Below are 288,358 nucleotides of genomic sequence, written 5' to 3'. Positions count from 1 at the left end.
GGGGCGCGGCCTGAGGCACATGGGCCCAACCCGACCATGTGCCTCAGGCCGCGCCCCCAGGTGGGACCTAAGGCTCCAGGGCCTATTCTGATTGGCCCACGCGCCTTAGGCCCCACCAGTAGGCGGAGCTTTAGGACGGATGGGCCAATCCGGCCTCATTCCTTCGTTGGCTGCCTGCCGGACAGGCGGGTTTGGCTCCCGTCTGTCCGGCCAACTTCCAAAGGTACGGGGAAGGGGGGTGGGGGGGTCGTGGGGGTCGGCCAGGGGGGTCGCGGGTCGGCTGGGGGGGCGGTCGGAGGTTCTTGGGGGGGGACGGTCGTTGGGGGGGAGGGGGGTTTGCGTCGAGGGCAGGAGGGCCTGGGATCCCTCCTGCCCGTAATGTAGTGCGGGGTGGGGTTAGGGGGTCGCCGTGGCCAGGAGGGTTTGGGCTCCCTTCTGGCCCAACTACCAAAGGTACGGGGAAGGGGGGTGGGGGCGTCGTGGGGGTCGCCAGGGGGGTCGCGGGTCGGCTGGGGGGGCGGTCGGAGGTTCTTGGGGGGGGGACGGTCGTTGGGGGGGAGGGGGGTTTGCGTCGAGGGCAGGAGGGCCTGGGATCCCTCCTGCCCGTAATGTAGTGCGGGGTGGGGTTAGGGGGTCGCCGTGGCCAGGAGGGTTTGGGCTCCCTTCTGGCCCGATATTGTCGGGAAGTCGGCGGTCCTTCGGGGTGGGGGTGCGAGTGGTCCTGCCGGGGGGGGGGGATGTATCGGACGTCGGGGAGTCGGCCGGGCAAGAGGGCTTGGGCTCCCTCTTGCTCCGATCGTGGATGCGGGTGCGGGTGGGAGCGCGTGCGAGTGGTCGTTCGGGGTGGGGGTGCGAGTGGTCCTGCTGGGGGGGTGAATCGGGCGTCGGGCGGGGTGGGAACTATGTTTTAAAACTTTCGTATACCGCGCTCACGCATATAACGCGCGAGGGGTATGCGCGGTAGGTAAAAACGCGTATAACGCGCGCGTTATATGCGTGAAAATACGGTATCTAGAAGAAAATTTTCCAATTGATTTGGATTGACAAAGACAAATTTAGTATTCTCATAAGTCACTAAACAATTACAGGGAAATTTCAAAAAGAATAAAGCTCCCACAGCTAGGACACGAGCCTTAAGCTGTAAAAATTGTTTTCTTCTCTATTGTGTCTGTTTAGAGACATCGGGGAATATATTCAATTGCTGGCCACAAAATAATGCCGTTTTGTTAGCAAAATAAAGTTTTAAAATAGCTTGCTTTTCCAATTCGGTTCTGAATGTAACCAATAATGTTGCTCTCTTAGCTATATAATCTTTAGATGATTCCAGAAACTGGGATAAATTTAGACTATCAGGAGACACCACTTGATTTAAACCTCCTTCTTCAACAATAACTTTCGTAACTTCACCAAATTAAAGCACTCTTTTACTAAGCTGCGGTAGAGGTTTCTACTATGACTCAGAATGCTAAATGCTCCAACACTGCTTCGACGTTCATAAGAATTCTATGAGCGTCGGAGCAGCATCGAAGCGTTTAACGCTCCGGGCTGCGGTAGAAACTTCTAATGCAGCTTAGTAAAAAGGGGGGGGGAGGGGTTAAAACATTCTTAGAGCTGTCTCAGTGTAGGACAATTATGCAGTCAGTGATAATGAGCCGGATAGATTATTACAATATTGTTCTTTTGGGCCTACCTGAAAACAATTATACTGAATTCAAATTTTACAGAATGCAGCCACAAAACTGATTCTGGGAGGAGATGGTAATGATCATGCTCATTCAATTGCAATGGTTGCTGGTAAAGGCAATGATACATTTTAAAATATTGCTGTTTGTTTTAAAGATTTTATATGCCCTGCTTTGTGAATTGCTGTATAATATCAGTAATATTACTTGATATCACATGTTCAGGAGAATGATTAAAGGTTTTCCTGTGAGTGGTCAATGGAGATCATTCTAAGGAAAGGGATGTTATCAGTGCTGTGGTTCAAGGTTCTGTTCTTAGGCCTGGTTTTTTTTAAACATTTTTGTGAATTATATTGCTGAAGGGCTGTCGGGTAAGATTTGCCTCTTTGCAGATGATAACAAAATCTGCAATAGAGTGAATACCCTGGATGGTGTGACTAGCATGAAGAAAGATCTGTCAAACCTTGAGGAATGGTCTGAAATTTGGCAGCTAAGATTTAATGCTAAGAAATGCAAGGTCATGCAGTTGGGCTGCAAAAAACCAAAAGAACGGTACAGTTTATGGGGTGAAGAACTTATGTGCATGACAGAAGAGCAGGACTTGGGTGTGACTGTATGTGATTAAAGTAGCCAAACAGGTTGAAAAGATAATGGCGAAAGCTAAAAGGATGCTAGGGTGCATAGGAAGAGATATGGCCAGTAGGAAGAAGGAGATATAAATTATCCACCAGACCCACCCAAAGGTATAAATTATCCTTCCCCTCTCTACATGGTATTCGCTTTGCAGGCAAACTGGGAAATTCCCTTCTCTTCAGAATCACAGGTCTTTGGAACGACCTTACTACCCCGCTGCGGAACCTGTGCTCCCTCCAATTATTCCACAAGCCACTTAAAACCTGGCTTTTCACTAAAATGTAATTATATCCCCCCTTACTTTTCTCTTATATATATAAGTTCATGTAAACCTTTTTTTTCCTTCTCTTCCTATATTTTAAGTTCTTGTAAACCGTGCCAAGCTCCACAACATCCGTGGAGATGATGCGGTATATAAACTTAAGGTTTAGTTTAGTTTAGTATTAATGCCCCTGTATAAGATTCTGATGAGACCTCATTTAGAATATTGTATACAATTCAGGATATCACACCTTTAAAAAGGTTCAGAGGAAGGCTACTAAAATGGTGTGTGGTCTTCATCATAAGGCGTATGGGGACAGACTTAAAGATCTCAATATGTATATTTTGGAGGAAAGGCAAGAGAGGGGAGATATGATAGAGATATTTAAATACCTACATAGCATAAATGCGCATGAGTCGAGTCTCTTTCATTTGAAAGGAAGCTCTGGAATAAGAGAGCATAGGATGAAGTTAAGAGGTGATAGGCTCAGGAGTAATCTAAGGAAATACTTTTTTACAGAAAGGATGGTAAATGCATGAAATAGTCTCCCAGAAGAGGTGGTGGAGACAGAGACTGTGTCTGAATTCAAGAAAGCATGGGCTAGGCATGTGGGATATCTTAGAAAGAGGAAGAGATAGTGGTTACTGCAGATGGGCAGACTGGATGGGCCCTTTGGCCTTTATCTGCCATCATTTTTCTACGTTTCTAATGAAACAACTTGTCAGAGCTCTTCCCTAATCTGTCTGAGACAAAGGTCAAAGCTGGTGTCTTCATCAGACCACAGCTAAGGAAGATCCTGGAGTGCAAGATATTTCCCAAGAAGCTAACTAGGAAGGAGAAAGCAGCTTAGAACAGCTTTGCCACAGATGTTCAGGGCTTCCTGGGTAATAACAAGGTTAAAAACTATGTGGAGTTGGTTGAGAATCTGGTGAAGAATTACAGTAAAATTGGCTGTAGGATCTCTCAAAGTCCATGTTTTTGATGCTCATCTTGAGACATTCAAAAAGAATATGGAAGCATACTCAGAGGAGCATGGTAAGTGCTTCTACCAGGATACAATGGACTTCGAATGCTGCTACTAAGCACAATAAATGAGAACAAAATGGGAGACTACATCTTGGGGGATGATTCGTGAAAGTGGCTTAAAATATAATTGCAAATTTTGAAAAATGACTCGCTTCTAAATCTTCTGTGGTCATCTTTGTAGAACATCAACATAAATACATATTAATTGTGATTTATATGTGACATTTTATGACTTTATAAGAATGAAAAGATGAAAATTCAGCATTTTCATGTTTTAGACAGGTAAATAGCAAAATTTTACTATCCTGGTCACAAAAGCAGTTTTATGGAAATAGCAGACAATTTCTATACTTTTTAAGCATGAGCAATTAGGAAATTACACTTACTGCCCAGGAAACAAAAATCGTGTTAGTAGTAGATTACATCTTTCATCTTTCTGATCGTGATCCACCTAGAGCCACTAAAGTTGCCAATATTAGATTAGATTAATATAGCTGCATTATTATACCCCCAAATGCCACAAAATCCTCATTACCTACAACCGCAGGGATGAAGGCGACATTCCAAAAATAAGCCATACTATCTCTATCAACAATGCCTCTTCAAAAGGTTCATTCCCAGCTGTCACTTCATTTATATGTAATTTCCCTATCTTTCATAGTGACAAGACCACAGGACTGTTTAATAACACTTCCTGCTTTAGCAACAAGTTTTTTTCCAGTAGTCCTAGCACAGATGTGTCTATGTTAGACTCAATCATGTTTATGTTTAATTCTCCTTTGTGAATAAGCCCCTATAGGTGTCAGATCTGTGCAGATTAGGGTGGCTCCAGACACATGGACCTACCTACTACCTTAAGCAGGAATAGATGTATTTGTAATAGTAGACTAAGAAAGGCAAATAAAGCTTCCATAAGTGTATGGATGAATAACTACTTTATGGCTAGCTCAGAATCCAAATGTAGGTTTGCTTCATGCATGCCCTGAATATGTTTATTTAAGCCATGGTGAATTACCTTTTTGTCAGCCTTGAATCGCTTCTGAATAGACCCTTTTTCTGCAGTTGTCATTTAAGAAAACCCAAAATTCTACCATTTTTCCACCCATGGGAGGCTAAATGTAGCATGGTGAACCAACTCCTCAATCATTTTTTTGACCAATAGTTCTATATATCACAGTAAGCTGTGCTGCACCTTAGCATAAAATCACATTCATGATACATATTTGCTTAAATTCTGAGACCAGATAATGAAATCGTTCTGCAGCTTGTACATTTCTGTGCGTGTTAAGGCATACTGTTGCTTAGCAAGCAAAATGGTAGATCTTTCATTTGCCAGTGACATTCCACAAAGTGCTTATAATTCAGTGTTAGTTAGCTTATCAGTCCTCTAAATCTCCCACTCCAGGGAATGTGTCAGCCATCAAAAGGAACAGAGGAGGTGTGTGGAATTTCAATGGCTTTCATTTCATCAGCCTCACTTTCTTAAGGGCATTTAATCAATGAGGACAAGTAGTAGGCATATTTTTTAAATAAATGTGTCACTTCATGTTAATCCACAACGCAGTTTAATGTGTTTGTTTGTGTGATTCACCAAATAGGTTCCCTCGTTGCTTAGCAGAGTTGGTAAACTTCACATCAAAGAGTCACGCAAGGCATTTGAAACTAGACAGGAAGAAACACTTAGGGCCGGATGCTCTAAAATCTCTGTTAAAATCCTGCAGGTCGCTGTGGGGGGCCGGTATAAATGGCGATTGTTATTCAAACAGTTTTGCATGCAAATGAGTTTCATGGATGTCCGCCGTAATCCCATCTGATCAGTCGCTGGAGAAAGCGACTGGCACACGCGCAGAATACTTCAAGAACAGAGGCAAATATGTGCACGTGCGCCAGGAAAAACTGTCATAGTTATGCACAAGCATAACTACTCATTTCCTTGGCACACGAGACACGCTTTTAACACACGCACATAAGACGTGCTCGTTACATACCAGCATAATTATGGTTCAATTCCATAAAAAAGTATTTTTATGAAGTTCCACATGCAATCAGTGGCCCAGACCTGCCACTATACACTTCTAACACACGCATTTCAATGCCACCTGCGCCTCCTGACCTGTCACTAACCTCCCCTTTTTACAAAATCATGAAAGCGTTTTATAGCGCAGGACAGCGCTCTGAATGCTCTGTGCTGCTCCCAACAGTCATAGAGTTCCTATGGACGTCAGGAGCAGCGCAGAGCATTCAGCATGCCGGCCTACACTAAAAACCGCTTCTGCGGTTTTGTAAAAGGGGGGGGGAGGGGATTAGGGTTCTAATGATGTTTTGCCAAATAGTTAATAGCCAGAGCTTTGATCTGTGTTTAAGTCTCTGATCACTTCATTGCTGAGCTGAGAAAAATCAGGGCCAACAAAGGCCAGGATTCACTAACCTGTCCGATCGGGCCCGATCCGGGCCAATCTGGGCAGGTCCGACGAATTCTGCAAACTCTAACATGCAGATGAGGGCGATCAGAGGAACACCCCCATCTGCAGGCACGGATCACTCTAAAGTGATCCCTGCGCATGCGCAGACCATCTATAGATGGTCTGAGCATGCGCAGGACCTCCAGGCCATCGGAGTTGGTTGCTTTTTTGTTGTTGTTTTTCTATTTTTAAATGCAGAGTGCAGCAAAAGTGCTGCCTGCCTGCATTCCCCAAACAAGCCTGCCTTCCAGCCCCGAACCTGAGCACCCTGCCTGCCTGCCTGCCCCAACTCTCCCACCCTTCCCCGCACTGCAAAGCAATCAAGGAACTTTTGGGAGCCTGTGGTTTTAACCTGCTTAAGCCCGCGGGTTATAACCACGGGCTTGCAGTGTGTGGAAGGGTGGGAGAGTCGGGGCAGGCAGGCAGGGTGTTTGGGTTCGGGGCAGGCAGGCAGGCAGCATGTTCGGGGCTGCAGGATAGGGGCTGACAGGGCAGAAAGCAGGGCGGCAGAAGGCAGGGCAGCCGGAAAGGGCTTCAACGACTGGTCCTCAGCAGTAGCTTTTTTTTGATCGGCCAGCCCAGTCGGTGTTGCAGGGTTTTCTTTAGTGAATCACGTCCCTGCCTATTTTGCATGCCATTGCCCTCATTTGCATGCATGGATTGGAGGATGGTCGGAAGACAGGTAAGTGAATCGGGCTGGGGTCGCTAAGGGGTCACAAACCGATCAGTACACGATCGGTTTGCTTAGTGAATCTAGCCTAAAGATCTTAGCAAAATCAGGATTTATTTCAGTTCAGTAGCAGAATTCAGCATTTTCCCAATGGTACCTGTCCATTTGCTCTTGCCTAATGCTTTGCCATGTAAAGCAGACACCAAGGGGGAGAATCTGTATAGGACGCCAGTGGGCAGTGGCTGAGAATTGCACACTAGCATCCTACACAAAATTGTGTCTGTCCTAATGGACAGATGCCTAATCTTGCCTAACCACTCCAGTTCTCTAACTGGTACTCATGTCACAGGTGCCAGTTAGAGAATTGCACTGCCATCAGCTGATCACGGCAAGGGAATCTCCCTGCTATGATCAGCTTAGTAGCAGTGACCCCCCCCCAAAAAAAAAACCTGTTCTTGGCTGGAGGGTTACCCAATCCTTGCTGCTGCCATCCCCAAAACAACTCCCCGAATGGCCACGGCAGGAGGGTTGCCAAATCCTTCCTGCCGCCACACCCAAAACAACCCCTGACTGTCTGTGGCAGGAGGGATGCCCAATGCCTCCTACCACCATCCCCAAAATAACCCCCCACCTCAACCATGCTCACTCCCTATTGCCAGCATGCCCCCCAACCCATGACACCCCAATCATCGATAACCCCACCCTGACACCCCCAGAATCCCACCCTCCCCCCACCCAGGCACACCCCAGACCGCAACTCCTCCATATCTTTATCTTGTATGGCCAGCCAGAGAGATGCCTATTCCTTTCAGCTGGCAGGCCCACCTCTTCACAATGGTGGGCCTTTCCCTTTCCAGTGTATCCTGGGATGCACTAGGGAGGGGGCCTAAGGCCCTGATTGGCCCAAGTGCCTAAGGCCCCTCCCATAGGAGGGGCCTTAGGTGCCTGGGCCAACTGGCATCTTAGGCCTCCTTCCACAGACCCAGATTAAGAACCCCTGCTCTAGAGCAACAGGAGCTTCTTCCATTGGTTCTTATGCCACATCATCTGAATCTTCCTGTTCCACATCAAGCATAGATCTCATCATCATCTCTTTCTCTTTCACTATTCTTTTTTTTTTACTTTTCATTCTCCTTCCATCTGGTCTCAGGGAGGTCGACTGGTCCAACACTCTCAACTTTCTCTCTTTGATCTTATATAAAGGCTAACTCAATCACAGGAATCTTCTCTCTGCTGTAGTCACAAAATATGTGTATTCCACTGACACAAGCAGAATAGCATCCCAAATCAGTTCAACTCTATTTCACACTTGCAGCTAAATATATTCATGAGTGTGTCGAGCTTCTCCATAAATCGGTCTTTCTCCTCCAGTTATGCTCTGCCCACAAAATCTTTCCTGGCTTGTTCCCACGTGGATTTCAACTTTGCTTTAATCCTAACATGGCTGTTTATAACAGGACCACTGAATTTTGGATTTGCTTCATCAGTGCTGTAATTTCATCTCTCTTGCTTACTAATGTCTCTGAAATATAACCTATATCTAATGAAATTTCTGACAGTTCAGTTATAGGTAGTTCAGCTCCCTGCGCTAATAACCGCTATCGCGGTTTAGTAAAAGGGGGGGGGGTATATTTCAGTAATTTGTATATTTTGGCATAATTTTCTAGAAATTCCAGATAGGTAACATATTATACATAGAAACATGATGGTAGATAAAGGCCAAATGGCCCATCTAGTCAGCCCATCTGCAGTAACTATTATCTCTTTTTCTCTTCAAGAGATCCCACGTGCCTATCCCAGGCCCTTTTGAATTCAGACACAGTCTCTGTCTCCACCACCTCTTCAAGGAGAATGTTCCACCACCTTTTCTGTAAAAAAAGTATTTCTTTAGATTACTCCGGAGACTGTCACCTCTTAACTTCATAAAGTAAAGCTAGTTGATGATTTTCCACATGAAATTATACCATTTGTTCAGTAGTGCTTTCTAAACTTATGACATCTCCAAAATTGGCACACCCTAATGATATATAAAAAAAAATTGAAGAACTGTTGGCTTTCTATAAAATCATGGTTCAGGAACTTATTTTCCTTTAGATCACAGGTCATGTAGTAGAGTTGAACATAAATCTTTATCCATGGTCTTTCACTATAGGTAACAAATCAAATGACGCCTAGATTTATTAAATGACTTTGCAAATGGCATCAGATGTAAAGCGGGCAGATATATGTGGGTGCCAGGCTGCTGTGTGACTCAGCTCTCGTTCTGTTCAGAGACAAATTAAATCCATTCTTTTGCATCCCACCAGCTAATGTGCTGCGGTTATCAAATAAATGCAATTTATGTCTTCAGAATCATCTTTGAAAATACCAAGCAAAAATACAAGCTCCTCAACATAAATGTCAAGCGCATATGGTACAATGGAAATAAAACTCCCTCTTATAAATCAAATCTGTGTCACTTTAACCTTTTTTTTTTTTTTTCCTCTGCTCATGTCAACAAGTGAGCTTTAAAAATCATTATGCTCCACTGTGATAAAAAGAAAACAGTTTGCATCCTGCCTTCTGTGCTTTCTGCCTGCAATTATCCAGGATTTACTTGTACTCTGAAGAAATGCAAGCTAATTGCTTTGGGACTTTCCCTACATTTCCATAAAATCTTTGTTAATTTTTCATGAGAAACTGTTATTGCAATTGGCCTTATAGTACCCATTGTATTCAATAATGTAAAGAAGTCATTATGAAAACATAACCAATTCAGCAGTGCTGCTATAAAAGCAGAGCTCTTTTGTCTGCATGTATTCTCAGGTGAGCCTGACATGACGCATGCAAAGCCTTCATCTGCTCCTTTTCTTTCTTCGAGACAAGCTTTTTTTTTTTTTTCCAGAGCTCGCTGAAAGCTTATCTAAAAATGGTCCTATGTGCCCCGTGACCTTGTCTTTACAGAATAAGAACTGAGTTTCCTTTGGCTGACAGTTCATGGTGGACTGCTTTTATGCTGACTCATCCCCCCAAAGACAAAGAACTGACCAGAAACAAGAAAATAGAGGAGAATTCTGTCTCTGCAGTTTTGCAGAGGGGTTATTTGATTTATTGAACATTCAGTCTTACAGTCAATACTTCAAAACAAAAGAAGAATGTTAATCCAGTTAGGGTCTTTTTAAGCTTCTTTGTGTGACTTTTTTTTACATTGTAGTGTTATGTATAAAGCATATCTCTAGACCAGAGGCTATGAAAAGAACCAAATATTGTTTATGCTTTTCGATAGCTGCTAATATAGATTTTTAACAATCTGTATACTAATGTTCAACAACACCTACAGGTCATGAGAATGTTCTACCTGGTAATAACAACCTAATTTTACTAATATATTGGAAATACTACAATTTCTGTAAGAACATCAGTAAGGTGTTTAGAACTTGTCTGAAGTATAGAACTAGCCTTAAGATGACCACAAGGGTTAGAAAATCAGATATGTAGCACATTTAGATTGTAATTGCTTTGTTATTCAGACTTTAGTCAATACCAGTTACCTTATCTTCAAGCAATAGTATTTTAAAAGTGTCACTTCATTCATAGTTTGTTCAAATACCTTTGTGCAAGTATATCCATGGTACGCGTGAAGGAACATTTTCAATATGTCATCTAAACCAGAGAAAGATCCATCATTTTGGTTTGAAAGTGGCCATTTGCTAGACATTTTTGAGTTCAGTGTGTCTATCTTTTGAGACCATTTTTGAAAGGAAAAAAAAGCATCCAAGGGAAAAACACACAAAAACAAGCCATTAAATTGTATGGGGAGCTAGCACTCTTATGGCCCACACAGACATCCCAGAAGAGCAGTGAGGCACCCTAGGGAGCACTGCAATGAACTTCACATAAAAGGTGCCAGGTACACATCGCACCATTACCCCCTTCTATTGTATGGTAAGCTTTCCAAAACTCACCCAAAACCTACTGGACCCAACTGTACACCAGAATAATAGGCTTATGCCTGCAGGTGTCACCTATATGTTGGTACAAGAGGTTTTGGATGGGTTTTGGAGGAATCACACTTTCTACTACAAGTGCACTAGTGGGATGTGGGCCTTCTTTGCAGGTCTTGGCACCGACCACTAGGCTATTTCAGAAACCTGCTTGCTGCTCTAAGAGGAATGGCTATGAAGCTGTCAAGCAGTGGTCATCTGGTCAGTCTGGCCTCCTTTTTGGCACTTAGGGCTCCTTTTACTAAGCTGCGCTAGATTTAAAACTCTTCCTCCAGTGGCTTAACAATTGTGATGACAATATTAAATTTACCATGAAGTATTCCACCAGTCAAATAGAATATTTAGATCTTAAAATAACACAAACTGAGAATTGTTTCGGGTTTGATGTATATTTTAAACCTACTGACAAGAATACTTTTCTTGATTTTCATAGTTGTCATCCCATTAGTTTGAAGAAAAATTTACCATTCTCGCAACTTTTGCGTTTAAAAAGGGACTGTACCAATGATAAAGATTATGTCAAACACTCTAAATGATTTTTGCGGAAACTGGAGGATAGAGGTTATCCTAAAACAATTCTGAAACAATCACAAAGAAGAGCCAAATATTACCATAGAGAATGGCTCATGCAGGATAACATTAAGACAAAAGGAAAAGATCATGATTTAAATGAGCAAATAATGACCTGTGTTCTGAAGTATTCCAGTCATGGAAGTGAAATTGCTAACATTTTTAAGAACAATTGGAAGATCATTAAGAATAATAAGATTTTTGAGAATACAGATTTAAGAATTGCGTTCTCTAGAGAACGAAATCTAAAAGAAATTTTGTCTTCTACAAAAAATACAAAGGAAGCAGTGATGAATAAGAATAGATTGTTACCCACAGGATTCCATAAATGTGGAAAATGTAGTATTTGTGCTGTGACCATTTCACAAAAAACAGTTTATTAACCCTCAAGATGGCAAGCTTCACCACATAGGACAGTTTTTAACGTGCTCATCGGACCATGTTATTTACATTTTCATTTGCCCTTGTAAAAAACTGTATGTGGGTATGACCACTAGAAGCTTCAAAACTCGAATGATAGAACATAAATCTAATTTGAAAAATAACAGAATCAACGCACCCTTGGTGGAACACTGCATTTATTCACATCACAAATTTGAAGATCTGAGATGTCTCTGCATTGACAGAGAGGAATTTCACATCCGAGGAGGTGACAGGAAAAGGTGTTTGTTGCAAAGAGAGATACGTTGGATTTACAAACTTCATACCTTGAAGCCTAATGGACTGAACAAAGCTGTAGACTGGACTGCTTTTCTCTAAGTTTTTTCTAAGCTTTTTCTAAATTTTTTAGGTTCTTTAATTCTTTATTCTTTTAAACATTAGTATATTTCTGAGACATTGGTATGCACATGCGCTGAAATTATGTCATCAGGTTTAGGATCTCTCTTTAAAAGCGCATGCGTCTGCGTCTGCTGGGTACTAGCGCCATTTTGTCTCGTTAACCGAGCTAAGTCGCACAGTAAGTAATATGCACTTTAGTATTTTGCACAGTGAGTCCTTCTTTTTAAGTTTTATGAAGATGTTTTTAGCACAGTCTAAAGTTTTAATGTTTATTGCATTCTTTATTTTTTCATTGTAGAATTTTGACCCCTGAAGAAGCCATACATGGTGAAACGAGTCCCCGAAGGGTTTATCTTATCACTACAGTGAACATTATCAACATAACTAAGATAAGTGTGTTGTTTGGATTCTACACTATTTATTGGATAGTTATTTAAAGTTTACTCATTATTTTTTGAAAGCACTTTAAAGTTTCCTACTGTTCTCAATGATTGATACCTACTCCTGCATATTTGGTTTAAGAAATCTTTGATGATTCACCAAGCAGGTATCTGAGAGTTCAGTATGGTTACATCTTCTTGAGTTATACAAGTCTTTTGTTTTGGTTGATCTTTGGATGTAACAGACTTGTTCCATTGTGATTTGATTGAGTACAAATACCATTGTATGCCATTTCTTGGACATTTTCTTTTTCTTTTTTTTTTTTTAACATGAGCCCTACAGTATAATTTCATATTTCAAAATTATATACCCTGATCTTTCAGGATGAGAATGACCCAGAAACAATTTCTTTTTCTGGCTCTTGAAACATAGGGACTAACAGATAATATCTATTGGCCCATTTATGCCGCCTGGTTACTGCTACAAAAAAATACAGGGGCCACTTTTTTGAAGTTGCTTTCAACTTTTAATTCCCACTCACTGTCAGATACCGTTACCCATTGTATCATTCCTTCTACCAGAAACTCCCCAACCCTGAGATGTCCTGTCTGTCCAAATTAGATTGTATGTTCTTCTGAATTGTCTATTGAATGTTAAATGTATAGCGCTGCGCTTGCCTTTCAGCACTATAGAAATGATAAATAGTACTAGTAGCAGAGATGGCTCCACGCAGAAAACCTTTCTAATTATATAAATGTCTTGGTTCAAAAATATTGCAAGAAAAAGGCTCATAAGCTAACAAAGCTATAGGAAGGAATTCTATATAGAAATGTTATTTTATTTATTTACTTGGGTTCATTTGGAAGGAATTCACTCAAGGCAGTGTACAGTAAGGCAATGGACAATAACAGCAGTAAAAAATATTCAGATAAGAACATAAGAAGTTGCCTCCGCTGAGTCAGACCAGAGGTCCATCGCGCCCAACGGCCCGCTCCCGCGGCGGCCCATCAGGCCCATTGCCTGAGCAGTGGTCCTTGACTATTTTTATAATCTATCTCTACTCCTATCCCTATCCTTAATTCTTATCTGTACCTCTCAATTCCCTTGTTCTCTAGGAACCTATCCAAACCTTCTTTGAAGCCATGTAACTTGTTCTGGCCTATCACAGCTTCTGGAAGTGCATTCCACATATCCACCACCCTCTGGGTGAAAAAGTACTTCCTAGCGTTTGTTCTAAACCTGCCCCCTTTCAATTTCTCTGAGTGCCCCCTTGTACTTGTGCTTCCCCATAATCTGAAAAATCTGTTCCTGTCCACTTTTTCTATGCCCTTCAGGATCTTGAAGGTTTCTATCATGTCTCCTCTAAGTCTCTGCTTCTCAAGGGAGAATAGCCCCAGCTTTTTTAGCCTGTCAGTATATGAGAGGTTTTCCATACCCTTTATCAGTTTAGTTGCTCTTCTCTGGACTCCCTCGAGTACTGCCTTGTCTTTTTTGAGGTGCGGTGACCAATACTGGACACAGTACTCCAGATGTGGGCGTACCATTGTGCGATAAAGTGGCAGGATGACTTATAGTAACATAGTAGATGACGGCAGATAAAGACCCGAATGGTCCATCCAGTCTGCCCAACCTGATTCAATTTAAAATTTTTTTTTTTTTTTTCTTCTTAGCTATTTCTGGGCGAGAATCCAAAGCTTTACCCTGTACTGTGCTTGGGTTCCAACTGCCGAAATCTCTGTTAAGACTTACTCCAGCCCATCTACACCCTCCCAGCCATTGAAGCCCTCCCCTGCCCATCCTCCTCCAAACGGCCATACACAGACACAGACCGTACAAGTCTGCCCAGTAACTGGCCTAGTTCAATCTTTAATATTATTTTCTGATTCTAAATCTTCTGTGTTCATCCCACGCTTCTTTGAACTCAGTCACAGTTTTACTCTCCACCACCTCTCTCGGGAGCGCATTCCAGGCATCCACCACCCTCTCCGTAAAGTAGAATTTCCTAACATTGCCCCTGAATCTACCACCCCTCAACCTCAAATTATGTCCTCTGGTTTTACCATTTTCCTTTCTCTGGAAAAGATTTTGTTCTACGTTAATACCCTTTAAGTATTTGAACGTCTGAATCATATCTCCCCTGTCTCTCCTTTCCTCTAGGGTATACATATTCAGGGCTTCCAGTCTCTCCTCATATGTCTTCTGGTGCAAGCCTCCTATCATTTTCGTCGCCCTCCTCTGGACCGCCTCAAGTCTTCTTACGTCTTTCGCCAGATACGGTCTCCAAAACTGAACACAATACTCCAAGTGGGGCCTCACCAATGACCTGTACAGGGGCATCAACACCTTATTTCTTCTACTGACTACGCCTCTCTTTATACAGCCCAGAATCCTTCTGGCAGCAGCCACTGCCTTGTCACACTGTTTTTTCGCCTTTAGATCTTCGGACACTATCACCCCAAGGTCCCTCTCCCCGTCCGTGCATATCAGCTTCTCTCCTCCCAGCATATACGGTTCCTTCCTATTATTAATCCCCAAATGCATTACTCTGCATTTCTTTGCATTGAATTTTAGTTGCCAGGCATTAGACCATTCCTCTAACTTTTGCAGATCCTTTTTCATATTTTCCACTCCCTCTTCGGTGTCTACTCTGTTACAAATCTTGGTATCATCTGCAAAAAGGCACACTTTTCCTTCTAACCCTTCAGCAATGTCACTTACATACATATTGAACAGGATTGGCCCCAGCACCGAACCCTGAGGGACTCCACTAGTCACCTTTCCTTCCTTCGAGCGACTTCCATTAACCACCACCCTCTGGCGTCTGTCCGACAGCCAGTTTCTGACCCAGTTCACCACTTTGGGTCCTAACTTCAGCCCTTCAAGTTTGTTCAACAGCCTCCTATGAGGAACTGTATCAAAGGCTTTGCTGAAATCCAAATAAATTACATCTAGCATATGTCCTCGATCCAGCTCTCTGGTCACCCAATCAAAAAATTCAATCAGGTTCGTTTGGCACGATTTACCTTTTGTAAAGCCATGTTGCCTCGGATCCTGTAACCCATTAGATTCAAGGAAATACACTATCCTTTCTTTCAGCAACACTTCCATTATTTTTCCAACAACTGAAGTGAGGCTCACCGGCCTGTAGTTTCCTGCTTCATCCCTGTGACCACTTTTATGAATAGGGACCACATCCGCTCTCCTCCAATCCCCAGGAATCACTCCCGTCTCCAGAGATTTGTTGAACAAGTCTTTAATAGGACTCGCCAGAACCTCTCTGAGTTCCCTTAGTATCCTGGGATGGATCCCGTCTGGTCCCATCGCTTTGTCCACCTTCAGTTTTTCAAGTTGCTCATAAACACCCTCCTCCGTGAACGGCGCAGAATCTACTCCATTTTCTCGTGTAACTTTGCCGGACAATCTCGGTCCTTCTCCAGGATTTTCTTCTGTGAACACAGAACAGAAGTATTTGTTTAGCACATTTGCTTTCTCCTCATCACTCTCCACATATTTGTTCCCAGCATCTTTTAGCCTAGCAATTCCATTTTTTATCTTACTCCTTTCACTAATATATCTGAAAAAACTTCCTTCATCCTGGCCGTGATACCCTTCTTAATGATTCCAAGCATTTTGTTTACTTTCCTTGAGGCTGTGGCACATTGTGCCGATGCCTTCAGTGTTGTATCCACCATTACTCCCAGGTCTCTTTCAAGGTTACTTACCCCCAGCAGTGATCCCCCCATTTTGTAGCTGAACATCAGGTTCTTTTTTCCTACATGCATGACCTTACACTTCCCTATGTTAAAGCTCATTTGCCACTTTTTGGCCCACTCTTCCAGTGTCGTCAGATCCTTTTGGAGATTTTCGCAGTCTTCCGTTGTTTCAACCCTGCTGTATAGTTTGGTGTCGTCTGCAAATTTAATGACCTCGCATTTTGTTCCCGCCTCCAGGTCATTTATAAATATATTGAAAAGGAGCGGTCCCAACACCGACCCCTGCGGCACCCCGCTCGTGACCCATTTCCAATCTGAATAGTGACCCTTCACTCCAACCCTCTGTTTTCTGCCTGCCAGCCAGTTTTTGATCCATCGGTGGACCTCCCCTTGTACCCCGTGGTTCCATAGATTCTTAAGCAGTCTTTCATGTGGTACCTTGTCGAAGGCCTTTTGGAAGTCAAGGTAAATGATATCTATGGATTCCCCTTTATCCACCTGTCTGTTCACCTCTTCAAAGAAGTGTAATAAGTTAGTGAGGCATGACCTACCCTTGCAGAAGCCATGCTGACTTGATTTAAGCTGTCCATTGGTTTCGATGTGTTCACAGATGCTGACCTTGATCAGCGCTTCCATCATCTTTCCCTGGACCGAGGTCAAGCTCACCGGCCTGTAGTTTCCCGGGTCGTCCCTCGAACCCTTCTTGAAGATTGGCGTGATATTTGCTATTTTCCAGTCCTCTGTGATCTCTCCAGTTTTTAAGGATAGGTTGCATATTTGTCGAAGTGGCTCTGCTATTTCGTTCCTCAGTTCCTTGAGTACCCTTGGGTGAAAGCCGTCTGGACCTGGTGATTTGTCGCTCTTTAGCCTGTCTATCTGCCTGAGGACATCCTCTTGGCTTACCTCTAGTTGGGCCAGCTTATCTTCCTGATCACTATTTACGATCTCTTCTGGCTCCGGAATGTTGGTTGTGTCCTCCCTCGTGAAGACTGACGTGAAGAACTCATTTAACTTGTCAGCCATCTCTTTTTCCTCTTTTACCATCCCCTTTCTGTCTCCATCGTCCAAGGGTCCCACTTCCTCCCTTGCTGGTTGCTTCCCCTTAACGTATCTGAAGAACGATTTGAAGTTTGTCAACATAATTCTCAATAATTGTTTTACTAGACAGCATAGAGTGTAAATGAAGATGAAACATATGGATAGATAAGATAGCATAAAAGGAGTTTTATAGTATGTAAAGTCAGGTGGATCTGGTCCTTCTAGCCTACTTTGTCCATTCATTCTTCTGCAGCACTGCTCTAGTCACTCATCCTTAAGGACCTCTGGTCCATTCTTCCAGGTTTACCTAAGATTAGGCTCCCACCAACATTCTTCCCCTTAAGAGATCACTCCAAAATCTATGCAAAAAAATAAAACTCTGAAATCAGCCAAAGGTCCTTTCTCAGGGGCCTCTTTACCCTCAGGATGAGAAAATTGCTATTAGACAAAAAATGTAGTCTTGGTCCTTTGTATCAGGTTCAAGGCTACTTCATAATGTATCACTTGTTCAGTCCAAAAAGCTTACAAAAGGGCACAAAAATAGCCTTATACAAACATATGCAAAATGATATTCAAATATGAAAAGCAGCATTCAGATCACATATGAAAGGACCAGTTGTCGCTCAGGCTCAGGGAATCAATTCAAGTAAAACTTGTGGGATGGGATGCTTCTGCCACCTCTCAAGTAGCCTTCCCTAACTTGCTACTTGAACAAGCTGGCAGAACATTGAACCCCCTCACCCTGATAGTAAAAGGGACCTATTCCAATCTAGCCTCAGACCCAAGTTGTTTTCTTTGAATGTAGTAATCCTTGTGACAAGATGTCTTCCTTGTAATAATGTGATACAAATGAGAAACAAATGGAATGTGAGGAATATTAATATTGAGTGAGATTGCCTTGGATACGTGACAGTTGTTACAGGAAAAACACAAGTACTATGAAAACAAGTCGTAAACACATACTGATTGGTGATCATCAAAGGCACATCAGCCCAACATGCGATTAGCACGAGCAAGACTAGGTGTTTCTAACACATACTGATTGGTGATAATCAGTTCGGCATGCAAGTAGCACGCGTCTGATTATCCAATCCACAATGAGGGGATGGGTACTCAGCTCATGAGCAAGACTAGGTGTTTCTAACACATACTGATTGGTGATAATCAGTTCGGCATGCCAGTAGCACGCGTCTGATTATCCAATCCACAATGAGGGGATGGGTAAAAAGTACAATATAAATGGTGCTTTCCCTGAAAAAAGGTAGGGACTTTTCCACTGCTGACGAGCTGTATGATGACATATTGAATAAGCCTCCTGATCGCGGTCCCCCGACGGAGTGATGATGCAATAACCGGTAACGTATTGATTCAAACTCTGTACTTAATTAATGATTATGGCTAGAAATACTATATTTATGTAATAAAACTTAATTTGTATACTATTTTGAACTCCTGGTATTCTTCCCAGTGAGGACAGTGACCGAAGGTCTTTGATAAACCCTTTTAAATAGTAATACATTAATTGGCGTAGTCGGCAGGATTTCTCGAAAGAAAACTTGAACGCTCTTGTGATACAGGAATGTTCAAGAAAAAAGAGAAATCCTCAAAAGAACCTATAGAGGTGCCCGGCTGGACCGAGGCACCGTATAATTTGATAGCACAAGAACTAGCCAATAATCATGGATTAGCAGAGTCATGGGAAAAGGTTCTGGGAAGGGCAGAACCACTTGATCTTGTACAAGCTTTAGAAAAATGCCCCGATAAATTGGGTGATGTAGTTGCTCTGGGTTCTGGGAAGGGCAGAACCACTTGATCTTGTACAAGCTTTAGAAAAATGCCCCGATAAATCGGGTGATGTAGTTGCTCTGGCTCAAAGGAGCTGGGTATTAACTTCTGCATACCGTATAGTGCACATGCGGTTGCAAACAGCAGTTCAGGAATATATTAAAGCAGAACGGGCGCAGGTGGAAGCAGAGAGGCGTTGTCTTATGCTGGAATGTAGTGACAAGCAGGCTGACTAGTTTTCAGCATTGTTTGTAGGCCGGCTGAGAACTTTTCAGCAGCTTGTTTGATACACAGACAAATTGTCTGAAATAAGGTTTCCGGTTTGTTTGGGGAACTTACCGAAACAAAATGAAAAAGGGTAGAAATACATTTGTGTAATTATTAAAACAGACAGTCAGAAAGGCATATATTTAAAAAACAAAACAAATTATAATGAAAAAGAAGGAGAGAAGGATCAATATATAAAAAAAAACAGTGTTAGTGCATAGGGATGTCCTGACTTTCTGTATCTAAATACCAAGGTCACTCAAACCTTCACAGCCCTGCCGGACTCCTATCACTTTCCTGTGGACTCAATTTTGGAGACGCAGGATAAGGGAAAGAAGTCAGACTCTGAATTCAGCTTGAGGTATGTAGCACCTTTGATTTTGGGCACTTACGGCCGCCCCAATGTTAATTAATACAGGGGCCAGAATCAGTTTTACAGATAGAGCAAGAAAAATATGGAAATTTGTGAGATTCAAGTTTCAAGTTTATAATTTGCTAAGCGATTTACAAATAAAAACAAAAGGTGTACACATATACTTATTTATAGTAAATTACATGAGTTTGACATATTGACATACAAACTAACAGATACATAAGGAAGAAAGGGCAGTTGGATTTATTAATTGACCATATGAAAAAGAAGGGATGGGAAATAAATCCAACAAAAATACAAGGACCGGCAACATCAGTAAAATTTTTAGGAATTCAGTGGAATAGAGGACATAGGGAAATCACAGAGAAAGCAAAAAGAAAAATATTAGATTTTCCTACTCCAAAGAATAAGCAGGAAATGCAATCATACATTGGTTTATTTGGATTTTGGAGACAACATATTCCACATTTGAGTCAACTACTAGGCCCATTATACAAGGTAACTCGTAAAAAATATGAGTTTATGTGGGGAGAAGAACAGCAGGTTGCTTTTGAAAATGCTAAACAAGCCATACAGACAGCTGTAGATTTGTGGCCCATGAGAGAAGGGGAAGTGGAATTACATGTATCTATTAATCAAATGCATGCTAATTGGTCATTATGGCAAAAACAAAGTGGAAAACGGGTACCATTAGGATTCTGGAACAGGAAATTCCCGGAAGCAGGTGAAAAATATATTCCCTTCGAAAAACAACTTTTAGCATGTTATTGGGCGTTGGCTGAGACCGAACAGATTACATTAGGTCATACAGTACTATTGAGACCACAAATTCCAATTATGCAATGGGTAATGTTTGATCCCAAGACAAATAGAGTAGGACATGCTCAGGAACAAAGTATTATTAAATGGAAATGGTATATTTCCCAAAGAGCTAAAATAGAAGAGCATGGGGTAGCTACTTTGCATGAAAAAATAGCTAATATTCCTAACGGAGAGCTGGAAATCATAAAGCCAGTATATGCTCATGAATCCCCAGTTAAATGGGGAGTAGGATTTGATAATCTCACGTCAGAACAACAAAAACATGCTTGGTTCACAGATGGGTCTGCCAAATATGTGGGGGGAGAGCGGAAATGGAAAAGTGTGGCCTATAACCCTAAAACTGATACTACCCTGGTGATGGAGGGAAAAGGAATGAGCAGTCAATACGCTGAATTGATGGCGGTAGTCACTGCTTTAAGGAAAGAAAGAGGAGGGGAATGTCATCTTTTTACCGACTCCTGGTCGGTCGCTAATGGTCTTGCTACATGGTTAATGGGGTGGAAGTCCTATAATTGGTTAATTCATGGTAAGGAACTGTGGGGTAAAGAATTGTGGCAAGACATAGAAGAAATTGTACAGGAAACAACAGTGTCAGTATTTCATGTAGATGCACATATGCCTGTTGATTCAATGGAACAATTGTTTAATTCCCAAGCAGATGCTGCAGCCGCTATTTCTGTAACCACTACTAATGAAATTCCTAAGGTGGAAGAATGGTTGGAAGGTACAGCCATTTGGGCGCATCAGAAAAGTGAACATCTTGGAGAAAAAGCTATTTACAGGTGGGCTCAGGAACGAGGGATTCCTTTGACGATAGATGTGATCAAACATGTGATCGGAAAATGTCCGGTGTGTCAACATATCAAGAAACAGGAAGTACCACATACGGTAATGGGGAACACAGGCAGGGGGCGATTGCCAGCCCAGATTTGGCAAATGGATTTCATAGGACCGTTACCCGAAAGTCGTAAATGTAAATATATGTGTACTGCTGTAGATACATACTCGGGATCATTACTAGCATTCCCTTGTGCCTCTGCATCACAATGGAGCACTCTAAGGACTTTAGATATGATTATTCAGTATTATGGTATGCCCTTAATATGGGCAATGGAGGGATAATGTATCTACAGCATTACAAAAATTGAACAATAGGCCTTTAACGGAATCAACCACCCCGTTAATGAGAATGTTAACCCCCAATTTGACAATTGGGAAACTGTCCATAGCTGCCATGGAATATTGGAAAATACACCCTGAAGCCAATATTCCTTACCGGGACACGCCATTGGCTGCGGGATTAGATATGTACAGTATGGATACATTGGTTATAAATCCCCAATCGGTAAAAGTTATTCCTACCGGAGTAGGAGTGAAAATTCCCACAGGGCATTATGGGCAATTAGCTACCCGTTCCAGTTTTGCTATAAGAGGAATTATCACTTTAGGGGGAGTAATTGATGCTGATTATCAAGGGGAGGTTAAAGTCATATTGATAAATTTAGGAGAAAATGATGTAATAATTGCGAAGGGGGAACGAGTAGCTCAATTGTTATTGATACCAATCTATATCGTGCCAATTAGGGAAATAACCCCTCCTTCTCAGTTGACTGTAAGAGGGGAAGGGGGGTTTGGAGGTACAAATACCGTAAACGTAGGAGCCAAAATCTGGATTAGTAATCCTAGAGGACCTCCGGAACCAGCGGAGGTGATTGCAATCGGGAAAGATAAGGCTCTCCTTGTAGTGAAACCGGGAGTGGAAAAATGGGAATATGTCCCTCAGGAGAAATGTTATTTGAGAGAGTAATAATGTTTTCTGAAACTTGCAGATATACGTGTGCCTTGGAATCCTTGGAATATGATATGGGGTAAGAGGCGCTGCCCCCGGGCGACGTATTACAGTTAAAGAAGGGGTCGTTACGTCATGGAGATGGAAGCATTCTTCAATGAATCGAAAGCAAGATAACTTCACTTGCAGTGCTAATTCCAGATGTATCATTGCAAATGTGACAATAAGAGGCCATACATGGATTACAGAAATTAAAAGCAATGAACAAATCAGACCAATCGCCCAATACGTATTATATGAGGGACTAAACACTACCTTGAATATAACTGCAGAAGTGATAGTCCTGTGTTGTCAAACAAAAGATTTTATGACATGGAACAGTTCGGCCCAGAGGTATTTTGTTACGAACAATTGTACTACCTACAATGGAACACAAATGAATATTACTGTAAATAGGTCTTATGTAGTATGTACTAATGCCACGGAAATTTATAACAGATCAATGTGGGTAGAATATGTGGTATTCATAAAAAATGATACGGCAAAGGTAGATCCGGGACAAATAAAGAGATTACCATCCACATGTGAAATGGTAGGTCAACATGCACAAAAAATTAATGTGATGTTTGAAATATCATTTCCTCCCTCTTCTCAGTGTTCATACCGAGGAAGGAGAGAGCATGGTATGATACGTTAATGGGGGGATATGGTACCATCACAGGTACCTTAAACACATTTGATATTGAAACATTGGCCAATAGATTACATAAGGCAGGAAGTAATATTAATGATGCTTTGACTGTAGCTGCAAAATGGATGCCTACCATATGGCAATCTGCATTATTACAGACAGGGATTGATAATCAATTACTTAACCTAGCAAACGCCACAGCGGATATTGAATATATAATTGATCAGAAGGTTTCAAACATAATTAATTGGACTTTATGTACGTTACAAACAATGCAGCAACAACAACAAAAATGAATTTTTCAATCTAAGTTAATGACTGGAAATGAGCAGATATGGAGGACCGTGTTTAATAAAACTATACCAAAAACCTTTTGGATACAATTTCAAGCACCAGAAGTACAATGTAATGATATTCGCTGCATAGGAATGTTTAAAATGTATAATGTTACAAAAAAAATGATTATGTGTAAATATGTAGTGTTACCCCTCATACTAGGGGAACCTCAGAAGCAATTTTTCTGGGCACCTAAATTTAATGGACAAATGATTGATGTGAATAACAAAACTCATGACTTAACATTTTGTGACTCCACTTTGCAAGGGCGAATTTGTAAATTACAATCAATAGTATATGAACCATGTTTACTACAAAATACTGTAAATGTGTGTGAATGGACTATATTACCGATAACTTATCAGTATATGATTGAAATAGCACCACGCGTAATATGTGTGGTGACTAATGAGCCAATAATACCAAAAATGATAGTACCCTTTGCAGGATGCTTACACAATATGTCAACACTTCTTTGGCAGAATCAAACTTATGTTTTAACACCTGATACAAATCTACTCTGGAAAAACAACTTTTCCGTTCCAAATTGGGATTTGAAGTTGGAAAAGTTAAAAGCAATAATACAAAGGTCCCGTATGATAAATCAGTCCATAAGGAATTTGAACAAAAGTATAATAGAGCACCAGATTAGTACCACCATTGTAGCAGAACAAATTAATATTGGATCCACAATTGCGGATGCGACATCGCATCACTGGTGGGATGTGTTTCTGGGATATTCACCATCAGCCACTACCACTTTGAATTGGTTAATTCACCCTTTACTTATTCTGACCATAGTAGTACTTGTTCTGTCCTTGTGGAATTGTTATGTGGTTTATGGACTATGCTGTAAACCAACCCGGCCTACGATGGTATCCTATGGCAATATCACTCAATAAGGACCGAATGTGATACAAATGAGAAACGAATGGAATGTGAGGAATATTAATATTGAGTGAGATTGCCTTGGATACGTGACAGTTGTTACAAGAAAAACACAAGTACTATGAAAACAAGTCGTAAACACATACTGATTGGTGATCATCAAAGGCACATCAGCCCAACATGCAATTAGCACGAGCAAGACTAGGTGTTTCTAACACATACTGATTGGTGATAATCAGTTCGGCATGCAAGTAGCACGTGTCTGATTATCCAATCCACAATGAGGGGATGGGTTCTCAGCTCATGAGCAAGACTAGGTGTTTCTAACACATACTGATTGGTGATAATCAGTTCGGCATGCCAGTAGCACGCGTCTGATTATCCAATCCACAATGAGGGGATGGGTAAAAAGTACAATATAAATGGTGCTTTCCCTGAAAAAAGGTAGGGACTTTTCCACTGCTGACGAGCTGTGTGATGACATATTGAATAAGCCTCCTGATCGCGGTCCCCCGACGGAGTGATGATGCAATAACCGGTAACGTATTGATTCAAACTCTGTACTTAATTAATGATTATGGCTAGAAATACTATATTTATGTAATAAAACTTAATTTGTATACTATTTTGAACTCCTGGTATTCTTCCCAGTGAGGACAGTGACTGAAGGTCTTTGATAAACCCTTTTAAATAGTAATACAAATAAGAAGGTAGAAATGTGGTAATGAGAAGCAGATAAAAAGTGAATATGAGAATGGAAAATATGAAAGTTAGGGGATAAGAGAAGGAGCTAGAAAGTTAATTAGATAAAAAAAGAAAAAACAACTTTGTTGTGTTGTTGTATGCCATATCTTCACTATAAAATAAAGCTTTAAATCGTTAACAAATTACAGATCCTTAAACTGAATTTCAGATGTCATAACATTTCTGAAATAAAAAAGTCTTGAGATCTTATAACAGAGCAAATTCATTAGTGTAAAATGAACGATAAGAGTTTAAGCAACTTGGACAGATGCGGCAGAGGTAAGACCCCCAGCGGAGGTAAGGCCCCCAGCAGGGAAAGCCACAAAGCAGCCTGTTCAGAGTGCTGCAGCTGCTGCTGTTCGGAATGAAGGTATGTCGGCCTTGCGGTGGGAGGGTCAGCGGGGTAATTAACTGGCGAACTCTGTGCTGTGGTGATGGTGGGCGTGCCCACAGAGAGGGCTTTAAGTGCCCCCCTCTGGCACGCATGCCATAGGTTCGCCACCACTGCCCTAGCCCTTCTAAGCTCTTACCCCACTTTTATGAAGCTGCGTTAGCGCTTTTTATCACTAGCCGTAGTGGCAAAAGTTCTGACACTCATAGGAATTCTGTGAGCGTTGGAGATTTTACTGCTGCGGCCATGATTAAAAAAAAAAAAAAAAAAACGCTAATGCGGCTTCATGAAAGGGGGGACGGGTTAGTTTGTGATTGTTGTCCTATTTTCAAAGTAACTGAGTGAGCATTTGAAAATAAAAATAACTCATGCTTACTAAGCAGGGGAGGGCTACAAAAATCTCTATAGATGTTTTAGACTACCAGTTTCAAATGCCAGAAACATTGTCAAGAAACATTGAGTTGTTAAAGTTTAACTTAAGCTATGTTATTCAATTTACATAGCAATGAGGTATTTTGCATGTATTGTATTGTATTGTGTTTATTTATTTATAGTATTATTCACTTTATACAAAGCAAAGCACAAGTATACATACATAAATATACTAACAAACAAACATAGAAACATGATGACAGATAAAGGCCAAATGGCCCAGGTAGGCCAAAACGCTCTCGACAACACCATCCACATAGTCACGCATTCATCTCCAGGATGCGAGCTTCTCTGCCCTGGCCTTTACCCTCGACAGGCAGGATGGACAAGAATACCACTTGCGCACCTGACTGCTTCATCTTCTCTCCCAGAGCCACAAAGTCACTTTTGTATTGTTGGTGCCAACGTGGATGAGCAGCATCGGATCATAGTCATTAGGCTTGATGAGTTTCGGAAAGCTCTCCGTAACATCTTGGATTTTGGCAAGACATAAAAACGCAAGGCATTTAACTGTAACCATAGCCAATGTTAACAACAATCCCCTTCACAGCCCACCTTCAACCATGCTTCATTTTACAGAAAAGGTGACGTTTCAACAGTTTTTTTTTAAATATCATCAAATTCCCTTGTTGCGTATATTTTGGGGAAGCTTGTTCCATTCCTCTAGACTAGATCAACACAGGAAAACACTCCCACCCTTATTGTTTGCAATATAATCTCCTTTCTAGCTGGGACTGTTAAGTCCCAAGGTCTAGAGGAACGCAACTTAGGAAACACAATAAAATACGAAAGACAGTCAGTTAGGTATTTGGGGACCAACTCATGGAGGCCTAACTATTTGCCTGCTTCGCATCTCATTCCTATGTAGCCCATAGCACCTTAAACTAATGTGCATTAAGGTACAATAACGCATGAGTTTTGCCATATAATGCATATTGAGTGGCAAATATGAGTTAATTCCTTAATGCACATCAGTAACTTCCCCCCCTAAACTGCCAAAAGAAATAGGTGCTCTCGAAGTTACAATGGAATGTCAATGCTCTGAAAAGCACAAGAGCTTTTACACTATAATGCATTCTCAAAACAGGAGAGGCCAAACAGACTCTTTTGTCAAACCTGACAAGAATCCAAACAAACCTCTAAGACCCCTTCTGAAAGCCCCATTGTACAAAACAAGCTATTGGACAAGTACTACTGTTACGAGTCTGGCTATAGAAATTTGCTCTATGCAAAGCTTAGTTTTAAAGGATACACAGGTCATTTTTATCTTGTATTGTAGGATTTGCTGGGCTTTTTGCTCATTGTCTCAGGGTCTATTTTCTTTACAATGGTGATTCTTATTAACCTGATTAAAATTTGCAGTATTCCGCCACTAACATGTCAAAAAGCAAAGACTTTGCAAATATCTGAGCTTTCTAACAAATTATGAGCCATAAAATTCTGTTACTTGTCAAGGCCTGATTACACATCAATCTTACCCCATTTCCCCTCCAGACTACTATTGAAATACTTTTCATGGCTTAGGTATATTTTCTAGTATTGCCATCTTATATTTCATTCTGTCCTGAAGTGAGGAGACTCTAGATATCAAAAACTAGTTTAAAAATGTATTGCTAATCAAATTTTTTTTAAAAACAAAACAAAAAACTGTCAACTTATATACTTCCTTCAGATTTCTTGACTAACTTTGGGGACCTTACAGAGAATCTGGAGTTTTGTTTTCTTACTGGTGACTTTGCTCATTAGTTTTCTCATGCAACTATGGCGGTCATTCAAGAACAGTGAACACTAGCAGCATTAATGTACAGTATCTCCCACAGGGCCTTTAGGAATAAAATGGGTCCTACCGCAAATAACTGACTATGATAAAATGAGGAGAATGGTAAAAAAAATAAACTTAGAAGAGCAGCTGCAAAGGTCAAAAATTTACTTCAGGCATGAATGTTATTCAAAAATGCGGGAATCTATATTTCATGTATTAAAGAAGGCCAAATGACAGCTGGTGTGGTTAAAAGGTGAGGTGAAGGAAGCTATTAGAGCCAAAAGAAAATCTTTCAAAAAATGGAAGAAGGATCTGACTGAAAATAATAGGAAACAGCATAAGGAATGGCAAATTAAATGGAAAGTGCTGATAAGGAAGGCAAGGAGAGACAATGAAAAGAAGATTGAGATGGAGGTAAAAACATTTGTCTAAGTCCCCTTTTGGCCTAAGGCCCTAAACGTTGAAAGTAGAAGCAGGGAAAATGTCCATTCTAAAAAAAAAACAACGTCCAAAAGAAGGTTTTTTTTAATATAATGACCTGTCTCTACGTTCAGCTGTTTAAATGCCCAGACCACAACTACATCTACACTAACAACATATAATCAACCCCCAAAAAAGCCTAAGTCCCAAATACCCAACAAGAGCTTTTAGGTGAAGGAGAAGCCAGGCCTTCACCTAAAAGCTGGATTCTGTAACCAGTATCTGTCAAAAAGAACACCAGTTACAGAATCCACCTTTCCCCAACAACGATCGTGGCAGGAGAGATGAGCCATCTCTCCTGCCGCGATCAACCCCTCCCCCTGATTGTATTGGGGAGGAGGGAGCGCAAACCCTCCTGCCCTGGCGGAGGCTGACACCCCCGACATGATAGGGGTAGGAGGGTTCTGCCCCGATCATGTCGGGGGCGTCAGCCTTCGCCAGGGCAGGAGGGTTTGCACTCCCTCCTGGCCCAATCGCTGTCGGGTGTGGTAGGCAGGTTGCTGGGGCTGCTGAGCTCATCACAGCAGCCACCATCATCTCAGCGGCCCCTTTTTTGGCACTTATACCTGTTTTGACTTAGTCTAAGTCAAAACGTATAAGTGCCGACTAGGCAACCTGCCTAAACTTTTGGTTATATCTGCTGTCCGTCTATGTCTAGGTCGGCCCACTTCCTGCCCTTTCCCCTCCTTTAAAAAAGCCTCTTTTTGCTCTATGTGTTTAGAGGCAGGGGAGAGGCCTAAGCTGGTTTTAGATATGTCTAAAACCAGCTTTGGTTATGGGTGCTTGGACGATCAGGCTTTTTGATCGTCCAAGTACCCATTTAGGCCACTTTTTAGATTTTTTTTTTTTGTTTTGATTATGAGCCCAAAAGTAAATATTTATTTTTTAGATATATAAGAACATAAGAATTACTGTTGCTGGGTCAGACCAGTGGTCCATCATGCCCAGCAGTCCGCTCATACGGCGGCCCTCTGGTCAAAGACCAGCACCCTAACTGAGACTAGCTCTACCAGCGCAAGTTCTTGTTCAGCAGGAACTTGTCTAACTTTGTCTTGAATCCTTGGAGGGGTTTTTTCCCCTATAACAGCCTCTGGAAGAGCGTTCCAGCTTTCTACCACTCTCTGGATGAAGGAGAACCTCCTTACGGAATCTATCCCCTTTCAACTTTAGAGAGTGCCCTCTCGTTCTCCCTACCTTGGAGAGGGTGAACAACCTGTCCTTATCTACTAAGTCTATCCCCTTTAGTACCTTGAATGTTTCGATCATGTCCCCTCTCAATCTCCTCTGTTCGAGGGAGAAGAGGCCCAGTTTCTCTAATCTTTCGCTGTACGGCAGCTCCTCCAGCCCCTTAACCATCTTAGTCGCTCTTCTCTGGACCCTTTCGAGTAGTACCGTGTCCTTCTTCATGTACGGCAACCAGTGCTGGACGCAGTACTCTAGGTCAGGGTGTACTATGGCCCGATACAGCGGCATGATATCAGTAGCAAGAAGCTGGTAAAAGGATCAGCTGTACTGCTAGATGACCTAGGGAGTATAAGGGGCACTCAAGGAAAGACTCAGCCATAGCAGAGAGATTAAATGAATTCTTTTCTTTAGTCAGCACCGAGGAAGATGAGGGGAGATACCGGTGCCAGAAATTGTATTCAGTGTTAATGAATCTGAGAAACTGAAACAAATCTCTGTAACACTGGAAGATGTAATGGGGCAATTTGACAAACTGCAGAGTAGCAAATCGCCTAGACTGGATAGTATATATCACAGAGTACTGATAGAATTGAAAAATGAACTAGTAGAGCTATTGTTAGTATTTTGTAATTTATCTTTAAAATCCAGCATGGTACCATAAGATTGGAGGGTGGCCAGTATAATGTCAATTGTTAAAAAGGATTCCAGAGGTGATCCAGAAAATTATAGACTGGTGTATCTGATATTGGCGCCAGGCAAAATGGTAGAGAAATTATAAAGAACAAAATTACAGAGAATATACTGTACATAAGAATGGATTAATGAGACAAAGCCAACATGGATTTAGTCAAGGGAAATCTTGCCTCACTAATCTATTACATTTCTTCAAAGAGTGTATAACCATGTGGATAAAGGTGAGCCAGCCAATATTGTGTATCTGGATTTTTAAAAGACATTTTACAAAGTACCTCTGAAAGATTCCTGTGGAAATTTGAAAGTCATGTCCTTTTGTGGATTAAGAAATAATCTACTCATAAATCGGATGTATGTATGTATGTTCCAGCATAACTCTGAAACGCATGGACAGATTTCAACCAAACTTGGTATACATACGACTTACTATCTGGGGAAAAATACTGTGGGGGTGGAAAGGGGGTGACATTTAAAAATGCCATATATTAGTGTCAAACCCATATTTTTTAGGCACACTGAGATGAATACTGACACTCCCAATGCCGTTTAAGTGCAAGTACAGCCCCATAGAGAGGGACATTCATGTGGGACATGTGGGGGGCCGGACCAATCAGAGCCTCAGGCTCCTCCCCGGTGCATCCTAAGATGCACCGGGGAGGGGAAGCCCATTTTAGACAACGCAGGAAGCTGGAGGGAGTTGGTTCACATCTCTCTGGCTCATCAACTTTCAGGTAAAGGAGAGGGGGTGGCGGAGATTGCAGCAGCAGGGAGTTAACTGCCAGCGGTGGGAGAGTGGGCATCTCTCCAGCTGCAGGTGTGGGGGGGGGGGTCATTGGAGAAGGCTGTGATGGCAGGGGGTTCGGCAGAGATGGATGCGGGGGTGGTGTTACTTGCCAGTGGGGGAGAGTGAGCATCTTTCCCGCTGCAGGCGGGCGGGGAGTCATCAGAGATGGCTGTGATGGGGGGGCTTCGGCAGAGATGGATGCAGGGGGGGTTAATTGCCAGCAGGGGGTTGGGTTTGATCAGTCGTGGCGGGGATTTTTGTGCAGCGAGAGAGTGTAGGCATCTCTCCCGTTGCTGGGGGGGGGGAGTCGGATCAGTCGCGGCGGGGATTTATGCAGGGGGAGAGTTTGGGAATCTCTCCCGCTGCTGGGGGGGAATCGGGTCAGTCGTGGTGGGGATTTATGCAGGGGGAGAACGTGGGCATCTCTCCTGCTCCTGGGGGGCACTTGTTGATTGACAGTGGGCTGTTGTGTTTGGGGTTTTTTTTCCTTGATGCATTTTTCCTGTGCATGTGCCCAATTGCTGTCACCAGCGATTGGCACATGCAAATTTAGTGAATCTTCGCTGCTGTCTGCCGACCTCATTTGTATGCGGGTTTTTTTGAAAATGTCTCATTTTTTTGATTCACTATCAAAACGGCTGTGTTAGCAGAGCGTCGCTTTTTAACATGGGTTTTTGAAAATCATGCCCTCAGTCTCTCAGAATCCATGTTAGAAATTCAAAATTCAATTATTTCTTGGCTCGGGCAATAAATTGGGAAGGGGTAAAACGTGAACCTCACAGACCTTATGGACCTCGTGGATCTAAAACCGCACATCCTTAAGAATCTGAGGTCCATGCCACTTGTAATTTCTGGCTCTGACAGACTTCTATTACAATTTAACTCTGACGGATCCTAATGCTTTTCCCTCCCTATGTTGAGACTAGCGGCAAAACTTTTGCCCTGAGGTCTGTTCCACTTTTAGTCTCAGCATAGAGAGAGAAAAGCATTAGGATCCGTCAGCTACTAAAATGGCATAGAAGTCTGTCAGAGCCACAGACTAAAAGTGGCGCAGACCTCAGATTTTTAAGGACTTGCAGTTTTAGATCTGCGAGGCCTGCGTTTTACCCCTTCCCCAGATTGAGAAACATTTCAGACCTGTGACTGTTTTCCCAGAGACCTGTAGTCCTTGGCAATACTGTGTGCCTTGATCTAATTCCATAATCAGGTGTGAAATAGGGTTAAAACATGGGAAGGGGATCTAAACCCGCACGTCCTTAAAAATCTGAGGTCCGTGCCACTTGTAGTTAGTTTCTGGCTCTGACAGACCTTGGTGACAATTTAGCTCTGACGGATCCATATCAGCATAGGGAGGGAAAAGTATTAGGATCCGTCAGAGCTAAATTGTCATCGAGGTCTGTCAGAGCCAGAGACTACCGTTGTGGGGATGGGACAGTGGCAGGAATGAATCAGCCCAAACAGTTCTGCGGCTTTTAATTGAAATATCCTCAGACATTGTAGCAGGCACACCTATTTCTGGTGATCTGTCTTCCCATCCCTGAATAACTTACACTGACTGATTACTTATTCTGGCAAGCCTCTGGTTCCTCGGGTGCGGGAAAGACATTTTAGCTCTGACGGATCCTAATACTTTTCCCTCCCTATGCTGAGATGGATCTGTCAGAGCTAAATTGTCACCAAGGTCTGTCAGAGCCAGAAGCTAACTACAAGTGGCACGGACCTCAGATTTTTAAGGATGTGCGGGTTTAGATCCGCGAGGTCCTTCAGGTCCGCGTTTTACCCCTTCCCTTGAAACATAGACATACATGAGCAGGCTGTATTTAAGAGTACCATTTTAAAAAAAAACCAGTCATGTGGCAAATTTAGACATCTGGGCTAGAGTGTGAGAGACTTGTTTTCTCAGCCTTATCTGTCAAGATAACCATTCCCTCATTCTCTTAAACAAACACAGAATTCCTTGTGTAAATACTTTAACAGCTCTAACAGAGCACAACACTTTAATCATTCCAGCTAGTGAAAAGAAACAAAACATCTTACAGGTAAACTGTCTGATTTTTCTGCTTTGTTGGTCACCATTAAAACAACCAAGAAGACATTCTTCAGGTAATTATATTAGGAGCCACCTAGATTTAGGCACTTACCCCCAAATTCTGTTTCTAGTGCAATGTGTCCTGAATGATAAGGTTTTGCATCTGAACCCACAAGTTGCTTGCAGAATGATGTAGATCATCTTTTGAACTCCGCCTACTTACCTGGCAGCTGCTCTTGCTCCCTCAGGTTTTTTTTTTCTGCAAGCTAGTCACTCAGAAGTTTTTCTGCTTTGCTCTGCAGTTTTATTATTTTTGGGTATTTTTTTCTTAGTATTCAGTTGGAGGCTCGGTGCCCAGAAGTTCCACATTGTTGGGACCTCTGCCTGGAAAAAGACAGACTAGCACTGCAGAAGTCTGCTGCTAGCAGGATCAGCACTTGGGGACACCTAGCTAGCCAGTCTACTTTTGTATTTTTTTTGAGAGAGAGCTCAGGGGCCATCCCTGATTTATCAGGAGCTTGAGCACAGGCTGTTTGGCTCCATCCCAGCTTGGCCAGGCTTAATAGTGGGCCAGCTGCGTGGTCCTCATTCATGACATGAGGTTTTCTGGGGGTTGAGGCTCAGTCCAACGTCAGTCCAACTGGCAGCCCAAAGACCAAGTTTGGCCTGCAAACCTGTGAGGCAGTGTTCTTCTCCATTTGTCCCAGCTGCACTCCTAAGCTGAAGCAAGCAGGCACACTACCACTACTACAATTTATTATTTCTACCAGATGCACACAGTGCTGTTTATTAAACCTGCAAGAGATGGTCCCTGCTCAAAAGACTTTACAATCTAATGATGACAGATACACTGGATAAAAATGGTGAATCAATATATGCTGCGCATGTATGGAAGTACAAAGGAATGAAGAGCTGGAAAGGGTAAAGGACATCTAAGGGAATGACAAACAAATATGGTGGTTTACAAGTTGGTAGGGTTAGGATTTAAAGCAGATTCAAAGAAGTGGTCTTTCAGCCTGGATTTGAATACTGCCAGAGACGGAGCCCAATGCACCGAGACAGTCAGGTTGTTCCAGGCATGCAGTGCAGTAAGACAGAAGGGATGGAGTTGGAAGTTGGCAGCAGAGAAACATAGAAACATGATGGCAGATAAAGGCCAAATGGTCCATCCAGTCTGCCCATCTGCAGAGGAGAGATATCGAGGAGCTGAGTCAGTCCAGCGAATGGCCACTAGGATGGTCTCCGGACTCAAGGGTCTCTCATACGAGGAAAGACTGGGCAAGTTGCAGCTCTACTCTCTAGAGGAGCGCAGGGAGAGAGGTGACATGATTGAGACATTTAAGTACGTCACAGGTCGTATCGAGGTGGAAAACGACATATTCTTTCCTAAGGGACCTTCAGTCACAAGGGGGGCACCCGCTCAAACTCAGAGGAGGGAGATTTGGTGGTGACACCAGGAAGTATTTCTTCACAGAAAGGGTGGTGGATCAATGGAACAAACTACCGGTGCAGGTGATCAAGGCCACTAGCGTGCTCGACTTTAAGAATAAATGGGACATCCACGTGGGATCTCTACGTGGGTCGAGCAACACTCTGACTTAGTGGGGTGGGTCAGTAGAGTGGGCAGACTTGATGGGCTATAGCCCTTTTCTGCCATCATCTTTCTATGTTTTCTATGTTTCTATGAGCTGCAGAGTGAATACATTCGTAGGTTAGTATGAGCAGTTTGAAGTGTATGCGGCATTGGACAGGGAGCCAAAGAAGTGACTTAAGGAGAGGGGTAACACGAGCATAACGACACCGGTGGAATATGAGGCATGTGGCAGAATTTTGAACAGACTGAAGGGGTGATAGATGATTTAGCGGAAGACCTGCAAGAAGCAAGTTGCAGTAATCTAGTTTAGAGGTGAAGAGAGCGTCGATGAGGGTCTTGGCAATGTGTTCAGTAAGGGTGAGCGGCTCCCAGGATGGTGGTGTACCTTCCCCACCCCCTGCCGTATGTGCATGCACCCCTTCCCTTTCCCCATACCTTTTAAACTTCTCCTGCATCGGCTCGCCCTTTGATGTCACTTCCTAAGCGCGGGTCCCTGAAGTGACATCAGAGAGAGCACCAAAAAGGCACGGGGGAAGGAAAGGGACGCACGCAACAAGGAGAGGAGTGGGGGTTGAGGAGGAGGAGGGGTGCCACCGCACCCTTAGGAAGACTGCGCCGGTGGCGGACCGCACTCGCCTTACTATGTCACTGTCCAAAATGCATAATTACCAACAAATAATGTCACAAAGGGCACTGATTTCTATTGGCAGCCAAGGCTGAGCTTCTGATACCTCATCTTCATTTATATTCATGGCAGTGAACAGGGATGTACAGTACAATTGTTTTGAAATGAAATGAAAATCCCAATGGATTAGATCTGTTTCCTGTTCTCTTCAAAATGGAACAAAACAAGTTGCAAAGTGCGTGTTCTAAGCCTTGCTTAGAACAAAGGTGTGAGAAACGAGGGTATGCAGGAGTGCCTCAGTGAATAGGATTACAGGAAGGGTCTGAGTGAGTCAGTGATTGGATGGAGGGGTTATGGGTGGGCAGAAGTGCTGAGAGTTGATAGGGGCCTGAGTTATGAGTACCTGGGGAGGCTGAGTAAGTGGATACAGAGGTATGAATAATTGGGATGGGGGGAGGAAGGGCTCAGTGAGTAGATGGAGCTTATTTTGGGGAGTTGAGTGAGCAAAAGTGTGGATAGGGGGTATAAACTGCAGAGGGGCTCTTTGAGTGCACGGAAGCTGATTGAGTTCTGCACATAAATGTAAATCAAAGGAGGGTTTTTAGAGATTTGATACTGCTAGGGCAGGGGTTCTCAATAATAATAATAACAGTTTATATACCGCAGGACTGTGAAGTTCTATGCGGTTTACAAAGATTAAAAAATGGTAGATTGATTGAACTTAACAGAGGTGAAAGATAGTGGTTAACAGCTCAAGGGAACTCAACTGCTAGTAGACACATCTAGTCAGTCAGGTTTTTAGATACCCATAATGCATACGAATGAGATAAATTTGAAGCACTACCTTTATGGTAAGCAAATTTATCATCTCATGAATATTCATTGTTTTAGCCTGGAAATCTGACTGGTTGGGTGTGTCCAGGGAACTGGGCTGTGAGCCACTGTACTAGAAGGAGGGTTTTTCTTGTGCTAGGATTGGAGTCAGCCCCTTCCTTTCCCCTTTCTCTTTTCCTCTTTATCTCCTCTCCTCCACCCCTCCCCTGCTCTCTCTCGGCCCTTTTCTCTTTTATCACCCTCCCCTTCTCATGCTTGGGAATCTTTCCAGCACATCCCTTCCTGCAAATTTAAAAGCTGTGTAAAAACTGCCCTGGGGCTTTTGCCATATTCTTAAATTTCGGGCTTTCTGGTATGAATCCTAGACTACTTTTTGCATAGGTATTTGTCAAACCGCTCCTGGGCCAGAAAATAATTCCGTGAGTATAAAAGCAGAAAGCAAACTCAACTAGGGACTTAATAGAAAAGGAAAAAAAAAAAAGATTTTTGTTGAAAAAGTTGCATTGCAGCACTTTTAACACTTCTGGAACACTCTGCAGTCCCCACTGCTCCTATTTTATCATTTGCTGCGTTTTGCTGTTATCGAGACAATTAGGCTTACAAAACTACTATTGTTTAATAAGTCCGAAAGAAACCTTATTTTCAAATCATGCACGTTTAATTTTTCCACCGAGGCTTTCAAGGTCTTAGCAGGTTCAAGTTTTGCTAAAATCGCCAGGCCCAAATGCTTTATCAGTGATTGCAAGGCATGGGAGATCATGTTGTACCTCAGACCTGCGTCAGAGTACAGTCAGCAGGGGTTCGGAAATGTTGTATAATGCAGTAGTGAACCCTGGTGCATGGCTGACCTGTTCTTACAAAAAGGAAGAATGCTCGCATTAGCATGTGAGCGGAGGAAGTCAAAATGATCACATTCATGGTGCTTTTTTTTTTTTTCCAGGGAGGATTTGGCCTCAGCCGAAAGAGCACCTCATTATTTTGCCTCGCAGGGTTGTCTGCCTAATGCTCCTCATTCTTAACCTTTGCCACTTCCTTAGATTGAAGTGTGAGACAACGATAAGCCTTGCATTCTTTCTCTGTGCTCTAGTTACAATAGCTAGGAGGGTCAGGGTTAAAAATGTTTGTATACCCAAATAATAATTACCAGTTTAGAAGTCCATTTTGAACCACAGTCTATCATAAACATTAAAAGCTAGTAATGAGTCATCCAGCTCTACAATGTGCTGCATCACAAAATGAATATACCACAGCCTCTATGGCTTTCTTCTGATATTCTGAAATATGACAACTTGAGATCAAAGTTCCAACCAAAAATAAATACGTTATGGGATGGATTTTGGTGCTGATGAAACACAATTTTTCAGTTTCTCTCGTTTTTTGTCATTGTTGTCATGTTAGCGTATTAATGCATGCTATTCCAGCTACAGTTCATTTCCCACTTGAACTGGAAAAGGAAGTTAAGCTATTTGATGAACTGATTCATTATTTTTAAAGCCCTTCTCTATCCTCTGTGCAGGAGGTACAATCCAGTTGTGACAACATGACTAAGTCTCAATACAGCTTTGAAAAAAAAAATCATATATATTGTTATCTGTCTGACTGGTCCATATTTTCTTTAATAGGAGCACGGAATAGTGATTTAAGCCTCCCCCCCCCTTTTATTCCCTATATTACAACTCATTCTTCACTTTTTGCGATACTAAAATCTTACTATGACACAAAAAAGAACAAGCACATGAGAATAAGTTGATAACTACATTCCATAAACGTATATTCCTATAATAATTCAACTCCAAAAATGCTTATAAGGAGAGGTCTTGAACTGTTATTTGCTTTACTAATAGGAGAAGCTGGCAAACAATGAGTCAAACAAAGACAATGAAATGCAGTTATGGTCATTTCTGGCCTAAATGGAACAAATTTCTGGACTTCCAAGAGTTAAAAAAAATGGTGTAGTTTATTCAACACAATTTCAAATACAAAAAAAAACAATGTATAAAAGCCAAACATATTACAGAGAATAAAAGTCACTTGCTGTACTCTGATGACCAGACCCTACACGGGCCGTGTTTCGGTTTGCCTTCTTCAGGGGTCCTTTTATACAGCAATGAAAACAGTATGGGGCCCTTTCATAAAGCTGCAGTAAGCAGCTCCAGATCTGGTATACCTTCTACACACAAAAAACGTAAAGGGAACAATACAAAGAAATTTTTAACACCTTTTTAAACCCGAATGGTGCTCAGAATCCACAAGTGGATAGGAAAAAGCTTTAACATGGGGAATAAACCCCTAAGGCATTTTCACGGAATCTATCATTGCACCACCGATTTTGGTAGAAAGGTGAATAAAATGTCTCTAAAAAACCGATGTAGTAATTGTTATATATCTATAAAGTGAAAAAATGTCCAATAAGTAATAACTTCAAAGCTAGTGAACTGAATTAAACTTATCTTAAATGTCCATGCAGCGATGATCTTAACAGGTTCTGACGCGTTTCGCCGAAAATGGCTTAGAAGGCTTCTTCAGAGAACCTGTAACGCTGAGTGAAAGATTCAGTTTGTAAATCCTTCCTAAACAAAAACACAAGGTGAAACTAAAATGAAATTCAGAAACCAAGACTGATACAAAGTCTCGACGCGGTCGGCTGGATACCTGGTGCAGAGGAAAAAACTTTCATTTCCTATGACGTCAGTGCTCAGCTGAGCACCCTGTATTTGTAATGTGCAAAACTGTCCATCATCAGTGAAGGAACGCCCACCATTCAACTTCACGGTTCAATCCAGTGGGAGTCACTGTCCTCCAATGGTAAATCCATCTCTGCTCATGTTTCCATAGCCAGGCTTGAACATTACCGCCTCTCTTGAGGTGAGCTACTTCCAAGACTAAAAATTGTAAGTCATTTAGCTGGTGTGATAGCGAGTGCCAGTGCTGCACTCCTGATCTTACTCAAATGCTCGGTAATGCGTACCTTGATGCTTACGAGTAGTATGTCCTATATATAACAATTTGCATGGACACTTAATCATGTAAACTACACCCCGGGTGTCACAATCCGTATGATGTTGAAGAGTATGGGATTTAGATAACCTGGGGTGATCGATTCGAGTAGTCTCAAGAGCATGAGAGCATATTGTACAGCGACCACATCTAAAGTGACCTTTAGACTGAGCTGAGGTGTTAACATGTGCACTAACATTCACTTTGCAGCCATTTTGGTTTATGGATTATTAACTGACACCCCCACCCCCTTTTACAAAACCGCAAAAGCAGTTTTTAGCACCGGTTGGCACGCTGAATGCTCCGCGCTGCTCTCAAGACGAGCAGGGTAGGCATGAGGGAGAAAAGGGAACAGAACATCGGACATCAGAGCTGCGACCCTGCCCGCGGACTGGGGTGATAGGGAAGGGGAGGGAACAAGCCCCTGGCTACGGCATTGCATGCGCCCAGTTTCGCTGCCCTTGCCGGAGGAGAGAGAAAGGGGAACTTCAGCACAGGGATGCGAGAAGCAGCTTTGGAGCGCCGCTGCTCTCCTCACGCAGCGCGTGCGGGAGAAAGAAAAAAGTTAACTCTGCCAGCACTTGCAAATGGCGCACAAAAAGTCACCTCACTTAGGAAAGAAATGAGCCGCTCCACTTACAGCCGCCGATGCTCCACACCTCCACTCCAGCCTGGCAACTCCTGGACCATGACGGGGGGGGGGAGGGGGATTATTATATTCGCTCCATAAGATGTACCCACTTTTCCACCCCTTTTTTGGGGTGGAAAAAGTGTGTCTTATGGAGCAAAAAATGCAGGTATATATATATATATATATGACAGAGTGATGAGAACAGGAATAAGGGAGAAGGAGAAAAAGGAAGAGAAAGAGGTGAGGGAAAGGGAAGCATTAGCTACTTATAAACTCATCTACCCCATCCTAGCCATCACTGCCCACCCCCACACCCCTTGTTACCTTGCTAGACCACCGATTTTGCACCAAGATTTCTCTTATTGTAATCGGGATACATGCCAGTCTCCTTTTTATTTATGCACAAGCATGATTTTTTGCACATTTTCAGGCCTCCAGAACTCCCCCTGTCTCCCAGTATGCTCCTGAACTTGACCCAGCTTATTTGTGCATGAATGGATGATCATGTGTGTGATTCACGTTACTGCCACAGCTCCTTAATGGCTGCCATCCTTTTGGCCTTGCCTGTTACACCAGTCATTTCAGGGCCTTTCTGGGGTCCAAGGCCTCAACGCCCAGTTCATGCATGTGTGATTGATTTCTGTTTTCTGGCTCCTCAGTCCCAGTCAGGCTGCAGCACCATTAAATTAGAACCAGCCAGGAAAACTCCCAGATCAGCTCAAATGACTCCAGAAGCATCAGCCACAATTTAAAATTACAATAAAAGAAATGTTAATCATTGTTACAAACAGTTCAGGTGGAAGTCCCAAACATGCTCAGAAAACCTTTCCAGATTTTTGGGGACATCTGAGAGCTGCTCTTTGTCAGTGTCACTAGATGATGTCAGTTTTGAATGGGTAATTTTTACCTTTCTTCACAAAGAAACAAGTGTAAAGCTTCTTATATTTTTTTTAAAAAAAAACACTTTTCTTTGTTAAAAGACCCAAAGAAATCTCTGAAGCAGGACATATTACTATAGAAAAATTAAAAACCAAGCAACAACAGGACATAAGAATACAGTTCACCCTAGAGGAAATTTTCAATTTAGATAAAGCCTTGGCTGATTAGGTTCATAAAATATGTATCTATTAGTCTCAAATTTAATTAAACACAAAGAAACTTAAGAACTATGTCTGTACTAGGAGAAATAAGCTCTTGGCGCAGAGACAGAAATTTCTTTCACTTCTCCTGTGTTACAGAGAAAAAAGATCCATATTTATGACCAAAACACAAAGTTTACTGGTAATAGAAGTCAAGAAGCAGTTATGATCTGGTTCAAAGACAAAAGATACTGGTGGATGAACTTTACTGATTCCTTCCTGTACAGATTTCCACAGCAATCTAGTCAGTTCCAAACTGTCCATAGCCCGATTGCATCTGGTTCTATACCTTGGTTCACTTTCCTCTTATGAACTGGTAGATAGATTTTATGTACAGAGGGAACAGCACTTTACGATGCCTAATGCCACACTGTGGGCATGGCCAATGCCAGAAATGGCAATAGGCATCGTACTACGCTTCCATAGCTGAGATTCACATGAAAGATAGGGGCCAGAAATGTACTTCCTTAAAACCCTGGCCTACATTTCCAGCTCCTACCTTTCACGAAGCCACAATTCTAGAAACGACGCCATTGTTTGGAGGCTGTTGTTTTATGCTCCGTCAAAAATTACAAGGATTAGGGGACACTCAATGAGGTTACACAGAAACACTTTTAAAACCAATAGGAGGAAATTTTTTTCACTCAGAGAATAGTTAAGCTCTGGAACGCATTGCCAGAGGATGTGGTAAGCACGGATAGCGAAGCTGGTTTTAAGAAAGGTTTGTACAAGTTCCTGGAGGAAAAGTCCATAGTCTGTTATTGAGAAAGACATGGGGGAAGCCACTGCTTGCCCTGTATTGTTAGCATGGAATATTGCTACACCTTGGGTTTTGGCCAGGTACTAGTGGCCTGGATTGACCACCATGAGAACGGGCTACTGGGTTTGATGGACCATTGGTCTGACCCAGTAAGGCTATTCTTATGCTCTTATGATGGACGGATTCTACAAACAGAATCCGTCCCTCAATGCTAGAGAATTGTGCTCTGGATTGGCCACTATTGGAAACAAGATACTGAGGCCAATGGTCCTTTGGTTTGACCCCCACATGGCACATCTGAAATTTTTATACATTTAAGAGTTATATTACTAAAGCTTAGCATACACTAACAGACATTAATGCACACTAAATGCTGTACATCCTATTACAGTACTCCCCTGAAATTCGCGGGGGTTCCTTTCCAGGAACACCCACGAATTTTAAAAAAAAATGCAAATACGTTTTTTCAGCCGATCGAAGGCAGGAGAGGGCAGCTGGGGCGCCGGCGGGTGCTTAAATTGTACTTACGAAGCCAGGCACATTTTCCGACCGCCTCTTCCTGGTACTAAAGTCATGGTTACACCAATCAGGAGCTGCTTTGATCAAAACGGCTCCTGATTGATGTAACCATGACTTTAGTACCAGGAAGAGGCGGTTGGAAAATACCACGAATTACCGAGTCCGTGATTTGCGAACCGCAAATTCACGGGGGTTTACTATGAGTCATATAGCACTTAGCGCATGTTAATGGCCATTAGCATTGTTAAGCTTTAGTAAAAAGGCCCCTTAAAAAACATACTGTAATAGGAAAAAAATAAAGCTGGGGAGACTGCTGTTACAGCTCTTGGATACTATAAAAGCAGAAAGCCTGGCAGTATTGATGTATTATATTAAAAATCTTTTATTTTCACCCAGTGGCGCCCCTCTCCCGTCCTCTTCCCTGCCCCCCTGCCGCACGCACCCCACCCTTTCCCTGTACCTTTTTCTCTTCGCCGCAAGCAGCCATGAACTTGCTGCTCGCGTCAGCTTCGGCTCTCTGATGTCACTTCCTAGGTGGGTGGTCCCAGAAGTGACATCAGAGAACGCCAAAGCCGCTCACAAAAATCTCACTTATCATGATCAAATTAGTTCTTTGACTAAAAACTGCTTCTATAAACTTCGTCCAATCCGCTCGATCACCTCAGTTTTAGAACCTTCCTCTATTCAAATCCTAATTCACTCTTTAATCATTTCCCATATCGACTACTGCAATTCACTCTATCATGGAATAACCCAAAAAGAAACGCGCCGAATACAACTCATCCAAAATATTGCGATTAAACTGCGAATACTGCGATTAAGCAAGTTCGTGGCTGTTCATGCTGAAGTTAAAAAGGTACGGGGGAGACGGGAAGGGGCGTGTGCGCAGCAGGAAGAGGAGTGGGAAAGGGGGGCGGAGAGCAGGAGGGGTGCCAGCGCCCCAAGGAAGACTGTGCTCGGTGTGGACCTACCCCACACACACACCTTTACTACGCCACTGTTTCCACTTTCAGTAAGTGTTATTATGCTTTTCATGAAAAAGGTACCATTGGTTCAGCACTGGTTAGAAAAAAGATCCTGAGTTTGTCCGTCAAGCCCCTTCCCTTGTTTAAAAGCAGACTGAAAACCCACCTTTTTTGACATAGCCTTCAATCCTTAACCTTACTCCTCTGCCCTCCAACCCAGCCCACTGATTAACCATTCTCCTTAACTGTATCCATGACATCCTGTTTGTCTTTGGGAAGCAGAGCTGAGATTGTGATGTCATAATGCCTCATTCCACCAGTAAGAACCAACCTCATCAATGATGTCACAATGGCTTGATTGTCCTGTACTCCCTTCTGCCCTCCAACCCAGCCCGCTGATTAACCATTCTCCTTAACTGTATCCATGACATCCTGTTTGTCTTTTGGAAGCAGAGCTGAGATTGTGATGTCATAATGCCTCATTCCACCAATAAGAGCCAACCTCATCAGTGATGTCACAATGGCATGATTGTCCTGTACTCCCCTCTCTCCAACCCAACCAGCTGATCCCCTTAACTGTATCCATGACATCCTGTTTGTCTGTCTTGGCTGTTTAGATTGTAAGCTCTATCGAGCAGGGACTGTTTTCTTCTTCTTTGTGACTCTGTACACTGCTGCATGAGTCTGGTAGCGCTATAGAAATAATTCATAGTAGTAGTAATCTCCCAAAATCCCCACAATTTATTCCTCTCCTTTCAGTACTTGGCAGATCCTCTCATCAGCTCGTACTTTGCCATTCTTCACACCTCAAGAAATACTAAGGAAAGCCTAGAAACATTTTAATTTTAAGATCCATTCAGAAGTGCAGAATGAGAAAAAGACCCTGTTCAGACCTGTACTATCCCAAGGGCAATGCTTCTTTCAGAACCAGAGCACAGTGCGGTGAACTGAATCCTAGGTTTGGACAAGCTGTATTACCAGTGATATTTCATAACGTCCAATAGATTTGTGTGTACAGAGAATGGATAGGACATCCAGTGACCTCAGAACCTTGGGTGAGCATTAGATTATTCACTTTCCTTTCTAATCAATAATTGTTATAATTAAAATTGATAGCTACAAATAGCATGACAGAGGACTGGTGCCAGGATACTGATTGTGTATTTGGCTTGGGACGACAGGCAGCAGCGTGGAACACTTATTTTCCAATTTGCTTTTAGCTGTGTGTAAATTGCTTTAGCTGCACCCGGCTGATTTAGACCTTGCCTGGCGGTACACCAGATTAATTGGGAGCCGTACACTCATTGCTTACAGAATGGACTCAGTAATTGGGGAAATTTGTTAGTGCCATTTGTAAAATAGCTGCGTAGGTTTGCTGTTTAGCTGTCCTTTCATTAGTCTTTCTGGAAGAAAGGGGGAAAAACAATTAGAATTGCTCACACAATTACTTCAAGCTTTTATGTGAGCCACCAATGCAACACCAGTCGATATTTTGTTCAAACAGACATTATCATGGCTATATTGATTTTTTTTTTTTTTTTACAAAAAGGAAAGTAATTTAGCTTTTTGTTCATTTTTGTTTGTTTGTTTGCTTTTTTTGCCTGAACTTCAAATAAAGAAATCATTGTGCTACCTTCACTACCTACTTTTCAAAAAAACATATTGATCCGCCTGGTTATTCAGGAGCAGCAGGACTATTAATTTTGTTAGAAATTCAACATGCAGTCAGAAGAAACAAAGCATTAAGATCTCCATTTTTCATTCTGATTTATGTGTCATTTCTGGTGAAGTATTGTCCAAAGTTTTAAATTGTTCTGTCTTAGTTGTTCTAACATTAATAAACTTTTTAACATATATGCCTTTCAGACGTTACCCCTAGTTCTAAAAATGAAAGATGAGCGGAGACTCCACAGGACATTGCAGTCCTATTTGTGGCTGGGAAAGAGGACGTGGCTTTCATATTCTATTATCTGTACTCCTTCTGTGTATGGGGGGCTTAGGTATTTTGAACGTTCAATATCTTACTGTGGCCTGTGCTATGAGACATATCAGGGTTCATAGTCAAAAGCGCGCGCCGACAACCGAGCGCAGACAACTGAGCACAGGACAATCGCACCGAAGAAAACCCGTATTTTAAAGGGGTCCGACGGGGGGTGTTGGTGGGGAACCCCCCCCACCTTAACTTAATAGAGATCGCTCTGGTGTTGTGGGGGGATTGGGGGGTTGTAACCCCCCTCATTATACTGTAAACGTAACTTTTTCCCTGTTTTTTAGGGAAAAAGTTAAGTTTTCAGTATAATGTGGGGGGTTACACCCCCCACACCCCCCAACATGGCAGCATGAGGCAGCACGATCCCTATTAAGTAGAGTGGGGGGGGGGTTCACCCCCACACACCCCTATCAGAGCCCTTTAAAATACGGATTTTCTTCGGCACGATCAAGCCCTGCGCTCAGTTGTCTGCGCTGGATTGTCGGCACGCCTTTGTTCTCGCACGCTTTTGACTCGTCACCCCTATCAGTGACTGGTATAGGTCAGCGGAGTATTTCACTGCTACTCGCTTGGAACTGTCACTTTTTGGACATACTCTTTTTAGCTGCTTTATGCATGTAATGGGACTCAAGCCTCCAGCTGTATTATACAACTCCCAGGAGAGTGTGATGCGGTGGTTAGAGCTACAGCGTCAGCACCCTGAGGTTGTGGGTTCAAATCCCGCATTGCTCCCTGTGATCCTGGGCAAGTCACTTAGGCCCATATTCTGTAACCAGTGCCTAATGTTAGGCACCTATTTTGGAGGTGCCCATCTACGTAGGCGCCTATCTAAATTGATTAAGAAGCTCGATTAAGCTTTTTAATCAGCAATAATTGAAACGTAGGCACCTATCAAGAAAGAGCGATTCTGCAACAAGGCGCCTCTAAAAATTCAGACGGCCTTCAAAAAAATAGGTGCTAAGCACGTGAGGCATGGGTGAGCCTATGTGTTAGGCGCCTTGTTGCAGAATCGCTGCTCTTAAATGATAAGTTTTTGGGCTCTAATGTTCGAGTTTTTCCAGATTTAGCTCAGAGGACCCAGAGACGTAGGAAGGAGTTCTTGTCCTTGAGGTCAAGAACCCTGGCTCTGGGGGCTACATTTCTTGTTAAATTTCCTGCAAAGTGTTATGTATCTTTTCAAGATAAGAATTTTCTTTTTTTTTGAGCCCAAACAACTTTTGGAATTTATTGGATCAAAAGAGAGATTGGTAACCATGTCTAGTAATTTATGACCTGCCAGCTGGCTGTAATTTGGGAATCTAATGCCGTGACCTTAATTAGTTAAATTGTTACTATTTAGAAGTTTATTTCTTTTCTTGATCTTTAAATTGTGGACTAAATAAGACATTACTGGGGTTTTTTTTTATAAGTTTTATTGAATATCATTACTGGATCTGTTACATTGTATAAAAGTAATGCTTGTATTTAAAATGGAAAAATCTTATAAATAAATAAATAAAAAAGAATCGCTGCTCTTAAGCGTGCATAAGAGCCTAACTTTTAGTTGTGCCTAGAACTGGCCTATTTATTGGGCGCCTCCAAGATAGGTGCCGTTCAGCGTGATTCATTTAACACTACCCAATTTTACTTGAATCACGCTTCTTGCATAATTTGCCCCTTAATCCTCCACTGCCCCAGGTAAATAACATAGATTGTGAGCCCACAGAGACAGATAGTTTCAAGTTTCTTTATTTATGATATACTGTCTATCAAAATAAGTGTCTAAACGGTGCACAATATAGAAAATTGCAAAAAATAATTTAAAATAAATAGATAAAAGCAATATTTTATCGAATATTAAAAAGATTCCTAGACGAATTTAGGTTAACGTACATGAAACAGAAAGAAAGTAGGGGAGGGAAAGATTGTTTAAAAAACATCGAAGTAAAATTAATTTTAAAAAAAGGACGGTAAATGGGAGTAGTAAAAACATTAGAATGGGAATCACTTTAGAGGAAGCATTAGATGTTTCAAAGCTTCACTAAAATTGAGGGATTAAGAGGCGGAAGCTGATATTAAAGAGTAAAGGCATCTTTAAAGAGGAAAGTTTTACGTTTGACTTTAAATTTTTCAAGCGAGTTCTCTAATCGAACGTCTAATGGGAGAGCATTCCACAGAGAAGGGGCGGTGACTAAAAAAATGGATTTGCGAGTAGTATCGTAAAACAGTTCCCATATCGACGGTATTGAGAGTAGATTTTGATTATTAGATCGGAGAGCCCTAGATGATGAGTAAGGGATCAGAAGTTTATCTATGAACGCCGGTTGGTTAGAGTTTTTTGTTTTAAAGGTGAGGAGAAGTATTTTATAGGAGAGATGATGAGTGATAGATAGCCAATGTGCTTTGCAAAGGAGAGGAGTGACATGGTCAAATTTTTTTGCACGATAGATTAATTTAACAGTCATGTTTTGCAATAGTTGTAAACGGCGGATTTCTTTCTGGGTTATACCTTGATAAAGGGCATTGCAGTAATCTATGGGAAAATGCTTAAAGTACCTGTATGTAAACTGCTTTGAGTGTGGTTGTAAAACTACAAAATAAGACAGTATATAAGTCCCTTTCCCTTTCTCTATTACTGCTTGGAGATGGACATTCCAGCATTTTGGTACAATAAATTCTTGCCTGCATCATGTATATTGTCTGCAGTTTTTGTTTGGTTTTCCTGTTTCGGTGGTTTTTCTGCAGATTTGGTTGGATTTCTCTTTTTGTTGCTCTTTTGTCTGCTCATTCCAGCACCACCACTTCTCGGTGCGGAATTCACCATTCATATAGATTCAGAACAAGCCTCAGTTTCCTGCTGGAGTCCAGTCTTCGGCTTTTAGTCAATGGGAGCGGCAATGCATCAAGGGCAAGATTCTCGAAACTTTAACACCGTCGCTAAACTGTTTTCCAGCAGTTTAGCCTGCACCCGTTTTAGTGGTGGATTATTAAAACGGATTATCTGTAGTTTTCTAGCAGTCTCCGACAATGGCATGAAAATGTGCTCTTTAACATTGAAATGAGTGTTCCGGTGGAGTCTTAAAAATCACCGAGGCATTACCAAAGAACGTCATCGGCTTTTGGCGACAAAAAGCAATGACTGGTCCGGGGTGCCGTTGCAGTGCCAGCACTTGTGTTTTGACTGTGGCTAATGGAAAAAAAAAAAAAGTGTATCTATATATTTTAGTGGAGGGTAGTATAATCACACTTCTTTTGAGTTTTTGGGAAAGACAGGCATGTTTCATGCGCGCTTGTTAAAAGCCAGCGTTTCTTCTTGAGCGCATGTATGTTGGTCTTGATTACATTTTACATTAAAAACAAATTACAAGATTAACCTGAATTCTAGTAGTTTTGGGGAGAGAAGTTATAGGGAAATACTTTTAAAACCAATAGGAGGACATTTTTTTCAGTCAGAGAATATTTAAGTTCTGGAATGCGCTGCCAGAGGATGTGGTAAAAGCGGATAGCGTACCTGGTTATAAGAAAGGTTTGGACAAGTTCCTGGAGGAAAAGTCCATAATCTGTTATTGAGAAACACATGGGGGAAGCCACTGTTTGCCCTGGATTGGTAACATGGAATATTGCTACTCCTTGGGTTTTGGTCAGGTACTAGGGCTAGGGACCTAGATTTGCCACCGTGAGAACGGGCTACTGGGCTTGATGGACCATTGGTCTAACCCAGTAAGGCTATTCTTATGAGAAAGGCATGTTTTATGCGCGATTGAAAAAAGTCCACGTTGCTTCTCCCCTCCTTTCCCTTCCATTTGTGCCAATAGTGCAGCAGGAGAGTGTGTTTTGGGGTTTTTACAGCATTTTTCTGCGCATGTGACCATCAGCGATGGGCACATGCAAATATAGGAAATCTTCACTGCTGTCTGCCGATCTTATTTGCATGTGCAATTTTTTTAAGAATGTCTCAGGTTTTTAGATTCGGCATCAAAAGGCTTTTTTAACGCGGGTTTTTGAAAATCCTGGCCCAAGTATCTTTTTCATGTTTTCATGGAGGAGGTTAAAATGAAGCCTTTCACAGATTTAAAACGGGACTTTTTACTTACTGACCTGAATATCTTTCCTTATTTACAACTAAAACATTATGTTACGGTAATAGTTTGATATATGACAGATCTGACGGAGGATGTCCAGGAGGAGTTGGCATCTCTTTATAACTTGGCCTTTCTCTTGTTTTGGTTTTCCTTTGACTGCTGTGGAAGAGGGAAACCAGTTTGAAGAGGCGGGCCGGCTGGCAGGAAAGGAATAGGCATCCCTTCCACTAGACATCTGAAAATGAGGTAAGGGGAGGTCGTCGGAAGCATGGGAAGGGTGTTGCGTTGCATCGGGAGAGCGTGAGCAACTCTGCTGTGGGCTTCCGTGTTGTTTCACTTTTAAATAGTAATATAATTTGTGAGCACATTCTTTATAATCTATGGGGTCCTTTTACTAAACTGCAGAAGAGCTTCTTACTGTGGGCGGGTGAGGTAAATGCTCTGACACTTATTCAATTCCTATGAGAATCAGAGCATTTACCTTGCCAGCCTGAGCTAAGAAGCTCTTCCGCGTAAGTTTGTTTGTAATAAATATAAATGTGCTTTGATTTTATATGTCTATATGTTTTATCATTATTTGTATATAATTTTGATCTTGTTGTGCATAGATTCCTAATGCAGACTGAGTCCGAAACACAAGGTCATCTCCACTGTGTATGGCTTTTAATCCGATTTTATGGAGCCAGTTTTTCTGGTTTGTTGTTGTTGGCTACACAAGGGGTCTACCATTTTTTCTAATATGTAGTTCTAGCAAGTTAGTACAGTTAGGTCAGGACTTTGATGTAGAGAATGACACGGGGACAAAATTCTCCCCGTCCACGCAGGAACTCATTTTCCCGTCCCGTCTCTGCGAGTTCTTTTCCTGTCCCTGCCCCATTCCTGCAAGCTCTGTCCTCATCTGCACAAGCCTCAAACACTTTAAAATCATAAGTAGCAACATTCTAGAGTTCAGATTGTGATGTCATAATGCCTCATTCCACCAATGCCTAAGCTCTGTCCTCATCTGCAAAAGCCTCAAACACTTTAAAATCATAAGTAGCAGCATTCTAGAGCTCAGATTGTGATGTCATAATGCCTCATTCCACCAATGCCTAAGCTCTGTCCTCATCTGCAGAAGCCTCATACACTTTAAAATCATAAGTGTTTGAGGCTTGTGTAGTTAAGGCAGAGCTTACAGGAATGGGGCAGGGACAGGGATAGTGATAAAACTCACAGGGACGGGAAGGGGAAATTGAATTCCTGTGGGGACGGGGGACAAATGCTATTCCCTACTTTGATGGTACTGCAGTGACAGGTTCTTTGACTGTTGGTTGTAAGGTTTATTGTTTGTTTTTATGTTTATTTTATTATGTATGGTGCTTTATGAACTGCCTAGGCAGTGTATACATTTTTTAAATAAATAAATGAATAGGTATGAGATATTATCATAGTACCTCTGGAAGAGGAAAATTTGAAGGAGTGCCTTACTAAGGCTTCAGTGGTGATATGAGGCATAAGATAATTAATTCTCTGTACGCAGGCATTTTCCTTTTTTTTTTTTTGTTACTGTCATCAATATCTCTGCACCGTAACATAACATAAATTTTTATTTATATATCGCATAAGCTTTTTGGTTCTATGTGGTTTACAAAAGAGGTAAAGCTAACCAAAGTCAGTGAGCTGCAATATAACTTGGCAAGGAGACTAGCAGTGGAATTACAAAGGTGCTTGGCAGTATAGATTTGCAAATAGGTAGAGAATGAGATCCAATGCTGATGACTTTCTAATACACAGGTCATTCCCTCAGTGAAGCCTGAACCTGAGAATACTCTGCATGTCCTGTACATAAAGCCACCCTTTCTCTTCTGCTGAATTTTATTGTTTTATAGTATAATGTATTTAAGTTCAACTTTTTAGAATATCATATACTGATCTTATACTTTGCGCTTTTTGACTGAATTTTATGGCATTCTAGTATATTGTATTTCATTCATCTATTGTATAATTCTAGTTCAACTTTTTAGAATATTGTATTCTATTCATTGACTGTACATTTTTAGTATTGTATGTGAACTGCCTAGAACTGTGGTAGGGCAATATATAAAAATAAAATTATTATTATTATTTCCTCTATTCAACCTTTGAACAGCTGGTATTTGCTATTCCTGGAGGTGTGTTGTACAGAATGAAGGCTTAGAGCCCAGAAACTGTTCTTTGCTCTTTGTGAAAAGAATGGTCATCTTTAGTGATGCTGATAAGGCAAAAACTATGCAAATGGGAGAAAATAAACTTATGGTGCTGTATTGTTTATTTTGCTTCCTGTATTAGTGATGCTTTCCTAACTCTATTTAGCATTGTCTTTAAGCTCTTCCTAAACATAACAGTGGGTGGGGGTTTTTTCTTTTCTTTTCTTTTTGTTTCTTCATTTTCACCATTGCTGTCTATAGATTTTCAAAAATCATGAAGTCAGATGTAAGTCAAACAAAGCAGCAATCTGGTGAAAATCTTTCTATTGGTGATGCACAAATAGCTCAACATGGCCATTTTGGAGGCGGTGCCAAATAGGCTGAAGCAAATAGAGATCACTCCTTACACCAACCACTAGACCAACAGGTACAAGGACCTGAGGCCTTCAGTGACCGAGGAGGATTTGGGGGAATAACATTAGGAGGGACCTAGTAAAGCTTGAAGAATGGTCCAGAACTTGGTAGCTAAGAAATGCAAGGTCATGATTTAGGCTGCAAAAACCCCAAGGGAACAGCACAGTTTACGGGGTGATGAATATTTGTGCACGAAAGAGAAATGCGACTTGGTTGTGATCATATGTAATAATCATTAAGGTGGCCAAACAAGTAGAAAAGGTGACAGCGAAAACTAGAAGGATGCTTGGTTACATAGGGAGGGGAGTAACCAATAAGAAACTAGAGCTAATGATGCCCCTGTATAAGGGAAAGGGAATGGGACTTGTATGCCATATATACAGATATTTATTTTGTACCAGAGGCAATGGAGGATTAAGTGATTTGTCCAGGGTCACAGGGATTTCATCCCATAACCTCTGGGTGCAGAGGCAGCAGCTCTACTACTTGGCCACTCCTCAAGACTCTAGTGAGGCCTCATTTAGAATATTATGTTAAATTCTGGAGGCTGCACCTTCAAAAAGATATAAACAGAATGGAGTTGGTCCAGAGGATGGCTCCTAAAATGATCAGTGGTCTTCATCATAAAGTATATGGGAACAGACTTTGGAGGAAAGACGGGAGAGATATAATAGAGACATTTAAATACCTACGTGGCATAAGTGCACATGAGGCAAGTCTCTTTCAATTGAAAGGAAACTGAATGAGGGGACAGAGGGTGAAAGAGTATAGACTCGGAAGAAATGTCAGAAAATACAGTACATTTTCATGGAACTGTCTCCCAGTAGAGGTGGTGGAGATGAAAACTGTATCTGAATTCATGAATGCTTGGGACAAGTATATTGGATCTCTAAGGGATTGTCAAATACCATATGGTCTTTATCTGCCTTCATTTTTCTCTGTTTCTATATTTCTATCCAATTTTAAGCACATAGCACAATCAATCAAGCATTTACAACTCCTCTAAATCCCAACATATACAAATACCTTAGTAAAATGTTGTAGTCTGCTGTGTCATATGCAGATGGAATACACAAAACTACCATACAATAGCATTAATTTTGATCCATATCTTGACAAGTTACAACTTCAGTAGACCATAAAATAATTTCTATGCTATGGGCTTTCCTAAAGCCATACTGATGTGGATCAAACAGCTGGTCCATATCAACAAACACCATCGTTTGATCTAATTCCACCTTCTCAATTACTTTAGGTACACTCGACAGAATCGATATCAGTCTCTTAAATTTCTAACAATAGATAGGATTAGTTTCTTTCTTTAACAAAGTTTGAAGTCGCAACCGTAAGTGAAGGAGGCATAGTTCCCTCACTAAGGGGCCCTTTTACTACAGCTTAGCATGCACTAATGAAAATAGGGCGTGCTAAATGCTAAGTCAATTTTATACTTATAGGCTTCTTAGTATTTAGTGTGCACTTACAGGCTGATTCTACAAAAGGGTGTCCCAATTGTAGGCAGCAGTAGGCGTCCTATTGCTGTCTGGCAACCAATCAGGACACACGTTTTTAGAAAAAACTCCATGAAGCAGGATGCACAAGGAAGGAGGCCTAAGGCCTCGATTGGACCAGGTGCCTAAGACCCTTCTCTAGTGCATTCCAGTATGCACTGGGAAGGGAAAGGCTCGCCATTTTGAAGAGGCGGGCCTGACAACCGGAAAGAGTAGGCAACTCTCTGGCTGGCCTTACTTCAGAAATGTGCCCGGGGGGTGGGGGGGAGGGGAGGATTAGGGGTATCAGGGATGGATGTTGAAGTTTGGGAGGTATCGGGTGGGGTGTTAAGGTTTGGGGGTATCGGCAGTTGGGGGTGTTGGTGGATCAAATAGGCCAGCAGTATAAGGGAGTGGGCAACCCTCCTGCCAATCCACCATAATGGGTGTTGGGGTTCAGGGGAGTCAGCAACAGGAGGGAGTGGACATCCCTCCTGCCGATTTTGGGGGTGCGTGTCAGGGGTCTTCTGATGCAGCCGGCTAAGTTGATTGCGGCAGGGGTATTTTCCCCCTGATCAGCTGCTCTGGCAGGACTCTCCGAAGCCTTGGCTTTGGGGAGTCTTACCAGCTCTGCTGATCGTGGAATCTCTTGCCACAATCAGCTGATGACAAAGGATCCCTCAGCAAAGATAGGCGGCTAAGCCACCTATCTTTGTGATTAGGCTAAGGCGCAATTCTCTAACTAGCACCAGTGACATTGGCGCCGGTTAGAGAATTGGGGGGTTAGTTATCTGAATGTTAGGGCAGATGCGATTCTGCATAGAACGCCAGTATTCGATTCTCAGCTGCTTCTTAGGTAGCCGCCAAGACTGGCATCCTATCTATAAATAGCACATAACTTCTAGGTGCCACTCAACATGGTTGTCATTCAATCACGTTTACAGAATCTCGCTTAGCGGCACCTAACTTGGCTTAAGTATAGCTAGGCATCCTAATGGTTGTTACTGAAACATTAGGGCTGGGTTTTCCTGATCTAATTTACCATACCTACCCCAGATGCCTAGTGATGCCTAAGTCATACCATGCCTATTAGTGGCACCTAACCTAGGCATCATTTATACAATTTCTCCCATAGGGCCAAGTTCTATATATGGCACTGAAAAATTGGCGCTATTCATTATAGAATGCTCCAAATTGGGCCCTTTATAGAATAACACCTATCACTGGGATCAGTGCATAACTTCCAGGCACAAGGATTTACACCAGAGGTCTCAAAGTCCCTCCTTGAGGGCCGCAATCCAGTTGGGTTTTCAGGATTTCCTCAATGAATATACATTGAAAGCAGTGCATGCACATAGATCTCATGCATATTCATTGGGGAAATCCTGAAAACCCAACTGGATTGTGGCCCTCAAGGAAGGACTTTGAGATCCCTGATTTACACCAACTGAAACCTAGTATAAATCCCCATGCCTAAATTAGGCACAGATCATGCATATTCTGAAACTGTGCATGAAAATTCTTGTAATGACCATGAACAAGCTCAAGTCTTTCCTTGGCCACACACCCCTTTTCAGATCTTTGCACTTGTCAGTTGGGTGGGAGAGATTGGGCATCTCTCCTGCTGCGGGCCAGCGAGGCGGGTGTCAGTTGGGCGGGAAAGATTGGGCATCTCTCCAGCTGCCAAGAGGAGTTGGTGGGGGATGTGGTTTGGCAGCGGGAGACATTGGGCATCACTCACGCTGCCGAGAGGAGTTTGGGGGGCGAGGGGTGTTGTTGGCAGCGAGAGACATTGGGCATCTCTCCCGCTGTTGTGTTTTGTTTTTTCTGTGCATGTGCCTATCACTGTAACCAGCAATGGGCACATGCAAACTTAACGAGTCTTTGCTACTCTCTGCCAACCTCATTTGCATGAGCGTTTTTTGGAGAATAACTCGTTTTTACAGGCGCTATTATAATGGCTGCGATTAGCAGCCCGTCGGTATTTTAGCAGTTTTTTTAAATCTAGCCCTAAGTGTGCTTCAGAAAATGGCTGGTTTTCCTTGACTTGACATCCAGGATGTCATAAAATAGCTATAATTAAAGATTTATTTTTTGGGGGGGAGGGTTACTTACAGAGCTCGTTAATGTTAAGCCACACTAAATGTTCAGCTAAAGAATGTTGGCTAAAGAAGTGTTAATAGGCTATAGAAGAAAATCAATGACATACATCACTGCAGACTCTGCAACGACTGAGAAATGAATGTCAAACAGAGGAACAGAATAAATCTTACTAGACAGGTTTTGTTTTTTTTGTACTGAGGAGGTATCTACAGAAAACATCTCCATTCCTCCTTGTTTTCCATGCCTTGTTAGGCAAATGTGGGCTGTGTCAGCAAGAATTTACATATGCTTTAAAAAAGAATTAAATGAACGGGCTCAGGATGAATAATGGGTAGCAGAATCAATAAACCTTATTGCTAGCTGCTAAGGGAAGTGATTTCATATCTATAAAAATAAAACAATTACAGAAACATTAATGGGAGATTCGTCATAATTATATAAAGGAGCCAAGTATACTTGTCTATTGGGAATCACTAATTTGTCCACTGGCTTTCATTTAGCAAGGGAAATTTTCCTACATTATACATATGCGAGTATTTAAGGCTGTTTCTTTTGCCACCAGAACCAATGACATGAAAGGAAAAATATGAGGTCTATTTACTAAATCTTATTTAAAATGTCCAATAAGAATTCAAAATATCTTACAGTTGTGTGCATACCCCCAAATTCTAAAAGGTTGGGGATGGATTCAGTAAATGGTGCTCAAAATTCAGTGCCAAAAAATATCGGTACAGAATGGTATTCTATAAAGGTCATCCCAGGATGAGCCAGAGCACCCTCTATAGAAGAGCATGTAGTGCCGGGATCCATGGTCAACTTTGGGCATGAGCTACACCAACTGAAACCAGGTATAAATCCCAGCACGCAAGCAGGGCGTGCTAAATGCTAAGTCAATTTTATACTTATAGGCTTCTTAGCATTTAGTGTGCACTTACAGGCTGATTCTACAAAAGGGTATCCCAATTGTAGGCAGCAGTAGGCGTCCTATTGCTGTCTGGCAACCAATCAGGACAAACGTTTTTAGAAAAAACTCCATGAGGCAGGATGCACAAGGAAGGAGGCCTAAGGGTCCATGTGCCTAAGGCCCTGCCCACAGGCGGGGCCTAAGACTCCCGGGCCTATTCTGGTTGGCCCAGGCACCTTAGACCCCATCTGTGGGCGGGGTTTCAAACGCCTGGGCCAATACGGCCCCATTCTGCAGCCGGCTGGCCTGCCGGACGGGCGGGTTTGGTACCCGTCTGTCCGGCCAACATTTTACAGGTATGGGGATGGGATTGGGGGTGGGGGGTCATGGGGTCGGTGGGGGAGTTGTGGGGTCAGTGGGGGGGCGATTGGGAGTTCGGGGGGGCGGTCGTGGGGGGATTGTGCCAAGGGCAGGAGGGCCTGGGATCCCTCCTGCCCATATTGTAGTGGGGGGTGGGCATAGGGAGTCTGCCTGGGCAGGAGGGGTTGGGCTCCCTCCTGCCCGATTGTGTAGGGGGGTGGGGGGGTGAGAGGCCAGGAGGGCTTGGGCTCCCTTTTAGCCCAAACGTAATGGGGGGTGCCGACGATCGCCGGGGCAAGAGGGCTTGGGCTCCCTCTTGTCCCAATGCTGTTGGGGAGTCGGAGAGTCAGCGGGACAATAGGGCTTGGGCTCCCTCTTGCCCTGAACATAGTCGGGGGTTTGGGGTGCCGCGGGCCAGGAGGGCTTGGGTTCCATCCTGTCCGGATCATTTTAAGGTGGGGGGGTTTCTGTAACCGTGTTGTTTCTGTAACCAGTTACAGAATGCAGCTTTTAGGCGAAGGACTGGCTCCTCTTTCGCCTAAAAGCCCTTGTGTTGGATGTTTGGGGCTTAGGTGTTTTTTTGGTTCATTATGCGGTATAAGTGTAGACGTCGTGGAGGGATAAGTGTAGACGTAGTGGTGGTCTGGGCGTTTAAACAGCTGAATGTAGAGGCAGGCCATTATCAAAAAAAGGACATTTATTTTGATTATGGACATTTTCCCTGCTTCTGCTTTCAACGTTTAATGCCTTAGGCCAAAAAGGGACTTAGACGTTTTTTTTGATTATGCCTCTCCACATTTACAAAGTGGTGTCCATGTCCTTTGGACCCCTAAGTGCCAATTATCACTTGTTAAGAATCTTAAATGGTTCATTATCCACTTAGTTTGGATGCCTGTCAAGCTCAGCGTTAGGCGTGATTTAGGCGCCCTTTACAGAATCAAGGCCTTTATGCAAAAAAAAAAAAAAATCTATCTGTATTGTATTAAATGAATCTTCACTACCAGCACTTTATTGTGGAAAATAACAGAAATTTAACACACTTTGCTAATAGCTAAACACGTACACTTTGGGCTCCTTTTACGAAGGGACGTTAGGGCCCTAATGCCAAGAATAGCGCACGCTAAAATGCCACACGCGCTAGTCACTACCGCCTCCTCTTGAGCAGGCGGTCGTTTTACGGCTAGCGTGCACTAATCCTTCGTAAAAGGAGCCCTTTGGTGTAGTTATCTACCAATGGCATTCCAAACACTCAAGTATTCAATGTCTTCTTGAGATAGTCAGGAAAAAGCCTGTTAGAGAAGTGCTGTTCAACTCCTTGCAACAAGTCCTCATGCTGCACTGGGTCTGTGGTGATGTTAGTGGTAAAGACAGTTATCCGTTTAACACCTCGGCTCGGCTGTGTTAGCCACCTTCACTGTGTTGACAAACTGTTCAGCAGTATGGAAGTTTGGATCTTCAGACTACCTGTCCACTGACTTTGCCAACCATTCATTGGTAATAGAAAGAATGTGAAACAGGAAATGTGATTCAAGTCTAACCAAGTCTCCCAGTGGCCCGGCTTGCCCCAATGAAACTGGGCACTGATGTGTTCAACAGCTTTGAAGCAACGTCCTGTTCGACACTGTCAGTGATTAAAGCATGCTTGCTGAAAAGTGCGAATGGTACTTCTTCTGTCAGGTACCATCAGTGGTTAGATAACTTTTTCAACACGATGTCAGCGACTTCACTATCAACTGATTTGTAGTCATACAAGTCACAGAAAAGTTGCAGATAACGAATTGGTGCATCTTGTGCTCTGCATACTCATCCACAGTGGCACATAAAATAACACCAGAAAATGGTCGAATCGCTCCAGTTTCACAATCATCTCCTTGTCATATGGCAGTTGACTGGAAGATATGAACATTTTTTTTCCCGTATATTTTTGCAGGCCATCCAGTGTGCTTGATGTATTGCTTCATGAAATGTACATCAAGAATCATAAGTGTATTTTTCGATGCACTCACGATTGTTAGGACTGCAGTCAGTTCCTTGACAACTTTGTTTCTAGTGTCCACTAATCAAGGTTCGTCAACTATCAGTCTCAGAAGTTTCGCATCCTGCTTGTCTAGTTTGTCCCACAGTTTCATGAAATTTGAAAATAGTTAATTTTCTGGCTCTGTAGCTTTATCAAACAAGCCCTTCCATACTGCCCCAATAACTACCGTATTTTCACGCATATACTGCGCACCCGTGTAAAACGCACACATGGGTATAGCGTGCAGGAAACCGAAATTTATGTAAACAAATTAAAATATAGCGCGCACACGCGTATACCGTGCATGCTGCTCCTTGAATTAAAACCTCTTTCTGCCGTCCCGACTCTCCTCTCGCAGCTCTGAGAGACCGCTCGCACTCCCACCCTGAAGGACTGCTCGCACCTCCCCGACGTCCAATTCATCCCCCAGCCCCCCTGCACGGAGAAGCAGCCTACCGTTGGTTCCCGATGCCAGTGAGCCCTGCTGCTTCCTCTGCCGGCGGTCCCGCCCCTTCTCTGAGCCCTGCGCTGCTTCCTCTGCCGCGGTCCCGCCCTTTCTCTGATGTCAGAGAAAGGGCGGGGCCGCGGCAGAGGAAGCAGCGCAGGGCTCACTGGCATCGGGAACCAACGGTAAAAAAAAAATTGTACAACGCGCTCACGCATATAACGCACATGGTTATGCTCGGTTTGTAAAATCGTGTATAACGCGCGCGTTATATGCGTGAAAATACGGTACTTCAAAGATATGATGCCTGCAGGCCAAATAGAAGAGCTTTTTACCAACTTTGTCTTCCAATAGATTTGTAACGCCTTTTTTAATTCCACTAGCAGTAGTATTGAAGACCAATGCCACGCTATTGTCAACCAGCTGCTGTAGTTCAAGTAACTCGTAAGATGTGTCTGCTTGTAACATGCCTGTAGCATCATATAGGGTTGGCACACCCAGGAGTTTACTTTCTGTGTATTCTGGAGCACCAGCTACAAGCACAACTTTACCATCCCAGAGAACAGTGTAGCATGGAGGATTCTCTCATACAGTGGCAATAACACCTTCAGCAACTTTTTTTTTTTTTGTCTGTTAGCCATTCTGCTGCGGAGCATTGTTTGTCTCAAGATGTCAAAGTCGCTGAGGTCACCTTGGCCAGATGTAATGGCTGCTGAGACAATGAGAGTGGTCTGATTGTTTGATAGTTTCAGTCTGTCAGCTGCAGCAGCTATTTCATCGCACTGCATTGTTTTCCGTGGAAGTTGAATTGTTGTGAAGTCAGCTGCCTTAGTCTTTTCTTTAGGTATGAAGTCGTCAACTTCCATGTCACTTTCCTTCATTACTTCCTGCTTCAATATTCATCTCACAACTGTCACACACTTTAACGTTAAGCAACCTTGCCTTTTTCTTTCTCATTCTTTCACTTTTTATTTTCCTGTCTAAACGTTTACATCACTGCCTTTGTTGCAAAGATCTTGTCAAGACATGCTTGCCTGTATTTTACCTCTTTGGTCAAGGTAGAAGACCACATCATCTTGCTTGTTTTCACCTGACAGCTCAAATCCCTGGTGGATGGCAGCGAAGACGCAGCCTCTGCTCTTCTCGTTGTTTTGCAACTTCAGTGCCATTTGCCTGGCTGCAGCGAGACCCTGCTGAAAGCCACAGTCAAACTCCCCCCCCCTAAAAAGCAGCGAAGAGACCGAGATGGAAATGCATTGCCTCTTCCTCCCAGTCCAGCAGCTTTACTGTGTTTTTGCCATTTCCACTCTTTTAGAGCCAGCTCCTTTTCCCTGACATCCGATCCCCGCTCCCTATAGCCCAGCATCACCCCCTCTATGATCCAACAAACGCTTTGTCTTTGCTACCTCCAGCTGGCCTTGGACCTTTCTGCCTACAAAGTAGCATGAAGCACGATAGTCCCAAGCTGGAAATGTGGTCGACATGACATGCGCCCCACCCCATCCACTGCATCCCAGTCAAGCAGAGAAGGCAATGGGCAAGACACAGTTTTGAAGCCCCGGTCTTCTTTGTGTCCTGTGTGGCTGCACTGCTGGCCCTGACAGAAAGTTATGACTGGATGACCTAGGGCTGGTCTGGAGGAATTCTGCCTCTATGGCAAAAATAGCAAGTTCATAGGGCCACAGGGAAGGAGGGAGGTAAGTAGGGAGAGCTGCTGTTGGACTCACAATAGGAGGTGAAATGGACAGAGAGAGGGAGATATAGAGCAAGGAAGAGTGAGAGAAATGCTAAGCCCTGCATCCAACCTTAAAAAAAGAATGGAAAGGGGGCAGGGAGACAGAAAGAAAGGGGAGGGGGGCAGGGAGACAGGAAGAAAAATTTGAGGGAGGGAATGAGGTCTGGAGGAGAGGAAGCATACAGGAGGCTGAAAGAAGGGAAGAAATATTGGATGCATAGTCAGAAGAAAGTGCAATCAGAGACTAATGAAATCACCAGACAACAAAGGTAGGAAAAAAGATTTTATTTTCAATTTAGTGATCAAAATGTGTCCGTTTTGAGAATTGATATCTGCTATCTATATTTTGCACTATAGCCCCCTTTTACTAAACCGCAATAGCAGTTTTTAGCGCAGGGAGCCTATGAGCATTGAGAGCAGCGCAGGGCATTCAGCGCAGCTCCCTGCGCTAAAAAAACATTATTGCAGTTTAATAAAAAGGGAGGGGGTATATTTGTCTATTTTTGAATAGTTGTTCTTGAGGTGACATTGCATAAAGTCATCTGCCTTGACCTCTTTGGAAAATCCCCAGAATATAAATGATAATTAACATTTTCTCTGCGTACAGTGTGCTTTGTGATTTTTTTTTAATTGTATTGTTGGTAGATCATTTTGACTTGGTCATTTTAAAAGTAGCTCGCAAGCCCAAAAAGTGTGGGCACCCCTGCTCTAGATGATAACTCATTATAGTTTCAATGCCATCTGGAATACCAATATCAAAAAGTGTGTCCAGCTTCATAATAAAGTTTCCTTTTTCCTCCTGGATCACTTTCACATCATTTATATTTTGAAAGACTGCTCCAGTCACGCCAGAGAGCCATAACATCCAGCATACAGTTCTGCCTGGTCTTTGTCTTAATGCAGGTTAGTTGCCAAAATACAGTGACAGTGTCAGCACACTCATTCATTATTTTTATACTGTTCTCTCTAGGGAGCTCAGAATAGTTTACATTAATTTATTTAGGTATTCAAGCATTTTCCCCTGTCTGTCCTGGCGGGCTCACAATCTATCTAATGCACCTGTGGCAATGGGGGGATTAAGTGACTTGCCCAGGAGTAGAATGGGGGGGGGGGGTGATTGAACCCACAACCTCAGGGTAAGTCTGTAGCTTTTTATTGCTGTGCCACACTGCAGGTGATTTCTTCATTTGAAATGCTCTTTTTTATATTTTCTGATCATGGTGGAGATGCAAAAAATACTTCATGACTTATCTGCAGGTAGGCAACTCAGACCCTGTAATCAAAGATGATGAGTGTTTAATGAAACAAAATTCTCTCACTGCTCTGGTAACTGGCCTTGAGGATTCCTCAGATGATGAACTTGGTAAACCAGGAACATCATCTTTAGCTTCATAAGTTTTTCAACTTGTAATTGACATGCTAATGAAACATGCTACTCTATTTAGAAACTTAAAATATACCAAAGTAACACAGCAAAACTCAAACACTGCTTTAAATAAAAGTGAACTTACACTTATCCAATATTGGGTCTATATAGGTACTGGCACTAGATGCAGTAAGTCATTTTTGCCCAGGCATGCTCAGAATGTGCCTAGAAATAGAACTGTTTGAGTAAAGATAGGGGCACTCACAAGCATTTCTCAGGCAGCAGATCAGCTGCTGATGTCACACTTGCTGAGACTTGCCCAATCAGCCATGTGACAATCATTTAGTTGTTCTATTAACTTCTGTATTACATTGTAATCCAGAAATTCTTTCACATATGTCTAATGTCAGATTTGCTTATATTTATATGTTTAATCTATGTCCATAAAATGAATCACTAGGCACGTCAATAATAAATATGAAGTGTGAAAGAAGGGTAGTCTTGTATATTCTCAAACACAATAGGACGTAATCCCACTGTTAACAGTACTTCTTTCAAAAATTGTTTTTATCATAACTTCTTTGGGTCCTCAGAGGGCCACCACACACTCAAATCATTTCATTGTGTGGGGCTTTATGCTCCCATTCGTCATTGGGCCCATTCTTCTTATTTAAACTTTTTAAGGTAGTGTTGAATATAAATATAAATACTAAAGTACTTAGCTTTAGGTTAAACGTTATTCGGGGGGGTAGAAATATCCGCCAACATGTTTCGCCCTTACAACTCGGGGCTTTATCAAGACTCCCTCACCCTAAATGGATAAAGAAAGACAAGCCTAAGTGTCATATGAACCCTAAAGCCTATAATCAGTTAAATATAAATTCAAACTCTTACCGTTCGTTGTATTTAGTAATCAGTTTACTGCCACCATCACGTCGCTAGCGTAATGGCGGACTTATTCAATGTCAGCTGATTTATACGTGAGCCAGACGTCAGCGTCTCAACCGTAAAGACGTTGAGGGCTGACGTCATACTCAGGTCAATCTAATCGATTATATCTATAGAATATAAACTAGTGGATGATGAACAGAACCCCCAGGGGCACTCATCATACTAGGGAAGCCCATTCCAACTCGTTATTAAGACCCCTTGGTGCTACTGTATTTAGGCGGTAAATCCATCGTTGTTCAATATGGTTCAGCCTTCCTTCCCAATCGCCTTCTAAATCAGTCTCAGGTATATGGTCTATGGGCTTCCCTAGTATGATGAGTGCCCCTGGGGGTTCTGTTCATCATCCACTAGTTTATATTCTATAGATATAATCGATTAGATTGACCTGAGTATGACGTCAGCCCTCAACGTCTTTACGGTTGAGACGCTGACGTCTGGCTCACGTATAAATCAGCTGACATTGAATAAGTCCGCCATTACGCTAGCGACGTGATGGTGGCAGTAAACTGATTACTAAATACAACGAACGGTAAGAGTTTGAATTTATATTTAACTGATTATAGGCTTTAGGGTTCATATGACACTTAGGCTTGTCTTTCTTTATCCATTTAGGGTGAGGGAGTCTTGATAAAGCCCCGAGTTGTAAGGGCGAAACATGTTGGCGGATATTTCTACCCCCCCGAATAACGTTTAACCTAAAGCTAAGTACTTTAGTATTTATATTTATATTCAACACTACCTTAAAAAGTTTAAATAAGAAGAATGGGCCCAATGACGAATGGGAGCATAAAGCCCCACACAATGAAATGATTTGAGTGTGTGGTGGCCCTCTGAGGACCCAAAGAAGTTATGATAAAAACAATTTTTGAAAGAAGTACTGTTAACAGTGGGATTACGTCCTATTGTGTTTGAGAATAATCTATGTCCATAGCATAATGATAGCATTATAACATAACATAAATTTGTATTTATATACCGCAAAAGACTTTCGGTTCTATGCGGTTTACAAAAGAGATGGGCTGACCACTGTCAGTGAGCTACAATAGATATAATATTGGCATCAATGAGTTAACAAAAGTTTCACATCAGTATGCTGCTTTGAAGGGATTACAAGAATTTTGAGAACAGATGGGTTTTTAATAGCTTTCTAAAATGTATATATGAATCCCTTCAAGGAAGAATGGCACTATTACTGGCCCCAGGCCTATTATTTTTAAGCTTTTGAGATTTCCACAGGTGCTGGAAATTTTGAAAGTAGCCAGGGAGAAAAAGAGCATCAAGTGGCAGGATTCTAAACTGTTTTTTCCCCCTGATTTTGCTACAGACATGGCTGCTACTAGAAAACAATTTTTGGCATTATGGCCTCAGATGATGTTGATATTCTAACCATTTGGCCCAATTCAGTTATCCCTGGAAGCAGCTTGGTATGATAAGAGTCGGTTCATCATACATAAGAGTCGGTTATCATCAATTTAGTGCAAAATTGTCAGCCAATTTTAAGGGAAAATGGATTCATTGGTTTTGAGCGACCCCAGCCAAGATGGACCTAAAAATTGTACAAAAAATATTTTGCAATCACATATATAAATTTATTGGAAAAACTTCATTTAGTAAAGTTTCTTCAACTTTAACTTTTTCTGGACAACCCTAATGTAACTTAACTGTATAAGGTAGATCACAGAAATAGCAGAGTTACTTTCATATGGATTTTATTCATACGAGGGCCGTTCAAAAAGTATCAGACCTTTATTCATAAAAAATACTCATATTCAGATACAACAATCTTATACTAATCTCCTTCAAAGTAGTTCCCTTGGGCTGCCACACACTTCTTCCAACGCTTCTGCCACTGTCGGAAGCAACGCTGGAATACCTCTTTTGAGATTGCTCGCAACTGGTCTGTCGCATTCTGCATGATATCTTCTCTTGACTGAAATCTGGTCCCTTCAAGGGGCATTTTCAGCTTGGGGAAAAGCCAGAAGTCACACGGAGCCATGTCAGGAGAGTAGGGAGCCTGAGGAATCACAGGTGTGTTGTGTTTGGCCAAGAAACTCCGTATCAAATGTGAAGAATTGGCAGGTGCATTATTGTGATGGAGCTGCCAATTGCCCGCTGCCCACAGGACCGGCCATTTGAGTCTCACAGCATTACGAAGGTGACGCAGAACCTTTTGGTAGTACCCCTTGGTGATGGTTGAGCCGTGTGGTGTGTACTCATGATGAACCACGCCACTGGAGTCAAAGAAGACGGTCAGCATGACTTTGACATTGCTGCTGACCTGCCTTGCTTTTTTGGGCCTCAGGGATGTTGAATGCTTCCATTGTGATGACATCAACCTGGTTTCTGAGTCGTATCTGGGTCGTACCCATAAACTCAGGACTCATTGCCAGTGATCACTATGCTGAGGAAGTTAGGATCATTGTTCACAGTGATCACAAACCAGTAACTTGTGCGATCTCCAAACGGAGTTGCTTCTGCTCGATCATTAGCAACTTTGGCACGAATTTCACTGAAATTCTCCTGAAGCCCAAATCCTGAGTCAAAATGGAGTGAACGGATTGAACACTGATGTTTACCTTGTCTGCAAGTTCTTTGACCGTGATTCGATGATCCTGCATCACCAGGGTTCTCATTTGGTCAATGACAATCTCATTTCTGGATGTTGAGGGCCTACCAGAATGTGCTTCACTCTACATTGATGTGCGGCCATCTCTGAAGCAGTTGTACCACTCCTTTATCTTGCAGATCGTTTCCACTTGGGAGTCACCAAGCTTTACATAAAATTTAATGCAGTAGCGTTGTTCAACTTTTTCTGCTATTTTGTCAAAAACAAAAATCTGACGGCACTCACTTGCATTTCCTCACTCATTGGCGTTCTGCTGGCGACTGACAGCTTCTGTGGGTGTGAAAAAATTCAAGCATGCGCATTAGGGTTGCCTATATACATGCACCAAACCACGCCTCCCTAGCTTTATTTGTTTACGCAATAAAAATAAAGGTCTGATACTTTTTGAATGGCCCTCGTATAAAGTTAGGCAAGCACATTCAGTGGTCTACAGATTTTACCACAAAGACTATGTGGTCAAAGAACTGCTGAATATCAACTCCATTATGGGGGTAATTCCATCAAATGGCACCTATATAGGTGCCTACACTCAGATTCTCTAACCAGTGCCCATGTCAGAGGCTGCCGACTGCGTGTCAATCACGTGATAGTGCTGGTTAGAGAATTGCATCTCAAGCGCCTATGTAGGTGTAATTCATGCAAAGATAGATGCCAGAAATGTAGACCTAGAAAACCCTGGCCTACATTTCCAGCGCCTATCTTTGCCAGGGGATCCCAAAAGTAGTCCTCAGCTTGCCATCAGTTGATTACAGCAGGGGAATCCTAGATCACCTGAGCCAGCAGGACTCCCCAAAACCATGGTTTCAGGGAGTTCTGCCGGCTCAGCTGATTGGGAATTCCCTTTCTGCAATTAGTTGAACCAGCAGGGAGATCCCTATGGGAGGCCTTCTCCTTCCCAGTTGCATCCTGGGTTGCACTGGGAGGTTCCTACAGCCCTAAGTAGCTTAGGCATCTATGGGGGAGGGACCTTAGGCTTCTGAGCCAATCAGGGCCTTAGGCTTCTCCCAGTATATCTCAGAATGCACTGGAAAGGGGCCTAAGGCTCCTTCCCCAGGAGGGGCCTTAGGTGTCTGAGCCAATCAAAAACTTAGGGAAGGCCTGCCATTTTTAAGAGGTGGGCTTGCCAGCAGGAGGGATTGAGCATCTGTCCTGTTGTCTTCTGTGTAAGGCATGGGGCAGTTTTTTGGGGGGGGCATCTGGGTGGCCAAAGCAGGGTGTTGGCATCCCTACTGCTGATGATCTTCGCAGGGGGGGGGGGGGGTGTCGGGAGTGTGTGTGTGGCAGCTCTGGGTGCCTATGATCTTCACAGGGTCGGGAGTGTGGGGGAGTCCAGATGGCTGTGATCTGTCAGCCTTACTTTGCTGTCAGCATTTTCTGATGGTCTGTCAGCAAAGGCCTATGGAACATTATATTGATCTGACTCTGGAATGTTGATGCGTAGACCCTAAAAGCTCCTGCACAGAATCCACATATATTAAACATCCAGCCAGACTGGATTGTTTATTAAGAAGATATGCTACTTGAATGGGACAAAGAAGCCAGATAGACTAATTCCATCTACCATTCCTGTGTCACAACTTCATCAATTAAGCATACCATTGTTTCAAACAGTTTCCAAATTATGAACCGAAAGATACTGGAAAATACAATAGAATCTATTTTTAGAATAATATTCCAACCTATAAAAGCCTCCTCTCTTGATCATCCCCCTCTCTCTCTGGATGCTCTGAACCCTCTTGACTGCTTTTTCTAGCCCCCTTCTTTCTATCTTTAGCTTTCCACACACACACACAAATTTTCCCTCTATTTCTTGCTTTGAATTCTGGCTTATTTCCCTCTCTGGTGTCATTCTTGTTGAAGACACAGACGAGCTGTTGAATTCAGAGACAAGTGGGTTGAGTCCATCAGCAGATGGAGATAGAGTACTGAGTTGAATTTAGCCGTATTGGATATACAGCCTCCAGGTCAACCAGTATCACTCATTTCAAAGTATCAGGAAAGTGGTCCCATGCTCACTGATGGCTTTTTCTCAACTGACCTCAGCGAAATCATCATCACCCCAATCCAAAAAGATCCAAAAGGACCAACAGACCAACCATCCAACTACAGACCCATTGCCTCAATACCTCTATATGTCAAACTGACAGAAGGACTAGTAGCCAAACACCTCACCAACTATCTAGATGACCATAATATACTTCACCCCACGCTATCTGGCTTCAGATCCAACTTCAGCACAGAGACATTACTAGGCTCCCTCATTGATACAGCCAGACAACACCTCAGCACAGGAAAAAACATGCTTCTCATACAACTAGACCTTACCGCAGCATTTGACCTGGTAGACCATAACATCCTACTGCAAATTTTGGATGCAATAGGCATCTCAGATAAAGTATACTCTTGGTTTGAAGGCTTCCTAAAATCCAGAACATACAGAGTAAAATCAGATAAAGAAAAATCTGAACCTTGGTCCAACCCTTGCGGTGTACCACAAGGATCCCCACTATCCCCTACTCTCTTCAACCTATACACTGCATCTCTCGGAACATACCTAGATAATCTAGGCATCACCACCTACAGTTATGCAGATGATATTACCATTCTCATACCTTTTGATCAACCAAAGACCGCCATGACAAACACACTACACCGAACACTAGAAACAGTAGCAACCTGGATGAAAGATCACAAACTGAAACTCAACACAGACAAAACTAATTTCATCCTCCTCAAAAATGACAAAGTCCCAACCATAATCAATATAGAAATTAACACTTTCAACTATCCCATTCAAACTACCATAAAACTACTAGGAATGATTATAGACCAATACTGCACCATGCAACTACAAATAAATAAAACAATACAGAAATCCTTCGCAGTGATGAGAAACCTAAGACAAGTCAGGAAATTCTTCGAAAAAACACAATTCCAGCTTATAGTACAATTCCTAATCCTAAATCTACTAGATTACTGCAACATCCTCTACCTCCCCTGCCCTGCTACAATGACTAAACAACTACAAACAATCCAAAAAACAGCTCTGACTCATTGAGAAAACATGACCATATTACAGAAGTATACATCAACTCACATTGGCTACCAATCCAAGAAAGAATACTATTTAAATTCTAGTGTATGTTATTTAAAGCCTTAAACAGAGACAGCCCAACCTACCTGAACAACCGCCTCATCCAAACTACCTCAATCAGACATAGAAAAACACACACCCCATTCACACACCCCTCGATCAAAGAAGTAAAATGGAAAAAAACTATACGATGGCCTCCTGGCCACTCAAGCAGCTAAACTAGATAACCAAATCTCCAATCTACTGATAACGACACCAGACTACAAGACGTTCAGAAAAGAAATAAAAACTATACTCTTTAAGAAATTCCTGAAACAGCCCTAACTTCAAACTTACCGTCCTTCCCTCCTCCCTCTTCCCGCCACACAGAAACTACATAACCTACTATTTACCTCTCTAGAAAGGACAAATGTTCTTCCATTGTAACCCTCCATTTTTTATCTCTTTTGTAAAGTGCCTTGAACCACAAGGTAATGGCGGAATAGAAATCTCTAATGTAATAATAATAATAATAATAATAATTTTATTCTTATATACCGCCAAAGCCATAGTAGTTCGAGGCGGTTTACAATAAGAAGAGTTGGACAATCAGCAAAATAATTACAATGAAAGTCGTTGAATAGGTTAAAGGGGTAATGTAATGTAATAATAGAATATCTTTTTGTACATTAGTAACCAAGCATATGTTTGATGTATCTTTCTTCTAAGCATTGCATATCTGTAATATTAAGCCTATTTCTGCACAATATTTTTTTATCCAACCACTGATGGTTATCATTGTCAATTTCACTTCCCACTGGTCCTCTGAGAGTATAGGACTCAGGACCTCTGGTGCTAATCCATAATAGATTAGACAAAAACATCCATACTTTTAAACACCAAAAGATTACATTGTGAGGGCACATCCTTACAATCTTCACAGGGGGGGAGGGTTGGAATGTGAGGGGATCCAGGTGGCTGAAATCTTCGCAGAGGGAGGGGGATGGCACAACTTTTTAAAAATGGGGACAGATATTGTGCATTACACATGCACATCTGTACTCATTAAAAAAAGAAAATGTCTTCCTGCCCCGAACAGCTGAGTGGCAGGAGGTTGCTTCAGGGCTTCCCCTGCCACTCAGCTGTTTGGGTTTTCCCTGCCGGCTTTGCACATATGTCATAGTCGCTTTTCCAACAACTGATCAGATGGGATTATGGTAGACCTCCATGAAACTAATTTGCATGCAAAGTCTTATGAACATTGATTGCCATTTTCAAATCGGATAATTTCTTGACCCCTATAGTGATCCACAGGATTTTTATGACAATTTTTGTGCATCGGGGCCAGAGTTTTAGGTCCCTTCCAGTGTATCCGAGCATGCACTGGGAAGGGGAAGGTCCACCATTTTGAAGAGGTGGGCCTGCCAGTAGGAGGGAGTGGGTAGCCCTTCTGCCATTTTTTCATCCAAAAGTACAATGGGGTTTGTGGAGGGGTGTGTGGGGATGTCAGGGGTATATGAGCTTGTTCTTATAAATATTTCAGAACTCAACTGAAAACTTATCTCTTTTCAAAATACTTGGTCAAATAATTTCTTTCTGTCATTCTTAAATTGTTTTTAGTTTATAATCTTTTGTAAACCGCATAGAACTCATGGTTATGCAGTTAAGAAGTATGATGTTATGTTATAAGGTGTCAGGTTTGGTAGGAGAGAGCTCTCTTTGGAAGGGTGCTGGGGGGGATTGGTGGGTGAGTGGGAGGGAGGATCTCCCAGCTGGTTCATCTAATTGTGGCAAGGGAATCCCCAATCAGCTGAGCTGGCAGGATTCCCCGAAGCTGCAGTTTCGGGAACTTCTGCCAGGTCAGCTGATTGGGGATTCCCTGCCGCGATCAGCTGATGACAAGCTGTGGACTATTTTTGGGATCCCCCAGGAAAGATAGGCACAGGAAATGTAGGCCAGGATTTTCCAGGCCTACATTTATGGCACCTATCTTTGCATGAATTGCGTCAATACTTTAGGCTGCCTAGCGCCACTTACAGTGTTGGCCACACCTATTTGGCATTTGGAAACCTAAAGCGTCTACATAGGTGTGATTCCAGTGCCTTTTATTTAGGCACCAGTAACTTCTTCAACCTCACCATTTCTAATGGCGTTCTTCAATTAACTTAGGCGCCAGTAGCGTACCTACCAGTGCTGGTTTTAGATTTTCCCTGCTAATTCCTAAAACATATGCTAGTATAAACCAAACTAGTGTACTTTATAGAATACTATCATTCTTGAGCACGTACATGAGCCACAGACTTGTGTTAAGTGTTTCCACCTACAGTAAGTTCTGGTGAAATACCTGTAATTTACAGAACTCTATATGGGGGACTTCCTCCCACGCTCTGTCCAGACTCTGCGTATGGGTGTACCTACCTGTAAAATAAACACTAATTTACAGAATAGCACTTAGGGAAAATTTGCCATTTAAGTGCTTAGGTGCACACATACACATATATATGCCATGATTCTATTTATACTGGCCCGTTTACTTAGGATAATATTCAAACTACAATATAATATCAGTATTCAGTATATATATCCCACCAAACTTATTTCTTCAAAATGTGCTGGTGGGATATATACTGAATACTGATATTATATGATGCTATTTACATGTATAATCTGTGTGTAATTGTTAGCAGCTACTTTATATGAATTACATTTTGTTACCAAAATGTTTTCATCTTCATAATTTTCCAATACAAATTATTTAAAAAATAACACAAAAAGTATTAATAGATTAGATGCACTTCCAAAACATGGATAAAAATAATTTATACTGGAAATTTTTCTCCAAGTAATACCATGTTAATTATCATCAGTCCAAAAAATAAATCTCTTCTAGACTCCTCCATTCATTGTAATCCTACATCAACTAATGTGTCTTAGATACCCCAATTACATCATCTCTTAACAGTTCAAAAACTGGTATTTCCAAAAACGTGTTCACTTCTTTGTATCACAAAATTTCCTTCTCAAAACTACAATGCATCTTTTTTTATTTGTGTACCATATTTTTTATTAGGCAGAAACAACCAACACTGCAATCATTCAGGAAGAACAATTGAACCAAAATATATAACAATCCATAAATGCACATACTGAAAAATTCCATTCTCCTAGGTATCCCAGCAGAGATACTGTATTTACCATAATGAACTTATCTTGCATGACATTATGTTTCATAGATTCTGTACCAGAAGTATCACAGTTTACAAGATCATCTTTTGTTTGTTCTTGCACCTGAATATTACAACTATCCATATAATTTAGGCCTGATCCCATCTCTAGATATACAGAGAAATTATTTCACTGGACAAATAGCAGTTTGGAGGAAATAAGATAAATGAAACCTTTTGGATATATCAAAGTTTTTAAAACTATTAAAGCGATGATACTATTAGATATCTAAGTAATATAGTACATCCAGCATATCCAACAGATTCCCTCTAGTGATGTCATTGCATCACCATTAAGAAGTGCGGCTTCACTTTCCATTTTCTGGTATACCACAGAAGGAAGTTTCACACTTGAAACAATTTGTTTTGGATCTGCAAAACACCATCACTGTGACTCAGGACCCTGGCTTTTACTGCCTTTGTTTATGCATCGTTTGAAGGGTTACCATTGTTTTCCATATTATCCACCTTTTCACTCATCTGACAATGGGTCAAGACTGTAGTACGTTAGTTGATGTGAGATTATAATGAACTAAGGAATCAAGAAGAGATATTTATATTTTGGGTTGATGATGAAAACTCCAATGTAGTTTAGATTCGATCCTAACTTCAACTGGTAGCCAGTGAAAATGTATATACCAAAGTGCAACACTCTCAATTTTTTTCAGTAAGCAATTCAGCCAAACAGCAGTATTTTGGATGGTTCAAAATGTTCTCAGATATTTAGAGTGACTCAAGTAGATGATAATGCAATAGTTCAGTTTTGACAGGATCAATGCCCTGCTATCAATTTGAACTGATCTTGATGAAAGTGTTTTCAAATTCTTCTAAGATTTCTCAATAACCAGAAACAATTCTTTACCAGATGATTTACTTGCAATTCCATCGTTAATTTTGGGTCCAATGATAAACCCAGAATGTTTAACAAGGTTTCTAATTTATAAGTGATTTTGTATTGATTTATCTGTCTCCTATTAAAAGAAATTTTAATTTTATCATGGTTTAATTGGTCATCCAAAGTGCTTTAACGAGATAAAGATCTCAATATTTAACATAATCTCAAATAGATCAGCTGTTGGAATTACCACAATAATATAGTCTGTCTGAATGAATGTAACAAAACCTGTATGTTCTGGTTCAAAGCCTAATGAAGATATCAAAACATTTAAGTAGTATAGGGGATAGAGGAGATCCCTGAGGGACTCTAGCTGTTGCTAACTATTTATTTAAGAGTCTACCATTCATCTTAACTATATATGATCTTACAGTGAGGAAACCCCTGAACCAAGTTAAAATGGTTCATAGTCATTCGCGCGAGAGACTTCAGCGCGCCAACATTGCAGCGCAGACAATTTGGTGCAAGACCCCAGTGTGCCACCTACAAAGTGACTTTTAAAGAGCTCCGACGCGGGGTGTGAGTGGGGAACCTCCCAGTTTACTTCATACTCTTCGAGCTGCCGTTGGGGGGAGTTGGGGGGTTGGAACCCTCCATTATAGAGTAAATGTAACTTTTCCCCGATTTTTTTAGGAAAAAATTAAGTTTTCTCTATAATGTGGGCGGTTGCACCCCCCCCCCAACGGCAGCGTGAACAGTCTGAAGTAAAGTGTGTGGGGGGAGTTCCCCCCACACTCCCCGTCAGAGCTCTTTAAAAGTCACTTTTTAGGCGGTCGGCACTGCAATGTCGTCGTGCTGAAGTCTCGCGTGCATTTGTCCCGTCACCGTTAAAACATTGCCCATTATACTATTTTGTTTGTACTATCATTGTCAATATTCTCACTTTGCCCGACATTCCATGCTATACCACATCTAGCATACATTCATTCATAGGTATTTATTGTACTGCCATGCCATGCGCTGCCATATCTGTATTTTATTAAATGAATCTTCACTATCTGCAGTTTATTGTGGAAAATAACAGAAATTTAACATACTTTGCTAATAGCCAAACACGTACACTTTGGTGTAGTTATCTACCAATGACGTTCCAAACACTCAAGTATTCAATGTCTTCTTGAGATAGTCAGGAAAAAGCCTACAGTATTGTTCAACTCTTTACAACAAGTCCTCACACTGCACCGGGTCCTGCATGTATTGTCTGTCAAGCCATGTACTGCCATGCTCTGTTACGTACTGCCTTACCACGCTTCTTACTGTCAGGCACTATAAAGTACTGTCAAGCTCTGTTAGTTACTGCAATGTCATACCAAACTCATAACATCACCACCCCATGTTGTATGTGGTCTTGTCCCATCACATCTTATTAAATACTGACATGTTTTTTGACTACTATCATGCGCCCCTATATATTGTCCTATCATGTCATGACCTAAAATGTACTGTCATGTTCTATATTACCATATCCTGTTCTATTTATTTTTCCCTCAGTATGATTATTATGCATTATGTATATCCTGTATATTGTGTATTATGTGTATATTGTGTATTATGTATATCCTGTTTATTATGTATGTAAACTTGTAAAACTATAGAATTAAAGGAGTATAGAATTACTAAATTACTGGTAGTGTTTTTACAATCAGTACAATGGATACCAGCTTCTAAATAAATACTATAAACTTGAATTCTTAAAATAATCTATAAATATTTATAGTTAACTCATTGAATATATTATAAATATTTATAGTTAACTCATTGAATATATATAATAAGACTCTGAGCACTTTTTATATATTCAATGAGTTAACTATAAATATTTATAAATTATTGTAAACTTATAACCCATTCTGAGCTCTTCTGGGAAGATAGGATATAAATCCAAATAAATAAATTACCATGGTTTTACTGGAAAATTTCCAATATAGATGAATTTTCATCCACATTTGAAAGTCCATTTAAATTATTAATGCTTTCTGTTATTTTTAGTATTGGAGAATTGTTATGATAGCATGCAGTTTTAATTTCCCATTTTGGTGATGTGGATTAGATTGATATACCGAAATCTTATTGGCATAGTTTAATAATAAATTACCAGGTGACAACTAAAAAATTCACCACAATATCACAAAGTACAAAAACAACTTTTTTTTAATTCTGATTGCCAAATTATTAAGGCAAGTATAAAAAAAGAAAGCATTCAATATACACTTTACATAAAATAAAGTAGATTACAGCATAGAACAAGTAACCAGGCAATGGCATTAAAGTCTCTTTTCTAAAACTGGATAATTGTAAACATTAAAATAAGACTGCAGGAGGACTATTCAAGTAATAGAACAATCACAGATGTCTTCTGGTACTCAGGCTATTGGGTTATTTGCCATTCAAGATTACTAAGAGACGTTTTTATTATTCACAGATGCTCATTATTTCCCCATTTTAAATCTACACTATGTACAACACAGTTTTTGTGGTACTGGCAACCCCATGCCCTTCAAATGTATATTCTTCACAATACACAATTACAATGAAACAGTGAATACAGTAACATTTTACACTGATGCATCTTAAGAGGAGCCATCGATTAGACATCTACATTGTACCAAAGTGTCATCATCACAGTTAACCTCTCTGAGGGCTTATGGACAATATTAGAAGGTTATGCAAGGTTCAGGCACACTAATACATAACATCATTTATTTACAAATACAAAATAAAAAATAAACACCCCCCAAACAGCCATTTATGGCTAACACTTTCCAAACATGACAAATACCATTTTTCCTTCAGTATGGTTTTCATCTTAGCAGCAGACCCTCTGCATGTGAGCCTGGTTACCGATACAAAAAAGTAAAGAATATATTTATATTTATATAATATGTATATATATTTATATTTTTTATATATATATATACACACACACACACACACACATATATATATATATACATATATATATATATATATATATATATATATATATATATATATATATATATATATATATATGTGTGTGTGTACAGAAATCTAATTACAGCAACATTTGTTACTCTGTTATAAAATCTGTAATTTACAAAAATGAAATGACTGGTTTTTGCCTGCCATTAAGGCATTTGAAGTAAACACCATGGAACTGATGTCTGTAATAAAGCACTTTCCCATGTGATCCAGTCACATGACAATTTCCAATCTTGTTATTCCCTGCAAACAAAGAACAGAATAAATCAGTTGTCTCTGAATCTGACATACAGAAAAATGAGGACACAAATATTGAAATACTTGATCACATACTACAAAATTACTCTATTTTGGAAAATCTGAGGGGTAGTTTTCAGTGGGATTTAACTGGGTAGGCTCCTAACTAGGCAAATCCTGCTGATCAGATCTGCTGTTTATAGTCAGTGGCACTTAACCAGTTAATGCCGCTAAATATCATCAGACTGATAAGGTACTACTAGGGTGATCTGGGGGCAAAAATAGGCAGAGACTGGATTACCTGGTTAGCGGTAAAAAGGCTGTTTTACCATTATCTGGGCAGTTATTTGGGCACTGGTCGGATCATTGCCTGGAATCTGAATAACTTCAACTGGCTGCCTATGACCTGGATATTCAGTGGCATGGTCAATATTAGGCTTGGCATTGAATATCCAAGATCAGAGTCAGCCAATGGTGGTTGGCACCTTTAAATTCACTGAGGCCCAGATTCTCAAAATGGTGCCGTTAGGTGCCCTATGGCCGCCTAACTTAATCGGTGTAATTGATGCATTCGTCACAGTAATTAATTGCACTGATTAAAAAACAATTAAAAAGTTGTTAAAAAATAAAGGTGACTAATGGCGCCTCCCAAAACAGTGCTGTCATCCCATCAAAGGAGGCGCCTTAAGGCCACTGGAGGCATAGTTAACACCAGAAATGGGCTTAGGTATCATTAGGTGCCTCCTTAGACACAATTCACGTGAAAGGTACTCCTTTATAACCCTGGCCTGCATTTCTGGCGTCTACCTTTTAGGTAGCCATGATTCAAGTTTCAAGTTTAATAAGGTTTTTGATTGATCGCTTAATCATATGGTGCCGCTATGTAATTGACAAGCGATTGGCGCTGCTTTTGAAGGCAGCAGCTGCTGATAACGGCGCCATTTAGAGAATCTGGCCCTAACTTCCATAGGCTGAATATTGGGGGGGGGGGGGAGGGAGGAGGGGGGATTTATATTCTGCATTTTTATTAAGTGGACATAGGACTGCTTTCAGATTAGGGGTATCTGTGATTCTGAAATTTACATGAATTCTATATGAGAAATGAACACAAGAGGCTGAATCCATTGCAAATTCTCTGTACACTTGAGACCATAATCATTATAACCAAAAGTAGGCAACACTGTCATAATATAATATTATTAACTGTTATATTAACTTATGGCCTAGCCCTCCTATTCTCAAAATAAATGTACTTCAGAACATGGAATTTACCTTCTCTGTGCAGGAAATATAGCAGATGCAGATGCCTGAGCAGCCACTTGCTGAGTGGCAACAAGGGCAGCAGAAGTCAACCCTAATGGAAAAAAAAAAAATTAAATGCGCTTAAAACTGAGGTTCTGAAGGCTGCAGGAGTGCATCATAGTTGTAGACACTTAAGTGACACATTATAAGTAGCAAAAATTCATAGAAAGTACGCCACTCTCACAAAATAAAGTATAGCAACACTCTATTCTTTCAATATGCTTGCAAAACAGGATTCCTATAATTACATTACATTACAGATTTCTATTCCGCCATTACCTTTCGGTTCAAAGCGGATTACAAAAAGAGTTATGGAAGAAGGGTTACAATGTTAGATCAGAGAAGGTTTCCAAGAGGGAAAAGTAGGATCTGGGGTTAGGGAGGGGATGGTAAGAGGGGGGTTAAGCTTTATCATGGTATTAAGCTTTATTAAGGGATTTCTTGAAGAGTATAGTTTTTATTTCCTTTCTGAACATCTTGTAGTCTGGGGTTGTTGTCAATAGGTTGGAGACTTGGTTGCCTGAGTGGCCAGTAGTCCGTTGTATAGTTTTTTTCCGTTTTACTTCTTTGATTGGGGGGTAAGTGAATGGGGTGTGTGTTTTTCTATGCCTGGTAGAGGTGGTTTGGATGAGGCGGTCGTTTAGGTAGGTTGGGCTGTCTCCATTTATAGTTTTAAATAGTATACAGTAGAATTTAAATTGTATTCTTTCCTGGATTGGAAGCCAATGAGAATTGATGAATCCAATAATGTGATCATGTTTTTTCAATGAATAGACGAGTCTCAGAGCTGTATTCTAAATTGTCTGTAGTTGTTTAATCATTATGTCTACCTTTATTATATAATTTGCAAGAGCAATACTAAATGGCAATCATGAAACACACACACACATGGACCTGGGGGGCCGCCACGGGAGCGGACTTCTGGGCACGATGGACCCCTGGTCTGACCCGGCAGAGGCAATGCTTATGTTCTTATGATATTCAGCAGCGTGACCACCTTTCAGCTTCAAACAGCCAGTTACATACTTTTTTTTTGTGTACTTTCAGCAGCATAGAAGTGCCACTTTGAAATCCAAGTATGGCTTTAAATAGCCAGTTATATGTTTAAAATTTATAACTATACTATAGGATTAATGGGGACAGTGGTAACACCACCATTACATAAAAAGAATCACTGTGAAAAATCTTACCACCACCACTACTTATCTACATTTCAGTTCTTAAATTTAATTATTCAGGGGTAGTAAAACCTCAGAGTCTTTCAGGGGAACTTTAATCTGGTGCACTAACTGCGCTCAAAACGTTCCCTCTCTTTCAGTCATCGGCATAAAAATCTCCCTGTTCTCTTAACATATTACTAACAACTGGAAAAATTATAGTAATCTCAATTATACGTTTTGGTGGAATTCCCTGTGTCATATTTACAAGATGGAAAGAGCAATTGCAATACAGAAAGGAAGTTATAAAAATTTTTTAAAGATATGGAGACCGATGGTTGATTTTTGTAGTGAATAGGCATCATTTTTCTTTGATAATATACATAGGGGGGTGGGGAGATTGGAAGATAAGATGTAGCGAAATTGAAATTTTGAAGGAATATGATAGTTTTAATGATTGTATAGAAAGATGGGAGGGGGGAGGGTTTTTAATTAATTTACATATTAAGAATATAATGTATGATGTTCAAGTGTTATATAATAGTATTTCATGTTGTTCTTTTTGTGCACTTGATGTAAGTTTGAAAAAGAATAAAGAAATTAAAAAAAAAAATATTTAACATTAAAAGGATACTGAAATCAATCAAAAACAGTATCACTTTTATACATTTCTTTCAACGATCTCCTGATTCATAAAGTGTCTTCATGTCCCTGCAGTCAAAAGGTCAATCCAACACTGTAGCGTTTTGCAGTGCTTTAAACCACTGCGCCAGGGAATGCTCTTCACGCTGCTATCTTTTCATATCAAAATTTCAAAGAAATGTCTAAGTTAAGTGATACATTTTTTGATTGCTTTTGATATCCTTTCAATGTTGAATATTTAAGATTAAAGAAGATAACGGAGGTTTTTATGCTGATGACTGAAAGATTAAAGTTTCCCTGAAAGGCTTTGGGCTTTTCTTATCCCAGAATAATTAAATTTAAGAACTGAAATGTAGATTAAGTAGTGGTGGTGATAAGATTTCTCACAGTGGTTCTTTTTATGTAATGGTAAAAGTTATACCTGCCATTTACCCACCAGCACCACAGTCATATACAACAGGAAGGATTGTTTTACAGATGTACGTGGTCAAATAAAGATCACTGATGTAGGGAGATTGGGTAAGGGTATATGAAGATATATTTCAACACACTCTATGTAAACCCTATGTTGTAACACTGTAAATGTAAACTGTAACCTGTTCTGAGCTCTTTGGGGAGGATGGGATATAAATCTCAATAAATACATAATGTCATATAGGATTTTTTGAGCATAAATCCTGTTTTATGCACTGAAAAGCCTTTGTTACACAAGACAAGAAGGCATGTATTTTGATGTTACCTGTGCGCTGGAATGTTTGGGGTGACAATCTGGGTGGAGTCCCTTATAGTATGTATCCATGTACATCTACACATGCGTCCAAACAGGTGTAAGTGCTCCTGGGTGCATTTTAGCTGCATTTTTACATGTTTCATGAGGTTATTTTAGAAATGCACATAGGCTTCTATGAGAGCAATTCTGTAACTGGGGTTTTCCATTTTGGTACTCTGAAGGTAAGCGGTAGAAAACTATTCCATAAATGAACCTAAGCACCTAAGTTCTGTTATAGATTACTAGTGTAACCTGATATATACATGCCTGACATTTAGATGCTTGCATTTACACCAGCCATTGTAAGTGTGCCAAGGATGTGAATAACTAAGAGTATTCTGGAAGTAACATGTAAGTAAGAACCCGGGTGTATACCCCTTTGCAAATAAATGTTATGGAAATTAAGCAGGTATTTGTAGAACTGTACATAGTCTACAAATGTGCATGTAAATGTTCACATCTAATTTATAGCACTGCATCTCTATAAACGTATGTTTAGAATACTAGCATATAGGCATGTAGGTGCACTTACACATGTATATGTCAATGTGCCACCTAAGCACTATTCTGCTAATACGTGTATCTGCTTAACTTACAGAGACCCCGATGCACAATGCTCCGAAGCTGCAGTAAAAAATATCATAGTGGGTGCAATTTTCTTTTACAGGGTGATGCTCAGCACAGAAGCATACAAATTATATACACTCCATTTGTGCGGACTAGCCCCAGTAAAAGGGAGAGGAACTATGCCTGGCGCCTGCTCAGAAGAGCAACCGCTAGGCACAGCTCCTCCCTCCAACCCTCCTGTCAAAATTTAAAAAGTCCATGGCTTGCCATCAGCTGATTGCGGCAGGGAAATCCCTGATCAACTGAGCTGGCAGGATTCCCTGAAGCTGCAGTTAGCTCAGTTGATCAGGGCTTCCCCTACCGTAATTAGCTGAATTTCCAGAGAGAGCCCCAATTCCTCCCTCTCTCCCATCCATTGACCCCCCCCCCCCGCCACCCTCCAAAGATAGCTCCCCTGCAGCTGAGCCTGACATCCCCCACCCCAATACTCCCCAACATCCCCTGTATCTTTGGATGAAAAACTGGCAAGATGAATGCCTATTCCCTCCTGCCAATAGGGCTGCCTTTTCAAAATGGCAGCCTTCCCCACTCCTGATGCAAACTGGGTTGCACTGAGAGGGCCTAAGGGGAGAGGCCTTAACTGCCTGAGCCAATCGGGGTCTTGAATAGACATGTAAAGAGTTGCCCAGAACACTCTTCTTTAAATCCATAAATGCTGCTGTATATATAGCTTAAAAAGATACAAAAAAGAAGGCAAAAGATGTCAGTAAGGACTCTATGAGTGTGTCTATCAGCTAATCACTACTAACAGACCAAACCACACAAATACCAAATGTCAATTGAGGAGTAGGGACGCTCTCAGTGTGAGGTTATTAGCATGGGAGAACGGAGACGGAGGTGAATCACCCCGCCTGCACACCATCATCGGGCGTCCCTAGTGTGCAAAATCAACTGTGCAGAATTAATAACAATAAATAAGTCACAAACAGTGAACTAGTGAGAGAGTGAATCAAACTGAAAACCCACTCATAGAGTCCTCCCCAGCCTAATCCCCAAGATACAAAATGAAACCACAGCCCTGCTTCCCTCCCAGCCGGTTCTGCTCCAGCCTTAAGATCCTGATGAAGGGTTTCACCCGAAACCGGTTGATCCAATGACTATTCTGGTCTCCTGCAATTCTCATTGACTTCATTTGGCTCGCTTTAAAAGCTAAGTTGGCTGTGGTTTCATTTTGTATCTTGGGGATTGATTCACTCTCTCACTAGTTCACTGTTTGTGACTTATTTATTGTTATTAATTCTGCACAGTTGATTTTGCACACTAGGGACGCCCGATGATGGTGTGCAGGCGGGGTGATTCACCTCCGTCTTTGTAGTGGAAGCGCTGGAGTTTGTTCTCCCATCGCTAATAACCTCACACTGAGAGCGTCCCTTCTCCTCAATTGACATTTGGTATTTGTGTGGTTTGGTCTGTTAGTAGTGATTAGCTGATAGACACACTCATAGAGTCCTTACTGACATCTTTTGCCTTCTTTTTTGTATCTTTTTAAGCACCTTTTGGCAAACGTATAGGAGTTTATAGTATTAGCTGTATATATAGCAACTTTTCTTTAAAAAAAAAAATCACTGCTATGGAGCAAAACTGTTGAAGTGATATATTATAATGCTTTTTGGTATACACTAACATATCTCTTCCAATGGAATCTACATAAATACTATAACACAGCTGTGCCAGAAAGAAGTTTTGTAGACTTCAACCATATCTCCCCTCAGCTGTCTCTTTTTTAAGCTGAAGAGCCCTAACCTATTTATTTATTTTTTTCATACGAGAGGAGTTTCATCTCTTATATCATCTTGGTTCCTAATAGAACTGTGGAAAAAAAAAAGAAGTTGTGATCACCTGGGAGACTGCCATCCCAAGTTTTTTGTTGTTGAAGGTGAATTTCCTGCCTATACGTTTCTAAAAGTAAAAGACAGCACTCACCTTGAAATGGGTCATATTGGCCTGGTATTAGTGGGTAGCCCATCCCAACGTGTGTATGATGATGTGTATGAAGATGCCTCTGACCAAAAGGTGAGTGACGCTCTCTCTCTCTTTCTGTCTCACGTTCAGTTGTAGCTTTTTCTGCAGGCTGGAAGAATTTAAAAAGTTGTTAATTTCAAGTACTTCAAGCAATTAGAACATCAGTGTCCAAAATGAATCTAGCACAGATGGTTCTATGAACAGATATAATAAGTTGTGCCCTTCAGTGTGAAAAAAATAGTCTACTCTGAAGGAGAAACAACAGTGGGTTGTGTTTTACATGATCAATAAGCTCATTAGGTGTTTTTATAAATAAGATTCAGTCCTTTGTAGTAGGTGGCACATCATAAATATGAATTTCTGAACTAGCACTAAACTGATTCAAAGCATCAATCATTTATGGTCTCTTGATACAAAAATCAGTAGTACTACAGCAGGTAAAATCTTTTAGTTGCTGAAATACTGCCAACAACTGTGATCTCTAAATTTATACTCTGCTAAACATAAATCTGTGAAATGCCTGCTCAAAGTGGATTACAAACACATTCATCCCACTGCAAGCATTACCTCTAGCTTACTATTCTCTGAGAAACAAAATATTTCCTCCTATTAGTTTAAAAGTATTTCCCTGTAACTTCATCGAATATCCCCTAGTCTTTGTAATTTTTGACGGAGTAAAAAATTGATCCACTTGTACCTGTTCTACAACACACAGGATTTTGTAGACTTGAACCATATCTCCCCTCAGCTGTCTCCAAGCTAACCAGAATGGGATGGTGGGAGTGTTAGCAATTCAGGAGAATAAATTTTGTAACACTGCCTGGCCAAAATGGCCGTCCTATCTGGAAAAAGCATCCAGACAATAATGAGAGCTGAAAATATGAACTGGCAGCTTTATAGATTTCCTCAATAGGAGTAGATCTAAGGAAAGCTACTGATGCCGCCATGGCTCTGACTTTATGGGCTGTGACTCGACTCTGTAGATGCAGTCCAGCCTGAGCATAGCAGAAAGAGATGCAAGCAGCTAACCATTTGGAGATGGTACGCTTGGAAATCGGATGTCCCAACTTGTTTGGATCAAAGGAAACAAAAAGTTGAGGTGCAGATCTGTGTGGCTGATTTCTTTGCAAGTAGAAAGCCAGATTATGAAGAGCTGTTTCTCCAGGATGAGAATGAGGCTTTGGAAAAAAACACTGAAAGTACAATGGATTGAATGAGATGAAATTCTGAAACCACTTTAGGTGAGAATTTAGGATGAGTATGGAGGACCACCTTGTCATGATCTTTTTTTTCTCATATGAGAGAAGTTTCATCCCTTATATCATCTTGGTTCCTCTTCTTTGAACTTTTTCTATTTATTTATTCAATTTTTATACCGTTCTCCCAAGGGAGCTCAGAATGGTTTAAAGTAATTTATTCAGGTTCTCAAGTATTTTTCGCTGTCTGTCCTGGCAGGCTCACGATCTATCTAATGTACCTGGGGTAATACGGCTGTTCGACTGATATTTGGGTTAAAGAAGAATGACTATATTAGTCCTTACTATCGACTGTTGCATTGGCTCCCGGTAGAAGCATGAGTGCTATTAAAATTTTCATACATCTATTTTAAGATGGTTCGGGGATTGGCCCCAAATTACCTTTTATCTCATTTTGTGTTATATAGTCCAACGAGGATAACCAGAAATTCCAATTTATTTACATAACCAAAAATAATTGGTTGCAGATACAAGACTTTTTTGGATAGAACACTAACATTTCAAGCAAGTAAGCAGCAGATCTGGTGGAGTAATTGTATTGATGAAGTTATGTTGCCTTATGGTGCATTTCGAAAAGTAATTACCGTATTTTCACGCATATAACGCGCGCGTTATACGCGTTTTTACCTACCGTGCATACCCCTCGCGCGTTATATGCGTGAGCGCGGTATACAAAAGTTTTTAAACATAGTTCCCACCCCGCCCGACGCCCGATTCACCCCCCCAGCAGGACCGCTCGCACCCCACCCCGAACGACCGCTCGCACGCGCTCCCACCCGCACCCGCATCCACGATCGGAGCAAGAGGGAGCCCAAGCCCTCTTGCCCGGCCAACTCCCCGACGTCCGATACATCCCCCCACGGCAGGACCACTCGCACCCCCACAACGAAGGACCGCCGACTTCCCGACAATATCGGGCCAGAAGGGAGCCCAAACCCTCCTGGCCACGGCGACCCCCTAACCCCACCCCGCACTACATTACGGGCAGGAGAGATCCCAGGCCCTCCTGCCCTCGACGCAAACACCCCTCCCCCCAACGACCGCCCCCCCAAGAACCTCCGACCGCCCCCCCAGCCGACCCGCGACCCCCCTGGCGACCCCCGCGACCCCCCACTCCCCTTCCCCATACCTTTGGTAGTTGGCCGGACAGACGGGAGCCAAACCCGCCTGTCCGGCAGGCAGCCAACGAAGGAATGAGGCCGGATTGGCCCATCCGTCCTAAAGCTCCGCCTACTGGTGGGGCCTAAGGCGCGTGGGCCAATCAGAATAGGCCCTGGAGCCTTAGGTCCCACCTGGGGGCGCGGCCTGAGGCACATGGGCCCAACCCGACCATGTGCCTCAGGCCGCGCCCCCAGGGGGGACAAAAGGCTCCAGGGCCTCTTCTGATTGGCCCACGCGCCTTAGGCCCCACCAGTAGGCGGAGCTTTAGGACGGATGGGCCAATCCGGCCTCATTCCTTCGTTGGCTGCCTGCCGGACAGGCGGGTTTGGCTCCCGTCTGTCCGGCCAACTACCAAAGGTACGGGGAAGGGGGGTGGGGGGGTCGTGGGGGTCGGCCAGGGGGGTCGCGGGTCGGCTGGGGGGGCGGTCGGAGGTTCTTGGGGGGGGCGGTCGTTGGAGGGGAGGGGGGTTTGCGTCGAGGGCAGGAGGGCCTGGGATCCCTCCTGCCCGTAATGTAGTGCGGGGTGGGGTTAGGGGGTCGCCGTGGCCAGGAGGGTTTGGGCTCCCTTCTGGCCCAACTACACAAAGGTACGGGGAAGGCGGGTGGGGGTGTCGTGGGGGTCGGCCAGGGGGGTCGCGGGTCGGCTGGGGGACGGGTGGAGGTTCTTGGGGGGGGGCGGTCATTGGGGGGAGGGGGTTTGCGTCGAGGGCAGGAGGGCCTGGGATCCCTCCTGCCCTTAATGTAGTGCGGGGTGGGGTTAGGGGGTCGCCGTGGCCAGGAGGGTTTGGGCTCCCTCCTGGCCCGATATTGTTGAGGAGTCGGCGGTCCTTCGGGGTGGGGGTGCGAGTTGTCCTGCCGGGGGGGGGATGTATCGGACGTCGGGGGGGGCATCAGGCTTTCAGGATGGGGACAGACCTTCAAGGGGGGACAGGACTTCAAGGGGGGACAGTGCACGGAAAGTCAGGGGGGGTGAATGGAGAGTCGGGACAGCGCACGGAAAGTCAGGGCAGTGCACGGAAGTCAGGGGGGGTGAACGGAGAGTCGGGACAGCGCACGGAAAGTCAGGGCAGTGCACAGAAGTCAGGGGGGGTGAACGGAGAGTCGGGACAGCGCACGGAAAGTCAGGGCAGTGCACGGAAGCCAGGGGGGGTGAACGGAGAGTCGGGACAGCGCACGGAAAGTCAGGGCGGGCGAAAGGAGCGTCGGGCATCATGCGCGGTATACCCGTGAGCGCGGTATACAAAAGTTTTTGTACATATCATCGTGATTTCTGCGCGCTAAACCCGTGTGCGCGTTTTACACGGGTGCGCGTTATTTGCGTGAAAATACGGTAAGTCAACACTGTTTGACAAATTTATTTCCTGAGGATACTACTGTTAACCAAAACTCTTATATTGAATATTTTATAAAATTTGTTGAATTTCAATTAACTGTATTTTGCTGATTGTCCAGCCTTCTTCTGTGTAAATCGCCTAGAAATAGTTTGATTATGGCGGTATAGAAGAATAAAGTTATGTTATGTTATTAAGTGACTTACCTAAGGTCACAAGGAGAAGTGTGGGTTTGAGCCCACAACCTCAGGGTACAGAGGCTGTAGCTTTAACTATAGCACCATACCCCCCTCCCCCAGTACTGCTTTATCTTTATTGAGGTAAGGTGAACAGAACTGAATGCAATGCTCTAGGTGAGGTTGCACCATGGAGCGATACAGAGGCATTATAACATTCTTTCTTCCCAATGTGTATCACTTTGCATTTGTCCACATTAAATTTCATCTGCCATTTGGATGCCCAGTCTTCCAATTTCCTAAGGAATGTCTGCAATTTTTCACAATCTTCATGCTTTTAACAACTTTGAATAGTCATCTGCAAATTTAATCACCTCACTCGTCGTTCCAATTTCCAGATTATTTATAAATAAGTTAAATAGCACCAATCTCAGTACAAATCCCTGCAGCACTCCACTATTTACCCTCTTCCATTGAGAAAAATGGCCATTTAACCCTATCTTTTGTTTTCTATCCAATAACCAATTCCCAATCCACAACTGAACATTGCCTCCTATCCTATGACTCTAATTTTCTCAGGTGCCTCTCATGAAGAACTTTGTTGAAAGCTTTCTGAAACTCTAGATACAGGTATCAACTGGCTCACCTTTATCCATATTTATTCAAAGAAGTCAAGCAAATTGATGATGCAAGATTTCCCTCGCTGAACCCATGCTGACTGTCCCATTAAATCATGCTTATCTACTTGTTCCAAACAATGTAACAGTGAAGGAAACGAAGACCAATGGACTGTAGTTGGATCAATTTATTAGATCATACAAAACACTCAACACAATTCGTGTTTCGACCAGAGACCTGCATCAGTGTGGAATTAATTGATAATCTTCCAAAATGAATTGATCCAAGTAGCAAGTGTTTCATTCGATTACTGAAACTGTCAAACCTTTGAGACTTTATAATCATACCATACTTTATAATCAGACCATAATTCAGTTTGGAAAATCATCAATTAATTCCACACTGTTAACTCCTGATACAGGTCTCTGGTCGAAACACGAATTGTGTTGAGTGTTTTGTATGATCTAATAAATTGATCCAACTACAGTCCATTAGTCTTTTGATTATAAGCCCCATAGTAAATAAAACATCCAAGCATAAATCCACTGTATGAGTATCGCTTTCTAGTTACATCAAAGAAGAGAACAAGTTCAAAAATCACTAACTCAATGTTTCTCAATCCATTCCTTGAGGCATACCCAGCCAGTCAGGTTTTTAAGACACCCACAATGAATATGCATGAGATAGATTTGCATACAATGGAGGTAGTACATGGAAATGTATTTCATGCATATTCATTGTGGATATTCTGAACACCTGTTTAGCTGGGTGAGTCCCGAGGATTGGATTAAGGACGCAGGGTTTAATGATGAAATTAGAGGATACTTTCAAACTAATTTTTCATATTGAGAACAGTCTGAGTTTTGTGGGCAGCTTTCTTTAAAACAGAGAAAAACATACAACATTTTCAAATAAGAGCAGAAGAAACTCTTACTGCAGGAGACTTGGTGCGGTATTGATTGGCATGTTGCTGTAGCAGATCCAGTGCTTTAGATTCAGTGGCTGACTTGGCGTTAATGCTGGGACTGTTACTAGCTTTTTCCGTCTCCTCTCTTCCAGACATTTTCCCATAAACCGGATAATGATGGAATCCTGGAGAGAGATAGGCTCCTGTGATAAAAGACAAACCCCCCTCACACACGTTAAGTTATTGAATTTCCAGTTTCAAATGCTTGGAGGAAAAAAAACTTGATTAATTTTTGGGGTATATTCTGACTCTTTTCCAAATTTTCAGTATTTTTTTCAGCTTGTTTCATACATTTGTTATAAGAAAATATTTGTCATACAGGTTAGAACTTTTTAACACATAAATTTGTAAGTTAATGTGTATTTTTTAAAAAATTTTTTAATTTTTTTTAAATTTCTTTACTGATATTTTGAACTTGACAATGTATACATTTGAAAATCGAAAAAAAAAAACTATATGAAAATACACTATTAACATCAGAAATATTACAATAAAAATTTTAAATCCCTTCTTAACCTATAACAGTAATGATATTATATTATACTCATCAATATTATAGAATATTATGAAAGTTAATGTGTATTAAAACAGTTTATGGCCTAATTCTATAAACGGCTCTAAACATTGCAATTTGGGTGTATACCCAATTTTTGCATGTAATTTAATTAAATAACAAGCCAATAAGTGGCAATAACTGGCTACTAATATCGCAAATTGGCATCAATTTTTAGGTACCAGGATCAACATGTAAATTGTATGTATGGCTTCAAAAAGGATTGAGGCCATGGGAGAGTCATGGGTGAACTGGGAGCACGCCTGCAATTTATGTGCAATGTTACAGAATAAAGTAGATCCATGCTTAATTTGGCACAAGGATTTACTCCAGGCTTTAGTTGGTATAAATCCTCATGCCTAAAGTTACGTGTGGATCCTGGCACTAAGCACTATTCTATAAATGGCATCTAACTTTAAGCATTGTTTATATTATAGCACTTAGCATGTTGTCGGTGCCAATTTTTCAGTGACATTTATAGACTTGAGTCCTTAGCAGTTATCAACTTGAGCTACCATTAAGATGTGTTATGTTACTATTAACCCCAGTTATTAGTAACTAAGGCCTAGATTGTCAAAAAGTCGCATTAAAAAACCGACAGGCTGCTGTTGCAGCTGTTATAGAAGCGATTTCTTAAAAAGGAGTCATGGAAACCACTGAGACTCCAGGCGGTATATAACTTTTTTAAATAAATAAATAAATGACGGGCCTAGAGGGGCCTGAGGCTCTGATTGGCCCAGGTTAAAGCCTTTCCTATGGGAGGAGTCTTATGCGTTTGGGCCAATCAGAGCCTCAGGCCCCTTCCCAGTGCATCTGGGGAGAGGCTTAAGGCTCTGATTGGCATGGATGCCTAAGGCCCCATCCATAGGAAGTCTTAAACAACCTGGGCCAATCAGAGCCTCAGGCCCCTCCCCGGAGCATCCCAGGATGCACCAAGGAGGGGAAGGCCCGCCATTTTGAAGAGGTGGGCCTGCTGGTCAGAGAGAGTAAGCATCCCTCCAGCCATCCATCTAAGTAAGGTAAGGGGGAGAGGGCGGGGTTTGTCAAAGGCACTGGGGGAGGGGGTTACGTGGCGGTGGGAGAGAGTGGGCATCTTTCCCGCTGTCAAGGGGATGTTGGGGTGTGTGTTTGGTGGCAGGAGAGAGTGGACATCCCTTCCACTGCCGGGAAGGGGTGGGGTGTTTGCGGTGGAAGTGGGCATCTCTCCTGCTGCCAATGGGGGCTATAACACGTGTGCTTTTACCACTCCCACTGAAAAAAAAAAAGACTATAATTTATGAGAATCATGTAATTTTTTTTTTTCATTATCCACAGTCAAAACACACACCACAAGATGCACTTTTAACAGTGCTGGCACTGTACCGGCACCCCTGGACCAGTCACTGATTTTGGTTGCCAAAAGCCGACGTCACTCTTGGAGAATGACTCAGTGATGTTTAAGAATCCACTGGAGTGCTCGTTTTAATATTCAAGAGCCCATTTGCATGGCAGTGTCAGAGACTGCTAGAAAGCTCGCTAAAGACTGCGATAAGTCATTTTGATAATCCACCACTAAAATGCATGCAGGCTAAACCGTCTGGAACCAGTTTAGCAACCGCACTAAAGGCAACCTTAAGTTTTGAGAATCTAGCCCTAAGTCTCATTTTATAAAATGGGACCCATGCTAAAATAGCTTGAGTTAGTGGTAAAATAATACGTTTTAACATTAGCCCACATTGATAACTACATTCCTTAATTTTTTAAAGATGTGCTAACAAACCAAATGTGTGCTCAGAAATGCAGTCTAGCAACAAAAGCAAATTGTTAGAGGCTGCATCTACCAAGGAACATCTTGAATGAAATTGGCTTTATCTATAAAAATTTTTTGTACAACTTATATACAGTTAGTTTCTCACCCAATATTGAAACACCTTTCATTCACACAGAACTTCTCAGAACTTTATTATTCCAGAACATTTATTACATACCTGGATAGCTGTGCATTAGAACAGGAGATACTGCACGGTATGCAGGATGGTTGGGATCATACATCTGTGTATATGGATAAGTGTGCAAATACTGAATGTATGATTGATGCTGACTCATTGGTGAAGAAACTGCCACACGGGCAGTTCGTGAGTCTTTCCAGTTCACAGGAGTCTTTCGATCATCATTTTTATTTTTGTTTTCATCTATTGATTGAGAATCAAGGCGTTTGCTTTCTTTGGGATCTTCTTTAGTGCCTGATGGTACAGAATGATTGGGTATGGAGCTTTCTTTATTAGGTGTTTTTCTAGGACTGTCTTCTTTTAATTTCTTCTCCCGTTCGAATTCTTCTTTTTGTTGATCCATATATTTTGGCTGGTACATATAATGATGCCATGTTCTTGAATCTGAGTCCTAATGGCATGGAAAAACGTTTAGTTTATTTTTAACACTTTGAACACCATACTCAGACTGCAGGAGACTGCACCATATCTGGCCACCGGTATTGAATTTCTAGTTAGAGAATGACACAGGGACAAATTTGTCCCCGTAGGATCTCTCTCCATACCTGTCCCATCCCTACAAGCTCTGTCCTCATCTGCACAAGCCTTGAACACTTATGATTTTAAAGTGTTTGAGGTTTGTGCAGGTGAGGACAGAGCTTGCAGGGATGGGGCAGGGGCAGGGACAGGGCCAGAACTCGTGGAGACAGGACAGGGATCCTGTGGGAATGGGGCCAGATTTGTCCTTCTGTCATTTTCTTTTTCTGGCCAAGGCGTTGCCGGCTATGCTAATATTCAGTAGCTAGTTGGCTAAGTTTCAATGGCCAAAGATATACCATCCTTTTAGGTGGTTGTCTTTAGCCACTGAACTTAGCCAGCAAGCTGCTGTATACTGGCAGTGATTGGCTATGTGCATGATACAGCTGGTCACCAGCCAATCTGGAGACTGGGATATTCAATGTGAGATAGCAGGTTATCCCCTGCTCAGTATCAGGAGATAGCCAGCTAAGTGCTATTTACCTGGCCAGGAGCTGTTCCTGGCAGGCTAAATAACGTTGAATATCAGGCCCTTAGTCTTCTTTTAGGCACAGTCCAACTATCTGTAACACCAAACCATACCTTAAGTCTGAAACTAGTTTAATGCAGACTACTCCCAGACATTACCATTTACAGGGACTTATTCAACAACTGTTTCATTCATTTTGGTCTGTTCACAGTAAAAATGTAAAACACTCATTCTATTTTGTACCACTGGCATGTTGTGGTTTTAAAATGGGAAAATAAACGGTAGTTTATTTGATTCATTCATGTAAATGTTGACCATGTAAAGCAGGAAAATTAACTACTTCTCAGGAGCTGCAGCACATTTTCATGCTGGTGAGCCACATGAATGCAAGACATCGAAGCACTCTTCCCTGGAAGAACTGTGGACTTTGGGCCCCTGCTGAAATATTCCTTGGGCCTCCATAATTAAACTGTATCACTATGCCCTCTGCCTTTCCTCCCCCATAATTTCTGCCTCTTTCAAATATGATGTCCAGATTCTGTGCCATTCTTAACCCCTGCTCAATCTGCTCCACTCCTCAGAAGACCCATCAAGTTAAATTCTGGGCTCTGAAAAGGAGGTCAGAGTAGCAGCAATGTTTTGTATTCAGAGATTTTGTATAATATGGAGAAGTTTTGGAGAAGCAGGGGAGAAATGAATTTATGGGGTTGACTAGGTTTGATGTAAAAGAGGTTGTACTGGTGTGAACAAGCTTACTGGGCTTGATAGACCTCTGATCTGTCCCACTATGGCAATGTGTATATTCTTAAAATCCACAAAAGGCAATTCTGCCATTGGGCCCTTGATACATTCAGCATCTCCCCTTCACACCAGTACAACCTCTTTTACATCAAACCTAGTCAACCCCATAAATTCATTTCTCCCCTGCTTCTCCAAAACTTCTCCATATTATACAAAATCTCTGAATACAAAACATTGCTGCTACTCTGACCTCCTTTTCAGAGCCCAGAATTTAACTTGATGGGTCTTCTGAGGAGTGGAGCAGATTGAGCAGGGGTTAAGAATGGCACAGAATCTGGACATCATATTTGAAAGAGGCAGAAATTATGGGGGAGGAAAGGCAGAGGGCATAGTGATACAGTTTAATTATGGAGGCCCAAGGAATATTTCAGCAGGGGCCCAAAGTCCACAGTTCTTCCAGGGAAGAGTGCTTCGATGTCTTGTATACAACAGTGATCAATCCAGGTCACAAGCACAATCCCAAAAGAGCAAAACAGATTTTATGCTGCTTATCTCAGAAACAAGCCATGGATAGTGACTGTATATTGAGAGCCTTGAGGTCAAATAAATGCTTGTAGGGATCACAGGTTATGGGGAAGATGGCCCTGCACAACCAAACTTGAACCTGGGAGAGGCAAGACAGTTCCCCAATACTAATTGGCACTTTTGAAGTAGTAAAGTTGTGTGTACCATGAGCTAGACAGAGGAAAGTTGCACTGAGAACCTGGAGGCCAACTTGATGTTCATTAGGTTCATGGGTTATGAGGGTAGGGGCTGCAAATTTCCCATCTTAAATTTTAAAGTGGTTTTTTCGCTTTGAGCCAATAATGTGGGGAACCTAAAATGCACAGCACAGAAGCTATTCCATGGTCACAATGTCTTTGTTAAGCAATTTTCAAAACTATGGGCACATATAGGGGCAATTCTATAACAAAACACCCATATATAGGTACCCAGATTGTGCTCATCTATAATGGAAAGTAGATATTTGCGTTCTTTTATAGAATACCAGCACAGGTGAAATATGTGTCTATAATTTAGGCTGTTTAAATCCCTGAAAGCATGACCAAAAGTTTTAAGCTAAGTATTTAAACTATTTATACACTAAGGTGGAAAAAAGTATTTATAAATTTAATAGCAAAGTATGGAAGATCCGGTGAGGAAGTAGTACATAAAGCCTGACCCAATAAATTTGTATGAGTGCTAGGTGGTACTTCTGAGGATCTATAAATGTTGTATTATTTACTGTGAAGAGAGTTAGGAGGGGTAAGAGAATATACACCCTTCCAATCTGAAGTTTGGGCTATACTTTCACAGAAAATTTAACTTGAACTATTGTGCTATTTGGTCATATAATTTAGGCATGAGCATTTATTCCAGCCACAGCTCCTAAATGCTGGAGAGAAGAACAAAGTACTGTATTGTTCAAGTTATGTACTTAATGTGAGGCCTAGGGCCGTAGGGTGTCTGGAGCCTATACAAGGCCCGGCACTGGCGCTAGCTTCACTGATGCAGAGACTTCGAGTCTAATGCTCGTGAGGTCCTGTTGGTACCGCCCCTCTGATGCAAACATGTCAAAGTGAGTGGACAGGGTCTTCACGAGCGTGTGGACGAGAAGGCTCTTCGTTGAAGTTAGTACCAGTGCCGGGCCCTGTGTGGAATCCAGATTCCAGATCAGGCAGTGGTAAGGCAGAAAAAGAAAGAAGGTTAGAGGAGAAAAAAACACTTGACTTGCTTGAGGAGGGGGGTGGGGAGGGGTGAAGAGGGAGCGATATTGGTCTGAGGGATGTGGGGAAATGGAGAAAGTTGGTAAGGGTGGTTGGCTGGCTGGATGAGTGTGGAGAAATGCTGGACATGGATGGAGGAGAAGGGATATGCTTCTTATTTATTTATTTAGATTTTTATCCCGTCCTCCCAATAGCTCAGAACAGCCTACAAGCAAATATTCACAGTGGAGTACATTTGGACAATACAAAGACTATACAGTAGTTTAAATACAAGGACTATACAGCAATTTAAGTACAGATTAAGAATGGAGAAGAGAGGGTAGAGGGGATTAATGGGGATGAGGTGTAGACTGTGGGTGAATTTTAGTTGAAGAGTAGAGTCTTTACCGCTTTCCAGAAGGTCATCAATGAGCTCTGTAATCTGATTTTGGGGGGGGGGGGGGGTTTGGTTCCAGAGTTGGGAGATGAAGGGAAGAAACACACATGGATGTAGGAGAGGGAACGGGAACTGAAGAGAAAGGGAAGATATCCACATGGATGAAGACAAACAAAAGAGAGAGGAAGAAGATGCACATTGTGACAAACCAAGCCGCCGTGCTGGTTTTGCACCTAGAGCTGCCAAGAAGACCATGTGCAGAAGAGCTAACCAGATCAGCTCTAGTGAGCAACTCGAGTCTGACCTCCCTTGTCCATGTTGTAAGAACAGTGGTAATCTGGATCAGGTTGGTTATGAGCAGGCAGAACCACAGCATTTGCACCGTTAGAACAGCAGCTAGGGCAGCTAGAGCCAAGGTTGCTGCACCTGTAAGAATAAGGCAAAGCAGATAGGGGAAGCTGGAGCTGATGCTGCCTGCAGTGGAACCAAAGCCCATCCCCCTCTACAGACTGAAGGGGAGTAGCTTTGTTCGGATTAAAGGCAGGCTGAATGAAGCAGGAAGGGGAGTGGAGAGTAATGTGGCAGAAACATTCCAGCAGGATGAAGCAAGGCAGGAGCCTTGGAGAGAGAAGGCAGACTCTGAGGTATCAGATTGGCCAATGCAGGAAGTAGAAGAAAGTTGCTGTATTTCCAACTTTCATATTCCAGAGGATTTTATGGAAGTGGAAATCCAGGGAACCTGCCCTACCTCAGAGGTTCCAGCAGAGCTCATGGAAATTAACTAAGGGAGTAAGTAGCTGTGAGACAGCTAGTGTTTTTTTTTCTCCTTTCAATGTATGTTTTGTGTTTTGGTGGACAAGATTTCTGGCTAAGAAATAATTACTTACCTGGATTTTACAATCTGCTAACTGTATATCTAGTTTGGGCCAAAAGGCATTAAGCTAAGAGTGAATGTTTCTATATGCTAAAAACTCACTATGTTTGTAGTGGTGAAGAAGCAATCACACAATCCCCTTCAGCTATGCTGCATACCAATATGTGCTATAGCAGGGATGCCCACACTTTTTTGGCTTGCAAGCTACTTTTAAAATGACCAAGTCAAAATGATCTACCAACAATAAAATTAAAAAAAACCCCACAAAAGCACACTGTACGCAGAGAAAATGTTAATTATCATTTATATTTGGGTTTTTTTTTCAGAGGTCAAGGCAGATGACTTTAAAATATGCAATGTCACCTCAGTAACAACTATACAAAAATAGACAAATATACCCCCTCCCCTTTTACTAAACCGCAACAGCGGTTTTTAGTGCAGGGAGCTGTGCTGAATGCCACTTGCAGCTCTCGACACTCATAGGCTCCCTGTGCAAAAAACCACTATCGCGGTTTAGTAAAAAGGGGGCCATAGTGCAAAATATAGACAGCAGATATAAATTCTCAAAACGGACACATTTTGATCACTAAATTGAAAATAAAATCATTTTAGTCTGGTGATTTCATGAGTCTCTGGTTGCTCTTCCTTCTTCTGTAAATGCAATATTTATTTACTTCTGCGTTTCTTTCTTTCTGCCCCCTCCCCTTTTTTTTCTCTCTCCCCCTGCATCCCTCTTTATTTCTGTCTTTCTCTCTCCCCCTGCCCCCCAAGCCATCGCACCAATTTCTCCACTTCCACGATTCTTTCTCACTCCCTGCCCCCCCCCCAATTACCACGCTGATTTCTCCCTGCCTCCCCGAGCCAGGCCTAGCACGTATAAATGCTGGGCCCACAAACCTTCACTTCCGACGTCAATTCTGACTTCAGAGGAAGTTCCAGGCCAGCCAGGCAGCGATTGGCTGGCCCAGACCTTCCTCTACGATGTCAGAATTGACGTCAGAGGTGAAGGCTTGTGGGTCCGGCCCTTGTACGCGCCTGGCCTGGCTTGGGGAGGCAGAAAGAACAAGATTGCAAAGGCAATGCGATCGACTCGCGTTGCCTTTGCGATCTCTACTGGTCAATCGTGATTGACCATTTGGGTACCCCTGTGCTACAGTGACTAGGGAGCTTGAGGTAGAGCTCCCCGGTTGTTTGGTGCCTCAGAGAGAATGTTCAAGTTGTATGTTGCTGGGAATATAACACTCAAATATGCACTGTCCTGTGAATATCTTGTTCCTGCCTATAAATAATTTGACACAGAAAATAAGTTTTGTTTCTGACAAGCAAGTGAAATTCGAAGACTGAGCCAGAGTGGATGGTCTCAGGCAATACAAGGGCATGTGTTTTTTTTTCTCTCAAAATATGTTTGGTTGTGACTCCCTGCTATCAGGACTGAGGTCTATGCCTTCATGCAAGGAGTTGAATGCTGATGAATCACTATTGTAGTGCTGGACTAGAGCTGGATTTGAAGCTTATAGTTTTCTCTGTACTGTTTGCCAGAGGCATATGTTTTCTTTTGACCTTATTTTGAAAACTGATTTTTTTTCTTGTGAAAAGTAGAATGTGTTTTGCTTTATGCTATACCTTTTGACCACTAAGATCAGAATGACCAATCTTGACTTTGAGAAATTCTGCCTGAGTCAGTATTTGATTGGTTGAAGCCTAGGCAGTTACTTAGGGCCTAGGCAGTTACTTAGGGCCAAGAAGAAGACCTGAAGATACCCCTGGTAGTAGGGGACACGTCAGATCATAGTTTTTTGTCATTTTTTAACTCCGCTCTGAGAAGTGTTTGTGACAACATGGATAAAGTGGAATGGAAGGAAATAGAGAGAGGAGATGCACATAGATGAAAGGGAAAAGGAAAAGATGCATGTAGATGGAGGAAGGGAGGGAGGGAGGGAATAGAAAGGGAGAAGTGTTGGGCATGAGTGTGTGAGTGAGAGGGAAAGGAATAAAGAAAAAAAATGTTGGGCACCGAAAGAGAAGAATGAGGTACAGATGCATGGGGAAGAGAAGGATGAGAGGGAGAAATGTTGGATATAGTCATGGAGAGGGAACAGTGGGACATATTGAAAGGGATTGGAGGAATGTTGGATATAATGGAGGGAGAGATGTGACATGTGCTGGAGAGGGGTGACAGAAGGAGAAATGTTGGGCATGAAACTGATGAGCAGTGGTGAAAGATGCTGCACATGATCCTGGGATGAGAGAGGGGAAAATGTTGGATGTGGCAGTAGAGGGGATGGGAGAGATACACCATGGATCTCTCTCTCTCTCTTTCTCCACTCCCTTTACAGCAAAGGAGGGAATGAGAGAAATACAGATGGACAATGAGAGAGGGAGACATGTTGCCAATGGGGGTGAAGGAGAGAGGAAGAAAAGTTAGACTCATGGAGGGACAGAGAGAGATGTTGGTTGGGGAAGGGAATGAGATCTGGAGGAGAGGAAGCGTGCAAGAGGCAGAAAGAAAGAATTGTTGGATGCACAGTCAGAAGGAAGTGCAACCAGAACCTAATAAAATCACCAGACAACAAAGGTAGGGAAAATTATTTTATTTTCAATTTTGGGCTCCTTTTACAAAGGTGCGCTAGCGTTTTTAGCGCACACACAAGATTAGCGCACGCTAGCCAAAAATTACCGCCTGCTTAAAAGAAGGCGATAGCGGCTAGCGCGCGGGGCATTTTAGTGCATGCTAAAACCGCTAGCGCACCTTTGTAAAAGGAGCCCTTAGTGATCTAAATATGTCTGTTTTGAGAATTTATATCTGCTGTCTATATTTTGCACTATTATTTGTCTATTTTTTTGAAGCTGTTCCTGAGGTGACATTGCATGTTTTAAAATCATCTGCCTTGACCTCTTTGAAAAAAAAAATGAATATAAATGATAATTAACATTTTCTCTGCTACAGTGTGCTTTTTAATTTTGTGGTTACCTTTATGTATTGTTAATAAGATTATATGGTGTATATAAGAAAAATGAATGGAAGAAATTGCATTACAATTAGTCCTATTATTATGGGGATAGGATTAGGGGCGGGGCTTGGACGGGGATACTCAGTTGATATTTGTTAGACTTAGGGGGTTACTTGACTTGAAGAAGTTGAGAAACACTGCCTTAAAACAACCAGAGAAAACCAATTGCACTAGAAAGGAAAAGACAATGACAGAAAGGAGCCCCTTGGTAGTGACATACAATCCAGAGCTGGAAAAACTAAGAAAAATTAAGAGATCTACAACTACTATTCCAAGAAGATGAATTACTAAAATAAATATTCTCAGCTCCACTTGTGCTGGCCTTCTGCCAGCTACCTAATCTTAAACAGAAACTGGTAAGAAGCAAACTCCCTACACAAGCCCTCAAAGAGAGAATAGCATACATCCTTGCGGAATAGCAAGCTGCAAACTGTGTAAGGGAAGAACATTCAACATAAGAGGATCCTTCACATGCTTATCTTCCAATATGTTATACATGTATATTATTCAATGCAAAAAGTGCAAAGAAGGGTGCTACATTGGTGAATCAGGCCAGATGCTAAAGTCTAGGATCAACTTACACAGATATCATATTAAAAATTAAAATGCCAAACAAGATGTCACTTCTGTCAGACAGCACTTTGAAAAAACTGACTACTGCCCCATTGATTCTATGGTGAGGGTACTAAAAGGAAATTTTAAGACAATCCAAGAGCGCAAGACTTTTGAAATCAAAATGCTAAAATATTTTTATACCCACCGGACAGGACTCAACAAGGACCTTGGCTTTCTTTCCCACTACAAAGAAACTTAGGCCCAGATGCACTAAAGTCACCGTGCATCTAACGATTGTCGCTAAACTGGTTGAACGGTTTGGCGATGACTTAATTTTGCTGACCGATGTTCTCAATGGCTCACCGCATGCTATTCCATGCATCTGTTGCAGTCTCTGACTCTGCTATGCAAACGACTTCATTAGTATTAAAATGAAGTCATTAATATTAAAACATGACCATTGATTGATGCTCTAACATCACTTTGCAATGCACAAAAATAATGATTCTACCTACCTGAAAAACTGACAGGTCTAGGTGTGGGAGGGGGGGTCCAGGTTTTGGTCAGTCAGGGGTGTAGGAATGGTCTGGGTGCCCGAGGCATGAAGAAGTGGGCATTTCTCCTGCTAGTGATTTTTGCTGGGATGGGGTGTGGGAGTGCAGTGAGGTTCGGGACCATGAGGGTATGGATTTCTGAGGCATGAGTCGAGTCTCTTTCATTTGAAAGGAAACTCTGTAATAAGAGGGCATAGGATGAAGTTAAGAGGTGATAGGCTCCTGAATAATCTGAGGAAATACTTTTTTACGGAAAGGGTGGCAGATGTGTAGAACAATCTCCTGAAGAGGTGGTGGAAACAGAGACTGTGTCTGAATTCAAGAGGGCCTTGGATAGGCACGTGGGATCTCAGAGAGAGAGAAAGAGATAATGGTTACTTCAGATGGGCAGACTAGATGGGCCATTTGGCCTTTATCTGCGTGTTTTTCCCCATTGTCCGATCCAACCCATGCAAATTAGTAAAACCCCTTGCAAAATAGCCAAGCAATTGATTCACTAACATTTGCTTGGCTATTTTGAATCGGGTTTTACTATCCTAAAACCCGACTGCTGTAGACCTATTGGTAGAAAACTGGAACGTTCTTCCGGAGGTTGTTATAGGGGAAAACACCTCCAGGGATTCAAAACAAAGTTAGACAAGTTCCTGCTGAACCAGAACGTAAGCAGGTAAAGCTAGTCTCAGTTGGGGCACTGGTCTTATCCTAAGGGCCGCTGCTGGACACGGACTGCTGGGCACAATGGACCACTGGTCTGACTTAGCAGTGGCAATTCTTATGTTCTTAACTGTGTTACCGACAGGTCTGCCGGTTTTACACACGCAAAATATCTACTCCATAAAAAAAAGAGTAAAAAACAGGCAGACCTGTCAAAACACTCCCACCCCTATCCCGTGACCCACAAATGGCAGGAGGGATGCTCACTCCCTCCTGCCACCCGATGCTCCCCTCACCTCACTGAAAATATGGCAGGAAAGATGCCTGGTCCCTCCTGCCATCAGCCCCCTCCTTCCCCGTCCGTACACCCTCCCCACCCACCAAACACCTGTGCTTAAAAATATGGCAGGAAGGATGCCCACTCCCTCCTGCCACTGAACAATGGATGCCACCGCCACAAACCTTTACACTGGGAGCAGGAGGGGTGCTCAGTCCCTCCTGCTCCTCCGGCCTCCTCTGATGCAATACAGGCCTTAGGCCCCAACCTGGTGCATCATGTGATGCACGGGGAAGGGCCTAAGGCCCTGATTGGCTGAGGGGCCTGAGGCAACTGAGCCAATAAGGAACTTCCTTAGGAAGGAGTCTAAGGAAGTCCTTAATTGGTGCTGAAGGGAAGTGGAGGGAGCAGATGCTGGTTGGAAGGGGAGAGTGAGAGAGGGAACAGATGCTGAAAGTGGAGAGAGAGGGAGCAGACGTTAGAAGGAAGTAGGGAGGAGAAAAGAGGAGCAGACACTGGATGGGAGGGGAGAGAGGGGAACAGACACTGGATGGGAGAGGATAGAGAGGGAAGCAGAATCTGGAAGGAAGTGGAGAGGAGAGAGCGAGCACATGCTGGATGGAAGGAGGGGATAAAGAAAAAGAGCACATGCTGGATTGGGGGAAGAGGACGGATTTAGTGAGATACTGGAAGGGGTGAGGGAAAGAGATGGTAAGCTGTAGGTAGACACAATGAAAGGGAAATTGAGGACTGGAAAGTAAGTAGACAAGAGGTAGAAAACAAATTGAGAAGGAAAAGCAGAAAAGGAAGGGAAAGGGAGAGGAGAGAGAGATACCAGAGATTTGGGGGAGGGGAGGATCTGAAGGGAGGAGAGTGATGCTAACAACCACCTGGGGGAGGGAGTGAGAGATGGAAGGGAAGAAGACAGAGATGCCAGACCATGGGGAGCGGTGGGAAGAAGATGTGTACCAGACCAATGGAGGGGGGAGGGAGAGATGGAAGGGAGAGACAGACAGTTTGTGGTAGAGGCATAGAAATAGAGCAGATGCCATAAGGAAGAGGCAGAGAGAAGGCAGACAGTGGATGGAAAGAAGAGAATGATGTGAATATGAGGAAAGCAGAAACCAGACAACAAAAGTAGAAAAAAAAATTATATTTCTTTTCTGCTTTAGGATAAAGTAGTATTGCTTTAGAATAAAGTAGCATTGTAGCTGTGTTCAATATAAAACTATTTGAAGCTTGTTTGGATGGGATCAGATGGTTTGTGGGGACAAGGCAGGGACGGGGACAAGCTCATGGGGACAGACAGGGTGGGGATGGGGACCGAGCTCACAGGGACGGGGCGGGGATGGGACCGAGTTCACAGGGACGGGGACAATTTTTTTCCCCGTGTCATACTCTAGTTAGGACCCAAACTGGTGAACTGGATTAGAAACTGGTTGACAGACAAGACACCGGAGGGTGGTGGTTAATGGAATCCGCTCAGAGGAAGGAAAGGTGAGTAGTGGAGTCCCTCAAGGATTGGTGCTGGGGCTGATCCTTTTCAATATGTTTGTGAGCGACATTGCTGAAGTGTGTAATACTCGCAAAATATCTGCCCGATTAAAATTTTTTTTTAAAAAAAAGCCGTCAGAAGCCCTGACAGCAGTGACAGGAGGCTGCTTCTCCTGTCACTACTATCAGGGCTCTGCCCCGACTCAATCACTTTGAGTCGGGAGTTTGCATGCAAATGATTTGCACCTCTGTGCAAATCATTTGCATAGAAAGAAGATAGTGATCAATTGCTGTTTTTAAAATCGGCCAACAGCAACTGACTCCCTATCTTTAGTGAATCTGGGCCTTAGTGTCCGAAGATCTAAAGGCAAAGAAACAGTGGGATAAGGTGGTGGCTGTTGCTACAAGGATACTAGGCTGTTTAGAAAGAAGCGTAGCCAGTAGAAGAAAGAAGGTGTTAATGCCCCTGTATAAGTGGTTGCACTCAGCCCTAGTAAATTTTCAGAGAAGTCAATTTAAGAGCATTTTTCTCAAAATTAAGGAGCATAAATCCTTTGAATATCAGGCCCCAGGATTTTAAGTTCATATAAAATTCAGGATCCTAAAATGTAGGCACATGAATTACAACTGTGTATTTTTTTTTGAGAACTAACCCTTTATTCCCATCTGCACCCCATAGACAGATAATGGGAGAAAAGCTTTAGTGAATCAGGCCCTCAATGGGACTTCATGCCATTATATCCTTTGTGGGGTTTTTTTTTAAATCACATCAAATGGCGTTTGTTTTATTTGAAAAACACAAAGCCGACCCTTAATTCTTATTCAGTACAGGTTTTCTTTGTCTAACCTTTGATACATTCTGTACATAATGTAAAACTATAAAGATATTTCACAAAAGCAAGGAAAACTGCTAAAAAAAAAAAAAAAGCTAAACTTATCCAGATGTGATATGAAACAGACAACTCAGAATTCTTACCAGCTCAGATGGTATTATGCACCGTACTTTCCTCTCTATAATAAATGAACAATGAGTCAGCTAATCTGCTGTAAATTATATAAACCCCTTTACAACAAACGTAAAAGTATTTGCAACAGTGTTGAAATTCTGTTCAGCAATTTGTTGTAGCACTCGTTACTGTCTACAACTTTCAATGTTGTTCTAAAGAAGGCTATCATAAACATTCAAGTCAGAGTGGTTCGTAAGCCAGGGCAGTTAAAATAAAATTTCATTTTAAATAAAGTAGCCAGATGGCTCTCTGTATTCTGACAAAATTCTGTTAGACAAGAGATGGAAAACAAGGAGTGCTCGAGAGAACAGAATGAAATGTGTGTGAGCTCGTTGCCTTACCTGTTTGAACCTCAGAGTGGGATCTACTCCTGTCTGTTTCATAGAGTCCATAACAGACTTCATTTCCACAGCTTCCTTAATGAGCTGGTGGTTTTCCATTTGTTTGGCTTTGAAACTATCCGACTGAAGTTGCTGGTGATGATTTGATAGAATCTGTGATTTTCCTGTTTCGTCATTTTTGTTAGGCATTGCTGATCCTAATTTACTGTTAATTTTGCTTGGCTCTGGAGTGGAGGGAGCTTTTGAGATGGTAGCAGATGGGATGATTTTTTGCTTGTCATCTTTTCCTGGCTCCTTTGATAAAAGCTGTTCATTTTTCCTTTCACAGTCTCTTCCACTTTGTGCCATTTTCTGTTCAGCTAGTCTCTGATCCTCATAATATTTTTCATATTGCTGTCTATAAACAGGATTGGATGCCATTAAAGACTTTTGGTCCATATAGAGTCCATAGGCATATTGGCCATAGTAAAGTGATTGGGCTAGGGCAGGATGTCTCTGGGTTATTACAGATTGATGCTGAGCTGGTAAATTAGTGGAGCTGGTTTCATTTTTCTTGGCATCTGAAATTTCCATTTTGTCTTTCTTTTCAGTTTCTTCATCAGTCTCTTTTTTGATCTTCATTCCTTGTGGGGTACTGTTGCTCCCAGCTGCAGGGGTGTTGACCTGTCCAGAGTGCATGTAGTTTGGAGAATAATAAGGATCATATCCATGGTAGTAAGGAGAATGGGACTCTTTCATTTGTGATGATTGTTCTGTGGTTGAAGAATGTCCTTTAACAACACTGTCCTTATTAGAAATAATATCTGAAGGAGAGCTGGCCTTTGACCTCATACCCTCTGACCTACTGTCAGAGCCCCCATCATCAGCAGCATCAGAAATATCAGAATAAGCAGGGCTGTTTGTTTTAGTTGTTGAACTGTCCCCACCGTTTTGGGTCAAAACATGTAGTGGTGCTATAGAAGGCTGCCCATTTATTGCAGTGCTGCATTCTAACCTGGAGGCACTCCCTATAGAAGGGCTAGGTGCATTATCTGTGAAAGTGTAAACCTTATCAGCTTCAGCTTTAATACTTGCCATTCTGCTCTCCTGGGACTCTGACAGCCCATTAGCTAGCACTTCATTCTTGCCAAGGTGGTCCTTTAAAAAATGCCCAGCCAAATCTTTCCCAGACCCTTTTGAATCCTCTAATTTTCCCAGCTTAGAATCCATTTTAGGGCTTCCAATGTCTTTACTTTCTTTGTCTTTTAGCTTTCTCTTCTCCTTTTTCTTTTTCTCTTTGAGTGATGTGAGAGCTGGGTTGACAGTGCTTGGTTCCCCCATGATTGTGGGCTTTGGCTGAATGGGTTTTAGTGGAGGGCTCTTTGGTGTTGCCTGGACAACAGTAGTAGTTAGAGAGGGCAATCCAGGTATTGTTCCTGTAGTAGTAGCTGTAAAAGCTGCAGTAGGTATAGCTATTAATTGTGGTGGGGTAGGAGTAGGAGCTGGAGCTGGAGCAATAGGCCTAGTGGCTTTCAGTTTTGAAAGATTTTTATCTACTTTGCAATTAGCAGCTTTTTTACCTTTCTCTCCCATATTTTTCTTGTCTATTAATCCTTCTGCTTCCAGCTTAGGCATTTCAGTTGTCAAACTACCTTCTGACACTGAGCAATTTTCTAATGTGGATGTCATATTGGATATTACAGGAAGGCTATTCAGCTCATTGTTAATACCCTTCTTTTTTCCAGAATTCTTACCAGCTTTAGAACTGATAATTGGAGTCGGGCCATTATTTATTAGTTCTCGTTTCCCTTTCGGAGTCCTTTGGACACTTAGTAAGCCTGGAGATGTTGGTGCTTTTAGCTGATCAAAACTTGATAAACTTGTGCTTGGCTCACTGCATTCAAGTGCCACAGAACTTAATGCTTCCTCACAGTCTGAAATTTTGTCCTCACCATCTGGCTCAAACTCCAGTTTATTTTCTGGATCTAAGTGTGCATGGGCTTGGTGATACCGCAGCCCATTGATGTGCTTGTATTTCTTGTTGCAATTTGGGTGAGGACAATCGATCAATACTGGGGATGAGCAACCTTGGTCTAAAAAAGTAGTTTCAGTTTTACCCTGTGGGGTAGTTGGGGTGCTTCTAGAGTTAGTACGAACTCTCTTTCCACATTTATTGTCCTCAGAACTAGAGTTTAAATCCAACTCCATGGAGGGTTTGCTTTTCCTTTTATTAGAAGAGGATGGACTAGCTTTGACTTCCTCCAATATACAGTTTGGGGGTGTCCGTCGCCCACTTGTGTTAAGGCTGCCTCGCCTCCCCTTTCCATTAGCACCACCTCGGTTTTTGTTTTGTAGTCCCCTCAGCTCTGTAAAGCCAGTATCATTCCCTAGTACAGGTGCAGCTGAACGTGCTCGTTTCCCTCTGCCTCGGCCACCTCTCACTTCAAGGTCACTTGTTGGTGATTCACAAAACCTACATAAATAAGCAACATAAGTCAAAATTAGAAAATTTTAAATAAAGCATATAATATTTTATTTTGTGTGCAGTATATTTTAAGTAAAAGACTTATAATATATATGTAGCACAATAAGAAGATTTAGATTGGAAATGTATCATATGGCAGCAGTGCTCATTAACATCAGCAAATGGCGGTGTGAAGGGGCAATGGTTTCCCAAAACAAAAAAAGAGAAACTGCTGTATCACAGGAAAGCCAAGCAGGAAAAACAATGTGGTAATGACTGAGGAGATTGGGGCTCCAATGGAATATCTTTATTATGTCTCACAAAATATAACAGTTCCAAAGACCTGATATGGACTATTTTTCAGCAGTCTATGCAGAGGGCGTAGCCAGAGGCAGGCCTGCCCAGATTGGTTTCAGGCCTAGCCATTCAGTAGCTACAGGCCACTAATGGTTTGTACATGCTGCCAGCGGGAATCCAAAAGCCTTCCTTCTGTCGTGTTTTTGTTTTGCACCAGAGGGAAGGCTTCTGGGTCAGACACTGGCAGTGTGTATGAACCGCTGCTAGTGACTAGAAGAAATAGTATGCAGGCTGAGGGGGGATAGGGAGGGAAAGAGAGGGAGAGAATCTGCTGCATGGGCTGGGGGGTTGGAAGGGAGGGAGATAAGAGAATTTGCTGCATGGGCTGGGGGGTAGAAAGGGAGGGAGAGAAAGTCTGCTGCACAGGCTGGGGGTGGGAAAGGAGGAAAAGAGAGAGCAATGTCTGCCCACTTTGGGCTCAGCCTCGCCCAAAATTGGCTGTCTGGCTATGTCACTGAGTCTATGCTTGCATAAGGAGACCACATGGTCTAAGACATAACATAAAGAAGAAAACATGTTAATAAATATAAAAAGATAATAGAAGTGACCATACAGTCAAAAATATTTAGTAGAGGTTAAAAAAATGTGTAAATGGAAATAATATTAACACAAAAATATATATACTGGTCAATATTAAGCTCACAGCGGTCAGCCAGTCCCAGATATTCAATGCTGGGCCATATATAGGCACAGTCATTGAATATTCAAGTCTAATTAAAGTTGTGCTGGCCACCAAAGCCAGCTCCAGCCTCAGGTCCAGATCCAGCCAGGCAGCCCAAGCTCCAGACCTAGCCTGGCAGACCCACCCATTGCAGGCCTCCTCCGGGCTTACCTTAAGCCCTGGTGGTCCAGCAGTGAGCTGGGACAGGAGTAAAACCTCCTGTGTCCTGTTCCTGCTGGCAGGCTTGTGAGGTTGACGTGAGAACTCATCGTAGCCATTTTCTGTAGTGAGACTGCACTGGGAAGATGTGTAGAAGACTGCTCCTGTAGCAACTCAAGGCTGAACCACCAGGTATGCCTTGGATGGGTCTGGGAGGTAGGCGGGGCGATAAGGAGCCAGCTGAGACCGGACATGGGATCCCCAGGGCTTAAGGTAGGCCCGGGGGTGGCCTGCGATGTCCAGGAGGAGGAAGCACTTAAATATAAACTCAGACCCCCATTTCTGGGTCATAAATCTCAGTTTATATTTAAGTATATACAGTGTGTGAATCCTGGCTGATATTTAGCTGGGACTTTCATATGGGTTTCTGCCAAGTCAGGGGCTATCCCTTCTAATCCTCTCTACCCCCCTAGAACTACCATTCCCATCCCTAGAGAAAGATCATGGTAGGCCCAAGCCTTCCAGACATATGTTGATAGTCTCTGATGATCTAGCAGGGCAAATGGGCAGGAGCAATGCTCTTGCCTGGCTGCCCACTCAAAATGTATTGTGAGGTAGCCACCACAGGTTGCAGCAGCCACTTTGCACAGGCAGGAGTGAGTAGGCAATGCTCTTGCCTGTTTGCCCTTGAAGACCAACAGGGACCATAAAGATAGGCCTGTAGAAGGGCCTACAAGGATGGAGGGAGGCTCAAGCTTGCTGTGATCTATCTTCAGGGGAGAGGGAGGGGAGGAGGGGCAGAGAAGAAAAGGAAGGAGCTGCATTTCAGAGGAATGGGAGGGAGGATCAGAAGGGGGTGCACCCTGAATTCCTCTGCAGACTGGTGCCTGGTTACCTCCATGGCTGAAGCCAGCTCAGCCTTTTTGCTATCCTAACTTCAGCCGCTTACTTGGTTAGTGGTCTGAATATGGCTGCTAACTGGTAAAGAACTAGCTCCTTCCTGGCTCCATTCATGGATTGCCCCCAGCTCTAACTGCGCAGTGTAGGAGCAGTCTGTGGTGATACTCAGCAGCAATGTTCAGTTAGATTGTGAGCCTGCTGGGACAGGTAGGGAAAATACTGAAGAGTACTTGATTACTATTCTGTGTACTTTATTATAAACCGCTTTGGGTGAATTAAATAAAGTGTCATTAAATATCAGTGCTTAGACAGGATCAGGCAATTTAACCATTTAACCAAGCAGGACCCTCTACTGTCTGGTTAAATCACTTTGAATATCAAACCCATAGATAAATAAATGAAGATATGACCAACATAAATATAATATAATGCTGAACATGAAAATTAATGTGAATAATAGAGACATAAAATTAACTAACTAACCTGTGAGGATACAACTAATAGCACAAAAAAACCCCCAACAGATGCAAATGACACTGGATCTTGATAAATCTACATATGCTATGTAAATTTAATATCCATATTATTCACGTTGATTTTCATGTTCAATGTTATTATTTTTCATTGCTTGTGCGTTTGTTGGTTGTATGCTCCTTTATCTATACATCTTTTAATGTCAATATTATTTATATTTAAAAAATGTTCACCTATAGAAAATATTTTTATCTGTATAGACATTTCTGTTCCTTCAATGATGTTTTTATATTGATTAACTTGTTTTCTATGCTATATTATGTCTTAGACCATTTGGTCTTCTAATACAGACACAGATTACTGAAACATGGGTCCAGCATCCAAAGGCATGACCTGAGTCATCTCCACTTTGTTTTTCCTGCTTGGCAACAGTTTTCCTTCACAGAACAAAAGTTAAACTATGGGGTCCTTTTACTAAGGCGCGCAAGCCATTTTAGCGCATGCTAAACGCTAATGCATCCATTATATTCTATGGATGTGTTAGCGTTTAGCGTGCATTAAAACGGCTAGCGCGCCTTAGTAAAAGGACCCCTAAATGTATTTTATTAACCACATTGATTATACATGCAAGCTGAACTATATTTTTATCTGAGCAAGAGTTAATTTTATGCTCAACGTGTAGCATGGTTAGTAATCAAGGGTAGTATTCCTATATATTTAACATTAATTAGAAACAAATTTGCCTATACAGTGGTACCTTGGTTTAAGAGCATAATTCGTTCCAGAAGCATGCTCTTAAACCAAAACACTCGTATATCAAAGCAACTTTCCCCATAGATAATGGAAACTTCAACAATTCGTTCCACCAACCCCCCCCCCCGAGGCTACCGGCGCTGCTCCATCACCCCCTCCCCACACTCTAACCGGCATCACACACCCCCGAACCGGCATCGCAACCCTCCCCCCCCGCGAGAACCGCAAAGCACCCCCGTGCTGAAAGTGGCATCCGCCCGCCCTTCCTCCCAAGCACGGTCCTTACCCCCTTCTGCTCGTTATAAAGGTGAATGCGAGCTCCCACCTCTTGCCTGGGCTGGGCCTTGAGCATCTGCGCATGCTCAAGGCCTTCTGGCTCTCGTTCTCTCCGAGATCTCGTTCTCTCCGAGAGAATGAGAGCCAAAAGGTCTTGAGCATGCGCAGATGCTCAAAGCCCAGCCCAGGCAAGAGGCGGGAGCTCGCATTCACACTTACAACGAGCAGAAGGGGTAAGGACCAAGTGCTTGGGAGCAAGGGCGGGCGGATGCCGCTTTCAGCACGGGGGTGCTTTGCGGTTCTCGCGGGGGGGAGGGGGGTTGCGATACTGGTTCGGGGGGGGGTGCGATGCCGGTTAGAGTGAGGGGGAGATGCTCGTACACCAGAACATGCTCGGTTTGCGAGGCAAAAGTTTGCTGAGTGTTTTGCTCTTCTTGCAAAACACTCGCAAACCGGGTTACTCGCAAACTGAGGTTCCACTGTATAAATATATACATTCAGGAAGGAAGTTATCAAACTACATTAGGGTCTTAAAGACATACAGTATTATTGTCCTTTAATTTGACTTAAAGAACTGTAACGCAGCTTGTGTTGCTCTACCACAGTGATATTTAGATAATCATAGGGCTGATAATCAAAACATAAAGATGTCCAAAAAAACCCCTAAGTTGGCACTTGGATGTCCTAATCGCTGGGACCTCCAAATGCTGATAATCAAAACTGGTTTCCTGGACATCTAGCAGGACGTTTTTCCCACTGTACATCCAGAATTCACACAGGTGTGTTAGGTGGTGTGCTATGGGCGGGTTTGGGGTGGTTTAGACTTGGACTTCTTGCTACAATAATGGAACCTTTTACAAGATGGTCTGGACAAAATTTTGGACATTTTAGGCTAGAAATGTTTTGAAAGCGAATAAATGTCAAAAAGATACCCAAACTGACCAGATAATCAATGGAAGGATTAAATACTGATCCCTCCCCAACACTTCTCCAGTGGTCACATAACTCCTCCCACTCCACAAAAATCAGAATGAAAAACTGCATACCCATTTGTAGAACAGCAGCATCTGATATGGGAAAGCCTACCAGAGTACCATACAGGTGTCTTAAATAGGCTAGTGGGTGGGCTAGTTGCCATGGGAACTAATCTAATCTAATCTTCTGCCCACTTTAGCCCATAAACCACTCTAAACACTACATTTATGTGTGAGCCCACCAAAACCCTACTATACTGGCATATAGGTGCCACATGCAGCCATAAGGCTATTGGGGTGGTAGACGGGTAGGTATAGTACATACTGGGGGAGTTTTGGGAGCTCATCCTAAATTATAAGGGGGTTATGGTGAGATATACTTATGACACTCTTTATGTGAAGTTCACAGCAGTGCCCTCTGAGGTGCCCCACTGCTCTGCTGGAATGTCTATGTAGCCAGTCCATTACAAGGTTGGCCCCTCCTATGTCTAAATGCAGACCATTTGGACTTTTCTAACGACGTTTTTTGTGCCGAAAATGGAGTATAACTTTGGCAGTCTCAATGTCCTGGCAGACTGGATGTCGGTCCCGGTCATTCGCGGTGTGAATGACCAGACAGGAGAAGGCAACTGGAGGGCCGGCGACTGAAGGAAATCACTTAAATTTAGATGACCTTTTTTAAAATTATTAGAGCAAATGAAGTAAATCACTCGCTGTATGCTCCAACCACCTCTTCCTGTACTAAAGTCGGGCCTTACCAATCAGGAGCTGCATGTCAAATCAGCTCCTGATTGGTGAGGCCCGACTATAGAACAGGGAGAGGCGGTCGGAGCACACAGCGAGTGATTTACTTCATTTGCTCTAATAATTTTAAAAAAGGTCATCTAAATTTAAGCGCCTGTTGCATGATTAAATTTATAGAATGCTACTAGCATTTACTTACATGCTTAAATGGCAATAGTGTGCTCAATTACGTGCTAAAATACTATGGGCTCCTTTTACGAAGGCGCTTTAGCGGTTTAATGCACTTAATACCGCGCGCTATACCGCCGGATGCGCTAGCCACTACCGCCCCTTTTAAGCAGGCGATAGTTTTTCGGCTAGCGCGGGGGTTAGCGAGTGATGAAAAGTCGCACGGGTTAAACCCGCTAACGCACCTTTGTAAAAGGAGCCCTATGTGTAACTGTAAAAGGGCATTCACGAGGGAGGGGCGTGTCATAGATGGGGCGGTAAATTAAGCATATAAATATCACATTTAGGTGCTAATGTTTACACCAGCCACAGACCTGCTGTAACTGTTAGCACCTATATGTAGGTGCAATGATGCTAACTTACACTATTATTCTACAACAGCAATTACCGTGTTTCCGCGAAAATAAGACAGTGTCTCATATTCATTTGGGGCCTAAAAAAGGCACTAGGTCTTATTTTCGGGGTATGCACATGATCATCTCTCCCTTCCTCTCCTTCACCGCAATTCTTCCTCTTTCCTTTCTCTCCCCCACATGTGCAGCAGCATCTTTCCTCTCCTCCTTCCCTCCCTCCCATCCCCCTGTGCAGCAGAAGTTTGCCCAGCTTCTATCCTTCCCTCCCTCCCATCCCTCGTACAGCAGAACCCTTGAGCACCCCCCTGCCCCCACCACGCAGCCAAACCCCTGCTGACCCTCCAGCCTTCCCTCCCCGCTGACCGCGAGCGAGCCCTACTTTCATCCGAAGCACTCTAAATAGGCTGCTTGGCCTGGTCCGTTGGGGATTTCAATCTGCCGCGTTACTGATATCAGCAACGCGGCAGAGTGAAATCCCCAACGGACAAGGCCAAGCAGCCTGTTTAGAGTGCTGCCGGCCTGATGTTGCTTCAGATGAAGGTAGGGCTCGTTCGCGGTTGGCGGGGAGGGAAGGATGGAGGGTCAGCAGGGGTTTGGCTGCACGGTGGGGGGAGGCAGGGGGCGGCGGTGCCGTGTTGAAGAGTTGCCAGAGAATCCCGGGGCTAGGGCTTATTTTTGGGGTAGAGCTTATATTAAGACCTACCTCGAAAATGATACTAGGGCTTATTTTTGGGGTAGGCCTTATTTTCGGGGAAACACAGTATGTATGTAAATGATACTATCTAATAGATGTATTGACTGTTTCATTTTGGCACCTAAATTGTGGTGCCCAATTATAAACTCACTATGTTAGCATGCACTAACTTCTTTAAAGCATGCTAAAATACTAAATGAGCACTGATGATATCCAAAGACTGTATTACCTTTTAAAATTGTTAAGCTTTGTATAATTCATCCTCAATTAAGTAAAATAGAATAATGATTGCCTACCTGGGAGGGGCCCAGTCATGCTTTGTACAGTCCAGCAGCGTTCCTACATAAGTCTTGTTACGCCATGTAACATTTACTACTAGGACACCTGCAGATAAGAGGAAAAAAATTATCAATTTGAAAAGCGACTTTTTTCCTTAAAAAGCATCACTTGCTTGGAAAAACTGTGGTTTACATGCTTCCTCTTTATGGTTTCCATAACCTCATCATGCTAATACCTACAGGAAACTGTGTGCAAAAGTGTGAAAGTATGTGTCTGTGTGTGATCAAGAAACAGAAGATAGAGGGAAATGGCTTTTACCATGTCCTGCTGTAAATTGACAATGCAACTCCGAATTTTGTTATTATTACATATAATTGCTGCCATCTGGTAAACAGCCAGAATAAGCTGAGAACCAGTTCCAAGCTGCTTAAATAAAGCAGTTACCTCAAATAATTTACTTTGTTTTCAACAAAGAAAAAAAGTATTATTTAATGTTATATGAAATTGTATTAGGAGGGGCTTTCAACTCAGTTCTGGGCACACCAAACTACTCAAGTTTCCAGGATATCCACAATCTATATGTATGAGATATATTTACATGTGCTAACTCCATTGTATGCAAATCTATTTGATTCATTATGGGTATCCTGAAAATCCAACTACTTCTATGTGTTGAAGAAATCAGTTGGAAATCACTGTTCTGTACATATTATGATATACAAGAATATATACATATATGCATACATACACATGCAAACCTTTTTCCATAAATTCTTTTAGAAATTGACTTCCTCTCAAAATGTGCATTCTGGAATTTTAGCTTGTCTAAAAAGTTAGCATTTCACTGACTTTAATTAAAATGGTAAAACTAGTATGATTTTATTTGCTTGTCCCTTTGCTTGTTTTCCACATTTTAAAATTAACATAATTTGCAGCCAATGTAATAAGCATACACTGAAAATCTGCTCACATAGACCTTTATTTTATAAATAGTCCAGGTAGGCACCCAAGCTAAGTGAAAAACACTGTTTAAAAAGAGATTATGTACTTACCCTGGTAAGCTCTTTTCCAGTGGATAGGCGAGACATTCTAGACAACAGGGTTATTTCCCCCTGCTCACATGAACTGCAGAAGGCATCCACTCCGGATTTTTCACTCTGCCTCCAGTGTACTTCACAGATCATCTTAGCGCCCTCTAGCATTCAGTACCTAAGCATAGAAAGGCACCCACACATGTAAAGTAGAGGCACCAGTAACCACAGGCTAAACTACTGTTTTGCTCATAAATAACAAAACAGTACCATAAACCGCTAACACAGGCTTCAAAGGAACTCAGAAACTACTCCCTAACAAGTTGAACAAATGTACAGATTCTTCATAACCCCAAAGGGCTAGCCGGTCACCAAGAATCAGCTTGGAGAAGCATAAATAGATTGAAAACTGAAAGCAGGTGCAGGAACGACAGAGCAGAGAGTCTAGAATGTCTCACCTATCTACTGGAAAAGAGCTTACCACGGTAGGTATATAACCTCTTTTTTCAGTTCAATAGGTGAGACATTCTAGGCAACAGGGACGTACAAAAGCAGTCCCCCTTAATATAGCTAGGGTGGGTTTGCTGCACCAGCCCTAAAGGCCGAGGACCCAAAGGCCAAGTCCTGCCTGTAGAACTTGGCAAACTTGTTAAGCAAAGATCACGTGGCCGCCCTGCAAATCTCTTTAGGAGGAAGAGCTCAAGCTTCAGCCCACAACGAAGCCACACTCCTTGTAGAATGTGCCCTGACAAAAGCAGGAGACTGTTTCCCTGTCAGAATATAAGCTGATAAAATGGCCTTACGAATCCATCTGGATATTGTGACCTTAGAAGCGGGAGCACCCAGCTGAAATGAATGAGTCAGCACAAACAGATGGTCAGAGATCTGAAACTCGTTAGTGACCTCCAAATAACGTAGGAGCACCCTGCGCACATCCGATTTCTTCAGCAGGCGATCCTGAGTTCTGGAACCTATCGGCTGAAAAGAAGGCAAACACACTTCCTGATTGACATGGAAAGCTGAAATAACCTTTGGCAAAAAGGAAGGAACTGTCTGCAAACAACCCTCGCCTCTAAAATACAGAGAAAAGGGTCTCTACAAGACAACGCCTGCAGTTCGGAAACCCTATGGGCAGAGGTGATGGCAATAAGAAAAACAGTCTTGAGAGTTAAATCCAAGAAAGAGGCATCCCGAAGAGGCTCAAAGGGAGCTCCAGCAAGGCCCAACATCAAATTAAGGTCCCAAGCTGGGAAAGGATTCCTAACGGGTGGCCGGACCCAAAGAGCCCCCTTCAAGAATCGAGCAATATCTGGATGCAACGCCAAAGAGAACCGACTGTCCCAGGATCAAAAACAGGACAGTCCGGCCACCTGAACCCGCAGAGATGCCACAGTGAGGCCTTTATCCAAAACTGCCTGAAGAAAAGCAAAAATCCGCGTGAGCAGAGCTGAAGGAGGATCCACCTGGTCTGGGGCACACCAAAGCTGGAAGGTTTTCCATGCCTTAGCATAGGCCGACACCGTGGATGACTTTTTAGCTCTGAGAAGCTTATCAACTACCAGATCCGAATATCCTTTATGTTCTAGGGCAGCATGCTTAAGAGCCATGCCATAAGTGCAAAGCGACCTGGATCTTCCATGGCCACAGAAGAGAAGGTCCGGATAGACGCTCAGATGGAGACCGTATCCCACATTCAGCAGCAGCAGATCCATGCACCACAGTCTTCAAGACCAATCGGGCATCTGACGTGCAGCAGATCCGCGTACCACAGTTTTCAAGGCCAATCAGGTGCCACCAGAATGATGTGCCTGGGATGACCCTCAATCTTTTGAAGGACTTGCCTGATCATTGGTCAAGTAGGAAAGACCTAGAGAAAAACTCCCGGAGGCTACGGTTGCACTACAGCATCGAGCTCCTCGCTTTCAGGCTCGGATCTGTAACTGAAGGAGTGCTGTGCCTTCTTGTTCCTTGCTGTAGCTATGAGGTCGAAGCTGGGCTGCCCCTAGCGCTGCACAATTGCCTGGAACACCTCCGGTGAGAGGGCTCACTCGCTCGGATCCAGAGTCTGCTGGCTGAGAAAATCTGCTTGAATGTTATCCACTCCAGCCACATGCACTGCCATCAGTGCCAGAAGATGACATTCTGCCCATGGGAAAATCAGGCGGGCTTCCTGAGCCAAGGGAAAGCTCTTGGTCCCTCCCTGGCAATTGACATAGGCCACCACTGTCACATTGTCGGAGAAGACCCAGACTGCCTATCCTTCCTGGGTCACGTGCAATGCTCTCAGGGCAAGACAAATGGCACTGAGCTCCAGACGGTTGATTGACCACATTTTCTGAGACACAGTCCAACAGCCCTGAAGAGGACGATGATTGCAGTGCATTCCCTAGCCCCCAAGGCTGGCATCTGTCTTCACCACAGTCCAGGAGGCAATGTGCAACGGCGATTTGCAGAGTGATTGAAAATGAAGCCACCAGTTCATGCTCGCTCGGGCCTCCAAAGTCCACAGCAGACACATCTGCAAGGCATTCCTGTGGGGTGCCCAGCAGGAATGCAAGGCATGCTGAAGAGGATTCATGTGCGCTCTTGCCCAAGTGACAACATCCAGCTTGGCCACCATGGATTCCAGTAACCTGTAGGTAGTCCCACACTGCAGGAGCCAATTTCTTCAAAGGAGCCGTAATCTGGGTGGAGGCTTGAGCCCGCTTAGTGGACAGTGCAACAACTTCAGGGACGGCCCTGAGCTCCAAGGATTATTATGCAAACTTCCAACAGGTACCCAAGAAGAGATCTACCTGTCAGCTACAGATCAAAGTCTTTGAATTCACAAATAGGCAGAGCCTCTAAATTGCTGTAGATGCGAAAATACCCGCAAAAGGGGACAAAACTATGTCAAAGTAAAATAATAAAAGTGAGGAGAGCAGAAACACACACAGCTGAAGCAATGAGTGCAGAAGGAAAGACTGCTAGAGGGCACTAAGCTGATCTGTGAAGTACACTGGAGGCAGAGTGAAAAATCTGGAGTGGATTCTTTCTGCAGTCCATGCGAGTATGGGGAAATAGTCCTGTTGTCTAGAATGTCTCACCTATTGCACTAGAAATGATGCTTTAAACTGATTTTCAAGGTGCCTACTAGCGCCTTAAAAAAACAGCACCAGATTTGCACCTCTGTAGGCGATTTACAGCGCCTACTGCCAATGTAGGCATAGCTAACACCGGATGAGGCATTAGGCGCCATAAAGTGCCTATGGAGATGCAATTCACGTCTAAGGTAAGCGCTAGAAATGCAGGCCTTGAAAACCGTGGCCTATATTTACAGCGCCTATCTTTGCCAGAGGTACTATTCTCTAAATGGCTCAGTCGCTTTTAAGGTGGCCACCAACAATGCACTGTTTAGAGAATCCGGCCCATGTTTACCTTATTTATATACTTTAATTCACACATATACATTCTGCAAGGAATTTCAGTTATGTTGAAGAATTTTAGGAACTCAGACAATGAATTGATTATAATGGCAGTTCTAATAAAGAGCAGAACCTGTGAGCCAAAAATATTTGAGACCTACAGTCCCATTTTAGATAATGTAAGTGTGATATTAAGGTTGGGACTTGTCAAATTCTGGTAGCATTTCAGCAAAAAGATCTGACAATATAGAGATTTTGCTAAAATACATGTAGGAATACATATACTGTATGTACACCAATTACATGTGGCAGGAGCAGCCATTTTTGCAATTGACAATATCTAAAACATCAATGGAAGCAACAGGCAATATACACATCTAATCTGGTATTTCAAAGTCATTTAAGTGCCAACACTTATATATGCTTGCCATGTTGGAAACTTACTAGTTTAAATGATCCTAAGTATGAGCCCACAATCATTTGGCACAATTTTGGGAGTAACCTCAAAATTGATTGTGCCAAATGATCACTATCCAAAACAAACACTGGGGGAGCAGCTGTAAACCTCAACACTGATCTGGTGATTCCCCTTCTTCAATATACATGTATTGTTTGATCCCAGTCTTATCCTTCCCAAAGCACGCCCCATCCATATGCAAGAATTGCAGATTTCCATATTTAAATATTTGCTTTCTAAAACTGGATTTTCAATGTTTGATATACATGCATAAATGCCAGTATACTGTATGTACAAATCAACTGCTAAACTTTCCTTAAACAATTTATTCTAGATGTTAGCACAATAAGTTTAAGTAACTTGATTAAAGTCAAACAGTGAATGCCGTATAGGGAAATTGAAACAATGAGCCTTACATTGAGCTAGATTCACTAAACTTACCGATCCTGTTTTTGCGATCGTTCCCTGATCTGATTCACTAAACATCTTCCCGATCAATCTCCTATCCAATCTGATCCACCTATGCAAATGAGGGGAAATGGCATGCAAAAGTAGGAAGCAATCGATTCACTAAGCAGAAGAAGAAACACTGACTGTGTTTGCCGATCCGAAAAGAAGCAACTGCAGAGGACCAGTCGCTTACTATCCTTGCCAACTCTCCTGCCCAGAAATTTCAGTATCGAGGTTACAACCCCATATAAAACAACCATTAAAATTAAAAATAAAACTGTAAAATAATTTTACATATGCGTAAGAATTCATTCCTGTTTTATACTCTTTAAAATGTGCATTGCGAGCCCATGGTTTTAACCAGTGTGTTCTGTTCAATAAATGTCTATAATCTGGCTAAGTAAACTGCAGCCACCCCTCCCCCTTTCTTTAGAGCTCACTTGTCATGTGTATATGATGTCACAGGGTCGCATTGTTTGGTTCGCGCTTCAAGGCCCAAGAAGCTGCACAGCTTCATGGGATTCGTATGCTGTACATATGACTGAGCATGATCCCAGCGTTGTTAACTGTGTCTGTTAGCAATGTTAACTTTCCGCATTCCCCGTGTGAAATGGACGGCGGATGCTGGTTACGCCATCCAACAGTTCGCAATTTCTCCTTCAAAACCTTCGAAGAATTAATCCACCAGTTCCGGCCACAGCTTCAACTTCTTACAACAAAACCTCCGAAGAGAACAGATATCTCTCTTCTGCTGTTGTTTATATTGCATTTTTTACAACAACAATGCTTTGCGGGCGGTGCATTCGATGCCCGCCAATGATGTGCGTGACTAAACCCCACCCACTAACTACATAGTAAAGGGCGAAGAGCTAGCACATGCGTAAAGTGCATCAATAACCAACAAGGATACTCTGCGCATGCGTTTCGATCGCTACAGGGCGTGCGTCTGATCAGATCATTTGCATGCAAAAAAGACAGTGAATTAATCGCTGTTTCAAAATCGGCCAACAGCGATTGAATCTCTATCTTTAGTGACTCTGGGCCATTGCATGCTTAGTCTAACCCTTTGCTGCACTGTAAAATAAACAACATGCTAACCTAGTTTTCATATAAAATAATAATAATATGTACAAAGATTCCAACCATGTCTCTAATCTCTCTGCTTGATTTATTTCACCATGGTGTTTTCTCATTCTGTTGGAAAACAATTCCATTTTGCTGCACCAACTGAGAGCAAGCATGCAACCTGCAGTTTATTTCCTTCAGGTCCTTTTAACAGCAGTAGAGCACTTCAAGTGCTATTAACTGAAGAGCGAAGAAAGAATGGATTTCCTTATCCATGTCTCCAGGAACAAAAAAGCTTTAAAAATAATTCCCCATATGGTGTTAAATTCCTGCTATTCAAGTAGATGAATTCCATACATATACTGTAACACATACAAATACACTGCAAGAAACATCTTTCAAGTCGTGGCTTCTAAATTAAACCTGCTGGAAAGGAAACATGACCCATCATAAATTCACAGGAGGGGGTGGATGGGTGAAAATGACTGTTACTCTTAAAAATGTAAACTGTAAAATACTAGGCACATAAGACAATTTTTCCATTGTTCAGCCAAAAAAACGAGGCTATTGCATGCACTTTTCTCCTCTTGCTCATTAAAAAAATGGCAACTATAGCAGTGGAAAACAGATCTGTTTCCTCATCATTTGTCTCCAGGGTATGGTGTGAAGTGTCAGCGACCTTTCCAGCTGTTTAAAATTCTTCAGCCTGCCAGTTATATTTACAGCACTGGAATATATTTGTATTGACAGGAGGTTTTAGCATAAAATGCAACAGCCTGAATTACTGTGTTACAAAGCCTCTGATGTCGCACAAATGTATAATTGCAATTCCTTGAAAGGAAACATGAAAGAAACAACAAACCCTCCATTCTTGGCATAATAAAATTAAAACCAGGAAAAGTCTGCACAGACTCTAAACATGTGTCTGCAGTGAAAGGCTTTTGTGATTCCTGCTCCCTGAAGGGTTTCATATTCCCAACAAAAGAAGGCTGTAGATTGGCCAACTCCTGCTGGGAGAACTGGAATCTGATTTGCTAGGTTCAGCTCTGTGGCCCAGGCTACCACAAGCAAGCACCTCAGATTTAAAATGAGTCGAGAAGGAAATAAAAATGATGCAGCACAGTGACTAAAGGAGGGATAAGTACCTTATCAGGCAGGAATAATCTTAACAAGGAAAGTGCCCTGCCTAATGCTTCCTGAGTCTAAATCAAACACTGGTTTGTTTGCATTAAGGAGGTCTGTCAGTACGGCTGAAAGATTACAGTCTGCTAGACTGTACTGTGTAAAGTTCAGAGTACAGTAAAAGCATGGTTTGCGAGCATAATTTGTTCTGGAAACATGCTTGTAATCCAAAACACTTGTATATCAAAATGAATTTCCCCATAAGAAATAATGGAAACTCCACAACCCCAAAACTTTAATACAAAATACTGTATGTACTCGTATTGCAAAACCTTGCTTGTTTAGAACAGTCACTACACTCCTGCAGTATCAGAGAGAGAAGAACCATCGGCTCAGTTGTGATGATGTAATGTGTGTATACTGTATGTACTTGTATTGCAAGACCTTGCTTGTATATCAAGTTAAAATTTAATCAAATGTTTTGCTTGTGCAAAACACTTGCATACCAAGTTACTTGTAATCCAAGGTTTTACTGTATTTGGAGAGCAGGGTTCCTTTTCAAATAATCCAGTCTCGACAACTACAGAAATAAAGGTTAATAAATTAAAACAAAAGAAAAAAAAAACCCAGAATAGATAACACAATATCTTTTTATTGGACTAACCGAAAACATTTTTGACTAGCATTTGAGACCTAAAAAAACCTTTCCAAAAGCTAGTCAAAAAATGTATTCACCTTATATACTATTTGTTGTTTCAGTTTTATTTATTAACCTTTATTTCTATAGTTTGGAATGGATAACAGAACAAACTATTTTATCCAAGACAACTATAATTGCCAATACACTTTTGTACAAACACATTCATAGCAGTAGGTTAAGCAACTAAGCAATTGTGTTAGGGGAATCCTGAAAGTAAAAAAATATTCTGTCCTATTCCTGTGTAATTACAAACAGATCTGCTTAAATATAAAACAAAATATATTACCAGAAAGTGGGAATTTTGTTTTGCCTATATCATTCCCATTTTATTAGTTTGTTTCCCCTGGAGATAATTATTGTGGCCTTTTCCCCAGTATTTTTATGGATAAAGCAATGTGATTGCCATGGTGTTCCCGTTTTACCCATCCACATCTTCTTGTTTCTCACGCCTTTCCTCTTCTCCCCTCCCATCCCCACCTTTCCCTTGAGATTGTTATTGGAATGCTTTGATGTTTCACTTATATATTTTCATATCATCACTTTTATTATACGTGACCTGAATAAAGTGGTTCTGCCTTCAAAAACTTGTTAAAAATATTACATTAATTTAATCAGAGGTATCACATTATTTTTCTTTCTTTTGTTTTACTGTATTTCTATTTAATACCAGTATTTTCAGAAATAGTAACAGCTTAGCATTCCTGAGTATACGCTGCCTTCCCTCCTTCCCTGCACCCTCCTGACCTCGACATGCCTCCATTCCCTCTGACTACGCCCCCCTCCCAAGCCACTATGGCCTCTCTTTCTCAATCTCTGTTTTATCTAATTGCCCTGCCTTTACATTGCCTCACATTTAACATCACTGTAAATGTACCACCGCTATAACATGTAACATCGCTGTATACGTACAGTCTCTTCTTTAGTATATGCCTTTTTATTACTGCTATTTATGTAACATCTCTGTAAATGTAACAACACTGTAATATGTATCATCGCTGTAAATGTACAGCCTCTCCTATTGTTAACCGCATTGAACTTCCATGGTATTGCGGTATACAAGAATAAAGTTATTATTATTATTATTATACATTCTAATAGCATTTTACACTTATAAGGCTTTAGAAATCTTTTCAACTAGAAGCAGAGGAAAACAGCAGTGACAGATCATGTGATAGAATTGAGATGCTGGCAGTCTCTGAATCTGCAATACCAGAGGGCAGATCTTGACAGCTATAATATTGAGGATGGGAGCAGCTAAAAACACAGAGCACTTCTTGATATAGCAGATTATGCTTGGCTTTGTTTCAAAAAAGAAAACAAGCACAACAGTTGATAATCTTGGAATACAACCATTTTAACTACTTGGCAACATTCTCTAAACATAGTTTACAAACCACTATGTATCTGTAATTAATCTCTATTCCAAGCAACTAAAATTTGAGAGTTTGGAAGAAAACAGGAACAGTCAGGGCTGGCTTTACATTTCATTCATTTCTATGCACACTTCAAAGGTGTCAGGAAGAGAATGCTACTGGACATCTCCCTGGAACCTGCTGAAGGTCCTACATGCTACTACTACCGTTAATTATTTCTATAGCGCTACCAGATGCATGCAACGCTGTACAGAGTCACAAAGAGTAAGAAAACAGTCCCTGCTCGAAAGAGCTTACAAGAACATAAGAATTGCCATTCTGGAACAAACTGAAGGTCCATCAAGCCCAGTATCCTGTTTCCAATAGTGGCCAATCCAGGTCCCAAGTACCTAGCTGGGTCCCAAGCACCTCTATAATTCACTCTGACTGTGGCAGAGTCTGGATGAAAGCATCTGTGAGATCTTGAGAGGACAACAGAGAATCTGAAGGACCCCTGGTGTAAATAATCAGCTGAAATGTGGGTCATACCGGGTCCTTAATAAATTTTCCTTCCTCTGGCTTCAGGCTTTGCTGTTCTTCTTATCCCATCAGGGCCCACTACATTACATTTTTCTTGCAATTAAAATACTACCATAGATCTATGTAATTTAAACATAAAAAGTATGTTTAAAAATGCAAGAAAGGTAGAAAAAGTCAATTAAACATTAAAAAAAAAGAATCACTGTACTCTGAAGTGAACCTTCTAAAAAGATGTGTATGCATAAATGTTTTTAAAATTATGTGTATGCATATATGTTTTAAAAATATGTTCAAAGTAAGTTTCAATCAGGAACAATAGGTAGATTATTCACCAAACTATTTAGTGGAGCTCGGACTAAAGATGACTGCGAAGAATTGCAAAGGGACCTGAACAAACTAGGGGAATGGGTGACGAGATGGCAGATGAAGTTCAACGTTGAGAAATGTAAAGTATTGCATGTGGGAAGCAGAAACCCGAGGTACAACTATACGATGGGAGGGATGTTATTGACTGAGAGTACCCAAGAAAGGGACTTGGGGGTAATGGTGGACATGACAATGAAGCCGATGGCACAGTGCGCAGCGGCCGTTAAGAAAGCGAATAGAATGCTAGGTATAATCAAGAAAGGTATTACAACCAGGACGAAAGAAGTTATCCTGCCGTTGTATCGGGCGATGGTGCGCCCGTATCTGGAATACTGCATCCAATATTGGTCGCCATACCTTAAGAAGAATATGGCGTTACTCGAGAGGGTTCAGAGGAAAGCGACACGTCTGATAAAAGGGATGGAAAACCTTTCATACGCTGAGAGATTGGAGAAACTGGGTCTCTTTTCCCTGGAGTAGAGGAGACTTAGAGGCGATATGATAGAGACTTATAAGATCATGAAGGGCATAGAGAGAGTAGAGAAGGAAAGATTCTTCAAACTTTCAAATACTAAAAGAACAAGAGGGCATTCGGAAAAGTTGAAAGGGGACAGATTCAAAACAAATGCTAGGAAGTTCTTCTTTACCCAACAAGGTGTGGTGGACACCTGGAATGCACTTCCAGAGGACATAATAGGGCAGAGTATGGTACTGGGGTTTAAGAAAGGATTGGACAGTTTCCTCTTGGAAAAGGGGATAGAAGGGTATAAATAGAGGATTACTGCACAGGTCCTAGACCTGTTGGGCCGCCATGTGAGCGGACTGCTGGGCATGATGGACCTCAGGTCTGACCCAGCAGAGGCATTGCTTATGTTCTGTCTATGGGCCTGATTTACTACAATTATAAAATTTTGTAACCCATATGACTAAAACTAGTTGTTTCCGTATTTTGACAATCCATGTTTCCAGTAAACCAAATTAAAAAACTTAACAATTGATATATGCATTAATAAACTGTTGTCAAACTTTGTTTTTAATTTTTCTTGCAATTTTGAATCGTCAATTGTTGAATTATATTGTTAATCGAAACAGTATATCTCTGGCAAATGAAATGATAGAAAGATGTAGTTTGTTGCATTTGAATCAGCATCTTCTTGATTACATAGCCAGCTGACTAACTCAATTTCTAAAACTTGGGGCTCCTTTTACAAAGCCGTACTAGATTGCCGTATGCGCTAGCCGCTACCGCCTCCTTTTGAGCAGACAGTATATTTCTGGCTAGCGTGCGATAATCCAGTGCGTGCAATAAAACCGCTAGCGTGGCTTTGTAAAAGGACCCCTTGGTCCCTTTTCTTGGATTATGACACATTTATGTAATTAGCTCCACTTAAAACTAGATTCTTTAAAGTTCTTTACCTACTTATTATCCAGATTTTATTACCGAAACATTCCAAGTAATTTTGGATCTGGAACTATTTTGGGGTTTTTTTTCTCTCTCTTTATCTATATTGTGTTCATCTTTCTGTCTCTTTATTTGTCTCTACACTTCTCCCTCCGGATTCGCGGGGGATAGGGGCAGAACCGGACCGCGAATGGTGAAATACCGCAAATATCTTCTGGTCCGGCTCTGACCCACCCCTGCCTCCCTCCTGCCTTCCCCCCGGCATCCCAGCCTTACCTGGTGGTCTAGCGGGCTTTCGGGGCAGGAACAATCTTCCTACGCTCCTGCCCCGTGCAGATCGCCAATAGGAAATAGCTGCCGTGAGTTCCCGTAGTCTCTCGAGACTACGACGGGAACTCCCCACAGCCATTTCCTATTGGCGATCTACATGGGGCAGGAGTGTAGGAAGATCGCTCCTGCCCCGAAAGCCCGCTAGACCACCAGGTAAGGCCGGGACGAAGGCTAAACTGTGTTTTTTTTTTTTCTTTTTTCCCCCACCCCCAAAAATCGTGAATATGTGAAATTGCGATTGCCGAAACCGCGAATGGGGAGGGGGAAGTGTATTTCTGTGTGTGCACACTTTTGTTTGAATACTCAGTCACTTAGGCACCAGTGAAGTCTTCAGAACAATGTCACTCCAGTACACCAGGTGAATAGCCTTCTCTCTCTTTCTTCAGTATGTTTCCCTACTACCCTGGCTTTAATAAATAAGAGAACCTCTCTCTCCCTGGTATGTTGAACTCTTTTAATGTGATTTCCTTCTTCATGTTTCAAACTGTTTCTAGATATCCCACAGAAATAAATGAATAATTAGTTTTTCCTCCTACTTAGTCAAACCTTCTTCATACCTCACTTTATCTCCTTTCACTTTTCCCTATGTGCTCCATCCAGTTACACACTGAATTTTTATAGTTACAGCAACTATTGCCAACATACACCTTTAAGAATGCTCTCATCTACAACAGTAATATTAACTCCTTGGGCTATAAGTTCCGTACTCTTTCAGTAAAGTTACAACCACCTTCAAACCACTATCACTGCTTCGTGAGGAAAATTTCAGTCCCTTTCAGAAATATACAGTTACTATAAATACCAAATTCATTTCATATTTTTAACTTAGTTTTTATCAAGCTTTTTTTCACTCAAGCTGATAGCTTATAGCCTCATAACAAAAAAGCTTTTCCCAAACAATCACCTGGAGCCAATAACCCAGGCTAGTCTCTTCAGACAACTTGCTAGTCCCTCTTATATTATTACACAGACCCAACTCACAGCTTTTCTTATAGCAGTATCCCTCTCATATTTCGATAACAGTGATTTCTGTTCAATGTTTTAAAACATTCACTTGTAACAGCACACATTCACAACTGATGAAGAGCCAAAAGAATGTGAAGCTCTAATATTTAACTGTTTCTTAAAGCAGTCTCTCTTTCACACACATTCCTCTTACTATCTTTTTTCACATTACTTTTTTAATTCTCTCAACATTTCATTTCCTCACAAGCTCACATACTCGTAATAACATACATCTTCTCCCTTCCCATTTCCCTCCCAACTGCCCACTTGATTAAAATGGCAAACTTAGAATGCCAGTAGCCTGCAATAGATAGCTTGAGGCAGCTTATGCTTCCGTCATTCCTTGTAGCCAACTCTGCTGCTCCTGCTACTGTCAGCAGCTCTGTTTAAAAAAAACACACAGCAACCATTCCCCCACCCCCCCTATCTCTCCCCATACCTTGTCAGGGCTTCTAAATTCTCTGTCCACTCTCTTTCCTTCTCTAGTGCTGCTCTCTGCATTTAAAAAGCCAATTAGTCCCACTCTACTCTGCTCCCATCATGGCTCACTCATACCTGGCCAGGGTTCCATGCACATTATTAGGACCACTGCTGATGTCTTTTTGCACATGTGCATGCATACCATATGTCATGGCTCGCTCTTACTTCACAGCAACTAAACTCTGCCACTACTGGCTCCAGCATAGCCCCACCAGACCCAAAGTAAAGGCACACCCATGGCCCTGACGCATTTCTGGGTTCACAGGCGCTTTTTCTCCTCCCTTCATCCTCATTGCAGCAGCCAGCCCTATCTTTTGCTTACACCCACTATAACCCAACTCTGTATATTGAGTTCACATACAAATCTAACTTTGTATAATTTTACTTGACTGTTATTACAGCTTTCCCTCAGTTGTATCACCTTATTCTAAAAAAAAACCCTGATTGTCCCCTTTATCCTAAAGCCATGTATTCATATTCCTAGTTACATTTTCTGGTTTCAACTACTAAAATTCAGTTTTAAAACATTAAAATTTGTTGAATACGAGGTTTTACAACTTGTTTAAATCCCCAGGTTTTCAATTTCTTTTGAAAAACCGTCACCTCTTCCTCGTGCTCCAGGATTTTTGGCAATGAATGCCATTGCCCCAGGTATGTTAGAAAGATTGTGAGCCTGCCGGGACAGAGAGGGAAAACTGCTTGAGAACCTGAATAAATGCATGTAAACCATTCTGAGCTCCCCTGGGAGAACAATATAGAAAATTGAATAAATAAAATAAAATAATTCAGGGATTTAGCCTTTAATTGATTCTTTGTGATGAGTACCTACCCTCACTGGAGGCCATAGGTCCCCAAAATCTTTTTCTAGTTAAACCTAGTGGATCCCCCAAGAAGCATCGCTTTTGCCCCTTCCTAAATCCTTTACAAGCTTCTATAGTTGCTTACCAAACAACCAGTCCTTGAATGAAAGTCTGCCCAAACAGAACTTATGATGCTACATATATGGCCCAGGGATAGACCCAAAGTCCTTTGTGAGCCATGTTCATTGTGGTTATCATCTTGAAGTCCAAAATAAATCAAACTGAATATCTATTAAAAAAAAAGCTGCCATTCATTCTGTCATGGCTCCCTTGGGGAATGCCTCCATCTGAAATTGATGAATCAAATAAATCAGGGTATAAGTCATGTACTAATTGCACCCCGTTGTTTTCAAGGACAAGCTGGAAACCTCAAATGCATGTTTTAGGAGGGCCTCTATTCTTATCCTGTGGCTTTCTCAATGCAGCCCTGCCATTCCACTAGGATTGTGCTGTGTCTAGCAACAGTTGTTATGGATGTATCCATCTTAGGGATTCTGAGGAGCCCCCTTCTGCTCCTTGATTGCCCTGGCTACCTTCAGCCTTAAGTTTGGAACCTTTTACTCCTCTTCTTTATCATGTTTTAGATCTAGAGGAAAGGACAAACTTAAGAGGGCTCGTAAATTGCTGCCCAAAAAATACAAAATAAACAAAGATTTTCTACTACTTTAGCATTCTGTCTCTGATCTTCCAAAATTTTCAGGAATTTGGCCACTTGGAGATAAAGACCAGAGCTCTTCTTGCTTAAAAAGCCTCATTACTGAATCTTTATACACTTCCTTTTCCACTTTACCCTATTCTCACTGTTGCCTGTACTAAAGGGCTCTGCCAGAAACACCTAGAAAATGGCTAAATTAGGTCGAGTCTGAAATGGGTGATTTTTTGTCAAACATATGCACTTTTCTGTTGTCAGTTGTTAGAATATTTGTAGTTCTCAATCTATTTGTAGTTGTCAATCTCTGAGGTAAGAAAGCGTAGAATGTTTCCAGATATATTTGTAACCATTTGAAGAAGTAGCTGTGCAGCAGACAATTCAATAGCCTAATTCTTACCCCCCCCCCAACAAAAAAGACCACCAGCACTTGATTAATAGGAACCAACTGCTAGCTCATACATCAAATTAACCTTTTTTTAGGTACACTGTAAAGCAATAAATCATGTCCATACAGAGCCTGAACCAGCACAGGGAAAAAGCAACTATACATTTCAAGCTCTTCCACTATGTTCATAAGGGTACATGAAAATATAATACAGTGGTACCTCGGAATCTGAACTTAATCCATTCCAGAACCCCGTTCGAGTTCCAAAACATTTGAATTCTAAGACAATTTTTCCCATTAAAAATAATAGAAACTGTATTAATCTGTTCCTTGGTCCCACAAACTCAGATTTTCAAATAAATGTAACAGTATGCATACTGGATTTCCTCTTGCTCTTATTTTCCGCTGGACACATGGCTAATATATATGCCCTGAGGGTTGTGCAGGAACAATGCGCTATGGCATAGACAGCAAGATCGGGGGAGCCCCCTGGCAGAAACAGCAAGATTGGGCACCCCAAACAGCAAAGACAGCAAGATCAGGCCCCCACTGGCACAGACAGCAAGATCGGGCCCCCGCCGGCGTAGGCAGCAAGATTGGCAACTGCAAGCGGTGCTCAGCCCAAAGCTTCCCTCTGAAGTGAACCACCCAGGTGTAAACAGGAAGCTGCGTCAGAGGAGAAGCTTTGGGATGAGCAATGCTTGCAGTTCCCGAATGTTCGGATTCCGGGGCAAAATTTAATTAAAAAAATAGTTCGGATTCCAAGTTGTTCGAGTTCTGGGGTGTTCAGATTCCGAGGTACCACTGTATTAATCTTTTTTGGGGTTTTAGCTTCTATATCAAAGAGAAATGTGTGTGTGTGCTTTCCTAGGAAGATGTCTCTTTTTATTTAAAGCAAGTATGTAACAACCTATGTCTAAATTTCAAGACAGTTCCTTTTAGTTTTAGGTTTCCTTTTTTGTGTTACCTTTGAGATGGTGGATATGGATTTTTTGAATAGGAGAATTGCTTGAACACACATACACTGCAATCATTATGTATATCCACAAAACAGTAAGCCCCTTTGATACTAAGGGCTCCTTTTACGAAGGTGCGCTAGCCAAAAAAACTACCGCCTTCTCAAGAAGAGGCATTTTAGCACGTGCTATTCCGTGCTTTAAGGCCCTAATGCACCTTCGTAAAAGGAGCCCTAAGTTATATTCAAGTAAGGAATGAGTTAAAAATAATATACTGTATATTCTTATAAAACACACAGTTAACCACAATGACAATTTCCCCAGGATAGATATTTTCTTTCTTTCTTTTTAAAATAATTTTGCTACTGTTTGTAAGTTAATACATGAATGATTTTGTTTTCAAATACTGTGCAGGGAACTTTGCTGTACCTTTAATAGATGCAAAGACCAGCAGAAATAGAGATGCTAATGCATGTCAGGGGTGTCAGGTCAAAAGCGCGCCGGGACAAAGGCGTGCCCAGACAATTGAGCGCAGCGCGCGCTGCCGTGCCGCTCTAAATTACTGTTTTTAGCGCTCCGACGGGGGTGTGTGTGTGGGGGAACCCCCCCACTTTACTTAAAAGACATCGCACCACGTTGTGGGGGGTGTGGGGGGTTGTAACCCCCCACATTTTACTGAAAACTTCACTTTTTCCCTGTTTTTAGGGAAAAAGTTCAGTTTACAGTAAAATGTGGAGGGTTACAACCCCCCAAACTCCCCCATAACGCCGGTGCGATGTCTATTAAGTAAACTGGGGGGGTTCCCCAACAAAACCCCCCGTCGGAGCCCCTAAAAACTGTAATTTAGAGCGGCGCAGCGGCGTGCGCTGCGCTCAATTGTCGGCGCGCGCTTTTGTCTTTCGCGCCGTTGTCTATGAACCCATGTCAGGTGATCAGAAACTGTACTGCCATGCAATGGCAGAAGGAAGTAACTTCATTCTGGTTAATTTATGGGAAAATGGAAAAAAGTATGTTTTGCACTGTTCCTCTGCAATAAATTTACTATCTTTTGCCTCTGAAACATTGGTGATCCTATGCAGGCTATGCAGAAGTTCAATATAGATTTTCATGGGACATACTGTACTTCCTAAATCATAGATAGGTCCTTATTTTTGAACATACTGTGTAATTGGACTTCCTTCTGCCATTGCAAGGCAGTATGGTGTGGCTTTTTTTAAAGTCCTACTGCTGGATCGAATGTTTGAAAAGTCACTTTAACCACATCCTGTAATCAGACCATCTGGAATATGGAGCTGCGATTAGTTACCCTGAACACAGAGCTTTATCTGAAAAAAATAATGTACTGCTCTGGAGCTCAGGGCAGTAGTAAGAAAAGTGAAACATAACGAAACATTATGCCCAAATATGCTGCAGCAACAGTCATAAACCTTTGAAAGACACTGCTCTGGTGGTTAATGTACTTATACTTTATGAAAGCACAGTGAGCTTAAAGATTAAAAGGCTGAAAGAAGTAAAAATTGCTGGTTTAGATAGATTTGCACTATAGGTGGCTGGAGTGGGTAGACATTTACCCTATGCACATTAATTACAGTCTCTTCAAACATTTCCAAAATCAGTTTCATCTGATTTATTATGGTTTACAACCAATGCTTATGTTAGCCAGGAATTCAGCTCACACACCATATCATTTTTGATACATAAAACCTTTGCCACAAGTTATTAGGAACTCAGAACCTTAGCTTGAGATGATTTATTATATTACTAGCTGCAAAAAAACCACATATACAGACAGCCTGCTTTACATACTCTGTCATTGGAACATGCTTGGAATAAGCAGCAGTTACACAACAAAAATTTCTGCAAGCCATTACTATCTATCTCACACAGCTGCTATACCTTTTAATTCTTCCCAAAAGGGAGGATATAAAGATTCCTTTGCTGCCACCAAATGCATAACAGGACAAGCACAGCAGAAGCAGTTCTGTATCCCCATGGGCCAGCATGCTCTAATACACAAAAGAACATACAGTCACTTCCATCACTATCACATCCCCTGCAGCCTTTGTTCTGAAGCTTGATGAGCTGTATTGATTTGGGAAAATCATTGAGCTTCTTGGAAAACTAGACTCTAGCTTATTCACTACCATCTATTTCTTCCACATGAAAAGACAGTTGGTCAATAATCAGTTGACTAGTCAGCTAAAGAAAGCTCTTGCCACTTCTCTTTTTACTTGCTTCCCTAATGGCATTCTTTTTTTTCATATCTATGATAAAACAGCACACACAGAGAAAAAGGTTGCTAAAAGATTAAATGAATATCACAATTAGGATTATAAAACCGAGATAGAATAAGGTAAACTCAGCATTTTGAAATAGTAAAGGACTTGTCCTATTTTTAAATACTTATGCAGAAATAAATTTATAATGAAAATTCTCAATTCATTACAGCACAGTTACTTACCGTTAACAGGACAGCTGCTATCAGACGAAGAAGGAAGGAAAGTCTGGAGCTAAACTGGAGCAACTGGTGATTGAAAATAGGCACAAACAAGTCCTCTTGTAGGGTGCAAATGGACAAACTGGAGAGCTGTAGAGTTGAGAGTCCAGTTGTTGAAAAAAATCTGCTGAGGTTGTTTGCTATGGAATTCTGTTCCCCTTGAATACAGACATGCAGCAAGAGCAGATTGCAAACTGTCGCCCAAGTCCATATGTGCTGGGCCTCCTGACACAACAGGAGAGAGCCTGAGCTTCCTTGCTGGTTTATGTAGTACATAACTACTGAATTGACTGTGCAAAGGAGGAGGACTTGAAGGCAGAGTAGATGATGAAAAAACCCTGAGGACCTAAAACATCACTCTGAAGTCTAGGAAATGAATGTGAAATTTCCGGTCCTTGGTGGTCGAAAGACCCTGAGGCTTCAGATCATCCATATGAACCCCCCATGCAGAAAAAGATGCATCAATCATGATGACCATGCAAGGAGGGGACAAATAAAAAAAGGGAGACCTCCGGATAGTCTAGAGATCAGTCATAATTGAAGCAACTGCAGATGAGACGATGGCAGAGATATATATACATGCTTTGAGAGACGATCCGTCGCCTGAGACCACTAGAAAACAAAAGTCCACTGAGGAGTACAAAAATGTAGTCCGACCCATGGCATAACAGGAACAGGAGAAGCCCTGTTGCTCAGAAGAAACATCATGTGTCTGGCAGAAATGGGTTGAAAAGGGCAGACACAAACAGATGAGAGTCTGAAAGTGATCTGGAAGAAGAAACGCTCTCATGATAGTGGAGTCTAGGAGTACCCCAATGAAATATAGATGTGAATACAGGGAATTTAAATTCAAATCCTAGAACCAGAAGAAAGGAGATGGTCTGAGATGTTGCTTGAACCACTTCCTAAGAAGAAACAGCCTGGAAAAAGCCATCACAATCAGACACTTCATGAAGAGTCTGGAAGAAAAAGCGAGACCGAAAGGAAGGACCTATACTGATAATAGCAACGGCTGAGTTGACTGAAAAGTGTATACTGGAAGCCGTATGAATTAGAATATGCAGAGGCTTCCTTGAAATCAAAGAAGCAGAGCCATGAGGTCTGAATGAGGAAAAACTAGTCCTGAAGTACCTCCCAACCAGAAAAAAGAGATCTGAGATCCAGAAAAAAATTGCAGACCTCCATTGTACTTGAGAATCAAATAGAAAAGGGAGTAGAATCCATAACTCCACTAAGCAAAGAGAACCCTTCAAAGGCAATTCACAGAAGAAACAAGAAAGGACTGTCCAAAATAGACTCTCTTGGAAAAAAGAGGACTGAGAGCAGGGTGAAAACATTGAGTATAGAAAACCTGCCCTATGAAGAAAACCCAGAGAGCTAAGGCTCTTAGCAATGTATGAGGAACTGAAAACAGCCTCCGAATGAATAAGACAGAAAAAAAATTAAACGCAAATCTCCATTGAGAAGAAGATGGAAATAAAGGCAAAGATTGCTACTTGGACATGACCAGAAAGTCTCATCTGGTCCCTTGAACAGACAACATTCTCATTTCGCCATCCTCGTTCAATCCACCATCCTCTCCAGACTGGACTACTGCAACTCCCTCTACATATGCCTAACTAAGAAAAACCTCCACAGACTTCAACTAATTCAGAACGCCGCGGCCAAGCTTATTTTCACAAAAGGCAAGTTTGATCACGTCTCCCCTCTCCTCTCCAAGCTTCACTGGCTCCCAGTATACTCCAGAGTCCTCTACAAATGTGCCTGCTTATCCTTCAAGATTCTACATGGCATCCTACCCCCCGTTATCCCACTCCTTTGGAATTCCTCTAACCCACTCTCCTCTAGATCCTCCCAAAAACTGAAACTATCTTTCCCATCTACAAAAGGTATATCCCGCGCAGGAAAACTTGGAACATCCCTCCCTTTTAGAACCACAGAACTCTGGAACAACCTCTCATCCCCGCTCAGAAATGTCAGCTCCTTCCAATCCTTCCGTAAACATCTGAAAACTTGGCTCTTTTCAAAAATCTAATCACCCCTCGTTCTCTAGTACCCTGTTCCCTCCCTATCTTCTTATTCCCTCTCCTATATCCATCTTTGTAGTTCCTTTCCTCCTAACCTCTGTAAACCGTGCCGAGCTCTGCGCTTGCGGAGATGATGCGGTATACAAACCTAAGGTTTAGTTTAGTTTAGTTTAGTTTAGAAACATGTCCCAGCATGGCCCTGTAAGCACCAAAATAGTCAACCCCCAAACAAGGCGTATTTGCTAGCCTGTCCTAGTGGGTGATGGTAAAAACAGACACTCAAAGTCAGACCAGAACTGTAAGAACAGAAAAAAATTGCTGAAAAACATAAACACTGTACGTGTAAGCAGAGAAAATGAATTGTGTGCCAAGTAAAAAAGACAAAGGACCATTTAGGCAACATAGGAATCTAGTAAGTCTATTTGGTTAACCGGTCACTAGGCTTGCCCATTCTGCCTAGAAAGACAGAAGCCTCCACACTAGCCTGTAGAATGGACTCCACCAGTAGGGAGTCAATGAAACAAACTTATTGTTTCTAAAGGCATATCAAAAAATTCCCGTAGATATCATGGAAGGGAATCAAACAAATATTGAGTTGATAATTATAAGTCAAGAAATATAAAAGTCCGTAGTTAAGGGAATGATTTTGCAAAGTCAACTTCCCAGGGAATGACACAAGTATGTGGTGAAAAAACCCACCGCTTCAGAGAGATATTGGGTGTTGTTCAAACCCTCCACCCCTCTCTCAATCCCAAACTATACAGGCAGGGAGTCAATGTCAAAGGCTGAATACAGCTTAATGACTGCAAAGCCTTCCCATACCAGATCGATACCGATGCTGGCAACTTCAAAGAAGATTGGTGTTGCATTATATGAGTCTTCGAAATCGTAGAAGACTCCTGTGAAAGTGCTACCAGTGTCAAGAACTCAGCCGGATTAGCACCAGAAGAGACGGTGTTGACAGGGCCGTCGACATGAACAACTGAAAATACAGTGAAACAGGTCAGTGTCGACATAAGTCGTGGACATGAAGGAAAACTGCTGAAAAAGAAAGCACCGGTACTGATGACTGCATCGCCGGTACCATAGTGCTACGCTCCAGAGATGAAAATGCCAGTATCAAGGCACACATCACGAGCGGAGTGGAAAAAAAGTTTTCAGCCAAAAAGAAAAAACACCAATACCATTGACCTATGAACAGGTACCATCGGTGTCGCTCCATGCTCCCAAGATGAAAATGCCGGTATCAAGGCACACATGGTACGGTTAACAGGCAAAGCACCGGTACCCTTTGCCTGTTAACCGGTACCATCGGTGCCGCTCCACGCTTCAAAGATGGGTATGCCCATATCAAGGCACTCATCGACATTGAAGCGGAGCCAGAGATGGGGCTGATCGAGATCAGCAGGACTTGACTCACTGCTACAATGACCAAGGTTAGCAGGATTAGACTCACTGCTACAATGACCTGAAGCCCAAAGGAGAAAGTTGCGAGCCAACTTACCTAGAGAGGATCGGACCCATCAATATCGGTGTGGGGTGGAAGAGCGGTGCCGGAAATACGCTGGGCACCGGATTACTGCCGTCGGCGGGTGCTGGATTCCTGATGGTGCTGACGAGAAACTGCTTCTGAAGAACCTGCATGAAAATGTGCTGGTGAGAAGAGCAGGGGAAGACTAAAATGGCAAGGCCGAGGTCCCGACATTGCTAGAACCACAGAAGGATGTTGGTGAAGACAACTTCCCCAGCAAAGTAATTGCGCTGATGGAAATTGAACAGGAAAAACCTGCATGGAAAAACAGCCATAAGATGAGGAGAAAACAGTATGGCGATTCATAAGGCCCCATCAAGCCAAACCGACGACAGTAAATGAAAGAAAAGAAAAAACTGACTAAAAAGTCAGAAAACCGTGAGAGTGGAAAGGCAGCAAAAAGAAAATTTTTCAACAGCCATTGAAACGTGGCTTCTTAGCTCCGCAGAAACTAAGAAACTGAAGGACTGCGTGCCCTCATCGGGCGGGAAGGCACTCGTGCATGCGCGGTTCGGGCTATTGCAAACTTTTTGAATTCTTAAAGTGGCAATGCACTTTTAAAGTGGTCCGTACTGGGGCTCCATTGGTGACGTCCCCAATCATTGAGAATATGCTGCCTGCTTGTCCTGGGATAATTCATATTATACCACATGAGTAAAACCCTTTCTATTCATTCCTATTACATAAATGCGTAGGCAAAACCAAAAATGCATCTAATAATACCATTCCTCTTGAGTGTTCATGGAATGTACTTATTCTTTACACCAGGGGTGCCCAAAAGGTTAATTGCAATCGACCAGTAGATTGCAAGGGCAATGCGATTTGATCTCCTCCCTGTTTTCCCGACACTGCAAAAGCCAGGACTTCACAAGCACCGGGCCCACAAGCCTCCCCCCCTCCCCTCTGCAACGTCTATTTTGACATCGGAGAGGAAGTTCTTGGCCAGCCAATCGCTGCCTGGCTGGCCCGGAACTTCCTCTCTGACATCAGAATTGATATGGGGGAAGGGGGGAGGGGGGAAGGCTTGTAGGCCCAGCGTACAGTTGGGAGTGAAGCGCAGGTTGGGAGTGAAGTCATGGAAAGGAATAGAGGGGACTATGAAGGGATGAAGTGAATTTAAAGGGTTAATAGCTGGGACATAGAATGTTGCTATGAAGAGCCAGAAGTGTCTAAAGTTCTAAAGGGAAGAGGGACAGAATGATGGAGATAGAAACTTGGAGTGGAGCTGTGGCAGTGGAGAAGAAATAGGCTGTGAGGGTGACAGGAACTCAGAGAGGGAGCATGCGCTGTAATGGGGGAAGGGAACTGAGAGAAAAATACAGTAAAACCTTGGCTTGCAAGTAACTTGGATTGCAAGCGTTTTGCAAGATAAGCAAAATATTTTTAACTTGATATTTAAGCAATGTCTTGCAATACAAGTACATACAGTAAACACACATTACAACTGAGCCGATGGTTCTTCTTTCTCTGACACTGCGGGAGTGTAGTGACTGTTCTAAATAAGCAAAGTCTTGCAATCCGAGTACATACAGTCAGGACAGGATTAATTCTTCGAGGTACCCAAGTACGCTGGGTCCCCCCGGCCCTGCCCTGCCTCCACCCCGGCCATGCCCCGCCTCCATTTATCTTTTTTCTTATTTACTTCTTTATTTCCACTTGTATTTCTTTTCTTTTTTTTAATTCAAAACAAACAAAGATTAGCATACCAGTGCACAGTTTTTATTCTATGCAACCCCCAAACATCCCTTACCCAGGACTTTAACTCTGACCCCTTTCCATGCATATATAAAAGTGTTCAAATATTTGTTAAACAGTAATACTATCCGAAATATGTCTATATTAATAACCAAGTTTATAACGCCTCTCAACTACCTCACTCTACATCAACCAACTGTAACCCATATGTTCAAAGAAGCGTGGGATGAACACAGAGGATCTAGTATCAGAAAATAATATTAAATACTGAACTAAGGCCAGTACTGGGCAGACTTGCAAGGTCTGTAAATGACAGTTTGGGGGAGGATGGGCTGGGAGGGTATAGATGGGCTGCAGTAGGTTTTGACGGAGTTTTCGGCAGTTGGAACCCAAGCACAGTACCAGGTAGAGCTTTGGATTCTTGCCCAGAAATAGCTAAAAAGAAAAAATTTTAAAAAATTTAAATTGAATCAAGTTGGGCAGACTAGATGGACCATTCGGGTCTTTATCTGCCGTCATCTACTATGTTATTATGTATAAACAACCAAATCTGTAACTCCTCTAGCACGTTCCACTCCATGTATGTTAACTTGCAATTAAACAATAAGGCAAGCAGTCCACCAAAGAATCCAACATGAAACAAAAGAAGATTGGCAGAAAAATAAGGAGATTCAAATCAGGTTAATTCAAGGTGCTCCCAAGAACCATGCCTGATGCATTTTGCCAAACAAGGCTGGTCAACGCTAACAAAAAAACCATGTCTTTCATACAAACAGAACACAGAAAACACCTTTGCCTACTATGGAATAAGTAATCACAAACAAACCTCTCCCCCTTTTACAAAACTGTAGTATGGTTTTTAGCCACGGCCAGCACTAAAAAATGCTCAACAGTTTTGTAAAAGAGGGGATAAAATATAAATATGTAGACAAAGGTTAAATAAAACCACCAAGAAGCTGGACTCTGCATATAATGCAACACCACAGAAACAGCGATGTCCCCTAAAGCAAACAACAACGTCCCCCTAAAGCAACAGCGATGTCCCCTAAAGCAAAAAAATTAATAAATAGAATTTTTTCTACCTTTGTCTTCTCTGGTTTCTGCTCTCCTCATCTTCTTGTCACTCTCTTCTTTTCATCTTCTGTCCTTCTGTGCCTCTTCCAGAAATTGTCTGCCTCTCCCTTCCATCTCTTCTCCCCTCCCCCACTGGTGTGGCATCCATCATCTTCTCTTCCCTCCTCCAATGATCTGGCATCTCTCTCCTCTCCTTCCCTCTCCCACATCCCCATGATCGGGCATTTCACTCTCTTCTCTCCCTTCCTCTCATTTCCATCAGCATCTGCCTCCTTTCTCACCCTTCAACCCAATTCCATCCAGTATCCTTCCCCTTATATCTCTCCCCTTCCCCTGCACACCAATTCCATCAGTCCCTTTCTCTCCTTCCATACCACCCTGCCCCCTTTCTCTTCCTCCACCACCCTTCCATACCATCCTTCTTACAACCCTTCCATACCACCCTGCTCCCTTTCTCTCCCTCCAGCACCCTTCCATCCTTCTTTCTTTCTCCACCACGGCAACGCCTCTGCCCCGCAGCAACAGCAATGCCCCCCCCCCAGCAACAGGCCCCCCCACAGCAGCGGCAACGGGCCCCCCCGCCCATAGCAACAGCAACACCAATGCGGCCGAATGTGTTACAGGAAAGTCCCGCGATGACTGCTTCTGCCGGTCCAGCCCCCTCCGACGTCACTTCTTCCAGAGCAAGTTAAGTGACGTCGGAGGGGGCTGGACCTATAGAAGCAGTCATCGCGGGATCTTCCAGTAACACATCTGGCCACATTGCCGTTGCTGTGGGCGGGCAGGTGGTCCGTTGCCATTACTGCGGGGGGGGGGGGGGCCCGTTGCTGTTACTTCGTGGGTGGTGGGCCTGTTGCCGTTACTGCGGGGGAGGGGGCCCTTGCATTGAAAAATAGCAAGGTGAGTCACCCTCCTTCAGCGGGCCCCTCTCAGTTTCAGGCCCTAGGCACGTGCCTACTTGGCCTAGTGATTAATCCGTCCCTGCATACAGTACACGCGTCACATCATCAAAACTGAGTTGATGGTTCTTCTCTGACACTGCGGGAGTGTAGTGACTGTTCTAAATAAGTGAGGTCTTGCAATACAAGTCATATAGTATTTTGTATTAAAGTTTTTGGGTTGTTGAATGAATTGTCTGAGTTTCCATTATTTCTTATGGGGAAATCCGCTTTGATATACGAGTGCTTTGGATTACAAGCTTGCTTGTTGTTTTGTTTCTCCATTGGAACATACAAAATTGCAGGCTATTTCCCTGAAACTGAACGGCCTAGAATACCCCATCAACCCCACTATAAAAATACTCGGAGTCATCCTAGATAGAAGCCTGACCTTCGAAGCCCACACCAGTGCCCAGGTCAAAAAATGCTTCTGTTCCCTCTGGAAACTTCGCACCATCAAACACCACTTCGACCACCTCTCCTTCCGTCTACTGGTCCAATCACTAATCCTAAGCATACTGGACTACTGTAACATCATATACCTGGGAGCCTATAAAAACACCATCAAACGTCTTAGAATAGTACAAAATGCCGCTGTCCGCCTCATTTTCGGCCTCAAAAAATATGACCACGTCAGCCCCTATTACTCCAAACTCCATTGGCTGCCGGTGGAGGCAAGAATCTTCTTTAAATTCGCCTGCCTCTGCTTCAAAACCTTAGCAGGCACTTCTCCAACTTACCTATCTGAGCACCTCGAAATAGCAAGCCCCTCTCGTACTCGAAATACCTACCTGTTTTCTTTTCCCTCCCCGAAGGGCTGCCTCTACAAAAAATTCCTCGACCGATCCCTAGCATTCCAAGCGGGCAAATGGAGCAAATGCCTCTCCACCCTCATCTCCAATTCCCCCCCCTATCAAACTTTCAGGAAGTTAACTAAAACCTACCTCTTTGACAAATTCCTCTGAACGTTCTCCTCCCCTCCCTCCTCCTCCTCTGACCTCGACCCTCCCCAGACTCTTTACCACCGTATGTAACTCTTCCATTTGTAACTCTGCTGTAGTAACTCATAGCAAACATAACTACTCCGAATATATTACCTACCTGCAAAAATTAACTTCTCCGCAAATACATCGTCTAAAATGTAAATTTAACTTGATTGAAATTTGTAAATTTAACTTGATTGAAAAATGCATTGTCCAAAATGTTAATGTAACATTAACAAAAATGTATCTTCGCTGTAATTGTACAGTCTCTTCTTCTGTTAACCGCATAGAACTTCCATGGTTATGCGGTATACAAGAATAAAGTTATTATTATTATTACCTGTAATCCACTGTAGGAAAGAATGCCATGGGCCTGAATTCAGTATTTTAAGATTTATTGAGGCCAGAATGAAAAGATAACTTTTTGTGACTGTTTCCTAGTTGTGGTCTTTTTGCTTTTGTTTGAATTTTGACAAAGTAAATAGTATCACCATTGTAGGGCTTTTCCTCTACAAAAGCACGCCAGAGCCAATAATATTGCCAGGTGCAGTCTCCAGTGCATGAACTGTGACCAGACATGCAACAATGCAAAATGTCTTTTATTGAACAGTCAAAAATAAGAGACCTTAGATATAAATACAGTTTATCCCGTTTAGGACCTCAGCGGTGCTAACTGTGAGAGAGTTTCAGTCACAGATTACAAGCACAGAAGTCTTCATCGGTCATAATTTTTTATATTTTTTCATATAAGTTTCGATTATAGTACTTCATTTAATAAATAGATTTTTGAAAAAAGTACTCATCTCTTTGTTAAAGAAGCATAGCAGGGGTTCTTCACCAACATAGGCTATGTTTCGCCCAGGGGGCTTTATCAAGGTATTTCCCCTTTATTATGCCGATTCCATGAATACTGCCGGCAAACTTTTCCGGCAGTATTCATGGAATCGGCATAATAAAGGGGAAATACCTTGATAAAGCCCCCTGGGCGAAACATAGCCTATGTTGGTGAAGAACCCCTGCTATGCTTCTTTAACAAAGAGATGAATACTTTTTTCAAAAATCTATTTATTAAATGAAGTACTATACTCGAAACTTATATGAAAAAATATAAAAAATTATGACCGATGAAGACTTCTGTGCTTGTAATCTGTGACTGAAACTCTCTCACAGTTAGCACCGCTGAGGTCCTAAACGGGATAAACTGTATTTATATCTAAGGTCTCTTATTTTTGACTTTTGTAATTAACCTTAGTGTAACAGATATTTACTGCCTTATAAAACTGTGTTTTATTGAACAGACCATATAGCCCCTGAGACCAGAGGCCATCCAAGTAAGCTCCACAAGCATATGTGGAGGCATCCATCGTGAGTACTTTCTGATATGGAGAGATGTGAAATAGCAAACCTCTGGAGATATTTACCAGATTCAACCACCACTGGAGAGACTGACAAAGAGGTGAGGTGACTTAGATCCGTTGGGATAAAGAATCCGTAGCCTGAGACCACTGAGATGCCAGGCTCCTCTGAGCTGATCTGAGATGAAATCGAGCAAAGGGAATTACATGAACTGTGGAAGCCATGGGACCCAAGAGACACATTATTTGTATTGCTGAGATGTTTTGTACAGAGGACACATGATTGCAAAGTTGAAGCAAGGTATTTTGTCTTTGTTGGAGTAGGAAAGACCGTAGAAGAGTCATGTTGAGCACAACTCCTATGAACTCCAACACTTGAGAGGGTTGAAGACGAGACTTTGGAAAATTGACTTTGAACCCTAGAAGTGGGAGAAAAGCTATGGTCACTTGTGTAGCTGAGTGTACTGCTTGAGATGATGCAGCTTTTATAAACCAATTGTCTAGATATGGAAGCACTTGAAACCCGTGGGTACGTAGGTGGGTACTACCACTACTAGGCACTTTGTGAATACTCTTGGAGATGAAGTGAGGCCAAATGGCAGAACTTTGTATTGAAGGTGATGATGACCTACACGAAAACAAATAAATTTTCTGTGGTCCAGATGGATGGGAATATAAGTGTGGGTCTCCTTGAAGCCTAGAGAGCACAGCCATTTGCTTCATTCAAGAAGTGGTTATAGAGTCCCCAGAGATAACTTTTCTTTTACTAGGTATTTGTTGAGAGCCCAGAGGTCAAGAATAGCATGACGACCTCCTGTCTTCTTTGGAATTAGGAAATACCTGGAATAGAACCCCTGATTTTTCTGGGAAGGGGGTACTACTTCTATGACATTCATTTAAAGCAGTGCTTCAGTTTCCTGAAGAAGAAGGGATGTCTGTTGAGATGTTAAAGAGGGTTTGGGAAGGAATGGTGATAAAAAGAAGAGAGTAGCCTTCCTGTATGACTTTGAGGATCCAGGTGTCTGTGGTAATGAAAGTCCAGCATTGATGAAATAAGAGAAGTTGGTCTCCAATGGATTGGGGAGGTGGCTGAGATGGGGGTATTGCGGCTATGTTCTCTAGAAGCATATCAAAAAGACTGAGCTGGTTTTTGAGGAGCAGAAGTCTGAGGCTTTTGAATTTCTGCCCTTCTGTGGCAGGGGTTTGGAAGGATGAGGTAGTTGGATAACACCTCTTATATGAAGAGGAAGCAGGTCTCATCTTTAGACTGATTCAAAGCACAATTAAAAAGCTTCTTATTCAAGGATGCCTTTGACATATAAAAGACTTACCCCCTCTTCTATGAAACCGTGCTAGTGGTTTTTAGCGCAGAGAGCTGCGCTGAATGGCCCGCACTGCTTCCGACGCTCATAAGAACTCAATGAGTGTCGGGAGCAGTGCGGCTCTATGCGCTAAAAAACGCTAGCGCGATTTCATAGAAGAGGGGGTTAATTATGGACTTTGTTGCTTACTATTCTATTACTTTCAGCCTTTTTACTGAAGGGTTCCCCCCTCCTTCATGAATTAACCTTCATTGTTCTCCTGTCCTATAACTGATGTAGTTCTCCCCTTTTGTCTGTTTTAGTATGTCTGTTTGATTTTTGTATGTAATATCCTAATTTTAAATACTTTGTATTCTGCTTAGAAATCTGATAAGCGGATTAACAAATTTTAAATAAACTTGGAAACTTGGAATTAGATGGCTGAGTCTTAGCCTTTAGTTTTACCAGTGTACTATTTTGAAATTCATGGGTTTTATTTAACAGTTTAAAATAAAACTTAATACTTTTCTTAGACAACATTTTTATTTGTAACTTTTATTTATTTATTTACTGTGCTATTAATACTCTTTTCCTATATGAGTCTTTGTGCCACACAATTTGTAACTGGTGTGTGCCAAGCCTAAAGAAAACAAATTCCTCTGGTTCCACTGGCAGGCAGCTGTGGCTTCATCAAATTATAAAGCCTCCTATAGAGCCTATCTTAACAAAGGCAAACACATTTATTAGAAGTGATCATTCCTCTCTTATTCTACCCATTGGATTTTCAAATCGAAGTTAAGAAAAGTGGCTGAAAGCACTAAAGGAAAAATAAAACAATATTTATTTATGTGTTTAGAGAGACTCATACAATTTAAACACTTCATAGTCCTCTCAAATCATATGGGTAAAAGCCTCATGACCACATCTTTGCAAGACAAAAAGAGTTCTTATTCATATAGCAAACCAGGAGTTTCCTACCTGACCACTTTATGGTTAGGCTGTGTTATATGGGTTTGTGTGGGCAAGAATTATTTCAAAAACTATAAGCAGTCATACACCATTAATGGAATTGCATAAGAACATATTTACAGCTTGAAATTACTAGCTGTAACTTACAATGAACATGACAATCAACCACAGTGAAGTGTCAGAATTACTATGATTTTACAGTTTATTTTTCCCACACCTATATGATTTCTGTAAAAAAACAAAACAAAAGGACTCTAAAGCAACTAACACCACAGTTGCTCAACTTCTGCCCAGACAAGAAGTAGAATGAGAATTCCTTGCTCCAAAGGATCCCCATTTAATTCCTTAGAGCAGCCAACCAGGTTAAATATTTGAAACAGCCTTATTACAAGCTTTCAAAGACTGGAATAGCCAACAGCTGAATAACAGACACCCACAGACAAGTCTAGGATATAAACCACTAAAACAAAATAAATGTTACCCTCTGCCATCAAACCAAAATCTTGAATGTAGAAAGGGGGGAGGGGGAGGAAAAGCCCCTAAAATGGTTTATATGCTAAATAATCTTCATAGGGCCCTTTTAAACACAGTCACAGGATACATTGGTATTCTTTTCACCATGCCCTATTCCACAAGCCAAAGTTTTTATCTTTTACTGAAAAAAAATAAACAACAGTTATAACCATTTCAATATAATGCTTAGAGACCAGCTCTTTTCTTAAACAAGCCTAATGAATTGGGACTAATAGTGTTCCCTTGAAGTAAAGAAAAAGTTTACAAAGCACCTTTGTTAGCATGCACTGAAGCAAAGTACTCATTTTGTCAAGGTGGAACTAAACTTGATTGACTAAGAAATGGCCATCTTCAAAAGGTGTCAGTGGGTTGGGAACAGGGCTACTCAATTCTGGTCCTCAAGGTCCACAGTCAGGCCAGGTTTTCAGGATATTCTCAATGAATATGCATAAGAGATATTTGCATACAAAGAAGGCAGTGCATGCAAATCTCTCATGCATATTCTGAAAACCTGGCCTGCCTGTGGACCTTGAGGACCAGAATTGAGTAGCCTTGGGTTAGAATATACTTCTGTTATTCAACAATAGTAGCATCTCAGAAAAACCTGCTTAAAACATTACTCTCTTTCTGTAAGCAGACAATATTCAACTCGTTCATCCCATTCAATCAGACAATTCCGTGCAAATTCAGGAAATCAACCATAAACTTACTCTCAATAGCAACTGGTTATCTCAAAATTTACTCACCCTTAATATTGCTAAAACAAAGGCTTTGCTCTTTCCAACCAAAGACAATGAAACATTGAAATCTCAATTATATATCTCTTCTACCCCAATCCAACTGGTACCGACTATTAAACATTTAGGTGTAATTCTTGACAAATCACTCTTTCTTAAAGCGCAAATTAGCTCCATAGTGAAAAAATGTTTCTTCAAACTAAGGATGATCCGCTCTATTGCAACCCTTCTAGACCCAAAAGCTCTCAATATTCTAATTCATTCTTTGATCATTTCCAAGCTTAGATTATTGCAATTCCCTCTATCAGGGAATAGACTACAGATACCGTGTTTCCCCCCCAAATAAGACAGTGTCTTATATTCATTTGGGGCCCAAAAAAGGCACTAGGTCTTATTTGCAAGGTATGCGCATGACCTTCTCTCCCTTTCTCTCCTTCTCCCCAATTCTTCCTCTTTCCTTTCTCTCCCCCACATGTGCAGCATCTTTTCTCCCCTCCCTCCCATCCCCCTGTGCAGCACAAGTTTGCCCAGCTTCTATCCTTTCCTCCCTCCCATTCCTTGTGTAGCCTTGCCCAGCTTCTACCCTTCCCTCCCTCCCATCCCTTGAGCACCCCCCCGCCCCCACAATGTAGCCCTGCTGACCCTCCATCCTTCCCTCCCCGCCGACCACGAGCGAGCCCTACCTTTATCCGAAGCAGCGTCAGGCCAGCAGCACTCTAAACAGGCTGCTTGGCCTTGTCCGTCAGGGGATTTCACTCTACCGCATTACTGAAAGCTCGCTCCTGCCTGCTGCACCACCAGGGATTCCAGCAGCAGAGGAGGTAGGACAGATGGTCGGGCAGGGCAGGGGACAGGGTGGAAAGCCTGGGAGGGAAGGGGGCCTTGAGCAGAGCCTGACAGGTGAGGGGGCACTGTACAGGCGCATAAGTATTTTTTTTTAAAAAAAACTTTTAAAAAAGGGGGGTGCGTCTTATACGCTGGCAAATACAGTGTAAACCTTTAAGATAATATCTTTTCCAGGAGATAGGGATGGTATACTGTGAGCATTGGGTTAATTTATATGAGCAGATAAATTGGGGGGGGGGTCTCCCCATTTTCCTTCTCCTGTTCTCTTCTGTATGGTTGTTGCCGGCTTTGAAACTAACTGACTGGGGGCAGCAGAGAGCAGGGAGAAGGAGCAGGTGCTGAAAAACTGTGATCATTACCTCCTGCAATGGACTTGTGAGAGTGAATGGAAGATCCTTGGTTCAGCATACCATTCCTATCTACTGGAAAAAAATATTATCAAGGTAAGAATCTAAACTCTTTATCCTGTTGGGTAAAACAATTGCATTGAATGGAAAACCTTCATCTAATTAGTCTGAGACATGAATTTTATTTTGCATGTTTCATTATCATTGAGTAACCAATGAGGTATTTTGATTTCCTTGATTGGCTGGTGCAGTGTTGGTATTTTCATGAACTACTAAGCGTCAATTTGAAAGCAATACCATGAATGAAGCAGACTGTGCCACAACATCTTTGTAAGTTATGAAGCTTTTTTATATATGTGATTGAAGTTTTTCAACATTAATAGAGCCTTTTTTGTCATTAGTGGAAAATTTCCAATGGGATAAAATAAAGAAAGTGTTTACATTTGAGTATGCGGCTTTTGAACTGAGACTCCTAATTTAAATATTAATAAGACGTTTTGCCATGGAAGCCTTCTTGTTTTGAAAATATTACATTAATTACTATGTTTTACATTACTGTAGAAGGTTAATTCCTTAATTTTGGCCAGTTACATTCTTGAGTAGCGGATTATTTTAGCTTTAATATGGAGGGAGAAGCGTCCTCAGAGGCAGTATGGGATGGCCTGAAGCTATGGTATGAGGTCGCTTGATTTCGGTGGCAGTTTTTACGAAGTGACAGCATCTGGAGCAGCTGTCTCGATTGCAGACTCTCATTGCTCAGTTGGAGGGGATCCATAAACATCAGCCTTGGAACAATGTGGTCTGGTAGTGCCTGCAGGAGGCCCAGAGAGATCTTCGGCATAATGAAGCTAATCGGATGGTGGCCTATAGGCTGAAACTTCATCATATCCAATCTAGTATTTTGGCAATTAAACGTCCTGGGGGACAGGTGGTTCGAGTGGAGGAGGGTATTCGGGAGTGCTTGGTCAAATATTATGCGGAGCTGTGTTCTGAGATGGAAGGGGTTTCTAAGGTGGCTATTGGAAGGGGTTTCTAAGGTGGCTTACTTGGAGGCAACACCTTTTGGGACTACCAATGTAGCAAAATGTGCCTACATTGGATAGGCACATTTTGCTTATTGAGGCCAGACAGGCCTTTTGGTCCATAAAGGTTGGAACATCGTCAAGTTTGGATGGGTTCACTATGAAGTTTTATACGATGTTTCAGATCTCCTCCTACCTCCCTTGCTGGGCTTTTTTAATTCGTTGGAGGCTGGATGCTAACTTCCTTACTTTATGCAGTATTCCCTAAGGAGGGTAAAGACCCATTGCTGTATGCATCCTATAGACCCATCTCATTATTTTCTGAAGCCACTAACGAGCTTTACTGACACATTTTGAAAGAGTTGGAGGTGATGGATATTCTGTTATCTGATTCCATAGAGCATGGAAATGCAATAGTTCACAGGGGCAATTACTAATAAATGAACAAGAATGTAGAGGGCAATTTATAGAAGCAGCATTTAATAGTATTTGCAATTTGGTGTGTGTATCTCCCCCCCCCCCCCCCAATCCCCTTTATCATTTTGGCCATTCTTTGAAACTTTTCTAATTCTACTATATCCTTTTAAAGTTATGACAATCAGAACTGCATGCAATATTCAAGGTGAGGTCACACCGTGGAGCGATACAGAAGCATTATAATATTTTTTATCTTATTTTCCATCCCATTCTTAATAATTCTTAGCATCCTGTTTGCTTTTTCAGCTGCCACAGCATACTAAGCAGATTTCAGCATATTTTCTACAATGACACCTAGATCTCTTTTCATGGGTACTAACTCCTAAAGTAGAAGCTAGCATCAGGTAACTATGATTTGGATTATTCTTCCCAATGTCCATCACTTTGCATTTGTCCATATTAAATTTCATCTGTCATTTTGATGCCCAGTCTTCAAATTTCCTAAGGTTTTCCTGCAATTTTCACAGTCTGCATGTGTTTTAACAACTTTGAATAGGTTTGTGTAATCTGCAAATTTAATCATCTCACTTATTTTGATTTCTAGATCATTTATAAATATGTTAAATAAGCTCCGGTCCTAGTACAAATCTCTGTAGCTTCCACTATTCACCCTTCTCCACTGAGAAGAATTGTGATCAAGGGTGTTGAAAGGGAGAAGGACTGTGATCGTGGGTGTTGGGGGATCCAATCAGGAAGGGATTGGGAGTGGGAATCAGATGAGTGGGGGCACATGTGAGTGGCTCTCTTTGTGACTATTATTTCTGCTCGAGCCCATATCTCATTACCTGGTATGACATTAATGCAGGTGGCTGCGCTTACCCTGGTATTAATTCTGTGCCCTGTGCAGTAAATGCAAAGCAGATACTTGACACTTCCCATCCATTTAAGTCAAGAAAACCTACTGTGCTTTAGTAAAAGAGCCCCTATGTTGGGGTTTTTTTTTTGCCAAGATTTACTTTTGTTTGTAAAAATTTCAACTTATTTTATTTATATATATATATGGAATTTTATCAGTTTAAAAACAACAACAAAATGGGTCACTAAAATATTGTTTTGTTCAAGTCAATACCTATTTAAATTTTTACATATCGGTTTAGTTTGCTTGTAAGTTTTATAAGCCAAGAATAAAAATAATCCAAATTTAAGCAAAAATGATTCCCTTACTTCACCAACCGATGGTTACTGAATCTGTATGCAACATGACTCTTGCCTTAATGGGTACTCTACAAGACAAATATCAAACAAGATGACAGCATAAATAAAGCTATAACTGAGCTTTCCAAAGCAAACAGCCCTTCTGTTGAATGTAATGACAAGATGCTGCTGAGCCATGTTTGTCTCTTAGCTAATGTATATTCAGTAAGTACAGCCCATAACCCACATACCCACAGCTCCATACAGCCTCACCCACTGTGCCTTGCAATTTAATGAACGTCATATCCCACAAATCTTTTACCAATCGTCTGACATGGTTATTCTACGCCCTATAGGCAGATTTACCATTCTTTAAATAAATTTTACAGATGTAATACATAAAGAGCAATAAAAAAACCCCAAATCTTTTATAAAACAAAATCAACAGAGCAGAAAGCTATTGCTCTATAATGTGCGTGCCTATGTGACAGTGTGCTTGTGTGTATGAAAGGAAAATGGACAATGAAGGTTAGGAAGCATGAAATGACAGCCTTCTTTATCCGGAACATAAATTTTATTTGTGGCATGTTAAATTTTGTAGCCATGGTTTTCAATCTCTCTTTGTGATGCATAATTTCAAGGAGATTTAAAGGTATTTAACTTATTAGTCATAAATGCAAATCCTTTCCATCATAATCAGTAAGGGTACATAGGGTAAAGATAAATGACTAGGTAATATTCTGTTTTCATTTTGTGCATCTGATCTGACAAATGCTACAAATGTGCACCATCAGCCTTGGCTTCTGAACTGTATTTGTATTTCAGATATATCAATATTTTGCTAGAATAGAATAAATTATTTTTTTAATTTCAAATTTCATTACTGATGTATGCAAATGCCAAGAGCTTTTATTTTAGGAAATATAAATAGCAGTTTTTGTTTTTGTTTTTAAAGCATGTAAAAAAGGGACCTAATAGAAATTATCTGTAGCAAATGTTTGATCCTAACAGAAATCTCAAAGCAAAAATAGAGTCAGAAAAGATTAGGTTCTAACCTTGCTAATCTTCTTTCAGATAAAAGACATAGGATTCTGTAGAGTAGCTGTTGCTTCCTATTAGTCACAAATCTGCAGAAGAGTGTCACTCCAAAACTCTGAACTCTTCCCCTTCTGCAGTGGAAAACAGCTCCCTCTTCAGTTGGTACCAAAGCAATTGACCTCCACTGAAATAGAAGAAAAGACTAGGAGGAGTGCAGGGAACATCCCCGGCAACAAACTATATTCTGCTTTGTAACTTATGATAAAAGAACAATGATTAATAAATATTTAACAATTTAACACTGAACAACAAATTACGCACATGAGTAGCTAAGTGCAACTAGTTGAAGTCATACCACCCCCCCCCCCCCAAGGAGAAAGGGAATAGAAGCTCTCATATCCCTGTAGTTTTCTCTCTGCTAAATCTTAAATACAGGAGAAGAGGTCCTGAGATGGAAGCTGGCAATGTTCAAGGCATGAATCAGACGAATCAAAAGCTTTGACAGGGTAGGTCATACAGAATCCTATGTCTTCTATCTGAAAGAAGATTAGCAAGGTAAGAATCTAACCTTTCATTCAGTAGCAAAGACATAGGATTCTGTAAAGCAGCTGACGTATCAAAGCAGTGCCAGACATATAGGGAGGGACAGATGAGCTGCCCTCAGTACCAAAAATCCAAGAGAGGCATCCTCTTGAGGTACCACAACCACTCCGTATAACCTCGTAAAGCTGTGGAGAGTAGACTAAAGGCTCCTTTTACTAAGCTGCACTAGCATTTTTAGCGCACGCTACATGGATAAACTAATGCCAGCTCAATGGAGGCGTTAGCATCTAGCGCGCGCTAAAACCGCTAGCGCAGCTTAGAAAAAGGAGCCCTAAGTAGCTGCTCTACAAATTTCATCAGGCAAAACAGTCTGGGACTCTGCCCAGGAAGCAGCCACACCTCTAGTCAAATATGCTGCGATTGAAGAGGGAGCTGTTCTCCATTGCAGAAGGGGAGGAGTTCAGAGTTTTGAGTGACATCCTTCTGTAGATTGAAGACTAATGGGAAACAACAGCTACTAGACAGAATCCTATGTCTTTGCTATTGAGATGATATTTTCTAAGATTTAAGCAGCAGATAAATACTAAGTCATTGCACATCTCTCAGCTTAGTATACACAAAGCAACATTGTGAATATATGTTGTGTTATTTAAATATATCATAAATAAATCAAAGACTAACACATCTAAAATAATTTTTTAATGAAATTCAGAATCTGATTCCCTCCTCTTACTTCCATCAGATATTTTAACTATTCTACTTGTTATCCATTCAAGCATGTTTCCATGTAGAATACAACTATTTTTAGGTAGCATACAATCAAACTGATTAATTTTATTTATTTACAAAATTTCTATCTCGCACAATCTACCATTCAGGTAGATTGTAATAAAAACATATTCAGAAATTGATGATTAATATTGAGATTTATGGCAGATTTTGGTAAACAATAGAAATCAACCCCATTTGAGAATTAAGTGCAAGAAACCCCATATATTGGCATTTCTGGGGTCTTTCACTACCTAGGGTTCCTATGAGCATCGGGAGCAGCGCGGGCCATTCAGCGCAGCTCTCTGTGCTAAAAACTGAGAGCACAGTTTAATAGAAGAAAGGGTTAATGATCTAAATCGATTTGATTTCAGTCAAATCCACCCTACTATAGATAGATTGTGAGCCCACTGGGAAAGATAGGGAAAATGCTCGAGTACCTGATTGTAAAACCGCCTAGATAACCTTGACAGGCAGTATATAAAACCTAATAAACTTGAAACTTTTGAGAAATGCAAAACCAAATATCTGTGATAATATCTTGTAGATAGAAAAAATGTCTGTAACTTATGAATGGATTAATGGAATTCATTTACCAAAAAATTTAAACATTGCATGAATATACAGCTTCATGCTACATAATTAAAAACTCATCTGGCAATAAAAAAGCTTAGCTTGACTTCGTAAAAAGGGGGGGGGGAGGGGGGTAAGTGGAGAAAAACAGACTTCAAAATATTAGAATCTTCGATTCACAAAAATCTATTGGAGCTCATATCATCATATGTCATAGGAACATAAGAATAGCTTTACTGGGTCAGAGCAATGGTCCATCAAGCCCAAGAAGTCCATGCTACCAATCCAGGGCAAGCAGTGGATTTCCCCATGTCTTTCTCAATAACAGACTATGGACTTTTTCTCCACAAAATTGTCCAAACCGTGCTTAAAACCAGCTATGCTATCTGCTCTTACCACATCCCCTGGCGATGCGTTCCAGAGCTTAACTATTCTCTGAGTTAAAAAATATTTCTTCCATTGGTTTTAAAAGTATTTTCCTGTAACTTTATCGAGTGTCCCCTAGTCTTTGTCATTTTTGACAGAGTGAAAAATCAATCCACTTGTACCGTTCTATTCCAGTCAGGATTTTGTAGACTTCAATCATACCTCCCTCAGTTGTCTCTTTTTGAAGCTGAAGAGCCCTAACCTTTTTAGTCTTTCCTCTTATGATAGGAGTTCCATCCCCTTTATCATCTTGGTCGCTCTTCTTTGGACCTTTTCTAGCACCACAATATCTTTCTTGAGATAAGGAGACTAAAACTGAATGCAATACTCCAAATGTTATACTGCCCCTGTATCACCATGGGGTGATACAGGGGCATTATAACATTCTTAGTCTTGATAACCATCCCTTTTTTAATAATTTCTAGCATCCTGAATGCTTTTTTGGCCACTGCCGCACATTGGGTGGATGGTTTCATCGTATTGTCTATGATGACACCCAGATCCTTTTCTTGTGTGCTAATCCCCAAGAGGGAACCTAGCATCTGGTAACTGTGATTCTGGTTATTCTTCCCAATGTGCATCACTTTGCATTTGCCCATATTAAATTTCATCTGTCACTTGAATGCCCAGTCTTCCAATTTCCTAAGGTCTTCCTGCAATTTTTCACAATCTGCATTTGTTTTAACAACTTTGAACAGTTTAGTGTCATCTGCAAATTTAGTCACCTCACTGTCGTCCCAATTTCCAGATTATTTATAAATAAGTTAAATAGCACTGGTCCCAATACACACCTCTGCAGTACTCCACTGTTTACTCTTCTCCATTGAGAAAAATGACCATTTAACCTTACCCTCCATTTTCTATCCGATAACCAATTCCTATTCCACAACTGAGCTTTGCCACCTATACCATGACTCTTTAATTTTCTCAGGAGCCTCTCATGAGGAACTTTAATCAAAAGCTTTCTGAAAATCTAGATACATTACATCAACTGGCTCACCTTTATCCACATGTTTATTCACACCTTCAAAGAAGTCAAGCAAATTGGTGAGGCAAGATCTCCCTTGGTTGAACCCATGCTGACTCAGTCTCATTAAATCATGTTTGTCTACGTGTTCCAAAATTTTATTTTTTTATAATTGTTTCCACCATTTTCTCAGCACTGAAGTCAGGTTTACTGGTCTGTAATTTCCTGGATCTTCCCTGGAGCCCTTTTTAAAAATCAGTGTAACATTGGCCACCCTCCAATCTTCAGATACTACCGACAATTTTAGCGACAGATTACAGGTCAGCAATTTTATGTTTGTGAGTTCTTTTAGTACCCTGGGATGTATACCATCCAGTACAGGCAATTTATCACTTTTTAACTTGTCGATTTGGCTTAGCACATCTTCCAGATTCACTGAGATTTCTTTCAGTTCCTCCACATCATCACCCTTGAAAACCATGTTTGGTTCAGATAGATCTCTTACATCTTCTTCCATAAAGTCCGAAGCAAAGAATGCATTCTGTCTCTCCACTATGGTCTTATCCTCCCTGAGTGCCCTTTTGCTCCTTGATCATTCAATGGTCCCACAGATTCCCTCACTGGTTTTCTGCTTCTGACCTAAAAAATTGTTATGAGTTTTTGCCTCTTTTGCAAGTTTCTCTTCATATTTTGTAAAAAACAACAACTCCACAACATATATATTTCATTCAATCAATTCAATTCAATCTTCAACTTCCAAATATGTCTGTTGCATTTAAAGTCTACAATAATAAACTTCACACAACTTGGCTTTCAAAATTCCAAAATTAATCATTTCAGCGTGTCTCTACAAGCCATTACAAAATAGGCAGGTTCCAGTTTTATATCCCTATTCGATAAGTAAAGTACTTAGCTTGGTTATTTCACATGATGTTTCTGAAACCATTATTTTTAAATCCAGCTCATGACAGGGCTTTGCCAGAAGGCTACATCAGGAAATAATTATAAACAAATTGGCTCTTAAACTGCACACCACTAAATCCTCCTTTCAAAAATGGCCATGGTTCTGATGGCAACGCCAACCTTTTCAAGACGCCAGCTTGAGACATTGTCAAAGAACATTTCATCATCAAATAGCATTCCACTGTGCTCAGCAATATTTTACAATGTCTTATAGACTCACTTTCCTAATAAAGGCTTACTTCATATTGTCCAAACTAGAGAATGACACGGTGAAAAAATTGGTCCCCGTCACCGCCCCGTCCCCGTCTCACCATCCCCGTCACCGCCCCGTCCCCGTCTCACCATCCCCGTCACCGCCCCGTCCCCGTCTCACCATCCTCTTCACCGCCCCGTCACCGCCACTGCCACCCCATTCACCGCCCCGTCACCGCCACTGCAATCCCATTCACTTTTCTTTATTTACGTATAAAGGAAACATTCTTTAAAACTTTAAAACTTAGTTAAATATTAGTTAATAACTATACAAAAACAAAACACGCAGAGAAAAAATTAATTAATATAAATTCTCAAAACTGACACATTTTGATCACTAAATTTAAAATAGTTATTTTTCATACAGTTTTTCAATCACTAATCTTCCACCACCCCTAGGGCTAGCAATGCAAAAACAAACACGACATGTACTTTAAATGCTTACAATGTTAGCCTATATGGTAAGTAGACGCGGCCGCTGTACCTAATCGCGGCAAAGATCTCCCTGCCGTGATTAGCATAGTGACCGCGGCTACGGCTGCAAGTCTCCCCCCCCCCCAGCGATCACGGCAGGAGGGCACCCAACCCCTCCTGTAGACCCCCCCAACGGCCCTCCCGACAATCGCAGCAGAAGGGTACCCAACCCCTCCTGCCGGTCCTCCCAATGGCCTCCCCTAAGATCACCGGCAGGAGGGTACCCAACCCCTCCTGCTGGACCCCCCCCCAACGAACACTCCCACCCCGGAACCCCCTTAGTCTTACTTTCCAAGTTGGACCGGACGGCTCCTCACACGTATGGCCAGCAGGCTTGCCTCCGTCCAAATGAGGCGGGCCCGCCCCTACCCTGCCCAACCCACAGGATCCTAGGGCCTGATTGGTCTAGGCACCTAAAGCCACTCCCGCTATAGGAGGGGCCTTAGGTGCTTGGGCCAATCAGGCCCTAGGATCCTGTGGGTTAGGCAGGGGAGGGGAGGGGCGGGCCCGCCTCATTTGTACGGAGGCAGGCCTGCTGGCCAGACGAGCGAGGAGCTGTCCGGTCCAACTTGGAAAGTAAGACTAAGGGGGTTCCGGGGTGGGAGGGTTCGTTGGGGGGGGGGTCCAGCAGGAGGGGTTGGGTACCCTCCTGCCGGCGATCTTAGGGGAGGCCATTGGGAGGACCGGCAGGAGGGGTTGGGTACCCTTCTGCTGCGATTGGCAGGAAGGGTTGATCTGACAAATGAGGAGCATGGTGAAACACAGGTAAATAGCGGTTCCTAGAAGGGGGTACATTGGCCCGCAGGGACAAACCTGTTCACCGTTTCCGCGGTCGGTGAATGGCCTTGTCCCCGTCACCGCAGCGACTGCTAGTTTTCTTCCCCGTTTTCGGCGGTGACCCGCGGCTTAAATGCGGTGGCCGCGGGTAAACCGTCACCGTGTCATTCTCTAGTCCAAACCTATATGAACATAAAGTTCTCCCTCCAGAAAAGATTATCACTCCATAGTGATGTTAAATTCATAAAATTCTGATGCCGATCTATTTTTAGACATCAACTTATAACATCATCAGATAACAATCTATTATTTTTGGCATTTTTATATGATATCATATCCACATCCTCCTATGGTAAGTACTCATTTTTTATCACTCAATTCCAAATGAACATAAAAATCTTCCATCAAAAGAAAGGTTGCCACTCTATGATGGTATTCGGTCCATAGTGTTGCAAGGTATTTATGACAGTATAATAGGGTTTGGATTGGTTTTGATGGACTCATACTTAATACCATAAATGTTGTGGTTAGAGTACCTTATGGACCTGGATCCTCCTCTCTGTAGTTCACTAGCCCACCCACAAGGCTACTTAAGTCACCTGCGTGCTGCTCTACTAGGCCTTCCCAAACCAGATGCTGTGGTTCTAGAGCCAAATATGTACCTTTTTATTCTAATTTTTGTGTGGTGGAAGGGGATCAGTGAGCACTGGGGGAGTTTGGGGTGTCTTACATCGATGCATGCAGTGGTCATCTGGTCAATTTTGGCACCTTTGTTTCAATTCGACAATTCTAAAACAGATCTAACTCTAAATTCTGTCCAGGACGTCTTGCAAAACGTTTGATTATTGCTGCAAAATGTTCAAGTCCATCCCGCCTTTATGCATGCCCAAAACTTGACCATAACACACCTCCACCACTCACATCTCGAGCTCTGGACACACACAGACTGGGTACCTCATAGATGTCCAGAAAGGCAGTTTCAATTATTGTTACTTGGACATCCTGGCGATTAGTATACTTTTTGGACATTTATATTTTTTGATTATGAGTTCCATTGTGAACTTTTGATTTTAACGAATCTTGTTTCATCTAGACCATCCTGTCTCACATTCGTATTCTTTTGAGCTTTTTGTTCACTGCAGTATACCTTACTGTATAGGCCTATGCACACACTGTTTCAGCATATATTCCTGTTATTTGAATAGCTTGGTTAATTGCATAAACAGAGCTTGCACTGCAATTAAGTGGATTCCACTGTACCTGTAGAAGTGCACTTCCAGTGAAAAAAATACAATGAAAGTTGTTTAAAAGCTTCAATTTCATATATGCCTGAATAGTTCTTTATGACTGCAGTTCTTAAGAGACTCACTGGCATTTTTGCAGCTAAATTATGAATATCTTGTAATTTTTCTAGCAATTTAGCTGGTAGCTCAAACAAGGAGTATTCCACTTAATATTGCAGTGAGCTGAGAAGGAAATTCATGTAACACTTTAGCAACTTATGATCTGGAGTAAATCACAACTCTCCATTGCCCCAGGTACAAAAAGTTTAGATTGTAAGTCCTCTAGGGATAGAGGAAGTACAGAAAGATTGTATATCAAATGCATGGCATGCATTTCAACCCTAAAATCATAAATACTCAAAGGGTGAAGTCTTGAAAGCCTTCTTAACTTCAAAACCCATTTCAGGTCATTACTGCCATGTAGGCTTCCATTAAAGAAAGAATGTTCTCTTAAAATAGAGTCCAATATTCAGCCTGTGGTAGTTTATAAGCTCCTGACAACCACAGGATGGATTAAGTGTGGCTATTCGATACTGGGCCTTGTCCAGGCTTCAGAATTGAGTATCTGGGTAAGTGCAGTCACCTGAAAGTTAATTGGCTACCGATAATATTCAGACCAGTGCCAGATAGCTTGGTGGTAAACTAGCAAAGTTTTTTTGCTGTCCTAATTTTATTAACTTACTTAATTGGTTAGTGAACTGAATATCATCATTATCCAGTTATGTATTGGCTTTGACTAAACTTCACTCCTGGACTCTCATAGCGCTAATTGGACAATGCAGTGGAAGTCACAGATTTATTTAGTTTTATATCCCGTCCAGCTCAGAATGGGTTACAAGTTTATATACATAACGGAGCATGCAAAACTCAGCAACACCACCTAAGTGCCGCTGAATTTTGATGGATGGCTGCTCAGCAGGGTTTAACAGTTGAACTCTCTTTGAATATTGGTACAATATTTTTTTTTTCTTGGATTAACATAACTCGCCCATCTTCCCTTAAGAAACTGTACATGCAAGTTCTGTCTAGGTGCAGCTCTATAAGACTGATACCAATGGAACAAACAACTGGCAGTTGGTCATTGACTGGCAGATAAAGTGTTAGAAATCTCAGTTAGCGCTTTAGAGCCAGCTTGTGACCAGATCACCTGTAAGTGTGACTTCCTGAAAATACTTTCCAAGAACAATCATCATTGCTAAGTAGTTTCTTTATCTATGAATTAACAGCCTGCGGTAAATTAATTACTGCATATTGATGTGGTAAATGTTCAAGAATAATTTCAGCTTGTAAATGACAGGATCAACATGAAAGTTTCCTGATCTTTTGATTGCTTCTTTGCCGAGTGTTTATGAGAGATTGGCGAGTAGTAGTTTCTTCATTGTTAAATATCAAGTGCACATATGAAGCTGAAGGTTTGACTTAATGAATCCTTACAGTTCTATTACAAAAACTGCTGTTCACAAATCCTACTGAGTAGCTGTTGCAAAAGAAGTGATATGCATATGTGTAGTCTAAAAGCAGGCCAAACAGATGAGAAAACAGACTTGAAATAGCTTTGCTGGCTTTCTGCCACTATTCTCTGAATTTGGATTTCTATGGATATGTAGCTATTTTAATTTTTTCCACTTTGAAAAGGTCTTGCCAGTTATAGGGCTTGGGAAAGTTAATCCTTGGCTTCACTTCCTCTGAAACACTTGCCTGTTAAGCAAATGTTGTAGCTATGTGCTCTGCAAATCTTGTATTGTGTCTCTTTTGGCATCAGCAAACTCTTTGCGCTATTCAAAACTCAAGCAGCTTTCAAAAGTGTTATTTCTGGCTTCTCGCAAAGTCAAAAACAGCAGGATTCAGAGCCAGAATGAAAATCCAGCAGAGTATTTTTGTTAGGCTCTTCTGTTTGAAGTGTAGGAAATTCTTGGGGTTTTTTTTTTTGCTAAGTATAAAGGTAGTACCGTATTAACCCACTGAAATCAAAATTAGTGGAAGAAATCCAACACAGTTGGGCAGACTTGATATGTTTATTGTATAAGTGAAATAAAAATGTAAAATATAAACTCTTGGAACCACAATAGTACCTTCCTCACAGTGTCATACATGTGTAGTTTATAAGGCTATCTTATCTGAGGACAGCAGGCAGATATTCTCACAACACTCTCCCCATCCTTTTCTCCCCCCCAGTTGGCTTCTTAGTTTATTATTGAAATGATGGTCTGCAAGCTGACATTCGGTGGGAAGGCACTAGTACACGTGAAGCATGGGCGGTCTTAAAGATTTAAAGTGACAGTACACTTTTTGACGGTTTCAGGTTCCATGGATGACGTCACCCATCCAGCGTACTGAGTTTAAGACTTTGTGCTTGATCTTTAAAGTTTTAATTGACAAAAGTCCAGTAGTTTTGAACTCTTTGTTTTGCTGTTATCAACCAAAGAGAACTTTGTGTTCTGAGAATCAGATGAATCTTGAAGTACCATCATTGAACCTGGCGAGATCAGCATGACCTTGTCAGTCTATATCATCAGTTCAGGGAGTTGGGTTATGGAATTTATTGCCCATTGAAATTAAGCAGTCTTCTAATGTGATGCAATTTAGAAAAGGAGTGAAAAGTATACTGTTTGAGAGAGTATATAAGTAAGTTAGTTTATGGATTGCAGGCATTTTCTTTTTGCTAAAAGAGTTAATAGCAGGTAAATGTAAATTGTATAAGGATTTTCCTTATCATTTATTGTCATTATTTTATTATGTATGTTTTTATGTAACCCGTTCAGAACTGTGGATGTTGCAGGATATAAATTTTTCAAATAAAGAAATAATAAATATCTGCCAGATGTCCTTGGATAACACTTGCTACAGGTGAGTAACTATGCTATCCCTACCTAAGTGACTGGGTGTTTTCCAAATAATTATGTTTCCTTTTGTATTTTAGATCTAGACAAAAAGACTTAGATGGGGAAAATATAATGAAAGCTAATAATTTCAAGATTTTTGTGACATTTTGCAATCTACTAATGTAAAATGAAAGGAAAGGGTAGCATGTTTTGAGAAGGAATAGGAAGTGCTTGATTTCGTGCATATTCAACAACAAAATGAAGCCTATGTACTAAAATTTTTCTCTCATGTTGTGTCTATGGAAAAGGCTGAGTAAATAGGTCCCAATATCTACTATCTGAGTACCAGCAATTGTAAGTCAAAAGTCCTGTTCTTTAATTCCAAGCAAGAGAGATCTGGTGCATAAGAGCAAGGGGGTCTTAATTTTTGCCAGAAACTGTGCTTCAATGCTTTCTTTTCAGCGTTTGAAGATGAAAAGGCCATTTTTTTTTTTTTTTTTTTAGAACAGCTGCTGTAAATTAAGTAATTGATTTCAGTGATGATTTTGGCAATCTCTATTCTGAATCCTACAAGTTCAGTACTGTGCTTTAATGAACAGACTAAATACAAGATTGAAAGTAATACAATTGATTTACCGGTAATTGATTTTAAGGTATATAATCCACAAAAATATTTTTAGACACTAAGAAATAAAAACGCTGACTCTGCTTTTGTAATCTGAACCTTTGTACGTCTTGTCATATAATACAGAGGTTCACATTTGGGCACTGATTTCCCCACTGACAAATACACTTAGTTATTTAGACTGTTACAGGACCGGAACTCTACTAGTACTCCAAGTAAAGTTGCATAAATGAACAGAATGAATGATTACCCACATTCTTAGTTGGAGTCCACTGGATCTCTCCAGTGAAGTCTTATATTCTCTTCCATTGCTCACTAATGTGCTAAGCTGCATTTCTTAGCATCAGTTCCACTGTTATGAACCAATGGTCCCGCATGTGCAGGTCTGAAGCGGTATATCATGTTCTAATAAAACATAAAAAAACCATAAAACCGAGAAAACTGAATTCTGCCAGTGACATCACCAGAATAGTCTACGGTGCTCTCTGGATCAATTCAGGTTGTGCTGACAGTGCTCCCACCCATGGCCTAGCTCCCTGCTCTGCTGGCCATGACTACATAGCATGGTCGAGCTTAATGCCTAATCCCAGGTCACAATCTCAGATCTGTGCTTGGTTGAGCTTACAGCTTGACTGTGAAGCCCCATTTCTCCTCTTAGTGTGTGAATCTTTGGCTTGGTACTGCTGGGTCTTGCCCATGGGGTATGGGTTCCCATCTTGACCCCTCTTGCCTGGTTCAATCTGTTTGGGTATCCCCCAATGGGTTTCCCCTCTAGCTCCCAGGCTTTACAAAAGTGCTTTGGCAATGGATATACAGTATGTAATTGGCATGGGTAGCTTTATGCTCTTTGTCAAGAGTGAATGCTATGGTAAAGAACTAAATGAGGATTTCTTTAGGCACACCCAGAGAGACCTGGAGACAGCAGAGATGTTGGAACCATAGGCATCTTGTGTCTCCCATAAGGTCGGGCATACAGGCAGCATAAGCCCAATGCATCAAAGCACCACCTTTCCTTGTACTGGAGATCCATTATATGCATAATATATCTAGTGTTTATTCAATGTGATCATTGAGAAATCACCATTGGCTAGCTGTTCATCCAGGAGAGGTTTGAGAAGCATTACAAGCCCAGTTGACTTTGTTTTAATAATAAGGACTCTCTGCTTTTCTCAGTCTTCAGGGCAGGGTTTCTCAACCTAGCTGATCAGGGATAATGGATTATTTTTATAGTACACAGAGTGGATTGATTCAGTCTCTCTGTCTGTCCAAGAGCCACCTCACTCCATCTCAAATTCTGGAGTATGTCTCAGGTTCTGGGAGTCTGCTTGGACATGATCTAAGGGACGGTTTTCCTTCTGAGGAGCAATTGAGGAAGCTGCAAGTGCAGAGGTACTGGTTGTATGAGCTTCTTTAGCTCATGGTCAGGGACTATTTGTAGCTTCTGGGCTTCATGGTTGTGATTCTGGAGGTGGTGCCATAGGTGAAAGCTCACATGCGCCCTCCACAGTGGGCCCTGTTTTCCTGATGGGCTCTGGTCTGTCAGGACTTACATCATTCTTTTCTGTTCATGCCCAAGATGAGGATCAGTCTGGCTTGGTGGAACAGTCTGCTGAACCTTTCAAGAGGGATCCCTCTAGATCCTCCTCAGTGGGTGCTGGTCACCATGGATCCAAGTCTCTTTGGTTGGGGAGCTCACTATCTTGGGCATATAGCACAGGGTACTTGGTCAAGCAAAGAGGCATCCTGGTTCATCAGTTGCCTGGAGACCCGAGAGGTCCTTCTGGCTCTGCAGGAATTTCAGCCACTCTTGGATGGGAAATTGGTCTGAGTGATGTTTGACAACGCTACAGCAGTGGCATACATCAACCAACAGGATGGTGTACATCAACCAACAAGAATCTGGCAGGGACCTTGGAGGCAGTGAGTCTGTTGATGGGCGGATACGCATCCTAATGCTCTCTCAGTAGCCTATATTGCAGGCAGTGACAATGTACAGGCAGTTGCTCTCTCCCAGCTCAACGAGAATAGGAGCTGGGGCTTCAGGCCTTCGAGCTCATTATGGACCCCCAGGGGGCCTCTTCATTCAACTTGATGGTATCTAAAGCCATTGTGAAGGTGGAACACTTTTTCAGTCATCAGAGGAGCATGATTCCTTAGAAGATAGATGCCCTGGTAGTGCCTGGTAGTGGAGCCTCTTTATATTTTCCCTCCATTGTCTCTCATCGGCCGCTTATAGCTCAGGATTGTACATCATCCTTATCTGGTCTTGCAGGTGGCGTAAGATTGTAATTGCAGTTCTTCGTATGCAGATCTTTGGCATATGCTGCTGAAGAAACCACTTCCATTGCTCAATGGTTGGGGTTTGCTCTGGCAATGGTCATCACGGCAACGTCCGCGCACTTCTGGGTGCCGCAAGCCGTGGCCACTGCCTTTAGTGTGCCCCGTCTCGAGAAAATTTGAGAGACACTGGTCTAGAGCTTTGGGAAATTCAGCTGGCACTACTCGCTTTCCAGCCCCTTCAGAAAGACCAGCGGTGCAAGTTTCTTCGACACCACAGCAGTAGCATATGTACATTACGAGGGAGCTCTAATGTTTTCTCTCTCTCTCTCTATTGAACAAGAAAAATCGGTGGCATTCCACTGGGCAGAAGTGCTTCTTCTGTCTTTCTTGGCAGCCCATGGGGCTGGAGTCGCCAGTGTTCTGGAAGTCTTCCTCGGCCAACATTTCCTGGTCTCAGGAGCCTGGTTACTCTCACAGGAGCCGTTCTGTCTGCTCTTACAAGAGCCGGGGTTTGCCCCAGGGGGTCTTGTTGGCTTTGGCAGAGATCTCGAAGGTTGGGCACCTTTTCGGTTGACGAACAACATGGAAGCTAGGTTTCATTGTTTGAAAAATAACTTCAGATTAGTTTTAGTTTTACAGTTATATCAAAAAATTAGTGACTTGGTTATACTTTTAAAAATACATAGATAAATAATTATGAAATTATTGTGAGGTGAACTATCTACAGTATAATAAGTTAATAATTCATATTTGGACAACTTTTCTGCTGTACTTTATTGCAAGGAGAAAAATAATCATTATCTTAATAATATTTTAAATAGTTTTATTTAACCAAAATAATAACATTATAGCATCTGTACCGTATTTTTCGCTCCATAAGACGCTCTTTTCCCCCCAAAAAGTGGGTGGAAATAAGGATGCGTCTTATGGAGCAAATACCCCCCTCCGTGTCAGAGCTTCGCAAAAGGCACAGCTCCAGTCATTGAAGCGGGAGGAAGGAGCCCTTTAGATTCCCTGAGGAACTGACCGGCAGCCAGCGGAGCCCAAGGCAAGGCGCGTCCAGCCCAATTCCCATCACTTCTGACCCGCGACCCCTCCCCCCACCTCCATCTGTCTCCACTTGGCGTTCGTACTCAGCACACAGGCGGCCATTGGGAGAGGCTTCTGCAGCTGATACCAGGCCCGCACTAGGCCTCATGGCTTTCTTGCTCGGCCCGTGAGGAGGAAGAAAAGGTGGTGGTAGTGGAGGGGCACGGTGCCAGGCACAGGCAGCATCGGTAGCCTAAGTCTGGGCGTGACTCCTCTATGATGAAGTTTAAGCCAAACCAGACTCAGACTTATGACCGGGAAGGCTTCAAGAAATGGGTGGCCTGCCTGTGTTTCAGGAATGAACTGGAGGATGAGGTGAGCACAGTTTAAAGAGGGGGCCAGGGCTTTGTGTGCACAGCTGTCATCCGAGAGTGGGGGGGGGGAGGGGGAAGTGGCACTGGAGACACCGGTTGGGCTAGGCTGTTCACTCCCCAAGAGGGCTTTATGTGCTTGTGGAAGGGGTTTGTAGCGTCAGCTGTCATCACCCCTCCCCCTCGAGATTCTTGCCCCACCCCCACCCCCGACTCTCTCCATGGCCCTTGCTTTAGGGTCAACTTTCAAAGGCTATTTTGAGGGAGGGTTTTAAAGAGTGTGAGGTCTGAAAGGAGGGAACAACTGAAACGGATCCCTGTTAAGTGTTTGATTTTTACAAACCATAAAAGGGCAGGACCGCTGGAGGAACTAAAATAAGGTTCGGGGGGGGGGCCCTCTGCCTGCCTGCCTGCCTCGGGGTGGGGGCCCTGCCTGCCTGCCACTAGGCCTGCCTGCCCTGTCCCGGCCTACCACTAGACCACCAGAGGGGGGGGACAGGGTACCGAGCCTGGCAGGGAGTAGGGACAGGGCGCAGAGCTTGGCAAGGAGTGTGGGGTTGGGTGCAGAGCCTGGCAGGGAGAATTTTGTTCGGAATGTTTTTTTTCTTGTTTTCCTCCTCTAAATCTAGGGTGCGTCTTATGGAGCAAAAAATATGGTATTCCTGTATTTGCTTAAACATCCATGTTAACTGATGTGGTTTAACAAAATATTTTTAAAAAAGCTTAGACTGTCAGTCAGATCCACACATGAAAACTTAAAATAGTGACTTTTGTAGCTCACTCATCTTCATCTTCTTGTTTGTTCATAATCTATAAAAGAAAAAAACAAGCTTTCCTGTTTTATCAGGTCCCAAATAATTTCTCAATTTAGAATTTTGGAACAAAATAGAGAGACAATAGATGGCACTGCCATAGACAAAATCTTCAACATTGGGTTTAAGAGAAATGTTGAAGATATGCTGAGAATCCTAAAACCCATTTCTAAAGCTTTAAACAAAATATAGAAAAATAGATGTTTTATTGCCGATGCTGTTGAAATTTGGAAAGAAATGAGTGAGCACTTGAAAACAGAACTGACAGAATGACAGAATTAAATTACAAGAATAACAAAAGAACAACCGAATGAGACAAGCACTGTCTCCAGCCCATTTTCTTTCAAATAATGTCAATATCCCATGCAAGAGTCAAAACTTAAGCACTGAAGAGAAGTTAGCTATGGCTTGGATATCCAGGAATTATCCATCTGTAATGCCGACTATAATAAACTTCAGAGCTAAGGGAAATCCATTCAAGAAATACATGTTTGCCAATTATGTTTTAAAGAAAGTCACACCAGTGAACTGGAGGAGGTCACTTATTAAGCACTTGGATTTAGAGACTGTTGAAAAGTAATGATTTCACTTTCAACAGCAGTAGCTTCTGCTGCTGGCACAGAAAGAATATTCTCTCTCTTTGGACTCATTCATTCCAAACTGAGAAATCATTCGGGACCCGATGAAGAAGGAAAGCTTGTTTTTCTTTTCCAGATTATAAACAAACAAGATGATGATGATGTGTGAACTATAGAAGACAATATTTTAAGTTTTTTATGTGTGGACCTGGCTGATATTCTAAAAGTTTTGAAAGATATTTTGTTTAACCACATCAATTAACAAGGATGTTTAAGCAAATACAAGAATGCATATGCTATAATGTTATTGTTTTGGTTAAATACAGCTATTTAAATTGTTATTAAGGTAATGATTATTTTTCTCCTTTCAATAAGGTACAGCAGAAAGGTCGGTCAAATATAAATGATTAACCTATTAAACTGGAGATAGTTCAGCTCACAATCATTTCTTAATTATTTATCTATATATTTCTAATAATATTAACCAAATCAGTAACTTTTTTTTTATATAACCATACATAAAACTAATCTGGAAAGCTATTTTTCAAAAAAATGAAACCTTCATCTAGTTGTAAATATTAAGATTATACCTGCAAGAATGAGTCTTTCTGTAGAAAATCAAGTCTTTTTGACTAGTAGTTTAAAACATGATTTAAATCGATTTGCTTTAAATCAAATCCACCCTGGAAAGACAAGGCCATTGTAGAAAGCTAAAATTAATTATTTGCTAGGGTCTTCACTGAGGAAGATGTGGATGAGAAACCAGTGCTAGAAATGGTATTCAATGCAGATACGAGTCAGAGAAACTGAAACAAATCTCTAAAACTAAAATGTAATAGGACAATTTAAAAAATGAATTTACAGAGCTATTGTTAGTAATTTGTCATTTATCTTTAAAATCCAGCATGGTACCAGAACACTGAAGGGTAGCCAACGTAACACCAACCATACTTCTGATTTTGCTGTATATATCAAATACCTTTGTGATAAAGTTTATGGGAGCAATTCTATAACTGGGTACCACATGTTTAGCACCCAATGGTAAGCACCAAGTGACAATTCTATAATGGCAATAGTGCACATAGATGCTGTTATAAAATACAAGGGTAAACCTTGTGTGCACAAAGTTAGGCATGCTCACTTATGTCAAATCAAAAGAAGGTGTAACTGAGCACGCCAAAGTGCTAAATGTATTCTTTATTATCTGCATAAATGGGAGACATGCCAATGTCCTACCCACACTCTGCTCATGTATTAGACCAGGGGTGCCCACACTTTATGGGCTTGCGAGCTACTTTTATAATAACTAAGTAAAAATGATCTACCAACAATAAAATAAAATAAAAAACACAAAGCACACTGAAAGGCAGAGAAAATGTTAATTATTCATATTCCGGGTTTTTTCAAAGAGGTCACGGCAGATGACTCCATGCAATGTCACCTCAGTAACAAAATATAAAAATAGACAAATACACCCCCTCCCTTTTTACTAAACCACAATAGTAGGTTTTAGCACAGGGAGTTACGCTGAATGCCTCGCGCTGTTCTCAATGCTCCTAGGCTCCCTGCGCTAAAAAACGCTATTGCGGTTTAGTAAAAGGGAGCCATAGTGCAAAATATAGACAGCAGATATAAATTCTCAAAACCGACACATTTTGATCACTAAATTGAAAATAAAATCATTTTTCCTACCTTTGCTGTTTGGTGATTTCATGAGTCTCTGGTTGCACTTTCTTCTTCTGACTGTGCATCCAATCTTTCTTCCTTTCTTTCAGCCTCCTGTATGTTTCCTCTCCTCCAGACCTCATTCTCTCCCCCAACTTTTTCTTTCTTTCTCCCTGTTCCCCCTTCTTTCTGTCTCCCTGTCTGCCCCCTTTCTTTCTTTCTCCATGCCCTCCCCCAAGCCACTCGGTTTGCTGCCACCGCCATCGGGGTACACCCGCCAAGCCACCGCCGTCCCAAGCTTTCCCTGCAGAAGCGTCGCGCTGACCAGCATTCCGCTCCCTGACGTCAATTCTGACGTAGGAGAGGAAGTTCCGGGCCAACAAGGCATTTCTCCTCATTCCATCCAGTCTGAGCCCCATCTCTCCTTGATCCAGCTTTCCCTTCTGTGTCTGTCAGAATTACCATTCCACCTATTTTCCAGCATCACCCTTCTTTGTGTCCATCTCACCTATATTCCTATCTCACCACTTTTTCAGAATCTTCATTTGTCTCTGTCCTTGTCTTTACCCCATGTTCACCATTTGCCCTTTCAATTTCTTTATCTCCCCCCCACACTTTTTCAACATTACTTCTATGTCTCTATTTCACCTCCTCTTCATGTCCCCTCTGTATCTCTATCCTTATTCAGTAGGTCCTGCTTACCCTTTCTCTTCTTTGTGTTACTATCTCCATTTTCAGCTTTCCCCCCTTTTCCTTTGTTACTGCACTCTGTAGCCAGAATCTTTCCACCATTCCTCCACTCCGGCCCAGCCCAGTATGAAATATTTCCTTTTGTTTCCCTCCCTCTCTCTTTCTCTCTCTCTTCTCCTCCCTCACCCACGAGTCCTGCATCTGGCCCTCTCCCTTCTACCTGCACCTGGCAAAACCCCCCTGCTCCGCGGCTCTCTTAAGCAACTCGTCAGCAGCGGTGATCAAGACAAACTGCCGACATCGAGGCCTTCCCTCTACGAGTCCCGCCTTTGTGGAAAAAGGAAGTTGAAACAAGCAGGACTCGCAGAGGGTAGGCCCCAACGTCAGAAGCTTGTGTCGATCGCTGCTGCTGAGTTGCCGAAGAGAGCCGCGGAGCAGGGGGTGTGGCCGGAAGCAGGTAGAAGGGAGAGGGCTGCTGGAAGAGGTAGAAGTTCCGGAGTATGACACCGACCCGGGCCAGGATGATTTCTTTTTCAGGCTGTTGCTGCTGCCGCCGCCACGCCCCCCCACCCCCCGAAATGACAAAAACAGCCTAATGCCCGGCGTCGGTGTCTTTGACGTCGGGGAGAGGAAGGCTGATAGGCCCGGTAGATCGGGACGGCAACACGAGTCTATCACGGAGCCCGGGATGGGCTCTGCGATCGACTCACGTTGCCTTCCTGAGCTACCGGTCGATCGCGATCGACGTGTTGGGCACCCCTGTATTAGACCTTTGTGCACTAACATAGTCTTTTATAGAATACTGTAGTGCATACATGCGCATAAGTGCTAATTATCTCAGCATTTATATGCATAATTATAGAATTGCCCTTTATGTCACAAAAAAAACTTCATTACTATTTCCTCTAAAGATGTCAAAGCATTCCGTAAAGAAATCAAAACTCTTCTGTTCGAAAAGTATATACAATCTACCTAATCTCCCTTTCCTCTTCCCCTCTTACTCCGACCATGCTCTGCTCACTCCCTGGCACCATACCCACAATCGACCAATTAATAAAAAACAAAACAAAAAACAACGAAATGCCAAGAAAGCTACCTGAAACCTAAATTATCCTACCGAAACCGACTATCTACCAATGTAAGGAATCAGAACACTTGCTATGTAATGTAACCTGATTTATCTTCCAATGTTATTAAATCTATACCCTCAATCTGTATTCTCCAATGTAATGTACCCTCCTGGAAATGTCCAGTTCTCTTCTTATGTAATCCGCTTTGAACCGCAAGGTACAAGCGGAATAAAAATCACTAATGTAATGTAATGTAATGTAATGTCTGAACACGGAAGTCGACTGCATAAAAAAAGAGGCTCCTATATTTTCATATTGTTTATAGCTTCATGCTTCAAAATTCTATTGACTCTCAGTTTTGCGATTAACAAAGTTTTGAAGCTAAGAAGAGGTGTGATCGGAAGATGATGTAGGACCAGCATGAACAAAGATAGAACCCCTATGGTTTTAATAATAATGTTGAATTATTTTTTTGTAATAAATTTGGCCCAAGCCGTACGGTAAAATGAAAGAAAACATTTTTTCCCAGAGCTGCATTATTTTGTGAACTTGGGGTTTAATTGCTTAAACACAGTGGGCCCAAAGCAGTAAACTGCGTTAATCCTTTAGCACAGCAATTTCCTATTGATTTTTCTGCTCTAATCTTACTCTCACTGCAGTTAGAAATATTAGTGCAAGAAAATCAACATAAAACCACTTCACTATAGGTCAGCACAGTGGGCAGGCAGAACGAATGTAAATTGATGATTAAGAATTTGCTCATATTGTAAAAAAACACATTAGAGTCTAGCACTCTTTAACCTTTTTTCTAGTGCTGAATCACGCCAGATCATAGATGGCATAAAAATGTAGCCAAGAGAAAAAAAAGGTTATCCGGGGTGAAGTGTAGACCATAATCTCAGATAACCAATGATCCCTGGTGGTCCATGTAAGCTCTCAGACACCCTCTCCCCCCCAAAAAAAAAAGTATGTACTGGCCTAAGTGGGACCCTCTCCCCTAAACTCCTTCATTTCCTCCTCCCCCGACATCACAAAAATATATATATCTTAGTTGTCAAAGTAAAAACTCCTGACTCCTCCCCAGAATTGCTTTTTTCCTCACACCCACCTCTAAATGCTGAAGGAAGGAGCGATGCCCACTCATTCCTGTCCCTGGCAAGGATTATTTTGGTGCCTGGAGTCCACTGGGTGACCAGGGTAATTTTAAGGTGTGGTGGTAAAGGAAATTTGACAGGGATTGAAGTCTAGCAGGCTTGTTGTTTTTAATGTCTTCCTTCCTGTTAGTGTGTAAGCCAATCCCTGGTCAAGCACTGACAGGAAGGGAGATATTTTTCTCTCAATGTAGCAAACAGCTGCATATTACCACATTGGTGTGCACCGTTTTGTTTAATCAAGCACATTTTTTTAATGTCAAAGAAATTTGCATCCATTGGTTTATTACTTCAGAAATAAAAGTTTGTTTTTTTTTACTTCAGAAATAAAAGGGTTTTTTTTTTACTTATGTACTAGAATCCTTGCTGCTGAGATTTAGCACAACTTTGTAATGCAAAACTTTAATATATGAAGCCATTGTCATGTGGTTTAAATAGCATGCAGCCACCATTCTCTGAATTAAACTGAGAATATATGAAGCTGAAGCAATTTAAGAAAGTTTTCGGATTGAAATTGTTACTCAACTTTTATTTTTATTTCACATAAGCTGTTTATAACTTTTACCCATGATGAAACCAACTGAGCAAAACAAAGGCCTCCATCCAGTTTTTGGGAGGAAATACTTTGCACTGTATTGTTAGTGTTTCCAAACTACAGAGCAGAAGCACTGCCAGCTTACGTTTCATTTCCTCATATGATACAGCACAATCTCAAGATAGGTCTTTGTTTTGGTAGCTACTATATACTGTTTTAAAGAAGTTTCATGTCTACATATTTATGAATTTAGACTGCTTTAAAAATTAGCTGTCAATAGCACAGTGTGTGGTTTTGACATTTTGTGAGTCATTTATGATCACTGACTGCCTTTTTTCATAGGTGTGGCATGGATTAGACGGAACAAAAGTTAGGGTTTGAAATTAGGAAAAGCCTACTTAATGATTCAGTGAAACAACCAACTCCAGTGAAACTTCTGGAGGCATTATCACTTTATTCTATTCTAATCTCTAGGATTTATAAACCACTAAATCCCAATAGGTTCAAAGTGGTGTACAATCACAGCTCATACCTATGCAGAAATTATACATATATTTATATATACTATAGTAACGAATATTTGAGAGGGTCTTCTTTTGATATTTCAAGTTTTACTAAGGTTTTACTTTTATTTATATTAAACAAGCTTTTTGGCTTTTAAATTCATCTCTATTCATAGTTTAATAGCGGTGCCTGTTTCACCGCTATTAACACAGAGTAATTTACAGCAGGATGCCAAATGAAAACTTAAATAGATAAGTTATAGGTTTAAAGCAGTGGTCTCAAACTCAAACCCTTTGCAGGGCCACATTTTGGATTTGTAGGTACTTGGAGGGCCTCAGAAAAACTAGTTAATGTCTTATTAAAGAAATGACAATTTTATAGTTTATAAATCTTTCCTTTTGGCTAAGTCTTAATAATACTGTCATTTATAGCTAAAGAGACTTCTGATCAAGAAACTCTTTTATTTTACTTTTGTGATTATGATAAACATACCGAGGGCATCAAAATAGTCCCTGGCGGGCCGCATGTGACCCCCGGACTGCGAGTTTAAGACCACTGGTTTAAAGTTACATGTATACCAAATCAGCATATGTGTTTAAGTGAAATGGCTGAATATGCACATACGAGATATACCTTTAAACAATAAACCTATCCATTTAAAGTTATTTCTGCTATTTGTATGTAGAAAGTTATAGGACACCAGCTGATTTTTGCCACATTCCACATAATTATAAGCCCTGTACCACTTCTCCTAACTCTAACCTTGACTTCTACAGATGATTTTTGCCTGTACAGCAATTTATATGGCCAAAAGGTAAGTTCCCCACAACAAGCATCAACAGCACAAACCTGCTGACAACGTCATAAGTGGTTTTGAATAAGTTTAATATATATAGTCAGCTTTAGTAGTAGCTTCAGTATCAGGCAAATGTAAAGCTCTGGTATGACAAAAAGGAAGAAAAATATGTGTCAGATTATCAATTCTCCAATTTTAACTGCATTATTAAAATGCCTCACATTAGTTAAATTAGACCAGACGTAGCTGCTCGAGTCTCTTCAAGCAGCTGCATGTTTTAAGTAAAATAAGTTATTCCAACTTGTGAAGCTTCTTTATAAGGTGTGAACATTAGAAGTATGCAAAACTATTTGGAGCAAAAGTAGTAAAAATTAAGATTTTGACATTCTGCCAAAACATTTGTGAAAAATGGATAATGCTACAATTTTTCATCACAGAATGAAAATGTTATTTTCATTTTTAATGAACATTTCTGAAAAGTGGGGTAAGCAAAGGTGAAAGAACTCAAACACCTGAATATTTATGAAATCTGTATAAGGTGAAAGATGCCATTTTCCCTGTACAATTAAATGAGCAGAAAATCCCACACATAAAAGTCTCCTTCCTTTGAGAGGATGTGTATAATGCTGGTACTATCTTCTGCTCCTCATTCAACAATGGCATTGGTATTTCAAGCAGAGTGCTTTGAAAATCTGATGATTTAGTAAGCTTTTTGGACATATTCCTATTGATTAAACAAGGACTAAAAACCCTATTCCATCCCTTCATACTCTTGGCTCTGCAGGAGCCTCGGTTTTGTGCTCATCTAATTCCACACCAGTATGTTGGTTATCTCAATTATCTTCTTATATCCCTCTCTCCTCCCACATGTTTATTTTAACAATGAATTTTTTTTTTTCCCATGTGTATGTAAAAGAGACTCTGACTGTCTTGTAAATGACTGCAACAGCATAACAAGAAGCTGTTATTTCACTTTGTGAGCTTTGCCTAGAATGTGGGATTTTCACATTCCTGTTCCTTGAGTCACTTTATGTAGCTGCTCTTAACCTTTTCACAAAGCTGTACAAAATGCACTTGCTAACTCCCTGGAGAATAGATGCTAAATACAGAGCTGTCAAGTTACCCAGATCCAGGAGGGAGACTATTTGGCCATTCCTGGAACATACATTCTAAAGCAGTGCGATATTTACAGTCTCCAACTCTACCCATTGAAATCAGTATTGTACAATACTGGACTAAATCTCCCTCCTGGATCTGGGTAACTTGGCAGCGCTGCTAATGCTCGGTTTGTTATTTAAACCAGTGTTTCTCAACTGAGGACCTTCCGACTAGCAGTGCACAATACTTTTTAATTTGAGAAGCTAACACCTGAAGCACAGCAAACTTTGTACTTGATGATTTTAAAATATTATTTTAGAAGTTTGTTCTGTTTTCTTTAGTTTTTGATCTGATGCTCTTCACTATCATGAAACTGATTGCACTATGGTTTAAATAAATATTTCTCAACTCGGTCCTGGAGTACCCCCTTGCCAGTCAGGTTTTCAGGAGATCCACAATGAATATGCATAAATTTTATTTGCATACACTACCCTCTATTATATGCAACTCTTTCATGCATATTCATTGTGGATATCATGAAAACCTGACTGGCAAGGGGTTACTCCAGGACCGAGTTGAGAAACATTTATTTAAACCATAGTGCAATCAGTTTCATGATAGTGAAGAACATCAGATCAAAAACTAAAGAAAACAGAACAAACTTCTAAAATATATTTAAAAATCCCCAAGTACAAAGTTTGCTGTACTTCAGGCGTTAGCTTCTCAAAGTAAAAAGTATTTTGTAGATTAGAATACCTATTATGCACTGTTAGTCGGAAGGTCCTCAGTTCAATCCTTGAGTGTTTTGGGGTCAGGATGGGTGGCTGGACAATGGTTTTCTAGGAAGAAATGTTTTTTCTCCTGTGAATCTAGTCACACCCGGCCCATTCATAATGCTGCCTAGTTATGTTTCTGCTTTCTAACTGGCCAATGGGGACCAGACCAAGGCGGACTTGAGTACTTATGACCTGCTTCTGAACTTGCCCTCTGCTGGTTCATCACTTTGGTTTGTCTGGCTTGTGTGTTTCCTGAGTTCCAAATTTTGGCAAGATTCCATCCTGTATTTGGTTTATCTTATGTCTGATTTGCCTATGGATTCCTGTATTGTATAAGCTGCCTGTTTCTGTATCATCACTGCCTTGGGGTATTAGTCTGTAGGTATAGCTACTAAAATAATTTTAATAATTACCATATCATAGTCTGTCCTGTTTATTTGAAAACCAAGGAGCGTCTGTCTGTTGACTACTTGGCCATCGCACACACACTCCCTCCCAGAGATCCATCACAGATGAGCTAGCCAGAAACCAATAAGCCTTATGTACTTGCTATGAGTCACTGCAGCTATGGTGTTTGTTTCATCTTACTTTTTTTTTCTTAATATTAAGGCTTAGCATATTTTTGTTTCTAGTCAGTCATTCTTTCCATTTAAGTAGTGCCTGGTTAGGGCTAGGATTGCATTCCATTTTTATGTAAGGCTGTTCTTGTAAGCAGTCTGTCTCCGTTTATTTTTTACCTGGATCCTGCACTAGTTATCTGTAAGAGAGCAGCAGATGCTGAGAACTCTCAGTCACCTAATCAAAATATGATTACCATTCTGATGAAGGAATGGATGCCTTTATTTGCAAGTTCCCCGGCCCTGGGCAAGTCACTTATTCCTCCAATGCCCCACATACATTAGATAGATTGCGAGTCTACTGGGACAGATAGGGAAAATGCTTGAAGTATGAGGGGCATTCAATAATTTATCTATGTGACTATGAAGGAAAGTAGCAAGCATGTTGAAACAAGTCTGTGCATGTTCTGACATGTCTCAAGGTTACTCATGCACAGTTGTGGCTCAGTGTGGGTCTAACATTCTAAGAGACAGGATGTCAGGAGAGTCCTCATGTGAATCAAATAAGAAACTGCTAGATTTGGAGCACCATTCAGTGATAATATTTCTCACAAAAGAAGGGAAAAAACCAGAAGAGATCCATGAATGTGTGACTGCAGTTTTTGGTGAGTTTGCCCCCTCATCCTACAAAGTAAAATTTTGAAGCAAGCAATTTAAGTGGGGTAGAAAGTCTATTGAGATGCCCTGCACACTGGATGGCATGTGGAAGCAACTTCCAAAGAAATATGCAAGAAAGTTGAGGATTTAATTTTGTCAGACAGACAAATTAAGGTTTCCCATACAGCTGAAGAAATGGGCATCTCAGCAGGTACAGTTTGGAAAATAATTCATGAAAATTGGGCATGTCCAAGGTTAGTGTAAGATGGGTTCCAAGAACGCTGACGCCATGTCAGAAGGCCAAGAGGCTCCAATGCTGTCAAGTAAATTTGGAGATTCTCAGTGAAGACCAAGTTAATTTTTTTCATTTGGTAACTAGAGATGAGACTTGGGTCTATCACAGAAACAAAAGTCATCTTCTACACCAAAAAAGTTCATGACAGAAAAATCTGCAATCAAAGTCATGGCAACTGTTTTCTGGGATGATGAAGGACTTTTGCTTCTGGAGTTCATGCAACACAAGACAACTATAACCAAGGAGAGTTATGCCAACACAATAATTGCTTTGAAGGAGTCAATCAAGAAGAGAAGACGAGGAAAACTCACAGCAGGCGTGCTGCTTCTTCACAACAATGCGTCAGTGCACATGCACAACAATCACAGGCTCCCATCCAAGAATGTGGGTTTCAGAAGCTGAACTATCCACCCTACAAGTCCTGAACTGGCTCCCTCAGATTACTTCCTGTTCCAAGTTTTGACGAAATCTCTCCTTGAACAGCGGTTTTCAAATGATGAAGACACCAAGGAAGCTGTGACATCCTGGTTTGAAGCTCAAACAGAAGCATTCTTTTTAAAGGGATTAAAGTAATTGCAGGAAAAGTAGATGAAGTGTGGAGCTATTAAGGGACTATATTGAAAAATAAAACAAAAATTTTTTGAAAACTCCTTTTTTTCCTACTGAGGTTGAACACCCCGTATACTTGTATGTAAACCACTTTGACTGTGGTTGTATAACTTTAAAAAGGCAGTATTCAGGTCCCGATCCCTTCCCTCATCCTCTCTACATAGCCAAGGAATACAGGCGGAAGGATATGCATCATCCTGATTGCCTATTATTGGGCTTGTAGAGCATATGCTGAAATTTCTCTGCTTGACAAACCCTACCTGGGTTTGACTGTTTTTTTTGACTTGTGGATTAATTTACTCCTAGATCATCCTATGCTCTTTTCGGAGTTCTTTTCTTTTAGATATCATGTATTTTTCTGATCCTACCAGTTCTGATAAAATGCATAAGGAAATCACAGTTACAACTGATCCTATTATCTGGGAACCTCCAGCATTGGAGAGACATATCTTTCTCATGAATTTTTCCAGTGGTTTCATGCATACCCACTGAGGTTTGGTACAAACTATTGCATTGGAAATGTAATTATCTCACTAGTTAATTCTATCTCTAGGTCATTAATAAATATGTTATAAAGCAGTGGTTCCAGCAAAGACCCCTGGGGAACCAGCATCGAACGATTCATATCAGGCAGGAGGGGGAGAGGGGCCAATGAGGTATCTTCACTTTCTAGTGCAGTTGTTCAGTTAACACACTTCACAACGCATGGGGATCTGAGGCCCCTTCCCCTTTTGAATAATCAATAATATACTTGAGACACAGTTGTGGGAAAAGAGCTTTCACCGCTATTTCTTCCAGAAGAGCATACATAGAAAAGAAATATTAAAGAGAGGTATTTTTTACAGAATAAGATTCCTTCTCTCTTATTCCTGTATATATATATTTTTTTGATAGAACCTCACTATTTACCTTTCTCCATTGAAAATATTGAGCATTTAAACCTACTCTGTTTTCTGTCTTTCAACCAGTTCTTAATCCATAATAGGACATTATCTACTATCCCATGACTATAATTTTCTCAGAAGTCTTTCATGAGGTACTTTGTCAAATGCCTTTTGAAAATCCAAATACAGAATATCAACTGGCTCACTTTTATCCATATGTTCGTTCACCCTCTCAAAGAAATGTAGTAGATTGGTGAGGCCATGACTAAATCCATGTGTACAGCTATACTAAGCCCTGTGCTTCACACACACTAGTTGATTTTTTTTGTTGTTGCTATAATCAAATACAGAAAGCAAAATTTAAAAAAAATCTCAAACTCAAACCAAGAGAAAAAAGATTGAATAAACAGAATGAGGATCCATCTTATACCAAGGAAATTCTCTAGGTTTCCCATTTTTGAGCTATAACACCATTACTGCTGTATTTTTCAGACCATAGCCTGACCATAAGACACACCCACCTATAGAGGAGGAAAAACCAAGAATAAAAAGAAAATTGGTTCAGAATTATTTCTTCTTGGTTTTTCCTCCTCTACATGTAAGTGCATCTAGTGGTCTGGTGCTGGGAAGCCCGTAGCCCGCAGCTGCCCAAGTACATTTTTTAGGGGCGGTGGTCCAGCACGGTCTCCTGGACGGCTGCCTTTGTCTTAGAAGAGCTATGCACAACGCAGGAGCGTGACCTTTGCGTTTCCACCCTGGTCCCATGCAATCACAGAGCGGCACGACCAGGCAGGAAGCACAAAGGTCGCGCTCCTGCGCTGTCGTCACTCTTCTAAGACAAAAGCAGCCGTTCAGGAGACCGCGCTGAACCACCGCCACTAAATAAGGTACCGGGGTGGGGGCGCGCAGTGTATTCGGTCCATAATAAGCACCCCCTTTTCCACCCCCATATTTTTCTGCAGCTTTCAGTTTGTAAGTTAATCAAACCGTATGCCACCAAAATATACTGTTAAAATCTGCTGCCTTTTTTTCAATGTGCTAGAAAATTATAATCAGTTGGCCTAAATTTATACAGAAAGCTACTGTATATATGCGGATATAAGTTGATTCGAATATAATTTGAGACCTCCATTCCCCCCCCCCCAAAAGGAGGAAAAATGGTTGACTCAAATCTAAGAGGGGGGCTTAATATTCAAGTGCCATGCCCTGCCAGGATCTGAACCCAGTGTCCCCTGCCTCACTCCCTCCTCTGCCAGGTTCTGCACTCAGCCCCCTCCCTCTCTGTCCTGCAAGGCTCTGCATTCAGCCCCCTCCCTTCCTGCCCTGCAAGGCTCTGCAATCAGCTCCCTTCCCTTCCAGGCTCTGCATCCAGCCCCCTTCCTTTCCAGGCTCTGAACTCAGCCCTCTCACTCCCTGCTGGGCTCTGCTCCCTGTCCCATCTTCCTTCCCTGTACCCTCTTCCCCCTCTAGTTGTCTAGTGGTAGGCCGAGACAGGATCCTCCCGACTCGGCCAATACTAACAATTACCCCCCTCCTCCCTCCCTCCATTGCATACTTTTTCCCTGGTGGTCTAGAGGTGTATCCCGCACTGAACTCCTCCTGCCGATCTCGCGGCCAGCAGCCAGTGGCGCACCCGGGCCGGCACGCAGAAGTGAGCTTTTCGAGCTCTTGTCTTGCCCTGCGCCGCGTCCTGAATGGCTGCCGCGAGAGCCTTGAGAACTGGTGGCAGCTTTTCAGGGAGCAGCGCAGGGCCAGGCGGGAATTCTAAAAGTTTGCTCCTGGTGCCGGCCCGGAAGCACTGCTAGCTGCTGGCCATGAGATCGACAGGAGGGGCTCAGCGCAGGATATACTGCTGGACCACCAGGGAAAAGGTACGCAATGGAGGGAGGGTAAAAAATTGTTAGCATCGGCCGCAACGGGAGGTATCCCTCCTGTCCCGGCCTAATGGCAGGCCTGCAGCAAGTTCAGGAGGGTGTCGGGTGGTCACTGGGTGATGACTCAAATATAGGACAAGACCTCCATTTTAGGCCATTTTTTGGCCCAAAAATCTCGTCCTATATTTGAGTATATACGGTATATGGATAGAAGACTGAGAATCACTTCCAGCTGTATAACTGCCTTAGCTATGCATACAAATCAAGCTAAGGGGGTTTGAATGGATATTCAATGGAACTACCCAAATAATACTGCTGAATATCCCTGGATAGTCACAGCAAACAGAAATATCTGGATAACTGATGAAGTTATCCAGATATTTCCCTTTCAACAGTAGTCCATGGCTATCTAAGAATATTAAGCAGTACTAGCTAGATAGTGCCACTAAATATCTGTACAAACCTCCACAGGCCCTTAATTTTTTCACTCTTTTTATTCCTGCCTATGCAGAGCCGCTAACTGATTGACTGCCGTTAAAGTGGACTGGGGCAGGAGACAGGAAAGATCCCTCCTGCCTGATCCACCAGGACTTATGGTAAAAGCCCGGTGGAGACCTGTATGGCATCGGAAGGGAGGGGGGCAGGGTACAGAACCTGGCAGGGCAGGAGGAGGGGGCTGGATACAGAGACCAATAGGGGAGGGAGTGAGGCAGGGGCAGAGACTGGCAGGGGAGGAATGAGGGGAGAGGGGTACAAAGCCTGGCAGGGCACTGCATTTGATTATTAACACACACACCGGTTTATTTTCCAGTTAACCTTTTTCCCTCCTTTTTTAGAGAAAAAAAGGTTTATATTCATACCAGTTTATATTCGAGTATATACAGCATATGTTTAGTGCAGATACCAAGATCCATTTTGAAGGTGAAGATGTTGCCATTCCTATAACAAAAAGCAAAAACAGCAAAGTATACAAAAAGACCACAGTTTCTAAACTGCAAGGCAAATGGGTACTACACTTTAACAAGCCACTAGAGTCATAGCACATTTTAAATTCATTATAAGCTTGTCAATATACTATTGCCATTCATGAATAATTTCTCATGGCTCCATTACCTGATCACATCATCTGTCAACACAGAAATATGAAATAGAGAAGAAATCAAAACATACCTTCTTCAGTTTCATGCCACACAATTCCTTCCAAGTTCACACTGGTTCCAGGCTCACAGGGTCCAAGGCATTCAGGTTCCGTTATTACTCCAACCTCACAAGTATTTATGCCTACTGAACGTGTCCGTACCAAAAGCTGCTCTACTGGTGCTGCGATATTAGATGAAGATGGGGAAAAGTAAGAAGGCAGGATCTGAGGCGTAATGTTGCTGGGAATTGGTGGTGGAGGAGCAGGCACTGTAAACAGGGGGTCAACCTGAAAAAAACAACATCAGAGAAGGTTACTGCAGAAGTGCTGAGAGATTCCTTCAAGTGTTTAATGTATAAATTCTATTCAATGCATGCAAGATCTGTATGTCATACACAATGGAGCAATTTAAGTAATAGCTGAGGGGTCAAGAGTAATTTTTCAACTTTACAGAGCCTAAATCCAACACATGAAAAATATTGCTCTACCTAATAAAAATCAAAATTATATTACCATTCCTATTTTATAGTGATACAGTATAACTTATAGCTTTTGGGCTCCTTTTACTAAGCTGGGTTAGGGTATTAACACGTGGAATAGCGCACGCTACAATGCCGCTAGATGCTACAATGTGCTAGATGCTAACACCAGCATTGAGCTGGCATTAGTTCTAGTCACTTAGCACAGGGTTAATGCGCGCTAATCTGCTGCGTGCGCTAAAAATGCTAGCGCACTTTAGTAAAAGGAGCCTTTTATTTGTTGCCAAGACACATTATACAGATCGACGCATCCATAAAATCGAGAAACAAAAGAACCATAGAACTGAAAAGCATCATACACAAAATGTCCATTATGGTACAGAAAGCAACCAGCAACACTAACTCCCTCCCCCCACAAGAACCCACATACAACATACATCGCCCTCACGGTACAGGCATGGTACACTCTTCATAGCATTACCATTTACTAATGAAACTCCCCATCCTATGATACTTCAAGGCCATCATCCTATACTGAGAGTACCAGTCGCCCAGTTTAGTCAGCACTAATTGCATCTCTGGAGCAGTAGACTGTTTCCAACTGGCTGCCAGCACCAAGCGAGCTGCCATCAGGAACAGGGGTGAAGTGAATTTCCCCCTCCTCCCAGTCATTATCATAATGATGCAGAAAGACTAACCCAAGGGAGGGCTCAAGATCCCTGTGCAGAATAGATGACAGCAGGGCTCGGAATACTGAGATCCAGTACCCCCGAGCCATTCCACATTCCCACCACATATGCAAATAAGTACCCGGTAACCCACAGTCACGCCAACACTTCCTATCCCCCCTCCAGAGAGTTTGACTAGGAGAATAGGTGTGTAATACCAGCGCAGCAGTGTTTTGTACCCATTTTCTACCATTACAGTGGCTAAGCTCAGGGTGGCAGTTTGCTTCCATGTCATGTTCCAGGTCATTCCTCTGGGAGTTATATTCTGCCTAAATCTGCTTCCAACGCTAATATGTATTTCATGGAGACTTCGGATCTGCAATTGAGGTAGGCATATATAGCAGAAATCATGTTCAAATTCAGTCCCCCCCCCCCCACACACACACACAGGAGCTCACCCAGAATCCCAGTCCGCTGAATATAGTCCTTTGCTTGGAGATATGGAAACAAATATCTAGGTTCCAAACCATACCTCTCCTGGAGGTCTCCAAAGGATCACACAACCCTCCCCTTGAGATAAATAAATTGCCCCACACAAACCAACCTCCGAAGTTCCTACAAGAATGTTGCCGTCCCCACAGGGCCAGTTGCTCCATCGAGCATCAGACCCCCATGGCGGTCTCCACAGCTTCAAGACCCCCCATATACTTCCAGGAGCCATGGCAGATGAAGTAAAGAAATCAAATCATCCCCACCCTATTCTATATCCACCCAGGGTTTGCCAAGTTTGAACCTGCCGTTCCAGAAGCACCCTCAGCTGGGCTGCTTGATAATATTTCAAAAGGGATGGTACTGCCAAGCCACCAAACTGTTTACGTAGGCACGCTCCCACTAATCCGTGGGTGCTTACAGGCCCACACAAAAGCAAAAAGTCGCTGTCGCAGGGCCCCAAGCTCCTTTTTATCTACCCAAATCGGAAGGGTCTGGAAAAGGAATAGAAGCTGGGGCAGAGAACTACCTACAAACAAGCCATACAAATGTAAAAATATAAGATACTGTATGTATACTTTTTTCTACACTACTTTGGCGGGACATGGTGCCCTTACCCCATATTTTTTGTTTTTGAATTTTAACAAATGCGCATAAGATACACCTTGGACACATGCATATCAACGCTACCAGCACCACCAGACCTGACGTTAAATTTGGAGTTTTTAAAGGCCAGCGCTTCATTTTGCGCATCATCAGACAATGTCTGGGCAATGCCCGGAGTGCTCAATTGATGAGCTCATTTCAATACATTTCTAAATGATTTTCAGAGGCTGCTACAAAGCATGGAAAAGACAACGATTAGCCAATTTGTGCATCAATAGATGAAATATTTTGACGCTAAACTGGTTAGGTCTGGTTTTGTGTTGATAGTTAAAGGAACGGTAAGCTTAGAGCATTGGGGCCTCAATATTCTCCACCTTCAACCTAACATTGTCTCTCCTTTCCTTTTCTCTCTCATTGCATTCTTTCTTCCTTCCTTCCTTCCCCCCCCCCCCCCCAGGTACTTTCATTCAAGCAGTGTTTGAAAAGAGAAGATTTATTTTTATAAAATGTTTGTATGATTTTTATCTGGTACAGCTAAAAAGCTTCCCGAACATTTTTCTATTTTCTCAGTGAATTAAATTATTTTATGAAAAGCAAAGAGCAAAACTGCCTCAAAAGTGATAAGAGAAGCTGACAGGCTAAAGTAGTACTCAATGTTGGACTTCAGCCAGCTTGTTGCAGAAATACTGTACATATTTTAAATGCATGAAATTTTCTGAAGAAGTATGAAAAGCATCTACGTATATGGAAGAAATTAGTGTTTGTGGATCAGGGTAGAGAATGACACGGGGAAAAAAATCTGTCCCCGTACTCGTGACCACTGCCCCTGCCACCGCCCCGTCCCCGCAACTACTGTCTCCGTCCCCATCCCCATCCCCGCAGCATTCATACAAGCCTCAGTACTGCAATATTTAGCTTATTCCTTCCTTATAAATCAAAGTTCTGGCTGCTGAACTAGAGAAAGAGATGTTCAGCTGGCAGGGTTTTGTTTATAAATTTTTATAAACACAACTAATATAACAGTACTACTTTATCCTAAAGCAAAAAAAAAAAAAAAAAAAAAGAAAAGAAAGAAACAGAAATTTTTTTTCTACCTTTGTTGTCTGGTTTCTGCTTCCCTCATCTTCTCATTCAATTCCTTTCATCCACTGTCTGTTTTCTCTCTGCGTCTTCCATTTGCTCTGTTACTGTGCCTCTCCCTTTACCCCCCCCCCCCAATTGGTCTGGCACCCATCTTCTTCCCTCCGCTCCCCCATAATCTGGCATCTCTGTCTTCTTCCCTTCTCCCCACTCTCTCTTCCCCATTCCCTTCAGCGTCTTCTACCCCACTCTGTGTCTTCTCCCTATTCTGTCTTCCCCATGTCCTTTCAGCGTCTTCTCCCCACTCTGTCTTTCCCATCTCCTTTCAGCGTCTTCTCCATGTCCTTTCAGCATCCCACCACACTTCCCTCTCGCCACCTCACAGCCCTTCGGCACCCCTCGCCCAGCCCCCTCCCTCCTTCCTATCTACCCAAATTTATCTATCTCCCTCCCTCCCCTTTACCTTCGCGGCGTGTTTTGAGTAACTTTCACAAAGCCATCGGAACCTGCAAACAGTAGCGTGCGTGTGTGGGCAGAAGCTTCTCTTCTGACGCAATCGGAAGTTGCATCAGAGGAGAAGCTTCCACCCACACACGCATGCTACTGCTTGCAGCTTCAAAGGCTTTGATAAAGTTACTCAAAACGTGCCGCAAAGGTAAGGAGGAAGGAGATAGATAAATTCAGGTAGGTAGAAAGGAGGGAGGGGGCCGCGCGCAATTGGTGGCCATGCGTGTTCTTTCCCTTAACTGCGGGGACAAGGCCATTCACCGCTCCACGGGGCGGTGGATGGCCTTGTCCCCATACCTGCAGTGAGCACTTTTTCCCCCCTCACCGTTTCGGTGGGTTACCTGTGGCTACCCGCGACTAGCCGCAGGTAACAGCCACCGTGTCATTCTCTAAATCAGGGGAGGTAAAACAGGGCATTCATAGGCTATCCATTGTGGATCTCCTTCCTATGCACAATGAATAGCTTTTTTCATGCTGTGATGAATATTTTCTTTCATGCCAAATTTATCTTGAATAACAGCTTTAACAGTTGATATTTGGAATTTTTTTCTTTTATTTACTCTAAAAGGCCAAAAGGATTTTGGGTGAACTAAGTTCTAAATGAAACTTAAGAAAATGATAGGTATCATTTGTCCTTAAATAAACCCAGTAGTAGACTACCATGAAAGTAATCTTTCCTCATCACTTCTTTCACATTCCAGAGAGTGTATTGCATATTTAAAGCTTTTCTTGGAAAGATTAGAACTTGTTAAGCAGAGCCACAAGACACAAGAGCTTTTTCAGCCTCCATAAATATTATCAGCAGCCATTTTTATTTCAATGTTGTTACTATTTGGGTTTTTGCCAGGTACTTGTGACCTGGATTGTCCACTATGAAGATGGGATACTGGACTAGATGGACCACTGATCTGACCCAGTATGCTATTCTTATGTTCTTAATCAGCTGGATCTGTATCAGCAGTTTTCTTAGGGATTCTTTTAGTAAAAGTACATTAAGCAGTTAATAAACAAATTAATACAATATCTTACCACAATGACATGGCAGTACATGCTATGTTAGGAGGAGGGAACTGGACAGTTATGAGCAGAAATTGGGTGTGGACTGCACACTTCAGTTAACACATGGTATTTACCGCATACTGCCACTTACGGAGTTAAAGTGGGCATATTAAGATTTATTTGCAAATATGACAAATGCACTTATCCCCCTCTTCTACAAAACCGCGCTAGCAGTTTCTAGTGCGGGGCGCTGTGCTGAATGGCCTGCACTGCTCCCGACGCTCATAGGAACTCAATGAGCATCAGGAGCAGTGCAGGCCATTCAGCATTGCTCTCTGCGCTAGAAACCGCTAGCGAGGTTTCGTAAAAGAGGGGGTTAATATCTATGTAGTACTGTAGCAGGCTGCAAAAAAATTTGCTTTCCTTGCAGTTGCAAGATCATATTTCTGAGCTCTTGCTCCAGAAAGGTGCCAATCAAATCTGAATAAATAAAAATCTAGTCTAAGAAAATGATTCAATTGAATTAAATCTTGAGATTTTGGAGGGAAGTTTCAAACTGTGTTAAGAAAGGAGCCTTGCCTCTTCCTCCCTGGAGGTGGTCTTGTAAGGAGCATGTAGAAATACATGAGACAGGCTAAGTGGGAGAAGAGAAAAGCACAAAGGTTGCCAGTCTGGTCCTCAGCTGTCCACTGGTGCATATTGGTGGCTTGATGTGTTTTCTCCAAACAGACTGATCAGGGGATGCCTGGCTGATCCATAGCTGTCTCTGGAGTCATAGGGTGCATGGAAGGAAAAGGGATTTGGTCACTGGGAAACCTGATCCTGACTTTGGGTCAGAAAGGGAATAAGAGAGTAAAGCTACTGCCATAAGACATTTCTTATTGAGAAAAGGAGGTGAAAGCTGAAAGTAGTAGAGCTGGTGAGTTATACTACCTTAAACTAACAAACAATATGGTACCAACCCACCCAAGGTCTTCTCCACTAATCTGTTGCAAAAAAAGGAGAATTCAAAGCACTAAGGAACATAGTCACAAAGGAGAGCCTGAGCAAACACCAAAGGAGTTTGCAGAGTTTGTGCACAGAATTGTTGCCAGGGGAGAGAGATGAGATAACACATTGGGCTTAACTCTTGCCTGGAAATACTACACCAACTGACAATGAAGATAAGATCTATATAGTAGCACTGAGGAAGATAAAGGCATCATGGGAAGTAATGAATATCCATTCTGTGAAGAATCATGAGTGCTGTTGACATTTGGGTTGAATAATGCAGTTCAAAGGAGTATATGGATTGTCAGTCTAATGAAGCTGTTTGATTCTTTTTGCAATTATCCTACTTTGTTTATATGGACTATTAATCTTCTAGATTTCAAAATCTTTCTTTTGTATACAAGGGGAGGGGGGCTGGTAGAAATAGACTCTGTTGATCCAGTCTTCTCTGCTCAGTGGGTCACCATAGACATAAGTCCTAGGACGGGGGTCGGCAACCTGCGGCTCTTTTCCACCTTTGCTGCGGCTCCGGTAGTGTGTCACGCAGGCATGCAGTTACAAGTCCGGCGTCGCGGCGGGAAATAGCCATGCTGAGCAGTGAGCTCAGCACATACACAGATGAAAGCCTTGCTTGCTGATTGGTCCGGCGGCCCCGCCCCGCCGTGCCGCCGGACCAATCAGCAAGCAAGGCTTTCATCTGTGTAGTGCTGAGCTCACTGCTCAGCATGGCTATTTCCCGCCGCGACGCCTGAAAAAGAAATCATCCTGGCCGGGGTCGGTGTCATGCTCCGGAGATCTACAGCCTTCCTATCTCCCTCTCCCTTCTACCTGCTTCCGGCCACATCCCCTGCTCCGCGGCTCTCTTCGGCAACTCAGCAGCAGCTTCTGACGTCGGGGCCTACCCTCTGCGAGTCCCGCTTGTTTCAACTTCCTTTTTTCACAAAGGCGGGACTCGTAGAGGGAAGGCCTCGATGTCAGCAGCTTGTCTTGATCACCGCTGCTGACGAGTTGCTGAAGAGAGCGGCGGAGCAGGGGGGTGTTGCCAGGTGCAGGTAGAAGGGAGAGGGCCAGATGCAGGACTCGTGGGTGAGGGAGGAGAAGAGAGAGAGAAAGAGAGAGGGGAGGAAACAAAATGAAATATTTCATACTGGGCTGGGCCGGAGTGGAGGGAGGGTGGAAAGATTCTGGCTACAGGGTGCAGTAACAAAGGAAAAGGGGGGAAAGCTGAAAATGGAGATAGTGACACAAAGAAGAGAAAGAGTAAGCAGGACCTACTGAATAAGGATAGAGATACAGAGGGGACATGAAGAGGAGGTGAAATAGAGACATAGAAGTAATGCTGAAAAAATGGGGGGGGGGGGAGATAAAGACATTGAAAGGGCAAATGGTGAACATGGGGTAAAGACAAGGACAGAGACAAATGAAGATTCTGAAAAAATGATGAGATAGGGATATAGGTGAGATGGACACAAAGAAGGGTGATGCTGGAAAATAGGTGGAATGGTAATTCTGACAGACACAGAAGGGAAATGCTGGATCAAGGAGAGATGGGGCTCAGGCTGGATGGAATGAGGAGAAATGCCTTGTTGGCCCGGAACTTCCTCTCCTACGTCAGAATTGACGTCAGGGAGCGGAATGCTGGTCAGCGCAACACTTCTGCAGGGAAAGCTTGGGACGGTGGTGGCTTGGGGGCTGTTCCCCGATTGCGGTGGCAGCAAACCGAGTGGCTTGGGGGACGGCACGGAGACAGAAAGAAGGGGGAACAGGGAGACAAAGAAAAAGTTGGGGGAGAGAATGAGGTCTGGAGGAGAGGAAACATACAGGAGGCTGGAAGAAAGGAAGAAAGATTGGATGCACAGTCAGAAGAAGAAAGTGCAACCAGAGACTCATGAAATCACCAAATAGCAAAGGTAGGAAAAATGATTTTATTTTCAATTTAGTGATCCTGTATATAGCATTAAGATAAGAAACAATATATGCAGTGTTAGATTTGTTTTATAATGGTTTTGCGGCTCCAAGTTTTTTTTTTCTTTTCGAAAACGGGTCCAAGTGGCTCTTTATGTCTTAAAGGTTGCAGACCCCTGTCCTAGGAGAACACATACCAGCACTTAGTCTACCAGAGGAAGCTAAAAACATACTTTTCAGTCCCTGCTCTACCAAGCCTAAAGCTGAACCTTAAAAGTGTGGTCAACTGGAGACTGGAGTCTTGGAAACATATTTACCATCTGTTCTACCAGAGGTACTGGGAGTCAAATCCTGGGAGCCTGTTCAACCGAATGACAGAGGCCTAGGAGCCAAGGCAGCCTAAAGCCAAACTCTGGAGCCTGATCAACAGGAGACTGAAACCGCCAAAAATACACATACCAGCACCTGCTCTACAGAGGCAGCCAACAACCAAATCCTGGAAGCCTTCTCAACCAGACGCCAGAGCATGGAAACATTATTACCAGCACCTGCTCTACCAGAGACAGCCAGAGTCAAACCCCGGGAACATGCCTAGACAGAGGCCAGAGATATAAGATTAAATTTACCAGTATTTGTTCTAGAAAAGAGCAGCCAAATGCTGAACCCCTGGGAATGCACTTACCAGTAGTTGCTTTACTAGAAACAGTTGACAATTAAGTTCAGGGAGCCTCTGCAATCAAAGGCCCAGGCCCTGGGGACAAACCAGTACCACCTCAACCAAAAACACCAAAAGGTGAGGCTTGTGAGCCTGCTCAACCAAACATTAGGGGGCCTCCAAGAACACTTACCATGGAAATTAGCACAAAGATTATATCCTAGGAGCCTGCTCATAAAGTGGAATTAACCTGTAGACTGTTGCCTCAGGAACCTGGGATCTTGCTCTATCAGGGATCAGCCCACACACTACCACCCTGGCAGACTGACCAGGATCATTTTCCTCAGAGAAGGATCACCCAGAGGCCATGGGGGTCTTTCAAATCTGGTGCACTAGACCACAGCCCAGTACCATCTGCTGGAGAAGCAGAAATACTCAAGAACAAAAGGCAGCACTAGCCCCCTAAAGGGGAAGTGAAGTAAGTTTTGAACTTTTTTCTCTGGTTCTCTCCCCTGGTAGGACATAACTCATTTGTCTGGAATGGATAAGAAAGATTTTCACAGTGCTCCCCCATTTTATTAATAGGCAAAATTGCAATTCTACAGTATGAGCCAAACGATAAACCAAGAATTGTACTTACCCAAATTAAATGTTTATGATCTCTTTTTAAATTCAAATACAAATAAAAAAGTACAATTTGATCCTTCTAAAATGAGAATAGGCTCTTACATTGCTAATATCTTTTCTAGTAGATAAGTGTGCCATTCTGGACAGATGGGTAATATCCCAGTGCCTGCGAGCCATGCAGAAGGAATCCACTCTGTTTTTTTAATCCCTCCTACTTCACCAGAGGGCTCTGCTGCTCCCTTCAGTTATGTTCCAAAGCAGGCAAAAGCCCTTTCTAGAAACACCTGTGAAGGAGGGGTAGGGGGAAGCTCCCCAAAGAACAAGTCTGCTCTGCTCTGAAATTATAACAAACATGTTATTTATTTATTCATTCAATCAATCAATTCTTAAATAAAACAACAAAAAATCATGCCAAACAGAAACATTAATGGAGCTCAAATAATACTCCAAAGTGTCCTAGCAATAGATCATTCTTCATACCCTTAAGGTCTGACTAGCATCCAACTAACAGGTTTGGATACGAACATTCTGAGTGAGATATTAGGCAGGCGCAGGAAATAAATGACAGGGTGGGGGTTCAGAATGACACATCTACTAGAAAATAACCTAATCTCTTTTTCTATTGCAATAGGTGAGTCATTCTGGATGGATAGGATGTACAAAAGCAGTCCAAGAAATCTAGGGCAGGACAACTGTGCCAGCTCATAACACTGAGGACTCAAGGGCGGAGTCCTCCCTTGCCACTACATCTACTCTATAAAACTTGGAAAATGTATGCAGAGTGGACCAAATTGTTGCCTTACAAATCTCCTCAGGGGAGACGGCCCGATCTTCTGCCCACAACGAAGCCATGCTTCTAGTCAAATGTGTCCTTATGTTGACGAAATGGCCCTACAGATCCATCTGGAAATCATGGCCTTGGAAGCGGGCACACCACGTCTAACTGAATTTGTAACCACGAAAAGATGGTCAGATATCTTGAGGTCAGCAACGAGTTCAGGCTATCAAAGAAGCACTCTTTTAACATCTAACATCAATTACTATAGACTCAACTTTATATACAATCCACCCAACGATTAAAATATTGGGATATGGATGGGAAAATAAAAGAGCAAGAAAAGGAAATTATTCAGATAAAACAGGATATAGGTGACTCTAAGACATCTTTAGAGAGCATTAAAAATGAATTAAAATCTTCTAAACAACGTCAAAATACACTAATGAAAGATAATGTGAACTTAAGAAGGAAGATAGAGACATTTAAAAAATTTTCACGGCGTAATAATCTTAGACTGATCAATTTTCCTCGAATTACAACAACTACCCCTCTTGAAATGTTAAAACTATTTAATGGAAATATTGGAAGTGCCTGAAGACTCAATACCTCCATTTACGCAGGTTTACTATCTACCAAACAAAAATCAGAACCAGCAACAGGGAAATAGTCAAGAACCAATAAATGTACCAGCTTTACTGGACAGAGAAATGGCGATTTCTGCAACATTGGTGGTGACTTTAGCCCTAACGCTGGATAAAAATTGGCTTTTGAGACTTTTCTTTAAAAATAGAGCAAAATAATTTTTAGGCTTTAAGATACAAATGTTTCTTGGCTTGGCTAGGGATACACAAAGGCATAGAAAATAATTTCTTATACTAAACCCAGGAATTATAGCTCTTGGAGCCGTCTTTTATCTTTGTTACCCTTGCAAGTGTATAATTCTCAAAAATATGTTTTCTTTGAGTCTTTTCAGCTGACGGCATTCCTCTCCTTATCCTGACTCGAGAGGGAAAATAAATGAGGGCTACAGAATGTATCCCTCGCCCATATTTTAGTCAACTTGCATCACGCTTCCTATGTTAGCTTTTCTTAAATTTCCGTTTATATATTACATTTTTGGATCTTTTGTGGACTTCAGCTGATTTAAACTAAACTGCGTACTTTGATGCGTTTTCTTTTTAGATTTTCTTGACTTAAATTGCTTTCTGTACAAGTCTAATCTTGAATTGTATTTTGAAAACTTATAAATAAATAAATAAAAAATATTGGGAGTCGTTATTGACCAACATTTGACTATGAAAAAAACCAGGTAGATTCCGTGGTACAAAAGGGTTATCATACTTTATGGAAGCTCCGGACCATAAAACCATATATTGAGTTTTCTGCTTTTAAACTTCTAGTTCAATCATTACTATTGAGTCTTCTTGATTACTGTAATATAGTTTATTTAACATGTACTAAGAAAGAGCTGGCTATACTTAGATTAATTTAGAATACGGCAGTAAAAATGATTTATGGTTTGAAGAAGTATGATCATGTTACTCCATTTTACCGTGAATTGCACTGGCTGCCAATGGAGGCTCATGTACTGTTTAAGTTGTATTGTCTTTGTTATAAGGTCGCGAGTGGCACTTCTCCTATTTATATATTTGATAGATTTCTCATAGCATTTCACAAATACTGTAGAAAATCTCATGCCCTGTTCATCTTTCAATCATTTCAAGGTTGTAAAAGTAAAAAATATTTCGATCATACATTAGCATTCCAGGCAGCTCTCTATGATAAAGAATTTTGACCGCTGTTACTTAGGGCTTGTTTTTACAAACATTTAAGAACTTATCTTTTTCAAAGTATTTGACTAAATAATTTTTGGCGTTTCTTATGCTATCTTATTGTTAATGTTTTATTAACCACATTGAACTTCTGGTTACACGGTCTATAAGCACGATGTTATGTTTTGTTATGAGAAATGCTGGACATGGATAGAGGAGAAGGGATATCTTATGAGATGGAGAGGAAGAGAAGAAAGAGAAGGAAATGCACATGGATGGAGGAGAGGGAGGGAAGGGGAACTGAAGAGAAATGAAGATATGCACTTGGATGAAGAGGAAAAGAAGAGAGAAAAGAGGTGCACATGGATAAAGTGGAATGGAAGAAATAGAGAGAGGAGATGCACATGGCTGGAAGGGAAAATGAAGAGGGGGAAAAGATGCATGTGGATAGAGGAAGGGAGGGGCATAAACTTGGGCCACAGAAGGGAGGGAGGGAATAGAAAGGGAGAATTGTTGGGTATGAGTGTGTGAGTGAGAGGGAAATAGATGGTGCACATGGGGAAAGGAAGAAAGAGGAAAATTGTTGGACATAGAGAGAGAAGAATGAGGTAGACATGCATGGGGAAGAGAAGGTTGAGAGGGAGAAATGTTGGATATGGTCATGGAAAGGGAACAGTGGGACAGATTGAAAGGGATGCAAGGGGGAAAAATGTTGTACATAGTGGTAGAGGGAATGGAGGGCAAGATGTGGCATGTGCTGGAGAAGGGTGATAGAAGGAGAAATGTTGGGCAGTGGTGAAAGATGTTGCACATGATCCAGGGGATGAGAGAGGGAGAAATGTTGGATGTGGCAGTAGAGGGGGTGGGAGAGATGCACTCTGGATCTCTCTCTCTTTCCCCACTCCTTTTGCAGCAGGGAATGACAGAAAGACAGATGGACAGTGAGAGAGAGGGGAGCCATGTTGTCAAAAGGGGTGGAGGAGAGAGGAAGAAAAGCTAGACTCATGGAGGGACAGAGAGAGATGTTGGTTGGGGAAGGGAATGCAATCTGGAGGTGAGGAAGTGTGCAGGAGGCAGAAAGAAAGAAATGTTGGATGCACAGTCAGAAGGAAGTGCAACCAGAGACTAATAAAATCACCAGACAACAAAGGTAGGGAAAATTATTTTATTTTCAATTTAGGGATCGAAATGTGTCAGTTTTGAGAATTTATATCTGCTGTCTATATTTTACACTATATTTGTCTATTTTTTTGTAGCTGTTCCTGAGGTGACATTGCATATTTTAAAGTCGTCTGCCTTGACCTCTTTGAAACACCCCCCCCCCCAATATAAATGATAAATAACATTTTCTCTGCGTACAGTGTGCTTTATGTTTTTTAATTTTGTGGTTACCATTACGCATTGTTAAAAAGATTATATTGTGATTATATGAAAAATGAATGGAAGAAATTGCATTACAATTAGTATTATTATTATGGGGTGGGGTGGGGTCAGGGGCGGAGCTTAGGTAGGGGGATACTCAGTTGATATTTGTTAGACTTAGGGGGTACTTGGCTTGAAGAAGTTGAGAAACACTGCTCTAAGGGACGCCACTGTGAGTCTCTTGTCAAGGCCAGCCGGAAGGCTAACACCACCAAGACTGAAGCAGAGAAAGGCTCCTCCTTTTCCTTGATGCAGCACTGCTGGAAAGTTTTCCAAGCCTTAGTATAGGCAGAGACTGTCATTGGCTTTTTATACCTAAGCAGAATAGCAATGACTACCTCTGAATATCCCTCATGTGCTAAGGCCTTGCCCTCAAGAGCCATGCCATAAGAGCAAAGCGGACTGGATCATCTATGACCACTAATCCTTGAGACAGGAGGTCCGGCAGCACCTATATTTTGAGACTGAGATCTGTTTGAAGACAAACTAGATCTGCATACAATAATCTGGGTGGCCAATCTGGAGTCATGAGAATGACACCTTTTCTTGATGCCTGCTGAGGAAATCGGCTTGGACATTGTTCACCCCCACTACATGTACTGCTGAGAATGCCTGAAGATGAAGCGTTACCCACCTGAACAGCAAGTGGGCTTCTAGACCCAGCTGGGTACTCTTGATGCCCCCCTTGCAATTGACATATGCTACTACAGTAGCACTGCCTGAGAAGATTCAGACCACTTGGCCTTCAAGAATCTTCTTCAGTTTCTGCAAAGCCAGACAAATAACATGAAGTTCCAGCCTGGTTATTGACCACTTTCTTTGGGTGAGAACCAACGTCCCTGAATTAGATGACAGTTGCACTGTACCTCCCCCCTCCCCCCCAGCCGAACAGGCTGGCATCTATTGTCACAATTACCCAGAAAGCTATATGAAGGTGTATGCCCTTGGCTAACAACTGAGAACAGAGCCACCAGTCCATACTGGCCTGGGCTTCCAGAGTCCATGGCAGGAGAACCTGCAGGGAGTCTGATTGAAGAAACCAGCGAGGATTACAAAATGTTCTGGAATGTGAACTTTTGCTCAGGAAACCATGGAACCTAACACTTGTAGATAATGAACTTGCTAGCCAAGCATTATCTGAGTGTAAATCTTCTGTCTGCATGCCTCTGGAAGATAGACATGGAGCCAGCTGGCTCTTTTGGAAATTTACTATCAAACCTAGTTTCTGCAGAACTCAGACCATGAGCTACCACTCGTTCTCCTTCGGTGAATGACAGCTCTGATTAACCAGTAATCCAGGTATTAATGAACCTGTAAGCCCATCTTGCACAGGTGGGCAGCCATCACCACCATCACTTTGGTGAACGTGCCAGTTCAAAGGGAAGAGCCAAGAACTGGTTATTGTTTTTTAGGACATCAAACCTCAGGAACTTTCTGTGGTCCTGAAATATGGGACTATGCAAATAGGCCTCTAGGAACTCCCCCAGTTCTAGCTTGCCGCTATGACAGATCAAATTCCATGCGGAAACACAGAACATTGAGGGCTGCATTGATATGAGTAAGATCCAGAATGGGTCTCCAATCATCTGAGCCTTTCTTTTGCACGATGAAGTATCTGTCTGAGCCCAAATCTTTGGGTGGCATAGGCTTTATGGCTTGAATACCTAACAACACCAAGGGCCTCAGAAATAGGAGTGGTATAATTCACTTTATTGAAAGACCCGACACAGACCATGTTTTGGCATAAATTTCTTATCTCACTGGATTGGTGTGTACTTTGAATCCCTCTTCTGGCTATATACAGTCAAACCTCGGTTTATGAGTACCATGGTTTACGAGTGTTTTGCAAGACGAGCAAAACATTTGTAAAACCTGCGACTCGTAAACTGAGCTTGACTCGCTATACGAGCGTGTCCCAAAGTAAAACATCCCGCATCCCCCTCTCCATACCTTGCAATGCATGTACACCGACTGCAGATTTTCTTTTTGATACTTTTCCACTTCAGTTTTACCTTTAGGGTATCCAATCTGCTGCCCCGTGTGGCCCGCTCGAGGGCAATGCGTTTGTTCCCTCTGCCGCCCCTGGATGATTGCCTTCTTGCTGGTTCCCTCCTCCTTGTTGTGGTGTTCGCTCGAGGCTGCGGGTGGCAGCTCCTACATGCCTCCTGCGGCTGGCCCGGAGACGCTCCCTCTGACATTGCGACGTCAGAGGGAGGGCTTTGGGGTTGGCCGCGAGGGGCACGCGGGAGCCTGCGGCTTTGAATGAACACTGTGGCAAGAAGGAGGAGAAAGCCGGCATAAAGGTAGGCACAGGGAGGGCTTCCAGGTCGGTTGCGCGGGCAGGTGGGAACCGCTGCCAGCGGCTTTGAACAAGCACTGCGGCAAGAAAGAGGAGAAAGCCGGCATGAAGGTAGGCACACATGGCACAAAACGAACGAAAAAGAAGTTAAAGCTTCAAGGCCCCAGTGAGGTTGGTTCGGCTGTGGAAAGAGCCCAAAGCCCCAGTTCTGTTATGTCGGTCGCTGGCAGCAGTAGCAACGAATTGTCCGAGTCTCCGTTATATCCTATGGGGAACTTTGTTTTGATAAGTGAGCATTTTGGATTATGAGCATACTCCTGGAACGGATCATGCTCGTAAACCAAGGTACCACTGTACTTGAATATCTAACAACCTCCGTTCTGTGACCTTCACCCTGCCTGCTTTTTCTGGAGTCCACAAACCAGTTCATTAAGGGTCCCCAACCAGTTCATTAAGGGTCATGCAAATTCCAACTTGTAACCACTCTGAATGATTTCGTCTCCAACAGTCCGATGATATATGTACCTAGGTCTGTACAAAGTCCAAGAGCTATCCCTCTTGGCTTACCATCTCAAGATTGCAACCTGGTATGACAAGCATGGGTCACAAAGAAAGTCATTGTAGCTGGTTTGATTTCTAAGGCTAAAGCCTCAAACTGTCTGTTGAGAATAACATCCACTCTGTGATCCTGCTTATCCTTTAGCACTCCTTCCCCCCCCCCCCCACCCCCCAGGCTTGGTAGAGATGTGCATTTGGTAACCTGCGCTACCAAGTAATCTACCTTGGGCTGAGCAAACAGCTGGTGACACTCCTGTGCCATAAGATACAGCCAAGCCATTGTCCTGGCCACTTTAAGGACCTTTCAGGATCAACCCAATACTCCGTGATATCAGAATTTCAGGGACACATAGAAGACTAGGCTCTCACTCCACTCATAATAGAGAAGAGAGCAGAGGGAATCTGCTGAGAATCAGTAATAAGATCCAACACAAGGTCTAACACACATGCACCTGTCTGCAACCCTGCATCTCCTGAGAGAGAGGGCGTGCCCTGAGACAGAAAAGGCATTTTAAGAGACCCTTCATCCTTTGAATCTCCCTTGGAAATGTCACCTAGATCCATGCCAGTTGCAGCTGGTGCGGCAAATGCACCCTGGGACTTCCTGCCCACTCATGCACCTTCAGAAGTGCTGCCAGACTTCTTTTTGGAAGGTCAGCTGTCTTAAAAAGTTCTCCACATCAAATTAACAAATTCCAGAGAATACACCATACTAGGCAATGCTGAGTCTCCTGTAGAGAACTCCAGCTTGCATCTCTTGGGCTCCATGACCTCCATGCCCCTGCATTTAGGACAATCGCCATGGGCTTTCTGCCCATTCTTCAGCCCTAGAGAGCAAAAGGGTGGCTAAGCCAACTGCTCCTGCCCTCCTTCATGTGCTGCACAGCACATGGTGCAAGGGCGCTCTTTGGGCGCTAATCCAGCGTAAACCTGCCATGAATTAGAGTCAAAGGAGCCTGAGGACTCCATCCCTGCCAGTTTTAAGGCAAAATGAGGCGATTTGGAGCTTCTGGAGAACTTAGGAAAAAAAAAAAAAATCAGGAAATCCAAGATGACCATCATGGCAGCGTTTTGGCGCCAAAATGGCTCAAAAACGCTGAAATAAAACAAAAAAAATAAAATTATGATTTTAGAGGTGGGAGAGCATCAGGGAACAAGCAGATACCATAACAAAATAGCATTTACAGACAACCCGCACCCTTATTTCTCTCATAGGCTGTAACAGCCTTACTCACTGTGATCTGTGCTGGCAATGTGCTGCAGCCTGCCTCAGCTCCAAAAATAGTTTGTCTGGGAAAAGAAAGAACTGCCTCACACCTGAATGTCCTGCTGAATCTTTGGACTGCAAGTCTGACCAGTGCCTGAGTGAGTGGATGCAAAAATGGGGGAGGTAAATTGCAGCTGGTACCATGCTAGACTCCACTGCCTATCAGCCTGTACTCAAGCCCCTGCAACACAGCTGTAGAGCAATGCTACAAGGGTTATGACCCAAAGCTCCAAAATGCTTCTGCAGACTGGCTAACAGGAACCACAAAGGATCAACCTGTTAGCTGCAGACCTTAGTCTGCTTCTCCTCCATGCAGGAAGAGCTGTACCTTCAATTAAGGGAGTTCTTAGTACTGAAATGAAGCAAAAAGTCAATGAAAAGACAGAAATAAAATGACAAAATTAAAGGAATAAGCAGAGCAGATCAGAAAGACTCACGTGCAGAAGGAAAAATTTTAAGGGGGCAGCAGAGCCCTCTGGTAAAATAGGAGGGAATCAAAAAACGGAGTGGATTTCTTCTGCATGTCTCGCAGGCACTGAGATATGTAACATGATCTGGGCTCTTCTAGGCAGATTGGCTAAAATAATCGACTAAATAAATACAAATTACCTCTCTGTCCAGAATGGTACACCTATTGCCACAACTAATGTCCTTAAACTTGAAATAGCAAGAGATGTCAACTTCTCATGCTGTTAACAGCCTTTCCCCCATACCTATGTTGCTTTAAGCATCCCATCCCCACTCTCCAAACTGTGCCCAGCATAGGCTCTTTACTTTCTGTTTACTGGGTAAAGGAAGGGGGGGGGGAGAGAGCAGATAAAGGTTCCAAAATATAAAAGCAAGTCATTTGTTTTCTTTACTTCAGTAGCTCACTGCTTAACGTCCTCACCTGTAAAATTTGGCTACCAAATATAACTTAATCTGCAAACAAATGATTTGCTTTACAATTAAACCATTCATTCCTTTTTCTCTTTCAGTGGGTGCTTGACTGTTGTCCACTCAGGTTTTTCTATTATTTAGGAGTCACGATGGTTAAGAAGCAATACGCTCTAGAGTTTATAAAACTATAAGCTGTCAACAAAAGCATTTAATGATTTTCAGATGAACTGTGGCTTTTTGCCTGCAGAATTAATAATGTTCAAAACAAGAGAAATATGTTTTTTTTAGTTAAGTAGTTACATGATTTGGTTCAGTTTATATACAATGGATATATACTGAACCAAACAATAAATGTAAAAACCTACTTATCCTTAAAAAGCGAGCAAAATTATTTTAATTAAATCTGCATGCAATATACATTTAGATCCATATAAACGGTGCCTTAACTTAGGTACTGGTAGGCAAACCACACGAGCAATTGATGCATTAACATCACTTGGCGATGCACAAAAAAAAAATCAATTTAAAAAAGTGACTAGTCAAGACCAGTCACTGACCTATCTTACTGGCACTTTTTTTTAATGGGCACAGATGCTGTGTATGTAGCATGCACAATATCTATCCCATTTAAAACAAAACAAAACATAGACACTCCCACTGACAGCATTCCCTGATGTCTCCCCAACGAACTGGCATCAGGGACCGATCTCCCCCCACCCCCCCACGCCAGTGAAAACCAGCAGGAGGGATGCGCACTAATAGCACTGAGGTGAACTCTGACCAAAGTAGTCTTAAGTCCAGAATTGGATAAATGGAGGAGATAGTCCAACATTGAAGAAGAGAAGAGGAGGAAGCATCTTGGTCATGGAGATTACACCACAAATTGAAGCGTGTCCACTTATGTTGATAGCATTGCTGAGTAGAAGGTTTTCTGGAAGCAGCTATAATGGTTTGTACTGAATCAGAAAGATTAAAATCTGCTGAAGTCAGACCAAAAGGTACTAAGCTGTTAGGTGCAGAGATTGAAGATTGGGATGTAAAAGAGATCTTTGAATGAGCAGAGATGGAAAGATCTGCAAAGAAATTGGATCCTTGGAACTCATCTGAAACAGAAGGGGAAAACAAAGCTGTCTGGTCCACCGAAGAGCTGTCAGGATCAGGGTGGCTGATTCGCATTTGAGCTTGACTAAGGTCTTGAGAATGAGTGGGACTGGCAGAAATGCATAGAGGAACTTATTTGTCCATCCAGAAGAAATGCATCTGCTTCGAGACAATGAGGTGAGTACTGTCTGGAGCAGAATTGAGGCAATTTGTGGTTGTGGGGAGATGCAAACAGGTCTATTTGAGGAGTGAGAAGATGTGGCGCAAGACTTTGGGGTTCAGAGTCCACTCCTGCAGCTAAAGAAATATGCTGAGCTAGTCAGCTAGAGAATTCTGTTTCCCTTGTACATATATGACTTTCAGAAATATGTTTCGAGCAATTGCCCATTTCCAAATGTGCTCAGCTTCTTGACACAGAGGAAGAGAGCCTGCTTCTTAATGTAGTACATTGGAGAACTTGGTTGCAAAGACACTCCTGGAAGGTTTTTAGAGCATTTTGAATTGCCCACAGCTCTAACGGGTTGATGTGGAATGTCTTTTCTCAAGCAGACCACTGACCTTGTGTCCTGAGACCTTCCAGGTGGATTCCCCAAGCATATAAGGACGTGTCTGTGGTGAGCACTCTCTGATGTGGGGGGATGTGAAACAACAAACCCCTGGAGAGATTGGTGAAGAGGTGAGGTGACTGTGATCCATCGGGATAAGGGATCAAAGGCTTGAGACCATAGAGATGCTAAGGTCCACTGAGCTGGTCTGAGATGAAGTCATACAAAAGGGGTAACATGAACTGTGGATGCCATATGACCTATGAGTCGCATCATCTGTCTAGTTGAGATGGTTTGTAGAGTGGAGACATGATTGCAAAGGTGAAGTAAGGTGTCTTGTCTTTGTTGACGTAGAAAAGCCCATAGAAGAGTGGTGCTGAGGATGGCTCCTATGAATTGCAGCACTTGAGAGGGTTGAAGTTGCGACTTGGGGAAGTTGACTTCGAACCCTAGAAGCTGGAGAAAAGTTATCATCATCCATGTTGTTGAATCCACTGCTTGAGGAGATGGAGCTTTTATCAGCCAATCATTCAGATATGGAAATACTTGAAATCCGTAGGTACATAGGGCTGCTGCTACTACCACTAGGCACTTGATGAATACTCTTGGAGAAGAAGCTAGGCCGAATGACAGAACTTTGTACTAGAAGTGTTGATGAGCTATCTGAAATGCAGAAACTTTCTGTGAACGGGTGAACGGGTTGCAAAGATATGTGTGTGTAAGCGTCTTTAAGGTCTAGAGGGCACAGCCAATCGTTGCGTTCTAGAAGTGGGTATAAGGTCCCAAGAGATAGCATGCAAAACTTCTTTTTGACTAGCTATTAGTTTAAGGCTCAGAGATCAAGAATTTGACGAAGACCTCCCATCTTCTTTGGAATTAGGAAATACCTGGAGTAGAACTCCTGATTTTTCTGAGAAGGGGGAACTCCGATTTCCTGAAGAAGAAGGGATGTCTGTTGTGATGTGAAAGAGGACTCTCATGAAGGGTGGTCTGGAGGAATGGTAACCTTTCTTGATGACCTTGAGGACCGAGGTGTCCATGGTAATGAGATTCCAGCGCCAATGATACAAGAGAAGTCAACCTCCAATGGGTTGGGAAGAGACTGAGAAGAATAAATTTTGGCTATGCTCTTTAGAAGCATGTCAAAATACTGGGCTGATTTCTGAAGAGCCAAAGACTGGGGTTTCTGAGGTCTCTGTTGTTTCTGCTTCTTCTGTGGTGGAGGCTTAGAAGAAGAGGAAGTTGTTGGATATCATCTCTTATAGGAATAAGAAGTAGATCTTTGAGGAGGCTTAGATCCTATTAAAAGTATTCAAACTCTGCTCATGCCGAGTAAATCGAGTAGTATCTTCCACCCTGTCGTCAAATTCAAGACAAGGGATGTTGGCTAAACAGTCCTGAAGATTGATATTCATGTCAGAGACTCACAGCCAAGCAAGATGTCTCATAGCAATAGACATTGCTGTTGTTCTGAATGACATCTCAAATGCTGCTCTTGCCATAAATCTTCATGTTTCAAGTAGACAGCTGATAATATAACTGTTTTGATTCCCATTCCATCTGCTTTATCCCAGGTGACACAGTTAATATCATCAGTTCTATTTATTATAGAGCACTGGATGCAGGAATTTAGATTATAACTCAACAAAAATAAGACTAAATTCTTTCTTCTTGCCCCCTGCAACAAGACAGTAAAATAGAGTTTAGAATTAGAAGGAACTTTTTACCCACTATATCCTACGATTAAGATTCTAGGGATCATATTAGATTAAGATTTATCACAGGTTTGGACTCGACAGCTGTGTTGCACTGCATAAGCATCTATGAGACAAACTTTGTTTTTTCTATTATATAGATGATTTTGGATGCCAGTCAGATTACAAAAATTATATAACACCAAATCAAATAGGAGCTGGCACTGCCATCTTGAAGTGGTGACACTGAATCATCTTTTATATTACTGTCCATTAATATTTACTTTTTGGAAAACTATTTGGGGCAAAATTAATTTTATTTATTAATTTTATTTCTTCTATTTCTGCATCGCTCATACCTAGGTAGGCTCTGTCTTATGTGTTGATATCCCGCTGACATATGAGATGATCTTATTTGGGACATCGTTACAATCCAAGAGTCCAATTGACAAAAACAAAGATAGACTTCTTCTGATAATGACTGGGGTGGCCATACAATTAATCACCAGAAATTGGAAGAATTGGGATAGGCTGAATTTTACTTTTTAATGGGAAACACTTTGTTTGTATTATCATTATGAAAAATTGTTAGCAGACCAATCTGGGCAGTTTAGGAAATTTAAGTTCCATGCAACCAGGAAGAGGGAGCGGGAAAGGGAGGGGGGATAGATAATGGGATTTAAGCAATTGGCAAGTATGTACACTTCTCCCTCATTATTCGTGGGGGATAGGGACAGAGCTGGATCGCGAATGGCGAAAAACTGTGAATATCTTGCTCTGACCCACCCCCCACCTCCCTTCCGCCTTCCCCTGGCATCCCGGCCTTACCTGGTGGTCTAGCTGGTTTTCAGGGCAGGAGCGATCTTTCTATGCTCCTGCCCCGTGCAGATAGCCATTAGGAAATGGCTGTGGGGAGTTCCCGTAGTCTCCCCACAGCCATTGTGACTGGAAACTTATTTCTCCTGTTGAGATTTTCTCTTCAGTGAGACAGGGGTGTCTGGCTGAACGGTGCTGGCTTTAGGGGTTACACCTAGGCCCCCCCAAGTCCCTGCCTCACCCTCCCTCCAGTGATAGAGGGTCTGACTGGGTCTCTATATATATGTATATTTTTCTTCTTTCTCTTAATTTAAAAAAAAAAATAAAAAAAATAGACCACAAGGAATATATACAATGTCTGCCCTGCTTGTGCTGAGCAACCAGCAATAACCGGCTTCAACTGGCTCTTGCTGTCCTCTGCAAGCCCTGAATCAGAGTTTATTGCGAGTATGTTTTGGTTAGGCTTCTTGTTTGCTGCGGGTTCGTTAGTCGCAGGTGCATGTTTGTGAGGGAGCCTTTCCTCTAATGGTTCCGGTGTCCCGGGTGAGTGACTTTGCTGTGAGCAATTTTATTTCTAGCCACATTGCGCTGTGAGGCCGGGTTTTGGGTGGTTTTCAACGCCTGACTCCTTTCGGCACAGGAGTGTCTGTTGGTGGCTGTGGGGAGCTACAGGTATGTGTTTACCGGAGCATGAAGGAGCGGTTATTTCCTGAGCGCGGGAACCGTGTGCTTTTTTCTTACGCTGTCAGCAGTGCTGCAGCGTTCAAGCACTTTTTTCCCAAGCTGTTTTTTACTTCACTTTTGCGGCAGCCTAGGTTGGCAGGGCAGTGCATGTTTGCTGAGGGAGCTCTGGGTTTGTATTTACCGGGCGTGGAAGGAACGGTTATTTCCCGCGCACGGGAGCCGTACACTTCATTTCCTACACTGTCGGCGGTGCCACAGCGTTTGAACAGTTCTCCTCCAAGCTGTTTATTCCTCCACTTTGGCGGTGGTCTGTTTGTTCGTGTTGGCCGCATTACAATAGTGTAGAAGCTGCGGCTGGCGGGTTTGTTTTCTCCCGAGTGCTGCTTCTCATTTCATATGCGTTCTACTGGCATGGGGCCCATCTTGAACAACATGAGGACGTTTCAGGGGTGTTTTCACTCAGTGCTCTTTGGTTTCGGATGGTCTCTGACCTGGAGCGGCAGGAGGCTCATTGTAGCACGAATTGCTGAATGCCAGCAGAATACCCAGCAGCGCTGCAGTGTGTAGGCTATTATTTCATAAGGCCTCCCTTTTGTTTGAGTTTCATGCGTTGGAGGTTGTGCAGCCCCATTTTGCTTTGATGCAGCACTTGGGAGCTTGGTGAGTGTTTGTTTGTGCTTCTCGTAACTTGGGGGTCATGCTTATTAGGCCTGAGAGCATATTGGAGGGAGACTTCAATTTATGCTCCATTGCCCAGTTCAGCTTTTCTCTGCACAGGGTGGCCAGAAGGTGCATTAAGAACATAAGAACATAAGAAGTTGCCTCCACTGGGTCAGACCGAGGTCCATCTCGCCCAGCGGTCCGCTCCCGCGGCGGCCCATCAGGTCTGTGGCCTGTGAAGTGGTTTCTGACCACTTCTATAACCTACCTCAAGTTATATCTGTACCCCTCTATCCCCTTATCCTCCAGGAACCTATCCAAATCCTCCTTGAACCCCTGTACAGAGTTCTGGCCTATCACATTCTCCGGAAGCGCGTTCCATGTGTCCACCACCCTCTGGGTAAAAAAGAACTTTCTAGCATTTGTTCTAAACCTGTCCCCTTTCAATTTCTCCGAGTGACCCCTAGTGCTTGTGGCTCCCCACAGTTTGAAGAATCTGTCCTTATTCACTTTCTCTATGCCCGTAAGGATTTTGAAGGTTTCTATCATGTCCCCTCTAAGTCTCCTCTTCTCCAGGGAGAATAGCCCCAGCATTTTTAACCTGTCAGCGTATGAAAAATTTTCCATACTTTTTATCAGTTTAGTCGCCCTCCTCTGCACTCCCTCAAGTATTGCCATGTCCTTCTTGAGGTACGGCGACCAGTATTGAACACAGTACTCCAGGTGCGGGCGCACCATTGCGCGATACAGCGGCATGATGACTTCCTTCGTCCTGGTTGTGATACCCTTTTTGATGATGCCCAGCATTCTGTTTGCTTTCTTTGAGGCTGTTGCACATTGCGCCCATGGTTTCATTGATGTGTCGACCATCACCCCCAGGTCCCTTTCAAGGGTACTCACCCCTAGCAGTGTTCCCCCCATTTTGTAGCTGAACATCGGGTTCTTTTTCCCTACATGCATGACCTTGCATTTCTCTACGTTAAAACTCATTTGCCACTTTTTTGCCCAGTCTTCCAGTCTCGTTAGGTCTCTTTGCAGGTGTTCACAGTCTTCCGTGTTTCTAACCCTGCTGCAGAGTTTGGTGTCATCAGCAAATTTGATAACCTCACATTTTTTCCCTGCCTCCAGATCTTTGATAAATATATTGAATAGTAGAGGTCCCAGCACCGACCCCTGTGGAACTCCGCTCGTGACCCATTGCCAGTCTGAGTATTGGCCTTTTACTCCAACCCTCTGTTTCCTGCCTGCCAACCAGTGTTTGATCCATCGGTAGATATCCCCTTGCACCCCGTGGTTCCACAGCTTTTTAAGTAGCCGTTCGTGAGGTACCTTGTCGAAGGCTTTTTGGAAGTCAAGGTAAATGATGTCTATGGAATCCCCCTTATCCATCTAGCTGTTTATTCCCTCAAAGAAGTACAGCAAGTTCGTGAGGCATGACCTTCCCTTGCAGAAGCCATGCTGGCTCGCCTTCAGTTGTCCATTGTTTTCTATGTGTTCGCAGATTGTGTCCTTTACCATTGCTTCCATCATCTTCCCTGGAACCGAGGTCAAGCTCACAGGCCTGTAGTTTCCCGGGTCACCCCTTGATCCCTTCTTAAAGATGGGCGTGACATTTGCTATTTTACAGTCCTCTGGGATCTCCCCTGTTTTTAGGGAGAGGTTACATATTTGGCGAAGTGTCTCTGCTATTTCGTTTCTCAGTTCTTTTAGTACCCTTGGGTGGATGCTGTCCTTGCCTGGTGATTTGTTGCTCTTTAGTCTATCTGTCTGAGAACATCCTCTTTGCTTACCTCTAGTTGTACCAGCCTTTCATCGTGTTCTCCGTTTATAATCACCTCGGGTTCCGGAATATTGGATGTGTCCTCTCTGGTGAAGACTGACAAGAAGAATTTGTTTAACCTGTCAGCTATCTCTTTTTCCTCCTTTATCGCTCCTTTCCTGTCTCCGTCGTCCAGTGGTCCCACTTCCTCTCTGGCTGGTTGTTTCCCTTTCACATACCTGAAGAAGGGTTTGAAGTTTCTTGCTTCTCCTGCCAGTTTTTCCTCATATTCTCTCTTTGCTTTCCTGACCTCTCGATGACATTCTTTCTGGTGTCTTTTGTGCTTTTCCTGGTTTTCCTTTGTTGGTTCCTTTTTCCATTTCTTGAAGGATGATTTCTTGTCGCTTATCGCCTTTTTAACTGCAGTTGTTATCCATGCTGGGTTTCTAGTTCGATTTTTTTGCACCCTTTCCTAAACCTTGGGACGCACAGGTCTTGTGCCTCGAGCACTGTGCCTTTAAGCAGTATCCAGGCTTCCTTTACGGTCTTCACCTTCCCTGAGTTGTTGCTGAGCTTTTTTCCTACCATTTTCCTCATGTCCTTGTAGTTTCCTTTTCTGAAGTTGAGTGCTGTCGTTGTGGTTCTTTTCACCTTTGATGTTCCCATGTTTAATTTGTACTGGATCATGTTGTGATCGCTGTTCCCTAATGGTGCTAGTACCACCACTTCCTTTGCGGGTCCCTCTAGCCCATTGAGGATTAGGTCTAGAGTGGCATCCCCTCGCGTTGGTTCCATGACCAGTTGCTCCATGAAACAGTCCCTTATCGCCTCTAGGAATTTAGTTTCTCTCATGCAATTTGAGTGCCCAATGTCCCAGTCTATTCCCGGATAGTTGAAATCCCCCATAACCACCACTCTTCCACTTTTGCACACCTGTCTCAGTTCGGCCTCCAGGTCCAGGTCGTTTGCTTCTGGCTGTCCTGGTGCAGGTTGCTGTTAACAGCTAGAGATTACCCGGTTCTTGGTGCGGGTTTCTCTTTCTTTCTCTCAGGATCTCTCTAAAGAGAGCATATACATACTTGAATGTTTTCTTTTCGGCTCTCTGTGGATCTGGGGATGGAGACGAGAAAAAGGAAAGATGCCAGACCTCCAGGAGAGGGAAGGGAAACAGAAGGGGAGGACAGAGACAGAAGATGGATGGTTACCATGAAGAAAGAAGGAGTTCCTGGCAAGTGAGTTATCAGAAGATAACCAGAGCCTGAGACCAACAAGATCTGAATAATGACCAGACAACAAAAGGTAGAAAAATAATATTATTTTCTATTTTGTGATTATAATATGTTAGATTTGAAATGTGTATCCTGCGTGTGGGTAGGAGAGGTGCAAAGGGGGTGAAGAGGCTATAAAATAAACCCACCAGGATGTTTGAAAAAAAATACCCATTTGGGCAGGAAAATTGAATCGAATCGAAAAATCGATTTAATAGGCTGAATCGAATCGAATCGAAATATTTTTTCAATTCAGCACTAATGTAGAGCAGCACTAATGTAGAGCACTGATGCGATGTAGAGTGGTGCTGCATCGATGCAAACCTGGAATCGGTACCAAGTGGCCTCAAAGTGCTATGCCCAGGCTGGGCCGGTACCGAGGGAGTCGATGTAAGCACCAATGCCGAATTAAACTTAAATAGGTCACTGAGCTCCCTGTGGAAGAACTCCTTCAGTTGATATCTGAAGACATGCACCAGTACCGTTGACTCAACAGCCATTACCATTGGTGCAGCAGGGTGTCCAGGTGTGGGAGTCCTCAATGAGGATACACGTCCCATAGAAGACACAGACTGTACTGAAAGAGATTGATGGTGTAGACGCTTGGCCTGCATCAAGGGACTCAATGCTGTAGAGGCCTGCAATGCTTGTTGGGAAGAGGATGGTTTCTTAGTAAGTTTGTCTGATAGAGGAACATCTTCCAATGTCGATGCTAGTACCTCCAGTACCAATGGTTCATAGTTATCACCATAGTCCATGGTCAAGCTGAACAGCTTCTCCTGCTGGATACATCAAGCTTTAACAAGTGTTTCTGTAATGTAGAACAATGAGTACAAGTGTCTACTCAATGCTCAGGCCCTAAACAGTGTAACACCAACTGTGAGGGTTAGTGATTAAAAAAGGGTGCTGGCACCAACAGCACTTTTTGAAACCGCTCAAAAGTTTAGACATGGATGGAAAAATCTTGGTGGCGAGGTCAAAAGACTCAATGATGATACTGAGAATGAGAACCACCGAAGTAGGAAAAACAGGGCTGAAAGGCCCAACTGAGGTACATAAAAAGGAATATATATATATATTTATATTTATTTTTCTATACAGACCAAAGAACACTAAATAAGAAAACAAGAAATAAAGCCGAAGGGATAAAAATAGAAAAACATTGACAGGAAGGCAACATGCTTTGGATGGAGTCCAAAAAAATAGCACTTCTTTGCTCCAAGGAAAACGAAGAACTGAGGTATTGGGAGCCGACATCGGGTGGGAAGGCATTCATGTGTATGCGGTGCGATTAGTCGCAAAGTTTCTAAAAACTTAAAGTGATAATGCACTTTTACCACTTTCTGTCCCAGGCTCTGTGGATGACATCACCCACATGTGAGAATATGCTGCCTGCTTGTCCAAGGATAAATGAAAGTTACAAATGCTCAAAAACACTGCAGCTTCTGTTTTTACTACAGTTATCAACTTGTAGATGTATATGGATAAACACAATTTTAATCAACTCAGAAAAAGTGAGGCATGAACGACAGGAAAAAAAAATTACAAAACAGCACTTCGTATGTACTCCGGACCCTAGGGTTCAAGTAACAACAAAATATGAAATCTTTGGAAATCTCTTGAACACCTTTAGAAAAGTTTTTCCACTGAAAGCAAATTCAAGGCTCCAAAACATATATTCAAAAGTATAATCTGTTTCCAGATATGCATGTGCAAGAAAAACAGCAATTATAATATGGAAATTTCAGTCACATTTTAGAACTAATTGGAAGCAGATTACTATTGTGCCTCAGGGGAACTTTGTCCAAATAGAAGCTGAAGCAAATGAAGAAAGAGGTGAAAGCATGGTGAAGAGCTGACAGATTTACAGTGCTTACAGCAATAAACAAGTACTAGAAGAAAATGAATGTGCTTGATTGAACAGAATACAATTTCCAGTTTTATCTAAGTAACAGCAACACTGAATTATAGAACCACACGAAGAGGCTTAAAACTCCAAGTTCAAGTAACATCACATTAACTCCTAGAAGTACAAAAAAGTGTTGCAATGAAAGATTCAGTTCTTACCTGGATAATCTTGTTTCTGTTAACATACACAGGAGTCTGTACATTAGCTGTTGATTCCCATTAGTCACAGATTTGAAGAAGGGTACTACTTTAAGACTTTGAACAGCTCCCTCTTCAGTTAGTACCAAAGCTAACAAACTCCACTGAAACAGAAGAAAGGAAAAGGAGGGGCACGGGGAGCATACCTGGCAACTAACATAATCTGCTGTATAACATATTCTGCTCTATAACTTATGAAAAAGATCAATGAATAATAAACATTTGACAAGTAAACCTTGAAGGGGCTAGAGAATCCTCTAAAGGGGAAAGGGAATAGGGGCCTCCATGCTCCTGTAGCAAATGTCTCTGCTTAATCTCAGGTACAATAAGAGAGGTCCCGAGTCAGACACTGGCAACGTCTGAGGCAGAAATCAGGTGAATCAAGTCTTCACAGGGTGGGCGGTACAAACTCTTGTGTATATTAACAAAAATATTATCCAGGTAAGAACCTAATTTTTCATTTTGTTACATATTGTCACAGGGAATCCCCTGTGAGTCACATTTAAAAACATGAAGTGACACATGTTGACAGTAATAAGCCCACTGCTCAACCCAGACTTTTGCAGGGAAAGAAGCAGTCAGAAATCTATTTATCTTTTTCTAGGGATGCAGCTAGTAGAATAAATATGGCACAGAGTCCTGTTTGTAAGAAACAATGCAGTGTGCAGGAAAACCTCCAAGGGAACTCAAGAGGGCTGCACATCAGAGCAGGTACACACAAGATTGGGGGTGGTCATCCTAATGAAAAGCATGCAGTTTTTCCCACTCATTCAGAGAGGACAGGGAAGTGAGAATAATCTCTTCCTGAAGGCAGAGAACCAGGCCTAGGCCAAAGTAACAACCTGGAATCCATGGAGATTGAGGAGGCCTCTCCAAGCCTTGAGACAGGTACTTTGTTTAAAGAGGAACCCATGTGTTTGTGGAGCCAGTGATAGCAGAGCAATGGAAGTAAGCTGAGCTGTTATACCTTACTTGAATAAGGCCTGCACAAGTACTATTAGGAGGGGGGTTGTGAGCTTATTGTTGGCCTTTGCTGGATTTGAGGCAGCTGCATTATACAGAGCAGGACTAAGGCAAAAGCCTAACATTGATTAACCTCTGTAGGGGAGAAGGGCACCATTTTGTGCTCCAAGCAGACTGAACAGTATGTTTCCCTGAAATGTTACAAGTGTTTTTCTTCTTCCTTTTTTATTTATTTCAGAAATCCATTACTGACTCTCCTTCTTTAAATTAATGATTAGAAAAATAAATTTTTTTGTCCAATTCCTTGTATATTTTTGTTAATATTTTGTTAACCGAGTCGAGCACTCTAGTACGGATGAATCGTTTTTTAAAACCAAAGATTGGATTGGATTTTGACTTTAGAAAATGTCAGGAGCTGAGTTGTTTTGGGGAAAAAGCTTGCTATGATCCTTTGGGTAGGAATTATGACAGCTGTGTTCAGCTATTAAAAGCAAACTTGACAACTCTCCTTCCGTAGCGCAGTTGAGCTAAGAGGCTCCTGGTGTGCTTTTCAGCAGGGTCAATCCTATAAACTATATACTGTATATTGCAAAAGTCTTCTTTCTTGGACTAGGAGAAAACCAGAGCAGGTTTGAAGCTGGTGTTTGGAAAGGCCCAGGCCTAGGCAAGGCCTAATTCCAGTGGACTGTTTTTGCTTATTGTATTTTTGTTTGTGCTTTTCTTGATTCTCATGAACTGCTGAAACTGATATGTTTTGCCTTTTTTATTTTATTTTTCCAAAGTTTTCATTTACCTTGTTGGATTATACTGAAATAAAGCTCTGCTTGAAAGACTGCAGGATATTTAAAGCAGCATTTTATTTGACTGGGTAGCAATAACTGTGCATTTATTCACATTGCCTGTAGGAACTGCATCCATTTTGAGCAGTGCGCCAGTTTGCTGTTTTGTTTGCCGTCCACTAGGAGTGCCACCTTGCAGCCCGCAGCCCCAGTGGCGAAAACTTGGAATATTTGTAGTCCTGAGATTCTGAATGGACTTTACCCTTGCTCACTACCAGCTTCTATTAATTGCTCAAACAGTTACATGTGCTGGAGAACTCTAGGCTTAGTGCTCACCTTGGCTATCACCCAGTCACAATATACACAGGAGTCCGTATGTTAGCTAACATACCAAAGCAGTGCCAGATGTCTAGGGAGGAACAGATGAGCCTGCCGGCAGAACCAAGGACCTAAAAGTGGCATCCTCTTGAGCTGCCACATCCACTCTTTAGAACCTTGTAAAAGTGTGAAAAGTAGACCAAGTAGCTGCTCTACAAATTTCATCAGGCAAAGCAACCCAGGTCTCCATCCAGGAAGCTGCTATACCTATCAAATGTGCTGCTAGAGATGGGGGCTGTTTCCCGCAGGCTATGTAGGAAGATGAGATAGCCTTCTGGCAATAAACCCTTGGAAGCTGGCTTGCCTGGTCTCGAGTGGCTGATCAGCACGAAAAGCTGATCAGAAAGTCTGGAATCTTAGTCTTCTCCAGATAGATAAGTAGGGCTCTATGCACATCCAGCCTCCACAAAATCCTGTCCTGTTTCACCAAACCCGTACAGTAAAAGGCAGGTAAACAAATCTCCTGACTGACATGGAAGGTGGAAGCTATCTTCGGAAGAAAAGAAGGTACTGTCTGCAGAGAAACACCAGACTCGTAAACCAGAGGAAGGGTTATCTACAGGAGAGGGCATGCAACTCTGAGATTCTTCTTGCTGAGACTAAAGCAACCAAAACCACTGTCTTAACCATAAGATCCAATATGGAAATTTCCATCAGAAGCTCATATAGAGCACAGAACCTGATCCTTTAGCTCCATATTAAGGTGTCAAGATGGAAATGGTCTACGCACTGGGGGCCACAATCTAAGTGTGGGGCCCCCCTAACATCCCAGGCAAGAGGGATGCCCACTCCCTCCTCTAGCACCCCTCTGACCCCCTCCCCCTGAAAATATATACCACCCATGAAGATAGGCACATTAGCCGGGTTGGCATTAAAAGTCTTTAGGCAGAAAGGATGGAACTATCTATCAAAGTGTTATTTATTGGACTTGATTGAAATATTTGGAAAATTTTCAGGATATAAAATAAATTGGAATAAATCAGAAATCCTTCCGCTTAATATACATTCTCAAAAGGGATTGTTTAATCAGTTCCCTTTTCTTTGGAAAGAAGAGGGTATAAATATTTAGGAATATGGATTTATAAGACACTGGAAGATACAATGAAAATAAATGAAAAATCTTTATTGTTAAAGGTTACAGAAATGTGTGAGCAATGAAATCCGTTACATCTATCTTGGTGGGGGAGAGTTCAAACAGTGAAAATGATGATTTTGCCTATGGTATGTTACCAATTTACTTTTAAGGTTCTTTTTATAAGAAATTGAATAGTATTCTTATCAAATTTGTTTGGATGGGCAAAACTGCTAGAATAGCTTTAGTATCTTTACAAAAAAATCAATTGTGGAGGGAGGGGTAAATTTTCCAAATTTCTTTAGGTATCATCAGGCCTATATTCTGCATCAGGGTATGTACTGGATCCTGCCTGACCTCATGGAACATTATCCAGAGTGGTTAATTTTGGAATGGAAAATTATGTCCCCAATGCGTTTGTCTCATGTACTGGGCATTAAACTACCTAGTTATGCTAAGGATAATTACATTATTTTGGATACTTGGAAGACCCTGAGATGTATAAATAAGTTAACCGAAATTCCTATAGAACAGTCTTTTTGTCAGTCCCTATGGCTGAACTCCAAGATACAAATAGGCGGGTCTAAAATTGCCTGGAAGGATTGGATGCAAGTAGGCATAAGAACATTAGAGGATGTTATTTCAAATGGAAAATTGCTTGATTTTTCAAGGTTGCAACAATCTTTTGGTATTTCAAAATTTCAGTTTTATAAATGGTTGCAACTGAAGCAGGCTATTCAGAAAAGGTTCCCTGATTGGTGTAATTTTAGAAATTTTTATAGCCTGCAATTCCTCTGTTTTCAGGCAGATATGCTAGGACATCAAGCCGCCAAGTGGTATAAATTAATATCTGAACTTATGAATAAGAAACCCAAAAACGCTCTTAGAGATATTTGGAGCATTGAGATTAAGCAGTATATTTCTGCATCTCGATAGCCACGTATTTGGTCTTGGAAGATGAGGTGTACAGCATCAGCATCTATGAAACAAACGGTTCTTTTTGTTACATCATTCTTTTTGGACCCCAGTTAGATTGAATAAGTTAGATAATTCTAGATCTAATAGGTGCTGGCACTGCCACCTAGGTATAGGAACATTAGATCATTTACTGTTTTATTGCCCAAAGATAACAATTTTTTGGAAATCAATTTGGGGACATATTAATAATATTTTAGATTCTGAGATTCCTTTAACTTATGAAATAGTAATTTGTGGTACCATTTTGCATATCAAAGATCCCCTAGATAAACATAAAAGACGTCTCTTTTTAATTATGACAAGTACAGCTATACAATTAATTACACGAAACTGGAAAAACTGGGATCGTCTCAACTTTACATTTTGGTGGGCTAGTTTATGTCTAATCTATAAATATGAGAAAATGAATGCTGTTCTTTCAGGGAATAATAAAAATTTTAATTTAATTTGGGGCCCATTGACGTTCTTTGTAAAATCGTTATAGTTATATTTTTTGTTGTCAGTTAAAATGCATATCCAGGGAGGGGGGGAATACAAGGTTTTTAATTAACTATTTTTACGGATGGTAATAGGGGGGAAGGGTGGTATTTTTGTGGTTTGATAAATAAGTTTGAATGGTTATATATGTGTATTTTCTGTTTTAAAATATGTATAATATATTTTTTAAACTATGTAAATTTTATAGTAATTTTAATGATAAAATTTACATTGGGTGGGGGAGGGTATCAATATGTTTGAATATTGTAAAATTTAAGTGATGTCTACAGTGTAAAATGTTTAATTCATTCTGTTTTCACTTATGGAATGTGTTTAAAATGAATAAAGAATTTTTTTTAAAAAAAAGAGATATGGATTCCTACATGAAATTCTAAGACTCTCCTTGTAGTAAAGGGTACCACATAAAACACCTAATCAGAACTCCCTTATAGGACATGGTGAGCCCCCCAAAACCCAATATACCCACCTGACTACAATTCCAATAGCCCTTATGGCTGCAGGTACTCTATATGGCAATAGAGTAGGATGGGGGGGGGGGGGGTTGATGGGCTCACATTTTCCAAAGTTACAAGGAAGGTGGTATATGGGATTAACTGGCAACAATCCAAAATTAAAAAATCCCACAGTAGAGTAGCTAATATAGGATAGGAGGCTAAAGGATCTCAGAAACCTGCTTGATTTAGGACACCAGTGCGTGATATCAAGACTGAATGGTTACTAGCTTTAATCACTGACCCTTAATAACACCTCCTCCCTAGTGCTCAACTAAAATTTCTTTATTATTGTTAATTTATATTTAACTTTTAATTTGAAAGAGATTTTCACTTATCTTTTAGTATGCAGAGTTTCTAGCCAGCCCCAACAGGACCAGTTTCGCCACTAAATGGCTTTATCAAGGGTTAGCATGTCGCTTTTTAAATGCGTCCTTCCTCATTTAGGGGCAGCAAAAGTATCTAGCCCCTAAATGAGGAAGGATGCATTTAAAAAGCAATCTGATAACCCAAATACTGCCATAACCGCTCCTTCCTCCAGATACACCTCTTTCAGCTCTGGGCGCACAGCGGCATTCAGAGGTCTAAAAAGTCCCTGGATACATCCAGAAAGTCAGTTTAATTATTGGCACTCGGATGACTTGTCTTTCAGGTTGTCCAAGTGCTAACTTGGGCGGATATTTAGACTTGTTCAAGTTTCGATTATGAGCCCCTTATAGTCTAAATTTGAGCGAACTCAAAGTTAAAACTAGATTCATACCTCTTATTTTCCATCCCATATTACAATGATACAACTTAACACTAGTATTATTTCCATCACAAAGATTGGCAAATACATAAATCCCAGGAAGAACACATAAGGGAAGTGCCGCTCCTACTGCTCTGGAGCTATAAACCTATAATAAAGCCCAGATTTCATAGAACTATCCATGTACTGTGGTGAACCACACACAAACAATTCTCCATGAAGAATGAAGTCCCAGAGACCAAATCCTTCCAATTTAAACATTATTACTGCTTTTAACATGAGCCATCCACAGAATCAGCCAAGGTGGTGAAAGGAAATCTGAAAAGAATTTGGTCTGTATTTGTATACTAGTGAAATGAGGTTACAGCTTGTTTTGTTTTAACTCTTCCTAATGATTATAATTCAGTGGAAATATGTAAAACAAAAAACATAGAATTCTATGCTTCTTTACTGGACTTTAAAGGCTTTTGTTTTATGAGAGTGCCTCAGATTTTCCCAATAATTCTATACTTGAGTAGCTACAAACTGTTAAGGTTTATTGCTCTTCCATTCCTCTTCCTATCAAAAGGATAAGGGAACCTTCAAAAGGACACCCCTCCTCCTCTTACTTGACCCCTGCACATTAAAATGAAGACACAATTTTTCCTACAGCAACAGGTTCTCCTACAATAGTTGGTCTTAAGAACTGTCACATTACAATATGAATTGCATGGTTGGTTGAACAAGATAGCGTGCTCACAGGGGCACAGAAAGCAGATTTATTTACCGTAATAGGTGTTATCCGGGGACAGCAGGCAGATATTATCACATGTGGGCGACATCATCCACAGAGCCCTGGTACGGATAGCTTTAAAAGTGTATCGCCACTTTAAGAACTTAAAGTTTGTGAAACGCCCACACCGCGCATGCGCGAGTGCCTTCCCACCTGACATAGGTGAGCATGCCCTCAGTTTGGTAAGCCAGCTAAGAAGCCAACCAGGAGAAGTGGGAGGGTTGTGAGAATATCTGCCTGCTGTCCCCAGATAATATCTGTTATGATAAGTAACTGAAGCTTTTTTCCTAGGACAGTGGTTGTTAAACCGCAGCTCGCGATCCACATGTGGCTCTTTAGCCACTTGAGTGCGGCTCAGCTAGTTAGAGCAGGGGTGCCAACCTGCTTCCCTTCCCCGTAAAGAGGATGCTGAAGTGCAGGGACAACCAACTTTTGCCACATGATGTCAATTCTGACATTGGAGAGGAAGTTCTGGGCCAGCCAATCGCTGCCTGGCTGGCCTGGAACTTCCTCTCTGACATTAGAATTGACGTCGGGTGGCAGAAGTTGGTCGGCCCGGCACTTCAGCATCCTCTTTACGGGGAAGGGAAGCAAGGACAGCTCAGAACTCGGTGGTGGCCTGTTCCCCGATGACGGTGGTGGCAGCTTATTCCACAGCGACGATGGCAGCCTGTTCCCCAATGGCAGTGGCCTGGGGGAGGAAAGGGAGAAAGAAAGAAAGGGGGTGCAGGGAGATAGAAAGAAATAAGGGAGATGGGAGACAGAAAGACAGGGAGACAGACAGAAAGGGGGCATGCAAGGAGAAAGACAGACAGAAAGAAAGAAAGGGGGCATGGAGAAAGAAAGAAAGGGGGCACGGAGAGAGAGAGAGAAAGACAGATATACAGAAAAGAAAGGGGGCATGGTCATGGAGAGAGAAAGAAAGATGGGGGCAAGGTGAAAGAAAGAAAAAGATGGGAGAGGGAATGAGGTCTGGAGGAGAGGAAGCAAACAGGAGGCTGAAAGAAGGGAAGAAATATTAGATGCACAGTCAGAAGAATAAAGTGCAACCAGAGACTGATGAAATTACCAGACAACAAAGATAGGAAAAATGATTTTATTTTCAATTTAGTGATCAAAATGTGTCTGTTTTAAGAATTTATATCGGCTCTCTATATTTTTCACTATGGCCCCCTTTTTACTAAACCGCAATAGTGGGTTGTTGTTTTTTTGTATAGTTGTTACTGAGGTGACATTACATAAAGTCATCTGCCTTGACCTCTTTGAAAACCCATAGAATATAAATGATAATTAACATTTTTTCTGCGTGCAGTGTGCTTTGTGTTTTTTAAAATTTATTGTTGGTAGATCATTTTGACTTGTCCACGAAGGTAAAGGGGAGGGAGGGAAGGGAGCTGTTGAAAGACATCTAGTAATCTTTGCAAGCTTGACTGTTCAGGGAATTATTTTTGTAAAATCATGTTTTGTTATGTGACTGGCATTATTTAGACTTTAATTTCTATGAATGAATAGAATGAAAATGATATAAAATTGCTTGCTTGTTTTTATGTGCGTGCGCTGAAGGGAAGTGGAGAGACAGTGGGCTGAGGACGCTGAAGGGAAATGGGAAAGAGTGGGGAGAAGACGCTGATTTATAAATTGACAATTGTACAGAATATTGTTTCTTTTTATACTTTAATATAATAAGTTCAGTATAAAATTATTCGAGGCTTGTGTGGATGGGATTAGATGGTTTGCGGAGACGGGGACCGAGCTCGCGGGGATGGGGCGGGGATAGAGACAAATTTTTTTCCCCTTGTCATTCTCTAGGCTCTGCCATGAATCGATTTTGACTACGTGCGGGTGAGCAGGGTGTCAGTTGAGTTGACGTAGCCGTTGTAGCACAAGCAGGCGCAGGGTATGGCTCTCAAAAGACATCTTAATCGTTGTACTGCTGATCTTTGGCTCTTTTGACTAATGAGTTTGCCTACCACTGTCCTAGGACAAGCAGGCAACATATGCTCACATGTGGGACTCCCTAGCTAAGTCGAATGGGATGGAGGGAATGTTGGCCATTAGGAAAATAAATTTTGTAAGACTGCTTGGCCGAAATGACCATCCCATCTGAAATAAGATTCCAGACAGTAATGTGATGTGAAGGTATGAACTGAGGACCAAGTAGCAGCTTTAGAGATCTCATCAATTGGGGTAGAGCGTAGAGAAGCAATTGAAGCATTGATAGCACTGAGATGCACTCTAATCAAAGTGGACTTGAGACCAAAATTGGATAGATGTAGAAGGTAATCCAAGACTGAAGAAATAGATGAAGATTCAGCATTCTGCTGATGAAGAGAACACCAGGTGGAAAACCATGTCTATTTCTGCTGATAACACTGCTGCATAGACGGTTTTCTAGAAGCTTCTAAAATAAGTCTGACATGCTGAGAAAGGTAAAGATCAGCTGAAGTCAGCCTAGGAAATACAAAGCTGTCAAGTGTAAAGATTGAAGATTGGGCTGCAGAAGAGATCCGTGACTCTGCATGAGAAGAGAAGGAAAAATTTGGAGAGGCATTGGTTCCTTGATATTGAGTTGAAGTAGAAGGGAGAACCAAGGTTGTCTGGGCCACCGAGGAGCTATAAGAATCATGGTGGCCGACTCATGTTTGAGCTTTATAAGCCTCTTGAGGATGAGAGGAATGGGAGGAAACACATAAAGAAACTTGTGCATCCAGTCCTGTAGAAAAGCATCTGCTTCCAGCCAATGAGGAGAGTACTGCCTGGAGCAGAACTAGGACAATTTGTTGTTGTGAGGGGACACAAACAGGTCTACCTGAGGAGTCCCCCACTGAGCGAAGATTTGATGGAGAACTGTAGAGTTGATTGTCCACTCGCGAGGCTGAAGAATTCTGCCGAGTCTGTCTGCCAGAGAATTCTGCTCTCCTTTAATGTAGATTGCTTTTAGAAAGATGTTGTGAGCAATCGCCCATTTCCAAATCTTTTGGGCCTCCCAACAAAGAAGGAGAGAACCTGTTCTGCCTTGCTTGTTTATATAATACATTGCCACATGATTGTCCGTGCGGACTAGAAGGACATGATCAGTTAAAAGATGCTGAAAAGCTTTGCGAGCGTGGTATATCGCTCTGAATTCCAAAAGATTGATATGATACAGCTGTTCTCGGGGAGACCAGTGGCCCTGAGTATGAAGCCCATCCAGATAAGCTCCCCAAGCGAGTCCATGGTCTGAACTTTCTGATGAGGTGGAGTGTGAAACAACCACCCTCTGGAAAGATTGGAAGAGTTTATCCACCACTGCTGAGACTGTTGAAGTGACAATGTGACTGTAATGTGCTGTGAGAGTAGGTGGAGAGCCTGAGACCACAGATGAAGCCTCGCAACCTGAGATGAAGCCTGAGACCTGAGATGAAGCCATGTGGACCGTGGAAGCCATGTGGCCCATAAGGACCATCATATGTCTGGCTGAGATGGATTGAAGATGAGAAAGCTGATGACAAAGTTGAAGCAATGCAACTTGATGTTGTTGAGGAAGAAACACACTGAGTTGAATGGTGTCAAGGAGAGCTCCTATAAATTGTAGCTTCTGAAAGAGCTGAAGTTTGGACTTGGGAAAATTGATTTCGAATCCCAACTGTTGAAGGTAGGGAAATATTTGGAAACCCTGAGAACGTAAGGCTGCTGCCACTACAATCAGGCAGTTGGTGAACACTCTGGGAGAGGATGCAAGACCGTAAGGGAGGACTTTGTATTGATAATGGTGGTGAACCACCTGAAATCTGAGGTATCTCCTGGAGGCTGGATGCACTGGAATGTGAGTGTAGGCCTCTTTGAGATCCAAAGCCAGTCATTGTGATCTAATAGGGGATATAAAGTTGCCAGGGACAGCATTCAAAACTTTTCTTTTACTAAAAATTTGTTGAGATCTCTGAGATCTAAAATAGGTCAGAGACCTCCTGCCTTCTTCGGAAAAAGAAAATACCAGGAGTAAACCCCCCCAGTTCTTTTGAGTAGATGGAACTCTCTCTATGGCATTGCAGAGAAGAGAGTCTAGTTCTGGAAGAAGAAGGAATGTCTGCTGAGGATTGAAAGCAGACTCTCTTGGAGGATGATCCAGAGGGATGGTGACAGAATGAAGAGTATCCAACCCAAATGACTTTTAGAACCTAGAGGCCAGAGGTTACCAACTTCCAATGGTAATAAAAGAGTTGGAGTTGACCTCCAATTGGCTGAGGCAGAGACTGGGACAGAAGAATAGTGACCATGCTCACTAGAAGCCCGCCAAAAAGACTGAGGTAGCTTTTGAGGTTGACTCAATTACCAAGGACTGGTGTTGAAGCTGAGGCTTATCAGAGAGCGGGGCAGGCAAGCAGGCAGGAGAGAGTTGGCCAGGATGAGGAGGCAGGCGAGAAGGAGAAAGTTGGGCAGAGAATAGAGGAGTCAGGAAAAAAGCAGCAGCAAGTGAGGGGCAGCAGTGAGAGGTAGCTCTGTCCACCCCTCCGACGTCATCGGCAGCTGATCCGGAGCTCCCCCTTAAAAGGGGAGGGGCCAATGGCGAGTGAACCAGCGTACTCAGAGAGCGGGGCAGACAGGCAGGAGAGAGTTGGCCAGGAAGAGGAGGCAGGTGAGCAGGAGAAAGTCAGGCAGAGAGAAGAGGAGTCAGGAGAAAAGCAACAGCAAGTGAGGGGTAGTGGCGAGAGGTAGCTCTGCACATCCCTCCGACGTCATCAGCAGCTGATCCGGAGCTCCCCCTTAAAAAGGGAGGGGCCAACGGCGTGCGTCGAAGGTGAGGAAACACCAGGGAAGGACACTGAGGAAACACCAGGGAAGGACACCTACACAGGCAAGTACCACAAGGGCAACAGGACAGACACAAACATCAGATAAATAAATAAACACAGCAGTCGCGGAGAACAAACACAGCAGATGCAGAGAATGTACACAAAAGAAGCAGGGGTAGCAGGTATATAATTAGGAGAGGGACTGCAAAGTAACAGCACCAAGGACACTACACACAGCGGGAGAAGGCATATAGGGAAGAACAAGAAGCATAGAGGACCTGGGAAACAAAGAGAAGCCACTTCAGACAACAGACCAGCAAGCAGAGAGCAATGGAACCAGCAGATAGAAGCAGCATGATGAGCTATCCAGTTTTCTGCACCATTTGTCATATGTATGACTATCTCCCCTCTGGGAAGCAGTCTTATGTATGCACTCGATGCGAGGAACTGGAGGGCCTGAAGAAGCAAATCAGACTACTGGAGGGCAGAGTACTAGAACTAAAAGCACTTCGAGCAGTTGAGGAGATCAGAGAGGCTGATAACTTCATGACAGAGAGGAACACTGAAGAAGAAGTCAGGGAGTTAGAGAAGTTGATCGAGGTCGTGGAACATCACCAGCCACAGAGGAACTGCCTAGATACACCCACAGAGAGTGAGGACCACCTGGAGGACAATCACAAGAAAGGACTAGCTGACACAGCAGCAGGACCTGGAAACAGCGGGGCAACCCACAAGAAGATGAGCCCAGGAGAAGGAAAGATGGAAGTGCACCGAGGATATGGACCTGTGGCTAGAGAGATGGACGTACACCGAGGACACATACCTGCAGCTAGAGAGACAAGAGAAGATAGAGAAGACAGCAATTATTGGGGGGGACTCCATCATCCGACAAGTCAACAGCCACATAGTGGGAGGAAGAAAGGATCGACTGGTGACCTGCCTACCAGAAGCCAAGGTGGAGGATATAGTGAGCCGCATCGACAGGATCATCAACAGTGCAGAAAGCGGTGGTGATCCACGTTAGGACAAACAATGTGAGCAACAGGAACTACAGCAGGAAAACACTGAAAGACCATTTCCGGATGCTAGGAAGGAAGCTGAAGATCAGAACTGCGATGGTAGCATTCTCGGAGATCTTGCCGGTACTCAGGGCTGATGGGAACAGGCAGACGTAACTGCAAGCAGTCAACGCATGGATGAGACGCTGATGTGAGGAAGAAGGATTCCACTTCGTGTACAACTGGACAACATTCTGGGGGAAGAGCAAACTATAAAGGAAGGATGGACTCCACCTCAGCGGAGAAATTGAGAAGTTTTTAAACTAAGAAGAAGGGGAAAGCCAACAGTAGATCAAGAGTCGATGGTTCGGGAAACGGTATACCCAGAGAATACCAGGCAAAAAGATTGCAGGGAAAACTCACCAGATCACAGGCAAGAAAGAAATCCCAACAGATCGAAAGGGACAAAAGCGAGGGAGACAGAAGGAGGAAGAAAGTGCAAGAAAGTGCAAGAAAGTAACAGGCCGCAAACTTAAGAGTATGTACACAAACACAAGAAGCCTAAGGAATAAAATGGGGGAATTGGAAGCTATGGCACAAAAAGATAACCTAGACATCATCGGCATCACGGAAACATGGTGGAACGAGGACAACGTCTGGGACACTGTGCTACCAGGATACAAGCTATACCTCAGAGACAGAGTAGGACAAAAAGGTGGGGGTATTGCCCTATACATAAAAGAGTGAATTGAGTGTACCAGAGAGAACATGTCAGAAATGAACAATAAGGTAGAACAAAAAATTTTGACGGCCACGGCACTGAACTTCCGTAAAGGGAACTACAAAAGGATGAGAGTCATGGTGAGGAAGAAGATTAGGAAGAGGATAAGCACTGTAAATAAGCTAGAGCAGTGGTCTCAAACTCATACCCTTTGTGGGGCCACATTTTGGATTTGTAGATACTTGGAGTGCCGCAGAAAAAATAGATAATGTCTTATTAAAGAAATGACAATTTTGCATGAGGTAAAACTCTTTATAGTTTATAAATCTTTACAGTTAAAGGAAAGATTTATAAACTATAAAGAGTTTTACCTGATGCAAAATTGTCATTTCTTTAATAAGGCATTAACTATTTTTTCTGTGGCCCTCCAAGTACCCTGTTTTTTCTGCAGCCCTCACATTTAAAGTTTAATATCTTTCCTTTCTCAAAACTGACACATTTCAATCACTATATTCTCATACCTCCCCCCCCCCTAATTAAGGAGGTCAAACGGAAAAAACTATATGATTGCCTCCTGGCCACTCAAGCAGCCAAACTAGACAACCAAATCGCCAATCTACTGACGGCATCCCTCGACTACAAGACTTTTAGAAAATAAATAAAGACCATACTCTTCAAGAAAACTCTGAAAAAAGAAATAATACCGCAAGTCGCAAACTCCACCTCTCACTAAAGACAACTACCCCAAACAAATAACCTTACCCATTTCTCATTATTTTTGAAAATGACCAATTTTTTTTTTTTTTTTGGTAAGTTCTTGTTGTAATACATCTTGGATAATTCTTTTGTAATCCGCCTTGAACTGCAAGGTAATGGCGGAATAGAAATCCCTAATGTAATGTAATGTAATATATTGAAAATAAAATCATTTTTGCTACCTTTGTTGGTTGGTGACTTTATTTTTCTGTGCTTTTAACTATGTTTCCAGGGCCTTCTTGTCCTTTGACTGTTTTTCTCTCCATCTTCACTTTCTGCCTTGCATCCATCTTTGGCATCAATTTTTCTGCTTTTTTTTCAAAATCTATGTTTCCATGTCTTACCTTCCCTTCCTATCTCTTCTCTTCTTCCGTTCCTATTTCCATGGTCTGACATCTCTTTCCTTCCTTTCTCTCCCTTCCTCCCTCCTTCTTTCCTCCCTCCATGGTCTGGCATCTGTCTCCTTCCCTCCCCCATGCCCTGGCATCTCTCCCTCCCCCTCCATGATCTGGTATCTCCTTTCCTTTCCCTCCCTCCCATGGACTTGGCATCTCTTGTTCCTCTCCTCTCCCTTGTCTTCCTTCTCCTTTCTTCCCTCTCTTTCTCCAATTGGGTGCAGCAGCAACAGCAGCAGCAGCATTTCCCTTCCCCCTTTCCTGTGCAGCAGAATAATTTATCTTCCCCTTCCCTCCCCCTCCCTTTCCCTGTGCAGCAGCAGCAGCATTTCCCTTCCCCCTTTCCTGAGGAGCAGAAGCATTTCTCTTTCCACTCCCCTTCCTTGTGGAGCAGCAGCTTGTCTGGCCGGCTCCCTTGCTCAGTTGATCGTTCTGTTCAAAGCCACAGGTGGCGGCTCCTCATGCAATCCGCAACTGCGTCAGAAGCCTTCTCTCTGATGTTGTTATGTCAGAGAGGCTTCCGACGCAGGTGTGGGAAAGTGGAAGTCGATATGCCCTGAAGAAATGATTTTATACCATGAAACATTGGCCATTGCTTAAACATCACTTAGATCCTCACAGTATAAAGGCAGCTGTGTATCTCAGTCCTGCACTAAAATTGAATAGTGGTATTAGCACATTCTCCTCGGAAGTTTTTGCCAAGGATGTGGGTGGAGGAGGTCTGAGCATTTATGCTCTACCAAGATAAAAACCTGAGGCTTTTCTTCCATTGTGATAGTGCCCTCAATCCAGAAAGTGGAGTATTTATATTTATTATTTATTGACCCACTTTTACCATTTTAGATATAATGTTATAGATATGAAAAAATGAATTCGGAAATATTGGGACAAAGTAAAATATTTAAATCAACATGGGAGTCCATTAACGGAATTTGTTAAATCTTATTAATTGTATAAGCTCTTAATTCCTATTTGATTTTCACACACATCCAGGGAGGGTGGGGGGAAATATATTTTGTATTGTATTATTTGATTGGATGTAAGTGCTATACATTGTATTTCTTGGTTGTAAAATTTTTTGCACTTTGTATTTGAATTGAAAATCAATAAAGAATTGTAAAAAAAAACCCCAAAATGATAAATCCCCGGGACTGGACAGCATCTACCCAAGGGTAATCAAGGAACTGAAAGGGATTATAGTTGAACTGCTTCAACTAATGGCCAATCTGTCAATCAAATCAGAAAAGATTCCGGAAGACTGGAAAGTGGCGAATGTTACGCCGATCTTCAAAAAAGGTTCAAAGTGAGATCCGGGAAACTACAGACCAGTGAGTCTGACTTCGATACCGGGAAAGATGGTAGAGGCGCTGATAAAGGATCGCATCATCGATCACCTTGATGGACACAAACTGATGAGGACCAGTCAGCACAGCTTCAACAAAGGAAGATCTTGCTTGACAAACTTACTGCACTTCTTCGAAGGAGTAAATAGACAGATAGACAAAGGTGACCCGGTCGACATTGTATATCTAGATTTTCAGAAGGCATCCGACAAGGCCCCGCATGAACATTAACTTCGAAAAATTGCAAGCCATGGAATCGAGGGTGATACACAAAGTGGATTAAAAACTGGTTGGCAGATAGGAAACAGAGAGTGGGGGGTGAATGGACAATACTCAGACTGGAAAAGCATGGAGTGCCACAGGGTTCGGTGCTCGGGCCTGTGCGCTTCAACATATTTATAAATGACCTAGAAATTGGCACGACGAGTGAGGTGATTAAATTTGCGGACTATACACAGTTATTCAGAGTAGTGAGGACACAGAAGAATTGCGAAGACCTACAAAAAATAAATAAATACACTCGAGGAATGTGCCGCAAAATGGCAAAAGAGGTTCAATGTGAATAAGTGCAAGGTGATGCATGTCGGTAACAAAAATCATATGCACGAATACAGGATGTCCGGTGCTATACTCAGAGCGAGCCCCCAGGAAAAAGACTTGGAAATAGTTGTAGACAAGTCAATGAAACCGTCCGCGCAATGCGCAGCAGCAATGAAAAGGGCAAACAAAATGCTAGGAATGATTAAGAAGGGGATCACAAACAGATCTGAGAAGGTTATCATGCTGTTATACCGGGCCATGATACGCCCCCACCTGGAATACTGCGTCCAACACTGAAAAAGGACTACTCGAAAGGGTCCAGAGAAGAGCAACAAAAATAGTTAAAGGACTGGGGGAGTTGCCGTACAATGAGAGGCTAGAGAAACTGGGCCTCTTCACCCTTGAAAAGAGGAGACTGAGAGGGGACATGATCGAAACATTCAAGATATTGAAGGGAATTGACTTAGTAGAGAAAGAGAGATTGTTTACCCTCTCCAAGGAGGAGAATGAAAGGGCACTCGCTAAAGTTAGAAGGTAGAAATCTGGAACGCTCTTCCGGAGGCTGTTATAGGGGAAAGCACCCTTCAGGGATTCAAGAAAAGGTTGGATAAGTTCCTACTGGAACAGAACATACACAGGTAAGGCTAGATTCAAATAGTGCACTGGTCTTTGACCTAAGGGCCACCGTGTGATAGACTACTGGTCTGACCCAGCAGTGGCAAATCTTTATGTTCTTAAGAAATTATCTTATATAAAGAGTCAAATTTTCTAGGAGCTATAGCGATATTTAGAAGAGTCTCCCAATTTAATTAAGAGTTTCTTTAGTATACCATGTAATGGCAATCTAAGAAGCTCTTTAGGAGGCTGATCATAGTCCAAGGTCTCTAAAAATTCAGCACTAAAGGCAGAATCAGCTTTAAGTTTGATGAACCTGTCCTTGCCTAGTTGACAAATAAATCTAGTGAAAAAGTCTCTCAGTAGGTGATTTTGCTCTAGAAGGAGACCTCTGTGGAGAATGTTCCAAGGGAATGTCATAAGTTTCAGAAGAAGAGTCAGATAAAGCTACATCTGAGTCAGATTGCAAATTAGAATCAAACACTGGTTTGGGCGATGGAGAACGTCGTGATCAATGTTTGCAGGTGGATTGGTCGAGGGAGAAGGAGTGGTGACTGTTGAGTGCAGAGTGCTGGTCACTGTTGTATTCCATGGTCTGGTCTGTTTTATTGGTTATAATGATGTTCGTCGTTGAGGCAACTTGTATGTTATATGCAATTTTAAATCCTGATGTATTCCATGATTTGGTCTGTTTTATTGGTTAAAATAATGTTCGTTGTTGAAGTGACTTGTATTTTAGGTGTAATTTTATATTCTGCATGTAAATTTGCAATTTGTTTTATAGTGATGTTTGTGCTGATATGATCTGTATGTTAAATGTTATGTATCATTTTGTATGTAAAGGTTTAACTCGCCCTGGATAAGGGTGGGGGATAAATAAACAAACAAACAATCCAATGACTAGGAGGAATGCTTTGTAGCCCTCTTGCGCTTAGTTACACTTGTAGAAGAATGATGTTTTCTCTTGGAAGAACACTTGCCAGATTGAGAGCATCAAGAAGATCGATGATGTCTCAATGAACTAGAATTTTGCCTCAATGGAGAATGGGATCAGTGAGATGATAGATGGTGAGGCAAGGAACTACGATGATGCACTGGAGAGCCAGGGATATGTTTCGCCTCATGACCTCCCGACATCGACTCCTTCGGTACCGGCCTAGCCTGAGCATACAACAGAGAGGCAGGGTGGGGAAGGGTCATGGGAGGGCCCTAGTGTAACCCACAAAGCTGGAACTACTCAGCTAGACACCCCTAGCTCAACTGCCACAAGAACAGGAGTCTAACAATAGATACCAGGAGCTAGAAGACAACCATCCCATCTGCCTGCTGGAGATAAAGCATACTAGGTGAACAAGAGCCTTTCCATCCAATAAGACAGAGTCAATTCAATATTCTCTATCTCCATCTGCTGGTAGATTAGGATTCAGATTTGAGTCAGCACATTTTCACCAACTCCGCGTACAGTAACCCAAAAATTGCATCAGACTTCAATTCCAACTTCACAGCCCTGTTTCTGAACACTATTTTATATTTTTTTCTCGGTAGACAGGGCTCCCCCCACAAAAAAAAAAAAAAGTTCCTCAGCCCTATAAACCAAAGGGGAGGCTAAGCCTGACACTCCCACCTCCCCTTCATATGCTGTGCGGCACATGATGCAAGGATGCTCTTCCAGCATCCATCCAGCACAAAAATGGCATGAATTAGGGGTAAAAGAGCCTGAGGACATCATCCTTGTCAATTTTGAGGCAAAACAAGGTGATTTGAATGATCTGGAGAACTTTGGAAACAAAATTGGGAAATTCAAGATGGCCACAGCAGCAGCATTTTGACGGCCAAAACATGGCTCAAAAACGACTTAACTAAAAGTATAAAACACAGAAAACAAGATTTTAGAGGTGGAGAACCCTAGGGGATTTGATAAAAAAAACTTCAAAACCAGTTTTTTCAGACTCCCCCCTCATTTTGCCCATAGTCTGTAATAGCCTTACTCACCATGACACATACTCAATGTGCTGCAATCTGCCTCAGCTCTAAGAAGTAGTTGGATCTGAGAGAAGAATTCATGCCTCAATCAGTCAATTCCTCCAAATGCTGAGATCTTTAGGCTGCCAGTTGGACCAAAGTCAGATTGTTCTTCAACCCCCGCTGAGCCCCCTGCAGATGCCTAACAGCCAGCCTTCAAGCCCCTGTGACTCAGTAGATGAGCTAAGTCAGTGTTCAACCGCCGGTCTGTAAAAATCTCCCGCCGGTCCGCAAAGGACCATCGTCCCCCACAAGCACAGAGTTAAAAAGATGGCTCACTGCAAATGCCTCGTGAACCACCCAGGCAAAAACACCAGAGCAGCCATCCTCCAAAACCTCCAGGCAGCGCCGGGGCTGTCAATGGGGAGCTCGCACTAACCTGGTGCAGTGGCTGATGGGCAACTCTGGGTCAAAGGCCACTGGAGAGCTGGAGGCAGGCGCCACGCGGCGAGTCTGCCGACCGTGTTGCCCGAAGGCATCCGCTGTGCATGCACAGAAAGCTACCGCCTCCCCGACCTGCGCTCTCCTCTCGGTCCTCTCCGGAAGGAGCGGAAGGTTCCCCCGCTCCGAGACCAAGCCAAAAGGAATGAAGATCCCACTGCTGCAACACGTGGCATGGAACCAGAGCAGCAAGACAGAGCACAAGAAGCAACCTCCTGAGTTCCCAGGTAGGCTGAGGAGAAGCCTCCTAATAGGAAAAATCACTCCCCCCGTCTCCCCTGGCAGTCCAGAAGCAGCACCCGAGTCCATGCCAGCACTCCTCAACCACCGGTCAACAAAACAATTCCTCCATTTCTGCTTGTCCATAGATACAAAAAGGTTGAAAAACACTGAACTAAGCTACTAGTAATAAGGACACTGAGCTCCACAAAGTTTTCTGCAGACTGGCTAAACAGACCTCCAAGGGATTAACCTGCCAGCTGCAGACCTGTCTGCTTCTTCTCCACACAGGCAGAGCTTTCCCCCCACTGAGAAGATCTGGTGCACCAATAACAACAACAACAAAAAAACCGCAAAAAAATACTGAAAATAATAAAGAAACATACAGAGCAGATCAGAAAGAGACCTTCCAGCTTGTGTGCAGAAGGGGGCAACAGAGCCCTCTGGAGAAGGAGGAGGAGTTGAAAACCAGGAATGGATTCTTCTGCATGGCTTGCGAGCATAGAGAGAATACCCTACTATCTAGCATAACACATCTATTGCATAAGAATGTTCTTTTCAGTACCGAGCCAATAGCAAACTGGAATAGGTTCCCCCTGAATTTGCCTATACATTGTACTGTCCATTTTTTCCCCCTGCTGAAAAGCATCCTCAGAATTGAATGTTGGTGCCAATACCATGCTTAAGAAGGGTGTTAACAAGGTGATACACTATGTTTGTTTTTATGCCATACATAACATTAAGAACAAGAAGATGCATTTTGGTCTCATTTTATTACATAACCTGCATGGGTCAATGATTGGCTGAGTGGCAGACTTCAGAGGGTGGTGGTACCCTCTCTGAAACATCGGAGGTGACCAGTGGAGTGCCGCAGGGCTCGGTCCTGGGTCCACTCCTTTTCAACATATTCATAGGGAATCTGACTCAAGGGCTTCAAGGTAAAATAACACTATTCGCCAATGATGCCAAACTATGTAATATAGTAAGTGAATGCAGTTTACAGAATTATATGGCGCAGGACCTGCTTACATTGGAAAGTTGGTCCTCAACCTGGCAGCTAGGCTTCAATGCTAAGAAATGTAAGGTCATGCACCTCGGAAGCGGAAATCCATGCAGGACGTACTTCTTGAACGGAGAAACTTTAACTAGGACTTCAGCAGAACGAGATTTAGGAGTAATCATCAGTGCACACATGAAAACTGCCAATCAAGTGGAGAAGGCTTCATCAAAGGCAAGGCAGATATTGGGTTGTATCAATAGAAGTTTCGTCAGCCGAAAGCCTGAAGTCATAATGCCGTTGTACAGGGCCATGGTGAGACCTCATCTGGAGTACTGTGTACAATTCTGGAGGTCACATTACAGTAAAGATGTGCGCAGAATTGAATCGGTTCAGCGGACGGCCACCAGGATGATCTTGGGGCTCAAGGGTCTCTCGTACGAAGAGAGACTGAACAAATTGCAGCTCTACACTCTTGAGGAACGTAGGGAGAGGGGAGACATGATCAAAACATTTAAGTACCTCACGGGATGTGTCAAAGTGGAAGATGATATTTTCTTTCTCAAGGGACCCTCGTCCACAAGAGGGCACCCGCTCAAACTTAGGGGCGGAAAATTTCATGGTGACACCAGAAAGTATTTCTTCACAGAGAGAGTGGTTGATCATTGGAACAAGCTTCCAGTGCAGGTGATCGAGGTAGACAGCGTGCCAGACTTTAAGAATAAATGGGATACCCATGTGGGATCCCTACGAGGGTAAAGATAAGGAAATTGGGTCATTAGGGCATAGACAGGGGGTGGGTAAGCAGAGTGGGCAGACTTGATGGGCTTTAGCCCTTTTCTGCCGTCATCTTCTATGTTTCTAAGTTTCTATCAACACACATGCACAATTTTCTGAGTATTTCTTTGCAAGTGCTCTATTCACATGATTTTTCTTCAGCAGTGGCTTCTTTCTTATCATCCTCCCATAGAAGCCACATTTGTAGAATAACCTTGATATTGTTAAAATGTCTCTCCATCTCTGCTAGCAACCTCTTTAGCTCTTTTAAAAAGCAGTTTTAGCTTCACAATAAAACTTTCATTAGTTTTCTTACTCTGTGGCTGCCAATTTTGAAGGACTGGCTAGATCGAGGCAGCATTTTGGTAATGTCAAATTATTTCCACTTTACTGTGCTAGGCCTGTCAGTACCACTAATCTAAAATTTTTGAATAACTATGCTGGAGTTCAGCAGCTCCCTGCTCAACATTTTTAGACCATTGTTTCAAATTCACTTAATATAACAAAAACAGCTATATTATTCAACTAAGTGTACTCGAATTAGCTACCACAGTGATAACTACTTAACTGGACACAGGAGGGCTCTATTTAACTTATTATGGCCTTGTTAGGCAATTTTTGAAAACAGAGCTAATTAGGGTTTGCTGTAACAAAGGGTATGAAAACTTATGCAATCCCTACTATTTGTTTTTTATTCTTAATGACTAAATAGTTCTATAATTGTTCTTTTGCATTCACCTCCTAAAGCAGTATTTCTCAGCTTTTATTGTGTGGCACAGTAAACCAAACTTATTCTGCTGGCTGAACATAGAGGGCCAGGGAGGGGGGTCCTGCGAGATTACAGGAACCCACAAGTTCAGACAACCTGGCAAAAGAGGAATACAGGTAAGAAGTGCTACCAGTGGGAGGTAAGATGGGTGGGGGCTAAGGCTAACAGATTTCTGTGGGTGAGACTAGGATATTTTGGCCCATATGCTCAAAACTCACTGTGCATTTAACGACCATGGCTAAAGCAGTTTTAACCTGTTTAGCATCAAAGTATTCAGCTATCAATACCTATAATGGCTAATCGCGGTCTTTTCCGTTGTTTGTAACAACCTTAGATAATTGTATATAAATAGATTACAATAATCTCATCAATATAAAATGGGCATGTCGATCGATGGCGAGAATGCACAAAATGAAGCACCGGTTTTTAATGCTATAAAACAGTGTTCTTCAACCTTTTAACACCTATGGACTGGCGGAAATCAGACCCCACCCAATCTCCGCCAGACCCTGCCCCCATAATAGTGGTACAGTAATTGTACCACCATTTTGTTCATTCATTTTTCATATAAATACACACACACAATATAATCTTATTAACAACACATAATGGTTAACTACAAAATTAAACTACACAAATGCTTTGATGTCTAGGAGTAGATCTGCGACCCTTGGGGTAGCATTGACATGGATGCTGTAAAGGCCGTCGAGAGGAGTGTCTAGGGTCAGATTTCCCCCCCCCCCTTCCCAAAAAAAATGATGATGCGGCTACAGACGCTAGTGATAGGCATGTGTTATCGATGCCTTCATTAAGCATACATAATGCACATGCAGGAGTCTGAGAGCAGCAGTCTGTGGTATCTTGCTTACCCAGCTCAGACCCAGTTAAGGCTAAGAGCATGTTGAAAGGATTTAGCACAACGTGCAACTGTAGTAGTCCTGCTGCAGCTTATTCAGATGAGAGCAGGGGCCTGTAAGATAGTTGGTACATTTGATGCCTGTTGCTAGAAGTGGAGCACATGTGCGGTTAGTGGCACAGAATGTGCTTGCAGCTGTAGAGATAGCACTTGTGCGGTAGGCAGCACAAAATGTAATTCCTGCTGTGAAGATAGCGCTTGTGAGGTAAGCGGCACAAATTACACTCATTGCTGCACAGATACTGCAACTGGTGCATTTGCAGTAGTCGGCACAGAATGTGCATGTGCAGAGGCTTCTTTGAAGGAGAAAATGCTTATGTTGCAGCAGCATGGGAGGGGTAACAGTGCTTGTGCTTCTTAGCTTTCTTACATGGTCCCTCTGATGGCGGCAGCACCAAAGTAGCTGAGGTAGAGCTGGTCATCCTCGATGCCACTTCAAAACTGACCCAAAAGACTAAAAATTATCGGAAGGTCGATGACCCCGAAAGAAAAACCACCGACACGAGGGTCCTCAGTGAAGAATAGGAGGCTAGTAGGCTGAGATCTAAAAGCATTCCTTTCATTAATGCTGGCAAATAAAATAAATGAAAAGTAAATTTGATACGGAAAGGCACAAAATATATGCAACTAATACATGTATGAAATAAACGCATATAACATACGGCATGTGAAGAGAAAAGCAAAAGATAGCTTCTCCGCTCTGTGGAAAACAAAGAACTGATGGCTCTGCAAACTGACAGTGGGTGGGAAGGCACCCACACTTGTGTGGTACAGTCTTTTGAATTCTTAAAGTGACAGTTCACTTTCGACAGTCCATGCCAGGTTTCGCAGATGACGTCATCCACATTTGAGAATATGCTGAATGCTTGTGCTGGGATAATCAGACAGTCCAACGCCAATCTGCCTGATGATTCATTTGCAAGTAGAGGCTCAGGAGAATACTGCTAGAGCTTCCAATTTAAGATTCTTGAATTTTCTTATTACTCACTATCTCTCCCTTTTTGTAATGCTCAAAAAAATTTTCTTCTCAGGTTGTTTTAGCGTAAAGAAAATTTGCCTGCTGAACAGGGAATTGTAATCTAAAATTTATTATTTATTTATTTCTTTGTTATTCCAATTTTAATTATTTGTCCTAAAGATATTTTTATTGAGAAACTGTCATGCAATTAAATAGTGGTTATAGTGGACAATACCAGCTGGACTTTAGTCTATGGCTCATAAATATCAAAGAAGAGACAAGTTAATTTAGACGCACACCCCCCCCCCTTTTATTTACAAAACCCCAAAAGCGGTTTTTAGTGCAGGCCGGTGGGAGCAGTGCAGAGCATTTAGCGGTGCTGTCTGTGCTGAAAACCGTTTCTGCGGTTTTGTAAAAGGGGGGATTAATGGTGTATTTTTAAATGAGAATAACTTATAGGCAGACTGGATGAACCGTCATATACTATGTTATGTTACTATGACTGATTCTCCACAATGTGGGCTAAAATGCCTAGGGCCCCTTTTATCAAACCGTGGTAGAACTTTTTACCGCAGGTCGACAAGGTAAATGCTCTGACACTCATTCAATTCCTAAGAGAATCAGAGTATTTATTTTGCCAGCCTGCAGTACAAAGCTCTACCACAGTTTGATAAAAAGGGGAGCCTTAATGTGTTAATTATTACTGATAGAAAAAGTTCCCTTGCAAATTGCTTTATATGTTATTTGGTAACATTATAATAATTTCAATTAAAAGAGATAAATTAACTGCTTTTGGAATATTTGACTTCCTTGGGTGAATCTCTTCACAATCACTTATCTGAAAATTAAACACATATTTTCTACCTCTGGAACTAAAAAAATAAGTGGCTCGAGCAGAGAGAGCAGGTGTTTTTCTTTGCTCTGCAATGTCTGCTCCTCACACTTCTCTTCTATTCCTGACTGACAGGAGGAGAGGGGAAGATTAAGAAGCTTCTCCAAACTTATCCCCTCCCTTTCTATTCTCTATGTGCTGCTTTGGAGAATCTGGGTCTGTAGCAAAAACTAGAAAGCTGTTTGTTAGGGTACTCTTCAATAGAAATGAGACATGTGTCCATACTTATCTTTGCCCTTACCTGTCACCACCAGGGGCATTCCTAAGGGCACACTGGTTGAGAAGCACTTTTACCAGGCACTTTTACCAGGCATTGTAACCCCCCACCAAAAAAAAAAATTAAGAAATAAAAATTAAGAAATGCAAAATATGAGCTGTGAAGTTGAAAATAGCCAGAAGTCATTGAGGTCAAATGTGCCTTGAACTCTCCTGAGAGACAAAGCTTGAACTCTGAAGATTTCTTTAATCAAAAGGATGAAAGACATGACTTCTATGAGTTCAAGAAAGTGTGACCAATCAAAGCTTAGTTTTCTGGTGCTAATTGAGGCATATGAAAGATTCAGTTTCTTAAGACTAAGGACAAACATATATACCTACCTTTATTTCATGGCCACATGATAGAAACCAGAATCAAGTTAACTGGTAGAAGATCAGTGCAACCAAAGACCAAGTTATTATTTCAGACTGTCATGGGAAAGCAGTTAAATTGCTACCAGGTCTCCTCAAGTTACCCCTCAATGAAAAGCAGCCATCAGAGAAATAAAGAGGGGGAAAACCATCAAACCCTTTAAAGTTGCTTTAAGTAAAATTATACTTCTGTGGTGCCATGCCATCTGTTTCCTAGTTTACATAATCGACAATTCCAGAACCTGATATTGGCTTTCTAAAACCATTAAAAGAACCCCATTTCAAAATAATCAATTCATTTTTATTAGTTAAGTGTAAAGGATTCTTTCATATGCTGTCATGATAGTATGCCAAACTATCCCCGAAGGCACATTTTCTTATGTTTCTAGCTAACCAACAAGAATTCCCAAGAGGCAGGGTATACACATCAAGCTAAAAGAGTTGAAAGAGACAGTCATTTCAAGAAAATGCAAAATGAGAATAGCAATGTGAAGGAAAAGCAGGAATTTGACATTTCAGGCATGTTTTCCCCAAATGCTGCCTCTTTTCATTCCACCATTTTAGCGCTTAACAGCAGTAGAACTAGAAAAATGGTTTGCATATTTTGCTAGCAGTTAAAATAAATTACATTAAGATTTTTCTCAAGGATTCTGATTTTTATAAAACCTTGAAAAGGTGTTTTATTTTATTTTTTTAAATTCTGAATAAATCAGGCATTAATATGTTTATACATAAGATATATATAAGAATCTTATGAAAAGATATTTACAGGCAGAACAACTAATGAATGGACATAGATAAGACTATATAAAGGGTTCAGGTTTTATTTCAAAAATACTAAAGCGCGGAATAGCGCGCGCTGAATTGCCGCGCATGCTAGACCTTAATGCCAGCATTGAGCTGGCGTTAGTTCTAGCCGTGTAGCGTGCAGTAATATCCTGCGTGCGCTAAAAACGCTATCGCACCTTAGTAAAAGGAGCCCTAAAATAGACTAAAAAAACAGCATATAAGAAAAGGAACACACAACAGAGTCAAAAGAGGGAGACCGATATTTTGAAGAATTTAGTTGCTATTCCAGCTTTAAATATCACTTACTATGCAACAGGTAATCAGGGTAATTTGAAATTGTTTGCTATGTCACTAGATGAAAATGTAACTAGTATATCTAAATTACAGTTTACTGTTCCTTCTCTTAGAAACTGTATTTAACCATACATCTACTACTACTACTACTACTAATAATAATAATAATAATAACAACAGTTTATATACCGCAGGACCGTGAAGTTCTATGCGGTTTACAATGATTAGAAAGATGCTACAAATTGAGTGGAACTTACATAATTGGAGATTAATGGCTAACAGTTTAAGGGAAAACCAAAAAAAACTCTGTGGAGTGACGATGTTCCCAAATGGACTTTATTTGAAAGTATCAAAGTTCCAAAGGTACACTAAAATCATCCACATAAAATAATTCCATCCACATAAAGGTAAATCATCCACAGAGTTTTTTTTGTTTTCTCTGGATTTTCTTCTTTGTGGATATTTTGGGGTCAATTCCTTTTATTTTTTAACAGTTTAAGGGATCAGTTGTTATGGGAGAGATTGAGATGGGAGATTGTGATGGGAGAGATTGTGAAGATCCGCTACCTAGGTACTTCAAGAACTAAAGCTTTTGATATCAAATTACTACAATGAAACAAAGACTAACACATGGCATTAATTTAAGAGAATAAAGATTGATAAACCTATACTTCTCAGGTCACTGCATGTTAGATATGTTAAAAGGATACCTTCCCTGATCTTAATTTTACTGCTGGCAAACAGACTGTGTGCATCAACCAGTATGCTACAAACATCCAATTAAACCTTTCAGTTTGTGTGCAACTCACTACCACACAAAACGTCGGTGTCCACAATTTAACTAATGGATTCCCAAAGCCATTTCTCATCAAAATTCAACAGCCATGCATAATTCACCTACACAAGAAAAGTGCCTATTCCCACCCTCTTGAAGATTCTTTCAGCCATCAAGAAACATTACAAACAACCCGCTTGTCAGTCTATCCACATTGTAATCTGAGCATTCACGTATGAATAGTTTTACAACCCCTTCATTCAAATGCAAAGGCTTTGTTCTAATTGCCAGAACCATTTAGTCTGGTTTGAAGGGGAACTGTGACCAGAGGACTTTAGTGAGCGTCTCAGCAATGATAGAGCAATTCTGACCCTTAGCATTTGCCTTCCTGGCTATTCGGGACTTGTCTTCCGCTGTTACCATTAGTATTTATGGATCATGGGGCCTTTTAACATTGTAAGAATCTCATATCAAAATTGTATTTACTGTTCTAGAAATATAGTAGCTCATTCAATTTAAAATCCATGGTACAGAATTTGGGGTTATCCAATTCAAATAATTTTGTAAACTATTATAATTGGCAGTAGCATTGGCTAATTTAGGAAATAGTAGAAAATTTAAGAACAAAGCATTTACAAAATTTGTTCCTCTACAGTTTTAACAGTGCTCCATCTATGGACCCATAAAATGGCCAATGAAATCTTGTACATGACCCTCCCCGAGCAACAGGGAGGGTCATGTACAGCTAGCTGTAAGACAATGTACAGCTAGCTGTAAGAAAATGTAATAACAATAAAAATGAGAACAATCTTAGGGCAGCTCCCCCTCCCCCCATATCTTCTGTAGAAAATATTCAAAAAATGTGGTGAAAATGCACAGCTACATATTGCGTATCAATATGTATGCTAATCCAAAAATTATAATCATAGATAATGTAGACAAGCAGTATTAATTTTCTGTGGTTTTTGTTTTGTTGTTTTATTCAGGTTTCGCTGAATTTAAACAGACTACATAACACAAAAGGACTTTCATCATCATCCTGAATGGAAAACCAAACAGATATGGTAATATCAGTAATCAAGAAGAACTAACTTTGTTCATGCACCAAGAATGAACAAAAAATAGTTGCTGGTATTTCAGTAACCTATTCTGCATTTTAGTACTCAATATCCACTTGATGCATCCAATTCCAGTTAGTTAACAGGCAGCTTCATTACATGGAAACCTATCGGCAATTAACTGCATATTATTCAATAATGAAAATAAAAACACCTTACAGCCTAGTAATTTTTAGCACTGAAAATCTGTTTCACAGAAACATATCTGTTTTATTGAGCGTGCCATCTAAGAAAAATGAACCTAGAAAAAGCAATTTAAGGGCCTGAGTTTAGGTGGCTTTTTTCCTTATTCATCATCTATGGGGAAAAACACTTCAAGTCTCAATTGGCTTTGGGTTTGTTTATTTGTTTTGGGGTTTTGTTATTGGTGTTACTGCTATCTAAAAATTAACAACATGATTACAGTTCATGAGGTCCGTGCCATATTTCAGGACACTACTAAAATTTAACTAGACTGTCCTAGAAATTTTATAACAGGCAACATAATTCTCAGGCTAGGCTTATAGTTTGTAGATTATGTAATACTTAATATATTGCCTTTCACACAAAATTCTTTCTTGTAAATTCACACTTTATTCCGGTTATTTCTGCCTACCTGCCAGGACTTTGTAGGAAATCTCAAACTTCAGAGACTTAAACCCCTCCCCCTCTTACCTCATCACTGTCCCTGTAAGCATCAGTTAGTTTTAAAACAACCAGAAACATCTGTAAAGGATAAGAAGAGAGAGAGGGGAACGGGGACACTCCCCGAAAGATAAGTCTACTTTAAAACTTAGTGAATGTATGCAAGGAAGATCAAGTAGCGGCCCTGCAAATCTCATCCAGAGAAACAGCCGACGACTCTGCCCAAGAGAACGAAACACCTCTGGTAGAATGAACAAACATTGCGCGGGGGGACTTCTTTCCGGGTCACCACATAACCTGTGGAAATGGCCATATGGATCCATCTGGAAATGGTAGTCTTAGAAGCTGGAAATGGTAGTCTTAGAAGCTGGTCAGAGGCACAAAACTCATTGGTTACCTCCAGGTATCGCAACAAGAGCTTGCACACGCAACACCTGGTCCTCCTCCCTAGATCTGGAGGAAGCAAAATCTGAAACCACTTTTGGAATTAAAAGAAGGAACAGTACGCAGCATCACACCAGAATCTGTAATACACAGAAAAGGATCCTGGCAGGAAGCTCCAAAACCCTACAGGCTGAGGTAATAGCCACCAGGAAAATCTTCTTAATCGTAAGATCCATAAAAGATGCCTGCTTCTGAGGCTTATACAGTGGACAAGCCAGAAAACAGACAACAATAGTTAGATTCCAAGTCGACAGGGAAGACATAATAGAGGCCTAAGTTGCAGAGCGCCCCATAGAAAAACGGGCCACATCCAGATGAGCTGCCAACGAGCTCTTCAGAGGAGGACCCATACCAAAAAGACTAGTAATCTACACCTGAGAGAAGCTACCACTATCCCTTCTTCATCCATCCTGCAGAAATTCCAAAAACATGAGAAACTGATGGAACCGATGGGTCCACCTGTCTCGGATGCACCAGGCCTGATAACATCTCCAAGCCTTCGCATAATCAGCCACTGTGGATTTCCTTTTGCTGTGAAGCAACGTGGCAATCAATAGCCATGAGCGTAAGACAAAGCAGTATGGATCCTATAGTGAAATCAGACCCTGCATGAGGAGACCCTGCATGACAAGGTAGCCAGAGCCCCCAATCCTGCTGGAGCCAAACCAGTCAGCATACCATGGCCACCTCAGCCAATTGGGTGAGTGACAAGGGATCACCGGGACTTCCATGAGTCACTATCCATCTCAACAGATGTCCTATCATGGGCCACGTGGGAAGACATATAGGAGACCTACCTGTGGCCAGGGCTGAACCAGAACGCTGCCAGCCTCGCGACACCAACTGAAGAACCAATCTGCTTTTTGTTGGCCGCAGTTGCCATGAGATTGAATGTGGGATGCCCCCACTGACCTACTATGCAATTGAAACACCTCTATGAGACAGAGAAAACTCCTAGGATCCAGACCTGAAGATTGAGAAAATCCACTGAACATTGTTCCTTCCTGCCAGCATGCGTGCATTGTCCAAGAATAATGAGGACTGCTCGATTGATGGAGATGACCCTGCAAAGTGAGAAGGGACAGCTGAATTGCCTGAAGCTCTAGGTGATTGTCAGCCACTGCACTCTGAGGAAGCCCACTGGCCCTGAACAGGGACAGACATACACTGCTCCCAGCCTTTGAGACTCACATCCGTAGATAGAATCACCCAATCCAAGATCCGGAGGTAAAGGCCCCTGGATAACGAGGGGTTGCCACCAACATGCAACACTGTTCCGTGCCACAGTCATCCAGGGCAGGGGTGCATGTAATGGGTCCTGCTGGGGATTCCAGTGCAAAAGCAGAGCATCCTGCAATGGACACAGACGGGCTCTTATCCAAGGACCACATAAATTGCTGCCCACCATGGTCCCCAGAACCTGTAGATACTGCCATGCCATTGGGACCAGAGTGGCCAGAAGGTCCCTGATAACCTGACGGAGCTTCTCCTGACGGGACACAGGCAGAAACCCAATATACAGCTATACGATGGGAGGGTTGGTAATGGGTGAAAGTAGCCTAGAAAAGGGACTTGGGGTACTGTAGACAAGACAATGAAGCCATCAGCACAGTGTGCAGTGGCCTCTAAGAAGGGCGAACAGAATGCTAGGTATTATCAATAAAGGTATTACAACCAGAACGAAAGAAGTTATCATGCCGATGTATCGGGCAATGGTGCGCCGCATCTGGAGTACTTGCATCCAATATTGGTCGCCATATTCTTAAGAAAGGATATGGCGATACTCGAGAGGGGTCCAGAAAAGAGCGACACAATTGATAAAGGGTATGGAAAAACCTTTCATATGCTGAGAGATTAGAGAAACTGGGGCTCTTTTCCTGAAAAGCGGAGACTTAGAGGGGACATGATAGAGACTTATAAGACCATGAAAGGCATAGAGAAAGTGGGAGAGGGACAGATTCTTCAAACTTTCGAAAACTACAAGAATGAGAGGGCATTCGGAAAAATTAAAAGAGGACAGATTCAAAACCAATGCTAGGAAGTTCTTCTTCACTCAAAGGGTAGTGGATACCCTGAATGCACTTCCAGAGGGTGTGATAGGACAGAGCATGGTATTGGGGTTCAAGAAAGAATTAGATAATTTCCTGAAGGAAAAAGGGATAGATAGAGGAATACTATACAGGTCCTGGACCAGATGGGCCGCCGTGTGAGCGGACCGCTGGGCATGACGAATTTCTGGTCTGACCCAGCAGAGGCAATGCTTATGTTCTTATATGAAATCAAAATTCTAGGTATTTCAAATCCTGTGCCAGCTCAAGGTTATTCTTGCTGAAATTGATCATTCAGCCCAGGTGCTGCAACAACTGTACCATCTGCTGAACAGCCTGATGCCCCTCGGACTCCAAGGGAGCTCTGATCAACCAGTCGGCCAGAAATAGGTGAACTCAGGGTGCAAATATGAGCCACCACCATCACCTTGGTGAAGGTCCTGGGTGCCATCGCCAACCCAAAAGGCATTGCCACAAACTGGAAATGTTGCCCGATGATGTAGAACCTTAGATACTTACGGTGGTCTGGAAAAATGGGAATGTGAAGATACACCTCCGTCAGATCCAGGGAGGCTAGGAACTACCCCAGCATCACCAATACTATCACTGAGCACACCATCTCCATGTGGAAGCGAGGCACTTTCAGCACTGCATTAACCGCCTTGAAGTCCAGAATTGGTCTCCAAATCGTCGGAGCCTTCTTTGGAACGATGAAGTATATCAAGTATCTCCAGAGCCCAAGTCTCACTCTGGAAATGGGTTCTATGGCCACAATATCTAGTACCTGAGGACTGTGGCCTGTACCCAAACCAGGGAATCCAGAAAATACTCAATCAGAGGACAGAGAAACTCCAATTTGTAGCATCTCTGAGAACCTCCAAGACCCAGTGGTCGGAGGTAATGGCATGCCATTCCACCAGAAAAGCTGACAACTGCCCCGATGCACTGTGTCAAAAGCTGCTGATAAGTCTAATGACACTAAATGGACAAATTTCCTTTGGCCTAGAGAATATCGAATGGAAGTAACAAGGCATAAGAGAGAAAATTCAGTAGAATGGTGTGGTCTGAAGCCCATTTGATTAAGGTGTGGTCTGAAGCCCATTTGCCTGTTCGAAAAAAGACTAGGTATCTCCGGGACAGCCTTCAATTAGTTCAAATCTTATTTTTCTAATCGTACCTATCAAGTAAAACTATCAAACTCTGAATCTGAGCCAAATGCATAGAATTTTGGTATGCCCCAAGGCTCTATATTATCTCCAATGCTGTTTAATTTTGACTTAGCTCCATTTTTGACTGGAGCTCAATCCATTGGTTTCACCTGTTTCGCATATGCAAATGATATTCAACTACTCCATCTGATTCAATCTCAAGACGAGAAGAACATTTCTGAAATTAACTGAAAGCTTGATTTACTTAGTGACGGCTTAGTGAGAACCTGTTGGCACTCAATGTTGGTAAAATCAAGGCACTTCTATTTCCAACTAATATCAATGAATTCTTAATAGCTCCAGTTGGGGGGGGCGATTAGATCGACTCCAATTCAATTAGACACAACACTCAAGCTCCTGGGGGTGATTCTAGATGATATATTGTGCTTTCAGAAACAAATTAGTACCGTGGTTCAAAAATGCTTCTTTAAGCTTAGGATGATTTGTTCTCTCTCTCCCCTCTTGAACCCCCAAATCACTAAATATCCTCATACATTCCTTCAGCATCTCAAACTTAGATTATTGCAATTCACTCTACTAGGGAGTGACACAGAAGGAAATTAGAAAAGTTCAAATAAAACAGAACACAGCCGTTAAAATTATTTATGGAGCAAAAAAATATGATCACGTTACCCCTCTCTTAAAGAAGGCACATTGGCTGCCCATCTCTCATCGAATTACATTTAAAATCATGTTCTTAAACTTTAAAGTAAACAGCCATTCTCCAGTCTTTCTCGATAGACTCCTTATCCCATATACATCCTCCATATTACTATAGTCAACACAGCAAAGCACAGTTACTTACCGTAACAGGTGTTATCCAGGGACAGCAGGCATATATTCTCACATGTGGGGTGACGTCATCTACGGAGCCCCGATGCGGAAGCATTTTCAAGCAAACTTGATTGAAGATTTAAGTTTGCTCTGCTGCTCCACGCATGCGTGCCTTCCTGCTCCACTAGGGGGTGCATCCCCTCGTGGTCTCCAGTTCACTTAACTAGCCAAGAAGCTAACCTCGGGGAGGTGGGTGGGTTGTGAGAATATATGCCTGCTGTCCCTGGATAACACCTGTTACGGTAAGTAACTGTGCTTTATCCCAGGACAAGCAGGCATGATATTCTCACATGTGGGTGACCTCCAAGCTTACTGAAGAGGGATTGAGGGAAGTTGGCAATTTAAGCAAATTAGATTTCGCAACACCGATTGGCCGAACCGGCCATCGCTTCTGGACAGGGAGTCCAGACAGTAGTGGGAGGGTGAAGGTATGAACCGAAGACCACGTGGCAGCCTTGCAGATTTTCTCAATAGGTGTGGACATGAGGAAGGCTACGGAGGCTGCCATCGCTCGGACATTTGTGTCCCGTTACTCCGACCATGCAGCGCGAGACCAGCCTGAGCGTAGCAAAAGGAGATGCAATCGGCCAACCAGTTGGACAAGGTGCGTTTGGAAACTGGGTGACCTAATACCGGTTTGGGTCGAAGGACAAAAACAGTTGTGGGACTTTCCGGTGTGACTGAGTGCGTTGGAGGTAAAAGGCCAACGCTCTTTTGCAGTCAAGAGTGTGGAGCGCCACTTCTCCGGGGTGAGAGTGGGGCTTGGGAAAAAACACAGGTAAGACAATGGACTGATTGAGATGGAAATCAGACACTACTTTAGGTAGGAACTTGGATGGGTGCGGAGTACCACCTTGTCGTGATGGAATACCGTGAAGGGTGGGTCCGCTACCAGAGCTTGTAGCTCACTAACCCGCCGTGCGGACGTGAGCGCGAGTAGGAAAAATTACCTTCCAAGTGAGGAATTTGGATGGCATTTGTCTAGGGGCTCAAATAGAGGTGTCATTAGTTGAGGCCAGAACCACGTTAAGGTCCCAAACCACCGGGGGGGGTTTGAGAGGGGGGTGGACGTTCAGCAGGCCCTTCATGAAGCGTGTGACTAAGGGATGGAGCGAGAGGGCTTTCCCTTCCAGGGGCTGATGAAAGGCCGCAATCGCACTGAGGTGTACTCGAATGGAGTTGGTCTTTAGGCCGGAATGAGATAGTTGAAGTAGATAGTCGAGGACCAGGGGGACGGGGACCGACACCGGGTCCTGGCTGTGGGAGGAGCACCAGGTTGAGAATCTGGTCCACTTTTGGGAGTAGCAGGTTCTCGTCTAGGGTTTTTCTAGAGGCCTCCAATATCTCCTTGACTGATTGAGACACGGGGAGAGCAGTCAGGGGGAGAGAAACCAAGCATTCAGATGAAGAGATTGAAGATTGGGATGTAACAGTGAACCCTGACCCTGTGACAGTAGAGAGGGAAACAGAGGCAGAGGCAGTGGATCTCTGACACTGAGTTGAAGTAGAAGGGGAAAAACCACGGCTGGCGTGGCCAGCGAGGGGCAATCAGGATCAGGGTGGCTTGTACTGTTTTCAGGTGGACAAGCGTCCGCAGTATCAGAGGAAACGGCGGGAACGCGTACAGGAACCTTCCCTCCCAATCGAGGAGGAAGGCGTCGGCCTCGAGCCGGTCCGGGGAGTATATCCGGGAGCAGAAGAGAGGCAGCTTGTGATTGTGAGGGGACGCGAACAGGTCTATTTGAGGCGTCCCCCACCGTTTGAACACTCCTCGTAGGGCCTGAGAGTGTAGTGACCACTCGTGTGGCTGGAGGAGGCGGCTGAGTCTGTCCGCCAGGCAGTTTTGTTCTCCTTGTATGTACACCGCCCGAAGGAAGGTGTTGTTGGAGATTGCCCATTTCCAGAGGCGCAGGGCTTCCCGACAAAGGGGCCAAGACCCTGTGCCCCCTTGTTTGTTTACGTAGTACATCGCTACTTGATTGTCGGTTCGGATGAGAACCACTCGGTCGCGGAGCAGATGTTGGAAGGCTACAGCTGCGAGGTAGATGGCCCGAAGTTCTAGCACGTTGATGTGGCAGCGGCGGTCTTGTGCTGACCACATTCCTTGGGTGCGTAGGCCGTCCAGATGGGCTCCCCAAGCGTACTCCGACGAGTCCGTGGTGAGTACCTTGCTGTGGGGTGGGGTGAGGAAGAGCAAACCTTTGGAAAGATTTGAAGAGTCGGCCCACCAGCGGAGCGATCGTTGCAATGAAGGAGTCACTGTCACGGAGCGGTCGATCGGGTCCCGGTCTTGACACCATTGAGACGCCAGGGTCCATTGAGGGATTCTCAGATGGAGGCGGGCGAAGGGTGTGACATGGACGGTGGAGGCCATGTGGCCCAGGAGGGTCATCATCTGTCGGGCTGATACTGAAGTCAACCGAGAGATCCTTCGGCTCAGACTTACTAACGCCTCCAGGCGCGGAGGGGGGAGGAAGGAACGGAGGCGAACCGTGTCCAGCGTGGCCCCGATGAACTGTAGGGACTGCGAGGGGCGTAGTTGAGATTTTGGGAAGTTTATTTCGAACCCCAGACTTTGTAGGTAGGTAATAGTCTGTTGGGTCGCTGAGATAACCCCTTCTTTGGATGAGGCTTTGATTAGCCAGTCGTCCAGGTAGGGGAATACCTGGAGGCCCTGGGAGCGTAAGGTTGCTGCTACCACCACGAGGCACTTGGTGAAGACCCGAGGTGATGATGCTAGTCCGAAGGGGAGGACTCGGTATTGTAGGTGCCAGTCCCCTACTTGGAAACGCAAAAACTTGCGGTGAGCGGGGTGCACTGGGACATGTGTGTACGCCTCCTTGAGATCGAGGGAGCAGAGCCAGTCGCCCTCGTCGATCAGGGGGTAGAGTGTTGGTAGTGAGAGCATCCGAAACTTTTCCCGTACCAGGAATTTGTTGAGGCGTCTCAAGTCTAGTATTGGGCGTAGGTCTCCCGTTTTTTTCGGTACCAGGAAGTAACGGGAGTAGAAGCCCTTCCCCGTTGGTCGGGGGGGACCTTCTCCACTGCTCTCAGGCGAAGCAGGTCTCGAGCTTCGGAGAGGAGTAGAGGTAGCTGAGTCCGGTTGGGAGGGCAATTCCTTGGGGGATTGTCCGGGGGAATGGCCCGAAAGTTGAGAGAGTACCCTGATGAGATCACGCCAAGGACCCATGCGTCCGACGTGAGTTGTTCCCAGCGAGGGGTAAAAAGGCTTTGAGTCGACCCTCCGATGGGAAGGGCGGCCTGGGACTATGGCGGAGGGGGCCCGCCCCCTTCCGCGTGTCCCGTCAAAAGGACGGGGAATGGTTTGGTGGTCGCGGGCGGTTGAGACTTGGGCATGGCCCTGTGATGGGCCTTGCGGACGTCTGGGTGGGGGCCGCGAGAAAGCAGGGGTGGACTTTTGTGGGTAGCGGCGGCGGAGGGGCCCTGTATGGCCTGGGCGCTGGTGGTTTGGGCTTTTGCCGGACAAGGGAGGCAAACGAGCGTTCATGTTTCGGAGAGGCGTTTTGTCGCCGCCTCGATAGTGTCATCGAACAATTCCTTTTCCCACGCAGGGGAGGTTAGCCAACCGGTCCTGTAAGTTGGGGTCCATGTCGACCAGGCGCAGCCAAGCTAGTCGGCGCATGGCGATAGCGAAGGCTGCTTCTCTGGAGGAGAGTTCGAAGCCATCATAGGCCGCGTGGAATAGATGAAGGCGCAGGTTGGAGAGGGACTCTAAAAGCAGGCCGAACGTTCCCTGCCGGGAGGCCGGTAGGTCAGTCTCAAAGGCTCTCAATAGTCCAATGAGGTGTTTGAGGTATGATGTGAAGGTGAAAGTGTAGCTTTGCACCCTAGAGGCCATCATTGCGTTTTGGTATAGTCTCCTGCCGAACTTGTCCAGGGTTCGGCCTTCTCGGCCTGGGGGGACCGCTGCTGAGACCCGGGACGGGTGAGCCTTTTTCAAGGAGGATTCCACTAGCAGCGATTGGTGGGAGAGCTGTGGTTGCTCGAATCCCAGGTAAGGTACTGTGCGGTACTTGGCCTCCATTTTGGAGGGTACGGCCGTGACCATGTAGGGGGTCTCCAGGTTCCTGAAGAAGGCCTGTTGGAGTACCGGGTTAGGTGGTAAGCGAAGGGACTCTGGGCAGTGATGGCATATCCAGCTCCGCCAGGTACTCCTTAGAGTATCTGGAGTCGGACTGGAGGTCTAAGTCCAATGCGTGGCCCATGTCTTGGACAAAGCGAGTGAAGGATGGGCGAGATGTCCCCGGGGCCCCGTGCGGGGTCGTGGAATGAGACCTTCGTCGGGTGGAGAAGGATAAGGAGGCTTCCCTCGAGTATCGAGGTTCATGCTCTGATCCATGCTCCGAGGCTGGGGAAGCACTGTGAGAGTGTTCCGGGGTTGTCGATCTTCGGCGTCTCGAGGAGCCCCTCGGAGACGATGCCGGGGTTAGGGGTACCGATCGATGTCGGATTGGTGACCTCGATCCGGACTCCCTCGGAGAATGCGTCCGAGGGGGAGTTCGGAGGATGCGCGGGTTGGAGAGTGATAACTCAGCCACCCTTAGTGGTCCTGTACGAGGTGTGGGAGAACGGCCTCGTAGGGTTGGTGAACCTCGGGCCTTCTTGGAGGTACGGCGGTTCGAGGTTTCTGTCGTTCTAGCCCGTTTTGCCCCTCGGCGGTCCGCAGAGGGGGAACGTCTCGGGCGTCTCGGCGAGGAGTCCGAGGAGGATGGGATGCGGCGAGGATTGCGCACCTTTCCTCGAGGTTGTTCGGTGTGAGGCTCAGGCTGGTCTGGCACATTCGAGGTCGAGGCCGATTGAAACTGGGCCATTGCAGCGGACAGCTCCGACGTGATCATCGCTCGGAGTAGGTCCTGGAAGACGGGCACGGACAGCATCGAAGGCATGTCCCCTGCCTCGGTGCGCTCCACCGGGGGCGACCTCGTATCAGAGTATTCCCGTGTGGTGGAGGCACAGCCCGAAGGCTTGGAGGGCTTAGACGGGGCTGTAAGCATGGGGCTTCCGCCATGCGTCGCCGTTGTCCCCGAGGCTGGCTTCTTCGCTGTTACAGAACCTGAAGAGGGAAGAGGGGACTTACCCGGGGCCGAGGCTTTCTGTTGTCCCGAGGACTTCGGGGTCGAGTCTCGAGGCGATGCCGAGGTTTCCGGGGCCGAGGTCAAGGCCGGGGCCGAGGCCAGGGCCAACCTCGAGGCCGAGGTGGAGGGTTGGTCCGGGGTGAAGAGATCCGCCAAGCGGGCTTTTCTTCGGCGGAGGGCCCGGTTTTGGAAAATAGCGCACTGGGGGCAGGAGTCGGTTGGATGAGTCGCCCCCAGACAAAGGATGCACCGGCGATGCGGGTCTGTGAGAGAAAGAAGCCGCTCGCACCGGGTGCACTTTTTAAAGCCGGTCAAAGGCCGGGACATTAAATCGAAAGTAGCCGCAGCTCGATTAGCCACGCGGCCACGGGGACCCGGAAGCCTCCGGGTCGTTGAGAACGAAGCAGGAATCAAGTAAAAAGGTAAGGAATTCACGCACAGCGACTTAATCGTGAAAAAACAAGAAAAAATTGCGGTGCTAGAAGGCAGTTGGGGCAGAGCCTGAAAAACACGTCTTCTAGGCTCGCGGAAAATTTTGAACTGGAGACCACGAGGGGATGCACCCCCTAGTGGAGCAGGAAGGCACGCATGCGTGGAGCAGCAGAGCAAACTTAAATCTTCAATCAAGTTTGCTTGAAAATGCTTCCGCATCGGGGCTCCGTAGATGACGTCACCCACATGTGAGAATATCATGCCTGCTTGTCCTGGGATAACAGCTATTATCAATTCCGTCTGTTCGCCAGGTACTTTATGACTCAACACGCAAGACAATTTTCTCATTTATAGTCCCCACGCTGTGGAACTCTTCCATTAAACATGAGGCAAGAATTAAATATCGCTAAATTCAAATCTGATCTAAAAACCTTTCTTTATAAAGATGCTTTCATCGTATAGACCAGTGGTTCCCAACCCTATCCTGGAGGACCACCAGTCAGTCGGGGTTTCAGGATAGCTCTAATGAATATGTATGGGGCAGATTTGCATGCCTTTCACCTCCATTATATGCAAATCTTTCTTATGCATATTAATTAGGGCTACCCCAAAAACCCAACTGGCTGGTGGTCCTCCAGGACAAGGTTGGGAACCACGGCAGATAAAGACCTGAATGTTCCATCCAGTATGCCCAAACATAAACTCTCTATAATTTAATGATTTAATTTAAATTGTTCTTTTCCTTAGATATTTCTGGGCCAGAAACGCTGCCAGCCTCATGACACCAACTGAAGAACCAATCTGCTTTTTTGTTGGCCGCAGTTGCCATTTAAATTGTTCTTTTTCTTAGATATTTCTGGACCAGAAATCCAGAGCTCTGCCCGGTATTGTGCATCTACTGGAGTCTCCATCAAAGCTCACTCCAGCTCATCTAAATCATCCCAGTCCAACTGAATGGCTATATACATGACAGAGACATTTTCTTATTAGAGATCCTCTGTGTTCATCCCACACTTTTTTTTAACTCTGTCATCATTTCCTCCCTCAGGAGTGCATTCCAGGCATCAACTACCCTTTCCATAAAGAAGAACTTCCTAACATTACTCTTGAGTCAACCACCCCTCAACCTCAGATTATGCTCTCTGGTTATACCATTTTCCATTCTCTGGAAAAGATTATGTTCTACATTAATACATTATGTTCTACATTAATACCTTTCAAGTATTTGAACGTCTGAATCATATCTGTCCCTGATCACCTGATCGACTCCAGTCTAGAGCAAAAGACAGGAGGAGCAATCACAGTGGCTATTCATTGACTGCAGGGATCGTAAGGGCAAAAAGGGGGAGATCAAAGAAGCTAGATATGAAGGAGAAGTTGAGTGAAGAACCTTATATGCCAGTTAGCATTTTGGGTCCAAAATTGAATTAACAGTCAGTGATGCTTTATGAAAAAAGGAGAGGCAAGATCGCATAGATGTGCATGGAAAAGAAGACAAACAGCTGTATTTTGGACTGTTTGCAACCTCTTCAAAGCGATCGATGTAAGACTTGAATAGATAATAGTCCAATTTAGCTAGCAACCAGAGAATATAACAGCATAGATGAAGCAAAGTCATCAATATAAACTCAAATAGATTGAATACATCAAATGTGAAAAAACTCAAAAGCACAACAGCCAAGATTTGACTTGAGATGAGAATGAGATGAGAATCCAGACTGATCATTTGGCTACCCACTGATGAAAATTAGCATCCAAAAGATTTTGGGGGTTTTTAATCACCATGAACCATTAGATTTCTATCATGCTGACTGGGTACAGAAATACGTCCACATATATTGACATATACCAATTTACACAATGCACCCCAGATCTACATAAGGTGCCAAAATATCAGCATCAAAATTTCTGTATGGATCCAAGATACCGGGCAAATAAATTAGTTAACAAGCTAGCAAATATGGATCAATGGGTCTTAATCATTAATTACACTTTGACACTAATTTGGATTTATGTGTGCATTTGCTTGAGCGCTTTTCTATAATCCCGAGCACATAAATTCTATAGCGCACAACTCAAAAAGAGATGTGGCCAGCTAGGGGAGGGGCATGGGTGAGTCAGAAGCATTCTGAAAATGTGTGCAGTTTTACTAAATAGTGCCATTTATGCACCAAAATGCCGTGAGTTGAGCATCATAAATCCCTTAAACAAGGTCACAGTGTTTCTAAGCTGGCTAGCCAGAAATACACATTTCAATCAAACAGAAAAATCTTTCTTTTTAAGGATTTCAGAGGCAGCACTCAATTGAATAACTGCTTTCCATTGAGTATTTACTACTAGCTTCCTCAAAGGCCAAATTTGTTGTTCATTCCAAACCATTTGTTTTTTGTAATTTTCAACTTGATAATAAACCGTAACACTTATATTAAACTGAAGTTCAGACCCATAACCCACATGCATGTTTTGCAAAAAATCTGTCAGGGCATGGTCTTCTTGAAGACAAAAGATTACTTTCAGAAAAAGAGAAAAAAAAAACCCACTGCTTTCAAACTCACAAACATCCCTTTTGAGAATAATATCAACTCACATAATCATTCTCTGATCGTTTCTACCCTATCTTATGAGCTCTGCAAATGTCCATTCAGTGTTACAGTCTTTGCTAAAATCAGCTACTTACTCAGGGCAGGATTAATTCATCGAGGGCCCCTAGGCACACAAGTACACTGGGCCCCCTGCCCCACCCCACCCCACCATGTGCCCAGGCAGAAACAGGAAGCTGCTGCGTCAGAGGGAAGCTTTGGGCAAGCAGCACCGCTTGCAAAATTACAGTTCCCGTTGCCTTTCTTACCCGTGTTGCTTGCTTGTCTTACTTTCCTTCGATGGAGGGGCCGCATTGCTGATCGGGGGGGGGCCCGCATTGCCAATCGGGGGGGACCGTGTTACCAATCAGGGGGGGGGGCCGCATTGCCGACATATGCTGGAGGGTCCCATTGCCGTTTGGAAAAAAAATGTTGATGCCCTCCTTCATTGGGCCCCTCTGATCATTTTGGGCCCTAGGCACGTGCCTACTGGGCCTATTGGTTAATCCTTCCCTGTACTTACTGATGTCACAGCAAACCTAGCACTCGCTGATTGGATGTCTCTAATGTAACTGATCCTATCTAATTCTGCATTCAATCCCATGGGTTCTAGAGTTTGCAATTCAAAAAGCCATCGTTGTTCTTTATAATTGAATAACACTTCAATATCACCACCCTCCCACTCTACAATAATTTCTTCCAAAATATGCCATTTAAAGTCTAACAAAGCATGTCCAGTTTGCTCCCAATGAGATACCAAAGGTACTAGTGGTGTCTGATTCTTTAATCTAGATTTATGCTCATTTAACTGTGTCCTTATAGATCGCATGGACCTACCAATATATAATTTGTTGCATGAACATTCTATAGCATAAAATTACACCTTTTGATAAAACATGATATATTTGTTCTTGAAAAAAATTGTGTAGTTCACAGATGAAACATACCAGGGCTGTCCTTCAACGGTATATTCACACCATTGACAATTTCCAAATTTAACATGGCCAACCTAATTTCTGGAATACAATCCAGCTGTTGATAAGTTAGTATTTCCCCAGCAGTTTTCCCCCTACGATATACAAAAATTGGAGGGGCTATAAAATTCATCATAAATAGACAAGATGGACCAAATCTATCAAATATTTTTCAATTTAGAATTGTTGGATGAAAAAAGAAATACAGCAACCAACCTATCATCATGTGATTTAGTTTGATATTGCAACACTAGTTCTCTACACAACCCCCTCCATATTCATGGGGGTTAGGAGCAAAGTTGACCTGCAAATACAAAAAAAACCCACAAATAACTTTAGGGCCGAATCTTGCGAGAACTGGTGGCAGCTATTCAGCAAGCAGCTCAGCGCCGGGCAGGAGTGCAAAAAGTTTGCTCATGCCTGGTACACCGCTGGGCTGCAAAAACTCAAGGAATCCATTCAGAGGGGCTCAGCATGGGGCAGGAACGCAGATAGCTTGCTCCTACCCAGTACACCATTGGACCACCAGGTATTCAAAAAGGTACACGGAGGGAGGCAGGAGGGAGGTAAATAAATTGTCAGAGTCAGCCGGGACAGGAGACGGGAGGGATCCTGAATCCTGTTCCGGCCCACCAGGACATACAGTTGATATTGAGTATTTGGATTTTCAAATTGGACAAAATACCTCATGAAAGACTTCTGAGAAAATTAGAAAGTCATGGGGTAAGAGGTAATGTCCTATTATGGATTAAAAACGGGTTGAAAGATAGAAAATAGAGAATAGGTTTAAATGGCCAATATTCTCAATGGAGAATGGTAAATAGTGAGGTTCACAACAAACCCAACCTCCCCTTTTTTTCAAAATCTTAGGTTCTAAGAAATGGTTTCCAACAAACTAGCTTACATGTGTTGTATACAAACCAACTTTTGGAAGAGGAGAAAAAGCCTCAGACTCCAACCCAACACAACTTATTTATGTGGATAGGTTATTGCTCAGGGAGAAACTTTATATGCAGAAAAACCTCCTCTTCTCTAGTTAGTTTCAATGTTAAGTGTCCTTTTAATATAAAATGTCCATTTTTTACTGTTCTCTTTCTAATGAAATTTTCTAAAAAGCAATGTCTTCAATGTTTTAATATAAAGTGTCCATTTTATACATTGCTTTTGCAATTACTCATATAGTGTCCATTTTTTGCTGTGCAAAGATAAAAAACAAAGATAAAAATGTTATAATGCCTTTGTATAGCTCTACGGTACGACCGCAATTCTGTTGTCGTATCTCAAAAAACATATAGCAGAATTAGAAAAGGTACGGAGAAGGGCGATAAAAAAATGCTAAAAAGGGATGGAACAACTTCCCTATTAGGAAAGACTAAATTGGCTAAGACTCTTCAGCCTGGAGAAGAGATGGCTCAGGGGTGATATAAGAGGTCTATAACATACAGAGTGGAGTGAAAAGGGTAGATGTAAATTGCTTCTTTACTCTTTCCAAAAATATTAGGACCAGGGGGCATGCAATGAAGATACTAAGCAGTGGATCTACATAGCAACTTAGTAAATGACAGCAAATAAAAGACCTGAATGGTCCATCCAGTCTGCCCAATAGGTACACATATTACAAATTCATGATTAAGTTCAATTGTCTTTCTTCATGAATATTTCTGGGTCACAGACCATCCAGTACTGTGCTTAGGTTCCAACTACTGGATTTGCCATCGAAGCTCACACCAGCTTATCTAAACCATCCCAAATTACTGGAGTTCCCGTCAAAGCCCTCCTCAACCCATTCTAAGCCGAATAGCCATATATGGGACACAAACCGTGCAAGTCTGCCCAGTACTGGCCTTAGTACTTCAGTACAGGCTTTAGTTCTTCAATTATACCCTTCATTTTCGGATTAAAGATCCTCCTTGCTTATCCCATACTTTAGGAATCCCATCACAGTTTTCTTTTCCACCACCTCCAGCCATCAGAATGGTGAAGTTTCTGGAATCTGGTGGATTACAGGACCGAAGGCAACATGAATTTACTAGAGGTAGGTGGTCTTGTCAGACAAATCTGATCAATTTCTTTGACTGGGTGACCAGAGAATTGGATAGAGGGAATGCGCCGGATGTGGTACATTTAGGTTTTAGCAAAGCTTTCGACAGTGTTCCACACAGACGTCTAATGAATAAACTGAGTGCTTTCGGGATGGCCCCCAAGTGATGGGCTGAGTCAGAAACTGGTTGAGTGGAAAACAACATAGTGTAGTGGTTAATGAAGATCACTCTGAGGAAAGGGTAAATGTTACTAGTGGTATGCCTCAAGGTTCTGTTCTTGGGCCTGTTCTTTTTAACATTTTTATAAGCAATAGTGATGAAGGGCTGTCAGGTAAGATTTGCCTCTTTGTGGATGATACCAAAATCTCAATAAAGTAGACATCACGGATAGTGTGACTAACATGAAGAAAGACCTAAAGAAGCTTGAAGAATGGTCTGAAATTTGGCAGCTAAATTTTAATGATAAAGAATGCAAGGTCGTACATTTGGGCTGCATAAACCCAAAGGAACGGTACTGTTCAGGGGGTGAAGAACTTATGTGAAGAGCGGGACTTGGGTGTGATTGTATATGATGATCTTAAAGTAGCCAAACAGGTTGAAAGCTAGAAGGATGCAAGGATGCACAGGAAGAAGTATGGCCAGTAGGAAAAAGGAGGTATTGATGCCCCTGTATAAGACGCTGGTGAAACCTCATTTAGAATATTGTGTACAATTCTGGAGACCGCACCTTCAAAAAGATATTTTTTAAAAAAGGATGGAGTTGGTCCACAGGAAGGCTACTAAAATAGTGTGTGATCTTCGTCATAAGGCGTATGGGAACAGACTTAAAGATCTCAATATGTATACTTTAAAGGACAGGCGGGAGAGGGAAGATATGATAAAGACATTTAAATATTTACGTGGCGTAAATGTGCATGAGTTGAGTCTCTTTCATTTGAAAGGAAGCTCTGGAATGAGGGCATAGGATGAAGTTAAAAAGAGATAGGCTGAAGAGTAATCTAAGGAAATACTTTTTTACAGAAAGGGTAATAGATGCGTGGAATAGTCTCCCGGTAGAGGTGGTAGAGACTGAGACTGTGTCTGATTTCAAGAAACCCTGGGATAGGCACATGGGATCTCTTAGAGAGAGGAAGAAATAATGGTTACTATGGATGGGCAGACTGGATGGGTCATTTGGCCTTTATTTGTCATCATGTTTCTATGTTTAAACACCCTTTCCGTGAATAAGAATGTCCTAATATTTACTCCTAAGCCTACCACCCCACAACCTTAATTTATGACCTCCAGTTTTACCACTTTCCCTTCTCTGGAAAAGATTTGTTTCTGTATTAATACTTTTTAAGCATTTTAACGTCTGTATCATATCTCCCCTGTCCCTCCTGTCCTCTAGAGTATACACATTCAGGTCTTCCAGTCTGTCCTTGTACACCTTTTGGCTCAAACCCCATACCATATTTGTCACCTTTCGCTGGACCACTTCAAGGATTCTTACGAGATACAGTCTCCAAAACTGAACACAATACTCCAAGTGGGGCCTCACCAATGACCTGTATAGGGGCATAAACACCTCCTTTCTTCTACTAATTATGCCTCTCTCTCTCTATAGCCTAGCATCCTTCTGGCTATAGCCACCACCTTGCCACACTATTTCTTTGCATTCAGATCCTCGAACACTATCACCCCAAGACTTCTCTCTCCTTCAGTGCATACTTACCTCCTAGCACATGCAGACATTAAATCAGGGTTGTCCAATCTTTTGGCTTCACTGGGCCGCATTGGCCGAAAAAAATGTTTCTGGGGCCGTACAAACTTTCAAACGCTGCAGCAAGACACAAAAGGGAGCCGGCAAGATGGTAAACACCCGGGGGCAGCAGAGGAAAACACTGCATCGCCCTCGACCGGGGCCGCACAAAATACTTCACAGGGCCGTAGGTTGGACACCCCTGAATTAGACCATTTTTCCAATTTTTGCAGATCCTTTTTAATGTTTTCCATTCCCTCTGGGGTGTCCACTCTTACAAATCATTGTATCATTCACAAAAAGGCAAACCTTAACTTCTAACCCTTCGGCAATGTCACTCACAAATATATTGAGCAGAAATGGCCCCAGCACCAATTCCTGCGGCACTCCACTATTCACCCTTCCTTCCTCTGAGCAAATTCCATTAATCACCACCTTCTGTCTATCAACCAGTTTCTAATCCAGTTCACCACTTTGGGTCTTACATTCTGCCTGTCTATTCAGGAGCCTCCTATGAGGAACCTTGTCAAAGGCTTTGTTGAAATCTAAGTAAATTACATCTAGCCTTATCTCTATCCAATTCTCTGGTCACCCAGTCAAAGAAATCAATCAGATTTGTTTGGCACAATTTACCTTTAGGAAAAACATGTTTCCTTGGATCTTACAACTCATTAGATTCTAGGAAATTCACTCTCCTTTACAAACAGCAACGCTTCCATTATTTTTCCAGCCTGTGGTTTCCCACTTCATCTCTCCGACCACTTTTGTGAAGAGGGAACACATCCATTCTTCTCCAATCCCATAGAACCTCTCCCATCTCCAAGGATTTACTGAACAGATCTTTAAGAGGGTCCGCCAGAACCTCTCTGAGCTCCTTCAGTTTCCTGGGATGGATCCCATCCGGTTCCATTGCTTTGTCCACCTTTAATTTTTCAAGTTGTTCATAAACACTTTCTTCCATGAATGGCACAGTATCCACTCCCTTCTCATGTGTAACTTTGCTAGCCAATCGCAGTCCTTCTCCAGAGTTTTCTTCTGTGAACACAGAAGTATTTGTTTATCATGTTTGCTTTTACATAGTGATCCATAGCTTCTTTCAGGTTTGCAATTCCATTTTTGTTTTCCTCCTTTCATTAATATACCTGAACAAATTTTTGTCTCCCTAGCCATTTGATCTTCCGCTTGCACTTTTAGTTTTATATGCTAATCCTTTCTGTACTCCTCTTCTTGATTTTTTTTTTTTTTATATATATTTCAGGAACGCTAACTGTTTGCCTTATTTTCTCCACAAATAGCTTGGAGAACCATATTGATTTCCTTTTTCACTTGTTTTTGTTTATTTTCCTCACATAAAGATTGATGGCCATTTTTATTGCTCCTTTCAGTTTGGAAAACTATTTTCCATTTCTCTTATGTCCTCTCATCCTATCAGCTCTTTCTTCAGGTACACCCCCAAATCCAAATGTTTGAAATCTAGGACTGAGTTTTGTGTAGCCACCCTCCACTTTAGCTGTTATATCAAACCAAACCATTTGATGATCGCTACTTCCCAAGTGGGTACCCACTTGGACATTAGAGACACTCTCCCCTTTTTTCCTCATGGGTTCCATCACCATTTCTCTGAGCAGAGCCCCTTGAAAGACAACCATGATCTTTCTACTTCTTTCCAACTCAGCTGATGGATCTTTCCAGTCTGCAACTGGCAGGTTGAGATCACTCAACAGCTCCTTCCTTTTCTTTCCCAACTTTTGGATATCTGCAACCAGATCTTTTATCAGTTTGCTACAACTGAGCTGGATGTCTGTAGACAACACCCACATAGATAGAAGATCCATCTTCTCTTTTCAGAGCGAACCATATCACTTCTTCCTTTCCCCAGTTCCCCTGCATTTCAGTCATTTAGATATTGGTCTTTACATAGAGAGCGGCGACTCCACCTTTTTGCCCATCTCTGTCCTTCTTAAAAAGATTATAGCCTGCTATGTTTGCATCCCACATCATTAAACCATGTCTCTGTGATAGCAACAATATCCAAGTCTGCCTCCTAACAACAGGGCTTGCAAATCATGAACTTTGTTGCTTAGATTGTGAGCATCTGTGGTCATTGCTTTCCAGCTATTTTTCAGCAGTAATTTCATTTATTCTATATTTTGTTTAATTTCACTTCCTGTTGCATTGCTAAGTAGTGATTTGCTATGATTATTGTTTACATTGCTATCTTTACTACCTTCGCGTCTTGTTTTTTGCTGGGGGCGGCCACCAAAATTGTTCTGCATATATACACCACACCCACCTTCTAGTTTAAATGCCTAGAAACATACTGCCTGAATTTCTCAGCAAGAATTATTTTCCTGCTATATAGTTTCTTGTGTTTCCATGAATTACACCATCATCTTATATATCTAAAGCCTTCTAGATTTGATGATTTGAGACACCTATTGAAGTTCTCTGTATTTTGTACTCTTTCCTCTCCCTTTCCATAAATAGGCAATACTTCTGAAAAAGCTAGTCTTTACAAAAGGTTTTAAACCCTCTCCCAACTCCCAAAAAGAATCAGACACCACTAGCACCTTTGGTATCTCATTGAGAGAAAACTGGACATGCTTTGTTAAACTTTGAATGCATATTTTGGAAGAAATTATTGTAGAGTGAGAGGGTGGCGATATTGAAGTGCTATTAAATTATAAAGAACAATGATGGATTTTTGAATTACAAACTCAAACTCATGGGACTGAATGCAGAATTAGATAGGATCAGTTACATTAGAGACATCCAATCAGTGAGTGCCACATTTGCTGTAACATCAGTAAGTAGCTGGTTTTAGCAAAGGCTGTAACATTGAATGGTCATTTGCAGAGCTCATAAGATATGGAAGAAATGATAGAATGATTATGTGAGTTGATTTTTTGATATTTTACTCAAAAAGGATGTTTGTGAGTTTGAAAGCAGTGGGAGGTTTTCTTTTTCTCTGAAAGTAATTTTTTGTCTTTTAGAAGACCATGCCCTCAAGCAGTTTTTGCGATAAATGAACGTCAGTAGTGGATCTGAATTTCAGTTTAAGATAAGTGTCATTATTTTATTATCAAGTTGTAAATTACAAATATAAATGGTGTGGAATGAACAACAAATTTGGTCAATGAGGAAACTAATGGTAAAAAGCAGTTATTAGACTGAGTGATGCTTCTGAAGGCCTTTAAAAGAAAGATTTCTCTGTTTGATTCAAATGTGTATTTCTGGCCAGTTCCGGCATTTACGTCAGGTTTCAGCTGACATAAATACTGGTGCTCAACCTTTGATGCAAGAATAAGCTCTAAGCAATCTCGGAATTCCCTTTACAGAATACTGCTTAGAGACAAATTTTTCCGATGCTGACTTCTGAGCGCCATTTATAGAATGCCCCTTACAAAAAAAATCCAGAAGTATGTTGCAGATGCTTGGCAGCACGTTATAGCATCCTAAAATTAGAATGTAGAGCTTATATTATGATTATCAGATTTTAAGCACAGAATAAACTGACACTCCCACTTACATAGTAACATACATAGTAGATGACGGCAGATAAAGACCCGAATGGTCCATCCAGTCTGCCCAACCTGATTCAATTTAAAAATTTTTTTTTTTTTTTCTTCTTAGCTATTTCTGGGCGAGAATCCAAAGCTTTACCCGGTACTGTGCTTGGGTTCCAACTGCCGAAATCTCTGTTAAGACTTACTCCAGCCCATCTACACCCTCCCAGCCATTGAAGCCCTCCCCTGCCCATCCTCCTCCAAACGGCCATACACAGACACAGACCGTACAAGTCTGCCCAGTAACTGGCCTAGTTCAATCTTTAATATTATTTTCTGATTCTAAATCTTCTGTGTTCATCCCACGCTTCTTTGAACTCAGTCACAGTTTTACTCTCCACCACCTCTCTCGGGAGCGCATTCCAGGCATCCACCACCCTCTCCGTAAAGTAGAATTTCCTAACATTGCCCCTGAATCTACCACCCCTCAACCTCAAATTATGTCACTTGACAGACATCTCCAGAAACTGTATGCAGCAGGACAAGAGGGAACACAAACTGATAACAATTAATTTGCTTCATGACTTTCTCTTTGTGAAATCTGTATTGGTATTGTACTATTTCATCATCCACATGAAATCTAAACAGTCTATGACTGGTTTCCTATTTCTGAACAGGAAATCCACACTCCTCTCCCCCTCCCCATGGGAACAAATGCAGAGAAAGAAAAAAATGCACTTGCCTTGCAGAACATTTTGATGATTGGTTTCTAGTATTGGGTTTATAAATGTAACCAATCTTTAAACTGCTAGAGAGAGCTCACAGAACAGAAGATAAGCCAAAAGCAATAATGTACTTCAGATCTGTTGCTGTTTAGTTTTGTTGGAGGAGGGGATTATTTTAAAGAAAAAAAAATCCCATAGAAGTAATATATGGCAACAAAAGCCACATCAATTTTAATTATGTGGCACAATTAGATATTTCATTTTAAGGACTTAGGGCTAATTAGGCCCACCGATCGTGTCCCGACCAGTTTGTAATCACTTTGCGACCTCGACACGATTCACTAACCTTCCTCCCAATCCGATCCGCGCATGCAAATGAGGGGAAATGGCATGCAAAGCAGGAAGGCAGCGATTCACTTAAAATAAAAAGGAACACCGATTGGGCTGGCTGATCAAAAAAGAAGCGACTGCTGAGGACCAGTCACTCACGTCTTTGCCGACTGTCCTGCTCTTTGCCGCCCTGAAATCCCAGCCCTGAAGACTTCCCCCAAAGTAAAACTACCCTGCTCTCTGCCTCTCTGCCCTGAAATCCCAACCATACTTCCCCCAAAACTGCACTGCTCTCTGCCTCCCTGACTCTCCCAGCTCGCACTGCAGGGAAGGATGGTTTACAAGACTCCTGAGAGCTGCGAGTTGGTTGGAAGCTCTGTTCAAAGGATCCTATTAAAAGAAATAAAAAATGACGGCCTAACCACCTCGCTGCAATACCACCAGCCCTTCCCGCTGCCTGACTTCATTTATGCTCACAATCTTCTCTTCAATTCTCACATGCTCTTCTCATTTTTCCTCCTTTCTGCTTGCCCAATCCTGCTCTCTGCCTCTCTGCCCTGCAGCCCTGAAATCCCAAGCATACTTCCCCCAAAACTGCCCTGCTCTCTGCCACCCCGACTCTCCTGCTCTCTGTTGCCCTTCCCTGTAGTGCAAGCCCGTGGTTTTAACCCACAGGTTTAAAGCGGGGCTGCACTACGGCGTGTTCTGTTCTGTTCCACCCTGCTTTAAACATGCAGGTTAAAACTACGGGTTCACAAGTTAAAAGGTAAAAAAAATTGCAAAAAAAAAAAAAAGTTTATGCCACGAAGAGCAAGCGCATGCACTGACCATCTACAGGCAAAGAAGATGGTCTGCGCATGCATCAGGATCGCTCTGCAGCGATCCGTGTGGTCGGTGTGGGGCATGCCTCCGATCGACGTAATTTGCATGAGGACGAGTTATGGATCGATTACTCAGGAAGATTCGGCCATGGATCGTCCAGAAAAAGGAGGTTAGTGAATCTAGGCCTTAAGCACTTGTTGTTTTCCAAATAATCATGATGTAGAAGAAAAATCAGTAAGTTATTATGTGTTAATGATCTCAACTATGGGTGTCTGCTCTAGTCTTTTGTTTGAACAATGGCAGATCCTCCCTACAGCTTTACCATTAACATGTCTGTTTCCTGTCAGTCCACTCAGAGATAATGTCATTTATCTCAGGGTGGCACAAGACCAGTCATTAGCCTCAATAAAAGACTTCAAACAAAAAGCAGGATGATGTTCTATCCAGGGTTTAGAGATTGAACTGAAAAATCTTTATTGCCTTTAGTGTATGTTACATAAAGGTTAGCTCAGAAATCATCCATTGGAAGACTGAGAAGCATCAAGATAGGATTTTTCTAATTCTTTTATTTGCACACAGAGATACCTGAGAAAATTACTACTACTACTTATTTCTATAGCGCTGCCAGACCTACATAGTGTGTACCATGAAGAGACAGTTAATAAAGAAAAGCATTGCTGGGGGGGGTTTCTTCTTTTTTGCCACTAGAAATTCTCTCAAATTATAATTAATGATCAGAGTCTAATGTCCTACTACAAATTGTTCAGAAACCATTTTCCAAGGAAGACAAAAAGTGATGAATAAGAACAAATCCAAAATCTGGAAGTAGCACTGCCAATTGTGCTAAGACCTCCACTTAGAAATTTACATAGCAAGAGGATCTGTGGTAACACGTGATTCTTCCTGTTTTTAATGAATTCAGACTCATTTATTTTTCCTACTGAGAGAAACTGTTCAAATATGCAACAATGAACTGCTTTAAATAATATAATTTTATATAAAAAGTGTCAGGGAACTTTAAGTATTTCTTTTTTCTTTTTACAAGCAATATTCATCTTCTAAATTTCATTTTAAGAGTGGAAAACAGGAACAGATGGCTCTTTTTATGCCGCTTCAGTCTGGTTACTGAACAATTCTGTGCTTACAGGAAAACACCTCTCTGTAGCTACAGGAGATTCCTGCTTAGCATATTTAATATACATTTCATTTACAGAATTATAAATCCCTATATTTGAAAAACATTCTTGATGTAGCTCTACTTAGAGCAATACTGAAGTGAAGTAGTAGAATATGAAGAATGTGTTTCACCTTAATTAAAGCAAAACTACTAATATCCTAACCAACAGTTCTCAGTAGAGAATTCTCTTTCTCTTAAAAACTCCATATAAAACTACTTGGTTTCAATGCTACACTAGCCACCCACAGGACTTTCAATAGACAGACTGGTCATACATACTCTGAGGTCAATAGGTTCTTACAGAAAGCTTTCATTGGCCAAAGGGCAGCAACTCTTCATCCAACTCAAAAAGCACTGTCACACTCCAAGACAAACATTAAGAATCCTTAGCTGTGCTTAATAGATATCCATAATTAGCAATGTTTTCAACAGCTTTCAAAACTGCTTGCTGTCAAACAACAATACAACTAATTATAGAAAATGACCTTTATCCATCAGGTCACATGGGAAAAACAATCCATCTTATATTTAAATAAGGCAGAGGTGCAAGGTTCCTAGAATTTCCCTGCTGCAGGGTTAAAAACTGAAAAAAAGACAATAAAATGGATGGTTCATTTTCACATAGATTGACTAAATAGCAAGCAGAAATTAGGCCCTCCAGAAAACACAGGGAACACCTGCAAGAAAAGTAATTAAATATCAGATTTTAAGAAAAGCATTCTGATGAATAGCTGTGTTGATCATTAGCAGAAAAATTGACTAAAGAGGCTACTGGTACCTGGTATAGAAATCAATTTACTGATGACGTGATCACATGTCCTCAAAAGCTTGTTTCTCAAAAACTCTGTAAGCTGCCCTCAGATGAACTCTCCTTGACTGAGCTGTTTAGAATACCTGGATGACTGATTTCAGATCCAATTATTTTTTAAAAATACATTTTTGCCTTAATAGCACTGATCTTCAGATTAAGGTACTGCCAGGTTACCTACTGTTTAATTTGCATTATAGTCAACAAGGTGGCAAAGTAGGCGTCTTTTCAACCAAATGATCAAGTCTTTATTCAAAAATAGGTAGTCCCAACAAGAATCCCAGTTTCGGCGTATAGTGTACGCCTTCCTCAGATTATCTTCACTAGCGTGTTTGGACTTAGTATCCACCAGCCAAGTGTCCCCTGAGGTAGGCGGACACTATACGCCGAAATTGGGATCCTTGGCAGGGGTGTCCAATGTCGGTCCTCGAGGGCCGCAGTCCAGTCGGGTTTTCAGGATTTCCCCAATGAATATGCATTGAAAGCAGTGCATGCAAATAGATCTCATGCATATTCATTGGGGAAATCCTGAAAATCCGTCTGGACTGCGGCCCTCGAGGACCGACATTGGACACCCCTGTTGTTGGGACTACCTATTTTTGAAAAGACTTGATTATTTAGTTGAAAAAAAGCCTACCTTGCCTTCTTGTTGTCCATCTACACTCTAAGGCGAGGTGTTCTCCTGTTTGCCTGTCTAAATTGCACTATAACCAGTCAAATGTATCCCAGTTCCTGGCCTGTTGTAAAGAGGGCATTCAGTACTATATCTAAACAATATTAATGTTTCACTTGATAATAATAAGTCAAAAGGACCCTTCTCACATGAACAAGTAAACTTCATGTTCAGACTTTATTCAAAGATATCTCTGGTAGTGTCAAAAAATGGCTTGCACAATTATATATAAGACAAATAATTTTATGTGCCAGCTTTATCCACACATTAAGGGAGTGGAGACTTTCATGGCATATTTGTGGTTTCTCTATAAAAGAAAATAGAACAGTCACTGATTTAATTAGACTTTATAAAATCTAATTTGCCATGTTTTACAAGACTTTCTGCAACAAGAAAACTAACAGCAACATGAAAAAGCTCTAAAGCCGATATTAAATAAAGGATGCTTTCTGTGAAAAACAATTCTTGGGAATATGTTCCAACAGATTTCAAAACAAAAGAGATAGTGTAAAATTGGCATATCAAGCACATCTGTCCAAAACTTTAAAAACAGATACATAACTAGAAATTTGCAATACACTCTAGGGGTCTCTGATTCAAATCTTTCGAATGGCTGCATATTATGACTTTTTTTTTTTTAATCAAAAACCTCATTCATTTATCTAGCAAATAAAGTTCTGCTATATGATCGCATACAGGATATGAATTTTAGAAAACTAATTCATCTGCAAATAGGCATGTAGATTCTCTTAATACATTTCATCTATATAGTCTTTAGTATTGTAATGTTTATCATGCCACTTCTTAGTGGGCTGACTTTGATTCACTTACATACCGCTTACTAAGTATTTTTTCAATATGCAAAAAAACTATCTAGTATAGAAAATTAAATGACCTTGGCAATTCAATCTTTATGTGCTCAAATTAATATTTAAGCTCTTTAGCACACATGAACTACCAGTTTTGTATTACTAATTCAGGAATTATCTTTAGCTCTGCACTAAGGGCTCCTTTTACGAAGGTGCGCTAGCGTTTTTAGCGCGCGCTAGCCGAAAAACTGCCGCCTGCTCAAGAGGAGGTGGTAGCGGCTAGCGCACGCTATTCCGCGCGTTAAGGCCCTAACGCGTCTTCCTAAAAGGAGCCCTAAATGTATAATGTATTGTTTAGATACAATTTTATTGAAACTTTTCAGCACCAAAGTTTTAAACTAAAAATTTCAACCACAACATACAACTAATTCTACACATAACTAATTCTATGCACATAATGGAGGTAAAGAAACAGTTGGAACTGAAAGCAGGAACTAGCTGAAAGATATATTCTTTTAGAAAGAGTACATTGAGAGATTAGCAGAATCTTTATTAATATTGTTTATGACTTGATTCACTAAGGGCCCCTTTTACAAAACCAGAATAGCGAGTCCTGGTGTGAATTGAATGGGCTGCATCGCTACCGCACTTTTTAAAAAGGGCCCTAAGTTCCCCCCACTCGCACCCTCACACATTATAGGAAGAAAGCCTCAATGAACCAGCTCCTATCATAAGCACTAAATGTAAGGAAAATGCTACCACCAATCATCTAGGAATAACTAAGAACCAAAACTTAATGTGTACTCAAAAGTTATTCTAAAATCTCTCTCAATTCATTCACTTTACACACCATCTTTTCTATCTAAAGCAGGGGTGTCCAACCTGCGGCCCGAGGGCTGCATGTGGCCCCGTGAAGTATTTTGTGTGGCCCCGGTCAAGGGCGATGCAGTGTTTTCCTCTGCTGCCCCCGGGTGTTTACTGTTTTGCCGGCTCCCTCCTCTGTCTTGCTACAGTGTTTGCGCATTTGTGCGACCCCAGAAACATTTTTTTCGGCCAATGTGGCCCAGGGAAGCCAAAAGGTTGGACATCCCTGATCTAAAGAGAGAAAAGAACAACAACAAAAAGATCCTGAAGTAACCACACCAATCTCTAATCTCTGTTGCCATGGCAGCAGCCATTGAGATACTGAAATGTACAGATTGCCAGCTAAACAAAATTGTTGAATGTGAACATTTGGCTGGGAGATTAAAAGGCTAAGGGGGATGTAAAAAGGGCAGTACCTCCCACATTCCAAGGAGCCACTGAATCCAATCAAATGGCTCTGACTCTTTAACCACAGCTATTGTGAAGACAGGATTAGGGCAATTTATCTAGAAAGATAAAACAGATTAAAGAACTGCAATTTGAAGACTGCTGGCAACAAAAGTAAATGATGGCTGTATTGTAAGTTAATAGGAACAACCATAGGATATAAAACTTTCCTAAATAACCTAAATAAAACTACAAATTCACATTTACAGCCTGCTAAAACTTATTAAACCTTCAAACACCTTATTTTCAGTTCCCATTATCCCCTTCTTTAGACCCTCTATCCCAAATGCCAACCTGGACAGCACTAGGAAACTCTCACCAAATCTGAGGGAAATCCAAAATGATCCCTCTGTGTCATTCTTTAATTATTACAGATATTGGTAATTTGCAAAAATAAAGCGGAAAAAAGGTCCCAGATCAAGGCCACAACAGAAGTCTTCAATCTTCCATTCCAGTTATAATGGAAAGGAGAGAGGGGAGGGGGGGGGGAGAGCTCAAAATAAGTTCTAGGTCAGAGATCTGACATGACCTAGCAGAAAATCACCACTAGATAAGGGTTACCACCAGCACTGTCTTTCCTTCCTCTCCAGAATTGTGGTCCCCATGGCACATCTAATCCTCAGACACCCCTGACAGATGACAAATTTACTTGGGACAGGTGTTTGTGTGGTTACTATTTTTAAGAATGTACAGTATATAGAATAATACTAAAGACTCAAAATATTGCCAATAAATAAATGCTCATAGAATCAGTCATATGTGTAAAACGCTACTGCATCCAAGCGTTATAGAATCTTACATATTAATATGAGTTAAAAAAAAAAAATCATTAGGAACTATCAAAGTGTGTGACTTTGTACATGAGTAGCAAAACACATAACTGACTGCTTTATGTTCAGCTTGGCAACAACTCCCTGCCACAGAATTATCAGTTCACCTGTAACTGCAATTACTTTTTCCTTGTTTAGGATGACAAGAAGAGCAAGCCATTTAGAAACACTTCAGAACAATCATGTCATCAACCAAGCATGAATGAAAGCAGTTTTGTGCAGTGGAGAGGGGGGAAGGTCTGCATCACAAGAGGTAGAAATTCATTTGACCCTTAATTGTGGCCCAACAATAGCCCCTCCCCTCCTCCCCAGGTCTCCAGAGAAACCTTATGGCCTTTGAATAACCACTAGCACACAACCCGCCCGAATGCACAGCAACAATGGGCCAGGCTCAAACCAGTTCTCTCCCTTTTAAACACCTGATTTGTTCACAGCACATTTCCAGCTACTTAACATTCACGTTCCAGCCAGAGCGCAGCCAAGAGCAAGCGCTGCATTCCTTGAAAGGCTACTCTCTCTTGTTTCAACTCTTAACAGATCATTTATTTTTTTATTCCCGGGAAGGGGGGGGGAGAGGGAAGGAGGTTGGGCGATGTGACTCCAGAGCCACATGCAGCGCTCCCCTCCCCCCCCCCCCCCGGGAGGAGGAAGAGGAGGCGGGTTACTGTAAAAGCGCTGTGCTCTCACCGCCTGTTTATACACTCGGCTCAAAGCTGCTGCCATGCGCCAAGTCTCCCCCCTTCAATTTTCCCAACTCCACTCTTTATTCAGGGCCACATATATCAAGCCCTCCCCCTTCCCGCTTCTGCTATGCGAAAAGTAAAGGCAAAGCTGCTGAGCACCCCTCCCCCTCCCCGGAACGTTACAGTATTTGAACTGATTCGGCGGGTTCTAGTGGGGGGGGGGAGTGGGGGCTGGAGGGGGGTCCGGCCGTTAAATCTCTTCTTATAAAAAGCTAAGGGAGGGGTGAAATTGCCGGTACTTTATGCACATAGCAGTGAATTAAAAAAAAAAAAAAAGCATGCATAAACAAATAAAGTAACCCCCCCCCCCCTCCTTCCCCTGATAGGCTGCAATTAGAGTAGGAAAAGGCAAAGGAAAGCCTCCATTTACAGCTAACAACCACCTTAAAAAAAAAAAAGAAAAGCAAAGCACATAATTTGAAAAAGAAAGCCACAAGAGCCGGGGCTAAAGGTTGCAGGCTCTACAGGTCTGGGAGGGGGAGGGGACCAGCTCGCTCCTACCTTGTCCGCTTTCAGCTTCTTGATGCGCCGGTGGCTCTCCTCCTCCTCCTCGTCCTCCTCTTCCTTTTTGGCTAAGATACAGTTCCCCATTAGCCCCTGCGGCTCGGTCAGGCTCTGGGCCGCCACGTCCCCGGCCAGGCTGCCGCACTGATAGGGGCCCTTGGCGCTCCCGTAGCCGAACAGGTGTGGCCCCGCGGCCGCGGGCCCCAGGTCGTGTTTGCCGCTCTCCTTCCTGGCTTTGGCCGCGGCCTCCCTCTCCCTCTTGGAGCCGCGGCCGCCCTGCGCCTTGGCGGCGCTCTTGGCCTGGCCCACCCCGTTGGCCTGGTGGTGGTGGGCGGCCAGCGTGGGGCTCATGGCCGCCGGGTGCACTTCCTGCCGCTTGCCGCCGCCGATCTCGGGGATGCCGTAGAGGGCGGCGGAGGGGGGCAGCGCCTTGGCGGCCTCCTTGCCCGCTTTGCTGCGCCTGGCCTTCGACTTGCTGCCGCCGCCGCCGCCCGCCTCCTTGTGGTGGGCCCCCGGGGGCGGCACGACGACGGCCGCGAATTTCAGGCCCTCGGCCCCGCCGCCCTCCTTGGCGCTCACGCCCGAGTGGCTCATCTCAAATTTCTGTCGGTCCTTCTCCAGGTCGGCGTCCAGGTCGATGATCAGATTGCCCACGCCGATCTCCCAGTCATCGCCGCTGTCATAAGCATCCACCGCGTTGGGATCCACACCTTTCCCTGCCGTGGAAGTGCTCAATGACATCCTGAAGGCGAGATCTCTGTCATCAAAAGCCGAGGAACTTTTCTTTGGAGATGCGGGGACATTCGTTTTGCTTGGTGTGGGTCGATTATTTTGTATTTCTCCCTCAAAAAAAAAACAACAACAACAAAAAAAAAATCCAAGTCAATTTGTTTCTTTCTTGGTTTTCCCCCTTTTTTTTTTAAACTTGAGGGTTTTGTAGGGGTGAGAGTTTGTACATCCTTTGGGTCAGTCCAGGTCCACCACCGCCTCCTGTGGGGGGGAAAAGTCGAATAGTTCTTGGCTGGGTATTATAAGAATGTAATGAGATTAATAGAAGATAATAAATCATTGAATATTTTACACTCTTAATATGGGTTACTTAAAAAAAAAAAAAATCAAGGCAATTACAATAGCATAACTGAAAAACATATTGTATAACCCTTCCCGCATACATAATGTCCCAGTGATCATCACGGATACTGAAAATATAAATATCCCAACATCACATTACTATAAATTTAACCGTCACTTTAGTTAATAATCTGGGTCAGGGATCTGTACTCGTATCTTATATATATGTATATATGTATATAGTTCTCTAAAATATTTAACTGTTTTTCCAAGAGAAAATGCTGTTTTATCTGAAAATATTTAAACTCAGTGAAAAGGTAGCATGTCTTTTTTTTGTTGTTTGTTTTTTAACAAGTGCCTAAGAAAAACCCTGCCGCTAAGTAGTTATGTGATCTGAGGTCAGAGCATTGCTCAGTATGTTAAATATAGTATTACTGACTGTGCAGGAAACTGATTAAGACATACACTTTAAGCGATCTGCACCAAGGTGGCCTCAGTGACCGCAAATGAGCCTGTGTTTTGAGAAAGATCAGTTGAAAATCATTTTTTAAAGGCAATGGCTTCATTTTTCAGAAGGGCTGATTGTTCAAACATAGCATAGATCGCTTACCTTTTAAGCTTTTATCATATATTTGGATGTTAATTAGACCAGCAAATTAAATTCCAGTTTCCACTCGACTCAGCAGCAACTCTGTGCCTCATTTTACTTAAAACACCATTAACGAGCATGGAAAACCCAAGTGCATTGATGTATCTCAACACATATATCCCCCTTCAGCCATTCGCAGCTGCATTCCTCTTTTGTTTTTTTCTTTCTTAGTTTCTTTCCTTCCAGAATTTACAGACGACTATTGTTTCACAAGCAGAACAAAAAGCATCAAGGTGGATGACTGATCCAAAAGTGTTAATGAAAGTCTGAAGCATAGCACCGAAATAGCAAGAAAACATAAACATAATGATACCAAAGAAAGTTTTTTTTTTCTTCCTTTTCCAACTCCACGTTTCGCCTTCAGCCAGAGTTCTCGAGGGCTATCCTGATCAGTAAAGTAATGATCCCATGAAGTAAACCTACAGGCGTCCGGTTGTAACAAGACAAAATGTGCTAACACCGGGATAAATTAGTGAGAGAGAGAGAGAGAGGGAGGAAAAAAAGGAAGCATGGATTCAAAATGTGGACTGGATTCAGCCTGCTGCTAATCTGGTTTTGGCATTTCCCCTCTGCCTTCCTGACAAATCTGATTTCTTGTACGTGAGGATGGAGGAGGGGAAACGAGAGGGGGAAAAAAAAAACAGTGGGAGTCGGGATAATCGCTGATCTGATAAACCTTTTACCAAAACAATTTGAAATGTGTTCAACAAAATTGAAGCAGTTTCAACAGAGGAACAAAATATATCCTCCCCTCCCCCCCTTTTAATGTTTCAAATTAGCGTAGTGTAATCGAAAAGGAGAGAAAAAAAAATTACAGCACATGTCGATCGGCTCTGTTGTAATTAAGCTCCACACAGATAAGAAAAACTGTAGGACAGGATTTCTTTTTAATTCAGATTGTTTCATCGAACCCTACATCTTTCTCATTTCTTCCTTCCCTTGTTTGTTTTATCTCCCCCCCCCCCCTAAACCTATCAAACGGTCTAGAAGCTCCCTTAATATTTTTAATTAGCTGCCGTTTCCGAGCTAAAATGCTATAATGAATAGTTCATGGATTGGAAGTACAGCATGGTTTGTTAGAAATGCATGGAGTCGGGGGGGATGGGAGAATCTGCAACAACCAACCACCTAAAAGCAGCTATTTTGTTACAGTTCAAGCCTTCACATCACGTGAGGATCAAGGGCTCAATTGGTTGTCGTGAGAACAAAAATGGGTGACAGGCGTATCAAGAAAATACTGATCTGGTCTTTAAAAACATTTCTTTAAGATCCATTTTTTCCCCTTTTGCTGGCAAGACTACAAGTTCTGAATGGGAAACATTTTCTCTGAGGCTGCACCTCCTGAAGCTAGAAAAAAAAAAAAAAAAACAACAACCAGAAAGTGAATGTGCAGATAATCTCGTCGAACAACATATGCTTTTCCAAAGGAATACCTTATAAAACCTTTCCCCAAGTTAGCTCCGATTTGTAGTTGCCTAAAAGACGTTTCTTCTTTGCAGCTCGAGCTTAAAAAAAAAAAAAGGAAAGAAAAGAGCTATTTGAAAGCTTCCGAGCCAGCTGAGTTATGCTATAAGAAACTAGACTTTTATGTTCATTGCCACAATAAACAGTGTAGGCGTCGCTGTTAAGTTTGAAATAATTGGTGCCATAAGAGGTGTTAAGAGAAAATCGTGATTCCTTTCTGCAGTAGCTTTAGATTTTTTTGTTAAGTGCGGATCCTAACGAACTGCAGTAGTAGCGGCTCCCTTCAGGGAGGGAAGGAGAGTGGAGAATATTTACACTAGCCTGTAATTGTGTCAGTTTTATTTTTCCCCTTGGTTAGCAAAAACCAAAGTCAATCTGCCTTGAACGCCCCGAGTGCACCGTCAAGCATGATTTGTGGGAGAGGCTATCCATGCTCACCCTCAACTTAATATTCCTCATAACTCAAATCTTCTCCAGGCTAAAACCAGATAAACTAGTAAGTCCTTTATTTTATTTTTTTTTCATCATCCGCACAATTCTTAACACTGCCCTTAGATTAAAACGAAATAAGTCAAAGTGCCAAACACACCACACAACCGTACTTACGATCTGCATTGGATCGAGTTGACCTTTTCCTTCTAAGTGCATTGAGTGTGTTTTGTTGATTATTATTATTTCTTCAACAGTTTTTTTTTTATTGCAGAAAAAAACAACGCAAATTTAAACCCTCTTTTGACTAGGGAGGGGGGGGGAACCCCCAAACATAAGCTGCTTACTGCTATACTGAAAAATCAGAACTGAAAGAGAGGGAGAGAACAGCAGTCTCTACCTGAAAAGACTTTTCTTTGTTCCCAATGCCCTTTCGGATCTGACCAATCAGAGGCCAGCTTTTATGAAACCGAGCTTTGTGATTGGCCCTCTAGTTCTCTGTTGGAAAGGGGGGCTCGAGAGAAAGAAAAGAGAGCTCTCGCCACAGTTCTACACTTACACACAGAAGGGAAAGGCTGCTTTATTTTACAAGTGAGCTTTCCACACAGTAAGATCAAGGAACCTCCTGCAGCAAGTGGCAACAAGACAAATCAGCTTTCCATTCCTATTACAATCACCTCTCCTAAAATGCCATTCCGGAAGAAGAAAATACCACCAGTTCATAGACAGACAATTGCAAAAGGACCCTTAATTTTAGCAGCAGAAGCTAGCAAATTGAATTCTGAGTTTTGACTGTAGCAATTTCCACGTATGCTCTGCATTAGAGCGTTGCACGCTTGCTGCTTGGATATTCGACTGCATTGTGCTTCAGTAATCATTATTGTTTAATGCACTACAGATTGACGCAGGTTGCTTGAACACGTTCTACTTTTCTTAATTGGTGGCTGAATAAGTGAATTTTAATTTCTTGAGTTATTGTGCGATATCTAACATTTAGTTACAGTCTGTTGATTTACTGTGATCAGTGGACTGTGAATGCAAGGAAATAATTTAAATCTGGTTTTTTTTTTTGTTTGTTTGTTTTGGGGGGGGGAGTGGGAAAGAGGGAACATATTCTGTTCCATGCTTTGCAAACCATCTCAAAGTCACACAGCATTTTTGATTTGGGAGTCAATTCATGTGTCATAGATAGAACAAGTTAAACACGTTGAAAGATGAACATTTTTTTTTCGCTTGAATTGACCAGGCTAACAAATACAAACAGACTCCTGCAGAGAACAGTTACCAATAGCAACGCAAATATTTTGACTTTTAGATGACACTTTTAAGACATTCCATTTTGGTTTAGTGTGCTACACATATTGAATACTTCTAATTACAAAGGAATCGAGTTCATAATGGACCAGGCCTGAGCTGCACTGCAATATGACCGGCACATAATAATTATTTAAGTTATAAATATGTGGTTGCAGTTATTTGCCTCAAAACTTGCATATTTGCTTATTTATATTAGCAATGCTGTGAAGTAGTTAAAGCCTGGAAAATAATAATTTTACTAGCTTGGGACAATATATATACTGTATATTTTTCAAACTGAGCAGATTGCTGCAAATAAATATGTTTATACTGTACTTCAAGGGAATAAACTCGAATTTGACAGTCATATTATTAAAGTATCAGTTGCTAGATGGTAAGTGGTCTGAGCTGATATTCAGTGCAAACAAGCATATTTTCATTGGTACACTTTACCAGTAATAGCAAATAGTCACTTCTTTTTTTTTTCCCCCCCAAACCATAATGTCATAGTTCAAAGGGGCGAGTGGAGCAAACAGGATTAACATTCATTTTTCTTAGTGTTATGGCAGCAAATATAAGTAATTGAAGCAACGAGACTGACTCATGCTATAAGGCCAGTTCCCGATGAACTGAGTCGCTGCCTCTTAGCTACGATTATATAAGAAGGTCCTGCCATCTTAATTTTACAGAACTTGGCAGTATCTCAGCTCTAGGAAGGCCATATGAGAACTTAACTCTCCAAAACTCTCCTTTTCAGGGGCTAAACCTTAAAAGATCCACCTAAACATAGCAGACAACTGAGCAAGTTTATCTCCTTGCATAATAAACAGTTTAGAGTTAAGTCTTAATGGGAGTGTGTATCAATAAACTTGAAAGCTCGCTGGTTTATAAATTGCATTCATTGTATGAGACAGTGACTGGTACCCCCCAAGCAAAGGACAAAGGATTCTACTGAAAATCTGTAATGCAAATAATCGCTATTATTTTTCTTTGACCCAATGTCAAGAATGAATGCATCTGTTCTACTTTCCTCTTGCACTCGATTGCAGAAAATAAATTAAAAAAAAACAAAAATCCACTGATTCTGAGCCTTTGTCGTGACCAAACCAACACTTTGCTATATTTGCTCCTGGTTTCTGTCTTTAAAGCGGTATCATAAATGAAAAGGGAGAAAAGCAATGAATTAAAAAAATAGCGAACAATAAGTTACAGGTATTCATTAAGGCATGCAATGAAGTATAATTACTTTCTAATTCTGAGTTGTTATAGTGACTGGATCATATAAGCTTTATTGCTTTTAGATTTCTAGCGAGCAGAAAAAAAAAATCAGCAAAATTGAATTAACAGGGTTGACCAATCCTATTCAACTCCACTAAAAAACACAAGCACTGTAAATAATGATAGCCATTACACATTATATCTATAATCCTCTCCATGCCCACCCAACATTTTATCATTAAAGGTAAAAGAAAAAAAAAGGTTATTTCTTACTAAATCTAGGGGGCTCCTTTAACAAAGCCACGCTAGCGAGTTTAACGCACGTGACTTTTCAACATGCGCTAAACCCTGCGCTGGCTGAAGAACTACCGCCTGCTCAAGAGGAGGCGATAGCGGCTAGCGCGGCCGGCGGTGTAGCATGCACGATTACACGCGTTAAACCGCTAAAGCGCCTTCGTAAAAGGAGCCCTAGAGGTTCCTTTTATAAAGCCGCGCGTGACTTTTCATCATGCGCTAACCCCGCGCTGGCCGAAAAACTACCGCCTGCTCAAGAGGAGGTGGCAGCGGCTAGCGCGGCCGGCGGTTTAGTGTGCGCTATTACGTGCATTAAACCGCTAACGCGCCTTCGTAAAAAGGAGCCCTAGGTGCTAGTTTTTCACATTGCAGCTACAAAGGTAATACCAACTTCTGATGACAGATCCTGCATTGGCGTTTTTAAGTAGGCATTTTACAGATTTGGGTAATAGCTGTGATTTTCCAAAATTTGTTTGGACACGTTTCTCTTGGGGTTATTTTTTTTTTTGCCTACAAAATTATAGTGATTTGCACGTTATTACAGCGAGGAGACATTGTATTTAGCAGAGAGAGGGGGGAAGGGTGTTTTTCTAGGAACAGATCTGCTGTGGTCAGCACATAATTTCAGTCTGAAGAAAACTGCTTGTGAATGGCTGTTCTGTTAGCTAACCAAGGACTGCTGACTGCTAGAGAGGTTGCAACTAAATCCTTATGTTTGCATGTGTTCATTCTCACCATTTAGACAGTACCTTCATCTCCTGTGGACAACACATCTAGTCTATCAGCCGGACCAGAATGCAAAAAAAACCTTTTATGAAAGTGTAAGGAAAACTGTAGTTTAATAACAAGACATCTAATAAGAAACAATTGTGTAGTGTTCATTTACAGGCATGTGGGAGTTACTCTGTCCCCAGCAGGCTGGAATGTCATCATTATAAACAAAGACATGAGGGTTCAACATAGTTTTCACCCGCCTCTGCCTTGTGTTCAAGGATACCAAATACCTACTAACGTAAAAACATAATAGCCCAAGCTGTTTTTTTTTCTAGACTATGTTTCTGAGAAAACCTTAAGTTTCTGTACAATCCCTAGCCTAGACCCTAATTTAAACTCCTGACGTGTGCACACTGCAGAAGCATGAAGAAAGTCAGCAAAATACTGATATTTAATCAAAAAGACGTGTAATCCCCCGCCCCCCAACCTATTTTGATGTTGTGGCTGTTTAAAATCCAATATTCTTTTTCGGTCTACTGGAAATGTATAAAAGGCATGCAAAAAACAAAACAAAAAAAAAACCCCTTACATTTGGAAGCTGTTTAATATTCAAAACGTAGAGCAATGGAGTTTGTTATATGTTTAATCTCTGAGGTATTAAAATCCACTTAGACTAGGCTGCGTTGTTTGTTTTCGAGGCTGTAATTTGAAACGAGACCACCAGTACGTAGTAAAACAACATGCCATGTATACACAGTACAGATGTGCAATAACAGCAGGAAAGCAGCAGTCTTGCTTCGTTTGGTTTGCTTTTCTTCCTCTGCAGAGCCCTTACGTTTTCTATTTAAAGAGCTAGTTGAAGCCCAGAGTCCTTCAGCCAATCATAATTATGGAAATATGGTATTATGCCTTATCATTGGCTGATTCTCGGGGCTGCAACATTCCAGTCTCTGGAGCTTTGTACTGCGCTGGCCTCACGTCTGGTTCCCAAGAGAGACAGACCATTCCCTTTTCCCACCTCCATCCTTGCACAGTGCTGCATGTTAATGATTTCTGATTGTTATACTGAGCCTGTAAGAAGTGTTTGATTCAGGACACAATAGAACATCATCTAACCGATGTGAACAGTCACTTTTCCAGAGCGCTGCTTGCAGGGAAATAAGGATTTTATGAGTGGTACTAAAGTCAAGTAATAAAGCTACCATTTTGCCAGGGAGCGCAGTGCTTTTTTTAAAAAAAAAATAAAAATAATAATACAGTATACTAGATTTATTTAATATTCTTTCCTGCAGCATTTAAAACTTTAACAATTGAAGGACTAGACATGTGGATACCAGCCCCAAACATAAAATTGCACAATAGTTTAAATGCACAAGTCATAGGAGCCTTCTCTGTGGATGCATAACCCCCTCCCCCCATATTTAACAAATTCATTGACTGTGTACAGGAAGAGGTAATTTCTATTGAGTTCAACATCTCCAATAATTTTGGAAAAGCTGGTTCCTATGCCACAAGTTGCAAGATACAGCAGTACTCTACAGAAAGATAGTCAAATGCATGTACATACAATATTTGAATTTCTTATAATCCCTATGAAGATTTTTGTTTCTGTCCCAATGATTTGACTTCTGATTCTCCATATAGCTTTGCTCACATTTTCATATTTTCTTTGGACTATCAATAGTATTGTGTAGAACAGGGGTCCCCACACTTTTTTGGCTTACAAGCTACTTTTAAAATGACCAAGTCAAAATGATCTAAGAACAATAAAATTTAAAAAACACACAAAGCACACTGTACGCAGAGAAAATGTTAATTATCATTTGTATTCAGGGGTTTTTTTTTCCAGACGTCAAGGCAGATGACACTAAAATATGCAACGTCACCTTAGTAACAACTATACAAAAATAGATAAATATACCCCCTCCCCTTTTACTAAACCACGATAGCGATTTTTAGCTCATGGAGCTGCACTGAATGCCCCTCACAGCTCCCGACGCTAAAAAAAACACTATCGCGATTTAGTAAAAGGGGGGCCAAAGTGCAAAATATAGACAGCAGATATAAATTCTCAAAACGGACACATTGTGATCACTAAATTGAAAATAACATCATTTTTCCTACCTTTTTGTCTGGTGATTTCATGAGTCTCTGGTTGCACTTCCTTCTTCTGTAAATCCAATATTTCTTTTTTTCTGCCTTTCTTTCTTTCTGCCCCCTCCCCTTTTCTTTCTGTCTCTCTTTCTTTCTCTCTCCCCCTGCCCCCTCTTTATTTCTGTCTTTCTCTCTCCCCCTGCCTGCCTGTCTTTCTTTCTCTCTCCCCCTGCCCCCTTCTTTATTTCTATCTTTCTTTCTCTCTCCCCCTGCCCCCAAGCCATCACACCAATTTCCACTTCCACGATTCTTTCTCTCTCCCTACCCCCCCCCCTTCAGCCACCATGCTAATTTCTCCCTGCTTCCCCAAGCCAGGTCTGGCATGTACAAACGCCAGGCCCAGAAGTCATCACCTCCGACATCAATTCAGACGTCAGAGAGGAAGTTCCAGGCCAGCCAGGCAGCGATTGTCTGGCCCAGAACTTCCTCTCTGACGTCAGAATTGACGTCGGAGGTGAAGTCTTGTGGGTCCGGTGCTTGTACACACCTGGCCTAGCTCGGGGAGGCAGGAAGAACAAGATCATAAAGGCAATGTGATCGACTCATGTTGCCTTTGCGATCTACTGCCATCCCTGGTGTAGAAGGATGTAACCTGCACAAGGCAGCAGTTACAACCCATTGTACTGGTAGAGACTGACCAAAAACTGTTTTTATTTTTGGGTTTGTTTGTTTTTCAGATTTGGCTAACACTGAATCTGCCACCAAAACTATCTAACCACTCTCAGCTGAATCCAAAACTTCAACCAAAACTTACTGCTTGGTTTTGTGTGCTTAAATAACAAGAGAAAATGGCATTAGTAGTAGATTTATCTCCTGTTTTGTATTTAGTTAAAGGACAAGCATGATGTAGATTCTTACTAAAGTATAGTAAAGGAATCCAGACACTGGGCTACATTGTGGGCATTATACCAGCCTGTTGCACAATCCGGAATAAAAAAGCACATTGTCACTAGAAGTCATGGCAGCCATTTTGAGAGTAGAGCCAGCAGGAGCATAAGAACATAAGAGTTGCCATATTGGGACAGACTGAAGACCCATCAAGCCCAGTATCCTGTTTCCAACAGTGGCTATCCCAGGTCATAAGTACTGGCAAGACCCCAAGTCCATCTTAATAATGGCTTATGGACTTTTGTTTTACGAAATGATCCAAATCTTTTTTAAACCCTGCTAATTGCTTTCATTACATTCTCTAGCAATGAATTCCAGAGTTTAATTACACATTGAGTGAAGAAATATTTTCTCTGATTTGTTTTTGAATGTACTACTTAGTAGATTCATTATATGCCCCCTAGTCCTAATATTTTTGGAAGAGTAAACAAACAATTTACATCTACCCATTCCAGTCCACTCAGTATTTTAGAGATCTCTATCATATCTCCCTTGAGCCATCTCTTCTCCAGATTGAAGAGCCCTAGCCCACTTTAGTCTTTCCTCATAGGAAAGTCTTCCCATCCCATTTAATCATTTTCGTCACCCAAGGGCATTATAATGTTCTCATCTTTGTATACCGTTTTTTTCCTGATAATTCCTAACATTTTATTTGCTTTCTTAGCTGCCACTGAGCTGAGGGTTTCAACGTATCCTCAACAATGACACCTAGATCATTATATTTGTTGTGTGTTTTTGTTTGCCATTGCGAGAATGTTGGAGCTTGAATTCGAGCAATGAACAAACACTAGGGACTCCTTTTATGAAGCTGCGTTAGCGGTTTAATGCGCGTAATAGCGCGCGCTAATTTGCCGGCTGTGCTAGCCACTGCCGCCTCTTCTTGAGCAGGCGGTAGTTTTTCAGCTAGCGCAGGGGTTAGCGAGCGCTAAAAAGCTGCGTGCGTTAAAGCCGCTAACGCGGCTTCGTAAAAGGAGCCCTAAATTTCTTGTTAAACTTGGCAAGAGTGGAAGTGAAATCAGGGACATGTTAGTCAAGTTTATGGGGATATTGCCATGAAGTGTACAAATGGATTAAACGTTTTTCTTAGAAGAGAGAAAGCATCACTGATGAAGAAAGGTCAGTAATGAGCAGAACTGACAAAAACATTGTAAAAATTCATCAAATTGTGCATTAAAATCATTGACTGTGAGGAGCATAGCAGACCAAGTAAACATTGATAGAGAAAGAGGAAAATCTTAACTGAAAATCAACACTCAACATGCCTGTCCTCTATGCTCCCTCCATGCACTGCATCTCTTCTGTATTCCTGTCCCCTCTTACCTAGCTTGTTCCTTCTCTTTTTCCCTCCTCCTGTTCTCCCCACCTTAAGTCCAGCATCTCTCTCTCTCTCATTCCATCCCTCCCTCCATTGGTCCAGCATCTCCACCTGCCGCAGGTTCTGCTCTCTCTATATCTTTTCTCTCTGCTCCTTCAATTTAACATTTCTCTTCTTCTCCCTCCCCTCATCTGGCCTCTCCCTCTATTCCCTCCATTCTCCCCTTTGCTCATTGAATCCAGAATTGCTCCCCTTTTCTTCCTCATTCTATCCTGAGTTTGCATGTCTCATTTGCACTCTCTTATCTCCCCTGTGGATCTGGCATGTCTCATTCACTATCCATATTTTATGGGTCCAGCATACTCTCTCCATTCTCTGCCTCTTCCATGGGTTCAGTATCTTTCCATCTACCTCATTTAACATCCCCCTGTTGCCCAGCAAACTTACTGTACAGCCGTCACGCAGCACAGCAATGCGGATGCAGACACACTGCTTCTGATTGGCAGATAGCATAATCCTCCTTCTTCTGTACCCCACCTCCTCTGGCACAACTTCCTGTGGGTGGGACATGGAAAAAAGAAGACTGTGGGGCTTGCTAATCAGAAACAGTGTGTCTGCATCACTGAGTGAGGGATGTAAGTCTGCAGGGCCTCAGGAGAGGGGTGTTGGGTGAGGCAGAGGGAAGGGTGAGAGCATGCCTTACCCATGAGCCAGAAATAATTTTATAACGAGGAGTAGCAAAGCAGGCAGTTCCTACCACTGAGTGGCCTTGGACATTTTGCTGTGCTCACTTTATGGTAGCTATGCCCCTGGTCTTTGTATGTAGCACACTTTAATTTAAGGCACACCATGGGCTCCTTTTACTAAGCTGTGCTAGCGGTTTTAGCGCGTGCTAGACGCTAATGCCAGCACTGAGCTGGTGTTAGTTTTTGGCACGTAGCACGGGATTAGTGCGCGCGGCAATGCAACGTGCGCTAAAAACTCTAGCGCACCTTAGTAAAAGGAGCCCTATGTGCAAAAACAGCATATTTTAGAAAAAGACATCCTATGGTTTACAGGAATTTGGGTCATGTAGATTGTGAGGGGCTTGTGTATTAATGGGAGTTAGAAACACCTGTTCTAAATGCATGTGAACACAGATGTATGCTAGGGCATATGCTAATGCAAACTATTTATAAATATGCAAACTATTTCTAATTATAATACTGCTTGCTAATATGGCCAAGTTCCACAAAAAATAAAAATATTACAGTGCATTATTAGTTATTAAGGCTGAAAGTATAATATTTAGGTCATGTCATAAACTTATTAAATTGTTTTAACTTAGACCTATGGTATTGAAAACCAATATGCTTTCACCTTTCATTTCAAAATGTATTCTTTGTTTCTCAATACATGGTACGCGTACCCTTAGGGGTATGCGGGCCGCCTTTTAGGGGTACATGGCCTGGCCACCGCCAGGGATCCCTCCCTGCCTCTCTCCAAGGATCCCTGCCTGCCCCCCGCTGAAGCCGCCTACACCAGGGATCCTTCCCTGCCTCTCTTTCTGCGAGCGTGCACCAGCCCCCCACCCCCGTAGCCGACCCTGCCACCAAGCCAGAGCCGATCCACTACATCTCCCCAACAACAACAACAACAACTCCGCACAAGGACGGGCCACGCAGCTGCACACAGCTGGCCCACAAGCCTTCACCCCTGACGTGAATTCTGACATCAGAGAGAAGGTTCCGAGCCAGCCAATCGCTGCCTGGTTGGCCTGGAACCTTCTCTCCAATATCAGAATTGACGTCGGGGGGAAGGCTTGTGAGCCTTCACATGTGAGTCACTGCACATGACGTTGTAGCCCATTCATGCGCAGAGTTGCTCCTGGGGTGGGGCGATAGAGCATGTAAGTTCCAGCTTGGTGGCAGGGTCGGCTTCGGGGGTGGGAGGTGGTGCAGTAGGCGAGAGGCATCCCCAGTGGCAGCTTCAACAGGGGACAGGCAGGGATCCCCGGCGGTGCCTGCAGCTTCTGTTGATGAGTCAGCTTCGAGGGAGGATGGGGGGATGAGGCACGAACTCGACACATGGGAGAATAGAAAGGGAGAATTGATGGGCATGAGTGTGTGAGTGAGAGATGGTGCACATGGGGAAAGGAAGAAAAGAAAATTGGGCATAGAGAGAGAGGAGTGAGGTAGAGATGCATGGGGAGTAGAAGGATGAGAGGGAGAAATGTTGGATATGGTGGTAGAGAGGGCAGATTGAAGGGGATGCAAGGGGCGGAATGTTAGACATAGTGATGGAGGAAGAAATGTGACATTATGCTGGAGAGGAGTTTTAGAAGGAGAAATAGGCATGGGGCTGGTGGGCAGTGGTGAAAAATGCTACGCATGATCAGGGGGATGAGAGAGGGAGAACTGTTGGATGTGGCAGTAGAGGGGGTGGGAGAGATGCCTGGATCTTTCAAGACAGATGGACAGTGAGAGAGAGAGAGAGAGAGAGACATATTGCCAATAGGGGTGGAGGAGAGAGGAAGACTCATGGACTCATGGAGGGACAGAAAGAGAGAGATGTTGGTTGGGGATGGGAATGGGGTCCGGAGGAGAGGAAGCGTGTAGGAGTCAGAAATAAATAAATATTGGAAATGCAACCAGAGTCTCATGAAATCACCAGACAATAAAGGTAGTAAAAATAATTTTATTTTCAATTTAGTGATCAAAATGTGCCTGTTTTGTAAATTTATATCTGCTGTCTATATTTTGCTCTATATTTGTCTATTTTTCTATAGTTGTTACTGATTGCATACTTTAAAGTCATCTGCCATGACCTCTTTGAAAAACCCCTGAATATAAATGATAATTAACATTTTCTGTGCGTACAGTGTGCTTTGTGGTTTTTTTTTTATTTTGTGTTTACCATTATGTATTAATAAGATTATATTGTGTGTTTATGAAAAATGGATGGAAGAAATTGCATTACAATTATTATGGGGGTGGGGTCATGGGCAGAGCTTGGGCAGGTCTGGGGCGGAGCTTGGGCGGGGGTACTCGGTTGGTATTTGTTAGGCTTAGGGGGTACTTGGCTTGAAAAAGTTTAGAAACACTGCTTTAAACTCCCTTTATCCAAACAAAATGATCAGGCTTTCATTGTCTGTCTCACCACCAGCACCCCATTAACTCCAGAACATGACTGACCCCATTGTAGACCAACTGATCCAAATGCAACACTGCAATGTATTGTATTTTATGCTGAGGCAGAGAGAAGGAAAACTGGCTCCCCTTTTAGACATGGGAGTCACCTATCACCAAACAAGTGTCCCAGTGGGGTGGTAGTAGGAGTGTCAGGAAGGCCAGTCATGTTCTTCAATGGCCTAATGGTGTTCCAAAGGGCTGGCATTCTGGGGTGATTGTTTAGGGAAAGGGGTGAGGGGAACAGGACCTGAAAGACCCAACTTTGTTTCAGTGGGCAAATCATAAGTGGTCAAATACCTGATTACCGGTATGTTCTTTTAGTGGAGTGGAGGTGTTTTTTCTGTACTAACAGACTCTTTCATCCTGAGCTGGTTAATATGCAGAGAGCTGATATACAGAGTATGGCACATGTTATCATGACTATGCTGTCTATAATTTGGCAATAGTAATGGTTCCCAACATTTGGCATTATATCCTGATGTAATGCTGGGTTTAAAACCAGCAGATAAATTGCACTGACATACAGATAAGCTCAGTATACTCTTGCATAAAGATACCTAAGTGTGATTATATAATGTTGTGATTGACTTGCAAAACTATACAATATTCTGTCAAATTCATGTTCTTTATTGTAAGCCTTTCTGACGGAATAAGTGTAGAGATAGTTGGGGGCGGTCAAGACAAAGGAGTCATATGAGTGCGTGGTGCCATCGAGTTGGATTCAAGTCCTAGTGACTTGATGAGGTAAAGATCCCAAAAGAAGTTGGTCAAGTGCTAGTCTGACGAGGTCCTCCAGTGTCATCCCCATAGTAGTTGTCACTCGAAGCCCATATGATGAAGTTACAACTATCTGATTTTAGTCACACTGATAGAAGAGAGAGAGAGATCACTGGAGAAGGACATCATGTTTGGGAAGAACGAGGAGTCACTCGAGGGCCAAACTAAAATATGGGGTCAGCCATCACTATTTGGGATTTCTGCTTTTGGCAGGGGAAGAGTGATTGGGCAGCACTGCTGACTCATGATGATCCTGAAGTTTTCCATCAGCAAATGATTTTTGATTTTATAACCATAAAGAAAGAAAAATCACTTGAATGTGTAATTTCAAATCTAAAATCATAACCAGGGTAAAAGAGTGACTTCAAATAAAAATAAAAAAATCATGCAAAATGATTTTAAATCGTGATTTCAATTCATTTGATCTGAAATCATACCCAGCTACTGATAGTGTCTTTGGTTGCCTTCATGCTTCTAATATTTTGTTGCTCTGCTTTTGTGAAAGAATTTAGAAAATAGTGTTATCTTCCTTCCTTCTCCAAATTTCTGCTATTATCCACAGGAAGCATAATACTGCTTGAATATTGAAGGTTAGTTCAAAATTTGTATTTCTAAAATCTTTTTCTGTGGGAAAAATCTTAATGTGCAGTTGTTATTGGCTACTTGTTTGAGTTTTCTTGCATGCTGAACTATATGCTCTTTTTCTTGGACTGGGAATAGTTTAAATATCTGAACCCTTGGTTTCCTTATTTTTTGGCCTGAGCCATAGTTTTTAGTGTGGCCTCTTGTTTTTATATGGAGTTGTTTCAATATGTCTTGGGAAGAAGTCCCACAGCAGTCTCTATACAAATTTGATTTTGCAGATGGCTTTACTTGTCACATGTACCTGACCATGTTCTCCCTACCATTTTGCTATAGTTTTCTAAGCTATTTGATTAGCTTAAGTGAAAAAGGTGTGGTGGCCATGTTACTCCACTCTTTGAGGTAATATGTTGAAATCTATATACAGTGGTGCCTCACACAACGAACTTAATTCGTTCCAGGAGCAAGTTTGTTATGCGAAAAGTTCGTTATGTGAAACGCGTTTTCCCATAACAATACATGTTAAAAAAAATAATTCGTTCTGTAGCATAAAATATGCTAAGATGACATAAAAAAAGATAAATTTTTGGTTATTATTTTTATTTAGATACATCTAAAAACATAATTGTTTTTTAAAACAACACACATTTTTTAAATTTAAAGACAGACTAAGTAGAGTCTAATTTTACAGTGAGAGGGCAGAGTCTCAGCGGCAAAAACTGGGACTTAACTGTTCATTTTTTTTTTTTTTTCTACCGTGTTTCCCCGATGATAAGGCAGGGCCATCAAATAAGACAGCCCCCCCTTTTTAGAAAAAAATGTAAAATAAGGCACCCCCCCGCAAATAAGCCACCCACCGATACCTGCGCTTACCCGAATCGGGTGGTACGGTGGGTGACTCCGTGTGGTCCCTGGCACCCCCGACACGATCGGGGCAAGAGGGAGCTCAAGCCCTCTTGCCCCCCCCGACTCCCCGACACGATCGGGGCAAGAGGGAGCTCAAGCCCTCTTGCCCCCCCGACTCCCAGACACGATCGGGGCAAAAGGGAGCTCAAGCCCTCTTGCCCCCCCGACTCCCCGACACGATCGGGGCAAAAGGGAGCCCAAGCCCTCTTGCCCCGCCGATTCCCCAACTCCCCGACAATATCTGGCCAGGAGGGAGCCCAAGTCCTCCTGGCCACGGCGACCCCCTAACCCCACCCTGCACTACATTACGGGCAGGAGGGATCCCAGGCCCTCCTGCCCTCGACGCAAACCCCCCCTCCCCCCAACGACCGCCCCCCCCCAAGAACCTCCGACCGCCCCCCCAGCCGACCCGCGACCCCCCTGGCCGACCCCCACGACACCCCCAACCCCCTTCCCCGTACCTTTCTGTAGTTGGCCGGACAGACGGGAGCCAAACCCGCCTGTCCGGCAGGCAGCCATCGACGGAATGAGGCCGGATTGGCCAATTCGTCCCAAAGCTCCGCCTACTGGTGGGGCCTAAGGCGCCTGGGCCAATCAGAATAGGCCCGGGAGCCTTAGGTCCCTCCTGGGGGCAGGGCCTGAGGCACATGGTCGGGTTGGGCCCATGTGCCTCAGGCCCCGCCCCCAGGAGGGACCTAAGGCTCCCGGGCCTATTCTGATTGGCCCAGGCACCTTAGGCCCCACCAGTAGGCGGAGCTTTGGGACGGATGGGCCAATCCGGCCTCATTCCGTCGTTGGCTGCCTGCCGGACAGGCGGGTTTGGCTCCCGTCTGTCCGGCCAACTACAGAAAGGTACGGGGAAGGGGGTTGGGGGTGTCGTGGGGGTCGGCCAGGGGGGTCGCGGGTCGGCTGGGGGGGCGGTCGGAGGTTCTTGGGGGGGGCGGTCGTTGGGGGGAGGGGGGGTTTGCGTCGAGGGCAGGAAGGCCTGGGATCCCTCCTGCCCGTAATGTAGTGCAGGGTGGGGTTAGGGGGTCGCCGTGGCCAGGAGGACTTGGGCTCCCTCCTGGCCCGATATTGTGTGGGGAGTTGGGGAATCGGCGGGGCAAGAGGGCTTGGGCTCCTTTTTGCCCCGATCGTGTCGGGGAGTCGGGGGGGGCAAGAGGGAACCAGGCGGAGAGAGGGCAGTTAAGCGCAGTGCCTGCGCGGAAGGATGCAGCTCGGGCGACTTCGTTGTGTGAAACGAAGTTCGTTGTACGGATCAAGACATAAAGTTCGTTGTGCGCAGCGTTCGCTGTGCGAGGCGTCCGTTATGCGAGGCACCACTGTATATAAAATCGGAGGTATGTATGTGTGTATGTATGTATGTGTGTGTGTATGTGCCGCGATCACGCAAAAACGACTTGACCGATTTGAACGAAACTTGGTATGCAGATCCCTCACTACCTGGGATGATATGTTCTGGGGGTCTCGCGGCCCACCTGCACACGTGGGCGGAGCTACAAACAGAAAATCAGATTTCACCCATTAATGTCAATGGAAAAAATGTAAAAAGCTGCCATTCTCACTGTAATTCGAAAACGGCTTGACCGATTTGAACGAAACTTGGTATGCAGATCCCTCACTACCTGGGGTGATATGTTATGGGGGTCTCGCGGCCCACCTGCACACGTGGGCGGAGCTACAAACAGAAAATCAGATTTCACCCATTCATGTCAATGGAAAAAATGTAAAAAGCTGCCATTCTCACAGTAATTCAAAAACGGCTTGACCGATTTGAACGAAACTTGGTATGCAGATCCCTCACTACCTGGGGTGATATGTTCTGGGGGTCTCGCGGCCCACCTGCACATGTGGGCGGAGCTACAAACAGAAAATCAGATTTCACCCATTCATGTCAATGGAAAAAATGTAAAAAGCTGCCTTTCTCACTGTAATTCAAAAACGGCTTGACCGATTTGAACGAAACTTGGTATGCAGATCCCTCACTACCTGGGGTGATATGTTCTGGGGGTCTCGCGGCCCACAACTCTATGTTGCTTGCTCAAGGGTGGGTTCACCCAAGAATTTATATGTTCTTGCTCCAGGAGGTGAAACTAAAAATGTTGTTTATAATCCCGTTTTGCGTTAGTTGTATTGTATTCATTTTGTCAAATATTTCACATTATAATTTGAATATTGTACTTTTTATTAAGCTGTAAAAAAATAATTTCATTCACCACTATAAAGTATCTTTATTTGAATCCATTTACAGTGTTATTGCTATAATTAAATACCCGTGCAACGCCGGGGCATCAGCTAGTAAAGCAAAAACATAAAGGAAAAAAATACCTTTTTTATTGGACTAACTTACCCCCTCTTTTACTAAAAGCACAGTAGCTGATTTAGTGCGCACTAATCAATTTAGCACGCGCTAACAATTAGCACATGCTAAATGCTAACGAACCCATTATACTCTATGGACACATTAGCATTTAGCGTGCGCTAAATCGGTTAACGCACCTTAGTGGAAGGACCCCTTAATGTAGTTTATGATTAGCTTTCAAAGGTAATCCTGTCTTCCTCAGATCAGCCCAGGAGTTTGTTTAGCACTGGGGGTGCTCAGAAAAGGTTCACAGTCATAAGTGCGCCGGACAAACGGGCGCCGACAAATTGGAGCGGACAATTGAGCACAAGACATCAGTGCGCAACAGAAAAACCTTATTTTAAAGGGCTTTGACGGGGGTGTGTGTGTGGGGGGGGGAACCCCCCTACTTTATTAAATACTGTTTGCACTGCCGTTGGAGGTGGTTTTGGGGGTTTGTAACCCCCCATTATAGAGGAAACATAACTTTTTCCCTAATTCGCACGGCAGCGCGAACAGTATTCAGTAAAGTGGAGGGGTTCCCCCCCCCCAGTCAGACCCCTTTAAAATAAGGTTTTTGTGCAGCACGCTGATGTCTTGCGCTCAATTGTCCGCTCCAATATGTCGGCACCCGTTTGTCCGGCACGTTTTTGTCCCATCACCCTCAGAAACACACAGCATCCGCAGAGCTGGCTTCTATGCACATGGCCTTCACACAATTAGGTCAGATATTAGGAGTGTTGCCATCCCAGCCCAGATTTTGGAGTAATTTTGGACAGCATCCTATTGGGTCACTTCACAGGGGTTTCAAGTGGAAGTCAAGACAGACTCTCATTTGTGCACAGGCTCCTAGGATCATCACTAAGTGGGTTTTATGTGATGTGTGATGTGCATGCCAAATTGTTATCCTATACACTAGCCAGTGGACCTAAGCTATTGAACTGAGTTATGTATGATGATATGGTGGGGCAAGGAAAGGCCTTGGATATGTGAGTTCGTGTCCACCAAGTCAAGCAGTTCAGCTGGTAACATACATGTTTATATAAGGGCCACTTCTTCATGCCAGCTGACAGACTATATCACTAGATAGCATATCCTGTGAAGTGAGGCAAGCAACACCATGCCAATGGGAAAGCGTGCGTACAAAGAGGCATCTCGACAGCAGTACACATATGGGGTAAAGGGATGTCACCTGTGATTGGACAATGCTCATGGGCAGGTCCCTGCGAGTTATATCTTACTGATGGTCTCTGTATAATGAGATGGGTCTAGCAGGCTGACCTACAAGGATACTTCATAGAGTCTTCAATGACTGGATGTCCTTGTCTTGGTTGGGATCTGTCACTTACCTTCCTCTTAGCATTGTATCTTCGTTCCCTCCATTTTCTTTTCAGATTTCCTGCATACTTATTGTGGGTGATAGAGTTCACATTTTGGCAGATCCTTGCCCCGGGTTTCTGCTTTATGTAAATGCTTATTTTCTGTCCTAACAAGGATCTGTGATGTCTAAGGACCTTTCACCACATCACATCCACCTCTGCAAGACTACAATTAACTTTGTGATCAATGTTTTCTGCTTAAATGCCATGGTTATCTGTTCAGCAGATGTCAGGATTTATAAAATGGCTGAATCCCTGAGAAAATTGGTTTTTATCCACAAGAAAAAGGTGGTGCTTTGTACACTAATGTTTTGCACATGGTTACACAGAAGCAGAAAAAAATGAAGCAAATAAAGATCATATGGCCCTTCCAGCAGGGGTATAGCTATCTTTGAGCAAGCCCAACAAAATGACCAGGGTTGCTTAATGATAGGGGCAGCCTCTTGTTGCACCCCTGTGGGTTTCTCTTCCTTTCTCAGCTTTGAAATGCCAAAGCCACAAAAAGCAAACATTCAAAGTGGTGGGCACTGGAGGATTAAGTGACTCGCCCAGGGTCACAAAGAGAAGCACTGGTATTTGATCTTGTGTGTGTATGTGTGTGTGTTTGGGAGAGAGGGTTGGAGGCAGAGGAAAGAGAATGAGACCTGGAAAAGAAGAGATGAAAGATGATCCTGGACTGAAGGAGTTGAGTGGAGGGAAGAGAGAGTGAGAGACTGGACCCTGAGGGGGAGAGAAATTGAACCATTGAAGGATAGAGTACAGCCAGTCTGTAGAGGGGGAGAGAGACAGAGGAAGAAACTCTGAGCTTGGGGTGAGGATTGTGAAAGTAGGGAAAAAAGAGATGACAAGCAGGATAAGTGGAGGGACAAAGAGCTAGATACACTAAAAATGGTCATTAAGATCGTGTGGGTCGCTGTGGGCTGATTTTTTGGCCGATTTCTAAATGGCGATCCATGTTCAAATGGCTTTCAATGCAATTGTGGAGGTCTGCTGTTATCCCATGCAATCAATTGTTTACAAACTGACTCTCACACATGTGCAGAGCCAGCAGGGGAATCCCAAACAGCTGAGTGGCAGGGGAAGCCCCAAAGCAGCCTTCTGCCACTTAGTTGTTTGGAGCATTTTTTTTTCTTTTATTTTAATGGCACAGATGTGCTTGTGTTACACATGCACAATATCTGCTTCATAAAAAAAAATAGTTGAGTCCCTCCCCCCACCCAATGATAGCTTCCCCAATGACTCCTGGAACAAAAGTAGAGGCAGGAGGGATGCCCTGCCCACCCACCCCCTTCCTTACCCCCAAATGCTGAAAACCAAAATCAGCAGCAAGGACGCCCCTTCCCATGGAACTGAAACCCCCCTCCAGATCCAACC

At 42.5% G+C, this 288,358-nt stretch overlaps 1 protein-coding gene across 5 annotated transcripts; it reads right to left on the bottom strand.

Annotated features, from left to right (window-relative positions):
* Nucleotides 1-74,664: 74,664 nt before the first annotated feature.
* ZNF608 (zinc finger protein 608) lies at nt 74,665-270,306 on the bottom strand. Of its 5 annotated transcripts, none has more exons than XM_033928992.1 (10): nt 268,019-268,504; nt 266,335-267,358; nt 179,084-179,339; nt 112,186-112,273; nt 102,874-105,325; nt 90,218-90,629; nt 87,665-87,840; nt 82,150-82,297; nt 77,002-77,083; nt 74,665-75,735 (listed from the first exon to the last, which is right to left on the bottom strand). In XM_033928992.1, exons 2-10 carry the CDS (start codon nt 267,076-267,078, stop codon nt 75,729-75,731), a joined length of 4,365 nt encoding a protein of 1,454 aa, XP_033784883.1. In that variant the 5' UTR covers nt 267,079-267,358; nt 268,019-268,504; the 3' UTR covers nt 74,665-75,728. The 5 variants fall into 5 exon arrangements, with proteins under 5 accessions (XP_033784883.1, XP_033784882.1, XP_033784885.1 ...); XM_033928991.1 differs by having other exon boundaries at nt 266,335-267,327; XM_033928994.1 differs by lacking the exons at nt 266,335-267,358; nt 268,019-268,504 and adding an exon at nt 270,128-270,306.
* Between the last annotated feature and the right edge of the window lie 18,052 nt (nt 270,307-288,358).

Source organism: Geotrypetes seraphini, chromosome 1 (assembly GCF_902459505.1).
Source record: "Geotrypetes seraphini chromosome 1, aGeoSer1.1, whole genome shotgun sequence".
Classification (NCBI taxonomy): domain Eukaryota; kingdom Metazoa; phylum Chordata; class Amphibia; order Gymnophiona; family Dermophiidae; genus Geotrypetes; species Geotrypetes seraphini.
This window is presented reverse-complemented; position numbering and strand designations above follow the sequence as displayed.

Bases quoted from the DNA above. Each gene is read 5' to 3' on its own strand.
- ZNF608 (XM_033928992.1), bottom strand. From the start codon at position 267,078: ATGTCATTGAGCACTTCCACGGCAGGGAAAGGTGTGGATCCCAACGCG. The intron at 112,274-179,083 runs GTATGTTTTGAT...TCTTATCTGCAG, and splicing joins GTGGCATGAAACTGAAGAAG to GTGTCCTAGTAGTAAATGTT. The intron at 90,630-102,873 runs GTAAGGCAACGA...CCATGCCATTAG, and splicing joins CCACTCTGAGGTTCAAACAG to GACTCAGATTCAAGAACATG.